At 43.4% G+C, this 267,456-nt stretch overlaps 10 protein-coding genes across 14 annotated transcripts in view; 7 read left to right on the top strand and 3 right to left on the bottom strand.

The window, feature by feature from the left end:
- Positions 1-48,992: 48,992 nt before the first annotated feature.
- On the bottom strand, positions 48,993-100,027 carry LOC120022961 (protein transport protein Sec23A-like). Its single transcript, XM_038966921.1, has 18 exons — positions 99,901-100,027; positions 94,688-94,921; positions 85,698-85,842; positions 84,987-85,303; positions 83,508-83,652; positions 82,897-83,055; positions 76,915-77,030; positions 76,463-76,586; positions 76,071-76,151; positions 75,743-75,832; positions 68,170-68,276; positions 67,233-67,386; positions 66,034-66,111; positions 65,660-65,821; positions 63,778-63,864; positions 52,477-52,632; positions 52,323-52,388; positions 48,993-50,454 (listed from the first exon to the last, which is right to left on the bottom strand). Exons 2-18 carry the CDS (start codon positions 94,906-94,908, stop codon positions 50,365-50,367), a joined length of 2,298 nt encoding a protein of 765 aa, XP_038822849.1. The 5' UTR covers positions 94,909-94,921; positions 99,901-100,027; the 3' UTR covers positions 48,993-50,364.
- Positions 100,028-100,664: 637 nt separating this feature from the next.
- LOC120023229 (signal recognition particle 54 kDa protein-like) lies at positions 100,665-107,428 on the bottom strand. 2 transcript variants are annotated; one of them, XM_038967274.1, is made up of 17 exons: positions 107,348-107,428; positions 106,884-106,988; positions 106,687-106,784; positions 106,446-106,537; positions 106,272-106,356; positions 105,576-105,680; positions 105,401-105,467; positions 105,249-105,306; positions 104,923-105,073; positions 103,190-103,338; positions 102,951-103,051; positions 102,769-102,855; positions 102,552-102,625; positions 102,194-102,302; positions 101,911-102,081; positions 101,513-101,608; positions 100,665-101,269 (listed from the first exon to the last, which is right to left on the bottom strand). In XM_038967274.1, exons 3-17 carry the CDS (start codon positions 106,762-106,764, stop codon positions 101,178-101,180), a joined length of 1,515 nt encoding a protein of 504 aa, XP_038823202.1. In that variant the 5' UTR covers positions 106,765-106,784; positions 106,884-106,988; positions 107,348-107,428; the 3' UTR covers positions 100,665-101,177. The 2 variants fall into 2 exon arrangements, with proteins under 2 accessions (XP_038823202.1, XP_038823203.1); XM_038967275.1 differs by having other exon boundaries at positions 107,324-107,412.
- A 272-nt stretch (positions 107,429-107,700) lies between these two features.
- LOC120023694 lies at positions 107,701-112,558 on the top strand. Its single transcript, XM_038967748.1, has 8 exons — positions 107,701-107,844; positions 107,956-108,077; positions 108,707-108,845; positions 110,644-110,765; positions 110,915-111,025; positions 111,135-111,241; positions 111,820-111,910; positions 112,034-112,558. Exons 1-8 carry the CDS (start codon positions 107,748-107,750, stop codon positions 112,148-112,150), a joined length of 906 nt encoding a protein of 301 aa, XP_038823676.1. The 5' UTR covers positions 107,701-107,747; the 3' UTR covers positions 112,151-112,558.
- Positions 112,559-113,308: 750 nt separating this feature from the next.
- On the top strand, positions 113,309-153,124 carry LOC120023173 (bromodomain adjacent to zinc finger domain protein 1A-like). Of its 3 annotated transcripts, none has more exons than XM_038967192.1 (26): positions 113,309-113,417; positions 113,740-113,890; positions 115,269-115,547; positions 124,570-124,722; positions 124,898-124,996; positions 125,124-125,211; positions 127,755-127,889; positions 128,147-128,201; positions 128,354-128,514; positions 128,641-128,736; positions 129,015-129,153; positions 129,329-129,475; positions 129,700-129,795; positions 129,904-130,128; positions 130,573-130,935; positions 131,153-131,716; positions 131,976-132,151; positions 132,628-132,770; positions 135,303-135,472; positions 142,187-142,258; positions 143,793-144,040; positions 144,319-144,479; positions 148,069-148,403; positions 148,644-148,825; positions 151,942-152,029; positions 152,133-153,124. In XM_038967192.1, the coding sequence occupies exons 2-26, from the start codon at positions 113,778-113,780 to the stop codon at positions 152,300-152,302; spliced, it is 4,458 nt and encodes a 1,485-aa protein (XP_038823120.1). In that variant the 5' UTR covers positions 113,309-113,417; positions 113,740-113,777; the 3' UTR covers positions 152,303-153,124. The 3 variants fall into 3 exon arrangements, with proteins under 3 accessions (XP_038823120.1, XP_038823119.1, XP_038823118.1); XM_038967191.1 differs by having other exon boundaries at positions 130,573-130,992; positions 148,647-148,825; XM_038967190.1 differs by having other exon boundaries at positions 130,573-130,992.
- Positions 153,125-153,433: 309 nt separating this feature from the next.
- On the top strand, positions 153,434-157,795 carry LOC120023484 (cofilin-2). Its single transcript, XM_038967510.1, has 4 exons — positions 153,434-153,539; positions 155,630-155,937; positions 156,278-156,354; positions 156,757-157,795. Exons 1-4 carry the CDS (start codon positions 153,537-153,539, stop codon positions 156,867-156,869), a joined length of 501 nt encoding a protein of 166 aa, XP_038823438.1. The 5' UTR covers positions 153,434-153,536; the 3' UTR covers positions 156,870-157,795.
- A 19,752-nt stretch (positions 157,796-177,547) lies between these two features.
- On the top strand, positions 177,548-185,199 carry LOC120023574 (sorting nexin-6). Its single transcript, XM_038967611.1, has 14 exons — positions 177,548-177,580; positions 177,748-177,798; positions 178,632-178,736; positions 180,517-180,627; positions 180,902-181,023; positions 181,253-181,376; positions 181,581-181,676; positions 181,961-182,066; positions 182,862-182,937; positions 183,035-183,074; positions 183,281-183,367; positions 183,586-183,745; positions 183,944-184,029; positions 184,125-185,199. Exons 1-14 carry the CDS (start codon positions 177,575-177,577, stop codon positions 184,176-184,178), a joined length of 1,224 nt encoding a protein of 407 aa, XP_038823539.1. The 5' UTR covers positions 177,548-177,574; the 3' UTR covers positions 184,179-185,199.
- Positions 185,200-185,446: 247 nt separating this feature from the next.
- Positions 185,447-193,881, top strand: LOC120023410 (E2F-associated phosphoprotein-like). The gene is made up of 6 exons (XM_038967428.1): positions 185,447-185,614; positions 185,992-186,179; positions 186,374-186,478; positions 186,684-186,801; positions 193,012-193,137; positions 193,241-193,881. The coding sequence occupies exons 1-6, from the start codon at positions 185,544-185,546 to the stop codon at positions 193,533-193,535; spliced, it is 903 nt and encodes a 300-aa protein (XP_038823356.1). The 5' UTR covers positions 185,447-185,543; the 3' UTR covers positions 193,536-193,881.
- A 463-nt stretch (positions 193,882-194,344) lies between these two features.
- sptssa (serine palmitoyltransferase, small subunit A) lies at positions 194,345-202,387 on the top strand. Its single transcript, XM_038967709.1, has 2 exons — positions 194,345-194,506; positions 201,520-202,387. The coding sequence occupies exons 1-2, from the start codon at positions 194,404-194,406 to the stop codon at positions 201,621-201,623; spliced, it is 207 nt and encodes a 68-aa protein (XP_038823637.1). The 5' UTR covers positions 194,345-194,403; the 3' UTR covers positions 201,624-202,387.
- Positions 202,388-206,177: 3,790 nt separating this feature from the next.
- Positions 206,178-222,965, top strand: LOC120023647 (prolyl hydroxylase EGLN3-like). 2 transcript variants are annotated; one of them, XM_038967698.1, is made up of 5 exons: positions 206,178-206,812; positions 219,389-219,508; positions 220,137-220,273; positions 220,496-220,569; positions 221,268-222,965. In XM_038967698.1, the coding sequence occupies exons 1-5, from the start codon at positions 206,747-206,749 to the stop codon at positions 221,303-221,305; spliced, it is 435 nt and encodes a 144-aa protein (XP_038823626.1). In that variant the 5' UTR covers positions 206,178-206,746; the 3' UTR covers positions 221,306-222,965. The 2 variants fall into 2 exon arrangements, with proteins under 2 accessions (XP_038823626.1, XP_038823625.1); XM_038967697.1 differs by lacking the exon at positions 206,178-206,812 and adding an exon at positions 207,627-208,258.
- Positions 222,966-235,249: 12,284 nt separating this feature from the next.
- The window catches only part of LOC120023043 (neuronal PAS domain-containing protein 3-like), a 319,774-nt gene continuing 287,567 nt past the window's right edge, over positions 235,250-267,456 (bottom strand). The window contains exons 9-13 of the mRNA XM_038966990.1: positions 262,614-262,807; positions 261,738-261,844; positions 244,809-244,956; positions 237,416-237,531; positions 235,250-236,691 (exon numbers count right to left, since the gene is read on the bottom strand). Of these exons, the coding sequence (XP_038822918.1) occupies positions 235,250-236,691; positions 237,416-237,531; positions 244,809-244,956; positions 261,738-261,844; positions 262,614-262,807 (2,007 nt within the window). The remainder of the gene's footprint in view (positions 236,692-237,415; positions 237,532-244,808; positions 244,957-261,737; positions 261,845-262,613; positions 262,808-267,456) is intronic.

Genomic DNA, 267,456 nt, shown 5'->3' with positions numbered 1-267,456 from the left:
GAATCATTACAACGGAACGATTTGATTAGTGTAGTGTTAGCTAGCTACATAGTTGTCTTTGCTGTCTTTGTATCTAAGATAATTGTGTAGTTTAGAGTAATTATCTAGCCAGTTATCGAGGTTACCTAGCCAGCTCCACTTTCAAACAAAGTCAGCTAGCCAGCTATTTTCGCCGTCCTAACGTTGTCAACACTGCTAGCTAGCCAGCTAGCCAACTTCTACCGAAACAGTACAACGGAACGATTTGATTAGTGTAGTGTTAGCTAGCTACATAGTTGTCTTTGCTGTCCTTGTATCTAAGATAATTGTGTAGTTTAGAGTAATTATCTAGCCAGTTATCGAGGTTACCTAGCCAGTTATCGAGGCTACCTAGCCAGCAACACTTTCAAACAAAGTCAACAACGCAGCCACTGCTAGCTAGCCTACTTCACCAGTCAGCAGTACTGCATCATTTTAATCATTTTAGTCAATAAGATTTTTGCTACGTAAGCTTAACTTTCTGAACATTCGAGACGTGTAGTCCACTTGTCATTCCAATCTCCTTTGCATTAACGTAGCCTCTTCTGTAGCCTGTCAACTATGTGTCTGTCTATCCCTGTTCTCTCCTCTCTGCACAGACCATACAAACGCTTCACACCGCGTGGCCGCTGCCACCCTAACCTGGTGGTCCCAGCGCGCACGACCCACGTGGAGTTCCAGGTCTCCGGCAGCCTCTGGAACTGCCGATCTGCGGCCAACAAGGCAGAGTTCATCTCAGCCTATGCTTCCCTCCAGTCCCTCGACTTCTTGGCACTGACGGAAACATGGATTACCACAGATAACACTGCTACTCCTACTGCTCTCTCCTCGTCTGCCCACGTGTTCTCGCACACCCCGAGAGCTTCTGGTCAGCGGGGTGGTGGCACTGGGATCCTCATCTCTCCCAAGTGGACATTCTCTCTTTCTCCCCTGACCCATCTGTCTATCGCCTCCTTTGAATTCCATGCTGTCACAGTTACCAGCCCTTTCAAGCTTAACATCCTTATCATTTATCGCCCTCCAGGTTCCCTTGGAGAGTTCATCAATGAGCTTGACGCCTTGATAAGTTCCTTCCCTGAGGATGGCTCACCTCTCACAGTTCTGGGTGACTTTAACCTCCCCACGTCTACCTTTGACTCATTCCTCTCTGCCTCCCTCTTTCCACTCCTCTCCTCTTTTGACCTCACCCTCTCACCTTCCCCCCCTACTCACAAGGCAGGCAATACGCTTGACCTCATCTTTACTAGATGCTGTTCTTCCACTAATCTCATTGCAACTCCCCTCCAAGTCTCCGACCACTACCTTGTATCCTTTTCCCTCTCGCTCTCATCCAACACTTCCCACTCTGCCCCTACTCGGATGGTATCGCGCCGTCCAAACCTTCGCTCTCTCTCCCCCGCTACTCTCTCCTCTTCCATCCTATCATCTCTTCCCTCTGCTCAAACCTTCTCCAACCTATCTCCTGATTCTGCCTCCTCAACCCTCCTCTCCTCCCTTTCTGCATCCTTTGACTCTCTATGTCCCCTATCCTCCAGGCCGGCTCGGTCCTCCCCTCCTGCTCCGTGGCTCGACGACTCATTGCGAGCTCACAGAACAGGGCTCCGGGCAGCCGAGCGGAAATGGAGGAGAACTCGCCTCCCTGCGGACCTGGCATCCTTTCACTCCCTCCTCTCTACATTTTCCTCTTCTGTCTCTGCTGCTAAAGCCACTTTCTACCACTCTAAATTCCAAGCATCTGCCTCTAACCCTAGGAAGCTCTTTGCCACCTTCTCCTCCCTCCTGAATCCTCCTCCCCCCCCCCTCCTCCCTCTCTGCGGATGACTTCGTCAACCATTTTGAAAAGAAGGTTGACGACATCCGATCCTCGTTTGCTAAGTCAAACGACACCGCTGGTTCTGCTCACACTGCCCTACCCTGTGCTTTGACCTCTTTCTCCCCTCTCTCCCCAGATGAAATCTCGCGTCTTGTGACGGCCGGCCGCCCAACAACCTGCCCGCTTGACCCTATCCCCTCCTCTCTTCTCCAGACCATTTCCGGAGACCTTCTCCCCTACCTCACCTCGCTCATCAACTCATCCTTGACCGCTGGCTACGTCCCTTCCGTCTTCAAGAGAGCGAGAGTTGCACCCCTTCTGAAAAAACCTACACTCGATCCCTCCGATGTCAACAACTACAGACCAGTATCCCTTCTTTCTTTTCTCTCCAAAACTCTTGAACGTGCCGTCCTTGGCCAGCTCTCCTGCTATCTCTCTCAGAATGACCTTCTTGATCCAAATCAGTCAGGTTTCAAGACTAGTCATTCAACTGAGACTGCTCTTCTCTGTGTCACGGAGGCGCTCCGCACTGCTAAAGCTAACTCTCTCTCCTCTGCTCTCATCCTTCTAGACCTATCGGCTGCCTTTGATACTGTGAACCATCAGATCCTCCTCTCCACCCTCTCCGAGTTGGGCATCTCCGGCGCGGCCCACGCTTGGATTGCGTCCTACCTGACAGGTCGCTCCTACCAGGTGGCGTGGCGAGAATCTGTCTCCTCACCACGTGCTCTCACCACTGGTGTCCCCCAGGGCTCTGTTCTAGGCCCTCTCCTATTCTCGCTATACACCAAGTCACTTGGCTCTGTCATAACCTCACATGGTCTCTCCTATCATTGCTATGCAGACGACACACAATTAATCTTCTCCTTTCCCCCTTCTGATAACCAGGTGGCGAATCGCATCTCTGCATGTCTGGCAGACATATCAGTGTGGATGACGGATCACCACCTCAAGCTGAACCTCGGCAAGACGGAGCTGCTCTTCCTCCCGGGGAAGGACTGCCCGTTCCATGATCTCGCCATCACGGTTGACAACTCCATTGTGTCCTCCTCCCAGAGCGCTAAAAACCTTGGCGTGATCCTGGACAACACCCTGTCGTTCTCAACTAACATCAAGGCGGTGGCCCGTTCCTGTAGGTTCATGCTCTACAACATCCGCAGAGTACGACCCTGCCTCACACAGGAAGCGGCGCAGGTCCTAATCCAGGCACTTGTCATCTCCCGTCTGGATTACTGCAACTCGCTGTTGGCTGGGCTCCCTGCCTGTGCCATTAAACCCCTACAACTCATCCAGAACGCCGCAGCCCGTCTGGTGTTCAACCTTCCCAAGTTCTCTCACGTCACCCCGCTCCTCCGCTCTCTCCACTGGCTTCCAGTTGAAGCTCGCATTCGCTACAAGACCATGGTGCTTGCCTACGGAGCTGTGAGGGGAACGGCACCTCCGTACCTTCAGGCTCTGATCAGGCCCTACACCCAAACAAGGGCACTGCGTTCATCCACCTCTGGCCTGCTCGCCTCCCTACCTCTGAGGAAGTACAGTTCCCGCTCAGCCCAGTCAAAACTGTTCGCTGCTCTGGCACCCCAATGGTGGAACAAACTCCCTCACGACGCCAGGACAGCGGAGTCAATCACCACCTTCCGGAGACACCTGAAACCCCACCTCTTTAAGGAATACCTAGGATAGGATAAAGTAATCCTTCTAACCCCCCCCCCCCCCCCCCCCCCTTAAAAGATTTAGATGCACTATTGTAAAGTGGCTGTTCCACTGGATATCATAAGGTGAATGCACCAATTTGTAAGTCGCTCTGGATAAGAGCGTCTGCTAAATGACTTAAATGTAAATGTAAATGTAATACTTAGGTAGCTCTTTTTTCCACCTGTCTTTGTGGGAAGTTGACTTTTGTTTAGGGCACATAGCCTGTAGCTTCACGGTTTGTTTTTGTAGTGTTTGTTGTTTTTTTCGGCCTCATTTTTATTCAATAACGAAAGTGTACGCTTACCACGCTGCACCTTGGTCCTCCTCTTTCAACAGCCGTGACATGTGTATGTAACAGTATAGCTTCCGTCCTTCTCCTCGCCCCGAACCAGGGACCCTCTGCACACAGACAACAGTCACCCTCGAAGCATCGTTACCCATCGCTCCACAAAAGCCTCGGCCCTTGCAGAGCAAGGGGAACAACTACTTCAAGGTCTCAGAGCGAGTGACGTCACCGATTAAAATGCTATTAGCGCGCACCACCGCTAACTAGCTAGCCATTTCACATCGGTTACATGTACGTGCGTGCGTTCACGCATACGTGCGTACTTGTGTGTACGTGTGTGAGTATGTGTAAGCTGAGAAGAGGGCTGTCTATTGGTACATGCACTGGTGATTTTAGAATGTAAAGTTGAAGTCGGAGGTTTACATACAACTTAGCCAAATACATTTTAACTCAGTTTTTCACAATTCCTGACATTTAATCCTAGTAAAAATTCCCTGTCTTAGGTCAGTTAGGATCAGCACTTTATTTTAAGAATGTGAAATGTCAGAATAATAGGAGAGAGAATTATTTATTTCAGCTTAAATTTCTTTCATCACATTCCCAGTGGGTCAGAAGTTTACATACACTCAATTTGTATTTGGTAGCATTGCCTTTAAATTGTTTCACTTGGGTCAAACGTTTTGGGTAGCCTTCCACAAGCTTCCCACAATAAGTTGGGTGAATTTTGGCCCATTCCTCCTGACAGAGCTGGTGTAACTGAGTCAGGTTTGTAGGCCTCCTTGCTTGAACACGCTTTTCAGTTCTGCCCACAAATTTTCTATAGGATTAAGGTCAGGGCTTTGTGATGGCCACTCTAATACCTTGACTTTGTCCTTAAGCCATTTTGCCACAACTTTGGAAGTATGCATGGGGTCATTGTCCATTTGGAAGACCCATTTGCGACCAAGCTTTAACTTCCTGACTGATGTCTTGAGATGTTGCTTCACTATATCCACATACATTTCCCTGCCTCATGATGCCATCTATTTTGTGAAGTGCACCAGTCCCTCCTGCAGCAAAGCACCACCACAACATGATGCTGCCACCCCCGTGCATCACGGTTGGCATGGTGTTCTTCGGCTTGCAAGCATCCCCCTTTTTCCTCCAGACATAACGATGGTCATTATGGCCAAGCAGTTCTATTTGTGTTTCATCAGACCAGAGGACATTTCTCCAAAAAGTACGATCTTTGTCCCCATGTGCAGTTGCAAACTGTAGTCTGGCTTTTTTATGGCGGTTTTGGAGCAGGGGCTTCTTCCCTGCTGAGCGGCCTTTCAGGTTATGTTGATATAGAACTCGTTTTCCTGTGGATATAGATACTTTTGCACCTGTTTCCTCAAGCATCTTCACAAGGTCCACAAATTAACTTTTAACAAGGCACACCTGTTAATTGAAATGCATTCTAGGTGACTACCTCATGAAGCTGGTTGAGAGAATGCCAAGAGTGTACAAAGCTGTCAAGGCAAAGGGGGGCTACTTTGAAGAATCTGAAATATAAAATATATTTGGATTTGTTCAACACTTTTTTGGTTAATACCTGACCTGAATGAAGGTTGACCACTGGGTACATGGGGTTAAAGACAGAGTCCTGTATCTCCTGGATGCAATTAAAAGTGTAACCTTCTAATTGGACGAAACACTGACGGTTATGCAGCCTCTCAACACATGAATAACATATGGTGACATTTAATGAATCAATACACAATGGCAATGATTCCTGTGGGTTAACAGATCTGCTAACATTGACTTCATGAGGAATGATGTTCAGAAGTGACTGCAACTCAACACAAGTGCTTACTGACAATGCATTTATATATATAATAGTGTTGTTCACTCATTAATATAGCTACTTTTGTTAGTTGACAGCTCTATAAACCAGTAAATGGCCTGCTATAATAGGTGTTTTAGTTTCAGAAGGCAGTAGAACGTTTTCCTCGTACTTTACAATGAATGTCATTCCCATGTATCCGTAGGAACTGCGCAAACAGTATTCAGTGCATCAGAACGCTTAAAAAAGAAATCTCACTGTATTATACACAATATGACCCGAGGATGACCTCAGATATCGACAAGAAAATTGGCAGAACTTTAAAAAAGTAACCTCTTTCAATTTAACTGGATATGACAAATTACCAAATTACCTTACTGCTGAATGACTATTCATATCCATGTAGTACAAACAGTATTCTGTTTGTTAGAACACAGTGCTTTGCTTTTGCCTCTGACCTGGGGATGACCTGCGAGCTCTGTCCAACCACATGTATCCAATACAGGTAAGTGCTGTGGGAAATGCTTTCAAGCTGAGGCGCATATTTACCCTTTGTTCTCGACAAAGTACTTGAACGGAGTGATTCTTGGCGAATACAATGTGCAGGAAATGAACTGAGACCGGCTGCAGCTGGTAGTCAGACAGACCCGAAGGCCAGACCAGAAGGCTGTTTGAAACTCCTTTTTCTTTTCTCTACATTTTACATTCACATTTTAGTAATTTAGTTGACACTCTTATCCAGAGCCATTTACTTTTTTATTGTTATTATTATTATTACATTTTGATTTTTAGACAATACACAAATATACGTATACAATAGACAACTTAACATTCTACAGACATCTAAACTAGACATGACGTTGGCTGGGACTTAATGCCCAACCTCAAAAGACAAATAAAGACAAAAACACCAACTCAGACATACATACATTTCAACAAACATTAATGCCATCACACTTGCTCAGACCCACATGCTCCCACCGTATTCATACCCATCGTCTCACAATAATATCCCTTCCCATTTTTCATCTTGTGGCTAGCTCCAGTGATTGGAACACTTTATGCCATAAGGCTTCAAATTGCACTTTTTTGTTTCTCTCTTTAGCACAAGGTTGTTCAATATTTTAATAATAAAGCATTTGATTCATCCACTGTGTTAACAATGGAGGATCATTTGATTTCCAGTTAAGTAAACGTTTTTTCAAAATGATTGATGAGAAAAGTATGGTCACATTGGGTATCTCAGCGCACTCTTGTATGCCATGTCTTGAATATGCAGATAGACTAATTAAAGTAAACTTTCATTGTTAAACTTCTGACAGCCAACTTTCTAAGTCTGAGTGCCATGAGAGTTATTTAAGATACTTTTCAAAGAGGTAGGGTTTCAGACGTTTTTGAAAGATGGGCAGGGACTCCGCTGTCTTGATTTTAAGGGGAAGCTAGTTCCACCATTGGGGTGCCAGTACAGAGAAGAGTTTTGACTGGCCTGAGCGGATGGGAGGGCCCAGAGGTGGCAGAATGGAGTAATCGGGTTGGGATATAGGGTTTGATCATAGCCACTTGGCCCTCTTTTCATCATGTCTGTAATTGTAAAGGAAATGACAACAGGACTCCTCTCTCTGCTCCTCTCTCAATAAAGCCACATCATTACATTTTTGGGAGAAGAGGAAATGTTTCATATTGTCCCAGGAGTCTCCCTGGGCTGGTCCCCGAGGGGGAAGGATGGGGGATGGCCAGGGTTTGACAGGCTGTGGTCTGTGTTAATACCATTACTATTAACACAGACCACAGCCTGTCAAACCCTGGCCATCCCCCGCTCAGGCGACAGCAAAAGTTGACCATCATTTCTAGGCCGGCAGGAGGACTAGTTATAGGTGTAGCACATCAATCCCATACGGATTAGCCCTGGATATTTCATTACAGTTTACCGCCTCACCCTGTTGTCCTCTTACTCACTAGCTGCTATGTGAGTTGTGGGGCAGTAAGAGAAAAGAGAGAGAGCGAGAAAAGAGAGAGAGAGAGAGAGAGGGATAGAGAGAAAGGAGACTGAGATAGCGAGAGACAGAGAGAGCAAGAGAGAGAGAGGAGAAGGTGAGAGAGAGGGCGGGGGAGAAAGAGAGGCAGAACTATAAACCATTATCATCAGCACTGTAACGGTTGTTCTCCTCCTTTTCATCCGAAAAGGAGGAGTAGTGATGGAACCAAGGCGCAGCGGGTTGTGAACACATAATTTATTTAAAGACAAGACGAAAAAACACGAACTTCACTATAACTAACAAAACAACAAACGGAGTAGACAGACCTGGACGACGAACTTACATAAACACGAAGAACGCACGAACAGGGAAAATAGACTACACAAAATGACGATGTACAAAAACAAACCGAACAGTCCCGTATGGTGCGACAAACACTGACACAGGAGACAACCACCCACAACGAACACTGTGAAACAACCTACCTAAATATGACTCTCAATTAGAGGAACGCCAAACACCTGCCTCTAATTAAGAGCCATACCAGGCAACCCTTAAACCAACATAGAAACAGAAAACATAGAATGCCCACCCAAACTCACGTCCTGACCAACTAACACATACAACAAACTAACAGAAATAGGTCAGGAACGTGACAAGCACAGAGGATCCTGATATTTACTTTGATTAACATCCCCCCCTTCCAAATCCCAAGAGGGAGCAATTTATCCAAGAGGAAAATATATTTTTATTTCATCTTTTGGAAACCATTCAAACGGGAAATGAATGTCAGAGATGCAATATTGAATACGCTGCTGAGAATAAACTTGAGTTATTCGCTTCCCCTCTCATTTGACAGGCATATGCTAATTACTTGCGTATGAAAGTAAGGTATTTAGAGAGGTTAAAGACCTGTATAATGTTAGCTCTAAGAACATATGTTCTTCAATTCTGGTCCTGGAAACTTTGTACTAACACACCTGATTCAACTAACCAAAAATCATGTATTAGTGCTACGCAAGAACAAAAGCCAGCACCTCCTGTGGGCTTCCAGGACCACTGTCCAGGAGAGTATTCTGCCTAAGCGGTTTTGCTGGATCATCGCCAAAGTGAAGATTACTATCAGACGTGGAATTCTCCAGTGATTCAATATCAATACTGTATGTGGGTGAACAGCCAGACAAACACTAGAGCTCTGAAAGGGTACATGGAAAACACAAAAAAAGATGGTGATCAGCAGGAAAGGAGTTGAAAAACCAAAGAAAGGCAAGGATGCATAGCCATACAGCATTACAGGGCTTCAAAAGTGATATGTAAAATGTACTACATTTGTAGAGAAGCCTTTTTTAGTCCCCATGTGTAACCGTTTCTCTGGTATACAGTCGCACAATTGTGTAAACCAAAGCTAGTGAGATTTGACAGCACAGCGGACTGGATGACGTAAATAACAGGTAAATGACAGGTACACATTAATCAAGGTCATTTCATAGACTATGATGGAGTTTGACGTCACCTGGTTTTCCCCCCTATCATCTTGAATAGGGGTTGAATTTAATTGAAATCCCAGATCTGATACATCTTGGATACCACTCAAACAATAATTTCTTTGTAGGTCAATATCAACACTGAGAAATCCCAATCCCCATCAGCAGCAGAGAAGATGTTGGTGCTTTGCTCCCTATACCCAGTGCTGTGCACAGACAGGGGTAGGTGCAACATTTGTGGGCTGTGCGTTCTGAACAACAATGACAACAACAAAAAAACATAGTATACAAAATTATTAATTTGTCATTTATACCACTGGCCAAAGGGGCAGGTGCTCGGGCACTGGTAGACCTCCTCTGCCTATACCGTTAATGACATTATGGGTTGACACAGCGTAGCACGGCAAGACAATACATCTACACAAATTATATGATACAACTTGTCTCAAAGACATTTCACCACTTGCCCGTTGTTAGTGACTATGCATTTCAAAGGAATGCAGGTTTGAATGAGCCATAATGAGCAATAGTTTCATTTGTAGAAAGCTTAAGGCAGTCAGGTGGTTTTCATTGAGAGTTGATACATGTGGAAAAATGACTCTCTTTCTGATGTCCTCTGGTGCTTTTCAGCAAAATTTATTTGATCCTTGACTGGAAGTGTTTTCAACAAATCATTTTTTCCTGGATTTACAAAATGGTAGATAACAAGAGGAAAAACACCCTACAGGAGAAATTGTTATGCTGTTATATTGTTGTCACAGGAGGCTGCTGAGGGGAGAATGGCTCATAATAATGGCTGGAACGACACAAAAGGAATGACATCAAACACATACTTTAAAAAAATGTATTAACCTTTAACTAGGCAAGTCAGTTAAGAACAAATTATTATTTACAATGACGGCCTACCAAAAGGCAAAACGCCTCCTGCGGGGACAGGGGCTGGGATTAAAAATAAACTAAATAAAAATATAGGACAAACACACATCACGGCAAGATAGACAACACAACACTACATAAAGAGAGACCTAAGATAACAACATAGAAAGGCAGCAACACAACATGAAAACAGCATGATAGCAGCACAACATGGTAGCAACACTACATGGTAGCAACATAACATGATACAAACATTATTGGGCACAGACAACAGCACAAAGGGCAAGACGGTAGAGAGACAACAACACATCACACGAAGCAGCCACAACTGTCAGTAAGAGTGTCCATGATTGAGTCTTTGAATGAAGAGATGGAGATAAAACTGTCCAGTTTGAGTGTTTGTTGCAGCTCGTTCCAGTCGCTAGCTGCAGCGAACTGAAAAGAGGAGCGACCCAGGGATGTGTGTGCTTTGGGGACCTTTAACAGAATGTGACTGGCAGAACGGGTGTTGTATGTGGAGAATGAGGGCTGCAGCAAATATCTCAGATAGGGGAGTGTGAGGCCTAAGAGGGTTTTATAAATAAGCATCAACCAGTGGGTCTTGCGACAGGTAAAACTGTTTGATGTATTAGATATCATCCCATCAATTCCAGTCATTGCCACGAGGCCGTTCTCCCCAACCTCCTGTGATTGTTACACTCCAAATTGTTGACTGGTACATTATTTTCTATATTTTTCCTTGAACCTGAATACTGTTGGAAAACTGTGCACAGTTATCTCAACGATTGAAAATAATGTTCTACTGTCAACAGTCAATCTAACAATCTGTTCCATAATAGTTCACTATTGTCACGATCGTCGTCAAGGAAATGACCAGACCAAGGTGCAGCGTTGTAAGCGTACATTCTTTTATTTTAAATGTCGCCAAAAAAAACAATAAACAACAAAACGAATGTGAAGCTCTGTAAGGCTATACATGCCACTAACAAAGACAACAACCCACAAACGAGAAAAGGAAAAAAGGCTGCCTAAGTCTGATTCCCAATCAGAGACAACGATAGACAGCTGTCCCTGATTGAGAATCATACCCGGCCAAAAACAAAGAACCAGAAAGCATCGACTTTCCCACCCGAGTCACACCCTGACCAAACAAACACAGAGAATAAAGGATCTCTACGGTCAGGGCGTGACAACTATGGTCTTCTAAAAGTACCAAAGTAGTTGTAATTGTCCCTATATAGAAGTAGGATCTTAATTTCAGCCAGTTTGCTACAGCAGGAAAATTATCCTGCAGCAATTGGACATTTTGAATTATTATGTGGAATGTAATTAATGGACGTTTTTGTAAGGGTTGATTCCTTGGGAAAATTAAGTCTGACATTTCAAAATGGAAATTACAACCTTCAGAAACCCTTTTAAATCTCAAATACACTACTCATTTTACATTTCCTGCATCGCAGGAAAGTTCTCCTGCAACGGGGTGATCAAATTAACATCCTGTATTTATTTAAAAAATATATATTTATTTAACTAGGCAAGTCAGTTAAGAACAAATTCTTATTTACAATGATGGCCTACCGGGGAACAGTGGGTTAACTGCCTTGCTCAGAGGCAGAAGGACAGATTTTTACCTTGTCAGCTTCTATCTGTAGGCCTACTCAGAAAACATATTGATCTGTCACCGCTAATGTCCTTGGTGGCCCTTCCAAAGTGTTTTTTGTTGTTGTAAACAACTCAAAAAGCATTGAATCCAACAGCATATTATCTTTCTTGGTATCTTCTTTGTCTAGATGAAGATAGCAGAACCACATGTTGAGCAAAGCTACGTGCAGCGGTCTTAGTAGTGGTATGAACAAAAGTAGCTGAAAGAACCTGTTGCTTTAATCAGGAGGACCTGATGAATATTCCTTATTAAGGCATCAATACAAGGCTACAGCAGAAATGTCCAATATTTATGATTTAACTATTGATGATATATCAAGGCACAAGGCGAGACCCAGATGCAGACACAGGAGGCAGATGGTTGGAGTCTTACAATGTTTATTAATCCAAAGGGGTAGGCAAGAGAATGGTCGTGGACAGGCAAAAGGTCAAAACCAGTTCAGAGTCCAGGAGGTACAGAGCAGCAGACAGGCTCGTGGTCAGGGCAGGCAGAATGGTCAGGCAGGCGGGTACATAGTCCAGAAACAGGCAGGGTCAAAACCAAGAGGACTAGAAAAAGGAGAATATCAAAAGGAGTATGGGAAAAACACGCTGGTTGACTTGACTAAACATACAAGACGAACTGGCACAGAGAGACAGGAAACACAGGGATAAATACACTGGGGGAAATAAGCGAACCTGAAGGGGGTGGACACAATCACAGGAAGAGGTGAAAAAGATCAGGGCGTGACATGATGTGTTTGTTGATTTATCAATACTACTGTATAAGGGATGGTTCAAGGACGTTATCTTTAAATAATAGATTCTGCACATAAAGTATATGAAAGCAGGTCTGATTTCACTTCAGTTCTGATAATGTTCTCCCTCTGCTGGTGTGATGTACTGCTGTTTGCGACTACATGCTAAATGCCGCACATTTCCCTGTAGCCTCCAGAGACCAATTTTAAACAAACACAGAGCAGTGCACCAAGTCCAACTGACAAAGAACAGTATTACTGGGGGGGTGAGAGAATACAAAATGTAATAGCTGTTCTGTCAACCAGTCCCACTAGACAGCCCTCTGATGCTCACTTCTGAGGCGTTTAACATTACACTATTGTGAATCAACATACACTTAGGTTGGAGTCATTAAAACACATTTTTCAACCACTCCACGAATTTCTTGTTAACAAACTATAGTTTTGGCAAGTCGGTTAGGACATCTACTTTGTGCATGACACAAGTCATTTTTCCAACAATTGTTTACAGACAGATTATTTCACTGATAATTCACTGTATCACAATTCCAGTGGGTCAGAAGTTTACATACACTAAGTTGACTGTGCCTTTAAACAGCTTGGAAAATTCCAGAAAATTATGTCATGGCTTTAGAAGCTTCTGATAAGCTAATTGACATCATTTGAGTCAATTGTAGGTGTACCTGTGGATGTATTTCAAGACCTACCTTCAAACTCAGTGCCTCTTTGCTTGACATAATGAGAAAATCAAAAGAAATCAGCCAAGACCTTAGAAAATAAATTGTAGACCTCCAGAAGTCTGGTTCATTCTTGGGGGCAATTTCCAAATGCCTGAAGGTACCACGTTCATTTGTACAAACAATAGTATGCAAGTACAAACACCATGGGACCACGCAGCCATCATACCGCTCAGGAAGGAGACGCGTTCTGTCTCCTAGAGATGAACGTACTTTGGTGCGAAAAGTGCAAATCAATCCCAGAACAACAGCAAAGGACCTCGTGAAGATGCTGGAGGAAACTGGTGCGAAAGTATCTATATCCACAGGAAAATGAGTCCTATAACGACATAACCTGACGCCTTCTGAAACTAAAACACCTATTATAGCAGGCCATTTACTGGTTTATAGAGCTGTCAACTAACAAAAGTAGCTATATTAATGAGTGAACAACACTATTATATATATAAATGCATTGTCAGTAAGCACTTGTGTTGAGTTGCAGTCACTTCTGAACATCATTCCTCATGAAGTCAATGTTAGCAGATCTGTTAACCCACAGGAATCATTGCCATTGTGTATTGATTCATTAAATGTCACCATATGTTATTCATGTGTTGAGAGGCTGCATAACCGTCAGTGTTTCGTCCAATTAGAAGGTTACACTTTTAATTGCATCCAGGAGATACAGGACTCTGTTTTTAACCCCATGTACCCAGTGGTCACCCTTCATTTAGGTCAGGTAGTAACCAAAAAAGTGTTGAACAAATCCAAATATATTTTATATTTCAGATTCTTCAAAGTAGCCCCCCTTTGCCTTGATGACAGCTTTGTACACTCTTGGCATTCTCTCAACCAGCTTCATGAGGTAGTCACCTAGAATGCATTTCAATTAACAGGTGTGCCTTGTTAAAAGTTAATTTGTGGACCTTGTGAAGATGCTTGAAGAAACAGGTGCAAAAGTATCTATATCCACAGGAAAACGAGTTCTATATCGACATAACCTGAAAGGCCGCTCAGCAGGGAAGAAGCCCCTGCTCCAAAACCGCCATAAAAAAGCCAGACTACAGTTTGCAAATGCACATGGGGACAAAGATCATACTTTTTGGAGAAATATCCTCTGGTCTGATGAAACAAAAATAGAACTGCTTGGCCATAATGACCATCGTTATGTTTGGAGGAAAAAGGGGGAGGCTTGCAAGCCGAAGAACCCTCCCAACCGTGAATCAAGGGGGTGGCAGCATCATGTTGTGGTGGTGCTTTGCTGCAGGAGGGACTGGTGCACTTCACAAAATAGATGGCATTATGAGGGAGGAAAATTATGTGGATATATTGAAGCAACATCTCAAGACATCAGTCAGGAAGTTAAAGCTTGGTCGCAAATGGGTCTTCCAAATGAACAATGACCCCAAGCATACTTCCAATGTTGTGCAAAATGGCTTAAGGACAACAAAGTCAAGGTATTAGAGTTGCCATCACAAAGCCCTGACCTCAAACCTATAGAAAATTTGTGAGCAGAACTGAAAAAGTGTGTGCGAGCATGGAGGCCTACAAACCTGACTCAGTTGCACCAGCTCTGTCAGAAGGAATGGGACAAAATTCACCCAACTTATTGTGGGAAGCTTGTGGAAGGCTTCCCAAAACGTTTGACCCAAGTTAACAATTTAAAGGCAATGCTACCAAATACAAATTGAGTGTATGTAAACTTCTGACCCACTGGGAATGTGATGAAAGAAATAAAACTGAAATAAATCATTCTCTCTCCTATTATTCACATTCTTAAAATAACGTGGTGATTCTAACTGACCTAAGACAGGGAATTTTTACTAGGATTAAATGTCAGGAATTGTGAAAAACGGAGTTTAAATGTATTTGGCTAAGGTGTATGTAAACTTCCGACTTCAACTGTACATACATCGTAGCAATAGGAGTGTCTCTCTTGAGAAGCACAAAATTGCTATGGATGTGCATTAGTCTTGCAGGACCATCCTTCTTGTCTTGTTGACTCAAAGCCTGCGCTTCCGAGGCTAGGTTTGTCCCCTTGGTCTTATCAAACCACAGTGTAGTAACAAACAGTAACTCTCCATCCTGCACTGTTAAATTGGGGTTGACCCCTTCCTTGACCTCATTATCAACATGGCCCCTTCAAAACACACCTGACATCCAGTCTGAGGTGTCAAAGCTGCCTTGCAAGGCAGAGTCTGTTTTTTGTCTTGATTTGGTTTTCTAGTTTTTGGTGGCCAGACGTTAAATCAAAAGATGACATCCCATGAATATTTATGCCTATTTATGAATGAGACCTTGTAGGTTCCAAGAGGAAGGGAACATGCTTTGTAAATATGCCTTTGTCCGGAATGGCACCCTATTCCCTATATAGTGCACTACTTTTGACCAGAGCCCTATAGACCCTGGGCCCTTGTCCAAAGTAGTGCACTATATAGGGAATTGGGTGCTATTTGGGTCGTAGCCATGATGGACCTTGCTAGTGACCACTTCTCAGAGCCTGCTGGGGCAAGGAAAGACACTTGTGTGTCCCCAATGGTATCCCCAATGGCACCCATAGGGCTCTTGTCAACTTACCTGTACTATATAGGGACGAGGGTGCCATTGAGGACATAACAACTATTCCATTGCCATTTATCCATGTCCTTATATATAAAACTCTTGGCCCTTTTGTGCCAGTAATCCATGACAGAATGCCATACAGTCCATTATTGCAGTGGCAAGAAATGTAATTGTGTATCATGTGGATGTCAGCTATTCTGATTTAATCTAGGTCTGACTGTCTAAGAGAGGAGGGTATGTTGTGTCATCAGACAATGCAGCCAGCAGGATCGGATTCATGGCTTTTTGACTCCCACCAGCCATGTGATTAATTGAGTGGGTCTTGCCAGGTTTTGTGTTAATTGCTATTGGCACAATGCATATGGGATTTGTTGGCCGACGAGCCAAATGTTATCCCATATTCAAAGCATCTCTCTCTCTGATCTGCCAGAAAGCTATTGCACCATGCAGATTAACTGTTATAGGACAAATTTGAGGGCCACACAATAGCATCATATACTGATAGTACAAAACATTAAAGTGGAACTGACAGCATTTTAGCAACATAAAATCTTATTAAAATCTGTTCATATACACCCCCAGGAAGAATGACACGTTTTTATAACATTTCTGACAAGCGAGCACTTAGACATGGTCATTTTCACATTTTCATACATTCTTAGAATGTTTGGGAATTACAATACATTCAGAAAATATTCAGACCCCTTGACTTTTTCCACGTTTTGTTATGTTACACCCTTATTCTAAAATGGATAAAAATATTTTTCCCTCATCAATCTACACACAATACCCCATAATGACAAAGCAAAAACAGGATTTTTTTGTGGCCTGCTGGAGGTCATTTTGCAGGGCTCTGGCAGTGCTCCTCCTTGCACAAAGGCGGAGGTAGCGGTCCTGCTGCTGGGTTGTTGCCCTCCTACGGCCTCCTCCACGTCTCCTGATGTACTGGCCTGTCTCCTGGTAGCGCCTCCATGCTCTGGACACTACGCTGACAGACACAGCAAACCTTCTTGCCACAGCTTGCATTGATGTGCCATCCTGGATGAGCTGCACTACCTGAGCCACTTTTGTGGGTTGTAGACTCCGTCTCATGCTACCACTAGAGTGAAAGCACCGCCAGCATTCAAAAGTGACCAAAACATCAGCCAGGAAGCATAGGAACTGAGAAGTGGTCTGTGGTCACCACCTGCAGAACCACTCCGTTATTGGGGGTGTCTTGCTGATTGCCTATAATTTCCACATTTTTTTACATTTCTTTTTACATTTTAGTCATTTAGCAGACGCTCTTATCCAGAGCGACTTACAGTAGAGTGCATACATTTTATTACATTTTACATACTGAGACAAGGATATCCCTACCGGCCAAACCCTCCCTAACCCGGACGACGCTATGCCAATTGTGCGTCGCCCCACGGACCTCCCGGTTGCGGCCGGCTGCGACAGAGCCTGGGCGCGAACCCAGCCCAGCCTGGGCGCGAACCCAGAGACTCTGGTGGCGCAGCTAGCACTGCGATGCAGTGCCCTAGACCACTGCGCCACCCGGGAGATCCACCTTTTGTCTATTCCATTTGCACAACAGCATGTGAAATTTATTGTCAATCAGTGTTGCTTCCTAAGTGGACAGTTTGATTTCACAGAAGTGTGATTGACTTGGAGTTACATTGTGTTGTTTAAGTGTTCCCTTTATTTTTTTGAGCAGTGTATATATGGTGGGGCAAAAAAGTATTTAGTCAGCCACCAATTGTGCAAGTTCTCCCACTTAAAAAGATGAGAGAGGCCTGTAATTTTCATCATAGGTACACTTCAACTATGACAGACAAAATGAGAAAAAAAAATCCAGAAAATCACATTGTAGGATTTTTAATGAATTTATTTGCAAATTATGGTGGAAAATAAGTATTTGGTCAATAACAAAAGTTTATCTCAATACTTTGTTATATACCCTTTGTTGGCAATGACAGAGGTCAAACGTTTTCTGTAAGTCTTCACAAGGTTTTCACACACTGTTGCTGGTATTTTGGCCCATTCCTCCATGCAGATCTCCTCTAGAGCAGTGATGTTTTGGGGCTGTTGCTGGGCAACACGGACTTTCAACTCCCTCCAAAGATTTTCTATGGGGTTGAGATCTGGAGACTGGCTAGGCCACTCCAAGACCTTGAAATGCTTCTTACGAAGCCACTCCTTCGTTGCCCGGGCGGTGTGTTTGGGATCATTGTCATGCTGAAAGACCCAGCCACGTTTCATCTTCAATGCCCTTGCTGATGGAAGGAGGTTTTCACTCAAAAACTCACGATACATGGCCCCATTCATTCTTTCCTTTACACGGATCAGTCGTCCTGGTCCCTTTGCAGAAAAACAGCCCCAAAGCATGATGTTTCCACCCCCATGCTTCACAGTAGGTATGGTGTTCTTTGGATGCAACTCAGCATTCTTTGTCCTCCAAACACGACGAGTTGAGTTTTTACCAAAAAGTTCTATTTTGGTTTCATCTGACCATATGACATTCTCCCAATCTTCTTCTGGATCATCCAAATGCTCTCTAGCAAACTTCAGACGGGCCTGGACATGTACTGGCTTAAGCAGGGGGACACGTCTGGCACTGCAGGATTTGAGTGTTACTGATGGTAGGCTTTGTTACTTTGGTCCCAGCTCTCTGCAGGTCATTCACTAGGTCCCCCCGTGTGGTTCTGGGATTTTTGTTCACCGTTCTTGTGATCATTTTGACCCCACGGGGTGAGATCTTGCGTGGAGCCCCAGATCGAGGGAGATTATCAGTGGTCTTGTATGTCTTCCATTTCCTAATAATTGCTCCCACAGTTGATTTCTTCAAACCAAGCTGCTTACCTATTGCAGATTCAGTCTTCCCAGCCTGGTGCAGGTCTACAATATTGTTTCTGGTGTCCTTTGACAGCTCTTTGGTCTTGGCCATAGTGGAGTTTGGAGTGTGACTGTTTGAGGTTGTGGACAGGTGTCTTTTATACTGATAACAACTTCAAACAGGTGCCATTAATACAGGTAACGAGTGAAGGACAGAGGAGCCTCTTAAAGAAGAAGTTACAGGTCTGTGAGAGCCAGAAATCTTGCTTGTTTGTAGGTGAACAAATACTTATTTTCCACCATAATTTGCAAATAAATAAATTAAAAATCCTACAATGTGATTGTCTGGATTTTTTTTTCTCATTTTGTCTGTCATAGTTGAAGTGTACCTATGATGAAAATTACAGGCCTCTCTCATCTTTTTAAGTGGGAGAACTTGCACAATTGGTGGCTGACTAAATACTTTTTTGCCCCACTGTGTATATATATATATATATATATATAAAAACTGAAATATTACATTTACATAAGTATTCAGACCCTTTACTCAGTACTTTGTTGAAGAAAAATTGGCAGCGATTACAGCCTCGAGTCTTCTTGGGTACGCCGCTACAAGCTTGGCACACCTATATTTGGGGAGTTTCTCTCATTCTTCTCTATAGATCCTCTCAAGATCTGTCAGGTTGGACGGGTAGCGTCAGGTTCACTTGTACCGAAGACTTGTCCCGAAGCCACTCCTGCATTGTCTTGGCTGTGTGCTTATGGTTGTTGTCCTGTTGGAAGGTGAACCTTTACCCCAGTCTGAGTTCCTGAGTGCTCTGGAGATGGTTTTCATCAAGGATCTCTCTCTGTACTTTGCTCTGTACATCTTAGCCTTGCTCCTGGCTAGTCTCCGAGTCCTTGCCACTGAGAAACATCCCCACAGCATGATGCTGCCACCACCACGCTTCACCGTAGGGATGGTGCCAGGTTTCCTCCAGATGTGACGCTTGGCATTCAGTCCAAAGAGTTCAATCTTGGTTTCATCAGACCAGACAGTCTTGTTTCTCATTGTCTGAGAGTCCTTTAGGTGCCTTTTGGCAAACTCCAAGCGGGCTGTCATGTGCCTTTTACTGAGGAGTGGCTTCCGTCTGGCCACTCTACCATAAAGGCCTGATTGGTGGAGTGCTGCAGAGAGATGGTTGTCCTTCTGGAAGGTTCTCCCATCTCCACAGAGGAACTCTGGAGCACTGTCAGAGTGACCATTGGGTTCTTGGTCATCTCCCTGACCAAGGCCCTTCTCCCCCATTGCTCAGTTTGGCCAGGTGGCCAGCTCTAGGAAGAGTCTTAATGGTTCCAAACTTCTTCCATTTTAGAATGATGGAGGCAACGGTGTTCTTGGGGACCTTCACTGCTGCAGAAATGTTTTGGTATCCTTCCCCAGATCTGTGCCTCGACACAATCCTGTCTTGGAGCTCTACGGACAATTCCTTCAATCTCATGGCTTGGTTTTTGCTCTGACATGCACTGTCAACTGTGGGACCTTATATAGACAGGTGTGTGCCTTTCCAAATCATGTCCAATCAATTGAATTTACCCCAGGAGAACTCCAATCAAGTTGTAGAAACATCTCAAGGATGATCAATGGAAACAGGATGTACCTGAGCTCAATTTTGAATCTCATAGAAAAAGGGTCTGAATACTTATGTAAATAAGGTATTATTTTTTCTTTTCTATTTTACATTTGCAAAAATCTCAAAAAAACTGTTTTTTCGCTTTGTCGTTGAATACTTATGTAAATGTAAATAAGGTATTTTATGTTTTAAATTTTTAATAAATTAGTTAACATTTCTAAAAACCTGTTTTGGCATTGTTATTATGGGGTATTGTCTGTAGATGGATGAGGGAATAAAAAATAAATCAATTTTAGAATAAGGCTGTAACGTAATAAAATGTGGAAAAAGGGGTCTGAATACTTTCCGAATCCACTGTATGTATACTAAGGGATTTTTGAAAATTCTATAGCAATATAGAGTTGGAAAGCCGCCATGGGTCCGGACAATTAAGAGACACTGCAGTAAATAAAACCTAATAAAAACATCTGTCCCGTCCAAGAGTTTACCCAGAACGGTGCATCATAGCCAAATCAGAGCTACAGTATGCCTTTATGCAAGCAAGGCATTTGCCACACAGGCCTGCCATCATTCACATTGAACTGGACTGTGTGTTTACAGGCAGTAGGTCCTGCCATCATTCACATTGAACTGGACTGTGTGTTTACAGGCAGTAGGTCCTGCCATCATTCACATTGAACTGGACTGTGTGTTTACAGGTAGTTGGTCCTGCCATCATTCACATTGAACTGGACTGTGTGTTTACAGGTAGTTGGTCCTGCCATCATTCACTTTGAACTGGACTGTGTGTTTACAGGCAGTAGGGCCTGCCATCATTCACATTGAACTGGACTGTGTGTTTACAGGCAGTTGGGCCTGCCATCATTCACATTGAACTGGACTGTGTGTTTACAGGTAGTTGGTCCTGCCATCATTCACTTTGAACTGGACTGTGTGTTTACAGGCAGTAGGGCCTGCCATCATTCACATTGAACTGGACTGTGTGTTTACAGGCAGTTGGGCCTGCCATCATTCACATTGAACTGGACTGTGTGTTTACAGGCAGTAGGTCCTGCCATCATTCACATTGAACTGGACTGTGTGTTTACAGGTAGTTGGGCCTGCCATCATTCACATTGAACTGGACTGTGTGTTTACAGGTAGTTGGTCCTGCCATCATTCACATTGAACTGGACTGTGTGTTTACAGGCAGTTGGGCCTGCCATCATTCACATTGAACTGGACTGTGTGTTTACAAGTAGTTGGTCCTGCCATCATTCACATTGAACTGGACTGTGTGTTTACAGGCAGTTGGGCCTGCCATCATTCACATTGAACTGGACTGTGTGTTTACAGGCAGTAGGCCCTGCCATCATTCACATTGAACTGGACTGTGTGTTTACAGGTAGTTGGTCCTGCCATCATTCACATTGAACTGGACTGTGTGTTTACAGGCAGTAGGCCCTGCCATCATTCACATTGAACTGGACTGTGTGTTTACAGGCAGTTGGGCCTGCCATCATTCACATTGAACTGGACTGTGTGTTTACAGGCAGTTGGTCCTGTCATCATTCACATTGAACTGGACTGTGTGTTTACAGGCAGTTGGGCCTGTCATCATTCACATTGAACTGAACTGTGTGTTTACAGGTAGTTGGTCCTGCCATCATTCACATTGAACTGGACTGTGTGTTTACAGGCAGTTGCAACAGCGCGACTTTAGATCATTAGAACGCATTCGCCAAAAGCCACAAAATACACCTGGATTTCTGCAAATATGTCAATACCACAGGAGTCCTCTTACATTTGGGAACATTACTGTCCTATTGATAAAAAAAAACATGAAAAGCTAGCTATCTAGCTAATGTTAGGCTCTGTGATTTTAGCTTGCTACATAAATAGGCATGCTAGCGTATTAGCCATGTTATGACTGACTTTTGATTGTATTGACATTCCCAGCCTTAGTTACATTTGTCTGTTTTTGTCAAAAATATTGAGTCATTTCGATTGGAGGCAGCAAACAATGTAACAGGCCAGCTGTGATTTACAATCTGATAGCAATATTTTTTGGACTCCCAAGAAATGTATTGGTGAATTATATTAGATCATGCATTAAACTGCATCCATCTATTCTGCCAACAATGCCTTAGTATACATCATGGAATGTTGAGTCAAAGAAACGTCCCTTTTTCAGGACCCTGTCTTTCAAAGATAATTCGTAAAAATCCTAATCACTTCACAGATCTTCATTGTAAAGGGTCTAAACACTGTTTCCCATGCTTGTTCAATGAACCATAAACAATTAATGAACATGCAGCTGTGGAATGGTTGTTAAGACACTAACAGCTTACAGACACTAGGCAATTAAGGTCACAGTTATTAAAACTTAGGACACTAAAGAGGCCTTTCTACTGATTCTGAAAAACACGAAAAGAAAGATGCCCAGGGTCCCTGCTCATCTGCGTGAACGTGCCTTTGGCATGCAGCAAGGAGGCATGAGGACTGCAGATGTGGCCAGGGCAATAAATTGCAATGTCCGTACTGTGAGACGCCTAAGACAGCGCTACAGGGAGACAGGACGGACAGCTGATTGTCCTCGCAGTGGCAGACCACGTGTAACAACATCTGCACAGGATTGGTACATCCGAACATCATACCTGCGGGACAGGTACAGGATGGCAACAACAACTGCCCGAGTTACACAACGAACGCACAATCCCTCCATCAGTGCTCAGACTGTCCACAATAGGCTGAGAGAGGCTGGACTGAGGGCTTGTAGGCCTGTTGTAAGGCAGGTCCTCACCAGACATCACCGGCAACAACTAAGAGCACAAACCCACCGTCGCTGGACCAGACAGGACTAGCAAAAAGTGTTAATCTCTGACGAGTCGCGGTTTTGTCTCACCAGGGGTGATGTTCGGATTCACGTTTATCGCCGAAGGAATGAGCGTTACACTGAGGCCTGTACTCTGGAGCGGGATCGATTTGGAGGTGGAGGGTCCGTCATGGTCTGGGGCGGTGTGTCACAGCATCATCGGACTGAGCTTGTTGTCATTGCAGGCAATCTCAACGCTGTGCGTTGCAGGGAAGACATCCTCCTCCCTCATGTGGTACCCTTCCTGCAGGCTCATCCTGACATGACCCTCCAGCATGACAATGCCACCAGCCATACTGCTCGCTCTGTGCGTGATTTCCTGCAAAACAGGAATGTTAGTGTTCTGCCTTGGCCAGCGAAGAGCCCGGATCTCAATCCAATTGAGCACATCTGGGACCTGTTGGATCGGAGGGTGAGGGTTAGGGTCATTCCCCCCAGAAATGTCCGGGAACTTGTAGGTGCCTTGGTGGAAGAGTGGGGTAACATCTCACAGCAAGAACTGGCAGATCTGGTGCATCCCCTTTGTTCAGGGACACATTATTCCATTTCTGTTAGTCACAAGTCTGTGGAACTTGTTCAGTTTATGTCTCAGTTGTTGAATCTTGTTATATTCACACAAATATTTACACACGTTTGCTGAAAATAAACGCAGTTGACAGTGAGAGGATTACTGCATTGTCGGAACTAGAAGCACAAGCATTTCGCTACACTCGCATTAACATCTGCTAACCATGTGTATGTGACAAATAAAATTTGATTTGATTTTGATTTGATTTGAGGACATTTCTTTTTTTGCTGAGTTAGAACCCATTTTTAAAACCTTTTATAAAGTTGGTTTTGTAGCATAAACTGGGAATTTGATATTTTTGACTGTTATTATCATTCTGTTTGTTTCATTTCTGCAAAGTAGTTTAAACGCTGTGAGTTTAAGAACACCTTCCTAATATTGAGTTGCACCCCCTCAGAACAGGCTCAATTCGTCGGGGCATGGACTCTGCTAAGGTGTCAAAAGCGTTCCACAGGGATGCTGGCCCATGTTGACTCCAATGCTTCCCACAGTTGTGTCAAGTTGGCTGGTAGTGGATCTCTACTCCAAATAGCTCGTTCCATCTCATCCCACAGATGATCAATTAGATTGAGATCTTGGTGACTGGTCAAGCCACTGCAGTAAACTAAATTCACCGTCATGTTTGTGGAACCATTTCTGGACAATCCTAGACTTATAGCATGAGGAATTAGCCTGCTGAAAAAATCAATTCGCAGATGGAGACATTGCTGCCATGAAGGGATGCACAGACGATGACTATGAAGTTGAAAATGTGTGAAATTTCCATTTAAATTACTACCCACTAGAGAATTCGTTTTTTAAAATAATGTACTGTTGCTTGCCTGCTCACTGGAAATGTACATTATGCATAATGTTTCTAAAGTGACATGGCTGTTTGATATGCTTGTAACAATGCATACAAAATATAACTGACATACTTAATCCTAAGTATAGTGACCCTGGTTACTGTGATGGTTCTTGTCTGTTTTGCTTGTTTGTAGTGCACTACTTTTGACCAAAGCTCTATGGGCCCTCTATGGTACATTATATAAATAATATGTTGAATTTTGGGACACACGGCCAAAGTGTTCATTAGCTGGTAGTGCTGTCTTTAATCCATTAACCTGCTACTATATTTGGAGTGTAATGGTTCAGCACCGACTGACAGTCATAGAGTAATGTTCCCTGGCTAATTGGGTTCGCATCAAAGCCTAATTGCATATCTGTCTTATTGAGCAATGTGTTCGAAAGGGGGTCAAAAACGAAATCAACAAACCATCCGAGTTGGATTGTATTTCATACCATGTTTGGGGTTTGATTTCTGTGGGTTTTCTTGATAACGATCCTGATTTACATATTTTGGCGCAATTTGAAGTAATTTCTTTCAGTATGAGGAGCAGATGAGGACGGAATCATCCACTCTCAGAGAGTGAATCATAGGAAAGTAAAAAATCTTTCTGAGAGTGAATGATTCTGTCCTCACCTGCTCCTCATACTTCCACTGAAATAAATCACTTTTCACAATAGCTATATACCGTATAAAGCATATGAATAAAGTCACTGAATGCCTACTTCCTGTATAACTCATCCATGTGGGTTATACAGTACAGCAGAAAGAACGATGAATGATCTTTCTCTCTCTCACACACAAGCACACGTCCTTGTCTTCCAAGAGAAAATTCACTATTACGTGGATTAATGTCACACTCATTGGCATAATCACATTTGATTGAAATCAGTGTTGGCATGTGTGAATTTTTGGTTGGCTGGTCGACCTCCCACATATTCAGTGTCACACTAAGCACATGAACGCTTGTCAAACACTAAAACAGTTGTAACGTCAAGAGAAAGGCACTTAAAAAACGATGCTATCAACATGAATAAATAACGCAATTCAAGTTTTGGATTTCATACACATATAATATAAAACATTTATCGAAATAACAAAAACAAGACCCATGGGTCATATTATTCCACAGAGGAAGGAAGAAGGAGTCATGCTGCTGCTGTTGGTGGTAATGCACATCCCCACCTGGAGGACTCCAGGACCCGTGGAGGACTCTGTAGCTCAGTTGGTAGAGCAAGGTGCTTGCACCGCCAGGGTTGTGGGTTTGATTCCTGGGGCCTCCCATATGTAAAATGTATGCCCACATCACTGTAATCACTTTGGAAAAAGCATCTGCTAAATGGCCTCGATTATATTTTCAGTTCACATCATTGCTATTCATACTCACAATGATGAACAACACCCTTATGTCGTCACCCTTTCCTCCAGAATTAAAGTCTATCATGAAGTCTATTCCCCTCACACTCATTATAGCCTTCATCACCCTTTCCTCCAGAAGTACAGAAAATACTATTATAAAGCATTTAAAGAATAGTCTATTCCCCTCACACTATGGCTTTAACCCAAATGGCACCCTATTCCCTATTATAGTTCACTAATTCCCTATATAATGCGCTACTTTTGACCAGGTCCTGGGAATAGGGAGCAATTTGGGATGCAACCCCTGCCTTCCCCAGTACTTCCTCCTCTCTCAGTCAGTCAAAGCTCTCTCAGCCGCCCCTGTGTCCTGTGGCCCAAGGTCAGCCTTAACGATGACAGACTCAGCATGCAGCTGCCATCCAACCTGGCTACCTGTGCCCTGTTATACTCAATTAAAGTGACCCTGCACGTTTTGTTTTTTGCAATTTGTATGATAAGTTACAAATCCAATTCGTGCTTAAGGTACCGGAAGGCATCTTTAACTTCACAGCCCTGAGTCACTACTTTTGATCAGGGCCCATAGGGCTCCCGTAAGGCTCCCATCGGGCTCCGGTCAAAAGTAGTGCACTATTAGGGAATAGGGTGCTATTCGGCACAAAGTTTCAGTGACTACAAACTACAGTGGCAGCAGCCGACCATCCACCTGTACCAGTTCATTCTAGAGGACAGACAGAAGGCAAAGTCAGAAGCCAAAGTGCTGGGCAGGCAGCAGAGAGAGATTCATCACTATGTATCGCATCATCAGCTCGGGCCTCATTGTCTATTTAGGACACATTTGCTCTGATAAAGCTTTATTACTGCCTGCGTTTCCCATTTGAAGCACCTCATACTATTTATCATAAATGTCCTTCAGGGGCCAGTGATTTCGCTGGCTCACAGGCTGGCATGAAAGGACGATTGCAGATAAAATATTAAAGTAAAAGGTACTCAGGGTAACTAGTGTGGATACATATTCACCCATAGTGTACCTGTTACTAATGATGAATGTAAAGGCATTGTGATTACTGTTTTATATGCATATCAGGTTAGGATGGGGGGTGTCTTTGTATGGAAGCCATCAAGACAACCCCAACGTCAGTTTACACAGCATTTGGTATCATCATCAAACACAACGAAGCAGGACCACATTAAAACACATCAGTGATTACAGCATATTATACAACGGGTGGGTCTAATCCTGGATTCTGATTGGTGTCTATTCCACAAGTTACCACCGGCTAAAGCTATGAGGTTGAAATGCCGATTTACTATGTTCCATATGACTGCACAATCCACTGTCTCATCAACTTGATTTAGACATTATCTCCCATTTCTTTTAGACTAGCTTTTTGGTTTTTAACAGCAGAGATTTGTATAACCTTGCTGTCTGTCTCTGACATTTGCAACATTCTTTCAATACTGAAATTAGATATTCAGCTGTCCCATACTAATGAACATGTAGGGAGTCGGGATGAGACAGACAGGCACACAGCTTTTCTCAGCCAGTCGAAATCATGAATCAGCTGGCATCATTTTTAAGAAATGTCAATAGAAAACAGCTAAAAGGAATTTAAGTGCAGCTAGTTTTCAGTCTTTCCAGCTTCAGTTTGAAGTGAGTGTGTTAGCTGTGTTGTTGGCCAGCTCCTCGGGACAACCGTGTCCTGATGAGAGAACACATTTTCTATGCCAGGCATCATTAGCTCATTATTATGGATGTATCCAGATAAATGTCCATAGAAAACAACTTAAACAAACGTAAATGCAGCTACTTTGCTGTTATTCTGGCTGCACTGTAAATTAGCCATAGTTGGCTAGCTAGCAAGCAAAGGATAAGAACTTTGCCAGCCAGTATGGCAACGGAACATTCAGAATGAATGACTGTCCATAGATACAGAAGAAAAATACTTAACAACTGGGTCGCATCTCTGGCAACCGAACTGATAGAACGAATGACCAGCCGGCTTGGGTAGCAACCTTAGATGTGTGTCGGGACTATATCTCGTGGAAGGATGAAATAGTATGAATAAATTAATCAAAATAAAATTTCTGAAAATATGTCAATCCTTATTTGAGTATGTTGGTAACCTGTTGTATAAAAGTGATAATGCCCTCGAAGCCGGTGTTTGGAGGATATATTGGCATGGTTCGCCGGCCCTCGACTTTGTCACCCATGCCAATAAATCCTCCAAACACGGGCCTCTCCTACATTTTCACTTAAATAGACAATCAGGTATTGTCACACCCTGGCCTTAGTATTCTTTGTTTTCTTTATGTTTTTTAGTTAGGTCAGGGTGTGACATGGGGAATGTATGTGTTTTTGTAGTGTCTAGTGTAGTTGTCTAGTTATGTCTATGGCTGCCTAGATTGGTTCTCAATTAGAGGCAGCTGTGGTTCATTGTCTCTGAGAGCCATATTTAAGGCAGTCATAGGCATTGGGGTTTTGTGGGTAATTGTCTGTGTCTATGTTCTATGTTGCATGTGTGCACTTAGTTCATTTATATAGCTTCACGTTCGTCTATTTGTTGTTTTGTTTCATTTTTCTTCTTAATAATAAAGAGAAGATGTATTTTTCACACGCTGCGCCTTGGTCCACTCTCTCACCCTTAGACAGCCGTGACAGGTATAATGTCTGTTTGGCTAGTAATGCTGAGAATGACTGCAATATGTGCTGAAGGTAAATGTGGAAAGTTTATCGATGACAAACTATCATCAATCATCAGTTAATTTGCTGTTATTTTTTACTTTAGTTAATTTGGTAAATATTGTCTTAACTCTTCTTAAACTGCACTGTTGGGTAAGGGCTTGTAAGTAAGCATTTCACGGTAAGGTCTACACTTGTTGTATAAAGTTTGATTTGATTTGTTTCAGATGAGCACTGTAATTACTATATTATTGGCTGTTGAGCAAATGCTTGTAAACATTTAGATGAGGTGAGCTGAAGTAAATAATATGATGCATTTGACTATTCATATTCATAAATACAAACACTATGACATGCCGGTAATGTGAATACATTAGCTTATTAATGATTGTTTATTGTTGAACAACCTGTTAGTTCCAGGAAGTATGCAACACCTGAAAGATTTCCAATATTATCGGAACCCAGATCTGGTGACGGGCAACTGTCACCCTCACGTTTGACCAGCTGGTGGACCTGTCCATCCGGCTGGACAACCTGCTGGCTACTCGCGGACGTTCAGATCGGGGTCTGGTGGTTCTATCCTCCCGCACCCCCTCTCCGATACCCATGGAGCTGGGAGGGGCGGTGCGCAGGGATACCCAGAGGGGGTTCCCGCTCGTGCACCATCTATGGTCGCAGAGGTCACACTGCCGGTCGGTGCCGGGTTGGTTCCTTTGGGAATCGAGGCAGCAGGCAGGGCGCTCTGGCGTCACCCCAGGTGAGCCGGCACCATTCTCACCCAGAGCCCTCTGTTGCACATATGTTTGTCTGTTACATTCCCTGAATTTTCCCCGCATTCCCAGCATAAGGCGATCGTCGATTCAGGCGCGGCTGGGAATATTATTGATAGTGCTTTAGCCTCTAGTTTAGGGATCCCTATTGTTCCCGTGGATGTGCCCTTCCCCGTTCACGCCTTAGATAGTCGACCATTAGGGTCAGGGTTAATTAGGGAGGTCACTGCGCCTTTGGGCATGGTGACGCAGGTGGGTCATACGGAGAGAATTAGTCTCGTCCTTATTGACTCTCCTGTGTTTCCCGTGGTGCTGGGCCTACGCTGGTTTGCTTGTCATAACCCCACTGTTTCTTGGCCACAGAGGGCTCTCACGGGGTGGTCGCGAGAGTGCTCAGGTAGGTGTTTAGGGGTTTCCGTTGGTGCTACTACGGTGGAATGTCCAGACTAGGTCTCCACCGTGCGCCTTCCCCCTGAATATGCCGATTTGGCTCTCTCCTTCTCCAAAAAGAAGGCGACTCAATTACCACCTCATCAACGGGGCGATTGTGTGATAGACCTCCTGGTAGACGCTGCACTTCCCAGGAGTCACGTGTATCCCCTCTCACAGGCGGAGACGGAGGCTATGGAGACATATGTCTCCGAATCCCTGCGTCAGGGATACATTCGGTCCTCCACTTCACCCGCCTCCTCGAGTTTCTTTTTTGTGAAGGAGGGAGGTCTACGCCGTGTATTGACTATCGGGGTCTGAATCAGGTAACTGTGAGGTATAGCTACTCGCTACCGCTCATAGCCACAGCGATAGAGTCAATGCACGGGGCGCGCTTCTTCACTAAACTAGATCTCAGGAGAGCTTACAACCTGGTGCGTATCCGAGAGGGAGACGAGTGGAAGACGGCTTTCAGTACCCCCTCTGGGCACTATGAGTACCTCGTCATGCCGTACGGGTTGATTAATGTGCAATCAGTCTTCCAAGCCTTTGTAGACGAGATTTTCAGGGACCTGCACGGGCAGGGTGTAGTGGTGTATATTGATGACATTTGATATACTCCGCTACACGCGCTGAGCATGTGTCCCTGGTGCGCAGAGTGCTTGGTCGCCTGTTGGAGCATGACCTGTACATCAAGGCTGAGAAATGCCTGTTCTTCCAACAGTCTGTCTCCTTCCTTGGGTATCGCATTTCCACCTCAGGGGTGGAGATGAAGAGTGACCACATTGCAGCCGTGCGTAATTGGCCGACTCCCACCACGGTAAAGGAGGTGTAGCGGTTCTTAAGGTTTGCCAACTACTACCGGAGGTTTATCCGTGGTTTTGGTCAGGTGGCGGCTCCCATTACCTCCCGTGTTGGCCCATCCGGATCCCTCTTTGGCGTTCATAGTGGAGGTGGACGCATCCGAGGCTGGGATAGGAGCAGTGCTCTCTCAGCGCTCGGATACGCCACCTAAGCTCCGCCCCTGTGCCTTCTTCTCGAAGAAGCTCAGCCCAGCGGAGCGAAACTATGATGTGGGGGACCGGGAGCTGTTGGCTGTCGGCAAGGCCTTGAAGGCGTGGAGACATTGGCTTGAGGGGGCTAAACACCCTTTTCTCATCTGGACTGACCACCGCAATCTGGAGTACATCCGGGCAGCGAGGAGACTGAAACCTCGCCAGGCAAGGTGGGCCATGTTTTTCACCCGTTTTGTGTTTACCCTTTCCTACAGACCAGGCTCTCAGAACGTTAAGGTAGGCGCATTGTCCCGGCTGTATGACACAGAGGAGCGGCCCATGGATCCCACTCCCATACTCCCGGCCTCTTGCCTGGTGGTGCCGGTAGGGTGGGAGCTAGACGTGGACATTGACACAGGCGTTGCGTACAGAGCCCGCTCCCCTTCAGTGTCCGGCTGGGTGTCTGTACGTTCCGTCTGCTGTCTGCGACCGGCTGATCTATTGGGCCCATACGTCACCCTCCTCTGGTCATCCTGGTATCGGTCGGACGGTGCGCTGTCTTAGTGGGAAGTACTGGTGGCCCACTTTAGCTAAGGACGTGAGGGTTTATGTTTCCTCCTGCTCGGTGTGCGCCCAGTGCAAGACTCCTAGACACATGCCCAGAGGTAAGTTACAACCCTTACCCGTTCCACAACGGCCATGGTCGCACCTGTCGGTGGATTTCCTTACTGATCTTCCTTCTTCACAGGGTAACAGCACGATCCTGGTCGTTGTGGATCGTTTCTCTAAGTCCTGTCGTCTCCTCCCGTTGCCCGGTCTCCCTACGGCCCTACAGACTGCGGAGGCTCTATTTACACACGTCTTCCGGCACTACGGGGTGCCTGAGGATATAGTGTCTGATCGGGGTCCCCAGTTCACGTCAAGGGTCTGGAGGGAGTTCATGGAACGTCTGGGGGTCTCGGTCAGCCTTACCTCAGGTTTTCACCCCGAGAGTAACGGGCAGACGGAGAGAGTAAATCAGGATGTGGGTAGGTTTCTGAGATCTTATGTCTTATTGCCAGGACCGGCCAGGGGAGTGGGCAGCGTTCGTGCCCTGGGCAGAGATGGCCCAGAACTCGCTCCGCCACTCCTCAACTAACCGTTCTCCCTTCCAGTGTGTATTGGGGTATCAGCCGGTTCTGGCTCTTTGGCATCAGAGTCAGACCGAGGCTCCTGCGGTGGACAACTGGTTCCGGCGCGCGGAAGAAACATGGGAGGCTGCCCATGTCCACCCATGTCCGCCAGAAAGTTGGCGCAGACCGTCACCGCAGTGAGGCCCCAATGTTTGCACCGGTGGACCGGGTCTGGCTCTCAACCCGAAACCTGCCCCTCCGCCTGCCCTGTCGGAAGCTGGGTCCGCGGTTTGTGGGGCCATTTAAAGTCCTGAGGAGAGTGAACGAGGTATGTTACAGGTTACAACTTCCCCCAGATTACCGCATTAACCACTCGTTCCATGTGTCTCTCCTCAGGCCGGTGGTGGCTGGCCCGCTCCAGGAGTCTGAGGTGCGGGAGGTTCCTCCGGCCCCTCTGGACATCGAGGGGGCCCCGGCGTACTCCGTTCGTTCCATACTGGATTTGAGACGTCGGGCGAGGGGCCTTCAGTACCTTGTGGACTGGGAGGGGTATGGTCTGGAGGAGAGATGCTGGGTTCCGGTGGAGGACATGTTGGATCCTTCTATGGTGCGAGATTTCCACCGTCTCCATCCGGATTGCCCTGCGCCCCGTCCTCCGGGTCGTCCCCGAGGTCGGAGCCGCGCGTCGGGGGGGTACTATCTCGACTTCCGCCGAAGTTGGTCCCTCTCTCCTTGTTCAGGTCACCGACCTTCTAGCCATCACTGATCCATTTTTCATTTTCTATTGGTTTTATCTTGTCTTCCTTCACACCTGGTTCCAATCCCATCAATTACATGTTGTGTATTTAACCCTCTGTTTCCCCTCATGTCCTTGTCAGAGATTGTTTGATTGTATGTGATGTGCTAGTTATGCGTTGGTGTGCGACGGGTTTTGTACCCACTTTTGTTATTTTGTATATTTTGGTTTTTGGAGTTGTGTCAGCACTTATTAAACGACTCTGTTTATACCAAGTTCGTTCTCCTTCGCCTGACTTCCCTGCCACCAACACGCACCCTTTACAGCAACAGTCAGGACTTTGCTAAACTGAGTAACAGTAATATGTTGAAGAGTCCGTGTTAACTCAGTGTAAACGAGATGCAGCACAACTCTAAAGATGTGACAGTGGCACACCATTTTCCTATGCAGCGATTTGAGATGTTCTGTCTTCAGATGTCTGTCTAATCAGTTGTAGTTCTATTTTCAGGTGTCTGTCTGTAATTGTTGTAGTTCTGTTTTCAGGTGTCTGTCTAATCAGCTGTAGTTCTTGTGCATAGATGTGTGCCCACGTGTACGCCATAATCAATGAAGCCCGAGAATATAAACTCAGCAAAAAAAGAAACGTCCCTTTTTCCGGACCCTGTCTTTCAAAGATAATTCGTAAAAATCCAAATAACTTCACAGATCTTCATTGTAAAGGGTTTAAACACTGTTTCCCATGCTTGTTCAATGAACCATAAACAATTAATAAACATGCACCGGTGGAACAGTCATTAAGACACTAACAGCTTACAGACGGTAGGCAATTAAGGTCACAGTTATTAAAACTTAGGGCACTAAAGAGGCCTTTCTACTGACTCTGAAAAACACCAACAGAAAAATGCCCAGAATCCCTGCTCATCTGCGTGAACGTGCCTTTGGCATGCTGCAAGGAGGCATGAGGACTGCAGATGTGGTCAGGGCAATGTCCGTACTGTGAGACGCTTAAGACAGCGCTACAGGGAGACAGGACGGACAGCTGATCGTCCTCGCAGTGGCAGACCACGTGTAAAAACACCTGCACAGGATCGGTACATCCGAACATCATACCTACGGGACAGGTACAGGATGGCAACAACAACTGCCCAAGTTACACCAGGAATGCACAATCCCTCCATCAGTGCTCAGACTGTCCACAATAGGCTGAGAGAGGCTGGACTGAGGGCTTGTAAGCCTGTTGTAAGGCAGGTCCTCACCAGACATCACCGGCAACAACTAAGGGCACAAACCCACCGTCGCTGGACCAGATAGGACTGGCAAAAAGTGCTCTTCACTGACGAGTCGCAGTTTTGTCTCACCAGGGGTGATGGTCGGATTCGTGTTTATCATCGAAAGAATGAGCGTTACACAGGCCTGTACTCTGGAGCGGGATCGATTTGGAGGTGGAGGGTCCGTCATGGTCTGGGGCGGTGTGTCACAGCATCATCGGACTGAGCTTGTTGTCATTGCAGGCAATCTCAACGCTGTGCGTTACAGGGAAGACATCCTCTCCCCTCATGTGGTACCCTTCCTGCAGGCTCATCCTGACATGACCCTCCAACATGACAATGCCACCAGCCATACTGCTCGTTCTGTGCATGATTTCCTGCAAGACAGGAGCATCAGTGTTCTGCCTTGGCCAGCGAAGAGCCCGGATCTCAATCCAATTGAGCACGTCTGGGACCTGTTGAATCGGAGGATGAGGGCAATTGCCATTCCAACCAGAAATGTCTGGGAATTTGCAAGTGCCTTGGTGGAAGAGTGGGGTAACATCTCACAGCAAGAACTGACAAATCTGGAGCAGTCCATGAGGAGGAGATGCACTGCAGTACTTAATGCAGCTGGTGGCCACACCAGATACTGACTGTTACTTTTGATTTTGACCCCCCCTTTGTTCAGGGACACATTATTCAATTTCTGTTAGTCACATGTCTGTGGAACTTGTTCAGTTTATGTCTCAGTTGTTGATTCTTATGTTCATACAAATATTTACACATGTTACATTTGCTGAAAATAAATGCAGTTGACAGTGAGAGGACGTTTCTTTTTTTTGCTGAGTTTGGAAGCGTTAGTATGTTAACTGGAGAATGACTGCCTTGTTGTTTGGTTAGACATTGTGTCAGGGGGTGATATGGGAAAGCAGCTTTTGTGTAAAATCACCAGTGGGCTTTCATCGATGTGAACATTAAACATAGCCTTTGTTTCGTGCAGTTAGTGCTCATTACTCAAGGTGTCAAAGGTATCTTAGAATGCACAGCTGTTACCATAGAGATAGAAAGGCCCTGAGATAAAAACTGGAGAACTGGAGTAGAACAGGAGGGTGCATATTAGTACAATATATGATAGATCTAACTCATGCATAATATTCCCTGTATGACTTGGACTCACTCTCTCACAGTGTACTCGCACAGTATATTTTTACTCTCTCAAAGTGGAATGAATTAACTTTTCTTTTCACAGAACCTTTCTTTGTAATTCCACAAAATGTATTTATTTTATACTGAACAAAAATATAAACGCAACATGCAATAATTTCTAAGATTTTACTGTTACAGTTCATATAAGGAAATCAGTCAATTGACATAACTTCATTAGGCCCTAATCTATGGATTTCACATGACTGGAAATCCCACTTGGGAGCCAGGCCCAGCCAATCAAAATGACTTTGACCTCTCAGAAGGGCTTTATTACAGACAAAAATACTCCTCAGTTTCATCAGCTGTCAGGGTGACTGGTCTCAGACGATCCCGCAGGTGAAGATGCCAGATGTGGAGGTCCTGGGCTGGCGTGTTGTGAGGCCGGTTGGACGTACTGCCAAATTCTCGAAAAGGACTTTGGAGGCGGCTTATGGTAGAGAACCGAACATTCGATTCAGCTTTGGGGGACATTCTTGCTGTCAGCATGCCAATTGCATGCTGCTTCAAAACATCTGTGGCATTGTGTTGTGTGACAAAACTGCACATTTTAGAGTGCCTTTTATTGTCCCCAGAACAAGGTGCGCCTGTGTAATGATCATGCTGTTTAATCAGATTCTTGATATGCCACACCTATCAGGTTGATGGGTTATCTTGGCAAAGGAGAAATGCTCACTAACAGGGATGTAAACAAATTTGTGCACAAAATGTGATAGAAATATCAACTCCTGTATATACGGGAACTAAGGACTAGAGCTGGGCTGACATCTTCTCATCCAGTCCTTGTTACACCATCCTGTCTAATTGTTAGACAATCCAGTACTACTGAAACAGAGGAGTCTGCATCCCAAATGACACACTATTCCCTATACAGCCCCGTAGGGCTCTAGTAGGCAATATGATGCTTATTTGTCCCACATCCATTGATTGTGGATAGATACTCATTAGAGCAATGTGTCCAGACATATATTATCCACCACAGGAATAAATCTCAGGATTACCTGTCAAACCAGGATTATAGTACAGCAGAAAATGATTTAGAATTTCTCCCAATGTGTATCTCCTGTGTATCTAAAGTCAATGTATAGACAGCACATGTCCAATATGGTGTGGAATAATATGAATCAAGAGGAAAGGAAATGAAAGGAGAAGGGAAAGCAAGGAAAGAAAGCACTTCCTCCTCCCTCAACAAAACACATTCTTTGACGAGAGGAATAACGAAAAAAATGCACATCTGTCTTTATATGCCTTTGACCTTTGTAACCGTGAGGCACATGCAATGAAAGTCATTCTGTCAGGTAAACTGCCTTTTGATGAATCCCATCCCCTCAGCATAGTGACAGCTACCAGCTCAGTGAAGGGACTGGCTGACCAATACCCAAAAACGATGTGCCTCACTTTGCACAAATTATTTGGTTGATTAGTTCTACTTCCAGTCTCTTCAATAGGCCTTATGTATGACAATGTAATGATAAGTTCTGAGAAAGCTACTACTACTACAGCTCAAGTCCCATAGAAACATAGGACCATGTGTTTCAGAGTATCCCTCAGGAATTTCTTTCATTCATTCTGCAGATTCAGCAGATGTCCATTTGGGCTGACAAAAGGCATATAAAGACAGAGGTGCATTGTTTTCCTTATTCCTCGCGTCAAAGAATGTGTTTTGTTGAGGGAGGAGGAAGTGCTTTCTTTCCTTGCAGTTTGATTTCTGGTCCTGGATTGGTCCTGAACTCGCTCTAAATAATTAATTTGACAGCCTTGGCAAATCAAATCAAATCTTATATGTCACATACACATGGTTAGCAGATGTTAATGCGAGTGTAGCGAAATGCTTGTGCTTCTAGTTCCGACAATGCAGTAATAACCAACGAGTAATCTAACCTAACAATTTCACAACAGCTACCTTATACACACAAGTGTAAAGGGATGAAGAATATGTACATAAAGATATATGAATGAGTGATGGTACAGAACGGCATAGGCAAGATGCAGTAGATGGTATCGAGTACAGTATATACATATGAGAGGAGTAATGTAGGGTATGTAAACATATTAAGTGGCATTGTTTAAAGTGGCTAGTGATACATTTTTTACATGTATGGCAGCAGCCACTCAATGTTAGTGGTGGCTGTTTAACAGTCTGATGGCCTTGAGAGATAGAAGCTGTTTTTCAGTCTCTCGGTCCCTGCTTTGATGCACCTGTACTGACCTCGCCTTCTGGATGATAGCGGGGTGAACAGGCAGTGGCTCAGGTGGTTGTTGTCCTTGATGATCTTTATGGCCTTCCTGTGACATCGGGTGGTGCAGGTGTCCTGGAGGGCAGGTAGTTTGCCCCCGGTGATGCGTTGTGCAGACCTCACTACCCTCTGGAGAGCCTTACGGTTGTGGGCGGAGCAGTTGCCGTACCAGGCGGTGATACAGCCCGACAGGATGCTCTCGATTGTGCATCTGTAAATGTTTGTGAGTGCTTTTGGTGACAAGCCGGATTTCTTCAGCCTCCTGAGGTTGAAGAGGCGCTGCTGCGCCTTCTTCACCACGCTGTCTGTGTGGGTGGACCAATTCAGTTTGTACGCCGAGGAACATAAAACTTTCTACCCTCTCCACTACTGTCCTGTCGATGTGGATAGGGGGGTGCTCCCTCTGCTGTTTCCTGAAGTCCGAGCTATGTCATGAAAGCTCAGTTGATTGGCACAGAACATCAAGCTAAAATACCTTTTCACAGCTAAATGGTCAGAGATTTCTCTAACAACAGAAGGCAAATACTTTGACTCAGTCTACACGTCATTTAACTGCTACGGCCAATTCATACATCAGTGGTGTGTTGTTTCACCCAAACTCTGGACACACCCCCAGCCTGCTGTGATGAGCTTATAAAATAGCATGGCTATTGAAGCCAATTGAAGCACTAGAAAACAGGGACAAATTAGTATGAAAATAAAATATATATTTCAGAACTATTGTGTAGGTTGTGATGAATGTTAATGAATGGCTCATTCATTATGTATAGTCAGATTATGAGATAAGTACAGCATTTCCTCATAAATCTAGTCACAGTCTCTTGGTATTACTATCATCAATAAACAAGTGTGCTGCCTACTTGAATAGCAATTAAACTCACGATGAGTGCATGCACGATATTATCACATGTGATGATGTATGGAGTTTGATTGACTCTTCAGCACAGCGTACAAGCCGACCGCCATATAACCTTTAATCCTCTATATAGGCTTTAGTTCAATCAATAGCCATTCATTGAAATAATATACTTATGTGTGAAATGTTCATTCGAGCCAAAATTGCCATGGAAACCCAACTGAAATTTATATCACTATATTGGTCCCTTCATGTATTCATGTTGTATAAAAGCCTTTATAACATCATGTTCTCTTTCACTGACCAGATCAAATGAAAACAAACTCAAATGTCACGCTTCATGCATCATGGATGTGTCATAGGGAAGGTACGTGTTCTCTCATCTGAATATATGGTTTCAAGTGCTGTAGCATAAATACATGTTCAGCACAATGAATATATTGTCAGTCAGCCCGGAGCTGCTTATTACATGTATTTTTTTTGGTGTGCCAATCTGCCTCTGCTGAACTCTAATGATGTTGCCGCCTATCTAGCTCTCTGGAGGGTTGTTTGTCTCCATATATTACATTACAGCGTGTCTTCTATGTGAGACAGGGTGGAGGTTTAAGGTTGGAGAGTGAATGGGGAAAAGCAATCTTATAGCTGAGCTATAGCACTCTGTTCTGCTCTGACCTGAACATGACCTAGGCTGACAGCTTCCTCCTGATTGGACGGGGATGTTCCAGGCTCTATTCAATGCACATTGCGGAAGTTCAGCTTGACAGTGTGATTTAAATGTAAAAGGCAATGTTCTCACTTTAGCGGAGACTGCATTCACGGTAAACGCTGCGTATGTCGGCTCAATCGAAAATTACCTTCAGCTTTACGCTGTGATTGAAATTTAAAAGGCAATGTTCCTGTTTTAGCTGAGACTGCATTCACGGTAAATGCTGCATATGTCGGCTCAATCGAAAATCACCTTTACATTTCTATCGTGGAATCTGTAACGCTTCAGCTTTCCAGACTGAACAGAGCCCTAAAAGCCTCAGAGATGGTCCTATTTGAAGGAACACGTCAGAAATTGATAAAGCAGACATTTCCATTGGACATTTGGGTAAATTGGACCAAATCTGAGAACATTCCTTGTCTCACCGTACAGTAGCCATAGATGATTAGTGAAATCTGTCCTCCACCCACAGACATACCCTCAGGAACTTGGAGTGAAATTAGTGCCAACAGATTCAAAAAGGTTAAATCCAGATTGAATTTATGTTGGCACTAATATAATTCCATATAGATATGCCTACACCTTGCCATGTCTCTCTGATCAGTCCAGCTCTACAGCTGTATAGAAATGCATGGATCAGAACACATTTTCTTCCCTCCCCAATAACCTGTGCATGGTTGAATAAAAACAACTGATACTGTAAAATTGGTCACATAATTACTAAACAAGTTGTAGGAAAAACTGAAATGGATGTACATTACTGGTACATTCAACCAAACTTGAAATTCTCTGCTGCAAGGCTCTATATACAGTTGAAGTCGGAAGTTTACAAACACCTTATCCAAATACATTTAAACTCAGTTTTCACAATTCCTGACATGTAATCCTAGTAAAAATTCCCTGTCTTACGTCAGTTAGGATCACCACTTTATTTTAAGAATGTGAAATGTCAGAATAATAGTAGAGAGAATTATTTATTTCAGCTAACTGAAATAAATAAGTCTAACGTTTCAGGTGGCCTTCCACAAGCTTCCCACAATAAGTTGGGTGAATTTTGTCCCATTCCTCCTGACACAGCTGATGTAACGGAGTCAGATTTGTAGGCCTCCTTGCTCGCACACGTTTTTCAGTTCTGCCCACAAATTTTCTATAGGATTGAGGTCATGGCTTTGTGATGGCCACTCCAATACCTTGACTTTGTTGTCCTTAAGCCATTTTGCCACGACTTTGGAAGTATGCTTGGGGGTCATTGTCCATTTGGAAGACCCATTTGCGACCAAGATTTAACTTCCTGACTGATGTCTTGAGATGTTGTTTCAATATATCCACATAATTTTCCTCCCTCATGATGCCATCAATTTTATGAAGTGCACCAGTCCCTCCTGCAGCAAAGCACCCCCACAACATGATGCTGCCACCCCCCTCGGCTTGCAATCCTCCCCCTTTTTCCTCCAAACATAACGATGGTCATTATGACCAACAGTTCTATTTTTGTTTCATCAGACCAGAGGACATTTCTCCAAAAAGTATGATCTTTGTCCCCATGTGCGGTTGCAAACCGTAGTCTGGCTTTTTTATGGCGGTTTTGGAGCAGTGGCTTCTTCCTTGCTGAGCGGCCTTTCAGGTTATGTCGATATAGGACTCGTTTTACTGTGGATATAGATACTTTTGTACCTGTTTCCTCCAGCATCTTCACAAGGTCCTTTACTGTTATTCTGGGATTGATTTGCACTTTTCGCACCAAAGTACATTCATCTCTAGGAGACAGAACGCGTCTCCTTCCTAAGCGGTATGATGGCTGCGTGGTCCCATGGTGATTTTCCAATGATGTCAAGCAAAGAGGCACTGAGTTTGAAGGTAGGCCTTGAAATACATCCACAGGTACACCTCCAATTGACTCAAATGATGTCAATTAGCCTATCAGAAGCTTCTAAAGCCATGACATCATTTTCTGGAATTTTCCAAGCTGTTTAAAGGCACAGTCAACTTAGTGTATGTAAACTTCTGACCCACTGGAATTGTGATACAGTGAATTATAAGTGAAATAATCTGTCTGTAAACAATTGTTGGAAAAATGACTTGTGTCATGCACAAAGTAGATGTCCTAACCGACTTGACAAAACTATAGTTTGTTAACAAGAAATTTGTGGAGTGGTTGAAAAACGAGTTCTAATGACTCCAACCTAAGTGTATGTAAACTTCCGACTTCAACTGTAAAAGCAAAGTACTACTACGGCACGGGGGGCTGCCAAGTCCCTCACAAAAGAGGTTTCTAAAGAAAGGTTAAATTTCACCCTATTCCCTTTACAGTGTACTACACTTGTACTTGAGAGGTACATGTTGAATGCACTGAGCTGGTTGTTTGAACCTCTGGCACACAGCTCGGACAACCATGCATACCCCACAAGACATGCCACCAGAGGTCTCTTCACAGTCCCCAAGTCCAGAACAGACTATGGGAGGCGCACATTAATACATAGAGCCATGACTACATGGAACTATATTTCACATCAAGTAACTCATGCAAGCAGTAGATTTAAAAAACAGATAAAAATACACTTTATGGAACAGCGGGGACTGTGAAGCAACACAAAATGGGCACAGACGCATGCATACACACACATAACATACGCAATGTACACACACGTCACATGGATTTTGTGTTGTAGATATGTGATAGTGGAGTAGGGGCCTGAGGGCACACACTTAGTGTGTTGTGAAATCTGTTGTAAATGTATTGTCATGTTTTTTAAATTGTATAACTGCCTTAATTTGATGGACCTCAGGAAGAGCTAATGGGGATCCATAATCCATAATAAATCCAAATTGGACCAGGGTCCTTACTTAGAATGTCTGCTCACTTGGTCTCCAGGGCAACATACATACAGTACATACAACACTTTGATTTGTCTATTTCAGTGTCCTTTTCATCAACAGACTACCCATTCTCTCTGCTGTTGTTAGTCTATTCTGTTATTTTCTTGTATTATATATACATTTAATATACAGTATTTGTGTGGCTGATCTTGCCTATTGGTGTTATGTATTTTGTCATGTGTTCATGTTTTGTGCCGACCCCAGGAAGAGTAGCTGCTTCTTCTGCAACAGCTAATGGGGATCCTAATAAAATACCAAATTGTATGCTCTTGTATCTTTTCTTGTATCTTTTCTCGTATGCTCTTGTCATTTGCTCATAACACTATATCAGTGGCTGACATTTAAAAAATTGTGCTTTGCTTACTTTGAACAAATTGTACAGCTTATTAGGGAACGATGAGTCATTTGCCCTACGTAACCTGTAACAACAATGCCTCATGTAAGGTTACAAGAAAATGTGCTGCTAAATGCAAAAGTTGACTCATCTCTCTTCAAATGTAATTTCAGGTTGTGTAATTTTGAGCCCTGATTGGGAGTCCTATCGGGCAGCGCACAATTGGCCCAGTGTCGTCCGTCAATGTAAATAAGAATTTGTTCTTAACTGACTTGCCTAGTTAAATAATTTTAAAAATGAAAACGTAACAATAGATACATTTTGAGGTCTGATCCAGTGAAAAGCTGCTTGCACAATGGCTGTGGTGCTATTCTACAACTGAAATGCCACACAGTGAACGTTCTCACTGTAAATGGATAACCTCAAAGTTCAGTGAGATCTGCTGCGCTCTGCTGGTATACAGTGCATTTGGAAAGTATTCAGACCCCTTGACTTTTTCCACATTTTGTTACGTTACAGCCTTAATCTAAAATGTTTTTGCCTCATCAATCTACAAACAATACCCCATAATGACAAAGCAAAAACAGGTTCAGACATTTTTGCTAATTTCAAAAAATGAAATATTACATTTGCATAAGTATTCAGACCCTTTACTCAGTACTTTGTTGAAGCACCTTTGGCAGCGATTACAGCCTCGAGTCTTCTTGGGTATGACGCTACAAGCTTGGCACATCTGTATTTGGGGAGTTTCTCCCATTCTTCTCCGCAGATCCTCTCAAGCTCTGTCAGCTGCACAGCTATTTTCAGGTCTCTCCATAGATGTTCGATCAGGTTCAAATCCGGGCTATGGCTGGGCCACTCAAGGACATTCAGAGACTTATCCCAAAGCCACTCCTGCGTTGTCTTGGCTGTGTGCTTAGGATCGTTGTCCTGATGGAAGGTGAACCTTCGCCCGAGTCTGAGGTCCAGAGCTCTCTGAAGCAGGTTTTCATCAAGGATCTCTCTGTACTTTGCTCCGTTCATCTTTCCCTCGATCCTGACTAGTCTCCCAGTCCCTGCCGCTGAAAAATATTCCCCAAGGGCATGATGCTGTCACCACCATGCTTCAACGTAGGGATGGTGCCAGGTTTTCTCCACATGTGACGCTTGGCATTCAGGCCAAAGAGTTCAATCTTTGTTTTTTCAAACCAGAAAATCTTGTTTCTCATGGTCTGAGTCTCCTTTAGGTGCCTTTTGGCAAACTCTAAGCCGGCTGTCATGTACCTTATACTGAGGAGTGGCTTCCATTTGGCCACTACCATAAAGACCTGATTGGTGGAATGCTGCAGAGATGGTTGTCCTTCTAGAAGGTTCTCCCATCACAGAGGAACTCTGGAGCTCTGTCAGAGTGACCATCGGGTTCCCCCGATTGCTCACTTTGTTTGGGCGGCCAGCTCTAGGAAGAGTCTTGGTGGTTCCAAACTTCTTCCATTTAAGAATGACGGAGGCCACAGTGTTCTTGGGGACCTTCAATGCTGCAGAAATGTTTTGGTACCCTTCCCCAGATCTGTGCCTTGACACAATCCTGTCTCGGAGGTATACGGACAATTCCTTCGATCTCATAGCTTGGTTTTTGCTCTGACATGCACTGTCAAATGTGGGACCTTATATAGACAGGCGTGTGCCTTTCCAAATCATGTCCAATCAATTGAATTTACCACAGGTTGACTCCAAGTTGTAGAAACATATCAAGCATGATCAATGAAAACAGGATGTACCTGGGCTCAATTATGAGTCTCACAGAAAAAGGGTCTGAATACTTAATTTTTCTTTTCTATTTCACATTTGGAAAACTGTTTTCGCTTTGTCGTTATGGGCTATTGTGTGTACTGAATGTCAGAGAATAGCTTTGTATCCATTGCAGTGCTATGGATGTTCTATCGTGCTTTCTTTGAATGCCTGACTTTCAAACCGACATATCTTTTCAATAAAGAAAATTTGTTCCAATTCAGTTAACTGCTCTGGTTCTCTTCAGTTCAGGTTGTGATTGTGCCTTACAACTTCAAGGAGAAGGGCAGCATGTAGGAACATACAGGTAACTGCCCAAATAAAGGAAACAACTGAGAAATTAGGATACACAGTATATTGAAAGCAGGTGCTTCCTGAGTTAATTAAGCAATTAAGCAGTTAATTAAGCAATTAACATCCCATCATGCTCAGGGTCATGTATAAAAATGCCCAATTGTCCATTATTTCGGCTACCATGGCTAGAAGAGAGCTCAGTGACTTTGAAAGAGGGGTCTCAAAGGAGCATAGGGGGTTTAAAGTGTGTGTGTGTGTGTGTGTGTGTGTGTGTGTGTGTGTGTGTGTGTGTGTGTGTGTGTGTGTGTGTGTGTGTGTGTGTGTGTGTGTGTGTCAGTCACCAGATCTCAACCCAATTGGACATTTATGGGAGATTCTGGAACAGCGCCCGAGACAGCGTTTTTCACCACCATCAACAATACACCAAATTATGGAATTTGTCATGGGTCAATGGTGTCGCATCCCTCCAAAAGAGTTCCAGACACTTGGAGAATCTATGCCAAGGCGCATCTGCTGGCTCATGGTGGACCAACGCCCTATTAAGACACTTTATGTTGGTGTTTCTTTTAGTGCTGACCCCATTTAGTCGACTGGTCGATTGTTTGGTCGTTAGGTTGTTGGTCGACTGAGATTTCTTTAGTTGAGTAGTAGCAAAACATATAGATTTTTTTTAAAATCATGGTGTGATTGGCACCTGTCTGAGCAGACTAATCCATTGTGGAGGCCATGGGGATGGCACAGACCATCAGTCTAATACGTGCTACTGAAATTGTAAATGGTTAAATTACATAAGAACAATGGTGCAACACTAATACAAATTATATTTATAACAAATGCGCTTTCTCCCGCGTTGGATAGTGGTCGGGGTCCGCGATTCAGAAGCACATCAGTGAGCTGTTGAATTGGTGCCTTTTCATAGACCTTGTTGCTATGTGCATAATAGCAAAGATAACCAGCATATTAGTGTTAAGAACAATGTGGGGGAGGCAGCAGCAGAATGAGATGAGAAAACAGGCCTTGCCTTATTGTCTAAGAAAAGTGATGAGAGCAAACCTCAACTTAATTAGATCTATAATCATTAACCTAACTAATAAATGTGCCTGGCTTTATAAATAATCAATATATCTACAGAAATAAGACAGATCCTGCTTCTGTTGCCTGTTTGAGTTTTTGTTTAATAATAGCCTACTGATTCCGCAAGCACCAAGCCTCACTCAATGACATGTCAAGTAAACAATTTTACAAATTCGACTGTTTTTAATCTTTGCTATGCTGTAATTTGTAATTTGTATTAGGATCCCCATTAACTAACGCCGTAACGCTAGCTAATCTTACTGGGGTCCAACACCAATTAACAAGACTTTACAAAAAATTACAAATCAGGACTTCACAAACATTCAACAAGTAGACAATTTAAATACATGACAGGAAACACATTTAACATTCAGTTGATGCACAAGGCTGCGGGGCCAGACGGATTACCAGGATGTGTACTGTGAGCATGCGCTGACCAACTGGCAAGTGTCTACACTGACATTTTCAACCTCTCCCTGTCCGAGTCTGTAATACCAACATATTTCAAGCAGACCACCATAGTGTCTGTGCCCAAGAACATTAAGATAACCTGCCTAAATGACTACTGACCCATAGCACTCACAACTGTAGCCATGAAGTGCTTTGAAAGGCTGGTCATGGCTCACATCACCATTATCCCAGAAACCCTAGACCTACTCCAATTTGCATACCGCCCCAACAGATCCACAGATGATGCAGTCTCTATTGCTCTCCACACTGCCCTTTCCCACCTGGACAAAGGAAACACCTATGTGAGAATGCTGTTCATTGACTACAGCTCAGCGTTCAACACCATAGTGCCCACAAAGCACATCACTAAGCTAAGGACGCTGGGACTAAACACCTCCCTCTGCAACTGGACCCTGGACTTCCTGACGGGCCGCCCCCAGGTGGTAAGGGTAGGTAACAAAACATCCGCCACGCTGATCCTCAACACAGGGGCCCCTCAGGGGTGCGTGCTCACTTCCTCCTGTACTCCCTGTTCACTCATGACTGCATGGCCAGGCACGACTCCAACACCATCATTAAATTTGCAGATGACACAACAGTGGTAGGCCTGATCACCGACAACGACGAGACAGCCTATAGGGAAGAGGTCAGAGACCTGGCCGTGTGGTGCCAGGACAACAACCTCTACCTCAACGTGATCAAGACAAAAGGAGATGATTGTGGACTACAGGGGAAAAAAACGAGCACGCCCCCATTCTCATCGACATGGCTGCAGTGGAGCAGGTTGAGAGCTTCAAGTTCTTTGGTGTCCACATCACCAGCAAACTAACATGGTCCAAGCACACCAAGACAGTCATGAAGAGGGCACGAGAAAACCTATTCCCCCTCAGGAGACTGAAAAGATTTGGCATGGGTCCTCAGATCCTCAAAAGGTTCTACAGCTGCACCATCGAGAGCATCCTGACTGGTTGCATCACTGCCTGGTATACCAACTGCTCGGCATCCGACCGCAAGGCACTGCAGGGGGTAGTGCGAATGGTTCAGTACATCACTGGGGCCAAGCTTTCTGCCATCCAGGACCTCTATACTCCCGCCACCCTAGTCATACACTGTTCTCTCTGCTACCGCACGGTGCCAAGTCTAGGTCCAAGATGCTTCTAAACAGCTTCTACCCCCAAGCCATAAGACTCCTAAACATTTAATCAAATGACTACCCAGACTATTGCCCCCCCCCCCCCTCTTTACACCGGTGCTCCTCTCTGTTGTTGTCATCTATGCATAGTCACTTCAATAACTCTACCTACATGTACATACTAACTCAACTAACCGGTGCCCCCGCACATTGACTCTGTACAGGTATCCCCCTGTACAGTCGTGGCCAAAAGTTTTGAGAATGACACAAATATTAATTTCCACAAAGTTTGCTGTTTCAGTGTCTGTAGATATTTTTGTCACATGTTTCTATGGAATATTGAAGCATAATTACAAGCATTACATAAGTGTCAAAGGCTTTTATTGACAATTACATGAAGTTGATGCAAAGAGTCAATATTTGCAGTGTTGATCGTTCTTTTTCAAGACCTCTGCAATCCACCCTGGCATGCTGTCAATTAACTTCTGGGCCACATCCTGACTGATGGCAGCCCATTCTTGCATAATCAATGCTTGGAGTTTGTCAGAATTTGTGGGTTTTTGTTTGTCCACCCGCCTCTTGAGGATTGACCACAAATTCTCAATGGGATTAAGGTCTGGGGAGTTTCCTGGCCATGGACCCAAAATATCAATGTTTTGTTCCCCAAGCCACTTAGTTATCACTTTTGCCTTATGGCAAGGTGCTCCATCATGCTGGAAAAGGCATTGTTCGTCACCAAACTGTCCTGGATGGTTGGGAGAAGTTGCTCTCGGAGGATGTGTTGGTACCATTCTTTATACATGGCTGTGTTCTTAGGCAAAATTGTGAGTGAGCCCACTCCCTTGGCTGAGAAGCAACCCCACACATGAATGGTCTCAGGTTGCTTTACTGTTGGCATGACACAGGACTTATGGTAGCGGTCACCTTGTCTTCTCCGGACAAGCTTTTTCCGGATGCCCCAAACAATCTGAAAGAGAAAATGACTTTGCCCCAGTCCTCAGCAGTCCAATCCCTGTACCTTTTGCAGAATATCAGTCTATCCCTGATGTTTTTCCTGGAGAGAAGTGGCTTCTTTGCTACCCTTCTTGACACCAGGCCATCCTCCAAAAGTCTTCGCCTCACTGTGCGTGCAGATGCACTCACACCTGCCTGCTGCCATTCCTGAGCAAGCTCTGTACTGGTGGTGCCCCGATCCCGCAGCCTAATCAACTTTAGGAGACGGTCCTGGCGCTTGCTGGACTTTCTTGGGCGCCCTGAAGCCTTCTTCACAACAATTGAACCGCTCTCCTTGAAGTTCTTGATGATCCGATAAATGGTTGATTTAGGTGCAATCTTACTGACAGCAATATCCTTGCCTGTGAAGCCCTTTTTGTGCAAAGCAATGATGACGGCACGTGTTTCCTTGCAGGTAACCATGATTGACAGAGGAAGAACAATGATTCCAAGCACCACCCTCCTTTTGAAGCTTCCAGTCTGTTATTCGAACTCAATCAGCATGACAGAGTGATCTCCAGCATTGTCCTCATCAACACTCACACCTGTGTTAACGAGAGAATCACTGACATGATGTCAGCTGGTCCTTTTGTGGCAGGGCTGAAATGCAGTGGAAATGTTTTTGGGGGATTCAGGGCATTTGCATGGCAAAGAGGGACTTTGCAATTAATTGCAATTCATCTGATCACTCTTTATAACATTCTGGAGTATATGCAAATTGCCATCATACACACTGAGGTAGCAGACTTGGTGAAAATTAACATTTGTGTCATTCTCAAAACTTTTGGCCACGACTGTATATAGTCTCGCTATTGTTGTTTTACTGCTGCTCTTTAATTCTTTGCTAACTTTTCTTATTCTTGTCCGTATGTTTTGAAACGGCATTGTTGGTTGGGGGCTCGTAAGTAAGCATTTCACTGTAAGGTCTACACCTGTTGTATTCGGTGCATGTGACTAATAAAATTTGATTTGATACACTTTGATGTTATATGGTGGTCGGTGGAGGAGGGAGGAGAGACAACAGGTGCTAGTCACACAGTCACTCGCTGTCTCTTTTTTAAAACACAGAGTAGCAAGTCTGAGCCCGGCACAATTAATTGCTGGTCGGACTTCCTCTAGTAATTTGTGTTTAGTCATTATTTAATCAAACAGTGTGCTTAAAACATCAGACAAGCTCAGTGCATATAGTTGATTTGATTAAACCACATAGGAAGTGTCAATATATGGAAAAATACACCTTTGAAAATTTGGACCAATCAATTGGACGACTCTTGGTTGACCAAGATTTATTTTAGTCTGGGACAGACCTAGTTTCCTTTATTTTGGCCGGTACCTGTACAAGTTCATAAAATCAGATAAAACATCTAGTTGAAAACAGCATCACTCAAAGTAAATCAAATAGAAAGTGTTAATAAACAACAAAAATGCTTTTTACAGTGAGGTATTTTATTAGAAATGTCAAAATTAACACTGTTAGTAACAAGGCAGATATGATATGAGATCCGGAGAATAGGGAGGGCAGGTTTAATACCCTGCAAATCTGTCTGTATCGTGGAGCATGTTAGTACCACTGTCTGTATAGTACAGATGTAGGATCTTCATTTGAGCCAGTTTGCTACAGCAGGAAAATAATAATGGAAAATGTAAATTATGTGGATTATAATTAATGGCCATTTTTCTAGGGGTTGATACATTTTTTGTAAAGGAAAAGTCTGACATTACAAACTTCCCAAGCCTTTTTAAACCTCAAATACACTACAACTGTTAAATATAATGCATTGCAGGAAAGTTATTTCACAACAAGGTGATCAAATTACAATCCAACATCTGTACTAGGCAGGGTTTTGTACCACAATGAGTGTTTGATATGAATGACTAACATTAATTAGATAGCACATACTAAAGATCTGAAAATAACCTATTATTCTGTGGCGTACGCAGGGAGAACAGAAAACAAATTAAATTAAGTTGTATTGGATTCCCCAAGCTTTACCAACTGACGATACAACACCCATCTGTTCTCTTTCTGTAGCCTGCAGCTATGACAGCTCTGACTGACTGGACGATAGTATTATACATTTCTCTGTTTGATATATATATATAAAAAAAAGAAACACAGACAGAAAATATAATATAAAGAAAGTCTGGATGCTGTATTGTTCTAGATAAACTAGACGTATTGCCATTGAAACATCAAAATAAAACATCCAATAAAATGTCTCCAACTAGATGATGGGTGAGTTAGAGGGGAAAGTACATCTACACAAATATCAGACTCATTTTACGATTCATATACTAATCCGGGACCAAACATTTAAGCTAGTAGTCACCAACTGATGTTTTCTTTTGTTTGTTCTTTTTACAATCATTGACCACCGACTAGTCACATAAAAAGGCTGTCCTGCAGATCATTTTCTGTATTTCGTCACTTTCCTGTACATAGCCATTTTCAAATTTAAAAAGGAGAAAGAGGAAGACATATCGTCTTCTGGTTGTTGACTTTCCCAAGTATAGTATGAGCTGACTGCTGTTGAGCAAACCTGGGTTCATATAGTATTTGTTTTCTTCCAAATACTTTAAGCGTTTGAGCCTGTCTCGAGTGCCAGATGGGAGGGGTTTGCTTTTGGGTCTATTCCATTGGCTTTATTGCGCCAGACAAGCTCAATCAAGCTCAGATTAAGTACTTGAAAGAAAACAAATACAATCTGCACCCAGGTCTGCTGTTGAGTGGATGATGAGGTGGAACCATGGTCTGTGATGCTGACGTTCAGTGGTTACTATGGGATCTGTCTCAGTCTCAAGCAGCGCTGGACACAGCCAGCTTCTTCAGGTGGTCCATGAATACCTGTAGACTGACGTCATCTGTCAGGATTGGGGCTCCCGACTCCTACACACAGAGAGGACGAGAGTGGAATTCAGTTATATAACCTGGGAAAGTGGTTACACCCTGGAGGCTCTTCAGAGGAGGAAAGGGAGGACCATCCTCAGTGAATTTCATAAAAATAATTAAACATGAAAAAAAGTGCTAATTTTTAAATAAATATATTCATGTCACCAAATAATGTATTAAAAAACACACTGTTTTTTAAAGGTCTACAGTAGCCTCAACAGCACTCTGTAGGGTAGCACCATGGTGTAGCAGGAGGACCGGTTCTCACCCCCTTCCATAGACTTACACAGTAATTATGACAATTTCCGGAGAACGTCCTCCAACCTATCAGAGTTCTTGTAGGATGAACTGACATGTTGTCCACCCAATCAAAGGATCAGAGAATAAATAGTACTGAAAGCATAAGCTACATCTAGCTAGCATTGCAGTGCATAAAATGTAGTGAGTAGTTGACACAGAGAAAGACAATAGTTGAACAGTTTTGAACAAACTCATTTCTTCAAAAATTAAGGAGAGGCAAGAGAGAAAGAGAGAGCTATATTTCGTTGTATTTTATCCACTTTCACTTACTTATCTAATGAATGCAGCTAGCTAGTTTAGCCTACTCAAACACCCGGCTCAAACAGAGAGGGATGCTATGTTAGCTAGCTGACTATGGCTATCCAACACGGTAACTCTTCCAAGTCAAGGTAAGCTTTTGGCTTTATCAATTTATTACCACTGGGGCCCACCGGTGTTACTGCTAAACTGCTTGCTGACTGTACTGCATGATTGTAGCTAGCGGGTTTACTAATGCGTTAGTTCTAGTAGCTATGTTGACTATGATGTTAGCTAATATGGTTACAAAGATGCATGCTGTTTGTAGCGGTTAGCGGTAATGATATGAAGGTTTGGCTTGGAAAGTTGTTTTTGCATGGTCACAGACAGTTGATGTGTTGTACACTGAAGTCCACAAGCGAAGGGAAAAGGTGAGAGAAGGAGAGTGAGTAGATATAAGTAGGAATTATACAACGCGCAAAGTGATCATGCTGTTTGAATGTGGAAGCTATGAAAGTAAATTGTGTTTGCACGTGATCAGAGGTGTATTCATTCCACCGATTCTGTTGAATGAAACGGGGATAAACATACCTGAATTTGTCCAATAGAAACTCTTGTTTGCAAATGTTGGACTAATGATTACATCCTAGATCAACTAGCTGCAGGCAATAGTGTGCAAGGCGGTATTGAATGTGCCACTGTCTGTCACCTTGATTACTCAAAATGTTCTCTCGACCTGTGCACTTAAGTTGTAAACTTTCATTCATAGACAAGATTGTAGCAACCTCATGATCATTCGGTATAGTAAAAATCTGAGTATCACGTAGTAGCCTAAACCTATCGATGTTACATTGAGCTGGGTGAATGGTATATGAATGACAGTCATCCAATATGCTGTAATAGAAATAAGGCCATGCTCATGAAGAAAATGAGTGTCCTCCCTCATCTTAAATGGTACCGACCGCCACTAAGTTACAACTTCATTATCCACTAAAAAATGTAAGATGACTACACTACTTTGTGTAGACTTTACATGTTTGTGTAAAAGAAACGGACAACAAGTAAGAGTTGGGACTCTCTCTCCAGCTACCTGATGACTTTCAATACGACATTAAGCTGAGTCAGGCTGAACCACAGTGGACCCTATGCTCCTCCAGGATCAACAGTCATTATTGCACACACATGCCATTCAGAAAGAGACAACGTGCTTATCCTTTACATAATAAAATACTAAAAACACCATCCTTAGCAGTATGTACTTTTAATTAATAGTATCTTCTCTAGTTCCTGGGTAAAAAAATATAAATAATAATCAGTAGAAGTCTTACCTGGCCCCATGCATACATGTTGTTGTGGGTTTGTGATGGGTTAACTTTAGATAGCAGGAAACGAGCCTAGAAAACAACAAGAACATCAATACAGGAAGTTGAATAGACTTGACAGTTGACATTCACATACATTTTAGCGAGTGTGTGCACGTACCTGTGATCCGCCAAACTCTGTGTCTATGTAGCGGGGCATAGGGAAGCGGCTGTGCAGGATCTCCTGGGCGTCGTCCGCTGGAGCCTGCAGCAGGTGGCGGAAGTTCTCGTACTCGGGCATCTCCTGGTAGCCTGCCTTACGCCACTGAGACACAGTCTGATGGATAGACAGAGAGAAAGGGTTAGAGAGAGGCCAGTGAGAGATGTCCTGAAGACATGAATAATTACATGTAGACGTTTACAGATCTGAGAAATGAAGAGAAGTCTGTTTAGGAGCAGATTGGTTTTGCTTGACATTATTTCAATAGCAAACAATGACACTGGATTTAATGTATTTATTTTTTTCAAACAATACAAAACATACACATACAAACATCAACGACCTCACACCCCCATCTCCAGCGCCCGCATCCCTCTCCGCCACATGGCCTCAAACGGCACCATTTTGTTTGTCTCCGTCATCCACGTATTTTCAATATTTAGATAATAAAGCATCTGACATCTCCATTGTGTTAACGATGGAGTATTGGTTGATTTCCAATTGAAGTATCTCTATGCACCCTCATATGCCATATCGTGAAATATGCAAACAGATTAAAAGTACATTTACAATGTAATACTTCTGACAGCTAACTTTCTAACTCCGCCCATAACTTCTGGACTTTATAGCATTACCAGAAGGCATGGATAATTGAGTCATTGTTAGTTTTACACTTAAGACAGGACTCTTGTATAATATTAAGCGTACATTTTCGTTAACTAATTTAATTAGTTATGCTCCAACATTCCCTCCATCTTGTGCTAATATAAGTCTTGGTTCCAATAGTTTATATTTTTTCTAAGAGGTTGTCAGTTGGATATGCTCTCTGCAAGGTTCTGTATAGCCTACCTATCATATGAACATCCTTTTCTGACTCAAATAGGATTCCCTCAAGATTGCTCTGATGACCAAGAGATTTCAAATCAAACATTATTAAGTTGCATGTATTTGAAAATATCTACATTATTGGTCAGTCCAAAATAGCTTTTTAATTTTGTCAAAGAAATAAATATATTTCCTATTACCAAGTCATTTACGGTTTCTATGCCTTTAGTTTTCCATGTGGACCATATTATCGGTGAATTGTGAAAAGCTATCCAAGGATTGTTCCATAGGGTTGTGTTTTTGGGGAGTGATAATAGTTTTGGTAGAATACGTATAATTTTCATCAATATTGTTATAGTGTTCTTAACTATGAAGTTAATGTTCTTAGCTTTATCCTTTGAAAATAGACACGTGAAAAGATTTGGGGATGCATATGCTCATCTTCAATATGTACCCATTGTTCCTCTTTAGTGCACTTAACAATATGTCGCAAGTAAAAGCCCTGGGTGGCGAGTTGATAGAATTCCAAGTCTAGAAGGTTAAAACCCCCCTCAGACTTAGGAAGTCTATGAGCATTATTTGCCCATAAAAAAGTATGTTATGAAGGAGTATAGTTTTTTAAAGAGTGTCTTTGGTGGGGTAATTAGAATTACCGAGAATAAACATAAAATATTTGGGAGCCATGACATTTTGAAGTGGTTTATTTTACCTGTAAGATTTGCTTTCATATTGGTAAGTAGTGGGATCTTTATATAAAGTTGAAGTCGGAAGTTTACATACACCTTAGCCAAATACATTAAAACTCAGTTTTTCACAATTCTTGACATTTAATCCTAGTAAACATTCCCTGTCCTAGGTCAGTTAGGATCACCACGTTATTTTAAGAATGTGAAATGTCAGAATAATAGGAGAGAGAATGATTTATTTCAGCTTTTATTTCATCACATTCCCAGTGGGTCAGAAGTTTAGTACACTCAATTAGTATTTGGTAGCATTGCCTTTAAATTGTTTCACTTGGGTCAAACGTTTCAGGTAGCCTTCCACAAGCTTCCCACAATAAGTTGGGTGAATTTTGTCCCATTCCTCCTGACAGAGCTGGTGTAACTGAGTCAGGTTTGTAGGCCTCCTTGCTTGAACACGCTTTTTCAATTCTGCCCACAAATTTTCTATAGGATTGAGGTCAGGGCTTTATGATGGCCACTCCAATACCTTGACTTTGTTGTCCTTAAGCAATTTTGCCACAACTTTGGAAGTATGCTTGGGGTCATTGTCCATTTGGAAGAACCATTTGCGACCAAGCTTTAACTTCCTGACTGATGTCTTGAGATGTTGCTTCAATATATCCACATAATTTTCTTCCCTCATGATGCCATCTATTTTGTCAAGTGCACCAGTCCCTCCTGCAGCAAAGCATCCCCACAACATGATGCTGCCACCCTGGTGCTTCACGGTTGAAATGGTGTTCTTCAGCTTGCAAGCATCCCCCTTTTTCCTCCAAACATAATGATGGTCATTATGGCCAAACAGTTCTATTTTTGTTTCATCAGACCAGAGGACATTTCTCCAAAAAGTACGATCTTTGTCCCCATGTGCAGTTGCAAACCGTAGTCTGGCTTTTTTATGGCGGTTTTGGAGCAGTGGCTTCTTCCTTGCTAAGCGGCCTTTCAGGTTATGTAAATATAGGACTCGTTTTACTGTGGATATAGATACGTTTGTACGTGTTTCCTCCAGCATCTTCTCAAGGTCCTTTGCTGTTGGGATTGATTTGCACTTTTCGCACCAAAGTACGTTCATCTCTAGGAAACTGAACACTTCTCCTTCCTGAGCGGTATGATGGCTGTGTGGTCCCATGGTGTTTATACTTGCGTGCTATTGTTTGTACAGATGAACGTGGTACCTTCAGGCATTTGGAAATTGCTCCCAAGGATGAACCAGACTTCTGGAGGTCTACAATTTTTATCTGAGGTCTTGGCTGATTTCTTTTGATTTTCCCATGATGTCAAGCAGAGGCACTGAGTTTGAAGGTAGGCCTTAAAATGTATCCACAGGTACACTTCCAATTGACTCAAATTATGTCAATTAGCCTATCAGAAGCTTCTAAAGCCATGACATTTTCTGGAATTTTCCAAGCAGTTTAAAGGCACAGTCAACTTACTGTATGTAAACCTCTGACCCACTGGAATTGTGATACAGTGAATTATAAGTGAACTAATCTGTATGTAAACAATAGTTGGAAAAATGACTTGTGTCATGCAAAGTAGATGTCCTAACCGACTTGCCAAAACTATAAATTGTTAACAAGAAATTTGTGGAGTGGTTGAAAAACGAGTTTTAATGACTCCAACCTAAGTGTATGTAAACTTCCGACTTCAACTGTATGTGTTGTTTGTTGTCACTTATTAAGCATCCTAAGTATTTTATATTTTTTTGTGGTCAATATAAAGGATTGCTGTAGATCATGAGTTATTATTTTTCTTATTGCCATTATTTAGTTTTTTCCCACTTAAATTTCATATCCTGAGTATTCAGAAAATAGTTTTCACTACTGGTCAGGTATTTTAGGAGATAATCTGCAAATAAATGTAGTTTATATTCATGTTCACCAAATATTCATACCCGTTACGTTTGTGTCCTGTCTAATTATTTCTGCAAGCGGTTCAATTGGCAGTGCAAACAGGAGGGGGGGACATCCCGTTCTTGTACCCCTTTCTAAAGCAATTTCATGAGATAATGTATACTGAACAAAAATATAAACGCAACATGCAACAATTTCAAGATTTTACTGAGTCACACTTCATATAAGGAAATCAGTCAATTGAAAAATTAATTAGGCCCTAATCTATGGATTTCACATGACTAGGCAGGGGCGCAACCATGGGTGGGCTAAGGGCATAGGCCCACCCACTTGGGAGCCAGCCCCTCCCACTGGGGAGCCAGGCTCAGCCAATCAGAATTAGTTTTTGCCCAGGAAAGGGCTTTATTACAGACAGAAATACTTCTCAGTTTCATCAGCTGTCCGGGTGTCCTGGGCTGTCGTGGCAACACATGGTCTGCGGTTTTTATTCCTTTTTTTTCAGCTAATGAAACATGGGACCAACAGTTTACATGTTGTATTTATATATTTTGTTCAATATATTATTTCTGTATATTTTTGCTTAAGGTAATTTATATAATATTTGTATTACATTTATTATTTCAGTTGGAAAGTTGAAAGCTTCAAAAGATTTGAATAGAAAAGACCATTCAAGACGGTCGAACGCCTTTTAGTATCAACAGCCATTATTGATAAAGTGAGTGTACAAAACATTAGGAATACTTGCTCTTTCCATGACAGACTGACCAGGTGAATCCAGGTGAAAGCTATGATCCCTTATTCATGTCACCTGTTAAATCCACTTCAATCAGTGGTTACCAACCGATCGTTTGCAATCGACTGGTCGATCTCCAAACCATTCTTAGTCGATCACCAAACATTTCTGAAAAACCCCCAACAATAAAGCCTTGTGTTCCTAATTTTTGTATTTGTTTTCGCATTGTTGGCGGTAGGTGCACTTGATTCAGCAGCCCTAGTGCCGGGAAGGCAAAGTGTTCTCATTTTGAATCATTTCATGTGTCTGAAGGTTGAACTCCGCCTACTCGGCAGGCCCAGAGATCAAATCAAGGGCACCTAAAGGCCTACCGCTGGCAAATCAGACAGCGTCTTTCTCCACAGTTTCCACGCGCCATAGACTGTAAAAGGAAGCCTCTAACGCACAGAAAAGTTGATCATGAGAGATTTCAAAACTTTTAAAACCATAACTAGAGAGAGACTCAACTAATACAGCAAAGAGCTGCTGTTTTTATGAGTAAGTTCATTTTAAGTTGTTATTCAGCACTATCAACACTTTGTTCAACAGTTTTATAAGCCATTAAATGCGTGTTCTCCCTACTTCCACTCACGCTACAACCAGCACTTCAGCTGCAATAAAAGAGTATAGCTCTTTTATTTCATTTCGATAAGCCTGCGTTGTTATTATTTGCGGCTTGTTTTTTTGTATGAAGGAATACATTACTTTCTCGGTTCATAGGAGTAACATGAATTGCTGCATGAGGCAGAAATAATACAATGCGACTTAAGTTTTGCCATCAGTTGGAAGACTGTCTCTTTTTCTCAGTGGAGAGAGGAGGGACGGTGAGTCGGGTGATCAGCAGCCTCACCGCTGCTCCCTCCCTACCCTCAGACTGACCATCAGATGCAGGCCATCAGTCCAGTAAAAAAAAGCAAATTATTATGCTCACTCAGCTGTCTCACAAGTAATAAAACAAATAATATTTTACCAGTGTGATCATATAGCTAAAATTTGGAAAATATAATTTCAAGAAGAACAACAATGGCAGGGCAATTCAAGTGTAGCCAATATGCAGTGATAATGTATTGGGCCTATAGCCTACTGCACAAACCTCATTGCTACAGAACTGGTTTTAATAGGTTCATGTTGCATAGGCTTATGTTTTTTAAGTAATGTAAAAAAAATCTGAGTGGTAGATCTCGGGTTGCATTTTGACGGAGAAAGTGATCTTGACTCAGAAAAGGTTGGTGACCACTGGTGTAGATGAAGGGGAGGAGACAGGTTAAAGAAGGATTTTTAAGCCTTGAGATAATTGAGACATGGATTGTGTATGTGTGCCATTCAGAGGGTGAATGGGCAAGACAAAAGATTTAAGTGCCTTTGAACGGGGTATGATAGTAGGTGCCAGGCACACCAATTTGAGTGTGTCAAGAACTACAACACTGCTAGGTTTCCTGTGTGTATCAAGAATGGTCCACCACCCAAAGGACATCCAGCCAATTTGACACAACTGTGGGAAAAATTCCTGTGGAAGGCTTTTGACACCTTGTGGAGTCCATGCCCCAAATAACTAAGGCTGTTCTGAAGAAAAAACGGAGTGTAACTCAATATTAGGAAGGTGTTCCTAATATTTTGTACACTCAGTGTATATCTTTTTTTAGCGTATTAGAAAGAAATACATGAACATGTTTCAGTTTAAGTGTCTAGTTTTTAAACCCTGTTTGATTGATATGTATCAAGTCTGGTAAGAATTTTGCCATTCTATTGCCGATGAGCTTTGTTATTATTTTATTTTCACAATTTATTAAACTTATGGGTCTGTAATCAGCAGGAGACACTCCTGATGCTCCTGGTTTTAATATAACTGAAATAACTGTTCGATACATGGAACTAGGAAGCACTGAATTGAGTGACGCATGTTGTCATTTGTGTAAATAGGGGGGCTACTTTATCCCAAAATATTAAATAAAATTATGGGGAAGCCATCCATTCCTGGTGCTTTTCTCAGAGCGAATGTTTTAACAGTGTCTAATATTTATTTTGGGGTGATCTCTGTTTTTAGTTATTACTTTTTGTCTGCTGATAACTTCTTCAGAGTTGTTGAGCCTAAAGGCGTCAGCATGCTTCAGTTCGGCTGGCCGCCTAGCCGAAGTCGGCTAGGCGAACCGGACTAGTGTGCTCGCATGGTCCCTTAAAATACATTTAGCTTGAAAAACTTGAAAAAAGTGACAATAGTACTGTTTGTCCATTTAGAGAGACTGTAGCCAGTATACACTTCCTAAAAATAGTCCAAATGAATCTAAGATAACTCAATAAATCTGTCATTGATTTTGACGTTTTTGCCAAAGAGATCTTAGTCGCACAATTTTACATCTAATTAAGATGTTTGATGAAGTATTTCTTAATGAAAAAATTACCACGAAAACAAGTTGTCTCTCGTGGAATAACAACAAAGACTTTATTGAAGAATCCCTACTGTTGACCAATCACCAAAGAAGGGGCGTAGCTTCGGCTACCGACTTCGGCTTGTGTGCCTGAACAACCAAAAAAAACAAAGTCCAAAACAAACAAAAACGCCACAAAACATTGTCATAATATATGCACAAACTCTTCCCAACCTCTTTTGGCTGGGAAGCATGCAGACGCCTTAAGAAGGTTGTAGGATCAGTCCAGTTTTTGTTTCATTCTGATTTATATAGATTTTCATAGAAGCTTTGTTTCTAATTAACATTTGAATCTTTATCTTTTTAAATTATAACTGGATTGGCATATATCCGTTTGTGAGGGCTGCGAGATGTTTACCAGGTTTATTTCCCATTAAGTAGTATGCTTTATTTGAGTTTCACCTGTAGTTGTTGGCTCTCTGCAAAAGTAAAAGATCATATTCCAGCTTAAGTTCAAAGGGCTTTTCTAAAATAGTAATATATTTTTCTTATATTTAAATGTTTTAAATCAGATTGAATTTATGCAGAGAATGAGATGATCATTCCCCTAATGTACACATTAAAAGCATCCCAAAATGATATTGGGGGGGGGGGGGGGGGGGGGGCTTTTCTGTCTACATTTGTAATGGTGTTAATCCTTTACATTTACATGTGTTTTTCAACAGGACAATGACCCATCACATCTCCAGGCTGTGCAAGGGCTATTTGACCAAGAAGGAGAGTGATGGAGTGCTGCATCAGATGACCTGGCCTCCACAATCCCCTGACCTCAACCAAATTCAGATGGTTTGGGATGAGTCTGACCGCAGAGTGAAGGAAAAGCAGCCAACAAGTGCTCAGCATATGAGGGATCTCCTTCAAGACTGTTGGAAAAGCATTCCAGGCGATACTGGTTGAGAGAATGCCAAGAGTGTGCAAAGATGTCATCAAGGTAAAGGGTGGCTATTTGAAGAATCTCAAATATAAAATATATTTTGATTTGTTTCACACTTTTCTGGTTACTATATGATTCCATATGTGTTATTTAATAGTTTTGATGTCTTCACTATTATTCTACAATGTAGAAAATTGTAAAAATAAAGAAAAACTCTTGAATGAGTAGGTGTTCTAAAACTTTTGACCAGTAGTGTAGAACGTGTGAGCATGTGGGCGCGGAGCAGACACTTAACACAGAACACACAAAAAACGAAAAGCAAAGTACGGCGCTATGCCGTTTTAGGGCTTTGGAGCTCCACCTCCAATCTCCTAATCTACCAAAAATCTTTGGATTATGTCCTTGTACATACATTGGAGAAAGACTGCCACTTAAGTATTGTGGTCAGTTTGTATTACCTTGTAAATTCAATTAAAGTATAGTGGCTGGTGGGGGTCTACTTGGGGAGAGTGGGTTCACCGAGAGAATGAAGTGAGATGAGTGGAGGCTCCACACATACTTTAAAGAAGTGTCTGATGCCCTTGCAGTCACCCCATCCCAATCCCTCAGATAGAGACCCTCTCCACTCTCACCAATAACCACCATGGGATCTTAGCTATAATGACAAACAAGGAATAATAATGATTCGACAGCCTCTCTTAATCTGTCCAGAACTCTTTTTCATTTTACAGCAGGTTTGCAAGTCCTTCTCCACCTCCCAGTTCTCTCCACTTTACCCCACCCAAGCCAAGCCTGTCCCAACCTCCCATCCTTGCCCACCCAAGCTAAGCTTGTCCCAACCTCCCATTCTTGTCAATCCTTACCCACCCAAGCTAAACTTGTCCCAATCTCCCATCTTTTTCCACCCTCCCTACCTCTGACACACATTTCCACTCATCAATCCACCCATCCATTCTAATTCATACCCGCCCAACATATACCCTATGCATCCACACACCCATTCTCTCCCACACATATTCATCATCCCTCACTCCCATTCATATACACACACACCTACACATCTATAGAACAGTTATTGACATACATGCTATAGTCCCGTGTGGATTCGATTCCCACGGGGGGACCAGTACGAAAAAGGTTTGCACTCTAGATAAGAGCATCTGCTAAAATTAAAATTAAAAAAAAATCTGTGTCCATGTAGCCCATTAGCATCGGCTGCTTCTATCGTTACTTCATAGAGAAGAAAAGTTACTCTGAGAAAGTAGAGTATAGATTGTATTGGGGGGAGGGGAAAAGGATATTGTCTCAACTTGTCTAAGGCATCACTGTATGTAGCCTCGTGCACTCATTGTTTTTTCTTACTTTGTCCTCCTCTCATAGCAGGGGGCTCTCCTCCAACTGGTAAGTTTTCTTGTAACTTGATTAGGGCTTCATCGGCGCTTGTGAATTCCATCCTTTTGGTCCCACAGCACTGTCGAGAAGCGGAGCAGCGACTTGATCCCCTTTTCCTCCAGTGACTGTCTAATCGAAATGTAATCCTTGTGTCCCTCTCTCAGCCTAGAAGACAGGTCCTGGACGAATCGAATGGATTCGTGGATTTTGATCTCCTTTCCCCCGTGTCCTCAAAATGTTTATTTTTGTCTGATAGTTCCACAGTTTGAAGATGAAAATGCCTGGGTATTTAACGTTCTTCTGTTTCACGCCGATCCTATGGCGTTGTTCCAGATCTTCTGGTGATATATTCATGTCAAGTTCCTCTGATTTCAGTTTGACCACGTAGCTGGAAAGGCCTCCTTTTCCTCATCCTCCAGTAAGGACAATATACTCTCATGTTGTTTGATTTCAATAGAAAGCCCAGGTGGTGAATTTCCACTGAGGAAGTACACCAGTGTTTTACCAAAAAGCCTGGGACATGGCCTCAGTCGACCTCTCCTGACTTGGGGCCAAGGCAAAGCCGCTTGGGCTTTTGGGCAGCATTTACATAACACTAGCTAACTGTGAAGATGGATTTTTTTCCCTAATGCATTTGAGCCAATCAGTTGTGTTGTGACAAGGTAGGGGTGGTATACAGAAGATAGCCCTATTTGGTAAAAGACCAAGTCCATATTAGGGCAAGAACAGCTCAAATAAGCAAAGAGAAACGACAGTCTATCATTACTTTAAGACATGAAGGTCAGTCAATCCGGAAAATGTCAAGAACTTGAAAGTTTCTTCAAGTGCAGTCGCAAAACCATCAAGAGTTAAGATGAAACTGGCTCTCATGAGGACCGCCACAGGAAAGGAAGACCCAGAGTTACCTCTGCTACAGAGGATAAGTTCATTAGAGTTAACTGCACCTCAGATTCCAGCCCAAATAAATTCTTCACAGTAACAGACACATCTCAAGCCTTCATGGTCGAATTGCTGCAAAGAAACCACTACTAAAGGTCACCAATAAGAAGAGACTTGCTTGGGCCAAGAAACACGAGCAATGGACATTAGACTAATGGAAATCTGTCCAAATGTGCGATTTTTGGTTCCAACCGCCGTGTCTTTGTGAGACGCAGAATAGGTGAATGGATGATCTCCACATGTGTGGTTCCCATCATGAAGCATGGAGAAGGTGTGATGGTGCTTTGCTGGTGACACTGTTGGTGATTTATTTTTAATTCAAGGCACACTTAACCAGCATGGCGACCACAGCATTCTGCAGCGATACGCCATCCCATCTGGTTTGCGCTTAGTGGGACTATCATTTGGTTTTCCACAAGACAATGACCCAAAACACACCTCCAGGCTGTGTAAGGTCTATTTCATCGAAGAAGGAGAGTAATGGAGTGCTGCATCAGATGACCTGGCCTCCACAATCACCTGACTTCAACCCAATTGACATGGTTTGGGATGAGTTTAACCGCAGAGTGACAGAAAAGCAGCGAGCAAGTTATCAGCATATGTGGGAACTCCTTCAAGACCTTTGGAAAAGCATTCCTCATGAATCTGGTTGAGAGAATGCCAAGAGTGTACAAAGCTGTCATCAAGGTAAAGGGTGGCTACTTTGTAGAATCTCAAATCTCAAATATATTTTGATTTGTTTAAAACCTTTTTGGTTACTACATGATTTCATATGTGTTATTTCATAGTTTTGATGTCTTTACTATTATTCTATCATTTCTATAATAAAGAAAAACCCTTGAATGAGTAGGTGTGTCCAAACTTTTGACAGGTACTGTATATATATATTTTTTTTGGGGGGGGGGGGGGGGGGGGGCATAAAAGAATGTAAAAACACCAGCAAATCAGCTCCAAGTGATTTTTAATTATGGAAATCTGTCCCAAAGTATGCTGACGCATAATAGAGAGGTATACAAGTGTAAGCAAGGATTGAAATGATTATGTTTTAGTCAAATATTATATCTGTTTGCACTATTTGCAGTCTACAAATGATGTGTAATTATGTTCCGGCCCCCTGACCATCCACTGCGGCTGAATCTAGTTGATGATCCCTGCACAAGTGCAACACTGGCATTACAGTCCCCACTGCTCCCTCATCTATTCACAAATGTCAAATAAGGACAATAGTTTCTGGCTGCAACCTGAAATGAAATCAGTCTAGTGTTACGATAGAACAGGGATCATCAACTAGATACAGCCGCGTGACGATTTGTTCTTGAGTGGATGGTGAGGGGGCTGGAACATAATACAAAATAACTTGTAGACTGCAAATTGACCGCAAGAAGCCCAAACAGATATAATATTTGATGTAGTCTGTTAATAGGTATGTTGATTATGATTGGATGACTGATGAACATACCTCGCCATGGTAGATGAGGATCTGGAAGAAGGTGTCCATGAGAAGGATGCGATCAGGAAGGATACTGCTACTGTCCAGCAACACAGGCTAGGAGAAGAAAAGAAGAAAAAGTTCTACATTTAAACCACATGTAAACAATACTAATAGCAGGATACTGAACACAGGCTAGGAGGAGAGAAACATGACACCATCTTAAACCACTGCCCTCTAAATGAAATGTCATCCTTCTAATGCAGCTCCAATCAATAATACTGTTTAATGAATAAACCAGGTTTGTTGAGGTATGGGGGGGGGGGTTAATCCCAGACACTGATAGGAATGTCACAATATCGGCGTTTTCCAAAACAAATGTCACAACACACCAACTCCCATCTCAGGTACAAAAAAATACTAGATCTTGTATAGTGTGTTGGCGTTTTAAAGGACACAAACAGTGCAGATAGAGTGGTTCTGTTTATACGTGATGCCATCTGTTTGACAAGGGGCACGGAGATAAGAAGATTACTTTTTCAATGTTCAACAGGCGGGAGTAGACAGAATATAAAGTCAGAGCCAGTGGAAACATTACACCGCATCCCAAATGGCACCCTATTCCCTATATAGTGCACTAAGGTCAAAACTAGTGCACTATATAGGGAATAAGGTGTCATTTGAAAGGTAGCCTAGGTCTCTGCTAATCTAAAAAAGGAACACCTGAAGCGCTGCGCCAGAAGAGTTTCACGGTTAAATGACTAAGACTAACATGCAGACCACACCGCTCGCGTTGCAAAATAAATTCACACATACATGTTATTCAATCATTACATCCACACTGCCTGCGCGCCTCAGCGAGCATCTGCTTGGCCAGGCGCTAAAATAGAAATAGGTTCTATTTGTGACACTCAACGCACTGCAAGTCCGGCCTCTTCCATCTCCTCATTGGTTTTTAGGAGCATATACCCACGTGAGTGATTGAAAGATTAACTGACGTCCATACTCCAGTCGGTTGTAGTAATGCACCGTAAAGTTGGTTGCCAACCGCCATATAAAGTCCAAAGAAGTAAAAAAGAAGCCAGAGGAAGGAGGAGATGACGAAAAAGGAATTTGGTTTATCGTTTTATGTGTGGATTAATTGTCGGAGTAAAGGACCTTGTGCATTTCAGGTAAAATAACAACCAATGTTTATATCCCAGGACAAATTAGCTAGCAACAGTAAGCTAGCTAGCTAAATTGGCATAAATGTTTAATGCTTTTCGACCTGTCCACAAATTAGTATAATTGGTTCAGAGTTTGTTTTGTTATTTCAACCTGCGTGTCATGATCGTGTCTGGTGTGGGGGTACAAAATCAACAGGCGCAGCCAGGTGCACGCACGCGTCCGGTTTGGTCAGCATGTAAGTCCCAAATGGCACCCCATTTTCAACATAGTGCACTATTTTTGACTAGAACCCCGTAGTGCACTATGTAGGGAATAAGGAGCCATTTGTGACGCAACCACTGTTAAATAACTTACCCTTTTCAGAGAGGTGTGTACTACGCTGTCTGTCTGTAAGGTGTTAAAAATCACACTGTTGATATCTGCACTGAAAGAAACGCTTGTTTGGAACACATTACTGTACTCACACACACTACACTAATTAACCACAAGGCTATCTGTTATAAAAGGACCGGGGCATTTGTGCACTCTCTCTCTGTTGACCTGAGCAACACAGCTAGGCTTGCAGAATGTGAGTGGGAGGGAGATGGGAGAGTCAGAGAGATTGAGGTCTTCATAAGGCATCCATGATTTACATTTAGAAAGAAGAAGGAAAGCACATTTTTCAATGGAAAAATAAGTGTGTGATTGTCTGCTTGTGCATGTCTGTGTCTGTGTGTGTGTGTTGGTCTGTGTGTGTCGGTCTTACCTCTGGGGGCCCGTTGAAGGAGTAAGCATAGAGAATGGGTTGTATCATGATGAGAGACTGGGTCAGGTCCTGACGCATGAACTGGTGTCTGTAGTACGAGCTCTCATCTGGACTGTTGTTGAACACTTGCAGAAAGGGAGACCTTCTCAGATGGAACATAAACTGAGGGACAGGAGAAGCAGGTTTTAAAAAGCATTCCATCATGCTGCCAAAGCTATAATGTGCATTTTAAAATCCTCTTTATACAAAGACTGAAACATAACTTTAAAAAATATATTTTTACCGTTAAGCTATTTATAACACATCTGTGTACTAGCTATAACTGTGTTGTTCCACTAAAGAGCCAATCAGTCATTCAGCACATGATCACTTACCTGAGGATAGAGAGAAAAGGTTTCTGAGAAGCGGAAGGAGTTGGGATCATCCTTATGATAATCTCCAAACTTCTGACACTGGAAAGGAGAGAGAAAAAGGCAATGAAACAGGAGACCAACCAGAAAGTCCTGCCTGCAATGGAGTCTACACTTAAAAATTAAATGTGACTTCATCACACTACTTGAGCATGCCTGCTAGCCTGGAAATAGCTACTTTCAATGGTTAGCAGTAGGAAATAATGATATTGTTACATATCAACATCTCCATTTAAAAAAAAAAACTGGTCCATTTATGAAGGCTCTGTGGAGGGGAAAATAAAGCAGCCCCCTGCCTTGACCCCTGCCAATCTTCCATGTCATGTGTTGCTCTGTCTTACCTATAAGGCTCTGGCCAAAAGTGGTGCACTATAAAGGGAATGGGGTGCCATTTGGGATGCAGCCACTAGTATTTATGCTGCAGTAGTTTATGTGTCGGGGGGCTAGGGTCAGTCTGTTATATCTGGAGTACTTCTCCTGTCTTATCCTGTGTGAATTTAAGTATGCTCTCTCTAATTCTCTCTTTCTTTCTTTCTCTCTCTCTCTCTCTCTCTCTCTCGGAGGACCTGAGCCCTAGGACCATGCCTCAGGACTACCTGCCATGATGACTCCTTGCTGTCTCCAGTCCACCTGGTCGTGCTGCTGCTCCAGTTTCAACTGTTCTGCCTGCGGCTATGGAACCCTGACCTGTTCACCGGACGTGCTACCTGTCCCAGACCTGCTGTTTTCAACTCTCTAGAGACAGCAGGAGCGGTAGAGATACTCTTAATGATCGGCTATGAAAAGCCAACTGACATTTACTCCCGAGGTGCTGACTTGTTGCACCCTCGACAACTACTGTGATTATTATTATTTGATCATGCTGGTCATTTATGAACATTTGAACATCTTGGCCATGTTCTGTTATAATCTCCACCCGGCACAGCCAGAAGAGGACTGGCCACCCTTCATAGCCTGGTTCCTCTCTAGGTTTCTTCCTAGGTTTTGGCCTTTCTAGGGAGTTTTTCCTAGCCACCGTGCTTCTACACCTGCATTGCTTGCTGTTTGGGGTTTTAGGCTGGGTTTCTGTACAGCACTTTGAGATATCAGCTGATGTAAGAAGGGCTATATAAATAAATTTGATTTGAAATTTGATTTGAATAGTAGTGAGAATACTGTCTTACCAGTCGGATGAGCTGTCTGTCCAGCCAGCGTAGCACGTCGGGACCCTCCTCCGTCTCAGCGCGATACACAGCCAGTCTGGCCATCAGGATGGCTGAGGCCTCCTGGTCAAATGATGCTGCAATGCTCTGGATCTGGGTCCCTGCATCTGCCCAGCTGAGAGGGAGGGGGAGGTGAGAGAGGCAGAGACAGAAAGAGGAGAGAGAAACAACCTGCATAAGCATTGCATATCATTTGACGCAAACACTTTTGTTTATTTCAGTTGTAAGGTTCTCCTTTATAAGGCAAGTGATACTACCAACATGAATCTCTACTATAGTTAGTATGGCTACATGAGTTAAATAAGGGATATGATGTCAGATGTTTTGTTCAGGTTGCTTTGACATTGAAAAGCCTTTAAGCATAATAAGCCCTTTAAATGAGTAAGTCCACCCCAAGTAAACTGAACTGATGTTTTAAAAAGAGTCTGGGACTCTGCTTATCTATACAAATTTCCACTTGCCACTGCCCTGTCACATGTTGAGCATTGTATAAACACAGATCTCATAAGGTAAAATACAATAACAAACATGAACGTCAACATTGATCAAACCCCATACTGAGAGTTACATCACAGCTCAGTTAGTATCTACAAAAATACACATTTAACAGTAACAACCAAGATAATCTCCTCCTCTGATCACAAGACAACAAACACACTTTGCCCTCTTTCCCTATCGCGTTGCTATGGAAACAAGATGCATTTGCAGATGCAGTTCCATAGTGGAATAAAAGTGGTAGATAAACCTTAAAGTCTGTAGTTACTTTGAAAAGAAGATGTGAATGATGAATCAAATCCAGATTCATATGTTTGTGTGTTTTTATAAGTTTTATGTTTTGAAGTGAGTTAAATACGCAATCTGTGTGTGTGTATGTGCGCGCATGTGTGTGTGTATTTACTTTCTGGCTGTGGTGGTGACTCGGATGCGTTTCTGTCCACTGGAGTGTTGGTACTGGGTGACATACTGGACCGCGCCTCGGCCCCCCTGGGGTATAGGTGCATTATGCTGTGTAGAGAGGAGACAAGAACGGTTGGTAGGATCATTAGAAAACAATTGAGAACAAGTTATCTGATTATAAATGTAGACATGCACATGTTATAAAACAATGCCAAGATATGATAAATGTAAATTACCCATCTAACTAGGCTAATATAAGTTGGTGGTGCCTGTGAGTTTTATTCAAATGGTTTGCCCTGTACAAACACACATAATTGCTACTGCCTTCTGGACAACTTTCAGAACAACTGAAATAATTGGGTGATATGAGGGGGCTTAATAATTCATAATAATTCATTAATAATTCATGATTGGGAGCTTAGATCGAATTAGAGGCACGCTCCTTACCAATAACCCCAAAAACACTCCAGAGCCAAATGGCTCATTAACTGTGCTGCAGCCATTAGAGTGGAGGAGAGGATATTGGATCTCAAGCTTCTGTTTACACAGAGAGCATCTCTCTCCCTCTCTCACTCCTCAAAAATCTAGTGCTTGAAAGTGAGTTGTTCTGGTCTGTTTCTCTTTCCCTTCCACACTCTAATAGATAGTGTATAGTAAGGAGCAAGCTAAGCCCTTGTACTGGACTCCACAGGCCGGAGAATAGGAGGATAGCTTGATGACTTGGAGGACCATCCCCTCCCAGAGAACAGCAGGAGACTGACACATCACAACAGCAACCGGTTCCCTGGAGCCACAGAGGATCGACACACACAGGATAACGTGACTTTACACGTCAGACTCTGTCCACCAGTCAGTCAGTCAGCCAGTCAAGTCAGCCAGTCAAGTCAGCCAGTCAGTGCTCATGGACTGAACCAGGCGAGAGGAGAGTTAGCAGCCAGCCAACCCAGGGAGGCCGTGAGGATGCCGGTGGCCCAGGTCTATGCAGCTCTGATGGTGGTCTCCAGTCTGTGCTCTGTGTGTGGTAATGTGGTTTTATTACTGGTGGTTCTTCTCAACAAGGAGCTCCGCACCGAAACCTGGGCCCTGACCCTGAGCTTCTGCCTAAGTGACCTAGCCCTTGGTCTCTCCATCATTCCCTTCGGAGTCCACAACAGCCTGTTCAGAACGCAGGGCTACCCCAGCGACGGGCTTCTCTGCCAGGGCAGCGCCTTCCTCTACCTGCTTCTTCAGCTGGCCTCCATCCACTCCCTGACCTGGGCCACCATCGACAAGTTTACAGAGATCTGTTTCGCCCTGAGCTACAGCACCATCTGCACGTCCAGGAGGACCAGGTTGGTGCTGGTCCTGGTGTGGCTCTACAGCCTGATCAACGCAGCCTTGCCCCTGCTGGGCTTCGGCCGCTACAGCTACAGCAGCACCAGGTTCCTGTGTGCACCCAGCTTCCAGCCAGACTACAGGGGCTTCAGTCTGCTCTTCATCGTGGTCGGGATCATAGCACCCATACTCATCATGTGCTCCATGTATGCGTACATTGTGTATATTGTGAGGAAACAGGTGCGGCGAGGGACGTTTGTTTGCAATGACCAGCACTGTTTTTATGTCCCTGCTAATAACTACTTCAGGAGCTCCTTAGTGATGGTGGCAACTGTGGGTGAGTCTCATTGGTGCTTAACCTTGTGAATAGTACAGTAAAGCTATTGATTTGTTGATGTCATTTATTTCAAACAAAGCCAGGCATAAGCCTTTGATATAACCCTTTGATATACTCTGAGCACTGAGCACAGACACAGAATAAAAGCCTTTTATGTAAGGAACAAATGCTAACAAAATGTCAAGGTCCATCAGTGGCTGTTATTCACATTTTTCTGTTGGCTACATTTGTAGACGGTGAAATTCAGTCTTCTTGAATTTGTTAATATTAATGTGCTACAATAACATTACACACATCACAATAAGGCTCATTGTTATATATTTGCGAGATTCCATAAATATACCAAATAGAATTCTTGTAATGTTCCCGTAATTGGTCAAATAACCGCCTGTCTGTATTTCTCCATAAATATACTTTTGTAACGTAATTACTCTGATAATCTCCTGTCTTAATTCTCTCCATTGTAAGTGTGCCTGCTAGTGTGCTGGCTGCCTTACATCACCACCTGTTTCTATGAGACGTTCAGTGGCCATGACCCGCCAGCAGCAGCCTCAGCCGTGGCTACCTGGCTCATCCTCCTCACCTCCGCTCTCAACCCATGGATCAACTCCATGACTCAGACGTAAGCAATAGCCAACAACTGCTCGCTGGGCGCCGATGACATGGACGTCGATTAAGGCAGCCCCTTGCACCTCTCTGATTCAGAGGGGTTGGGTTAAATGCGGAAGAAACATTTCAATTGTGCAACTGAATAGGTATCCCCTTTCAACTTCCCCTTAATAGCCCCAAACAAACAGTCATTCAGACAATATAAAGTCATTTCAATGCTGTGTCTCAAGAAGAATAAGGCTCAATCTTATGAAGCTGTTATACCTCAATATAAAGCAACTCAATATCCTTGTGGTCCATCAATGGCCACAGTAAACCAAAATCAGAGGGAATTGAAAAGTGATCAACTCCATGATTCAGACGTAAGGGATAACCAATAGGGCTGGGACCTCACAATACTATCAAGATACTTAGGTGCCAATACAATATGTATTGCGATTCTCACAATTCTATATGTATTGCGATTCGATACTGCGACTTTATTGTGATTTGATGTTCCAAACATGTTGTAGGGCGTTCACTCATGCTCTAGAATGTAGTGAAATACAGGTCAATTCAAGAAGGTGCTACTAAATGAATGTCTAAATGTGGCTTTCTTTAGCCGATGTCATTATGAATCACATAAAATAAATCATCAGATTGTTCTCTACAACATTACAACCTTAATATGCTTGTACTTAACAGTGTTGATGAAATAAGAACGTTTGCTGTGACCACTGCTAGTTTAGATCGCACAGCTCTTTGTTGTATCTCTTCCATATTTTAGTGTTGGGAGGTGGTAACATTTGGTCCAAAGCATGGAAACACCTCCAATCAAAATCAACTTGATACCCTCCTCATTTTCATCTCCAAATCCATGGGTTTCTATTCCTCTAACCCCAGTCAATCAACGTTGAGAGGGGCTGTTTCTATGGAGATTTAAATAGAAAGACTCTTTTTTTGGGTTAGTTTTGTGTGTGTGTATATATACAGTGCATTCGGAAAGTATTCAGACCCCTTGACTTTTCCCACATTTTGTTACGTTACAGCCTTATTCAAAAATTGATTATATAAAACAAATCCTCAGTAATCTACACACAATCTCCCATCATAACAAAGCGAAAACAGGTTCAGAAATGTTTGCAAATTTATTAAAAACAGAAATACCTTATTTACACAAGTATTCAGCCCCTTTGCTATGAGACTCAAAATTGAGCTCAGGTGCATCCTGTTTCCATTGATCATCCTTGAGATGTTTCTACAATTTGATTGGAGTCCACTTGTGGTAAATGTAATTGATTGGACACTATTTGGAAAGGCACAGCCGGTCTATATAAGGTTCCACAGTTGACAGTGCATGTCAGAGCAAAAACCAAGCTATGAGGTCGAAGGAATTGTCCGTAGAGCTCAGAGACAGGATTGTGTCGAGGCACAGATCTTGGGAAGGGTACCAAAACAATTCTGCAGCATTGAAGGTCCCCAAGAACACAATGGCCTTCGTCATTCTTAAATGGAAGATGTTTGAAACCACTAAGACTCTTCCTAGAGCTGGCCGCCCGGCCAAACTGAGCAATCGGGGGAGAAGGGCCTTGGTCAGGGAGGTGACCAAGAACCCAATGGTCACTCTGGCAGAGCTCTAGACTTCCTCTGTGGAGATGGGAGAACCTTCAAGAGAACCTTCCATCTCTGCAGCACTCCACCAATCAGGCCTTTATGGTAGACTGGCCAGACGAAAGCCACTCCTCAGTAAAAGGCACATGACAGCGCGCTTGGAGTTTGCCAAAAGGCACCTAAAGAATCTCAGACCATGAGAAACAAGATTGTCTGGTCTGATGAAAACTCTTTGGCCTGAATGCTAAGCGTCACATCTGGAGGAAACCTGGCACCATCCCTACGGTGAAGCATGGTGGTGGCAGCATCATGCTGTGTGGATGTTTTTAAGCGGCAGGGACTGGGAGACTAGTCAGGATCGAGACAAAGATGAACGGAGCAAAGTACAGAGAGATCCTTGATGAAAACCTGATCCAGAGCGCTCAGGACCTGACTGGGGCGAAGGTTCACCTTCCAACAGGACAACGACCATAAGCACACAGCCAAGACAACACAGAAGTGGCTTCGGGATAAGTCTGAATGTCCTTGAGTGTCCCAGCCAGAGCCCGGACTTGAACCTGATCAAACATCTTTGGAGAGACCTGAAAATAGCTGTGCAGCAAAGCTCCCCATCCAACCTGACAGCACTTGAGAGGATCTGCAGAGAAGAAACTCCCCAAATACAGGTGTGCCAAGCTTGTAGCATCATACCCAAGAAAACTCCAGGCTGTAATTGCTGCCAAAGGTGCTTCAACAAAGTACTGAGTAAAGGGTCTACTTATGTAAATATGATATCAGTTTTTATAAGTAATAAATTAGCTAACATTTCTAAAAACATGTTTTTGCTTTGTCATTATGGGGTATTGTGTGTAGATTGATGAGGGGAAAAAACTATTTAATACATTTTAGAACAAGGCTGTAACGTAACAAAATGTGGAAAAAGTCAAGAAGTCTGAAGACTTTCCGAAGGCACTGTATATTATTTAGTAGTCCTATATGTAAAGACAAGACTACATTAAGAATAGTCTGATGGATGACAATACTATCACTTGTGAATGATGTATTTATTATCACATGTGAATGATGCCTAGTGTGCAGTAAACAAGAAACAGCGCATGCCTTTTTTTGGCGACTTTTTCAAATCATAGTCGCACACCTCATCTAGCCTAGCCCATAGGCCTTATTGTTTGATAAGGTTTGTATCACAACTAAAGCGGCCTAATAACTTCTTAAAATTAAGTACATTAATCCGCTTTACAACTGGTGTAGAGCCTAACTGGCATACATTGGATGACATGGGTCCCATTATGCCTGGCAAAAACCAAACACTGCATTCCACAGTAAGAGCCTCATATCAATGGTCAAGCATGGTGATGGTTTGAGGATGCTTTGCTGCCTCAGGACCTGGACGACTTGCTTTAATAGAAGGAACCATGAATTCTGCTCTGTATCAGAGAATTGAGCTGAAGTTAAAGTGCAGCTGGGTCATGCAGCAAGACAATGATCCAAAACAAACAATCAAGACTACATGAAAATGGCTAAAAAGCAACACATTTGAAGTTTTGGAATGAACTAGTCAAAGTCTAGACCTAATCCCAATTGGGATGTCGTGGCAGGACTTGAAACAAGCAGTTCATGCTTGAAAACCCACACATGTCACTGAGTTACAGCAGTTCTGCATGAAAGAGTGGGCCAAAATTCCTCCACAGCGTTGTGAGAGACTGATCAACAACTACAGAAAGCGTTAGGTTGGTTGGAGTCATTGCAGCTAAAGGTGGCACAACCAGTTATTGAGTGTAAGGGGGCAATTACTTTTTCACACAGGGGCATTGGGTGTTACATAACTTTGTTTATGAAATATGGAATTGTTGTGTTATTTGTTCACTCAGGTTCCCTTTATCTAATATTTGGTTTTGGTTGAAGATCTGATAACATTCAGTATCAAAAATATGCAAAAGTAAAGTAAATTAGAAGGGGGACAAATACTTTTTCATGGCACTGTATGTAATATTTCTACAAATCGATACTTGGGAGTCAAAATATTGAGATAAAATCATCCAAAATAATAATATGTAACTCTAGGATCTTTTCCAACAACACTTACAATCAATATCCCAAACAGTCATTCAATAATATAGTGAGTAGTTCTCTCTCTCATTCAACAAATATAAAGACCAGTCCAACTTCCCCCACATTTCAAGAATGAGGCTCAATCTTGTACAGGTGATATGAAGGTCCCTCAGTAGTCAATTGAAACAAAACATTTCTAAATGACGACTGTTATGAGGGGGGAAAGCTGAGCGCTTGAGATTATGAAATTAGCTTCTCAATGTTGGAGCAGAGCTGTAGAGCCGATGATGCCGAGTGGCTGGCTGGCAACACGGCATTGTTGGTTATTTTCTCTACCCCTCTCTCTCTCTCCCTCTCCTTAATTCAATCTCACTCACTCCCTCTCTATTACTCGCTCCCCCTCCCATCTCTTTCTCGCTCCCTCTCCCTCTCAGGCGCTACAGAGCGGCTCTGCGGAAAAGCCTGAATAAAATACGACGGCTGTTCCAACGCCCTCTGAAGAACTCCTGCCCACAGAGCACCGCCATCCAACTTGAGATAGTGAGCCAAGATCACCACCATTACAACATCTCCAACCCATCACTCTTGTCAGAAACCAACTCCAAAACAGGGTCACCAGAGGCCAAGTCCATGTCAGAGGTGACTATGGAGGATGGTAAAGACACTATGGACACTACACTAGGCTAGGACTCTGTCACTGTGGAGCCACCTGGAAAACTAGCCTGACTACAGACTAAAATACAGACCAACTATAGACTTAATTTTATGAATCCCAGGACTCCCTGAAAAAAAAGTGGCAATTGTTACTGAGTGAACAAAATTATTGAATGAAATTAAATACAATACAGGTTGGGACTAAACACCAGAGAAGGACCATATGAAGGATCATTGTGGCGACAGGATGCAACAGACTGACAGTCTCTAGTATGACCAATGGGATTGTGACACTTATGTCTTAAGTGGATCTATACACCAAGACCACCATATCAGTGATCTTATCTGTTCTGTTTCTAACTAAAAAGGTTAGCTTACAATGCACATTGTACAGTCAATCAGGGACATTGGACCATTGTCTGTTTGAACTACAATGTTGAACTATAATGTTTGAACTAGATTGCAGACTGTACTAAACTGTACATATACAAACATTACTGTCTGTCTAAATGTGTTCTTCCTCAATAAATATACCTATGGCAACACTGCCTATCTAAAATCATTGAAATGTAATCTTTCAGTTTATCATAACTGGATGTATTGTATTAAAATGAATGTGATCATCTCAATTACATTTACAGATCCATCTTATTCTACTGTATGTTTCATAAAGAGGCCATAGTGGTTTAATATACGAGCACACCATCTGGTGGCATAGTGATGCTGTTGCACCTCTATCCAGTACCTCTGACCAGCCCAGTACAGCAGTGGAAGAGATCATTATGGAACAACTAGTACCCTCTATGGTGGTGCAATCAAATTCTCTGAGTCTTTGGCACAAGTGGAACATTGCTCTGTGGATCACCTAATCTCAGATGACTGTGATATAAAACGACTACTGAGAAATCTTGACAATAAAAAGCTTTTAACACAAAATATGGCAACATAACACAAAATATGGCAGTTATTGCCAAAAGTAGCTTAGTGATCACAATCCAGAGTGTATAATATGAAGGCATACCTGATTGACTACCTCAAAGTACACTGCCAGAGTGGTGTTATGGTCAAGACCACATATCTTCCATTGAGATGTGCCCCCTGTTCCAATTTCCTTTAAGGAAACAAACAGAAGGGATCAGTATCAGAATTACATTGTTCTAGAAGGGATCAGAAACAGAGCAACGTTGATACATCTTCTTCGGCAGAGATTCAGGACACACAATATTCTGGATTAACAACTACAGTTACAAAAGGGTTAACCGGTCAAAAGTACAAGTCTGTTCTGCATATCAGCTGATCGATGATGTAGAGTATTCGGTCACTGTTCTATGTATTTGACATCGACTCACATTTTCAGACACACACGGTCCTTTGGCATTTAATGACACACATGGCCCGATGGCTCCTGAAATCTTGATCTCTCGAGACGTCTGAAATGAAGAAGGACAGATGATATTAGAAGATATTAGCAGTTTGCGCACAATTCTATTTGGTAAATACAAAGTCAAGAAATATGATATTTCCCATAGAGTTTTATGGATAGAATCAACTATCCAAGAGAGCATGTCGCTCTGTTCCAATATCCACACTACGTAGAAGCAATGTATTGGGTATGCGTAGATATTGGAACAGTGGCTGTGTTCTAAAATTACACCCTATTCCTTAAAAGTGCACTACTAGTACACTATATTAGGTACAACAGTACCATTTCAGACACCGCCAGTCTGTGCAATGGCTCTACCTTTATCTCCAGAGTGCCAGCGAAGGCCATCTTGAAGGCTCCAGCCACATCTTTGGTAAAGACCCTCTGGAAGGTTTGTTTGAATAGTGAGGTGTTGAAAGAGTCTGCCATCACCATGTAGCCTCTGCAAAACAGATATACTCATAGGAGTTCAACTATACATAGGGTGAATCTCAGAAGTCTCTCTTCGCCGCCTCCTCTCTCCTTCCTTCTCTTCCTCAAAGCATCAGACGAGAGCATTGGAGAAGAACAGAGGACAAACTCTCCTCTTACTATGTGAGGAGCCAGTGTTAATGACATATGTGTGTGTGTTCAGCGTATCAAATGGCACTCTATTACCTATGTAGTGCACTACTTTTGACAGGGCCCTATAAGCCCTGGTCAAAGTAGTGAACTATATAGGGAGCCATTTTGGACTCAGCCTGTTTGTTCACCAGACAGAGTGTCCTCACCCGGTGTGATTGGAACAACACTTCATCTCCAGCAGTCCGGTCTGGTCCAGAGCACAGGCATAGATGTCTATGATGTGGCCGTTGGTGGAGGCACGGCTCGCCAATGCCTCGTAATGCTGAAAATGAAGAAAAGGGTTTTACCCCAACTTAAAAAGGGGTGGTGGGCGTGGCAGAGGACGTGGCACTACGCTCACTGGGCGTGGTTGAATTTCAGAGAACATTTTAGAGGCCTCCCATCTTGGTGGTGTAGAGATGTTTTTGCATTTTTAAGTCAATTTCCTGTAATTCTACACATTTCTTCATTGAGCTGAGAGAAAAGTTTAAAACTGTAAAGGACATTTCCTGCAATTCTACACATTTTGCCATGGATCTGAAAGAAAATGTTGCAGTTTTAAAGCTAATTTACATCAAATCTACATATTCTGCCATGAAGCTGAGAGGGCAATCAGTTTTAAAGCTAATTTCCTGCAATTCTAATGCTATGTCCTTTTGCTCAAACATAATCAAATCTATACTGTGTGGCGTACAGCAGGTCAGCCACCAGGGGGAGACTCGTCGAGGCCTGGTAACAGATGGAGTATACATCACGAGGCGATGACTCCATCTGCTGGACGTGCCAGGTCTCGATGGGCTCTCCAGCCAGGACTAATTGTGGCTGATTGGGAGCTGGTGAGTAATCAAGGGCGGATTGCTCACCAACTGTGCAAGGCCCATAAAGCTGCCAGAAGGGCAGCACACAGAAGGAATGGGGGAAGAAAGGACTCCCGTGGTATGGTTGACGGTTGCAGAGGTAAGAAGAGGGAGTTCAGTTTTGTGCCCGACAGGACACCGCCAGACCCGGAATACCAGAAGACGGCATCCCGGAGAGGGTCTCATAGGGGAGACCCATCATTTTCTTTTTGATCTATTATTTAAATAAACACCCTTGAAACTGAGCTAATCCTTCTTTGTCCGTGTCTGATATTGGTAAACGTCTTGACCAAACCGCCTGGTCTGCCACAAGTGGTGGAGAATGCGGGCACGTCTGAGACTTTGGTCAGATCAGGGTTGACGTTTACGCAGTATCAGCATGGACGAGTTGATAGCTCAGTTCGTCCGGGCCCAACAAGCACAACAGGCGGTTCAGGAACGAACGCTGGAGGAACAACGACTACAAAATGTCCGCCTCGTTGAGGAAGTCAGGAAGCTGCAAGGAGGAGCGTCTCCTGGATCACATCCCAACCAGTTTTTGATCAAGCTAACGGGAGACGATGACATCGAAACATACCTCTGTACATTTGAACGGACAGCACTACGAGAAGGACGGCCAAGGCCGCACTGGGCAAGTCTGCTGGCCCCGTTCCTCTCTGGGAATGCCCAAAAGGCGTATTGGGACCTGAACGACAAACAGGCGGAAAACTACGACGGACTCAAACGGGAGATACACAGCCTGGCCCATCGGGCTCAACGGTTCCACGACTGGAGGTTCATACCCGACGCATCCCCCCGTGCCCAGATGAGCGACCTACTGCGCGTCACCAGGGCATGGCTCCTCACGGACGTATCCACCCTCTCCATACTCGACAAAGTGGTCACGGATTGCTTCTTACGGGCGCTACCCCATGACATGAAGAGGGCCGCGAGTCTATGCGCGCCCCAGACCTTGGAGGGCCTCCTGGAAGCAGTGGAGACGCATAAGAACACTCAGGCACTGCTGAGTGGGACCTGGGACGAGTCGGCGACCCGGCCGAGGGGACGGAAGGACAGCTCCACCGCTGTGTACCACGAACCGACAGTTGGCAGGGCCAAAGGACCGCAAACCCGTAGAGAGACGGCGGGGGTAGGGCCGACCCGCCACCGACAACCTCAGGTAGAGGGAGACCAAAGGAGGTGTTTTGAGTGTGGCGCACGGGGGCACATTGCCTGGAATTGCCCGGCTCGAGAGGAGTTGATGCCATCAGCTAGCCCCGGAGGCGAGGTGGGTCACGCTGTGAACTATGTCACCTCCTGTTGGGCACACCACGGATCAACTGCCCCCATGGTCCCGGTGAAGGTGGACGGACACAACATTAGACTCCGGAAGCATGGTTACGCTCGTAACCATGAGCCTGCTGAACCAGGAGACCGAACGGGGTAGGGAGATGTCCATTTCCTGTGTTCACGGGGACACAAAGCGGTATCCCACTGTATGGACCAACATCGTGACGCCACCAGGGAGCTGTCAGATGATGGTGCAGCACCAGAGCTGCCGGTACACCTCCTAGTGGGACGGGATTGTCCGCTGTTCGCGGCCCTATGGTGGGCAGAATTGAGGAAGAAGGTACGAGCCGGCAAAAGAAGAGAGCGGGGACGACCAATAGCCTGTGCGGCCTGGAAGCAGCCGGTTAACCAGCATGTGTCTACGGCTCCGGAGTCGGCGCCGGAACCCGATTCCCCTGGGGAACCCCTGGAGAAGGAGCCCATCCTCCCCCTCCTTGATTTCGAGGGGCAGTAGAGACCCCCGCTGGGGGCCAACTGAGGGGACAATTCGGGACGGCCCAGTGGGAGGATCCAAACTTGAAAGCTGCTGCCGCCCAAGTGATAGCGGTGGATGGACAGCTACTTCCGGGGGTGAGAGACTGGCAATACCCCCATTTCCAAATTAAGAATAACCTTTTGTATCAGGTGTCGCGCCAACAGGGGGAACTTCGAGAGGTATTGTTGCTGCCCCGACGGTATGTAGGAACTGTTCTTCAGCTGGCCCACACCCACCTGTTGGGGGCGCACCTGGGAATGGAGAAGACCCGGGAACGGATCGCCGCCCGGTTCGAGGAAGGCCGTGGAAGACTACTGTCGCAGCTGCCTGGAGTGTCAACTCACTGCCCCAAAAGCACAATTCAGAAACCCTCTGGTCCCCCTGCCAATAATCGGGGTGCCCTTTGAACGCATCACCATGGACATAGTGGGACCCCTGGTAAAGACTGCACGAGGACAAAGGTACATCTTGGTAATCGTGGGCTATGCCACCCGGTATCCCGAAGGCCATTCCCCTACGGGCGGCGGTGTCCAAGGGAATCGCCCGTGAGCTGTTCCACCTCTTTAGCCGGATGGGCATCCCGAACGAGATCCTGACAGACCAAGGTACGGAGTTTATGTCCCGCCTCATGAAAGAGTTGTGTGCCTCCTGCAGATCAAGCAGATCCGGACCTCCGTTTTTCACCCGCAGACGGATGGGCTCGTCGAGCGCTGTAATAAAACGCTCAAACAGATGCTGCGGAAGGTCATCGAGCAGGATGGGAAGAACTGGGACCAGCTACTACCCCATCTAATGTTCTAAAGCCGAGAAGTACCCCAATCCTCCACTGGGTTTTCCCCGTTCAAACTTCTCTATGGAAGGAGGCCACGCGGCCTATTGGACCTCGCCAAGGAGGTGTGGGAAGCCCAACCGACCCCCTTACGCAGCAAGGTAGAGCAAGTGGAGACGATGCGGGAGCGGATGACAGCCATTTGGCCAGTCGTGAGGGAACATATAGAGAAGGCCCAATGCGCCAATGCCCAGGTCTACAAATCGGGGAGCCCAGCCCCGAGAATTCCAGGTGGGAGACAGGGTGTTGGTCTTGATCCCCACGGCCATATGTAAGTTCCTGGCAAAATGGCATGGACCATACGAGGTGATCGAGAAGCTGGGACCTGTCAATTACCGCGTACGGCAACCGGGGAGATGGAAACCCCAACAGATTTACCACGTGAACCTGTTGAAGAAGTGGCACGAAAGGACAGCCTTGGCCGTGTTATGGTCGGGACCCAGGATGCTAACGGTACCAGTGGAGGTCCCGAGCAATGAGGACCTCGACCCGGCCCAGAAGCAAGAGCTCAGGGAGCTCGTCGATCGGAACACGGCGGTCTTCTCCAAGAAGCCGGGCCGCACGACCCTCATTGAACACCACATCCGTACCCGGCCCGGGGAAACGGTATGAAAAAGGCCATATCGGATTTCGGAGGCCCGAAGGGAGGCCGTGAAACAGGAAGTGGAGGCTATGCTGAGGATGGGGGTCGTGGAAGAGTCCCACAGTGCATGGTGCAGCCCCATCGTGTTGGTGCCCAAACTGGACGGTAGCCTCTGCTTCTGTAACGATTTCCGGGGGGTGAACGAGATCAGCTGTTCGACGCATATCCCATGCCGAGGGAGGACGAGCTCATCGACCGATTGGGAAAGGCCCGGTACATCAGCACCCTTGACCTGACCAAAGGTTATTGGCAGGTACTTTTGGCAGCCTCCTCCCGGGAGAAGACGGCGTTTTCGACACCAGACGGGTTGTATCAGTACCAGGTGCTCCGGTTCGGTCTCCACGGAGCCCCGCCCACATTCCAACGGCTGATGAACAGAGGTGGTGCTGGATGCGCTCAGACAAGCTGGGTTGACCGCAAACCCCAAGAAATGCAAGCTAGCGTTCGAGGAGGTGGAGTACCTGGGGTATTTGATCGGACGCGGGAACGTCAAGCCCCAGGAGAGGAAGGTTCAGGACTGGCCCGTTCCACGCACCAAGACACAGGTCAAGTCCTTCCTGGGACTGGCAGGATAGTATAGCCGGTTTATCCCCAACTTTGCGGCTATAGCTTCCCCCTCACCGATCTAACTAGGGCCCGCCTCCCGAAAACAGTGAAATGGACAGACGAGACAGAAGCGGCGTTCAACGGTCTGAAGGAAGCGCTGTTCTCCCATCCGATTCTCGTAACGCCCGATTTCCAGGTGCCGATGGTGGTCCAGACGGACACCTGTGATACGGAACTAGGGGCCGTTCTGTCCCAGGTACACGAGGGGGAGGAGCACCCCATCATGTACATCAGCCGAAAGCTGATGCCTAGGGAAAATAAATACTCTATCGTTGAGAAAGAGTGTCTAGCGGTGAAGTGGGCGCTAGACACTCAAGTATTACCTGCTAGGTACCCACTTCACCCTGGTCACGGATCATGCTCCCCTGGTCTGGATGGCCAGGGGAAAGGACACGAACGATCGGGTCACCAGGTGGTTCTTGTCCCTTCAACGCTTCTCTTTTTCTGTTGTGCACAGGTCAGGGGGCGAAGCATGGAAACGCAGATGCCCTATCGAGAAGGGAGACCTACGTTGCACTGATGACAGTCCCCTTCCCGACAGAGCTAAGGGGGGGGGGGTTGTACAGCAGGTCAGCCACCAGGGGGAGACTCGTCGAGGCCATGGAGTATACATCACGAAGCGATTGGCTCCATCTGCTGGACGTGCCAGGTCTCGACGGGCTCTCCAGCCAGAACTAATGTTGGCCGATTGGGAGCTGGTAAGTAATCAAGGGCGGATTGCTCACCAGCTGTGCAAGGCCCATAAAGCTGACAGAAGGGCAGCACACAGGTGGAATGGGGGAGGAAAGGACTCCCGTGGTATGGTTGACGGTTGCAGAGGTAAGAAGAGGGAGTTGTTTTGTGCCCGACAGGACACCGCCAGACCCGGAATACCAGAAGACGGCATCCCGGAGAGGGTCTCATAGGGGAGACCCATCATTTTCTTTTTGATCTATTATTTAAATAAACACCCTTGAAACTGAGCTAATCCTTCTCTGTCCGTGTCTGATATTGGTAAACGTCTTGACCAAACCCCCTGGTCTGCCACAACTGATAAATTCATTGTTTGGGGAATTTTCTATTCTACCTAACTGTCTAACTTTTATGGTGATTGTTAGTTCTCAAATATTATAAAAATACATTTAAACATTTAGGCGGCCCGAAAAAACACTTAGGAGGCCCGCCCAAGGATTTCCATGGGAGAAAAATCCCATAATATAATATACAGAAAAAGGTAATACCTGTTTGTAACTTGTTATGCTAAAACACACATCTAGCCATTTAACGGATTGTCTCACTTTAATGTGGTGTAACACACGAGTTCATCATCATTCACAGACAGTGGCAACAGACCTGAAAAAAGTTCAGATCATGGTAAACTCATCTAAATAACAGGAAAAGTGAACAGTCAAAGGTTGAGCCAAAACTTACTTTGGTCCCCTTTTTCATGAACTTGGCGTTGTCCTTCTCAATGTCGTGCCAGGAGCGAATAGGGGTCTTTAGCTCATCTCCTACCACCATGCCTGGACCCTGAGTGGCTGGACCACCGATGAAGGTCATGATGCGTGCCCCAGTGTTAGGGAAGGTGCACTGGATGGGGTAAAAAAGGGACATTTTATTTCAAAACATTTCTATGAAGCTGAGTAAACAATGCAACCAAACACAGACTAAAGCTAGTAATCCTGGCCTATTCCCACGGCATAATAGGTTTATACATCTTACAAATCCTACTTCATACAGAGGAACATAGGGAAATATGAATTTGAAGTAGTGTGCGGGGGCTGATCAGACTAAAACGGTAATATTGAAAATGGTGTCATTGAAATATGTACCATTATATTCCAATGACAAATATGAACAGACCTGAGTTTTAATATTATTTAAAATCTTTCAAACACTTTGAAAACACTTGCTTGAGTCTGCCTGAGACGCCAGATAACTATTTTATTAGTGCTGTTGGGTCAGGAAAAATCTAAATCTTTAAAATACTATTTGAACCCAGGACTGCATTGAGGCAGTTTATATTTCTGTCTAGGTCTAACCTCCAGCAAGCCAACAGCGATGGACATGGCCGACCCTAACGAGCGGAGGGGGCGTTTGCCCTGAGTGACAGGCCAGGGATCCCTCTGGAGCTCTCCAAGCAGGTCTGTCAGGTTCATGTCAATCTTCTGGACAGGCTGGAGGAATCTAGGCAAAAGGAAATAAGTCTTAAGATTAGTCTAATTTTGTGTCATGCTAAATTATTTTAATGTTCAGTACCAGTCAAAAGTTTGGACACACCAACACATTCCAGAGTTTCTTTATTTTTTACTATTTTCTACAATGTAGAAAACTATGAAATAACACATATGGAATCACATAGTAACCAAAAAAGTGTTAAACAAATCAAAATATATTCTTCAAAGTAGCCACCCTTTGCCTTGATGACACCTATTTAATAGGTTTGATGTCTTCACTATTATTTTACAATGTAGAAAATAGTAAAAATAAAGAAAAACCCTTGAGTGTCCAAACTTTTGACTGGTACTGTATGTACTGTCATGGCATTGGTGTGTGGCTGTATGTGTATTTTTTTCTTATACATTCAATAAATCAATCAAAATCAGCCAATTCAACCAATCTACAGACCACAATCAAAAAGGTACTATACTGAACAAAAATATAAACGCAACATGCAACAATTTCAACGATTTTACTGAGTTTATATAAGGAAATAAGTCAATTGAAATTAATTCATTAGGCCCTAATCTATTGATTTCACATGACTGGGCAGGGGCGCAGCCATGGGTGGGCATGGGAGGGCATGAGCCCACCCCCTTGGGAGCCAGGCACACCCACTGGGGAGCCAGGCCCAGCCAATCAGAATGAGTTTTTCCCAACAAAAGGGCTTTATTACAGACAGAAATACTCCTCAGTTTCATCAGCTTTCCAGGTAGCTGGTCTCAAACGATCCCACAGGTGAAGAAACCGGATGTGGAGTCCCTGGGCTGGCGTGGTTACATATGGTCTGAGGTTGAGGCCGGTTTGGACGTACTGCCAAATTCTCTAAAACTGCGTTGGAGGCGGCTTATGGTAGAGAAATTAACATTAAATTATCTGGCAACAGCTCTGGTGGACATTCCTGCAGTTAGCATGCCAATTGCATGCTCCGTCAAAACATGAGACATTTGTGGCATTGTGTTGGGTGACAAAACTGCACATTTTAGAGTGGCCTTTTAGATTCCCCAGCACAAGGTGCACCTGTGTAATGATTATGCTGTTTAATCAGCTTCTTGATATGCCACACCCGTCAGGTGGATGGATTATCTTTGCAAAGGAGAAATGCTCACTAACAGGGATGTAAAAAAAATGTACGCACAAACTTTGAGAGAAATAAGCTTTTGTGGTCTGAAAAATGCCTGGGATCTCTTATTTCAGCTCATGAAACATGGGACCAACACTTTAGATGGTGCGTTTATATTTTTGTTCAATATACAATGTCAAAACAATGCTGTAGACTGTAGCTTTGAAGAGTGGTTTACCTGTTGGAAAGGGGGGGCTGTGGAGCTTGTGGTCCCCTTCCTGCCTGTGCAGCAGTGGGTTTGGTCAAGCCCAGCATCTCCTGCAGCTGCTTGGCGTTAAGGTCTTTAGTTCCCCTGAAGACGTAGCTCTTTGAGATGCCATCGCAGCCCAGCTCGTGGACCTGGATCATGCGTCCGAAGGTGATGAGGCCAACCAGGGCTGTAGGAGGCAGCAGCGACAGGGACATCTGTAAGGACTCCTTCAGAGCCTGCAGGTCTTCATCCTCCATGCAGGTGTCCACCACGTACAGGAAGACCAGAGGCATCTGGGGACCTCTCTGTGGGGTAAAGAGAGAGAACCTAGTCAACTATCCTATTGCATAAAACAGTGAAAGGATGCTAGAATCCAACAGATGACTGACAGTCTCATTTTCACCCCTCTGTGGGGGCCAGGGGGACAGCAAACTAATTTATAGGTGGACTAATAAAAAAATGCCAAAATGGTTTTCAAGTAACATTATCAAGATGTATGAGAGGTCCATCACAGGCCTTGTTTTAATGTACTAAATGAAAATGAAATACATAAGTGTAGGAAAGATGAGATCTTATCTGAATGCTGTTAAAAACTATTATAAAACTGATCAAATTGAGAAATCAAAATATTTTGATTTGGGGGAAAAAAATACTGTATTACAATTCGAGAATCCAGCATCGATCAAATAGAAACATTACCTGGACAACATATTCAATGGTGGAGAACTGTGGCAGCAGCTCAGCTGGCTGGTTCACCTCTGATATCCCAGCATAGGTAGGTGGAAACTGATTTCTCTGATAGCAGAAGTTGCAAGCCCACAGTTTGGCTCCGTAATCCACTTGGCTAGGTTGAGAGACAAAATGATTGTGGTAAAAATCTGAGAGAGAATGACCACACAGTTTAGTGGCAATTCCACTGTAACAGAATTACACTTTGACTGATTTCAAAATTTAACAAACAATACAACTCTATGCACAAGGATTACGAAGAAAATGTACACAGAACAATTCACATACACATTTACTGGAACAATGTGCAGATGCAAAGTTTGGTAACAGAACTACGGTAAAATGTCTGTTTTTTATGCAACCACATTTTCCAAAATCTCTTAAAAATCTGCTCTGAATTACAATTCAAAGATGTGGCATGACACATTGAGTTTGGAAAAAAATATATACAGTATTATGGTTATTGTGTCATGCCACATCTTTCTTACAGTAGGAGACAGAATCCGGTAACAGAATAACGGTAACAGAATGACATCACGGTTACCTGATCTGTACTATACAGAAATTCATCATTATGGATATGTATATCATTCTCTTTTAGAAAACATCTACCAGAAAGTCTCAAGACCCCTTTTCCATCTGTTTGACCAGAAACCAAAGCCTTTACTTACTCCAAATTTTTATATGCCTTAATTTCTCAAACATATAGACTCTTAGCTTTCATTTGACACCCAATTTGACATGCTCCTATGAACTTCACATGTTGGTGGTCATGGGTCCTTTTACATGGAAATGCTCCCAGACTATAACTATTTAAACAGTACATGTGAACCTTCTGAAGACTGAGGATGTGTAAATCACCTGATTACAGTTAGGCTACAAATGGAGGAGTAGACTACAAGTTATGAATGAGGGAGGGAGAGAATAAAGCAGGGGTCTCCAACCTTTGAGCATGAGTGCGACTTTTACAAAATGAAACGTTGTGAGCTACTGATGTTTTTTCTTTAAAAAAAAAGGCACATTCTTCTCCTCTCCCCTGCAACGCAACTCAGCTCCAGGTCCTTAGTGTAAAAGAGAAAGACGTGCACTGTTTTCCGTCAATATACCTGGTAAAATAATGGTGAATAAAAAAAACTCTAAAGGGGCCCTATAAAATCTGTTTTTTCCCTCCCCAAATTATGTTTCATATTTTCCAAAATTATGTTCCTAGTTTTATTTTTCCTGGTTTGAATTAATTTCACACTCAAAATTACAATGGTTCATAGAGAAACAACGAAATTGGATGCTCCGAGTCGATGTCAATGCTTAAATCACATCAGAAGAACCATTTTTGGGGGGGAGGTATAGAAAAAATAAGTAACAAATGTAGATTTCTGTAATTCCCCTTTAATTGCGCATCGGGACCTTTAATTGCACATCTAGTGTGCCATCTAATGTGCCAGTCTAGCGATGATTCTGTACTGCTGCTGCTCATTTCATGGCAAAGTTTTCAAATAACAAATAGATACAAATGATATACTTTTGCCAGGTAAGCCAACTGTGCAGTTAACATTTAATTGAGAAGGTTTTGGGGAAAGTATTTCTGTCAACTCACAAGACGGTAGAGGTCGACCGATTATTATTTTTCAACGCCGATACCGATAATTGGAGGACCAAAAAAAGCCGATACCGTTAATCGGACGATTTTTATTTATTTATTTGTAATAATGACAATTACAACAATACTGAATGAACACTTTTAACTTAATATAATACATCAATCAAATCAATTTAGCCTTAAATAAATAATGAAACATGTTCAATTTGGTTTAAAGAATGCAAAACAAAGTGTTGAAGAAGAAAGTAAAAGTGCAATATGTGCCATGTAAAAAAGCTAACGTTTAAGTTCCTTGCTCAGAACATGAGAACATATGAAAGCTGGTGGTTCCTTTTAACATGAGTCTTCAATATTCCCAGGTAAGAAGTTTTAGGTTATTTTAGGAATTATAGAACTATTTCTCTCTATACCATTTGTGCTTCATATATCTTTGACTATTGGATGTTCTTATAGGCACTTTAGTATTGCCAGTGTAACAGTATAGCTTCCGTCCCTCTCCTCGCCCCTACCTGGGCTCGAACCAGGAACACATCGACAACAGCCACCCTCGAAGCATCGTTACCCATCGCTCCACAAAAGCCGCGGCACTTGCAGAGCAAACTACTCCAAGTCTCAGAGCAAGTGACGTTTGAAACGCTATTAGCGCGCACCCCGCTAACTAGCTAGCCATTTCACATCGGTTACACCAGCCTAATCTCAGGAGTTGATAGGCTTAAAGTTATAAACAGCACAATGCTTGAAGCATTGCGAAGAGCTGCTGGCAAACACACGAAAGTGCTGTTTGAATGAATTTTTATTTTGTATCTGTTATTTTACCAGGTAAGTTGACTGAGAACTCATTCTCATTTACATCAACGACCTGGGGAATAGTTACAGGGGAGAGGAGGGGGATGAATGAGCCAATTGTAAACTGGGGATTATTAGGTGCCCGTGATGGTTTGAGGGCCAGATTGGGAATTAAGCCAGGACACCGGGGTTAACACCCCTACTCTTACGATAAGTGCCATGGGATCTTTAATGACCTCAGAGAGTCAGGACACCCGTTTAACGTCCCATCCAAAAGACAGCACCCTACACAGGGCAGTGTCCCCAATCACTGCCCTGGGGCATTGGGATATTTTTTAGACCAGAGGAAAGAGTGCCTCGTACTGGCACTCCAACACCACTTCCAGCAGCATCTGGTCTCCCATCCAGGGACTGACCAGGACCAACCCTGCTTAGCTTCAGAAGCAAGCCAGCAGTGGTATGCAGGGTGGTATGCTGCTGGCTCAAATAAATGCTTACGAGCTTGCTGCTGCATACCACCGCTCAGTCAGACTTAATTATAACATAATAACACACAGAAATACGAGCCTTAGGTCATTAATATGGTCAAATCCGGAAACTATCATTTCGAAAATAAAATGTTTATTATTTCAGTGAAATACGGAACCGTTCCGTATTTTATCCAACGGGTGGCATCCCTAAGTCTAAATATTGCTGTTACATTGTACAACCTTCAATGTTATGTCATAATTATGTAAAATTCTGGCAAATTAGTTCGCAACGAGCCAGGCGGCCCAAACTGTTGCATATACCCTGACTCTGCGTGCAATGAACGCAAGAGAAGTGACACACGATTTTGTGGAGGGATGAGTAACGATGCTTCGAGGGTGGCTGTTGTCGATGTGTTCCTGGTTCGAGCCCAGGTAGGGGCGAGGAGAGGGACGGAAGCTATACTGTTACACTGGCAATACTAAAGTGCCTATAAGAACATCCAATAGTCAAAGGTATATGAAATACAAATGGTATAGAGAGAAATAGTCCTATAAATACTATATTACCTACAACCTAAAACCTCTTACCTTGGAATATTGAAGTCTCATGTTAAAAGGAACCACCAGCTTTCATATGTTCTCATGTTCTGAGCAAGGAACTTAAACGTTAGCTTTTTTACATCAAATCAAATTTTATTTGTCACATACACATGGTTAGCAGATGTTAATGCGAGTGTAGCGAAATGCTTGTGCTTCTAGTTCCGACAATGCAGTAATAACCAACGAGTAATCTAACCTAACAATTCCACAACTACTATCAGATACACACAAGTGTAAAGGGATAAAGAATATGTACATAAAGATATATGAATGAGTGATGGTACAGAACGGCATAGGCAAGATGCAGTAGATGGTATCGAGTACAGTATATACATATGAGATGAGTAATGTAGGGTATGTAAACATAAAAGTGCATAGTTTAAAGTGGCTAGTGATACATGTATTACATAAAGATGGCAAGATGCAATAGATGATAATATAATGTATATGTATATACTGTAATCTAAGTGGCATTGTTTAAAGTGGCTAGTGATACATTTTTCATCAATTTCCATTATTAAAGTGAGCTGGAGTTGAGTCAGTATGTTGGCAGCAGCCACTCAATGTTAGTGGTGGCTGTTTAACTGTCTGATGGCCTTGAGATAGAAGCTGTTTTTCAGTCTCTCGGTCCCTGCTTTGATGCACCTGTACTGACGTCGCCTTCTGGATGATAGCGGGGTGAACAGGCAGTGGCTCGGGTGGTTGTTGTCCTTGATGATCTTTATGGCCTTCCTGTGACATCGGGTGGTGTTGGTGTCCTGGAGGGCAGGTAGTTTGCCCCAAGTGATGCGTTGTGCAGACCTCACTACCCTCTGGAGAGCCTTACGGTTGTGGGCGGAGCAGTTGCCGTACCCGGCGGTGATACAGCCCGACAGGATGCTCTCGATTGTGCATCTGTAGAAGTTTGTGAGTGCTTTTGGTGACAAGCCGAATTTCTTCAGCCTCCTGGAGGTTGAAGAGGCGCTCCTGCACCTTCTTCACAACGCTGTCTGTGTGGGTGGACCAATTCAGTTTGTCCGTGATGTGTACGCCGAGGAACTTAAAACTTACTACCCTCTCCACTACTGTCCCGTCGATGTGGATAGGGGGGTGCTCCCTCTGCTGTTTCCTGAAGTCCACAATCATCTCCTTTGTTTTGTTGACGTTGAGTGTGAGGTTATTTTCCTGACACCACACTCCGAGGGCCCTCACCTCCTCCCTGTAGGTCGTCTCGTCGTTGTTGGTAATCAAGCCTACCACTGTAGTGTCGTCCGCAAACTTGATGATTGAGTTGGAGGCGTGCATGGCCACACAGTCGTGGGTGAACAGGGAGTACAGGAGAGGGCTCAGAACGCACCCTTGTGGGGCCCAAGTGTTGAGGATCAGCGGGGTGGAGATGTTGTTACCTACCCTCACCACCTGGGGGCGGCCCGTCAGGAAGTCCAGTACCCAGTTGCACAGGGCAGGGTCGAGACCCAGGGTCTCGAGCTTGATGACGAGTTTGGACGGTACTATGGTGTTAAATGCTGAGCTATAGTCGATGAACAGCATTCTCACATAGGTATTCCTCTTGTCAATGGGTTAGGGCAGTGTGCAGTGTGGTTGCGATTGCGTCGTCTGTGGACCTATTGGGGCGGTAAGCAAATTGGAGTGGGTCTAGGGTGTCAGGTAGGGTGGAGGTGATATGGTCCTTGACTAGTCTCTCAAAGCACTTCATGATGACGGAAGTGAGTGCTACAGGGCAGTAGTCGTTTAGCTCAGTTACCTTAGCTTTCTTGGGAACAGGAACAATGGTGGCCCTCTTGAAGCATGTGGGAACAGCAGACTGGGATAAGGATTGATTGAATATGTCCGTAAACACACCAGCCAGCTGGTCTGCGCATGCTCTGAGGACGTGGCTGGGGATGCCGTCTGGGCCTGCAGCCTTGCGAGGGTTAACACGTTTAAATGTTTTACTCACGTCGGCTGCAGTGAAGGAGAGTCCGCAGGTTTTGGTAGCGGGCTGTGTCAGTGGCACTGTATTGTCCTCAAAGCGAGCAAAGAAGTTATTTAGTCTGTCTGGGAGCAAGACATCGTGGTCCGTGACGGGGCTGGCTTTCTTTTTGTAATCCGTGATTGACTGTAGACCCTGCCACATACCTCTTGTGTCTGAGCCATTGAATTGCAACTCTACTTTGTCTCTATACTGACGCTTAGCTTGTTTGATTGCCTTGCGGAGGGAATAGCTACACTGTTTGTATTTGGTCATGTTTCCGGTCACCTTGCCCTGGTTAAAAGCAGTGGTTCGCGCTTTCAGTTTCGCGCGAATGCTGCCATCAATCCACAGTTTCTGGTTTGGGAATGTTTTAATAGTTGCTGTGGGTACGACATCGCCGATGCACTTTCTAATGAACTCGCTCACCGAATCAGCGTATTCGTCAATGTTGTTGTTGGACGCAATGCGGAACATATCCCAATCCACGTGATCGAAGCAGTCTTGAAGCGTGGAATCAGATTGGTCGGACCAGCGTTGAACAGACCTGAGCGCGGGAGCTTCTTGTTTTAGTTTCTGTCTGTAGGCTGGAAGCAACAAAATGGAGTCGTGGTCAGCTTTTCCGAAAGGAGGGCGGGGGAGGGCCTTATATGCGTCGCGGAAGTTAGAATAACAATGATCCAGGGTTTTACCAGCCCTGGTTGCGCAATCAATATGCTGATAGAATTTAGGGAGTCTTGTTTTCAGATTAGCCTTGTTAAAATCCCCAGCTACAATGAATGCAGCCTCAGGATGTGGTTTCCAGTTTACATAGAGTCAAATAAAGTTTGTTCAGGGCCATCGATGTGTCTGCTTGGGGGGGGAATATATACGGCTGTGAATATAATCGAAGAGAATTCCCTTGGTAGATAATGCGGTCGACATTTGATTGTGAGGAATTCTAAGTCAGATGAACAGAAGGACTTGAGTTCCTGTATGTTGTTATGATCACACCACGTCTCGTTAATCATAAGGCATACCCCCCCGCCCCTCTTCTTACCAGAAAGATGCTTGTTTCTTTCGGCGCGATGCGTGAAGAAACCAGCTGGCTGCACCGACTCCGATAGCGTCTCTCGAGTGAGCCATGTTTCCGTGAAGCAAAGAACGTTACAGTCTCTGATGTCTCTCTGAAAGGCAACCCTTGCTCGGATTTTATCAACCTTGTTGTCAAGAGGCTGGACATTGGCGAGTAGTATGCTAGGGAGTGGTGCGCGATGTGCCCGTCTCCGGAGCCTGACCAGAAGACCGTTTTGTTTGCCCCTTTTACGGCGACGTTGTTTAGGTTCGCCGGCTGGGATCGGATCCATTGTCCTGGGTGGAAGGCAAAACACAGGATCCGCTTCGGGAAAGTCATATTCCTGGTAGTAATGATGGGGAGTTGAAGTTGCTCTTATACATGGCACATATTGCACTTTTACTTTCTTCTCCAACACTTTGTTTTTGCATTATTTAAACCAAATTGAACATGTTTCATTATTTATTTGAGACTAAATAGATTTTTATTGATTGTATTATTTATTGTATTATATTAAGTTAAAATAAGTGTTCATTCAGTATTGTTGTAATTGTCATTATTACAAATAAATACATTTTTTAAAATCTGCAGATTAATCGGTATCGGCTTTTTTTGGTCCTCCAATAATAGGTATCGGCGTTGAAAAATCATAATCGGTCGACCTCTAATATGGATGCCTGATGAAGACCTAAGGGGCGAAACGTTGTTGTAAATAAATATCACCTGGGAGCATGAGCAGCAGTGTGCGCCGTTTTCCTTTCTGTTTTCCATGAGTTTGCCTACAACTCCAGCACCTGCGGAAAGTACCTGGAGTGTATGTTCAGCTTTTGTATCAGACCGTATACCACGGGTATGACAAAACATGTATTTGTACTGCTCTAATTACATTGATAACCAGTTTATAATAGCAATAAGGAACCTTGGGGGTTTGTGGTATACGGCCAATATACCACGGTTAAGGGCTGTGTCCAGGCACTCTGCGATGCGTCGTGCCTAAGAACAGCCCTTTGCCGTGGTATATTGGCCATATACCACACCCCCTCGGGACTTATTGTTTTAATAAATCGACATATGCAGCTCAAAAAGCAATAGAAACAGCATGCAAATCAGGGATCCAAATTACATTTGCGATACGGTTACCGACGTTCACCAAAAAGAGCCGTTCAAAAAGAGCCATTCGTTTGCGAACGACCCATCCCTACTGACTACACAAGGAGTGCTAGGCAAATGCCTGCACTACACAGACAGAAATGGGCAATATTTCTGGAAATGAATTGGCAGATATTGGCTTTATAAGCCAGTAGTGTCTAGCCAGGGGTGGGATAATGTCAATGTTGCGTTGGTTAGAAAGCAGCTGGGAGTTTCCGGTGTCTGATACAAGGTAGATTTGTTTATGACAGTTAGAGGTGGAACACGTGAAAATTGCATGTACTTTCAGAATTGTTTGGCGAGCTACACATAGGTGGTCGGCAAGCTACTGGTAGCTCGCAATTGACCTGTTGGAGACCCCTGGAATAGGGAATGCTGCTTTGTTCCAGTGAAAAATAAAAAAGATTTGGAGTACAATTATCAAAATGTACCAGGCATTTATACACTCAGTGGCCAGTTTATTAGGTAAACCACCCTGTTCACAAAAATGGTTAGCTCCTACAGACAGTGAGTCACGTGGCTGTGCTATATAAAGCAGACAGGCATCCAGTTAGTGTTTGAGTGAACGTTAGAATGGGCAAAACGAGTGACCTAAGCGACTGAGCGTGGAATGATTGTCAATACCAGGCATGCCGGTTCCAGCATCTCAGAAACGGCCGGCCTCCTGGGCTTTTTACGCACGACAGTCCCTAGGGTTTACCGAGAATGGTGCAACAAACAAAAAACATCCATTCAGCGGCAGTCCTGTGGGCGAAAACAGCTTGTTGATGAGAGAGGTTGATGGAGAATGGCAAGAATTGTGCAAGCTAACAGGCAGGCCACAAACAGTGCAGTACAACAGGGGTGTGCAGAACAGCATCTCAGAACGCACAACTAGTCGGTCCTTGTCACGGATGGGCTATTGCAGCAGACGATCAGAACAGGTTCCACTCCTATCAGCTAAAAACAAGAATAAATGGCTACAGTGGGCAGGCAATCACCAAAACTTGACAATTGAGGAGTGGAAAAACATTGCCTGGTCTGACGAATCCTGGTTCCTATTGTGTCATGCTGATGGCAGCCAGGATTTAGCATAAGCATCATAAGTCCATGGCCCCTCCTGCCTTGTGTCAAAGGTACAGGCTGGTGGGATGGTGTGGGGGATGTTTTCCTGGCACACGTTAGATCCCTTGATACCAATTGAGCAGTGTTTCCATGTCCCAAAGAATTCAGGCTGTTCTGGAGGCAAAGGGGGGGGGGGGTCCGACACAGTACTAGATGGGTGTGCCTAATAAATGGGCCACCGAGTGTAGTGTATATCTGCTTTATTTGAAATGTGAAAAATACAAAAGTGAAAAGGTATTGTTGTCTCACCAGAGCGGGTTAAGGACCGCGCGGCAGGTTGCCCTGCTACACAACACAGGCTCATACTGTATTGGGGGCAAGTCTGGGCGCTCCTTCAGGGGGGTGAACAAAGAGGCCACGGGGACCACCATGCGGGTGGCCTCCAGACGACTGGAGGGCCAGACGTTCCAGCTGAAACGCACCCCATCACGCTCCTCATTCTGGGCGATAAACTCTGGGAAGGTTGCCATTGCACCCTACAGACTGAGAAGGAGAGAAAGGAGTGGCTGCATGTTATAGCAATATAGGCTATACATTTTATGGTCATGATTCCATTTGATATTTCAACATAGCATTAATTATATAATAGTCCACTGCACTGCAAGGAGTCTCATAATATTATATTTTTATAATTGCCTGGCTTTTTACCTTTGCAGTGTCCTGAGATACCCTTTTGGACTTTGAGCATAATGTTACACTCCAGCATGTTTACCTTCAATTTGAATGTGTCATATCAATAAACGGGTAGAGGAAATGCAGTCAAAAACATGACGTAACCTATACTATGGGAAAGTCTGGCTTACTTCTAAATGCGGCAAAAATGGGTCTAAAAGTCATGGCTAGGACCTGGCTAAGGTACAGAATATGATCCTGACTGTGACCCACTTCTTCACCCACTGTCTGATCAAATGTTCAAAATAATTTACTTTGAAAACACACTGAATCTGAATAGAAGTCCAATCAACAGGTGTAGACCTTACAGTGAAGCCTCTAACCGACAGTGCAGTATCAAAAAATACAGATAAGAATAAGAGATAAAAGTAACAAGTAATTAAAAAGCAGCAGTAAAAAAATAACAATATATACAGGGGGGTGCCGGTGCAGAGTCAATGTGCGGGGGAACCGGTTAGTTGGGGTAGTATGTACATGTAGGTAGAGTTAATTAAAGTGACTATGCACAGATGACAACAGAGAGTGGCAGTGGTATGGAGAGTGGAGGGGGGGGGGGGGGGGGGGGTCGCAATACGAATAGTCTGGGTAGCCATTTGACTAGATGTTCAGGAGTCTTATGGCTTGGGGGTAGAAGCTGATTAGAAGCCTCTTGGACCTAGACTTGGCGCTCTGGTACCGCTTGCCGTGTGGTAGCAGAGAAAACAGTCTATGACTAGAGTGGCAGGAGTCTGACAATTTTTAGGGCCTTCCTCTGACACAGCCTGGTATAGAGGTCCTGGATGGCAGGAAGCTTGGCCCCAGTGATGTACTGGGACGTTCGCACTACCCACTGCAGTGCCTTGCGGTCGGAGCCCGAACAGTTGCCATACCAGGCAGTGATGCAACCAGTCAGGATGCTCTCGATGGTGCAGCTGTAGAACCTTTTGAGGATCTGAGGACCCATGCCAAATATTTTCAGTCTCCTGAGGGGGAATAGGTTGTGTCGTGCCTGGCCGTGCAATCCTGAGTGAACAGGGAGTACAGGAGGGGGCTGAGCACGCACCCCTGAGGGGCCCCTGTGTTGAGGATCACCGTGGCGGATGTGTTGTTACCTACCCTTACCACCTGGGGGTGGCCGTTAGGAAGTCCAGGATCCAGTTGCAGAGGGAGGTGTTTAGTCCCCGGGTCCTTAGCTTATTGATGAGCTTTAACTTCTTATGGCTGGGGGGCAGTATTGAGTAGCTTGGATGAATAAGGTGCCCAGAGTGAACTGCCTGCTACTCAGGCCCAGAAGCTAAGATATGCATATTATTAGTATATTTGGATAGAAAACACTCTGAAGTTTCTAAAACTGTTTGAATGATGTCTGTGAGTATAACAGAACTCATATGGCAGGCAAAAACCTGAGAAAAAATCCAACCAGGAAGTGGGAAATCTGAGGTTTGTAGTTTTTCAACTCTTTGCCTATCCAAGATAGTGTAAATTTGGTCCGATTGCACTTCCTAGGGCTTCCACTAGATGTCAACAGTCTTTAGAACCTTATTTCAGGCTTCTACTGTGAAGGGGGAGAGAATGAGAGCCGTTTCAACCAGAGGTCTGGCAGAGTGCAATGAGCTCAGTCTCGCACACGACCGTGAGAATTAGCTGCGTTCCATTGCATTTCTAAAGACAAAGGAATTCTCCGGTTGAAACATTATAGAAGATTTATGTTAAAAATATCCTAAAGATTGATTCTATACATTGTTTGACATGTTTCTACGAACTGTAACCAAACTTTTTGACTTTTCGTCTGGACCTAGTGCTCGCGCCTCATGAATTTGGATTTGTGAACTAAACGCGTGAACAAAAAGGAGGTATTTTGACATAAATTATGGACTTTATCGAACAAAACAAACATTTATTGTGGAACTGGGATTCCTGGGAGTGCATTCTGATGAAGATCATCAAAGGTAAGTAAATATTTATAATGCTATTCTGACTTCTGTTGACTCCACAACATGGCGGGTATCTGTATGGCTTGTTTTTGTGTCTGAGCGCCGTACTCAGATTATTGCATGGTGTGCTTTTTCCGTCAAGTTTAAAAAAGAATCTGACACAGCGGTTGCATTAAGGAGAAGTGGAACTATAATTCCATGCATAACACTTGTATCTTTTATCAATGTTTATTATGAGTATTTCTGTAAATTAATGTGGCTCTCTGCAAAATAACCGGATGTTTTGGAAGCAAAACATTACTGAACATAACGCGCCAATGTAAACTGAGATTTTTTTATATAAATATGAACTTTATCGAACAAAACATTACATGTATTGTGTAACATGAAGTCCTATGAGTGTCATCTGATGAAGATCATCAAAGGTTAGTGATTAATTTTATCTCTGTAAAATTCTGCTTTTTGTGACTCCTCTCTTTGGCTGCAAAAATGGCTGTGTTTTTCTGTGACTAGGTGCTGATCTAACATAATCGTTTGGTGTGCTTTCGTCGTAAAGCCTTTTTGAAATCGGACACTGTGGTGGGATTAACAACAAGTTTATCTTTAAAATGGTGTAAAATACTTGTATGTTTGAAGAATGTTAATTATGAGATTTCTGTTGTTTGAATTTGGCACCCTGCACTTCACTGGCTGTTGTCATATCGATCCCGTTAGCGGGATTTCAGCCGTAATAAGTTTTTAAGGGCACTATGGTGTTGAACGCTGAGCTGTAGTCAATGAATAGCATTCTCACATAGGTGTTCATTTTGTCCAGGTGGGAAAGGGCAGTGTGGAGAGCAATAGAGACTGCATCATCTGTGGATCTGTTGGGGCGGTATGCAAATTGGAGCGTTTCTGGGATGATGGTGTTTATGTGGTCCATGACCAGCCTTCCAAAGCACTTCATGGCTTCAGACGTGAGTGCTACGGGTCGGTAGTCATTTAGGCAGGTTACCTTAGTGTTCTTGGGCACAGGCACTTTGGTGGTCTGCTTAAAACATGTTGTTATTATAGACTCGGACAGGGAGAGGTTGAAAATGTCAGTGTAGACACTTGCCAGTTGGTCAGCGCATGCTCGCAGTACATGTCCTGGTAATCAGTCTGGCCCTGTTGCCTTGTGAATGTTGACCTGTTTAAAGGTCTTACATCGGCTGCGGAGAGTGTGCTAACACAGTCTTCCAGTACAGCTGGTGCTCTCATCCATGTTTCGGTGATATTTGCCTCGAATCGAGCATAGAAGTAGTTTAGCTCGTCCAGTAGGCTCCTGTCACCGGGCAGCTCTCGGCTGTGCTTCCCTTTGTAGTCTGTAATGGTTTGCAGAGCCGGAGTAGTACGACTCGATCTTAGTCCTGTATTGACGCTTTGCCTGTTTGATGGTTCGTCACAGGGCATAGCGGGATTTCTTATAAGCTTCCAGGTTAAGAGTCCCGCTCCTTGAAAGCGGCAGCTCTAGCCTTTAGCTCAGTAACGGATGCTGCCTGTAATCCATGGCTTCTTGTTGGGGTATGTACATAGGGTCACTGTGGGGACGACGTCATTGATGCACTTGTCGATGAAGCCAATGACAGATGTGCTGTACTCCTCAATGCCATTAAAGGAATCCCGGAACATATTCCAGTCTGTGCTAGCAAAACAGTCCTGTAGTTTAGCATCTGCTTCATTTGACCACTTTTTTATTGATCTAGTCACTGGTGCTTCCTGCTTGAATTTTTCCTTGTAAGCAGGAATCAGGAGGATGGAATTATGGTCAGATTTTCCAAATGGAAGGATGAGGGAGAGCTTTGTATGCATCTCTGTGTGTGGAGTAAAGGTGGTCCAGAGTTATTTTCCCTCTGGGTGCACATTTAACATGCTGATAGAAATTTGGTAAAACTGATTTAAGTTTCCCTGCATTAAAGTCCCCGGCTACTTGGAGCCCCGCGTCTGGGTGAGCGTTTTCTTGTTTTCTTATGGCGGAATACAGCTCATTCAATGCTAGTGAATGCATAGTGGTGCCAGCTAGTAGTAAGCTCATTGTATTGAACTATCACTAACCTTTGCGGTCTCCTGAAGTTACAATATTTGACCTGATGAGATTCTATCAGAGATGCAAATGTTCACAATTCCTTAATAGTTAACAAAGGTCTTTCAAAATGGAAACACTCACTGTATTGGGCTTTTATCTAGCTAGTTAAGTATCTGACCTGAATCAAACACTCTACACACACGTACATTGTAATATTATTGTATGGTGGTATTACACATTTTGTATTGTAGATATGTACTGTTTTATCTTTTGTGTTATGTGTGATGTAAGTGCCTTAATGTGTTTGAACCTAGTAGTTGCTGCCTTGGCAGGAACAACTGTAATGGGGATCCCTAATAAATACAAATGGTGACTCAATCAACAGGCTTTACAAACGGATGCTGGATTACCAGCAAAGCTATTTTGATTGAATGAACAACCAGTCACAACATTAGCTAGATACAGTAGCTAACAAGGGCACGCCAAAAACAATTACAATTGTTCAATAGATTTCAGGAGAGAAAATCACATCACAAAAAAAGATAGCCAACACAAAAAGTAGACAAGCTAGCTAACTAGAATAAATTATTGTATTCACCATGTTAGCAACCAGCTAACGTTAGCTATCTAATTTAGCTTCATAGTTAGCGGACCGACCGGCGAATGCAATGTGTAAAAAAAATATTTTAAAAATCGCCCTGCTCAGCTCGCTAAACCGCCACACAACTGTAACTTAATAGTATTACATCCAAAATACATTACGTAATACACATATCCCAAAGATATGTCTTAGTCAATATTTACAGCAAATAGTAGCACATTTGAATATTTACCTGATGTCCTCAGACTGGTTGACTCTGCTACGTACTGTAGTGACAGTGAACAGCGCCAAGCACAAAGTTGGCTGACAACGTAGCAAACAACATGGCTGCGAGGAGTAATGCCACGTCAAGAGGTGTCCAATCATAGCCCCTCACCCAAAATAGTTTTAAGGACCGTTTCATGACAGAGGTTGTTAACTAGGTTTCATCACATTCTTATTTATTTTCAACAGTAATTTTTTGGACCTGTCTGGCTTTGTTCCAAAAGACAGAACTACCTATACAACACGTTCTGTTTGTTGGACTGATAAGAACAATAGGGAGACTATTGGTTCAACGTTTCCTTTGTAATAATTTTAATATGTGAAGTGCTTGACTTGGGCTGAAATAGTTGCCTTTACTCATTTTCAGGGCAGGTACTGTTTATATGTAGATGCTGAAACTCTGCAATACTTTTGAGCTAATATTCTATAAGAGGTGCTGGTACTCAGCTCCCATGATCTCCTGCCCAAGTTTAGTGCTGTATGTGATAAACACCACAAATCAACATGAATATCAGTAGCTTTATGTACATTTACATTTTCTGCTCAATTTCCTTTGAAATGCAGTGCCCAACAATAACACATTTCAACAGCCATAGGTAGCTCATACTAGTACTGTATATTAAAGGATGTGGTCTAATCTTTATGACAAGAGTTTCATTGATAGTTGTCAATCATATTTGTTATCGCTCTATGACAATCATTGATCAACCAAACAGAGAAAAAAAGACACTCTTTTTAAAACATTGCAATACAAATTTTATTACATTATGACAACAACAAAAAATGTCCAACTAATTTCAGCATATCCTTTGCAAAATCTCCAAATCAGGGCTACACAAATTAGGGTTATACAAATTAGGGTACACCGGAAAATATTTAAATTGTTTTGCAATTAAAAACACAAATTAGGCTATCTTATTGGACAAATCCAATAGTGACTCCTGGTTGAAGTCCATTTTCTTCTGTTTGGTGCCTAATGAACATGACTCAGGACAAGCGTCATAATCCCATTATTTATGCATCTTTTGTGCCTAATTTACAATTAGTGTAAAAATCACAGAACTTCTTTTGATTTATCCTGATAAGTAAATTAGCCTCTGCATAATTTTATACACAAACATCTTAATTAATTATATTACAGAGGCAAAATAACTTTTCTCATCTCCTTCTTGCTAAATATTCTTCACATCTTCTTGCTAAATCCAAATGACCACCTTTTATTTAACCGGGTTAAGGCTCAGTGGTTCACATATTGTTGAATCCCATCATTCCTTTCGCGTTGCCAGCTGCACCCTGTTGGAACTGTCTCATCATGGACTGGAGACCAGACATTCCACCTGAAGAGACAAATTATAATCAGAGTGTTTCAGGGGGATCAGTTAAACTCTAGAGCAAGGCAGAGAGGCACAGAATCGCTAAACAAGATCAAATAAAGGTTATTTGGGTTGCAAGGTGATTTGTAGATCAGGGATTCTGCAGTCTATATCACATCTATGTCATTACGTTTGGACCGACCATGCTCAAAGTAACAAAGGAAGTTTGGGTAATGTGAAATAACTTATTGTAAAAGTCAAGCCTACCCATATGGTGGAGAACCCTTGGGTCCATCATCTTTGCCATCTGTTGGTTCAACTTAGCCATCTGAGAGGGGTTGACATTCTTGGACATATCACCACCTGCAAACATGTAAAAGTGCAAAATAATTTAGAGACATTCTACTGCTTGATGAAAGCAAAATTGTGTAATTGGACCAGTGCTTCCGTTTCCGGGCTGAAACGTGTCTGAAAACATGACTAGTCATGAAATCCTTGCTTCCCCTGTCCTTGTTTCCTCCCCTCACAGAGTGCATTGAAGGAGCGGATCCAAGGTCCTTCCCTCAGACCTCCTCCAATGTGATTTGAGAGGGAAATGGAGGAAACATGGACAGAGGAAGCAAGAATGACAACTAGTAATGTTTTAAGAGCCAAAAAGTGCATACCTTTGAACAGGCCCTTGATGCCACCCATCTTCTTCACCATCTGGGCAAACTTGGTGTACTGGGTGAGCAGCTCCTGGACGTCCCTGGTGGCAACCCCTGAACCGCGTGCCACTCTGGCGATTCGGTTCGGCCCCTTGCTGAAGAGCTTTGCACCGTCTTTGTTGTCAAGTTCTGCAAAAACCAAAGAAAGAAACCAGTGAGGAAAACATGTACGCATTTTGTATAACCCTTTTGTTTGTATCCCTTACTGTTGTTTAATGATGAAAGTGGATTGCATCTTTACCTTGGTCGTTCATGCTGTCCATAATTGTCATGAGTTTCTTCAACCTAGCCATGGACTCCTGCTCGTTGCCTTTGCTCATGAAGTCTGTTCCGAAGCCTGGGATCATACCCTTGTGACATTAACAGAAGTAAGATTAGCATTGTCATCTTTAAATACATCCCACATGTGGCCAGAAGAATATAAAATATTCTTAGGTATTCATTATTTACCAAGGGGGGGAGGGGTATACAGTTGAGATTGTTTTCGAAAGGCCTTTGTGCTGAAACGCTGACCGTCTGCTCGTTTCATCTATAGTATGTACCCCTATGGGGACTTAGATTTTTTCCCCTATTAGGTATTCTGGTTGCCGCTTACTTACCATGATCTGTCCGAAAGGTCCCATCTTCATGATGTTCTGAAACTGCTCGTACATGTCACGAAGAGTGAACTGACCTGTGGTGCAAATGGTGATTAGAAGAAACTTAAAAACCATACCGCATAACTATGTTATAGACTGCAGAGCATATGCATACTGCATGTCAGTTATGATATGGGGCTGGTATTACAAGTATGTCAGCTGATGATCTCATTCTCACCATGTTTCAGCTTGTCAATCAACTCCTCGTTGTCATCCAGCTTGAGTTCATTGACTTTGTCTATCAAACCTTCAATGTCTCCCATGCCTGAGGACAAAATACACACAACTCATTCAATACAGGTTGTACATAATGTAAAACGTCTTATGATGATCCATTATTCAAAAGGGAAAACAGTTTACCCAGTAGCTTGCTGATGAAGGGTTGCGTCTTAAATGGCTCTAAGTCGTCAATGTGTTCTCCAGTACCAATGAAAATGATGGGACTCTTAGTAGCAGCCACTCTATAAAAAGGCAACATGAGTATGAAACATTACCTAACCATCAGGATTATCATGAGTTAATGAATTCTGCAGTAGTAAGGAAACTCAGTTGACCATAACTTGGATAAACTGTCAAAACAAAGAGTGACATTTACTTACGCACTGAGAGCACCACCACCTTTGGCGTGACCATCCAGCTTTGTCACTATGACGGACGCTACTTCTACTTTGTCTTTGAAGGCCTTCGCCTGGGCTTCACAAGCTTGGCCAATGGAGGCATCCATTACGTACACAATGTTGTCAGGTTGCTGGAGGAAATAGAAACATGCTTGGTGTAAGACCATGCATGCATTGATGCATTTTCTCTAAAGCAATACAGTGCATTAGGAAAGTATTCAGGCCCCTCAACTTTTTCCACATTTTGTAACATTAGTCTTTTTCTAAAATGTATTAAGTTGTCGTCCCATCCCCCCCAATCAAACTACACACAATACCCCATAATGGCAAAGCAAAAACAGGTTTTCATAAATAAAATAAAATATCACATTCACATAAGTATTCAGACCCTTTCCTCAGTACTTTGTTGAAGCACCTTTTGCAACGATTACAGCCTCGAGTCTTCTTGGGTATGACGCTACAAGCTTGGCACACCTGTATTTGGGGAGTTTATCCCACTCTTCTCTGCAGATCATCTCAAGCTCTGTCAGGTTGGATTGCTGCACAGCTATTTTCAGGTCTCTCCAGAGAAGTTCGATCTGGTTCCAGACCAGTCTCTGGCTGGGCCACTCAAGGATATTCAGAGACTTGTCCCAAAGCCACTCCTGTGTTGACTTGGCTGTGTGCTTAGGGTCATTGTCCTGTTTTTTCATCAAGGATCTCTGTACTTTGCTCTCTCAGTAAATGCCGCTGAAAAACATCCTCACAGCATGCGGCCATCACCATGCTTCACCGTAGGAATGGTGCCAGGTTTCCTCCAGACGTGACGCTTGGCATTCAGGCCAAATAGTTACATTTTGGTTTCATCAGACGAGAGAATATTGTTTCTCATGGTCAGAGTCCTTTAGGAGCAGTGGCTTCCATCTGATCACTCTAACATAAAGGCCTGATTGGTAGAGTGCTGCAGAGATGGTTGTCCTTCTGGAAGGTTCTCCCACCACAGAGGAACTCTAGAGCTCTGTCAGAGTGATCATCGGGTTATTGGTCACCTCCCTGACCAAGGCCCTTCTCTCTCTCGATTGCTCAGTTTGGCCTGGCAGCCAGCTCTAGGAAGAGTCTTGATGGTTCCAAACATCTTCCAATTAAGAATGACAGAGGCCACTGTGTTCTTGGTGACCTTCAATGCTGCAGAAATGTTTTGGTACCATTCCCCAGATCTGTGCCTTAGAGCGCTAAGGACAAATCCATTGACCTCATAGCTTGGTTTTTGCTCTGACACCCACTGTCAACTGTGGGACCTTACTTAGACAGGTGTGTGCCTTACCAAATCATGTCCAATCAATTTAATTTACCACAGGTGGACTCTAATCAAGTTGTAGAAAAATCTCAAGGATGATCAATGGAAACAGGATGCACCTAAGCTCAATTTTGAGTCTCATAGCAAAGGGCCCGAATACTTACGTAAATGTGATACTTCCGTTTTTATTTGTAATAAATTTGCAAACAAAATAACTTTGATCTTTGTCATTATGGGCTATTGTGTGTAGACTGATGTGGGGGGGGGGGGGGGGGGGGGGGTGATTTCATCAATTTGAGAACAAGGCTGTAACGTAACAAAATGTGGGAAAAGTCAGAGGGTCTGAATACTTTCCAAACGCACTGTACATTTTATAATGACGATACAAAAGCTCAGGCTGGCAGAGAGATGCTCACAATGGTGCAAAAATACTACTTACCACTGCATTGGAAACCTGCAACATCTCCTCAAAAAGGGAATCTTCTTGCTTGTGTCGGCCACTGGTATCAACAATGATTATTTCAAAGCTCTCATTTTTGAACTTTTCCACACCTTCCGCAGCTATGACGACAGGGTCCATCTCTGTGTAACTGGATTTAACAATGTTAGTGTACAGTATGCAGCAAAGGCCCTGTAATAGACCTGCGTCCTGTCCAGGGGGTGTACTTGTACATCAAGGTTCCTTACCATATACATTAGCATAAAAAAATTACTTGAGATTCATCACATACAGATGAGAAGCAACCAAATGCAAAGCATAAATACCTTCCATAGAATGGAATTCTGGCTTTTGTTGCATTTTGCTTCAACTGATCGAAGGCACCTGCACACACAAAAATATGTTGACTTAATTTTCTTTTAGCTAATTTTCTTTCGAGAAGGAATATCAAACAGATACATTTTGAAAATGAAACTACCAGCTCTGAAAGTGTCAGCGCAAATCAAACAGGTTTTCCACCCTTTTCTTTGGTAGTAGTACGCCAGCTGTGGAAAAGGTATTCAATACAGAACATTAGTGATGGCATAATATATTTTGGACAAATGACCACCTGAATGTGCATATCTTTAGGCTGAAATCCAGGAATGGCTCACCTTGGAACAGGTTGTGGTTTTCCCACTGCCCTGAAGACCCACAAACATGATGACGTTGTTCTTTCCCTTTGTGGGTGTCCAAGCCTTGACCCCTGGATCCACCAGCTGAGAGACAACCACAACATTAAATCTTAGACACACTCCCATCGCATCAAATGCAATAAACACAGAAACATTGCATCTTTGTAAAATATGTGAAGTGAGAACATAGGGACGGGCCTCTCCCAACCACACAAGCAATCTGAAAGTACTTGGAAAGTCTTCTCCCCACCCAAAATCTAAACTGATCAGTTGAGTATCCATGTCTGAGGGTAGGCCTTCTAATGTGAAACTAATTATGTATTGAGCTGAGCAATCAAAAGCTTTAAATACAGGTAGACTACAGCTACTGGATCCCTTAGTTCAATTAATGTAATTGTTTGAGGGGAATGACTGTTTTGATGGTATTCTCATTCTCATTGCCGAAACAGTTTACAAAACACTGGAATATCAATAGACCAAATGACTTTTGAAAACCACTAATATTAAAATAACCAGGAAATCCCACCAACAACTGTCAGTCATCTACCCAAGTTTTCAATCAAAAATGAACTCCTTCGGTTACTTTACACGGGACCATCATTAAACTAATACTAATGTATGGAGGTATTACAATACGTTCAGTTTCAGTAAGAATAGTCAGAGAATGACACTGACCTTGACAAGCTCCTTGAACACAGAATGCTGGATCATTCTCCTCTTGTTCAGCCCAGAGGCCATCTCCTCCAGGTCAATGGATGATCTGTGGTCAAAGAAAGATTACATTAGTAGGATACAGAATTCAGCTTTTGTCTACTACAGTACAATGTGTTCCTGAATAATGCTACTCACTTTACATTTTCTCTGAGCTGCTTTACCAACTTGATGTTGACATCAGCTTCCAGGAGGGCAGCACACACTTCTTTCAGCATGGCATTTAATACCTAAAGAAAGAGAAGACATTATCTATGAGAAATATCATATGGTCTGCGTGGTTGAAACCTGGAAACATATGTAACTACTATTTAGTTAACAACCACACTTTGCCAAAAGTTGTACAAAAATAATAAGTCTGATTTGGTACTAGATATACCTCCTCGTTGATGATGGTGGCATTGCTCAGTGATCGCAACGCCGAGGTTATTTTTCTTCCCAAATCGGCTAACACCATGTTGGCAGGTCTTGTTGAACCTGTAAAAAATATTTAGATTTGCAAATTTGGTTATACTGCCACTGCCAACTACTATACCACTTCAACGCTGGATAATAATGTTATGGAAAGGGACTTACAAAATCAGTTGAGAAATACGGCCTCTTCGGCTTCAATGTTGAGGGAAACCCCCTTGTCTCTACACCACTTATTGGTGATCAAACGTCCGTTGTTGACTTCCTTAACTGAGCAATGAACGAAAACAATGAGTGAAATCTAGAGATTAGTTTAGCATATAACGTTAGTCAGGACAACATGACATAAATTAGCTAGAAAAATTCCGTAGTTAACTAATACAACACGTGTATGTAAAGAATACATAATATTGACCCGACTGCATCCACACAGCTTATACAACTATATAAGCATCGACAACTCAGTTGTCGACAACTCGAGTGAGGCCGTGGTTCTCCGAGAATATGATACGTATAAAGACAGCATCATAATTTAATTCGATGGATGGATAACTATCGTGCTAACATTACGACATTTATAAAACAATAGCTAGCTACTAAATTACCATTATTATAACGAAGATCGTTACCTAAAGCTTGCCAACTGGCTTGAGAAAAGCAACCAAACGAACGTCATCTCAATCCCAGATATCCCAGAATGCCTATCTACTTCCGGGGTTATGTTTACTTCTTTGTAACCCCTGTATTTTAAGGTCGTCTGAAATGTCATGTTTTCTACTTAGAGTAAACGGTAATTTCATACAACACGTGTCCATTTAATTTGCCAAAATCAATATTCAATATATTTCTACAATATCAGTTACTTTAAATGAAATAATATATACTAAATTCTCTTCATTTCACCACTACTATTAATAGGGCTCCAATTATCGCGCCTCCTTAAATCTCAAATACGTATCCGGTATTTTCTACGCATGCGTTCAATACATTCAAGCATGAGCAATCGTATGTGGCAAAATATTTGTTGAAATGAACTTTTCAGACGCAAAAAACGAAATCGTACGATTACTCTCCAGAGTAAATTCCAAGGACCTGCCACGTTTAATTGACTGGATGAAAAACTCTGGTATTTAACCCTGGCATTGGCTATTTTAAGCCTAAACCAACCATCCCATGTTCATGTTGGATTATGATGCTTCAACTGTATAACATTAGCTAGTCATTTTGTTTCTTGCAGATGAAGTGGATGATGGATTGTTTGACAATCAAAAGGTTATACTTCAAAGTATTTCAGAGGATCTTAGGGCATGTCTTCCTTTGGAGGCTGTGCTCTCCTCCGAGTCCTTGGCTATTCAGAAGGTGGGTTACTGTAATTGCTTTCATTCCTCAACATCTTTACTCCGGGCCAAATTTACTTGCTGGGTGCTTGTATTTGGTGCAAGGTGTGTGTATTTTATTTTCAGAGAGGAATAAAAAAAAAACAATACTCACACTTAAAATTAGACTTTTAAGTAATTAAAAGGGTAGTTCACCCAAATTACAAAATTACGTTGGTTTCCTTACGCTCTAAGCAGTCTATGGACAACGTATGACAACAATCCATGCTTTGGTTTAGTTTCCTTGGAACTGTTTCCACATGCTAACGTGTGTGGTACAAATCCCAATCAAGTCATGGGACTGTTTTTCACATCTCCAAATAATCCAAAAGTATCTAAATTTGTGAAGCTCAACAAAGTCACAGATGATTTGAACACGTGTGAAAAATGTATTATCGGTCCCATGACTTGAATGGGATTTGTGCCACAAATGATAAAATGTTAGCATGCGGAAACTGTGCCAGGGAAACTAAACCAAAGCATGGATTGCTGTCATACCTTGTCCAGAGACTGCTTACAGTGTAAGGAAACCAATGTCATTTTGTAATTTCGGTTAACTATCCCTTTGACTAACACAAATTAACTAATTCTGTTCATCAATTGATTATTCAGACCCAACAGAACCCCCAGCCCACACTGCATGTGGATGCTTTCCTGTATGACGAGGACACCGTGGATACACTCTGTGAGGAGGGCAAGATGAGCCGCAACTACTGCCTGAACTGTGGCACTCACAGAACAGCTCCCCTGGGTAGGTTTGCCTTGCATGGGCCTCCCGAGTGACGCAGCGATCTAAGGCACAGCAAAGCAGTGCTTGAGGCGTAACTACAGACCCGGGTTTGATCCCAGGCTGTGTCGAAGCCAGCCGCGACCGGAGACCCATGAGGCGGCGCACAATTGGCCCAGCGTCGTCTGGGTTAGGGGAGGGTTTGGCCGGCCAGGATGTCCTTTTCCCACCGCGCTTTAGAGACTCCTTGTGGCGGGCCAGGCACATGCACGCGACTTAGGTCGCCAGTTTTACGGTGTTTCCTCCGACACGTTGGTGCGGCTGGCTTCCTGGTTAAGCAAGCAGTGTGTCAAGAAGCAGGGAGGCTTAGCAGGGTCGTATTTCGGAGGATGCGTGGCTCTCGACCTTCGTCTCTCCCGAGTCAGTACGGGAGTTGCAGCGATGGGACAAGACTGTAACTACCAATTGGGTATCACGAAATTGGGGAGAAAAATATGTAAAAGTAGAAGAAAAAAATGTTTGCCTTGCCTGGTTAATCATTGTACTTGTTCTGAAGGATCATGCCATCTCACCAACAATCCAATTACCCAAAGCCCATCAATAATCATACTGAACAAAAATATAAACGCAGCATGTAAAGTATTGGTCCCATGTTTCATGAGCTGAAATAAAATATCCCAGAAATGTTCCATACACACAAAAATATTATTTCTCCCAAATGTTGTGCACAAATGTGTTTACATCCCTGTTAGTGAGCATTTCTCCTTTGCCAAGATAATCCATCAACATGACAGGTGTGGCATATCAGGAAGCTGATTAAACAGCATAATCATTACACAGGTGCACCTTGTGCTGGGGACAATAAAAGGCCACTCTAAAATGTGCAGTTTTATCACACAACACAATGCCACAGATGTCGCACATTTTGAGAGAGCGTGCAATTGACATGCTGAATACAGAAATGTCCACCAGAGCTTTTGCCAGAGAATTGAATGTTCAATTCTCTATCATAAGCTGCCTCCAACGTAGTTTTAGAGAATTTGGCAGTACGTCCAACCGGCCTCACAACCTCGGACCTCATGTATGGTGTTGTGTGGGTTGAGCGGTTTGATGATGTTAAAGTTCTGAGCAGTGCCCCATGGTGGTGGTGGGGTTATGGTGTGGGTAGGCATAAGCTATGGACAATGAACACAATTGCATTTTATGGATGGCAATTTGAATGCACAGAGATACGGTGACGAGATCCTGAGGCCCATTCGCGTGCCATTCATCCGCCGCCATCATCTCATGTTTCAGCATGATAATGCACTGCCCCATGTCACAAGGATCTGTACACGATTCCTAATGCTGAAAATGTCCCAGTTATTCCATGGCTTGCATACTCACCAGACATGTCACCCATTGAGCATGTTTGGGAAGCCCTGGATTGACGTGTACGACAGCGTGATCCACTTCCCGACAGTATCCAGCAACTTTGCACAGCCATTGAAGAGGAGTGGGACAACATTCCACAGGCCACAATCAACAGCTTGATCATGCGAAGGAGAAAATGGCCAGATTATTTTATTTTTTTAAGGTATTTATGACCAACAGTTGCATATCTTTATTCCCAGTCAAGTGAAATCTGTAGATTAGGGCCTAATTTATTTATTTAAATTGACTGATTTCCTTATGAACTGTAACTCACTAAAATCTTTGAAATTGTTGCTAGTTGCGTTCATATTTTCGTTCAGCATAGATGTGTAAGATAAGGGTGGGTTTATAACCCTCATGTTGCAGCATTGTGTCAAATGAATGTTTATTTGAATGTATATTTTCTCAGAGTTCATCTCTCACTCCTTCTCGATATTGGAGCTCCAGTTCCTATTCCAGCATGTCCTACCAGACCTGACTGGGAGACTAGTGGTGGATGTGGGTTCCAGGCTAGGGGCAGTACTCTATGGGGTAAATTACAGTTTGTTTTGGAATGAAAGGGAAACCATTTATGGCATTGAGATGTATTGTTAAAGGTTATGTGAAAATATTGCAGGAAAATGTCATGAATTCTTTGGCAAAAAAGTATTTACTCTTCCAGTCATTTGTTTGTGCTTCAGGGGTACCTGTACAGCTCTGCAGTTCAGCTTGTTGGGGTAGAGATCAGTGCAGAGTTTGTCAGGCTTCAGAATATGGCTGTGGAGAAGTATGGCTTCAGTGACCGAATACAGGTAAAGCGATCATTAGTATAATTTTACATTTATTTATCTTGATCTTTGTTTTATGTTTTTAAAGAATGTAAGTGCCACAGCTTTCTCTCATTGTCTCACATTTCTGCAGGTCATCCATGGAGATATCAGTACTCAGGATTCCCTGTTACAGAATGCAGATGTTCTCATCATGAACAATGTGTTTGAGTACTTTCTACAGCCAAATGACCAAATTAAGTAGGTAAACCTTGGACACCACACCAGGGGTGTATTCATTAAGACATATCGTTTCAAAAAGTTTTCCAACAGAAAATATCATTATCCTATAATGCAGCGTTTCTCAAACTCGGTCCTCAGGAACCCAAGGGGTGCACATTTTGTTTTTTGCCCTAACACTACACAGCTGATTCAAATGATCAAAGCTTGATGATTATTTGAATCAGCTGTGTAGTACCAGGGCAAAAACCAACACGTGCACCCCTTGGACTCCCAAGGACCAAGTTTGGGAAACGCTGTAATATAGGATGCAGTAAGTGATCATTGGAAGATTTCAATTGCATACTCCTCATGTTCTGTTTCCTTCTCAAAACCCATTGGATGAGCAAGCCCGAGGTCCCGCCCCTCTGACCTTCTCCTCCAATGGGTGTTGATGAGGAGAGAGGGGTAAGGATGCATTTGAGATCTTCCTCATATATTGTATCTGGTAATGATGCAATGTAGTACCAGGACAAAAACCAACATGTGCACCTCTTGGGGTCCCGAGGACGGAGTTGGGGAAACCCTGCTCTAATGTCTCCATCCTCTTCCTTTGGTAGAGCCTGGTATTTTATCGTTCACAATTTCCACAAGAAAGGTGCTCTATTGGTTACAGTTCCAAGCCTCCAGGAAGCACTTTCTTCACATCAGGTAAGTACTGAAAATGCCTGTAAAAACTCTGTTTTCCACACTTTGAGAATTGAATGTTTCTATGATGTGTAACTTAAAGCATAATGCACACCTCTCTATTGCTGTACTGTGCTCCTCCTTCAGGGAGGGATCAACCTCAGCAAGTGGGTAGAGGAACTACCTCTGGATTACAACGTCTATCTGTGGAAGGACGGTGACCCGGACGCATTCAAAAATATACACCTGTATAGGGTACTGTGACCCTGAGTGAAGACCAAACATCCACTCAGACTTTCTGTCCCTTGGATATTGACTTTCTGCTGCAATTGCAGATGGATTCTCTTCTAGGACTGTGCCCTACCATATCATGTTCAAGGTATAACAATCTATAAAGATGACCGAGTGATCTGTGACAAGAAATCCCAAATATCACTCTGATAATGTTATGTACTTTACAGTTCAGTGAATGATTTGTCAGCCTTTTTACAGAAAATGTTTGACCAATGTCTGAAATACTGTAGTAAATGAATAGTTAAAACATTTGCCTGATGGTTCTTGTACGTTCCCCTCTCACCCACACTACTGAAACAGGAAGCATGGGAGGGTAGCATAATTACAGCAGAAAGTGGCTATTAAATGGCACCAGCTCTGAGGAACTTCTGTGTTGCCTTCTTTACCAACAGCATGGCATCAACATCTCTTTTGCAGCGCTTTAATAGTGTTTCATTTTGGACTCTGTGGCCATTGTAATTACAACCTCTTTGATGGATTTTGCACCTTAGTTATGAGGCTCTCTAACTACACCAGACAGGCACCATGCAGTCATGTTATAGTAAACAAGCCGTTAACATCATTGTTGAACATTGGCCTTCAGTCACCATCAATATTCTGTTAATTGAAATATGACAGAAGCCAAACTAAGGCTGCGTTTACACAAGCTGACCAATTATTATTATTTTTTTTACCAATCAGATAAGCTCTTTTGCAAATAATTGGTCAAAATATCAGAATAAGGCTGCCTGAGTAAACGGAGCATAAGAACAAAGCACGTACATTTTGGTGATTTATACCCCCTCGTGGCGGACAGACGGGAAGTTGGATGCATGTGGAAAATGTTAGGCGCTATAATATGTTGTAACTGATTATGATCACTCACTTAAACCTGTACAAAAATGTTGTATCAGTTGAAAAAGTATGTTTTACCAGAACAGATATGCTATGTTTTACTATAAATTTGTATGATGCTCTGATTCAAGTAACAAATCCCATATTGCTTCTCCACTCCTCTGATGTTCAACGAACATAAACATGATTGGTGGTGATGATGCGAGTGGCGGGATAAACAACCAATGGAGATAACATAGTCTTCACTCAAGCTACGCCCTCCTACGCGCTTCTCATCTGTGAAATAGAGCGGATCAAATTTATAGTCAACACGCAGTCCGTCCAGTGGAGAAGTGGGGCAGTCCGTTGACTTTTTGTATTTTTCTCCCGCGGATTATTGTTTTAACGTTACATAACCGATCCGGTAAATCTCTTGAATTCTTCCTCTAGTATGCGAAAATGTTATCAGGTGGTTTAAACATAGAGGTTTTTAATTGCTAATATCAGACAGATTCCCATTCATTGAGCACATTTTCATGTGAGTTGGTTGGAAAAGCGTCACTTTTGTGTGTTACTGGAAGCGTGTGCCATTAACAAAGGCTGGATTTTGTCGTAGGTTATCACGACCATTTTTTTTTAAATGTTTGGGTCACTGTCCTCATGTCTGAGTTTATTGCCGATGAATACTGGTTTAAAACTTTATGTAATTACATGGTTTCTGGCTTTCTTTTCCCCTCCTTTTTGAGTCTCAAAGAGGACAAATCGGAGACGAAGATAAAGAAAGATGCCGCTTCTCCACAGAAAGCCGTTTGTCAGACAGAAGCCCCCAGCGGACCTCAAACCAGATGAAGAAGTGTTTCTTTGCAAAGTCACACATGAAATCTTCAGGACATACGAGTACGTGAAGACCAAACTGATAAATGCATTAACATTCAAGAAATGATCAATGTTAGTTAACTATCAAATGACCATCCGATTTTGGCTCAACTCAAGTTAGGAAAGTTTAACCATAGTGACAGCAAACATTAGTTAGCTTGCTAAGAAGCTAAAATCCTCTGCAGTGCTGGAAGATGGACAAAGTACTACTTATTATAAACTAGTTGGTAAATAATGTATTGTCTGGTTGACACCTATTTAGCTAGTCATCAGATGAAAATGGGTCAGAACTGTTATTTCTATCCAGTTGTCAAACTTAGTTTGTCAGGTGTAGCCAGCTTGATCACCGCTAGTTTAGCGGCTACTATAGCTAGCTAGTAGTTGGAGCAACTACCATTTAACGTTACCAGCCGTGTTGACCAAGTATTTGGGCCTGCTAGCCAGCTTGAAGCTAGCGTTGCAAAATATCCAACTTGAGTCAACTTTATTTGACTAGGTTATAATTATTGCCGTAATTTACTGTCATATCCATCGAGTAACTGGTTGGTAAATCTAGCCAGTCTTGTTAGAAGTTATCGTATGCTCTCTTAGATACTTTTGCATAGTCCTAAAATGAGAGCAGAGCAGTTCGCGCTCATCACAACTCGTCTTGTCTCAGTTCGCGTGTGAAACGTGGGCAGGGCTATTGTGTGATTGTTTATAGCTAACTAGGAAGCAACATGTTAACTAGTGTGTTTATTTGGGAAGTTTTATAGTGAAATATTTTATCAATTTGTAACCCATAGCATAGACAAACTGTTTATGTAGGACTTGCCTACGAATAATACTGTGACTTATTTCAAGGGGGTCTTGAAAGGTAAACAATTTTCACCCTTGCCTTCATTCCAGATAGACTGCAAGTTCGCATGTTACTGTAAATTTAGTAGAAGGACAGTGACAGACATCTTTTTGTTCTGTTCATTATTTTATCACTATTTTGAAGATGGACTTTTATATTTGTGGTTTTGTTTTAAGGTATAATTTCTTTGGAATTGTATTTAGTCAGCATGTGTGACCGACTGCTCAACATGACTTTGGAAGACTTTGAGGTCCTATCGATGCAGAAACTGGAAAAGCATCTCGATGTTTACAGTGTACACAGATGAGCAAGGTATATGTTCATGATGTGCAAGTGAGGTTGTGTTATGTTTTTAATGCTGATTTGGGGTGAGCATTGGTTTTCGTTTCCTCCTATGATTATGTGGGCAGCAATATTTTGCATGTGTCCAGTCCAACATGCAAAATTAGTGAGCAATTTCATGCCCTTAAATATTAGGGCCCTTGTCAAAAGTAGTAACGTTACACTGTAGGGAATATGCAATTACCTGTACTGACTCGAATCACCCTGTCTCCCCACAAGTGACTTCTTTGAGAGGACCATCCTGTGCAACAGCCTGGTGTGGAGCTGTGCGGTGACGGGCAAGCCTGGCCTGACCTACCTGGAAGCTCTGGACTGTGAGAAGAGAGGTCGTCAGAGCCTCCAGAGCTTCCCCTCAGCTCTGGTGATCCCCCTGCTGCACCTCACAGCCCTCACATACCGTACCCGGCTCCACGAGATCTGTGATGATGTGTATTCTTACGTCAAGGAGAGGTTCTTCCCCGGGGAGATTGTGGACGTTGTGACCCGCTCCGATACCAGGTAAAGTGTTAATTTAACCACATGACCTCACCAAGCATCATCAGTTGTACTCAACTTTACTGTAATCTGGGTGTTCTGAGCTGCACCAGTGTCGGGTAATGTGTTGATTCTATCCATATGATGACCTCCCCGACAGTCATCAGTTTCACTTTATTTTATACATATGACCTCATCTAGTGTCATCAGTTTCACTTCTAACCAGGGGTCTGATATAATTTGGTTTTATACCACCTTACTGAAGGACTACAATGCATTTTACGTTCTCTCCCTATGAGTCTCAGTGCTTTGATAGCTCCCGTATTTAGCCAAAGGAGTATTCATCCAATGTCTTGTGTTTTATTTATGTTCACTAGCATTACCTCGGTGAATGTAGATCCCAGCTCTTTGACAGTGAAATCATGTTCTCTGTAGTAAACCAATACATGGATTTTTGTCAATGTGGTTGAGAGTTGGCTATGATCTGTTTGGAGAGGGGCACCAAATTGTATTCGTCACAATGGACCGAATACAACTGGTGTACTGTATACCTTACTGTGAAATTCTTACTTACAAAGTAAAAAATAAACTAGCATTAATAACGAGGCTATATGCAGGGGGTACAGGTTAGTCGAGGTAATATGTACAGTACCAGTCAAAAGTTTGGACACACACTCATTCAAGGATTTCTTTATTTTTACTATTTTCTATATTGTAGAATAATAGTGACGATGTCAAAACCACGAAATAACACATGGAATCATGTAATAACCAAAAAAAGTGTTAAACAAATCAATCTATTTTTATATTTGAGATTCTTCAAAGTAGCTACCCTTTGCCTTGATGACAGCTTTGCACTTGTTGGCTGCTTTTCCATCACTCTGCGGTCCAGCTCATCCCAAACCATCTCAATTGGGTTGAAGTCGGGTGATTGTGGAGGCCAGGTCATCTGATGCAGCACTCCATCACTCTCCTTCTTGGTCAAATAGCCCTTTCACAGCCTGGAGGTGTGTTGGGTCATTGTCCTGTTGAAAAATAAATGATAGTACCACTAAGTGCAAACCAGATGGGATGGCTTGTCACTGTAGAAGGCTGTGGTAGCCATGCTGGTTAAGTGTGCCTTGAATTCTAAATAAATCTGTGCCAGCAGCAAAGCACCATCTCCATGCTTCATGGTGGGAACTGCACATACAGAGATCGTCTGTTCATCTACTCTGCATCTCACGAAGACATGTCGATTGGAACCAAAAATCTGTCTAATGTCCATTGATCCTGTTTCTTGGCCCAGACAAGTCTCAAATCAAATTGTGTGTGTCACATTTCACCTTACAGTGAAATGCTTACTTACAAGCCCTTAACCAACACCAACAATGCAGTTTTAAGATGTTGTTAATTGAACACCTGTTAATTGAAATATATTCCAGGTGACTACCTCATGAAGGTGGTTGAGAGATTGCCAAGAATGTCCAAAGCTGTCTTCAAGGCAAAGGGTGGCTACTTTGAGAATCTAACACTTTTTTGGTTACTACATGATTCCTTATTTGTTATTTCATAGTTTTGATGACTTCACTATTGTTCTACAATGTAGAAAATAGTAAAAATTAAGATATCTTTGAATGAGTGTGTGTCCAAACTTTTGACTGGTACTGTATATAATTTCTTCAACTTCCTGAGTGGGAAGTTGACTGACTCCTTCTGGACCTCACCCCTACCTAACATTGACCTCATCCAGTCTGTAGATGATGCCTGGTTATTCTTTAAAAGTGCCTTCCTCACCATCTTAAATAAGCATGCCCCATTCAAAAAATGTAGAACTAGGAATAGATATAGTCCTTGGTTCACTCCAGACCTGTCTGCACTTGACCAGCACAAAAACATCCTGTGGCGTTCTGCATTAGCATCGAATAGCCCCCGTGATATGCAACTTTTTAGGGAAGTTAGGAACAAATATACACAGGCAGTTAGGAAAGCTAAGGCTAGCTTTTTCAAACAGAAATTTGCATCCTGTAGTACTAACTCAAAAAAGTTCTGGGGCACTGTAAAGTCCATGGAGAATAAGAGCCCCTCCCAGCTGCCCACTGCTCTGAGGCTGGGAAACACTGTCACCACCGATAAATCCACTATAATTGAGAATTTCAATAAGCATTTCTCTACGGCTGGCCATGCTTTCCACCTGGCTACCCCCTACCCCGGTCAAGTGCCCGGCACCCTCCATAGCAATCCGCCAAAGCCCCCACCATTTCTCCTTCACCCAAATCCAGGTAGCTGATGTTCTGAAAGAGCTGCAAAATCTGGACCCCTACAAATCAGCCAGGTTAGACAATCTGGACCCTCTCTTTCTAAAATGATCTGCCGAAATTGTTGCAACCCCTATTACTAGCCTGTTCAACCTCTCTTTCGTATCGTCTGAGATTCCCAAAGATTGGAAAGCTGCCGTGGTCATCCCCCTCTTCAAAGGGGGTGACACTCTAGACCCAAACTGCTATCCTACCCTGTCTTTCTAAGGTCTTCGAAAGCCAAGTTAACAAACAGGTTACCGGAAATTTAGAATCCCATCGTACCTTCTCCGCTATGCAATCTGGTTTCAGATCTGGTCATGGGTGCACCTCAGCCACGCTCAAGGTTCTAAACGACATCATAACCGCCATCGATAAGAGACATTACTGTGTAGCCGTTTTCATCGACCTGGCCAAGGCTTTCGACTCTGTCAATTGCCAATAAGAAAGTGGTGGACTCGACAGCCTTGGTTTCTCAAATAATTGCCTCGCCTGGTTCACCAGCTACTTCTCTGATAGAGTTCAGTGTGTCAAATCGGAGGGCCTGTTGTCCAGACCTCTGGCAGTCTCTATGGGGGTGCCACAGGGTTCAATCCTCGTGCCGACTCTCTTCTCTGTATACATCAATGATGTTGCTCTTGCTGCTGGTGATTCTCTGATCCACCTCCTACGCAGACGACCCCATTCTGTATACTTCTGGCCCTTCTTTGGACACTGTGTTAACAACCCTCCAGACGAGCTTCAATGCCATACAACTCTCCTTCCGTGGCCTCCAACTGCTTTTAAATGCAAGTAAAACTAAATGCCTGCTATTCAACCGATCACTGCCCACACCTGCTCGCCCGTCCAGCATCACTACTCTGGACGGCTCTGACTTAGAATACGTGACAACTACAAATACCTAGGTGTCTGGTTAGACTGTAAACTCTCCTTCCAGACTCACATCAAACATCTCCAATCCAAAATTAAATCTAGAATCGGCTTCCTATTTTGCAAGAAAGCATCCTTCACTCATGCTGCCAAACATACCCTCGTAAAACTGACCATCCTTGACTTCGGTGATGTCATCTATAAAATAGCCTCCAACACTCTACTCAACAAACTGGATGCAGTCTATCACAGTGCCATCCGTTTTGTCACCAAAGCCCCATACACTACCCACCATTGAGACCTGTACGCTCTCGTTGGTTGGCCCTCGCTTCATACTCGTCGCCAAACCCACTGGCTACAGGTTATCTACAAGTCTCTGCTAGGTAAAGCCCCGCCTTATCTCAGCTCACTGGTCACCATAGCAGCACCCACTCGTAGCACACGCTCCAGCAGGTATATCTCACTGGTCACCCCCAAAGCCAATTCCTCCTTTGGTTGTCTTTCCTTCCAGTTCTCTGCTGCCAATGACTGTAACGAACTGCAAAAATCACTGAAGCTGGAGATTCATATCTCCCTCACTAGCTTTAAGCGCCAGCTGTCAGAGCAGCTCACAGATCACTGCACCTGTTCACAGCCCATCTATCTACCTCCCTCATCCCCATACTGTATTTATTTATCTTGCTCCTTTGCACCCCAGTATCTCTACTTGCACATTCATCTTCTGCACATCTACCATTCCAATGTTTAATTGCTATATTGTAATTACTTCGCCACCATGGCCTATTTATTGCCTTAACTCCCTTATCTTACCTCATTTGCACTCACTGTATATAGACGTTTTGTTTTCTTTTGTTCTACTGTATTATTGACTGTTTTGTTTATTCCATGTGTAACTCTGTGTTGTTGTATGTGTCGAATTGCTATGCTTTATCTTGGCCAGGTCGCAGTAGCAAATGAGAACTTGTTCTCAACTAGCCTACCTGGTTAAATAAAGGTGGAGGGGGGGGGGGGGGATAAAAAATTAGGCCTACATCAGCACCACCATCTCAGAAAATCCTAGGGAGAGCCCTGATTGTACATTTTTAAATGTATTTCTTGTTAGCTACTGAAGAGCAGCCAGGTACCCATAACATTAAGTCTATAGTTACCATTCCTACTAAGGGTAGTCTTTTGCCAACATTATTATGCAACAAAAAATATGCTTTGGCCTTTTTGATTTGAGCAGTATGGATGTCGTGCGCCATTGTGGGGGTGAATGGTGGCGTGCTCTTACTCCTGTAGTCCACGATCAGCTCCTTGGTTTTATTGACGTTGAAGGAGAGGTTGTTGTCCTGGGACCACACTTAGCCTACAGAGGGGAGGTCTGAGACTGTCTCCTCACCGCCCTTATCCTGTGGCTACTAGATTATAGAAGCCACTGGGCATTATGGATCTAAATAAATGAGCTCTCTTTATTCCAAGAGGACATCGGTCAGCCATCATAAACTGAACTTTGAAAATAACACAACGGGAGTGATTGCGTGGATGGACCTAAGGCCGGCTCTGTGATTAGCTGAGCCAGCAAAAGGAGTTGTTCCAGACAGTACATTATCACAGCTTAGCAGTAGGCAGCCGAGTGATAGAATGCCAGACAAGAAGCAACATGCACCCACAGCGGGGGGGCAGAGGGAAGGGGGGGGGGGGGGGGGGGGGGCAGAGGGAAGGGGGCGGGGCAGTGGTTTAGGTATTAGTGGGAGCATGTATTGTTACAAATATTCTTAAGTCTGGGCCTCAACAATGACCATTCTTTCAATTCTGCTACTATGACTATTGTTACAAGTACAGTTATTGAGCAGATTTAATCTCATTGTAAACACAAGTTAATGAACTGGACCTAGAGCCTTGCACGGAATGAATTTTAAGTCCTATCCATGCTCGTGACGTTGAGACCCGACCCTACCTAGGCCAAATTTGCTTCTGTGACATTAAAGAACAGGTTCTGCCCTAAATCAGAAATAACTTCCATTACCTGCTCGTCTGTCCTGCGCTGCATACACTCTGTGCATGACTTGAGTATCCATAGCAACACCTCTGCTTGGTGACGAGACTGAGAGCAGTTAGCTGTGAACCAGCTACTTTTCGTCACTCTAAACTCAAGGAACATTTAATTTTCGGTAAAATAATATCTCCTGTGGAGTCAGACAATGTTCTAGTCTTATTTGAAGAGGTTGAAGCACTTCTGACGTGATATGTACTACGCAGCAGAGCACAAGCAAATGGCTCAGCTTCAAAATGTTAATGATACCTGAGTACTAGCCATACCTTAGTTATTGATGAAAATAACCCACTGTATAATGTTGAGAACTACTGAGGTGGGGTAGTAGAGCTCTAACTGGACCTTAGAAGCCCCATGGACTTGTAATACAGGGGTTTTCAGTGATTTAGCTTTGTTTCCTATTTGCTATCTCCTACGTGACTTACCAATGCATTGGGCAACAAAACAAACACTTTCATTCGATATATATATATATATATATATATATATATACTACACACACACACACACAGTTGAAGTCGAAGTTTACATACACTTAGATTGGAGTCATTAACTCGTTTTTCAACCACTCCACATTTCTTGTTAACAAACTATAGTTTTGGCAAGTCGGTTAGGACATCTACTTTGTGCACGACACAAATAATTTCCCCAACAATTGTTTACAGACAGATTATTTCACTTATAATTCACTGTATCACAATTCCAGTGGGTCAGAAGTTTACATACACTAACTTGACTGTGCCTTTAAACAGCTTGGGAAATTCCAGCTTTAGAAGCTTCTGATAGGCTAATTGACATAATTTGAGTCAATTGGAGGTGTACCTGTGGATGTATTTCAAGGCCTACCTTCAAACTCTGTAGACCTCCACCAGTCTGGTTCATCCTTGGGAGCAATTTACAAACGCCTGAAGGTACCACATTTATCTGTACAAACAATAGTACGCAAGCATGAACACCATGGGACCACGCAGCCATCATACCGCTCAGGAAGGAGATGCGTTCTGTCTCCTAGAGATGAATGTACGTTGGTGCAAAAAGTGCAAATCAATCCCAGAACAACAGCAAAGGTACTTGTGAAGATGCTGGAGGAAACGGGTACAAAAGTATCTATATCCACAGTAAAACGAGTCCTATATCGACATAACCTGAAAGGCCGCTCAGCAAGGAAGAAGCCACTGCTCCAAAACCACCATATAAAAGCCAGACTATGGTTTGCAACTGCACATGGGGACAATATTGTACTTTTGGAGAAATGTCCTCTGGTCTGATGAGACAACAATAGAACTGTTTGGCCATAATGCCCATCGTTATGTTTGGAGGAAAAAGGGGGATGCTTGCAAGCCGGAGAACACCATCCCAACCGTGAAGCACGGGGATGGCAGCATCATGTTGTGGGGGTGCTTTGCTGCAGGAGGGACTGGTGCACTTCATAAAAATGATTGCATCATGAGGGAGAACATTATGTGGATATATTGAAGCAACATCTCAAGACATCAGTCAGGAAGTTAAAGCTTGGTCGCAAATGGGTCTTCCAAATGGACAATGACCCCACGCATACTTCCAAAGTTGTGGCAAAATGGCTTAAGGACAGCAAAGTCAAGGTATTGGAGTGGCCATCACAAAGCTCTGACCTCAAACCCATAGAAAATCTGTGGGCAGAACTGAAAGCGTATGCGAGCAAGGAGGCCTGCAAACCTGACTGTTACACCAGCTCTGTCAGGAGGAATGGGCCAAAATTCACAACTTATTGTGGGAAGCTTGTGGAAGGCTACCTGACACGTTTGACCCAAGTGAAACAATTTAAAGGCAGTGCTACCAAATACAACTTGAGTGTATGTAAACTTCTGACCCACCGGGAATGTGATGAAAGAAATTATGCTGAAATAAATAATTCTCTCTATTATTCTGACATTTCACATTCTTAAAGTGCTGATCCTAACTGACCTAAGACAGGGAATTTTTACAAGGATTAAATGTCAGGAATTGTGAAACTGAGTTGAAATGTATTTAGCTAAGGTGTATGTCAACTTCTGACTTCAACTGTGTGTGTTTTTGCCCCCATTGTTCTCACCAATTGCTGGTTATGACGTTGCAACTCCTCAATGGGCTCGGGAGAGGCAACGGTCGAGACATGCAAACATAACCGCCTATCCGCCTGCTTCACACTGCTCACTTTACCCGGAAGTCAGCGGAGGGCTCCGTATAGCTCCGCATTGACATGATTGGTTGACAGTAGGTGGGGGCGGTAAGATCCTGTTTAACTTCTTATGGCTGCATCCCGCTACCGGGATCGATATGACAGCAGCCAGTGAAAGTGCAGGGCGCCAAATTCAAACAACAAATCTCATAATTAAAATTCCTCAAACATATCTTATAGTGTTCCTTCTTATATCATTTTAACAGTAATCTTGTTGTTAATCCCACCAAAGTGTCCGATTTCAAATATGCTTTTCAGCGAAAGCACTACAAACGATTATGTTAGGTCACCACCAAACCACAATAAGCACAGCCATTTTTCCAGCGAAATATAGCAGTTACAAAAAGCAGAAATAGAGATAAGATTAATCACTAACCTTTGATTATCTTAATCAGATGACACTCATAGGACTTCATGTTACACAATACATGGATGTTTTGTTTGATAAAGTTCATATTTATTTAAAAAATCTGAGTTTACATTGGCGCGTTACATTCACTAGTTCCAAAAACATGAAGTGATTTTGCATAGCCACATCGTTTCAACAGAAATACTCATCATAAATGTAGATGATAATACAAGTTATACACATGGAATTATAGATATACCTCTCCTTAATGCAACCGCTGTGTCAGATTTTTTAAAAAACTTTACGGAAAAAACAACCCATGCAATAATCTGAGATGCGCTCAGAAATATAATAAAATTAGCTGCCATTTTGGAGTCAACAGAAACCAGAAAATACATGATAAATGTTTCCTTACCTTTGAACTTCATCAAAATGCAGTCCTAGGAATCCCAGGTCCACAATAAATGCTTAATTTGTTTGATAATGTCTGTTATTTATGTCCAATTAACTACTTTGGTTAGCGCGTTTGGTAAACAATTCCAAAGTCACAAAGCACGTCCACTATAACGTGACGAAATGTCCAAAAGTTCCGTAACAGTCAGTAGAAACATGTCAAACGATGTACTGAATCAATCTTTAGAATGTTGTTAACATACATCTTGAATAACGTTACAACCGGAGTATTAGATTGACTTCAGATGAGCGGTGGAACGGAGGTCCTCCTCATTTGAACGCGCATGGTGAAAGCATGGTCAGCTCGTGGCAGTGGTGACTAATTCCTGTCTCCTTCGGCCCCCCTTCACATTAGTCATCAGACAAAGTTCTATTGACTGTTGACATCTAGTGGAAGCCGTGGGAAGTGAAAACTCATCAATATCTCGCTGTAATTTCAATGAGAGCTTGGTTGAAAATCTGCCACCTCAGAAAAAATCCAAAAAGGAAGTGGAACTTCTCAGGTTTTTGCCTGCCATGAGTTCTGTTATACTCAGACATAATTCAAACAGTTTTAGAAACTTCAGAGTGTTTTCTATCCAATACGAATAATAATATGCATATATTAGCAACTGGGACTGAGGAGCAGGCAGTTTACTATGGGCACCTCTGTGTACCTTTCATCCAAGCTACTCAATACTGCCCCTGCAGCCATAAGAAGTTAAACAAGCTCACTTCCTTGACAACTTCCTTCACAACAGCTCTGCTCAACAGCTCTGCTACACAAAGTGGAAGACGTATAAATGCCCTGACTTCTGCAGAGGCCGTATCGCCGTAAGTGCTGTGTTTTTCAATCAATTGAAATGTGTTTTGAATATTTCCTACAGGCAGTTATGTGAAATCCTGGATGTGCAGTCTCCCCACCATTCCAACGGGCTGGTCAATGGGCATGCCAAACTTCAGATGGAGGGGGACTTCATCGTCATCAGTGACAGTGAGGAGGACGACACTCCTAAAAGCCCCAAATCAAAGGCCAATGGGTCAGTCTGTAAGCCAAGCTATTCAGAGCTGCATCCTATTCCCTATGATCAAAAGTAGTGCACTTTTTAGGGACTAGGGTGCCATTGCACATGCACACCAAGTCTTTGCCCCTGTTTAGTTTCTTTGTTAGCATGGATTAATACCTTTTTGTTCCCCCCCTTGTCATGTTTAAAGCAAGAAAAAGAAATCTGTCAACCCGTCTGTGTTCAAGTACAAAGTACGGCCCATCAAGGAAGGCAGTGTTCCCATATTCACCAAGGCTGGTCAGATGAGGTGAGACTAACCTACTAACTAACAATGTTCTGTTGGCTTGCATTGTTCTTATTCAACAGTTAATCCCCTCTGACTTTTTAAACGGAACCACTAACCGTTATTCCTGTCTCTTGCTCGCTTATTTTAGCCGTAAGAAGAACACGTTTTCACGAGACAGACTAAAGCTGCTGCTCAAACAGCACTGTGAACCACAGAACGGAGTCGTTATGATCAAGGTATTAAGATTGATCTTTAAAGTATTATGAAATATGCCCGTTGGTGTGTGTTCCTTTTTAAGCAAAAACTCTAAGGATCTTGTGGCCATTTCAATCAAGTAGGGCTGTCCCCGACTAGAGAACCTTGGTCAACCAAAATGTCTGTTCTTTCGACCAATCGATTTGTAAATGTTAAATGTGTATTTTTCCATAGACAGACCCTATGTGTTTTTTAAATAAAATCCACTGTATGCATTGAGCTTATCTGATGCTTTAAGCTTACTGTTCGATGAAATAACACAGAAATGACTCGAAGGAGCCAGAGATCTAGATGACCCAACCATTCTCTTCAAACTACTGCTGGCTTTCGCAGTGTCATTACTCTCCTGAAGTTGCTTATAATAGGCTATACGAGGAGTCGGCAACCTTTCTCGTGTGGAATGCCAATTTCTTACCAATTCTACCAATAACTGGCACGCAGATGTTTTTCATATTAACATTTTTGTGTAACAGTTTCATTTATAATAAGTCTTCATATCTCAATCATTGTCATGTGATTTAATAAAAATATATCTAAAAGAAAATTATACTTTTTAGGTTTAACTTCTATTTAATCCCAGCCCCCGTTCCCGCAGGAGGTCTTGTGCCTCTTGGCAGGCCGTCATTGTAAATAAGAAGTTGTTCTTAACTGACTTGCCTAGTGAAATAAAGGTTCAATAAAATAAATATTGCCTACTTAAATCTAACAAATTAAACATTAAATCACATTGTCTACGCATGGCCTGTCTGCAATGAACTGGAAAACGTATAAACTATTAACTTGGCTCAGGCCTGAAGCTGGTGCTAGTGAACTTGCAACATTGTATCAAATTTCTGGGCCCTCAGTTTCCTGCACCAGTGAGCTTGGGACAGACACAGCTGTTCGTTCGGAAAGTACTCAGACCCCTTGACTTCTTCCACATTTTGCTACATTGCAGCCTTATTCTAAAATTAAAATCTACACCCAATACCCCATAATTACAAAGTGAAAACATGTTTTTAGAAATGTTCACATTTTTAAAAAAAATAAACATACCTTATAAGTATTCAGACCCTTTGCTATGAGACTTGAAATTGAGCTCCAGTACAGCCTGTTTCCATTGATCATCCTTGATGTTTCTACAACTTGATTGGAGTCCACCTGTGGTAAATTCAATTGATTGGACATGATTTGGAAAGGCACACACCTGTCTGTATAAGGTCCCACAGTTGACAGAGCATGTCAGAGCAAAAACCAAGCCATGAGGTCGAAAGAATTGTCCGTAGAGCTCCAAGACAGGATTGTGTCGAGGCATATATCTGGGGAAGGGTACTAAAACATTTCTGCAGCATTGAAGGTCCCCAAGAACACTGTTCCCTCCATCATTCTAAAATGGAAGAAGTTTGGAACCACCAAGACTCTAACTAGAGCTGGCCACCCTGCCAAACTGAGCAATAGGGGGAGAAGGGCCTTGGTCAGGGAGGTGACCAAGATTCCGATGGTCACTCTGACAGAGCTCTAGAGTGCCTCTGTGGAGATGGGAGAACCTTCCAGAAGGACAACCATCTCTGCAGCACTCCACCAATCAGGCCTTTATGGTAGTGGCCAGATGGAAGCCACTCCTCAGTAAAAGGCACATGACAGCCTGCTTGGAGTCTTCTTAAAGGACTCTGACCATGAGAAACAAAGTTCTCTGGTCTGATGAAACCAATATTGATCTCTTTGGCCTGAATGCCAAACATCACGTCTGGAGGAAACCTGGCACCATCCCTATGGGGAGCGTGGTAGCAGCATCATGCTGTGGGGATGTTTTTCAGTGGCAGGGACTGAGCGATTGAGGCAAAGATGAACGGAGCAAAGTACAGAGAGATCCTTGCTGAAGTCCAGTCGGAGGCCCTGAGCAGGTTAACAGGACAACGACCCTAAGCAGACAGCCAAGACAACGCAGGACTGGCTTCGGGACAAGTCTCAATGTCCTTAAGTGGCCCAGCCAGAGCCCGGACTTGAACCTGATCGAACATCTGGAGAGACCTGAAAAATAGTTGTGCTGCGACACTTCCCATCCAACCTGACACAGCTTGAGAGGATCTGCAGAGAAGAATGGGAGAAAATTGTTGCGGTTACCTAAGAAGCTTATAGCGGTTACCCAAGAAGACTCAAGGCTGTAATCACTGCCAAAGATGCTTCAGCAAAGTACTGAGGGAAAGGTCTGAATACTTATGTAAATGTGATATTTCAGTTTAATTTTTAATACATTTGCAAAAATTTCTTAGCCTGTTTTTGCTTTGTCGTCGTGGGTTATTGTGTGTCAGTTGAGGGGAATTAAAAATATATATATATTTTAGAATAAGGCTGTAATGTAACAATGTGGGAAAAGTCTACGGGTCTGAATACTTCCCGGTGTGTGTGCGCGCTACTGCTTGATGACAAAAAAAATCTTCGTCAACCAACAGCCTGTCGACTAATTTGGGTCAGCCCTAGAATCAAGTAACTGTCATTTTGCGCTAGTGTTGTTGCCAACAGTTTATTTGTGTTTCATGCTTAGGCATCAACTGTTGCTAAGTACAAGTTGGCAGAACAGCACTTCTCCCAGTTTTTCCCTGACCAGCCGCCTGTGTTCGTCTTCAGTCCTCCTCCTAAAGGGCGGAGCAGGCCCAAGAATGACTCTTCTCCTCTAGAGGTGAGGATTGGCACTGTAGTTGTCCCAAATGGCCCTACAGGCCCTGGTCAAGTCGTACACTGTATAGGGAATAGGGTGCCATTTGGGACACATCCCATATGTACACCCTTTGTTATGATTACTCAGCGACAATGTTATAACAATCTTATTATATTGTAATACTAACTTTGTGACTTCCACCATGAATTTGCTCAGTACGACTTGTGAAGCATTTTAAGAGACGATTGCGTTTTGATTATTTATTTCCTTTACTGAAGGCAGCAGAGGAAAAGCTTCGTCTGATGCAGCAGAAAGAGGAGATGATGGCTACGGGTGAGTCCAGTAGATTAGTTGGATATTAGTAGATAATTGTACGAATGATCCCATGGTTTGGCTGCCACATTTAATCTATATATCAAGAATGGTGACTTTCACAGCATTAAAACAATATGCGTTTGTTTATGCAATAAATCTGTCATGTTCAGCACATGAAAAGGCCAATCGGGAGAGGGAAGATGACCTGGGGGCCAAAAAGAAAGAGAAGGAGGACAAAGAAAAGAAGAGGGAAGAGATGAAAAAGATCTTTGAAGAGGAGAAGCAGAGGAGGAAAGAGGAGAAAGAACGCATGAAAGTGGAAAAGGAAAAAGTACGTTACGATTAATGTTATTTTTGATCGATGTCACTGGGTTTTTAATTTACATTTGTACACCATACAACGTCTCGGATCACTTAATATAGATTATACTGTATGTATCGTTATACTATATTACAGGAGAGGGAGAAGCTGAAGGAGGAGAAGAAGAAATATGCAGAGAGACTAAAGATCTGGAGCAAACCCAGAGAAGACATGGAGTGTGACGACCTGAAGGTGAGCAGCCCCAACCTTGGCTAGTTTTTGTTTGGCCTCGTCCTCCGTAATTGACACGCTTACTTTTTCTAATTGATACAAGAAAGTTGGTGCTGTATAGGCAACTTCTGTGTTCGATATGAGTTGGCTATACAGCAGAAACACATCTGCGACCATGTTAGCCTTTTGTGTTTTAAGACACAACGGTTGTGAAACATTGTCCTAAATGGGATCTCTAAGTTGGTAAGTAAAGTTAGCATGTTTTGGCCTCTGACTCTCCTCCATGGAATCATGTCCAGGATCTCCCAGCCCCTGTCCCGGTGGAGACCCGTCTGCCTGCAGAGCTGTTCGGAGATGCTCTCATGGTGCTGGAGTTCCTCAAAGCCTTCGGAGAGCTCTTTGACCTCAAGGACGAGTTCCCAGAAGGCCTCACACTCGGTGAGAAACACTAGCAAAACATTGTAAAAATACAATCACTGGTTCTACAACTTTAGGTTTATCACCCATGTTTGATATTAGAATATAGTTAATTGTGTGAAAGTACAGTGACAGTCTGGTTTAGTGTGTGTTGTCAGGAGTTTTCTGACTGTTGGGCCTTGTCTGTGTGTTCCAGAGGTTCTGGAGGAGGCCCTGGTGGGGTCGGACCCTGAGGGGCCACTTTGTGAGCTGCTCTTCTTCTTCCTGTCGGCCATCTTCCAGGCCCTGGCTGAGGAGCAGGAGGAGGTGGCCCGCGACCAGGTGGCGGAGGTTGATGCCAAAGGTAGGGACAGAAACGAGCCCCGACAACGCTTGTTTACTGTCAACACCCTGTTTAGTCTACTTAACCCATCCTGATTGGTCACCAAATATACTTTGGTAGTGAGCAATACAAAGTTATCAATGGTGACATTTCACCCAGGCTGTAGGATTGACAGACTAATGACAAGGTTTAGCATATTGCAAAATATATTAGTTTGTCAGTGTGTGAATCTTCCTTGTTGTCAGATCTGAGTGAGGCTCTGGATGATGATGCGGACCCCACCCAGTCTGCCATCAGTGCTGTGGCTTCCCTGGCTGCTGCCTGGCCTCAGCTCTACCAAGGTGAGAGAAGGACTACAATCTTTAATATAGTCAATGTTCATATACAACCACTCGCATATTTGTTTCTTTTGTACTGAGAGCCTGACTCTTCAGTGCATGTCTCCGTAGGCTGCAGTCTGAAGCAGTTGGACCTGGACAGCTGTACTCTGTCAGAGATCCTGAGGCTGCACATCCTGGCATCGGGGGCTGACTGCAACTCTGCCAACGCCAAGTTCCGCTACCAGAAACGTGGAGGATTCGGCTCTACAGACGACCCCTGTGTTGAGCTAAGGCTGGCCAACCCTGGGTTGCTCAAGAGGCTGTCCTGCACTGCTGTCTACGACCTGCTGCCAGGTGACACTGACACACACACACACACAGCCTCTTCAGGTTGTTGCTTAAGGAAAGAAGCAGAACTGAAGAAGCTATCCCTCTTTCTTTATGTGCCCCCAAGTGTTCGGATGTAGGCTACTAGTAAAGTTATCAGGCCTGCCAATCAGACTCAGGAAGAAAACAAGTTTCCTAGTAATATGGGTCATATCTTGTTAACTGTTTGGTCTAGAAACACGCTATTTAAGCTGTAGTAATGGTACAGCCACGGAGTTGAAGACTATGCAAACTTTTTTTTCTCTCTCTAGGGTTCCTGGAAACAACGGTAGAGCGACGCTTAATCATTACAACATATCTGGCTTTTATTAGAATTCCAGTTATCACTCAAATTGTCACACTTCAGAGCCATGCTTGGGAATATGTACTGTTTATCGAATTGAGTGTAATTTGTCTGGTGTTCTGTCCCAGGTGAGAAGCTGAAGATCCTCCATGCGTTGTGTGGTAAGCTGCTGACTCTAGTGTCTACCAGGGACTTCATAGAGGACAGCGCTGACGAGCAGAGACAGGCCAAGCAGGAGCTCAGGGAACTGAAGGCTGAGCAGCACCGCAAAGAGAGGGAAGAGGCTGCAATCAGAGTCCGCAAGAGGAAGGAGGAGAAGTTAAAAGAACAGGAGATGAAATTGAAAGAGCTGCAAGAGAAACATGAAAAGCTGATGGAAGGAAGAAACGGCGACATGAAAACTGAAGAGATGAACACCAGCACTGAGAGCCTGAAGGAGGAACATCAGACTGAAGATGAGGAGGAGCAGACGATCAACAGGACTAGGAAGAGTAATAGCCTTCAGTCCTCTTGGCATACTGCTAGCAATCATAGAAAGCGTTCACATGGTGTGACTCGATCAATTGTTGCGTATAACAATAGAAAGTACATTTTGCAATGGAAATGTTCTATATTCTGTAGTCCAGTTCTATATGCATCGTCAAATATTTTCACCTCTGGTTAGTACCATATTGCCATTCTAACACAACCCTTTGATTTCACCCTTAGTGATGGGCAGCAATCTCAAGGAGAAGCAGCCTAAAGAGGTGAGCGCTGAGCAGCAGCCGAGGGAGAAGGATCTCCAGGAGCGCATCCAGAAGGTTGCAGCCTGCACTTATATCCTCCCCCTGGGGCGCGACCGCCTATACCGTCGTTACTGGCTCTTCCCCTCCACATCTGCCCTCTTCGTGGAGGATGACTATTTCGGCCTGACTGAGGACATGCTGGATCCCCAGGAACCGACCTCTGAACAGGAGCCAGCCAAGGCTGAGGAGATGGAGGTGTCTCAGAACGAGGCAGGAGAACCAGAGGACCTCTCCCAGACAGGCTCTACCCCAGACCCTGACTCCAAACCCATCCTCCCAGCCCCCGTCCAGAGCAGCTCTGCTCCCCCAGTGAACCGTCCTAACCACTGGGCCTTCTACAGCAGTCCCCAGGAGGTGGAGGCACTGATCGAGGCCCTGAATCCACGGGGTCACAGGGAGAGCACCCTGAAGGAGGTCCTGGTGCAGGAGAAGGGACGTATTGCACAGCTCCTCGGTACAGCAACTGCTGACCGCTACCACCAGACAGGTACTGACTACTGCAGTCTACCACACTGGCTAGACTAGAGCAACCTGATCCAAATGGCAAATCAATGAAATGTATTTATGAATCACTTTTTATTATTTTACATCAATTGTCATCAAGTCGACTATGTTGGTTTGTCTCACTGCACTTCAGCTGACAATCGCTTCAGGAGTGAATGATTGACTGAATGAGAGAGTGGAATATCCCAAACTACTGGACGTTTGGGATACTCACTGTTTTGCCTGTCTTTTTTTCTCTCCAGATATTAAACCAGAGGCTGGTGTTAACAAAGCTGTCTCAGCCAAGTCCAAGGCTGCTTCTGCTCCTCTCCCAGAGGGCACAGCGGCTCCTGCTGAGGACTTCATGGGCAACAGGCTGAGAGACCTGTTGCTAGATATAGAGGACCGCATCTACCAGGGTACACTGGGACAAGTCAAGGTTAGACTACATCTACCAGGGTACACTGGGACAGTTCGAGGTTAGACTAGATCTGCCAGGGTACACAGGGAATAGTCGAGGTTAGACTAGATCTGCCAGGGTACACTGAGACAAGTCAAGGTTAGACTACATCTGCCAGGGTACACATGTGCAAGTTAAGGCTTTGGTTGGGCAATAGCTCTTTCTGATTAATAATTTGTTTTATTTCACATAGTAATTAAGTTGAGATGCAAAGGCATTACATTTTAGTCATTTAGCATACCATCTTATCCAGAGGGACTTCCATTAGTGCAAATCAGTTCATTCTTATAGTAATGATTAGGTAATTACACTTGGGTAAGATGAGGAATGAGATGGTATGCAGAAGTGCTGTATGTTGAGTCATGAATTGCATCTGAATGCAACAAAAAAACAACTCACAAACTTTAAATACAAACGTAAAAACATGGGTTATTGTCTGATGTCTTGTATGGTAGGTGATGGAGAGGAGTGTATGGAGGAAAGCACTGGAGGAAGGCCACTATGAACTACTGAGCCCTGAGCTGAAGGGGAATGGTGTCACTAAAAGAGAGAACTGTGATGTGGAGAACATGGAAATACATTACTTGAAAAAAAACAGGTAAGTACTGTACAATCACCACACCATAGTCCAGTCTGTCATCTTGTGCACTGACATTAGCTAGCTATAATGAATATGGTTTATGGATGTAAACGTTAAAACAAAGTTGGGAACCGAACTGAACCCCCCCCACATAATTAAAATCAGTGCCGTTGTCACAGCATTATTTTCTGTGTTATAGCCTAACTAGACTATATGGTTATAAAGGCTTGGGGAAAGTCGTGTAATTTAAATAAAACCAGAGGAACTTTAGGCAACAAGGTGAATTTGCAAGACAATTCCGAGATGTAGATTACCAAGACGTATGCTCATGCCTGCCCCGCCTCTCTCACCCTGCCTGCTCTTTCTCTTTGCTAATGACGAGTGTTCAGTCTTTGGTATGCTGCATGTAGAATATCCTAGCTTAGGCTATTCATGGGACCGAGATGGAGGTACAGTATCTTCAGGCCAGTCTTTCGAGCACGGGGTTGGCTTATCTTCGTTGCTGAGTGGGTGGGGGTGTGTTTGCCTCATATGAAATGACCGTAGGCTACTGGTATAGCCTGTATCGATTAGGCCTACCCTTTTCAGATAGAATGGTATGTGGCCCTTTGAAAGTGCTACTGCGTGTCTTTTAGGCTACACTACGGCTTCTACGAAACCTTCTCTTATATGAATGGTATTTTACTTGTCTGTAAAGTAACGCTGCTTCTAAAGCGGGACTCACTTCCATCACTAGGCAACCAGAACTGTCAATCCTAACATGCCTGCTGCCTTGCGCACGGACTGCTCTTTCCTTAAAGTACAGGACATCAATCAGCAACGTTTATTGTTGTCAGGGAAACAATATAACATTTATATATCAGCACAGAATTTTACTGTGCAAAGGTACAGACGCTTCTAATGCAGCACTTTTAAGTGTTTGGAAGGTTATACATTATCGACATGTTACTGTAGCTGCGTTCTATGTTTTTAAAGGTTCGCGGGAGAGAACTTCATTGCCCGGCCCTAGTGGTCATACGGATGTAATTGGACCATTTAAAGGCTCTGCATGGTCAATCCAATCTCTGCAGTGGCCGTACAGCATTTACTGCGCTTCGCAGAGCTGTTGTTTGAGGAAGTTATCAAGGAAGTGAGTTTGTTTATATAGCACCTCCCGCCCCCACCTACCGTCAATCAATCATGTCAATATTGACATAAAATTGTATGATTATAAATAAATAAAAAGTTTACCGAAAACCGATAAAATAGCAGTTTAAACGCTAAGAAAAGTTGTCCATTTGTCACATCCCTAATATGGTTACATTGAGTTCAATTATGGTTACATCTGAGAAAAAGGCATAGCCACCAGACACTTAAAGGAGTATTTTTTTTATTCCCAGTGTATCTTTATTGACTGCCTGAGCTGAGACTGCACAGGATCAGTAAAAAGCATATATTTTTTTCCCCTGTGTTACAGGTTTCACTGGTCAGGTTACAGGAGCTGAAGGCTGAGACCAAGAGGTTAGCTAGATATATGGTTACAGTGTGAGTTAGTTGAGAAAAAGCATTCTGTTGACTAACCCCAGTCCATACAAATTTGCGCAACCGCGGCTTTCAAACGAGGCTGCAATGAAAACTAATGGGACTGTAGCGACTGTGTTGTCATCAAAATCTGGGGTGTGTTGTAGGTTCCTATTCAAGCATTGATAATGGCTTGGTAAAGCATGGTAATGGCTCGATAGTATTGGAGAGAAGTAGAAAAAAACTGAACCCTCTGACGCTGTACGTTAAATTGTGATGTCGTACAGCCCCTCTCCACCAGGTGTAGCCCTTCTCTCACGGATTAAAAACAGGAAAGGGACAGGATAAGGAGGGATACCTAGTCAATTAACTGAATGTATTCATTTTTTGCGCCATCACTGCAAGCCATCATGACTCTCAAAAGCCGTGACAGCCTCTGTTTACTTCTGAAGATAACTTCAGCGCCGCCCTAAAAACCCAACTCAAATTCAACACAAGCCTTCAAATAGGTATTTAATGACGCATATAAACTCTTTTATAGTGTTTTATTTACATTTTAGAGGTGATAAATTGGACAGGTCGGGTGAAAAAAGCCGTTTCCCCACCCGACATTTAAAAAAAGACCCGACGAAGCTCATTGCCTTCAATCATGCAGAGACGGGCAGCATGAAGGTCTCGTCATTGATTTAGCTGGAAACGGGAGAAATTGTGCTTTACAATGGTATTCATATTACAGTTGACCTGGAAGTATTATGTTTTTTGGGCGCTAAAATAAGGTAAAGTGTAAGTTACAGTGCGATGTACAAAAGTGTGTTAGCTAACTATAGGTAACAGACTTGTAAAAATGTGGTGTGGAACTCTTTTTGTCAATGTTTGTAATGGGGAAACTCATGACCCCAAGAACAAGCAACATCTGGTACAATAAGTCATACATTCCACATACCTTCCTGTTTTCTTAATTTTTTTTATCCCCACAGTATCTTAGACTGTGCTTCCCCAGGAGTCAAAGTTTTTAACACAATCTCTCTTGGTCTTGTCCATGTTGTGCAGGTTACAGGTGTCATTGTTCAGGGTACAGGAACTGAAGGGGGAGAGTATGAGCACAGTGCCCACCAGCCCCAACACCCCTCAGATGGTCAACAACACTGTCCACTACCTGGCTCAGGCCCTGGCCCACATCCAACAGGGAATTGAGAGAAAGTTCCTCAAGGCTCCACTGGGTAGGCCAGCAAAACTCCTCCTCGCATCATAACGCCTTCCTGCAAAGAAGAGGAATCGTTCCAATTGGCACCCTAATATATTTTATAATGCACTACTTTTGACTAGGGCTCATAGGGAATAGGGTGCCATTTGGGACGCACAGTGTGCACACTTAGATCAATGCTAATTGTAGTAATTTTGAGATCCAGATTGAGACTTTTCCTGGATTAAAAAAATTGTAATTGAGAATCTCTTGAAATGCATTTTAAGCCAAGCTTCTAGTTACAGACGATGTTCCCTCTAAGCTGCAGCTCCCCGGGGGAATGCTGCGCACAAATATCAGCCCACTGAGAGAAGAACAAGATTTAACTTCTTTACTCAACTTTCTAGAGCAGTGGTCACCAACTGGGTGATCTCCAAGGCATTCTTAGTCCATCACAAAGCATTTCTGTAAAAAACCCAACGATAAAGCCCATTTTTTTGTTTTGTATTCATCATGGGCTGTAGGTGCACCTGCTTCAGCTGCCCTGCGCACCGGGTAGGCCAACTGTTGCCATTTTGAACCATTTCATGTGTCTGAAGGTACAAACTCTGCCTTCCCGGCGGGCCCAGGGAGGCCTACCCGCTAGCCACTCGGATGGCTTAGATGACCTTGTCTGCAGTAACATAGCAGGCATAAAAGAAAGCTCCAGCTAAGTTGATACTGTGAGATTTCAAAATTTTTAAAACCATGACTAGAGAGACTATCAATGAATTGAGCAAAGAGCTGCTGTTTTTGAGTGAGGTCATGTTTAAGTTATAAGCCATAAAATGCATCTTCTGCCTATTTCCACTCAGCGCTATAACAAGCACTGCAGCAGTAATGAATGAGTAGGAAGGCTTTAAAATATATATATATATATCACCTTTATTTAACCAGGTAGGCCAGTTAAGAATAAGTTATCATTTACAACTACGACCTGGCCAAGATGGTAAAGCAAAGCAGTGTGACAACAGCACAGAGTTACACATGGGATAAACAAACGTACAGTCAATAACACAACAGAAAAATATATTTACAGTGTGTGCAAATGTAGTAAGATAAGGGAGGTAAGGCAATAAATCTGCCATAGAGGTGAAGTAATTGCAATTTAGCAATTAAACACTGGAATGATAGATGTGCTGATGATGATGTGCAAGTAGAGATACTGGGGTGCAAAAGAGCAAAAATAAATAACAATATGGGGATGAGGTAGTTGGGTGTGCTATTTACAGATGGGCTGTGTACAGTGATCAGTGAGCTGCTCTGACAGCTGATGCTTAAAGTTAGAGAGGGAGATATGGGTCTCCAGCTTCAGAGACTTTTGTAATTCGTTCCCGTCACTGGCAGCAGTGAACTGGAAGGAAAGGCGGCCAAATGAGATGTTGGCTTCGGGGATGACCAGTGAAATATAACTGCTGGAGCGTGTGCTACGGGTGGGTGTTGCTATGGTGACCAGTGAGCTGAGACAAGGCGGGCTTTACCTAGCATAGACCTATAGATGACCTGGAGCCAGTGGGTTTGGCGACGAATATGTAGCGAGGGCCAGCCAACGAGAGCATACAGGTCGCAGTGGTGGGTCGTATATGGGGCTTTGGTGACAAAATGGATGGCACTGTGATCGACTACATCCAGTTTGCTGAGTAGAGTGTTGGGGGCTATTTTGTAAATGACATGGCCGAGGATCGGTAGGATAGTCAGTTTTACGGGGGTATGTTTGGCGGCATGAGTGACGGAGGCTTTGTTGCGAAATCGGAAGCCGAATCTACATTAAATTTTGGATTGGAGATGCTTAATGTGAGTCTGGAAGAAGAGTTTACAGTCTAGCCAGACACCTAGGTATTTGTAGTTGTCCACATATTCTAAGTCCGAACCGTCCAGAGTAGTGATGCTAGTCGGGCGGGTGCGGGCAGTGATCGGTTGAAGAGCATGCATTTCGTTTATATAGCATTTAAAAGCAGTTGGAGGCCACGGAAGGAGTGTTATATGGTGTTGAAGCTCGTTTGGAGGTTTGCTAAGTGTCTAAAGAAGGGCCAGATGTATACAGAATGGTGTCATCTGCGTAGAGGTGGATCAGAGAATCACCAGCAGCAAGAGCGACATCATTGACATGCATACATACATGCATACATACGTACATGCGTAGAAAAGAGTCGGCCTGAGATTTGAACCCTGTGGTACCCCCATAGAGACTGCCAGAGGTCTGGACAACAGAGACCCTCTGATTTGACACACTGAACTCTATTTGAGAAGTGGTTAGTGAACCAGGCGAGGCAGTCATTAGAGAAACCAAGGCTGTTGAGTATGCTAATAAGAATACAGTGATTGACCGAGTTGAAAGCCTTGGCGAGGTCGATGAATACAGCTGCACAGTATTGTCTCTTATCAATGGCGGTTATGATATTGTTTAGGACCTTGAGCGTGGCTGAGGCGCACCCATGAGCAGCTCGGAAACCAAATTGCATAGTGGAGAAGGTACGGGGGATTCAAAATGGTCTATGATTTTGTTAACTTGGCTTTCGAAGATTTTAGAAGGGCAGGATGGATATAGGTCTAACAGTTTGGGTCTAGAGCAGACATGGGCAAACTACGGCCCGCGGGCCACATACGGCCCGTTAGGCTTTTTAATCCGGCCCGCCGAACTTGTCCAAATTATAGTAAAAACCTCCTTTTTTTTTTCCCTTTCCCTGCAATGCCCACGTTTCCCCAATAGATGGCGCACTCAAAACACATTGACCGTTGTTGGAGTGGCGCGTATTTCTCTTTATTTCACTTTAATTTTCACTTCGTTTCACGTCACCATTAAGCCCTTCTGTGAAAATGAGCGGACCAAAGAGAAGGAAAGTGGACAGCGAATGCCGAGTGTTTAATAAGGAGTGGACAACAAAATACTTCTTCACTGAAGTCCGATCAACGGCTGTATGTCTGATATGCCAAGAAGCTGTTGCGGTTTTCAAAGAGTACAATATCAGCCGTCACTTTGCCACGAAGCATGCAAACTATGCTAGCAAGCAGTCAACACAAGAACGGGCGGCGAAATAGTATGTAAATGCCATATCTTGCATATTCCTTGAGACAAATTTATTAACTGATAAGGGCTATTTTTCACATTTGAAAGACAGTTAATAAATTGGGTTGTAGTGTTCTTACTGTGCTATGAGGTTTGCACACACTACATTTAATGCTTTAGTATATCCGGCCCAAACACTCCCTCCAAATGCTCCTGGCCCGGCCCCTCTGTCAAATTTTAGAACCCATTGTGGCCCGCGAGTCAAAAAGTTTGCCCACCCCTGGTCTAGAGTGTCTCCCCTTTGAAGAGGGGGATAGAGGGTCCAGATGATTCTAGCCCAGCTGATTTGTAGGGGTCCAGATTTTGCAGCTCTTTCAGAACATCCGCTGTCTGGATTTGGGTGAAGGAGAAGTGGGGGGGGGGGACTTGGGCAAGTTTCTGCGGGGGGTACAGAGCTGTTGGTAGGGGTAGCCAGGTGGAAAGCATGGCCAGCCGTAGAGAAATGCTTATTGAAATTCTCGATTGTCGTAGATTTATCGGTGGTGACAGTGTTTCCTAGCCTCTCCTAGTGCAGTGGGCAGCTGGGAGGAGGTGCTCTTATTCTCCATGGACTTTAGTGTCCCAGAACTTTTTGGAATTAGTGCTACAGGATGCAAATTTCTGTTTGAAAAAGCCAGCCTTGGCTTTCCTAGGTGACTGTGTCTATGGGTTCCTAACTTCCCCTGAAAAGTTGCATATCGTGGGGGCTATTCGATGCTAATGCAGAACACCACAGGATGTTTTTGTGGTGGGGCATGCTTATTTACAATGGTGAGGAAAGCACTTTTTAAAGCGCAACCAGGCATCCTCTACTGATGGGATGAGGTCAATATCCTTCCAGGATACCTGGGCCAGGTCGATTAGAAAGGCCTGCTCGCTGAAGTGTTTTAGGGAACGTATGACAGTGATGGTCGTTTGACCGCGGACCCATTATGGACTCAGCCAATGAGGCAGTGATCGCTGAGATCCTTGTTGAAGACAGCAGAGGTGTATTTAGGGGGAAAGTTGGTCAGGATGATATCTATTAGGGTGCCCGTGTTTACGGATTTAGGGTTGTACCTGGTAGGTTCCTTGATAATTTGTGTGAGATTGAGGGCATCTAGTTTAGATTGTAGGACGGCCGGGGTGTTAAGCATATCCCAGTTTAGATCACCAAACAGTACGAACTCTGCCCCCCATCCATCTTCAATCAATTCACATATGGTGTCCAGGGCACAGCTGGGGGCTGAGGAGGGTCTATAACAAGTGGCAACGGTGAGAGACTTGTTTCTGGAAAGCTGGATTTTTAAAAGTAGAAGCTTGAATTGTTTGGGCACAGACTAGGATAGTATGACAGAACTCTGCAGGCTATCTCTGCAGTAGATTGCAACTCCTCCCCCTGGCAGTTCTATCTTGTTGGAAAATGTTGTAGTTTGGGATGGAAATGTCAGAATTTTTGGTGGCCTTCCTTAGCCAGGATTCAGACACGGCTAGGACATCAGGGTTGGCGGAGTGTATCGATAGGCTTGGGTATTTTTTTAACGTCAATATTTCACTTTGTTTGTTCATAGGAGTAACAACATGAATTTGTGCATGAGGCAGAAATAATGCGGTGCGACTCGAGTTTCACCATCAGCTGGAAGATGGTGTCCGTTTTTTGGTCAGTGGAGGAAAGGGATAGTGGAGTGATGTTGAGAAGCAGACCCTCAGTCTGCTGCGCTCTCCCTCCACTAAGGCTGACCATCATATCCAGGCACCATCCACCCAGTAAAATAAAAAGCAAATTATTTAAAATGTATTTTGTTGTAGGCAGAATGCATCAGAGTAGGATTCTATTGCAATGACACACATGACTCAGCCTGTACTTTATATAGTTTATGCGACACTGGTCTATCAGACCTGCAGTAGGCCTATATGCAAATAGACCATTGCCATATGGATCTGTGCCATTTACTTTGAACTGGACTGTGTTTACAGCATGAGCGGTCGTGAGTAGATGCGCTTGTTTTGAGATCAAAGCGGAGGCTGCATGTAGCCACGTGTGCCCATTTTGTTCATATCCTTTGCTAGTTAGTGAGTTATTAGCCAAGTTATAGATCATTTGTTGTCAGGAATAGGGGAGTGATTGCTTCCTACAAGAGCACAAAATGTGTACGTTTCTAGGCATCTTTGAAAAGTGAGTCAGGTAAAGTTTTTTTTTTTTTTTTAATCTTAAAGGGACAGTGTTGTATTTTGAAACGGGCTTGAATAAGCTAAGTCGGCAGAGGGTAGCATAATTTGTCTGCTTCTTTGTAATAATGGTATGGGAATAATAGTGCGTTTTTAATTTTGAAGTGGTTTCTTGCGTCAAACACAACCACATTTTCAGTCACGTCCTTGTCTGAAGGACAAGTGGATAAACAGGTTAATGTCAAGCCCTGCATGTTTTTTTCAAAAGTCTCATGGAATGTAGGCCTACATTGAGCACTTCACATTGGCTGCTACTGTAGGCTGAATGATAGAACATCTATTTCCATGTTAAAATGTTATGGAAGGCATTTTCTCCATTGTTTTTGATGGTAGGCCTACATTATGATCAAATAGCCACAGTAGCCAACTTGGCCACTGTTATAACTAACTAAAAGTGGGGACAGCCTCAGTGTTCAAAGTAAACGCACGCTGGAAGTTGGACAGAATTTTCACAACGTTCAAGTCTGCACTCAGCAGCCCTGAAATTTGCTCCGTGACAGAAAAAATTGGAGGGAACATGGTCAGAGGCCTTTATCTGAGCATATTTTAACTAGGGCTGAGTAGTTAGTGCTTACTTGAGGTCAGCTCGATTTATTTAAATAATCACTGATTTTGATTGTTTGAGTTGAATTCTGTAACAATAAAACAATTAATACAAGTCCTGTGATGGTAGTGACTGCCCATTACTGCTTATCACAGATTAACCATTTATTCGCATTACTTTAAAATATTTTGTGTTACATTTATTTTATTTGACTTTATTTAATTACTAGTCATCTCTATAGATCTGCTTCCTATGCTGTCTGACAAAATCACTATTTTGTAGTTCTTCAAAGTAATAAATAAGGCATACTTTTATGACTGCTGAATGCCAACTATCAGTCACTTACATCATGTATTTTCAGGGAGAGATACCTCGCGAAGCAACAGCTGCTCTCTATATCCCCTCACGATCACAAATTCTTCTTCCTCTTCCATACCAGGCATAAAAGAAACAGACCGGACAAGTAGATGCACAATGGCTTATGGTCATTGTAGGTAGTTTAGCGCATAAAATTAAGAATATTGGCCTGTTGGAAACTACCACTCCCTTCTACATTGCACAGGCTGGATCTGATTCATCTTTAGAGAATGCGCTCATTGAGCTCACAGGGGGAAAAAATAGATTTCAAATAATTGAATCGATGTCAGTTTTAAAAACTGAAAAATAAGACATTTTGGTTAATCTCTCAGCACTACTTTCAACAGGCCTTATCTGCCAGCCAGACAGGGAATGAGTGCTACCTGTGATTTAATGTCTGCTGTGAACTGTATTTTTCACACTTTTAACTTGTCATTCGAACAGTTCACACTTATTATCTTTTAGGGTTTAGCGCTTTTGATTATGTTTGACGTACAAATTGATATCTTTTGACTGCCATGGCAAAACAGTGCCTCACCTTATTGCCCCTCCAACAGGTGACGAAGACTCTAAAAAGGACCAGAAGGCAAAGAAGAAGGAGAAGAAAGATGAGGATCAACACAGTGAAGGTAAGGATGATAGGAAGCAAGAAAGGCAAAATGAAATCTTGTACTTTTTCCTCTAGCATAACGGATTTGATGGTCTCACTCAAAAGACTGGTTGTACCCCAATAAAGGTAACCTGAAATTAGATGATAATAATTAATTATATATTTTAAGGGAATTAGTGAGTGATTGCCATTGATCTGACAGTTTGTTTCCCCTCTGAGTGCGGTGACAGTGGTGGGACTGTTGGCTTATATTGTAGATGATGGAGAGGAGTGTTGCATTCTGTGACATGTTTCAAGTTTTTTTTATGTCACATGCACAAGAAAAGTGAAATGCCTTTCTAGCAAACTCTAAACCAAATACTGTAGTAATCAATGTAGCACTAAAAATAACAAGGTAGAACAAAAACACACGGGAAGGTAAGAAGCTATATGCAGGGATACTGGAGTGTTGGCGGTAGATGTATAGGGGTAAGGTGACTAGGCATCAGAATATATGATAAACAGTAGCAGCAGCGTGAGTCCTGTGTAACAATAAAATACAAGGGTGGATCAACTCAGTCAGTGTAGCTATTTAGCAGTCTTATGGCTTGGGGATAGAAGCTGTTCAGGACTCTCTTGGTGTCAGACTTGATGTATCGCTAGCCATGCGGAAGCAGAGAGGACAGTCTATGACTTGGGTGGCTGGATTTTCTGGGCCTTCCAGACTGTCTGTCTCTTCTCTCTCTGAACCTCAGACGGTAGGGACGGTGGTCGGGTCTAGGGATAGGCACGGATATTTGAATATCCAAATGGACGTTAGTGTTTGATTACTTGCGAGAGTATACTTATTTTTATTTTTTAATAAGAGGCCTATTTTTAAGAAATGTAATTATCGACGTGACAGTGCTACATACAAGGATAGATCATGACATTTTAATAAAACGAGTTGACAGGTTTTTTGAGTGCGCCCCCATATAGAAAGATGTAATGGTAGACAACACACTTTTCGTGCGTGTAGCTTATTGTCGGACGATCAAAGCAGCACTACTGTCAGAGGCTCCTTGTGTAGCAAGTGAAGTGGGAGATTTCTAATCGATGCAAAAAGGAATACAAATTACAGAATTAAGTTGGCTAAATGAGAAGTAGTAGGCTGCAATGATTAACCAACAGGTAGGCTGTTTTTTAATATGAATGGATGTGGGGAGTGTAGCAAAATAGCCTTAGTTAATTAGCATTGCTAGCTGGCTAACTTAACTGGCTAGTGTAGTTAGCTAGCTTCTTTAACCTATCGCAGCAACAAGTTTGTCTAACTTGCGCAAATAGGTTTGGCTACTTTCTCTCTCCTTCCGTGTCAGACACACTGGCCTCCGCTCATCTCGCGCCCCTCCCCACCATCTGTGCTGAAACGAGTGCAGCAAGACATCATTGCAGTAGGAAAAGTTGTTTCTTTTAAACACATCTATTTCGACTATCTGGGTATCTGAAAAAAATTGTGACATCTTAAATGCCCATCCCTTGGTGGTGAATACTACTGTAATAATGTCTGACTGTATGTCTCTTCTCTCTCTGACCAGACGGTAGTGACAGTGGTCGGGTGGTGAAGACGGTCCAGGAGCGTTGGAGGGAGTCTCTGCTGGGTTGTTCCAGCATGTCCCAGGTCTTCCTCCACCTCTCCACCCTGGAGCGCAGTGTCATTTGGGCCAAGTCCCTGCTCAACGCCCGCTGCAAGGTCTGTCGCAGGAAGGGAGATGCAGAGAACATGCTGCTGTGTGACTGCTGCGACCGAGGACACCACATCCACTGTGTCCGCCCGAAACTCAAGGTAGGATGGATGATGCTTTTCTTCACACATGGCATATGGATACCATGTGTTTCCCCTACAATTTTTAATGGCGGGGCAAGCACCCTCTGCCCCCCCCCCCTAAAATAATTGGATCTCGATCAATAAAATTGGTATGAAACCTTTTTGAGGTTCATTTGAGGACCCTGTTGTCTTCAAAAGTAACCTGCTGAAAGAGTGTAGTTCCCGGTCGCCTGTAACTCTGCTGTCTACTGTACCGGTGTAATCTAAACCTCTTCTTTGCTCTGTGTTGTTTCCAGGCCGTCCCAGAAGGGGACTGGTTCTGCCCTGAGTGCCATCCCAAACAGCGAGCCAACCGCCTCCCCTCCCGCCAACGGTCCTCTGTCGACTCTGAGGAATTGGCGGAAGAGGAGGACTCTGAGGAAGAAGACTCTGGGGAGGAGACGACAGAGGAGAAGAGGTGTGTTCTGAGCGTCACTGTACTTCATTGGGTTGAAAGTAGGCAGACCCCGTTTAGTCCATAGGCTGTTGGTTGAACCGAGACTTCTTTAGTCAAGTATTCACAAATTATATATATTTTTGTGGTAGAAAAAACCTGTCTAATTTGCGCCTTTCTCAGTGGACTAATCCATTGTGGACGCCGTGGGGATGACACAGTCCATCACTCCGAGACGTGCTACTGAAGTTGTATATGTTAATATTACATAAGAACAATGCTACAACACGAATAAAAATAATATTTATTCTATAACAAATGCGCTTTCTCCTGTGTTGGTGGTCGCAGTCCACGGTTCTGAAATGTAATCTTCAGTGTGCTGTTGAATTGGTGCCTTTCCCTATATGTTGCTATGTGCATAATAGCGAAGTTAACCAGCGTATCGGTGTTGAGAACAATACGGCGTGGCAGCAACGAAGTGAGGAAACGGGCCTTGCCTTAATTGTCTAAGAAAATTTAGGAGAGGAAACCCCAATTGAATTAGGTCTATAATCCAATAGCCTAACTGTTTAATTTGCCTGGCTTTATAAAGCCATATATACAGTTTAAGTCTGAAGTTTACATACACCTTAGACAAATACATTTAAACTCCGTTTTTCACAATTCCTGACATTGAATCCTAGTAAAAGTTCCCTGTCTTAGGGCATTTAGGATCACCACTTTATTTTCAGAATGTGAAATGTCAGAATAATAGTAGGGAGAATGATTTATTTCAGCTTTTATTTCTTTCATCACATTCCCAATGGGTCAGAAGTTTACATGCACTCAATTAGTATTTGGTAGCATTGCCTTTAAATTGTTTCACTTGGGTCAAATGTTTCGGGTAGCCTTCCACAAGCTCCCCACAATAAGTTGGGTGAATTTGGCCCATTCTTCCTGACAGAGCTGGTGTAACTGAGTCAGGTTTGTAGGACTTCGTGCTCGCAAACGCTTTTTCAGTTCTGCCCACACATTTTCTATAGGATTGAGGTCAGGGCTTTGTGATGGCCACTCCAATTCCTTGACTTTTTTGTCCTTGAGCCATTTTGCCACAACTTTGGAAGTATGCTTGGGGTCATTGTCCATTTGGAAGACCCATTTGCGACCAAGCTTTAACTTCCTGATTGATGTCTTGAGATATTGCTTCAATATAGCCACATCATTTTCCTCCCTCATTATGCCATCTATTTTGTGAAGTGCACCAGTCCCTCCCGCAGCAAAGCACCCCCACAACATGATGCTGCCACCCCTGTGCTTCACGGTTGGGATGGTGTTCTTCGGCTTGCAAGCATCCCCCTTTTTCCTCCAAACATAACGATGGTCATTATGGCCAAACAGTTCTATTTTTGTTTCATCAGATTAGAGGACATTTCTCCTAAAAGTACCATCTTTGTCCCCATGTGCAGTTGCAAACCATAGTCTGGCTTTTTTATGGCGGTTTTGGAGCAGTGGCTTCTTCCTTGCTAAGCGGCCTTTCAGGTTATGTCGATATAGGATTCATTTTACAGTGGATATAGATACTTTTGTACCTGTTTCCGCCAGCGTCTTCACAAGGCCCTTTGCTGTTGTTCTGGGATTGATTTGCACTTTTCGCACCAATGTATGTTCATCTCTTGGAGACAGAAAGCATCTCCTTCCTGAGCGGTATGACGGCTGCGTGGTCCCATGGTGTTTATACTTGCGTACTATTGTTCGTACAGATGAACGTGGTACCTTCAGGCGTTTGGAAATTGCTCCCAAGGATAAACCAGACTTGTGGAGGTCTACAATTTTTTTTATCTGAGATTTTTGCTGATTTTCCAATGATGTCAAGCAAAGAGGCACTGTGTTTGAAGGTAGGCCTTGAAATACATCCACAAATACACCTCCAAATGACTCAAATTATGTCAATTAGCCTATCAGAAGCTTCTAAAGCCATGATGTCATTTTCTGGAATTTTCTGAGCTGTTTTACAGGCACATTCAACTTAGTGTATGTAAACTTCTGACCCACTGGAATTGTGATAGTGAAATAATCTGTCTGTAAACAATAGTTGGAAAAATGACTTGTGTCATGCACAAAGTAGATGTCCTAACCGACTTATCTAAACTATAGTTTGTTAAAAAGAAATTTGTGGGGTGGTTGAAAAACGAGTTTTAATGACTCCAACCCCTAAGTGTATGTAAACTTCCGACTTCAACTGTATCTACAGAAATAAGGCGTATCCTGTTTTGTGTTTGTTTAATAGTCTACTGATTCTGCGAGCACCAAGCCTCAACCACATGTCAGATAAAGCAATTTCACAAATTCGTCTGTTTTGTCATATCTTAGCTATGCTGTAATAAAGGCTTTAAAAATATATATAATAATTTAACAAACTCTGGTATTATAATTGATTTAGTCTTTACACTGTTCCAAGTGGTCAGAAAAATAATATTGTCATCTAACAGCACATAATAATTAATAATATGCATGCAGCTCTTGCTCCTATATACTCCTTTTTTTTATATCCTTATTGTTATTAAAATAATGAATCTGTAGGCCTAAGAGCGCGTCCGGTTTAGACTTAATACTGTAATTTACGCCTATTTCAATATAGGCTACTGTATCTATCAATTATTCCTTCATGTAATCACGCAGCATACATGCTTTGAAATGCAATCAAGCATTTTCGTTTTAAAATGTAATAACAAAGAGAGCCTTGAATAATTAGCCTAAACAATAAATGTTTTTTTGTCTTTGCTGTAATAAAGGCTTCATAAAAAATAGAATTAGGACACTCTATGGTACTTGTAATTTTTGTGTTTACACTGTTCCAAATGGTCTGAATTTATATTAGATTTTTTTATTGTAATCTGACAGCACTTGTTTGGCACATATAATCCTCATGCAGCGCTTGCTCCTATAACCTCCTTTCCACAACTAAGTAAAATGTCTTACATAGATCTGACTTCCTCCTGAGAAACCAGTAAACATTCCCCTGTTTCGAGTTTATTTTTCATGTCCACTGCATCCATTTTGCTCTCACGTATAGAGTTTATAACCAATTTATTGATGCGATTATGATAGGCTATAGGTCAGGCCTTATTGGTCACGAGCATGCAATGCACACGTTTCAAGCAAAAGTTGAGGGAATAGGTAATGTTTTTCCTAAACAAATGAGGGATTTCGGTAACAGAACTTTTCCGTCCAGAAATAACCATCTAAATGGCTGTAATTATGTTGCAGCTTCAGCACGGACGGCGCGATAACCACATGCTGTGCTGCCTGTCAGATGCAGCAGGGAGGGGCGAGACCACATGTGCCAGACAGACACTCGTTGTCTTTTTTATGTTTCCTTTTGAGCCATGTGTGTGTCATTATTTCATCAAACAGTGCGCTTAAAGCATCAGAAAAGCTCAGTGCATAGGTGGTGTCTATATCGATTGGTCGAAAGAACAAACGACTCTCGGTCAACCAAGATTTTTTGTTGTTGTACAGCCGTAGTTTATATTAAATTGAATACTTTAAAACAATAAAAACAACCCAACACATTTAGTTTATTCAGATATCTGAAGTTTTTCTCCCACAATTCTGTCTCCCTCTTCTCCTTTAGTGCCGCTAAAAAGGTCCGGACTGCTGTGCAACCTCCTGTGTCTACTACCAAAGGAAGTCGGTCGAACAGCAGGACCAACTCAAGTCATTCCACCCCCCGGAGCCAGCAGACCACCCCCAAACAGGCCCTCTCAACTGGGAAGGGAGCCGCTTCCAGGTCCTCAGGGAAGAAGCCCACCCCAGTCTCCAATGGCAGACCTCCACCACGGCCAGGCAGCAGAGTCAGCTCCCGGCTCAGTCATGAGATATTGGCAACCAACGGTACCTCTAGCAGGCCAGGCAGCCAGCCTGCTCCATCTCTCTCTCTGGCAGACTCCCGTAAAAGACCAATCTCAGGTAAGACAGTGGGAGGGGGAGATGGAAGAGGGTTGTGTTGGGTGATAAAAAGACAAAATTGTGTTCTTGTCAACATGATGTGCCAGGGTCTTTACATTGCTGAAGATGTAATGCAAAAAAAAAGGTATGTCTGTATAGAAGTGTTGAATGTTAATTTTCTCATGTATCAATTACATAACTTCCCTCTAGTTGGGGCTTTCTCATCTTTGCGTTTATATTCTCCTTCCACTGTTTCTCCAGCAGAGGTCTCCCACAAACCCAGGCTGGTCCTGACTCCCTCAGTCTCAGGTTCTTCTTCCAATCGCCGCAGCTCAGGGAGGAACCAAGGAGTCCATGAGCTGTCTGCCTGCGAGCAGCTGACTGTAGAGCTAGTCAGACATGAAGACAGCTGGCCCTTCATGAAACTGGTGTCTAGGACACAGGTAATACATGACTTGAAAGGCTGATAGGAGAGGCACGCAGAGCGACATGCATGCATTTATTAAAAAATTAAAAAATAAATAAAAAAACAGCACACACACATGCAAGCACTTCTATGAATACGTTTTCCTATACTATTACATAACTAGCTACGTCACTAGTGACACACATACAGTGCCTTCAGAAAGTATGCATATACCCCTTGATTTATTTCTACATTTTGTTTTTACAGCCTGAATTCAAAATGGATTCAATGTATTTGTTTCTCACCCATCTGCCACATAATGATAAAGTGAAAACATGTTTTTTTTAAATGTTTGCACGTTTATTGAAAATGAAATCCAGAAATATCTTATTTACATAAGAATTCACACCTCTGAGTAAATACTTTTGTAAAAGCACATTTGGCAGTGATTACAGCTGTCTTTCTGGGTAAGTCTCTAAGAGCTTTCCACACCTGGATTGTGCAACATTTACCCATTCTTTTCAAAATTCTGCAAGCTCTGTCAAATTGGTGGTTGATCATTGCTAGATAACCATTTTCAGGTCTTGCCGTAGATTAAAGTCAGCTGTAACTCTGCCACTCAGGAACCTTCACTGTCTTATTGGTAACTTTGGCCTTTGTTAGGTTATTGTCCTGCTGAAAGGTGTCCGGTGGAAAGCAGACTGAACCAGGTTTTCCTCTAGGATTTTACCTATACTTAGCTCCATTCCATTTATTTTTATCCTTAACTCCCCAGTCCTTAACAATTACAAGCATACCCATAACATGATGCAGCCACCACTATGCTGGAGAATATGGAGAGTGGTACTTAGTAATCTGTGTTGGATTTGCCCCATACATAACACTTTGTATTCAGGAATAAAATTAATTGCTTTGACATTTTTTGCAGTGTTACTTTAGTGCCTTGTTGCAAAAAGGATGCGTGTTTTGGAATATATTTGTTTTGTACAGGCTTCCTCTTTTTCACTCTGTCAATTAGGTTAGTATTGTGGATTAACTACAATGTTGATGTTTTCTCCTATCACAGCCATTAAACTTGAACTGTTTTATAGTCACCATTTGGCATCATGGTGAAACCCCTGAGTGGTTTCCTTCCTCTCCGGCAACTGAGTTAGGAAGGACGCCTGTATCTTTGTAGTGACTGGGTGTATTGATACACAATCAAAAGGGTACCGTAATTTCCGGACTATAAGCCGCTACTTTTTCCCACGCTTTGAACCTCGCGGCTTATACAATGACGTGGCTAATTTATGGCTTTTTCCCGTTTTCACAAGATTCATGCCGCCAAAAAACTGAGCACCGTCACATAATGTGACGTAAATCGAGCGCGCTCAAACTTCCCATCATTCTGATTACGGTAGTCATTTTGTCACCCTCATCATGGCAAAGACACGGAGAAATGCATATGATGCAGCTTTCAAGTTGAAGGCGATCGATCTGGCTGTTGGAAAAGGAAATAGAGCTACTGCACGGGAGCTTGGCCTTAATGAGTCGATGATAAGACGTTGGAAACAGCAGCGTGAGGAACTGACTCAGTGCAAAAAGACAACAAAAGCTTGCGCTCCGTGTTCAGTGGGAGGCTTGGATGACAAGTGGGGAGAAATCCTTCACTAAAACGGGCCGCATGCGAAGAGCAACTTATGGTCAAGTCTTGCCAGTGGGTCCTGACAGCGTGGAGCATTGTCAAAAAATCCACTATCATCAACGGGTTTCGAAAGGCTGGACTGCTGCGTGTTGAAGAGGGCAGCATGAGCTCAGCGGGGAATTTGCCTCCGGATGAAAGTGACGAGAGCGACAATGAAAACGATCCAACATCGGATGAAGCAATTCTGAGGCTATTCAACTCCGACACCGAAGGAGATGACTTCAGTGGTTTCAGTGCACGGGAGGAGGAAGATAGTGACCAATGACTTTCTTGGTAGGCTACTGTTTACTGCTATTTTTTTTATTTTTGTTACAAGCCGTGTTTCGTTTAAAGGCTGTGTAAAGTTCATTTGTTTCAATGTACCGGTAGGCACCTGCGGCTTATAGACATGTGCGGCTTATTTATGTACAAAATACATATTCTTTAAAAATTCAGTGGGTGCGGCTTATATTCAGGTGCGCTTAATAGTCCAGAAATTACGGTAATTAATAACTTCACCATGTTCAAAGGGGGATATTCAAAGTCTGTTTTTTGTTTGTGTTTTTTTACCCATCTACCAATAGGTGCCCTCCTTTTGCGAGGCATTGGAAAACCTCCCTGGTCTTTGTGGTTGAATCTGTTTTTGAAATTCACTGCTCGACTAAGGGACCTTACTTACAGATAATTGTATGTGTGTGGTACAGAGATGAGGTAGTCATTCAAAAATCATGTTGAACACTAATTCACACAGTGAGTCCATGCAACTTAAAACCTCTTAAGGATCGGACCCTTTTTTTCAATTTTTGCTTAAGATGACATACCCGTAGCTGTAGCTCAGGACCTGAAGCAAGGATATGCATATTCCTTAAAACAGTTTGAAGTTTGTGGAAATGTGAAATTAATGTAGGAGAATAACAGATTAGATCTGGTAAAAGATAATACAAAGAAAAAAACATGTTAATTTTTATTTTTCTTCCCCCATCTTTGAAATTCAAGAGAAAGGCTATAAAGTATTCCAGTTTAGGCACAATTTAGATTTTGGCCACTAGATGGCAGTGTATGTTCAAAGTTTTGACTGATCCAATGACCCATTGCATTTCTGTTCAAAATGTTGTATCAAGTCTGTCAAAATGTGCCTAATTGGTTTATTAATTACATTTAAGTTCATAACTGCACTCAAACGATAGCATGGTATTATTTCACTGTAATAGCTACTGTAAATTGGACAGTACAGTTAGATTAACAAGAATTGAAGCTTTCTGCCCATATCAGATATGTCTATGTCCTGGGAAATGTTCTTGTTACTTACAACCTCATGCTAATCACATTAGCGCACGTTAGCTCAACCCTCCCGCGTGGAGACACCGATCCTGTAGAGGTTTTAACTACTTCACTAGTCAACCTCAATACTACCTTGTTGAATTGCTTTGAGATTTGCGGATTGTTTTGTCTTTTTTAAATGACTTGATTTTGTCTCCTCACTTCTGCAGGTTCCAGACTACTTCGACATTATCAAAAAGCCCATTGCACTGAGCACTATCCGAGAAAAGGTTAACAACTGTGCATATAAAACAGCCAGTAAGTTGAGATTTTGCTTTTCTGTGTTAACTAAAACATGTTTATGCCGTCATGTTTCTGTACTTCAGCAGATGGGACATTTTTATATATTTTTTTCTCACAGCGGCGTACGTTGAGGACGTGGAGCTCATGTTTGCCAACTGTTTACAATACAACCCTCAGCACACAAATGAAGCTAAAGCAGGAACAAGGCTCCGAGCCTTCTTCAACTCAGAGATCTCTAACCTGGGGCTGGTGGACCGGACCACTCCACTGAAGCGGTCCCGGATGTAAAGCTGACTGACTGAAACTACTTGGTCGTATTCATTAATGCACACCGTAGCAAAATGTTTTTTACCTGGATGTTTTTCGACAAAAACAAGTTTCTTATTGGACAAATTCAGGTAGTCCCTTCCTGTTTCGCTTTTGTTTTCATCCATTTGTTTTCTAGTGAATACCATCATTCATTGGAAAGTCTGAACATTCCCAAAGCATTGTGCAGTGTAATATCATTCCCTCAAGATAATGCAGGAACAACTAACTCGCTGTGAAAGTATTTGCACTGAATATTTAAACTACTCTTTTCTATTCGTATTCACTCAGGGAAAACGAATTGTGGTTGGAAATACGTGTTTTTTTAACAGTGCATTTTTATATTTTGTATCTTGTGAGCATTTCTAGTCTTTCTTTGTGCACATACTTTTCTTCAACAATTTCAGTTAATTTAGATGACTTAAGTATTAGCTTTAATATGGACAGTTTTGCATTTGTTCGTTTCACAGTAGTGAACAGTAAAAACAAATTTTGCATGGACTGTTTCAGGTTCCCATCTTTCAGGGAAACACTACACTGGAATCTGATTTACTGTTCCTTATTTCTTATAATTCATTGGTTATTTATTTTAGTTAAGCTAAGAACTTGCTTTAAATTATATTTTTATAGAACATATTTGTTTTTGTAAAGAATTATTGGCATAGTTTTTAGTTCAAACTATAGAAAACTGTTTGTGGTAGAGTTTAAATACTGAGTTTTGTCCCCCTAACTTTCTCACCTCTGCTTTTGTATTTGCTATCGTGTATATTTTCTATATGTAAAAATAAATTCACTGTTTTAATATTTCTTGGTCAGCTCTCACTTGTGTTGCCAATCTCTGATGCATAAATATGAAGTTCATGAATATATTAATGGCGTCTATATTTTAGGTTAATATTTTTTCTACACCTCACTGAGATAAAATGGGCTCAATCTTTTGGTAGGGTTAGAGAAATAACTTAAATTTTATGGCGGGGAAGTTGGTTTGCCGGAGTTGAGTGTAGAAGTCCGCAAGTCAATTTAGCTTTATTGTCAACCGTAAGTCACAGGACAAATTCCCCTTATCCCTTCGAATCCCATTGCTGATCCCGCCCGCCGCGGCTCATACTCGCGCGCCCCTTACCCCACCCGGTCAGGACGTTCATTCCCATATCTCTTTACCCCTAAAGATTTCCCCACATAATAACAAATCTCACGGGACCGACGATCTTACAACATGGTAGGATAATTTACTCTTCTAGTTGAGTGCTGAAACTACTCTGGTAGTTTCTAGTTGAGTGATGATTTTAACTTTTTGTAACTTTGTAGCAACATTGGCTTGCTTGCTTACGCACCAACGTTTTGATTGCTGGTTACAGTTCGACATTCCGCAGTGGTGAGCTATAGTTAATGTTTGTTCAATCTATATATATTATAAACGTGATTTCGTTTGTAAAATCAGTTCCAATTTAGGATTGTTACAGGGCCTGCATCATCAGGCGGCCATTTTAACCTAATTATAGTGCAGTCCGCTATCTAACTAACGTTTCTCACTCTACTACTGACAGTTACCTTCATGATCTGAAAGTTTAGCCAAGTTGGCTTGCTAGCTAATAACATAGCTAGCTACCTGATAGCAATTACGTTTTCTACACGACAAGCTACCTTTAATGATTGGGACGATCTAACGTCAACTTGTAATGGTCTTGCCTGCCTCCTGTTTTGTTTGATTGCACTCAAGCTAATACGCCCATGCGGATTTCCACGCTTGTTTGACAGTGGAAACTAGCAAGCATTTGCAAGCTAATACTGTTCCCATAGCTACTGGTTTACTGTAGTGGGTCTAACCGATTAAACTCAACTATTTACAATATAGTTGAGTGGCGATTAGTGTGTGCGCACTGGAGCTCCGAAGTCATACACAATTATTTCAAGACCCAAAAGACAAGTCTGCAATTGCAGGCTATGCTTTGCGTGCTCAAATCAGTCGTTTTTGAAAACGTCATCTTGTGACGTCGTAGCTCCAGTCTGCGCATATACTGATCGCACCTCAACACAACTCGTTGAGTTTAATCGGCAACCGTGGGCCTTGACACATGCACATGTTGCTATACACCAAGCGAGTTACCTGTCTCATTCACTGACGGTTGGCAGTGTGGTGGTCACTAACTAGTCACTGGTCAGCGAGTTTCGTGCACTCTTTTGATATATTGAGGGTGGCTAATCAGCAGTCACCACTGTTGGAATGTCCTAATATTGCCACAGCTTGGCTTTCTGGTCCGATTGTCATCTTTAATAGAGAGAACACTTTGGCCAACTGACATAGCAGCCTATGTAGCCCAAAGACCGGTAGATGGCGATATTGTTGATCCAAACGCATTTGTATGCAGTCGGTAATACACTCCTAAACCCCGTGGACCGGTTCGTACCTAAAACGTTCTCCATTCAGGCTGAAAAGTCGTCGATTCCTCCTTAACTACATTTACTGGCGAGAAGACTGTTAAATATGTGTACTTTATGAAACACCATTTCCACCACCATGCTAATGTTACATCCTGATGTTGCGCCCTGCTTTCAGCCAGAGTTAACGGACTGCTGCAAGCTAATTGGCTGAACGCGATTCGCAACATCCAGGACCAGCATTCCTAGGCGCATTAGCACTTTAGCATTGTGGTGGAAATTTGTGTCTCATAAAGAAAGTACACATATTTTCCGTTTTTTAAATCTACTCCAGGACTAAATAAAAAAGGTGAAAAAATAAATAAAATCTATGCCTTTGCAGCCTGAATCGAGAATGTTTTAGGTGCGAACCGGTCCGAGAGGGAATGAGTGTATTGCCGGCTGCATAAAATGCTTTCGGACGGTAAAATGAAACCGTCAATACGCCATCTGCCGGCCTTTGGCCTGCAGCCTATGCAAAATGACTCGGCATGTGTGGCGGTAGGTAGTGTCAGAGTGAAATGGTGTTGATTCATTGTGAGTGTCAAAGGAAAGAAAGGCTATGATCAATGCTGCAGTCACTTGTTATTCTGTCTGCATGACTACTGGTAGTTAGCTACATACTGTATGTGTGAAGGTTTGTAATTTCCAATACCTTGTTAAAGGAAAGCATTTCCCATCTCCATGCTATTAGCTATAGGCCTAGATTCAATGTCCACATCATAAATAAACAGGATGTCTTTGCAGTCTTTATCAGCCATGTACCCTGTGTTTACTAGCTATTGAAGAGGCAACAACACTAATCAAGGCTGCTATATCATCTGGTTCACATTTGAGTTCTAAATCACACCTTGAATGAACCTTGTATATCATTCTCCCCTCTTTCCACAGGCCTCAGGTGTCACTGTCAACGATGAAGTCATCAAGGTCTTCAATGACATGAAGGTCAGGAAGTCATCCTCTACCGAAGATGTAAAAAAGCGTAAAAAGGCTGTGCTGTTTTGTCTCAGCGATGACAAGAAGAAGATCATCGTAGAGGAGGGCAAGTGGATCCTTGTTGGTGACATTGGGGAGTCGGTGGACGACCCATACGCCTGTTTCGTCAAGCTTTTACCGCTCAACGATTGCAGATACGGCTTATACGATGCCACATACGAAACAAAAGAATCCAAGAAAGAAGACCTGGTATTTATATTTTGGTAAGTTTGTACGTTCCCCTTTGTTAGTTTGAAAGGTGCAAAGCTGTTGTCAATAATGTTTCTTAAAAGCCTATATTCCCTAGCTTGGCTGGGGTGTCATTTGGTAGGCACCCTAGATCAGTGGCTGTGTCAACCATTGGTTCAATCGCTGGGATCTGACACCGAATTAGTCAATTCTTATTAAGTGTTGTGCAGGAGGACCATAGCTTGGTGGTCCCTGCTATAAAAAGTTTGAGAAACAGAAACACTGCTGCTGCTTTTATTTGTGTGGTATGGATTACTATGGAATAAAGCCGTTATTAGCTAGGCTTATTAAGTCATTGTGTTTCCCTCATTCCAGGGCACCTGAGGGTGCGCCCTTGAAAAGCAAGATGATCTATGCTAGCTCTAAAGATGCCATTAAAAAGAAGTTCACAGGTAAGTGAAAAATGCTATATACAATCACTATTCCTGTATGTTTGACCTGATATTGAATGATCGTGTGGTTCAGTAATTTATTCAGGTGATGGCAGAGAATTTGCATAGTAAAAACTAGGCTATCTTATCAAAACTATCAAGTATTAATAACTACAAGTTATTTTATTTTCGTATTCATGTTCTATGAAAGTGTCATGAATGTCGGTGTTGGCGTTTCAAATTTTTCAAAATACCATTTAATTTCTACCCCATAGATCCATTGAAAGTTTAGAGAAGAATGTGTGGGATCAAACAAAATTCCCCCAGACACCCCTGCAATTTTTGAAAGTGCTTCCTTAGTATTCAACACAACAGTATAAAACAGATGGGAATTAACTTGATATACTCCCCTTTGTTTTTCAGGTATCAAACACGAATGGCAAGTGAACGGATTAGACGACATCCAGGACCGCGCCACCCTGGCAGACAAGTTGGGAGGAAACGTGGTGGTATCACTCGAAGGGTTACCATTGTAAATGGAAAATACTACGTGCCATCTGGATTCCAGACGCTTTCATCTTAGCAGCTGTATCTATAGCATTTGAGTCTAAAGGAATAGCTTTAGGCTTTTTTGGTCTGTATTTTTTCCACACAATGGAAGGAGATCTCATTAACATATGTAAAAGCCTACAAGTTATTTTGCCAGACAACTCCTTCAAAAAAAATCCTGGTATTTTTTTTATATTTTTTTTTAACCTTCAAGAAATGATCACACATCACAGGTTTTTCCAAACAAATATGAACAGCAACGCCACACTACCTGAGATTAATAACACTCCCACAACAAAATATTAAGATTAGCACTGTTTTTGCGTTCTTTGCCACTTAAACAATGATGACTAAATGCTCAGTAGCATAGGAAAATGTGAATGCTTTCTATAATGCCTTGACAGTCATTCACTGCCCAGGTTACAGCTAATAGCAGGTATTTTGCACTCATGAGGTTTTCATATGACTGACTTATTTATTTCCAATGTTCTATCTTATCCAATATGTTATTTGACATGGAAAAACACGTAATAGACTATGCATATACTAAGCACTTTGTTTATACACTACAAAAGTTGAGGCAAAAAGGTCAAGAATAACTAAAGAATATCTGTATTTATGTTAACTAGATAGAGATGTTACCAGTTTTCATTCCTTTTATGCATATGGACAAGAACAGATTAGTATTTGACTGTTCAATTGCCGCCTTACTTTCATTTGAATGTACAGGACACCACAGTAAAAAGGAGGGTTGGTGCTTGCAGTTTTTTTAACACTAAAAGAAAGATATTTCAAATATATCAATACAGATGGCAATATGTGCATTTGGAGCCTTAAGTGGAACATTGTTTTTGAGATTGGGTGAGGAGGTTGCCACTTTACAATAAAACCTTGTGGCAGATAACAGAAAGAAGTGTCTTTTGTTCTGTGTTGTCTGTCTGTGTGCATCTGTTCATCAGGAGGGCTGGGCAACAATAAAGAGATACGTGACTGATTTCCTCTAACAGGAAATAGAAAAGATCTGGTCTACATGCTCTGTTCTGCTACATTGTATTGGTTAATGTTTTATTCAATTAAACCGGATGCAGTGGGTGACGATCTTCTTGGTTCAGAACAGTACAATGTTACGGAACATTCAGATAGAAATATATTGTTTAGAATAGATAGCATTCTCTGTTGTGTAGAAGAGGGAATCATTTCAGTTCTATAATTTCTGTGTAAGGTGGTTTCTCTGATGCTTTTTATATGTAATGTCTACAGTCTTATGAGGGAAGCCAAGTTAGTAAGGCTATTTCTGTAGGAGTACAGTAAATCATTCATGACCGATCATACTGTATGTCATGGTGAATTGGAGTACTGTCAACTGTTTTTATTTTATTTAACTAGGCATTTGGTATTTTATTATTGCAAAAGCAGCAGCTACTCTTCCTGGGGTCCACACAAAATATGAAACATAATACAGAACATCATTAGACAAGAACAGCTCAAGGACAGAACTACATACATTTTTAAAAAGGCACACGTAGCCTACATATCAATGCATACACACAAACTATCTAGGTCAAATAGGGGAGAGGCGTTATGCCGTGAGATATTTTATCTGTTTTTTGAAACCAGGTTTGCTGTTTATTAGAGCAATATGAGATGGTAGGAAGTTCCATGCAATAAGGGCTCTATATAATACTGTACGTTTTATTGAATTTGTCCTGGATTTGGGGACTGAAAAGATGTCTGGTGGGATAAGTGTGTGTCAGAGCTGTCTGTAAGTTGACTAAGCAAACAATTTGGGATTTTCAACACAATGTTTCTTATAAAAATAAGAAGTGATGCAGTCAGTCTCTCAACTCTTAGCCAAGAAAGACTGGCATGCATAGTATTTATATCAGCCCTCTGATTACAATTAAGAGCAAAATGTGCCGCTCTTTTCTTGGCCAGCTGCAGCTTAACTAGGTCTTTCCTTGCAGCACTGGACTACACGACTGGACAATAATCAAGATTAGACAAAACTAGAGCCTGCAGAACTTGCTTTTTGGAATGTGGTGTCAAAAAAGCAGAGCATCTCTTTATTATGGCTAGACCTCTCCCCATCTTTGCAACCATTGAATCTATATGTTTTGACCATGACAGTTCACAATCTAAGGTAATGCCAAGTAATTTAGTCTCAACTTGTTCAACAGCCACACCATTCATTACCAGATACAGCTGAGGTCTAGAACTTAAGGAATGATTTGTACCAAATACAATGCTCTTAGTTTCAGATATGTTCAGGACCAGTTTATTACTGGCCACCCATTCCAAAACAGACTGCAACTCTTTAAGGGTTTCAGTGACTTCCTTAGCTGTGGTTGCTGATGCGTATATGGTTGAATCATCAGCATACATGGACGCACATGCTTTGTTTAATGCCAGTGGCAGGTCATTGGTAAAAATAGAAAAGTATAGAGGGCCTAGAGAGCTGCCTTGCAGTACACCACACTTTACATGTTTGACATTAGAGACGCTTCCATTAAAGAAACCCTTTGAGTTCTATTAGATAGATAGCTCTGAATCCACGATACGGCAGAGGTTGAAAAGCCATAGCACTTAAGTCTTTTCAACAACAGGTTATGGTCAATAATATCAAAGGTTGCACTGAAATCTAACAGTACAGCTCCCACAATCTTCTTATCAATTTCTTTCAACCAATCATCAGTCATTTGTGTCAGTGCAGTACATGTTGAGTGCCCTTCTCTATAAGCATGCTGAAATTCTGTTGTTAATTTGTTTACAGAGAAATAGCATTGTAGCAATTTTTTCCAACAGTTTGCTAAGAGCTGGCAGCAAGCTTATAGGTCTGCTGTTAGAACCAGTAAAGGCTGCTTTACCACTCTGGGAGACGGAATTACTTTGGCTTCCCTCCAGACCTGAGGACAAAGACTTTCCTCTAGGCTCAGATTAAAAATATGACAGATAGGAGTGGCTATAGAGTCAGCCACCATCCTCAGTTGCTTTACATCTAAGTTGTCAATGCCAGGAGGTTTGTCATTATTGATCGTTAACAATTTTTCCACCTCTCCCACACTAACTTTACAAAATTCAAACTTGCACTGCTTTTCTTTCATGATTTGTTTTTTTATGCAAGAATATAATAAGTTTGCCCACTTTGCCAATGAAATAATCATTAAAATAATTGGCAACGTTAAATGGTTTTGTGATGAATAAGACATCTGATTCGATGAAAGATGGAGTTGAATTAGTCTTTCTGCACATAATTTTATTGAAAGTACTTCATAATAAAGTTTCTTCTTATTTTTGTTGAGTTTAGTCACATCATTTCTCAATTTGCAGTAAATAAGCCAGTCAGATGTACAGCCAGACTTATTAGCCACTCCTTTTGCCCCATCTCTTTCAACCATACAGTTTTTCAATTCCTCATCAATCCATGGAGCCTTAACAGTTCTAACAGTCAGTTTCTTAACAGGTGCATGTTTATCAATAATTGGAATAAGCCATTTCAAAAATTCATCAAGTGTAGAGTCTGGATGCTCCTCATTAATCACATCAGACCAACAAATATTGTTTAACTGACCTGCAAGTCAGTTAAGAACAAATTCTTATTTTACAATGACGGCTTAACCCGGCCAAACCCTCCCCTAACCCGGACAACGCTGGGAAAATTGTGCGCCGCCCTATGGGACTTTCAATCATGGCTGGTTGTGATACAGCCCGGAATTGAACCAGGGTCTGTAGTGACGCCTCTAGCACTTAGATGCAGTGCCTTAGACTGCTGCGCCACTCGGGAGCCAACTTTAATTTGAACATCTACAGATTAACTCATATTTGTAATTTTTTTTATGCAGCGATCTTTCAACCGTAACACTAATAGTACTGCAGCTTCCCGAATTAATGTAGCCTGCTTTACATAAGCTCTACGTTTCAACGAACAGCCAGCGGTTGTTCCCTGTCCCTTCATTCGAGCAGGGCTGAGTGTTTCTAGGAGAGAGAGCAGACCTGTGTGTCTTCTACTGCAACTGGGCTGGGGGCCAGGCCTGCTGCTTGCTCCCTGTGGAGAATTTGATCTGCAGGCAGTGAGCAATCCTCTGCTGGTCAGAGCTATTTATGGCCAACACATGCTTTTGTGTCTTGTCGTCGTTGTCCACAAATGGCAAAACGGATAAGCTTTCAAAGAGCAACGAAAGGGAAGCCCTGTTAGAGGAGGAGAGCAGGCAGTTAGAGTACACACGCCCACTGCCCCCTACCAAGAATGCTTTTCACACTCAAGGAACAGAATAGGAGAGGAAAGAAAGGAATGGGAAAACACATTGAAAAAATCCTTGAAGTATTATAAGATGTAAACCCCTGCTTATGGGAACTATATACAGTTGAAGTCGGAAGTTTACATACACTTAGGTTGGAGTCATTAAAAATAGTTTTTAAACCACTACACAAATTTCTTGTTAACAAACTATAGTTTTGGCAAGTCGGTTAGGACATCTACTTTGTGCATGACTGTCACGCGCTGGCCACAGAGAGGTTTTTATTCTCTATTTTAGTTAGGCCAGGGTGTGACTAGGGTGGGCATTCTAGTTTCTTTATTTCTATGTTTTCTGTTTCGTGTCTGCACCTGACAGAACTGTTTCGTTTTGTTCTACTTTGTTATTTTGTTTCAGTGTTCAGTTTGATTAAATATCATGAACGCTTACCATGCTGCACCTTGGTCTCCTTCTACTTCATACGACGAGCGTTACAATGACACAAGTAATTTTTCCAACAATTGTTTACAGACAGATTATTTCACTTATAATTCACTGTATCACAATTCCAGTGGGTCAGAAGTTTACATACACTAAGTTGACTGTGCCTATAAACAGCTTGAAAATTATGTCATGGCTTTAGAAGCTTCTGATAGGCTAATTGACATCATTTGAGTCAATTGGAGGTGTACCTGTTGATGTATTTCAAGGCCTACTTTCAAACTCAGTGCCTCTTTGCTTGACATCATGGGAAAATCAAAAGAAATCAGCCAAGACCTCAGAAAAAACATTGTAGACCTGCACAAGTCTGGTTCATTCTTGGGAGCAATTTCCAAACGTCTGAAGGTACCACTTTCATCTGTACAAACATTAGTACACAAGTATAAACACCATGGGACCACGCAGCCGTCATACCGCTCAGGAAGGAGACGCGTTCTGTCTCCTAGAGATCAACGTACTTTGGTGCGAAAAGTGCAAATCAATCCCAGAACAGCAAAGGACCTTGTGACGATGTTGGAGGACACAGTAACAAAAGTATCTATCCACTGTAAAATGAATCCTATATCGACATAACCTGAAAGGCCGCTCAGCAAGGAAGAAGCCACTGCTCCAAAACCGCCATTAAAAAAGCCAGACTAAAGTTTGCAACTGCACATGAGGACAAAGATCATACTTTTTGGAGAAATGTCATCTGGTCTGATGAAACAAAAATAGAACTGTTTGACCATAATGACCATCGTTATGTTTGGAGGAAAAAGGGGGAGGTTTGCAAGCCGAAGAACACCATCCCAACCGTGAAGCACGGGGGTGGCAGCATCATGTTGTGGGGGTGCTTTGCTGCAGGAGGGACTGGTGCACTTCACAAAATAGAGGGCATAATGATGAGGGACAATAATGTGGATATTTTGAAGCAATATGTCAAGACATAAGTCAAGAAGTTAAAGCTTGGTCGTAAATGGGTCTTCCAAATGGACAATGACCCCAAGCATACTTCCAAAGTTGTGGCAAAATGGCTTAAGGACAATAAAGTCAAGGAATCGGAGTGGCCATCACAAAGCCCTGACCTCAATCCTATAGAACATTTGTGGGCAGATCTGAAAAAGCGTGTGTGAGCAAGGAGGCTGTCACGAAAGTCGTCGGGAGAAGGAGAGGAGGACCAAAGTGCAGCGTAGTACGTATCCATAATACTTTTAATCAAAATGAATACACGAACAAAAACAACAAAATGACCAACGAACAGTTCTGACAGGTGCAACAAACACTAACCAGAAAATAACCACCCAAAAACAAAAGTGGGAAAACAGGCTACCTAAGTATGGCCCTCAATCAGATTCAACGATAGACAGCTGCCTCTGATTGAGAACCATACCAGGCCAAACACATAGAAATAGAAAAGCTAGACCTACAACATAGAATACCCACCCACATCACACCCTGACCAAACTAAAAATAGAAACATACAAAGCAATCTACAGTCAGGGCGTGACAGTACCCCCCCCCCCAAAGGTTCGGACTCCGGCCGCAAAACCTGAACCAATAGGGGAGGGTCTGGATGGGCATTTCACCATGGTGGCGGCTCTGGTGCGGGACGTAGACCCCACTCCACCTTAGTCTTGGCCCCCTTATGTAGCGCCTCTGGAGTGGCGACCCTCGCCGCCGACCCCGGACTGGGGACCCTTACAACGGACCCCGAATAGGAGGGAAACTCTGGCAGCGCCGGACAGGCGGGAGGCTCTGGCAGCGCCGGACAGGCGGGAGGCTCTCTGGCAGCGCCGGACAGGCGGGAGGCTCTCTGGCAGCGCCGGACAGGCGGGAGGCTCTCTGGCAGCGCCGGACAGGCGGGAGGCTCTGGCAGCGCCGGACAGGCGGGAGGCTCTGGCAGCGCCGGACAGGAGGGAGGCTCTGGCAGCGCCGGAGAGGAGGGCGGCTCTGGCTGCTCCGGACAGGAGGGCGACTCTGGCTGCTCCGGACAGGAGGGCGACTCTGGCTGCTCCGGACAGGAGGGCGACTCTGGCTGCTCCGGACAGGAGGGCGACTCTGGCTGCTCCGGACAGGAGGGCGACTCTGGCTGCTCCGGACAGGAGGGCGACTCTGGCTGCTCCGGACAGGAGGGCGACTCTGGCTGCTCCGGACTGGAGGGCGTCGCTGGAGGCTCCGGACTGGAGGGCGACGCTGGAGGCTCCGGACTGGAGGGCGACGCTGGAGGCTCCGGACTAGAGGGCGACGCTGGAGGCTCCGGACTAGAGGGCGTCGCTGGAGGCTCCGGACTAGAGGGCGTCGCTGGCGGGAGGACAGGCGGGAGGCTCTGGCAGCGCCGGACAGGCGGGAGGCTCTCTGGCAGCGCCGGACAGGCGGGAGGCTCTCTGGCAGCGCCGGACAGGCGGGAGGCTCTCTGGCAGCGCCGGACAGGCGGGAGGCTCTCTGGCAGCGCCGGACAGGCGGGAGGCTCTGGCAGCGCCGGAGAGGAGGGAGGCTCTGGCAGCGCCGGACAGGAGGGAGGCTCTGGCTGCTCCGGACAGGAGGGCGACTCTGGCTGCTCCGGACAGGAGGGCGACTCTGGCTGCTCCGGACAGGAGGGCGACTCTGGCTGCTCCGGACAGGAGGGCGACTCTGGCTGCTCCGGACAGGAGGGCGACTCTGGCTGCTCCGGACAGGAGGGCGACTCTGGCTGCTCCGGACAGGAGGGCGACTCTGGCTGCTCCGGACTGGAGGGCGTCGCTGGAGGCTCCGGACTGGAGGGCGACGCTGGAGGCTCCGGACTGGAGGGCGACGCTGGAGGCTCCGGACTGGAGGGCGACGCTGGAGGCTCCGGACTAGAGGGCGACGCTGGAGGCTCCGGACTAGAGGGCGTCGCTGGAGGCTCCGGACTAGAGGGCGTCGCTGGAGGCTCCGGACTAGAGGGCGTCGCTGGAGGCTCCGGACTAGAGGGCGTCGCTGGAGGCTCCGGACTGACGTCCTTCATTGGGGGCCTCGTGCCATAACTCCTCACTGGAGTTTCGTGCCATTGATCCTCACTGGAGGCTTCGTGCCATGGATCCTCACTGGAGGCTTCGTGCCATGGATCCTCACTGGAGGCTTCGTGCCATGGAGCATCACTGGGGGCTTCGTGCCATGGATCCTCACTGGAGACTTGGTGCCATGGATCATCACTGGAGGCTTCGTGCCATGGATCATCACTGGAGGCTTCGTGCCATGGATCATCACTGGAGGCTTCTTGCCATGGATCATCACTGGAGGCTTCTTGCCATGGATCATCACTGAGTGGAGAGACACACAGGAGGCCTGGCTCTGGGAGAAGGCACAGGACTCACCAGGCTGGGGAGACATGCAGGAGGGTTAGGGCTTAGCACAGGCACAGAACTCACCAGGCTGGGGAGACATACAGGAGACCTTATCCTTGGCCGAGGCACCGGATGCACTGGACCGTGGAGGCGCACTGGCGGTCTCGAGCGCAGAGCTAGCACAACTCGTCCTGGCTGGATCCCCCCTGTAGCCCGGCAAGTGCGGGGAGTTGGAACAGGCCGCACTGGGCTGTGCTGGCAAACCGGGGACACCGTGCGTAGGGCTGGTGCAGTATTTTTATTTTATTTTATTTCACCTTTATTTAACCAGGTAGGCTAGTTGAGAACAAGTTCTCATTTACAACTGCGACCTGGCCAAGATAAAGCATAGCAGTGTGAACAGACAACAACACAGAGTTACACATGGAGTAAACAATAAACAAGTCAATAACACAGTAGGGGGAAAAATGAGTCTATATACATTGTGTGCAAAAGGCATGAGGAGGTAGGCAATAAATAGGCCATAGGAGCGAATAATTACAATTTAGCAGATTAACACTGGAGTGATAAATCATCAGATGATCATGTGCAAGTAGAGATACTGGTGTGCAAAAGAGCAGAAAAGTAAATAAATAAAAACAGTAAGGGGATGAGGTAGGTAAATTGGGTGGGCTGTTTACAGATGGACTATGTACAGCTGCAGCGATCGGTTAGCTGCTCAGATAGCAGATGTTTAAAGTTGGTGAGGGAAATAAAAGTCTCCAACTTCAGCAATTTTTGCAATTCGTTCCAGTCACAGGCAGCAGAGAACTGGAAGGAAAGGCGGCCAAATGAGGTGTTGGCTTTTGGGATGATCAGTGAGATATACCTGCTGGAGCGCGTGCTACGGGTGGGTGTTGTTATCGTAACCAGTGAACTGAGATAAGGCGGAGCTTTACCTAGCATGGACTTATAGATGACCTGGAGCCAGTGGGTCTGACGACGAATATGTAGCGAGGGCCAGCCGACTAGAGCATACAGGTCGCAGTGGTGGGTGGTATAAGGTGTTTTAGTAACAAAACGGATGGCACCATGATAAACTGCATCTAGTTTGCGGAGTAGGATATTGGAAGCTATTTTGTAAATGACATCGCCGAAGTCGAGGATCGGTAGGATAGGATACCCCGGGCCGAGGAGACGCACTGGAGACCAGATGCGCTGAGCCGGCATCATCCCTCCTGGCTCGATGCCCACTCTAGCCTGGCCGATTCGAGGAGCTGCGATGTAGCGCACCGGGCTATGCGTGCGCACTGGGGACACCGTGCTCTTCCCCGCATAACACGGTGCCTGCCCAGTCACTCCCTCCCACGGTAAGCACGGGGAGTTGGCTCAGGTCTCCTACCTGAGGCCGCCAATCTCCCCGTGTGCCCCCCCCAAAAAAAATCTGGGGCTGCCTCTCGTGCACTTCCCTCGAGCCAACTCCTCATAGGTCGCCGCTCCGCTTTAACTGCCTCCAGCTCCTTTTTCAGACGGCGATACTCTCCCGGCTGTGCCCATGGTCCTTTGCTGTCCAAAATTTCCCCCCATGTCCAGTCCTCTCCTCCACACTGCTTGGTCCTTCTGTCGAAGTCAGACCCTCTCCTTGTTCGTTCGGCGATCGATGTCACCGGCTTTCTAGCCATCGCCGCTCCATTTTTCGTATATCCATTTGTCTTGTCTTGTTATTAACATACACACCTGGTTTTCATTTCCCCAATCAAGCTACTTGTATTTAACCCTCTGTTCCCATCATGTTTTGTGTGTAAATGTTTTCATGTTAGGTGGTGTTAGTTTACACGCTCTACTTTTATGTTCCGTTTTTTGAGCGCGTTTGTATCATGTAGTGCTCTCATTTTTGGAACTACAATAAAGTGTGCCTGTTCATCATAATATCTGCTCTCCTGCACTTGACTTCGCCTCTAATACACCATCCTGACAGTTTTATGCTAATACATTTTCTCAGAGAAAGAGATTTTGTTTCAAAAGTAAAATGTTGTTTTCTCAAAAAGATACACTACCATTCAAAAGTTTGGGGTCTCTAAGAAATGTCCTTGTTTTTGAAAGAAAAGCAACATTTTTGTCCAATAAAATAACATCAAATTGATCAGAAATACAGTGTAGACATTGTTAATGTTGTAAATGACTATTGTAGCTGAAAATGGCTGATTTTTAATGGGATATCTACATAGGCGTACAGAGGCCCATTATCAGAAAGCATCACTACTGTGTTCCAATGGCACGTTGTGTTAGCTAATCCAAGTTTATAATTTTAAAAGGCTAATTGATCATTAGAAAACCCTTTTGCAATTATGTTAGCACAGCTGACAACTGTCGTGCTGATTAAAGAAACAATAAAACTGGCCTTCTTTAGACGAGTTGAGTATCTGGAGCATCAGTGTTTGTGAGTTCGATTACAGGCTCAAAATGGCCAGAAACAAAGAATTTTCTTTCTTCTGAAACTCGTCTGTGAAGAAATGGATTGAGGAATCAGGCGCAGGGAGCAGAGGGTTAGGACAACAGTATTTAATCCTGGTACTGACACGGTCCCGCCAACACACCAGGCGCATACAAAAACAGAGCGGCCCAAAAACAGGACCAAAATCAGCCCAGCCAAAACACAATCCACAACAAACGCACAGAAGAACAAGCCCGCACAACAGCCGGCGGGCATTACCAGCTTAAATAGCCCAAATCAAAACCAAACTAGAAACAGGTGAAACCAATAAGACCAAACCAACTGAAAAGGGAAAAGGGGATCGGTGGCAGCTAGTAGACCGGTGACGACGACCGCCGAACGCCGCCCGAACAGGAAGAGGAACCGCCTTCGGTGGGATTCGTGACATCGTCAGTCTAATCTTGTTCTGAGAAATGAAGGCTATTCCATGCGAGAAATTGCCAAGAAACGGAAGATCTCATACAATGCTGTGAACTACTCCCTTCACAAAAAAGCGTAAACTGGCTCTAACCAGAATAGAAAGAGGAGTGGGAGGCCCCAGTGCACAACTTGCATCCTGTAGCTCTAACTCCAAAAACTTTTGGGACACTGTAAAGTCCATGGAGAACAAGAGCACCTCCTCCCAGCTGCCCAGAGCACTGGGGCTAGGCAACACGGTCACCACCGATAAATCCATGATAATCGAAAATGTCAATAAGCATTTCTCTACGGCTGGCCATGCTTTCCTCCTGACTACCCCAACCCCGGCCAATAGCTCCGCAACCCCCGCAGCTACTTGCCCGAGCCTCCCCAGCTTCTCCTTCACCCAAATCCAGATCGCAGATGTTCTGAAAGAGCTGCAAAACCTGGACCCGTACAAATCAGCTGTGCTAGACAATCTGGACCCTCTCTTTCTAAAATTATCGGCCGCCATTGTTGCAACCCCTATTACCAGTCTGTTCAACCTCTCTTTCGTATTGTCCGAGATCCCTAAAGATTGTAAAGCTGCCACGGTCATCCCCCTCTTCAAAGGGGGTGACACTCTAGACCCAAACTGTTATAGACCTATATCTATCCTGCCCTGTCTTTCTAAAGCCTTTGAAAGCCAAGTTAATAAACAGATCACTGACCATTTCGAATCCCACCGTACCTTCTCCGGTGTGCAATCCGGTATCCGAGCTGGTCATGGGTGCACCTCAGCCACACTCAAGGTACTAAACGATATCATAACCGCCATCGATAAAAGACAGTACTGTGCAGCCGTCTTCATCGACCTGGCTAAGGCTTTCGACTCTGTCAATCACCGTATTCTTATCGGCAGACTCAATAGCCTTGGTTTCTCAAATGACTGCCTCGCCTGGTTCACCAACTACTTCTCAGACAAGTGTGTCAAAATCAGTGTGTCAAATCGGAGGGCCTGTTGTCCGGACCTCTGGCAGTCTCTATGGGGGTACCACAGGGTTCAATTCTCGGGCCGACTCTTTTCTCTGTATATATCAATGATGTCGCTCTTGCTGCGGGTGATTCCCTGATCCACCTCTACGCAGACGACACCATTCTGTATACTTCTGGCCCTTCCTTGGACACTGTGTTAACTAACCTCCAAACGAGCTTCAATGCCATACAACACTCCTTCCGTGGCCTCCAACTGCTCTTAAACGCTAGCAAAACCAAATGCATGCTTTTCAACCGTTCGCTGCCCGCACCCGCCCGCCCGACTAGCATCACTACTCTGGACGGTTCTGACCTAGAATACGTGGACGTCGGCTTTCTATTTTGCAACAAAGCCTCCTTCACTCACGCCGACAAACTTACCCTAGTACAAATGACTATCCTACCGATCCTCGACATCGGCGATGTCATCTACAAAATAGCTTCCAATACTCTACTCAGCAAATTGGATGTTTGAAGTTGACGGATGGTTGAAGTTGAGACTGGTGTTTTGCGGGTACTATTTAATGAAGCTGCCAGTTGAGGACTTGTGAGGCGTCTGTTTCTCAAACTATACACTCTAATGTACTTGTCCTCTTGCTCAGCCTCCCACTCCTCTTTCTATTCTGGTTAGAGCCAGTTTGCGCTGTTCTGTGAAGGGAGTAATACACAGCATTGTACGAGAACTTCCGTTTCTTGGCAATTTCTCGCATGGAATAGACTTCATTTCTCAGAACAAGAATAGACTAACGAGTTTCAGAAGAAAGTTCTTTGTTTCTGGCCATTTTGAGCCTGTAATCAAACTCACAAACACTGATGCACCAGATACTCAACTCGTCTAAAGAAGGCCAGTTTTATTGTTTTTTTAATCAGTACGACATTTTTCAGCTGTGCTAACATAATTGCAAAAGGGTTTTCTAATGATCAATTAACCTTTTAAAATTATAAACTTGGATTAGCTAACACAACGTGACATTGGAACGCCTCTGTACGCCTATGTAGATATCCCATTAAAAACCAGCCATTCCAGCTACAATAGTCATTTACAACATTAACAATGTCTACACTGTATTTCTGATCAATTTGATGTTATTTTAATGGACAAAAAATTTGCTTTTCTGTCAAAAACAAGGACATTTCTAAGTGACCACAAACTTTTGAATGGTAGTGTAGGCGTCAAAATTATTGCCACCCGTTTTGTCATACTTTGTGCACCCTTCCCTTGCTAGGATAACAGCACTGAGCCCTTTTCTATGTTTTATGACATTGGAGATGTCACACCCTGACCTTAGTTATCTTTGTTTTCTTTATTATTTTGGTTAGGTCAGGGTGTGACGAGGGTGATTTGTTTAGTTTTTGTATTGTCTAGGGGGTTTTGTATGTCATGGGGTTTTTGTAAGTCTAGGTGTTTATATGTCTATGGTTGCCTAGATTGGTTCTCAATCAGAGGCAGCTGTTTATCGTTGTCTCTGATTGGGGACCATATTTAGGTAGCCATATTCCTTGGGTAGTGTCAGGATTTGGCCAGGATTGATCCGGTTTTGGCCACTAGATGCCCCCATTGTGGTTTTTTGACCCTTTTGTTTCCCCTTGTTTCCAGTTATTATTTGCACCTGTGCCTCGTTTCCCTTGAATGTATTTAAACCCTTAGTTTTCCTCAGTTCTTTGCTCTGTGTTTGAATGTTAGCACCCAGCCCCAGCAATGCTGTGTACATTTATTACTCCAGTTGGATTCTCTTGAGGTACTCTGTTTTTGTTCTTGTTTATTTATTTTTGATTACTTCTTTTGAGGTTTTTTCCCTGCTGTATCTACCACCTTGTGGATTTACCTTTTGTCTTGGAGGATTACCTTTTTTCTCTTGGAATTACTTTTGACGTTGTGGATTTATATTTTTGCCTGAAGTACTTTCCTTTTTACTTTATGAAAACACCGTCTCAAGTACTGCTGTGTCTGCCTCATCTTTTGGGTTCTGCCGACTATTAGTGGCTCAGTTTTGCTAAGTGACTGTTTCTCACACCGGAGACCCGAGTTCGTAACCGGGTCCTGACAGAAACACAGAGCCAAAAATGAACCCAGAGGCAGTTCCCAGGACCTTTTTGCCATTTTGTCCCACCACGAGGGGACTGTCCAACGCCACGAAGCTGCTCTGGTTCAGCAAGAGGCCTTAATGGCTAGACATTCTCAACTTCTGTCGGAGATGCTGACTTCCTTAAAGCAGATATCTGATCGACTTCCCCCGGCAACCGCTTCTGCCCCAGTACCTCAGATTCAAGTGCCCGTGGCAGTTAACCCCTTGGCTGAACCTCGTCTGCCGCCTCCCCAACGGTTCTCAGGTGATCCGAGTGCTTGTAAGGGGTTTTTCACCCAATGTTCTCTCTCCTTCGAGCTGCAACCCTCGTCGTTTCCCACCGACCGGTCCAAGATCGCATATATCATCACCCTGCTGTCGGAAAAAGCCCTGGCCTGGGCTACTGCTGTGTGGGATGCCCAAAGTCCCCGCTGTGCCAGCTACTCTGCCTTTGCTGAGGAATTCAAGCGAGTGTTTCAAGGTCCTACCAGCGGCCCTGACTCAGCCAAACAGCTCCTGACTCTCCGCCAAGGTCGGCGCAGCGTGACGGACTATGCCATCCAGTTACGCACGGTGGCAGCAGCGAGCAGCTGGAACGACGAGGCGCTCACAGTGTGCTTTCTGAAGGGTCTTTCCGACACCATCCAAGATGAACTGGCCACTCGGGAACCACCGGACAACCTCGAGTCCCTGATCAAGTTGGCCTCGCGCATAGACCAGTGTCTGAGAGAGAGAGAACTCATCCGTAGACCTCTCGCCCTAGCTCCTATCGGTCCCAGCTCCGAGTCCCCACCTTTATCCTCGATGGCTCCACCGGAACCCATGCAGATTGGACGCATCTCCCAGGCTGAGAGAGACCGCCGGATGAGGGAGCGATGCTGTCTATATTGCGGCAAACCGGGTCATTTCCGCTCCACGTGTCCCGGGCTCCAGGGAAACGCACTGTCCCGTGCAGGCCTGGGGGGACTGTAACGGGAAACATAACCTCCTCCCATCCGTCCAACTCCCGTCTGCTCATTCCAGTCACCCTTTCCTGGGACAACCCCGAGCTTCCCCTTCAAGCCTTGGTAGACTCTGGAGCCGCAGGAAACTTCATGGATGGTATCTGGGCGAAGGAGAATGGCGTCCCCTCTGAACCTCTAAGGGACCCCATGAGGGTTACTACGTTGGATGGAAGCCCTTTGGGATCTGGACTTGTCACTCGCGTCACTACCCCCTTGCGACTTTCAGTTTCCCAACACCAGGAAGTGATGAACTTTCATCTGATCCACTGTTCCGAGTTCCCTCTCGTCCTTGGCTACCCCTGGCTTCACAGCCATAACCCTCACATCGACTGGTCTGTGGGCACTGTCAAGCAGTGGGGTCCTACGTGCCAAGCCACTTGTATCTTCCCGAGTTCTCCTCCCGAGTCTCTAGAATCCATTGACCTGTCCAGAGTTCCCGAGTGTTACCATGACCTCAAACCGGTATTTAGCAAACAGAGGGCCACCATGCTACCACCAAATAGACCTTACGATTGCCCCATCGACCTGTTTCCGGGCACCTGCCCCCCCAGGGGTCGGATCTTTTCCCTATCTCCTCCCGAACGAGCTGCTATGGATACCTACATCAAGGACGCTCTGGCAGCAGGCCTCATTCGTCCGTCCACCTCGCCCGCGGGAGCAGGGTTTTTCTTTGTGGCCAAAAAAGACGGTGGATTACGTCCTTGCATCGACTACCGGGGACTCAATGCCATAACCGTCCGTAACCGCTACCCGCTACCCCTTATGGCCACAGCATTTGAGCTGCTCCAGGAAGCAGTTGTCTTCACTAAACTTGACCTGCGGAACGCATACCATCTTGTGCGGGTCAGACACGGTGACGAGTGGAAGACCGCTTTCAACACGCCTACTGGTCACTACGAATACTTGGTGATGCCCTTTGGCCTGACCAACGCCCCGGCTGTGTTCCAAGCGCTCATAAACGATGTGCTTAGGGATATGCTTAACATCTTCGTGTTCGTTTACTTAGATGACATCCTCATCTTTTCGAGCTCCCTTCAAGAACACACAAAGCATGTCAGACAAGTACTCAAACGCCTCCTAGACAGCCATTTGTACGTTAAGCTGGAAAAATGTGAATTCCATTCCTCCCGAGTACAATTCCTGGGATTTGTAGTGGAACCCGGTCGAGTCCAAATGGACTCCAGGAAGGTAGGGGCGGTAGCGGATTGGCCCACCCCCAAGTCCGTTAAGGAAGTTCAGCGTTTCCTGGGCTTCACAAACTTTTACCGGAAGTTCATCAAGAACTTCAGCTTGGTGGCATCCCCTCTCTCAGCTTTAACCAAGGGGGGCAACGCAAGGTTTCTGTGGGGAAAAGAAGCTGAGACGGCCTTCCAAGGACTCAAGCAGCGCATCCTCTCTGCGCCCATCCTGACACTACCGACTGCGGATGAACCTTTTGTGGTGGAGGTAGACGCATCAGAGGTTGGTGTTGGAGCTGTCCTGTCTCAGAGGGGTGAAGACAAGAAGCTCCACCCTTGTGCCTTCTTCTCACACCGGCTTACCCCGGCCGAGAGGAACTACGATGTGGGGGATCGTGAACTCCTAGCGGTTAAGATGGCATTGAAGGAATGGAGACACTGGCTCGAGGGGGCTTCTCAACCGTTTCAAGTGCTTACGGACCACAAAAATCTGGAGTATATCCAGCAGGCGAAGCGGTTGAACTCCAGACAAGCTCGATGGTCTCTTTTCTTCAATCGATTCCAGTTTTACCAGTTTATCCTCACCTATCGGCCCGGGTCGAAGAATCTCAAACCGGACGCCTTGTCCCGAGTCTACGCTCCTGCCATTCGAGAAGATACTGACATGCCTGTCCTTCCTGCCGCTAAGATCATGGCCCCGATCTCGTGGCAAGTTGAGGATACCGTGAGACGAGTTCAAGCTATCGAACCGGGTCCAAAAGGAGGTCCTGCCAATCGGTTGTTTGTCCCCAAGGCAGCGAGGACCCAGGTCCTTCTGTGGGGGCACTCCTCTCGCCTCACCTGTCACCCGGGCGTAGGTCGCACCTTGGAGTTCATCCAGCGAAAGTTCTGGTGGCCCACCATAAAAGAAGACGTTGCCACTTTCGGCAAGGCCTGTCCCGTGTGCTGCCAGGGCAAATCTTCTCACCTCCGCCTTCAAGGACTCCTTCACCCTTTATCTATTCCCCACCGACCCTGGTCCCATATCTCGTTGGACTTTATTACTGGCCTTCCTCCGTCCCACGGTAATACTACTATCCTAGTCATCATCGACAGGTTTTCTAAGGCGGCCAGGTTCGTCCCCTTGACTAAGTTACCTTCTGCCAAGGAAACGGCTGAGTTGGTAATTAACCATATGTTCCGAGTCTTCGGCATTCCTCAAGATATGGTTTCCGACAGAGGTCCCCAGTTCGCCTCAAGGTTTTGGAAGGCCTTCTGCCAACTCATAGGGGCCACTGCTAGTCTATCTTCAGGGTACCACCCGGAGTCCAACGGCCAAACCGAGAGGATGAATCAAGAGCTGGAAACCACCCTCAGATGTATGGCCTCCAACAACCCGTCCACATGGTCGTCCTTCATTGTTTGGGCCGAGTACACGCACAACACCTTGCGCTCCTCCTCCACTGGTATGTCCCCGCACGAGAGTCAGTTTGGCTATGCCCCTCCATTGTTCCCGGACCAGGAGGCAGAAGTCTGAGTGCCTTCAGCCTTGAAGTTCATCAGACGCTGTCGGCTTACGTGGAGGAAGACCCGTCTTAATCTTCTGCGTTCCTCACAGCGGTACCAACAACAAGCCAACAGACGTCGCCGTCCCGGGCCTACCCTGCGCCCCGGCCAGAGAGTCTGGCTCTCCACAAAAAACGTACCACTACGGGTGGAGTCTCGCAAGCTGTCCCAGAAATACATCGGTCCCTTTAAGGTTCCGAGAAGAGTGAACCCCGTTACATATCACCTGCACTTACCCAGATCCCTTAAAATTAATCCCACGTTTCACATTTCCTTATTAAAACCTGTTGTTTTTTCTCCCCTTATCCCGGCAGGCAGACCTCCCCCTCCGCCCCGTGTCATCGGAGGCCAGCCGGCTTTTACCGTCCATCGGATACTGGATTCCCGCCGTGTGCAGCGGTCCTGGCAGTATCTGGTGGACTGGGAAGGCTACGGTCCCGAGTAGCGCTCCTGGGTTCCTGCCAAAGACATACTGGACCCTGACCTCATTCGACAGTTCAGGGCCCTCCACCCCGAGAAAGCTGGTAGGAACGTCAGGTGCCGTTCCTAGGGGGGGGATTCTGTCAGGATTTGGCCAGGATTGTTCCGGTTTTGGCCACTAGATGCCCCCATTGTGGTTTTTTGACCCTTTTGTTTCCCCTTGTTTCCAGTTATTATTTGCACCTGTGCCTCGTTTCCCTTGAATGTATTTAAACCCTTAGTTTTCCTCAGTTCTTTGCTCTGTGTTTGAATGTTAGCACCCAGCCCCAGCAATGCTGTGTACATTTATTACTCCAGTTGGATTCTCTTGAGGTACTCTGTTTTTGTTCTTGTTTATTTATTTTTGATTATTTCTTTTGAGGTTTTTTCCCTGCTGTATCTACCACCTTGTGGATTTACCTTTTGTCTTGGAGGATTACCTTTTTTCTCTTGGAATTACTTTTGACGTTGTGGATTTATATTTTTGCCTGAAGTACTTTCCTTTTTACTTTATGAAAACACCGTCTCAAGTACTGCTGTGTCTGCCTCATCTTCTGGGTTCTGCCGACTATTAGTGGCTCAGTTTTGCTAAGTGACTGTTTCTCACACCGGAGACCCGAGTTCGTAACCGGGTCCTGACAGGTAGTTTGTGGGTTCTTATTCTATGTTTAGTTGCCTCTCTGCACTTCTCATATATGCTTCACGGTTCGTTTTGTTAGTTTTGTTCAGTGTTCGTTCTTTCATTAAAGAAGTATGTACGCTTACCACGCTGCGCCTTGGTCTCATCACTACGACGAACGTGACAGGAGAACACATTGGGAGGGATTCATTCCTCCATACAGAAGCAGGAAATCATGGCAGGCCCCAATACAGTTCATTAAGCTCAGATGAACTTAAGAAAGTAGAATGTTAATGCAGATTTTATTTTGTTTTATTTTATTTATAACAATCTTAAGGGTGCCAATAATTTTGACACCTAATATTTTTTGTATTACTTGTTAAACAAAATATCTTTCTCTAAACAATTGTATTAGTGTAAAGTAATATAATTTCCACATTTATTTTAGCATACAATGTAGCTCAGTATTTGTAATTTTTATTTTATACAGTTTTCTGCTCAACTTTATCAAGGCTGCCAATAATTTTGGAGGCGACTGTATAGTCAAACCTAGAAGTCAAACAACACATCAGCGATGTAATGATGAAAGGGCATACATACTACAGTATCTAGTGGTGTGGATCAAACGGTAATGAAGCAACAAGGTGTTGTCACAGTTCTGCACCATGTCAAAACATATTTCTCAATTTATAAGGATTGCAAAATAGAACAACAACAAGCCTTGTTGATGCTGTGATAAAGTTACACATGTCTAGAATTGAAGCGATCCATTACATTGTTTGTGCGTGTTTTGTATAATTGCGTCAAATCACAGAAAGACACAATACATGTTTTGTAGTTAATATAATGAATATTTAAGATATTACTTTCAAGGTAAGAAAACGGAAAGATTTAATGCAGTTTATTACATGGTAATAACATGGCATCATATCAACACTTGCGGACTGTTTATCACCGTGTGAGTTTTGTGCCATCTAGCGGTTGTTATAATATATACATGCCAAAGCTTTATGTATTTCAACAAATTGTAGTCAGCACACAGAACAAAGTTCATACCACAACTGTGCCTCCAAGACAAGTTGTAGACACGCCTCTTACCCCCTTTGCTTAATACTGTCCAGTATATATTTTTCCTTCTGTTTCCCCCCCTTTCACACCCAGCTAATGCAATTACAAAGACAACAGAACTAATATATTTTGAGGTCAGCTGTTCTGGACTGTCAGATTGTCGTTTATAACCATCACATTTCAAAGTACATATTCTGCCAGGTGTTAGGTAGAGAAGCAGATCAGTAGCCAGAATATATTTATATTCTTACAAAACATATTAGTTTAATTGATTTTGATGTAGCTATGGTAGCTATTGCACACACATGCACGCGTACACACACAAAAACACAAATTAATTAGGTAAAAAGTCATGAAATGCTAAGAATTATGGAAAACCTTTTGCTGTTGATTCTGAATCAATAGGTTATTTAGATTCTAGATCACATGATCACTAACTCAGGGGGGTTAAGCGCTGAGGCAGCCCTCATTCTCCACATACAACACCCTTTCTTCCAGTCACATTCTGTTAAAGGTCCCCAAAGCACACACATCCCTGGGACCACCAAGGTCATAAATTGGTGGTCTGTGCTGCTCAGCAAATGCAAATATAATCCCCAAAGGTCAAATAACTCAGTTGGATCTATCAATAGACCTGCCCAGTCAATGTTTAAACCTTTAGAATAGTTTTGTGAATGTGGTGGGATGAAATTGTAAGAGTGAAAATATTTGTAAGGGCCTATTAGTACTAGTCAAGTGGCTACTCTCGGCCCCACTTGAAGGTTTGGATTGAAAGCTCCACGTTTTCTCATCCCCACTGCGGCCTCGTCACGTGACGTCACACGACTTCCTCACTACTCCACCCGCAGCAGCCATGATGGTAGGTGTTATTCACAATTTACTCTAGCTAGCTAACCTTCTTGTTTTATGTGTGCAGTCATCTGACACAGACACATTCATCAGTAAACGATGCTTACGGTAATGTAGACGGTAATGTGGCTAACGCATGTTGTCTTGTGCCGTCGTCTTCTGTTTAACGTTACCTAGCAAGAAGGGCTGGACGATGGTCCCGATTTCCTCTCGGAGGAGGACAGAGGAGTAAGTTTTTTTTTCTTCTTAGATTTAAAAAAATATTTATTTTATTTGTCTCTGGTCGTAACAGTTAGCTAGATGAGCTATTTGCTTTATTGGTATTCTGCAGTAATTACTTATTGCATGATCTGATCAGCTGTTAGACAGGTGACAACTGACGTCAAATTTGTTGAATAGCTAACGTTAGCGAAGTTAGCTACAGTAGTCAGCTTGACCACATCAGAAGTCAATTGACTACCTAGCTGGCCAGCAACTGTTACAATCCAATAGGTAGCTCCCTCTTGTTAATTGTGAACATACATAACCTTATTTTAACTTCTCACTGTATAAATAAGAAGTATATTGCCATTGCTAACTAGTAGCACATTGTATTAGCTTTCTGCTATTGTTTTGCTGGCTAGTTTGCAAGCTAAGCTAGGAAGTGCACAGCCATCATTTGACAGAGCTAACTAGCCGTTATGTAATTGTTGTGTCCTGTTGGAGCATTAGCTATGTAACTAGTAAGCATTGCATGCTTTCCATTCTGTTCATTCATTCATAATGCTGAGCAATATTGTGCTAGCTTGCTAGTATAATTGGATAACAACAACATGACTTACCTTAGTAGGCAAACAAATGAGGAAGACTGCTGTCAACATTAGTTTAAAGATTCACATACCTTCTCATTTGTATTTTGGTATATCCCTCTCCTCCAAAAGGGGGAAAACAAACAGTAGAGTCTTGCTATATTTATATCTATCATCTCTTTCTGTGGAATGTAGCCAGCTTTAGTTGTGGGGAATGGTGATTTTTGTCATTGACTTGTCACTAAATACAATATCTATTACAATATTTTACAGCCTAGGGCAGTCAATGTTGACCTCCAAACTGATGCAACACTTCAAGTGGACATTTCTGATGCATTAAGTGAGCGGGACAAGGTTAAGTTTACTGTCCATACTAAGGTAAGAGAGTTTACCTATTTGTCAATATTTCTTCCTGTTTGCCCTGACACTTGGCACATAAAAGGGCAACAACACAGATAAAACAATGAGACAGATATTTCACCGGATGTATAAATGTGAAGCATCCGCTTGGCCGGCAGTGGGAGAAGATGGAACGAGATGGATTTTGGAGTACATTTTGATAATTTTCTCATTGATGAAACATTTGATCTCAATTCAGTTTTCTGTTCCCAAAACTGGAATCTGTTATGAACAGAGTGCACTAAGTTTTGTAGACTTTACCCGTTGCAAAAGTTTTAAATATCACGTTGTTTAGAAGGAGTGCGAAGGCTTTGGGGTTATTTCACAAACGCACTGCAAAGAGTAGGCGTTCCCTAACGGAAATATGCAGATGCATGCTAGAACGCACCAATAGGATCTCGCTTGTTCCCATTAGAAACGACAGGCTGTGGTCTCTTGGTTTAGTTATAAAAAATCTTGGCAATAATGTGCGTTTCTCTGGCTGTCTGAATCGAGACAGATGTCACATGACTTGCAAATATGTTCCTCCCCAGCAGTTGTGTTATCGCCACATTCATTTTGTCTTCTGAAACCTAGTGTGCATGTATGCAAAATATGCTTTGTTGAAGTCATGGAATACAAATTAAGATCTGTGCATGATCACATTCCACTCCATTTTCAATGCAGAGAGAATTCCAATAGTCATTACCTTACACTTTCAGTGTAACCTCATAATGTCATGGGTTTATGTTTTTACGGCAACTTTTATCATGTTACAAGGACTCTTGTGAAGGAAGGAATTCAATCATGATTGAAGGGGGTTAACCGTTGCCTTGACACTTGAGATCATTCCGATCCAGATCATCTGGCTTTCCCCTTTTATTGAGCTGCACATTCTAATTGTCAGAAAGATATTTTTAGAAGAGCCATAGATATGCCATACTCTATTCGGCTATGATTTTCAGTAGAATTTGTTCCACTAGTGACCAATTCCCCTCGGACTGCTGCGCAGAAGAAATATGAGCCTGCACAGAGAAGCATAAGATTCAACTTTCTACAGTTTTCCCCTTCAGTTAACACTATCAACGTTTCATTCTACTGTGGGAATTATGATCGAATAAATGCAATATTAGCCACTTTCAATGTAATATAGCTAAAGAAAACAAACTATGCAAGATTTAGTTTGCAAAACTAACTGTGCAAGAGATTTTCTTGTAGGCAGAGCGCATTGGAGTAGGATTCTATTGCATTGACAGGCACGACTCAGGTCCATACTATAATTTGTCTGATTCTCTGTTATGGGAATAATAATGAATATTATTTTGTAATGTGGTTTCTTGCATCAAACACATTTTCAGTCACCTCCTTGTCTGAAGGACAAGTGGATAAACAGGTTAATGTCAAGCCTTGCATGTTTTTTTCAAAGTCTCATGGACTGTAGGCATTGAAGACCACACATTGGCTGCTACTATAGGCTGAATGATAGAACAGCTGTTTCCATGTTAAAATGTTATGGGATGTGTTTTTCTCTGCTGTTTTTGATGGTAGGCCACTCTGGTAGGCCTATATGATGATCAAATAGCCACAGTATACTACTTGGCCACTGTTAAAACTGTTACTTAAAGTGGGTACACCCTCTGTTCACAGTAAACGCGTGCCGGAAATTGCACCAAATTTTCACAAAGTTCAAGTTTGTGCTCAGCAGACCTGAAATTTGCTCAGTGCAACAAAAAAAATAACAATGTTAGTGACATCTGATTTCTACTGTTTTGTTTCCCAGAGCACTCTTCCTAACTTCAAGCAGAATGAGTTTTCAGTGGTGAGGCAGCATGAGGAGTTCATCTGGCTCCATGACTCCTTTGTGGAGAATGAGGAGTATGCAGGCTACATTGTAAGTACTGAGCTCCATCAGAGATATTCTGTGGATTGGTCCCAAATAGCACCTTATAAAGTAGTGCACTATATAGGGAATAGGGTGCCATTTTGAGACTAAAAATGTTTTGGCTTTCAGGATAAGTACATAAACTTAGTGTTTTGTAAAACAATGTAATTATTAATTGTCAATCCCCTTTCTTATTCAAACTCCCTGGTTCCATGCAGTAATGAACTTAGCAAGATGTTCAATTTCAAAATACTGTACTGATTAAAGTGTTGATTCCCCATAGATTCCCCCAGCCCCACCAAGACCTGACTTTGATGCCTCCAGAGAGAAGTTACAGAAACTAGGGGAAGGTGAAGGTTCCATGACCAAGGAAGAGTTCACCAAAATGAAACAGGAACTTGAAGCGTGAGTGATTTAGAGTTCATGGACAGGTTCATTAGGGCACATTGTGTTTCTTATTTGACAAGTTCAGATGGTACTACACTGTTTTAGTGTTTTCTTCCGTTTTGTTCAAACTGAACATGACCCATGTTGCTCTGACATTGTTTTTATGTTTCAGTACAGTGGTTTGGTTGGGATAATTTGGTGTTATGAATACTATTGGTAATATCTAGGCTATGTCTGTGTGTTTCAGCGAATACTTGGCTATCTTCAAGAAGACAGTGGCGATGCATGAAGTGTTTCTTTGCCGTGTGGCTGCGCATCCTGTCTTGAGGAAAGACTTGAACTTCCATGTGTTTTTAGAGTACAACCAAGATGTAAGTGGGGTCATAATGACCAAATTAGGATTTTGGAGACGATTGTTGCTGTGGACATGCTCTTAGACAAGCTCTCTCTCGTTTTCATGAACTTTAGATAACTCAAAAGGTTAGTCGGATATGCCTGAAAACATTAGAATATGCCGTTCCCTTACCTTGTCTTAGTTTTATCATTGTCATTTTGTCCTTACCTTTTGTTCACAGCTAAGTGTACGAGGCAAAAACAAGAGGGAGAAGATGGAAGATTTCTTCAAGAATGTGGTGAAGTCTGCAGACGGTGTGTTAGTGGCAGGGGTGAAGGTGAGTTGGTTCGCATTTCTATGTAAACCATTCGTCCACTCCTCTATGTAAATCCATTCATCCAAGCAAATGGGTATTGAACTTGCTTTGAGTTTTATATTATAATGAAGGCACAACATAAGCATTTCACGACTTAAACATTGTTTAAAAAACATTGTTAGCATCATGAATGGTGCTCAAATTTGTGTAAACAAATTTGACTAATGCATTTATCTTCCGACTTGTATTATTTCTAACAGTTATTACTTGTATAAAGTTTGATGTGATTGTCTTTTGGATTTCAGGATGTAGATGATTTCTTTGAGCATGAGAAGACATTCCTTTTAGAGTACCATAATCGTGTCAAAGATGCCTCCGCCAAATCTGATAGAATGATCAGGTCTCACAAAAGTAAGTCTCCTCTGTCGCATAATCTCCACGTGCTAGGTAAGCTTTTTGCTATATACATGGATTTTAATCAGTTACTGAGAAAGAGATTGTTTTGAGTAATTCCAATTGAAAGTGTTGAAATGCATTTTTTTGTGAACTGTGAGTGGGACTGAGTCACTTTGGTATCATGTTTTAATGTTTGTGGAAACCAGCCTGTCTGTTTGTCCATGTGCTGTGCATTGTATTTTACGTCTATTTTTTTGTTTTATATTAATTTGCTGACAAATATGGAAATGGGTAAGTTGTATGTTTATTTGTAGTTGGGTCAGTCAGTCTTAAAGTATTGGGGATGACAGCCGACTCATTTCGAAACTTTGTCATGTTCCATTTGTAAAAATAAAAAATAAATGTAAATGATGAGGACAATATCTTGTATATATCCTAACAGGTAAGAGCCATGCCTTTAGTCTCTCGAATGAAAAGTTTGACAAAGCTTCAGGATACAAATTTCACTCATAAATATATAGTCGTCTGTCATTTCCATGGATCAGACAGTACATCTGTCATGTCTTAAACTCCGGTAAGAACTTTTATGTATTGTAATGTACTTCATTTCCACAACATTAAAACGTGATACTATATTAGAAAAGTGACTCACTGCGTATTTGAAAATGTCCAGCTGCAGATGTTATTTTCTAAAAGATCTATGCTTGCATTTTGTTCGATGCATTTTGTACATGATTGACCGACCGTCTGTGTGTATGAGTATGGGGGTTTAGGTGTTATGTAATCTAAAGTTGTGTTCTTATGTTGCAGGTGCTGCAGATGATATCAATAGAATTGCCTCCACACTGTACACTTTAGGAACCCAGGACTCCACAGATGTGTGCAAGTATGGAACTAAATTATTTGTCCTTTTCTCCCCATATATTGTTTGCTGCCAAAATGCTTTGATCCAACTAACTCAAATGCAACCCACTGTTTTCCAGATTTTTCTTGAAAGTCTCTGAACTGTTTGAGAAAACACGGGTATGTTTTTTTTGCCTGGTCTTTTGATTCTATGTATAACGCAATTGTTGTGTACTTACTAGCAATGTTCACTGAAGTCAATAACTAGGCCTATATTCACTACATGTCAAGTAGCTTCATCTATCAGCTGCAATGCAGATTAGCATCAATGACAAAATTAGTTTTGTCTGAAGTCTCACATTTCTGTTGGTGTCCTTCCTCTACAGAAAATAGAGGCTCGAGTGGCTGCGGATGAGGACCTGAAACTTGCAGACTTACTGAAGTATTACCTCAGGGAGTCGCAAGCTGCTAAGGTACAATATCTAACTTGACCCTGCTTTTTTTTATCATCAAACAATTATGATCAGATACGCTGGTCTGTTATCAGAGGTAGTATCGACACATTTCCTGAAGAAACGTCTCCTCAACCTCCATATGTTTGCATTTGTTGGTATTAATGGATTTTTCATCAGACAGCGTAGTGTTTATTATTATTAATGTGCAAAATGGAATCTGCTGTTTCTTTCTTAAGGATCTATTGTACAGACGAGGGAGGGCCCTGGTTGATTACGAGAATGCAAACAAAGCTCTGGATAGAGCCAGGGCAAAGAACAAAGATGTGCTTCAGGCGGAGACCAGCCAGCAGGTGTGCTGTCAGAAGTTTGAGAAAATCTCAGAGTCTGCAAAGCAAGGTACTTTATCCACTCGCATTTATATATTTTTATACTTGTTTAAGAGTATTAACAATACATTTAATACTTTTCCAAAAATTATTCCTCCCTGTTGAAAATTAAACCAGAGTCCCAGGTTTTGCATGTAAGAGAAGCTAAACCAGATTCATGGATGTAGAGAAGTTAATCTGATAACTTTCTCTTTATTCCGGAGTACAGAGCTCATAGACTTCAAGACAAGACGAGTAGCAGCCTTCAGAAAGAACTTGGTGGAACTTGCTGAACTGGAACTCAAACATGCTAAGGTCATTTTTCATTACACATGGTTGTCTATTAAGACAGCCTAAACTGGGGCCTGTGCTTAGTAAAAGGCTGAACCTCTTTCTCTCTTTCTCCACAGGGTAATTTACAATTATTGCAAAGCTGTCTCGGAGTCCTCAAAGGAGACACTTAGGTCTTTGCCGAAGGTTCACTGTACAGGGCTTCCCCTGCTTTGGCCTGATCTTCACTGAGAAGATGGAAGAAAGAGCATATCTGGGGTCAGTTTGTTTTCAGGATGCCTGTTCGTAGTCATCACTACTACCAGAGACACCAAACTCCCTCCACAACCCACACTAAAAACGTGAGGAAGCCAGTGTGGAATACCTGCAAAATCCACACAGCACATGAACCTATAACTTTGTTTAATCACGTCAACTTTTGAATTGTTAACTATCATCGTTCTCGATGGAAATCTTCTCCCAATCTATATCATGTCTCTCCAGAATTATTATTTGTTATTATTTTACTTAGAGTAATTGTTGAGGCCAATAGTTTCAGTAAAACTTTTCTGTGATGCTGCTCAGTTACTTTGTTCAAGATGAGCTGATTGTTACTATTATTAAAATGTATTGTCACTAAAAGCCTTGTAAATGTTGTATTAGTTCTTACTGTACTGCTAATGATCAAAACGATCTTTACTAATACTTTTGTTTTCAATTATTTCATACAAATCCTGTTATTTTTCATTCCAGACAAGTAATGCTTCAGTATGTTTGCCTTGATGTAGATTAATCCTATCAAGTATAGTAAAAAAAAAAAAGACCATAAATGGATACAGTTTTTGTTTTTCCCCAGATTTTTTAAGTGCTCTGTATATGAATGTTTTTTTCACTCTGTGACCAAAGCTTCCATTTATGTAGATGGAGAAATGCTGAAACAAACAGTAATACTGATAAAAATGATGAAAATAGTAATAAATTATACTATTTACCTTAGAACCATTCTGAACATAATTTCATTCAATGTTTTGAGTAGACTCTTTGTTGTTAATCTATCTAGTTGTAATCCTTTCAGTTCTGTAGCTTTTATGACCCTGAGAAACATGGAAGAAAAGCCAGGGGAAGCCAATGGAAATTGTCCTTCAATATCATATTAAACTCGGTATCAACTGTTCATATTAAGGTTGAATAAAAAAAAGATGTCCACTTTTCAAACCGCTTGTAATAGGTTTCTTTCACCTTGGAAATGTGTAGTGTATTAGGGGGGGGGGGGGGGGGGATTTCATAGGGGGTGTTTGAGCAATTCCCTTTTACTCCAGTCATTACAAGGAAGAAACAGACATTAAACCAATTCATTGAAAACTGTCCGCTACTTCAAACAATTTTGTTTCTACTGATGAATCTCACACACCGAACTTTTACTTTGAAAAGCGCAAACCGGAAGTAATCAAGTTAGCTACAAGATCCTGGCGTGCGTCTCAAAAAGTTTCCTCTGTTTATCTTTAGCTACCTCTTAACCGTTTTCGTTGGTTAGATTGTTAGAATTGTCAAAATACCAAATGAACAGACACGTAGAGGATGATTCATATGAGATAGAGGAGCCAAGTGATGAAGAAAGAGCTGAAGACAGGTAAATATTGTTGCATGTTTTGGCGTAAGCATTTGGATAGATGGCTAGCAGACTTAAGCTGGTGGTTCAATGCAAGCATGGTCGCTAGTGATGCTATCTACTAGTAGGCTAACGTGTTAATGGTTTGGGTATTGTGTTAACATTATTGCCTTGATTTGCTTTTAGGCCCATAAAATGCAAGACTACTTGGACAAATCTGTGATGCAGGGTTGGGGTCAATTCCATTTCAAAAAGTGGCAATTGAAATCATTGACCTCAGTCCTCCATAAGTACTTTATTGTTGGGGCGCAAAAGTTGTGAGTGTTGTTCAAACAGGATCTGACCCATTTAAAACTGTACATCATCAAGACCCCCCAATGTTGTTGCTGTATTTCCAGCTCTGAGGATGAGCTGGAAGTGCTCTTGAACGGGACCCCGGATCAGAAGAAGAAACTCATCCGAGAATACCTCACTGGGGAGAGTGAGTCCTCCAGTGGGGATGAGTTTGAGAAAGAGATGGAGACAGAGCTCAGCACCACCATTAAAACTATGGAGTGCAAATGGTTGCCCCCTACAGCATCAGCAGGTGGAATTTCCTTCTAGCATTATTTTCATATTTTTTTGTGGGGGATACTTGTCCAATTAGTAGGCCTATCTATGCACAGCGTTCTGTTATGAATAGTGATAACACTTCAGCTGCATTTACTGAATTTGTTGGCCATTTTATCTCTAACATTGTACCGCTGTACTCATTGATAAGTGTCCATCTGTCCATCCCAGGGGAGACTTCGGGTACCAATGATAATGCTTCAACACCTGGGTTGCCAGAGCTTTATGACAACGTTTATTTTGACTCCGATTCAGAAGAGGAGGAAATAGCTCCAAGTAAGTGTGTAGCTCGGATTCATTGGTAAACCAAACTCTGTGACACCGAGGGCCGGTTTCCTGGACACAGATTAAGCTTAGCCCTGGACTCAAAAGCTATTTCAATGGAGATTCTCCATCCAGCATGTTTTAAAGTTCAGGACAGTCTTATTATGTTGTACAGATACTTCAATAAAAAACATAATCATTTGATCCTCTTCTGCAGGTAGTTCGTCAGGTAAGAGATGCAGGAAGCAGCGATCCATCCCCACCAACGATGAACTACTGTACGACCCTGATGAGGATGACCGGGATCAGGCATGGGTGGATGCCAAGAGGAAGAAGTAAGCAATGTATCCACATAATACAAACTGTTACAAAAGTGTTTTGGTGTGTAAGAGGTACACCGAGGGCCGGTTTCCTGGACACAGATTAAGCTTAGCCCTGGACTCAAAAGTCTGACACCAGTCTGACACAAGTCTGACACCAACAGGCTCTTGAACAGGTTCTATCCCCAAGCAATACGACTGATAAATAGCTAATAAAATATCTACACGGACAGAGTTTACCCTGTATCTTTATTGACCTTTATTTTAGTATTTGCACTGTCTCTCTGCACACTCACAGGGCCCTACACACACACACACACACACACACACACACACACACACACACACACACACACACACACACACACATAGTCCAACACACACAAACACTCACTCCATAATTTCCTCACTCACACCTTTGTCTGTACATTATGCCTTGAATCTATTCTACCGCGCCCAGAAACCTGCTCCTTTTACTCTCTGTTCCGAACGTACTAGACGACCAGTTCTTATAGCCGTTAGCCGTACCCTTATCCTACTCCTCCTTTCTTCCTCTGGTGATGTAGAGGTTAATTCAGGCCCTGCAGTGCCTAGCTCCACTCCCATTCCCGAGGCGCTCTCATTTGTTGACTTCTGTAACCGTAAAAACCTTGGTTTCATGCATGTTAACATTAGAAGCCTCCTCCCTAAGTTTGTTTTATTCACTGCTTTAGCACACTGCCAACCCGGATGTCCTAGCCGTGTCTGAATCCTGGCTTAGGAAGACCAACAAAACCCCTGAAATTTCCATACCTAACTATAGACCACCTTCTGCCCCCAGCTGTGCCCTGGACACCATATGTGAATTGATTTCCCCCCCATCTATCTTCAGAGCTCGTGCTGTTAGGTGACCTAAACTGGGACATGCTTAACATCCCGGCCATCCTACAGTCTAAGCTTGATGCCCTCAATCTCACACAAATTATAAATTAACCTACCAGGTACAACCCCAAATCTGTAAACACGGGCACCCTCATAGATATCATCCTAACCAACCTGCCCTCCAAATATACCTCTTCTGTCTTCAACCAGGATCTCAGCGATCACTGCCTCATTGCCTGCATCAGTAATGGGTCTGCGGTCTAACGACCACCCCTCATCACAGTCAAACGTTCCCTAAAACGCTTCAGCGAGCAGGCCTTTCTAATCGACCTGGCCCGGGTATCCTGGAAGGATATTGACCTCATTCTGATGCCTGGTTCTGATGCCTGGTTATTCTTTAAAAGTTATTTCCTCACCATCTTAAATAAGCATGCCCCATTCAAATATATTAGTACCAGGAACAGATATAGCTCTTGGTTCACTTCAGACCTGACTGCCCTTGACCAGCACAAAAACATCCTGTGGCGTACTGCATTAGCATCGAATAGCACCCGCGATATGCAACTTTTCAGGGAAGTTAGGAAACAATATACACAGGCAGTTAGGAAAGAAAAGGCTAGCTTTTTCAAACAGAAATTTGCATCCTGTAGCACAAACTCCAAAAAGTTCTGGGACACTGTAAAGTCCATGGAGAATAATGGACCCAACTGCCAACTGCCCACTGCACTGAGGCTAGGAAACACTGTCACCAAAAATAAATCCACGATAATTGAGAATTTCAATGTCTTTTTCTACGGCTGGCTATGCTTTCCCCTCACAGCAACTTGCCCAAGCCCCCCCCATTTCTCCTTCACCCAAATCCAGATAGCTGATGTTCTGAAATAGCTGCAAAATCTGGACCCCTACAAATCAGCCGGGCTAGACAATCTGGACCCTCTCTTTCTAAAATTGTCAGCCGAAATGCAACCCCTATTTCTAGCCTGTTCAACCTCTTTCATATCGTCTGAGATCCCCAAAGATTGGAAAGCTGCCGCGGTCATCCCCCTCTTCAAAGGGGGAGACACTCTAGACCCAAACTGCTACAGACCTATATTTATCTTACCCTGCCTTTCTAAGGTCTTCGAAAGCCAAGTTAACAAACAGATCACCGACCATTTCGAATCCCACCGTACCTTCTCCGCTATGCAATCTGGTTTCCGACCTAGTCATGGGTGCACCTCAGCCACGCTCAAGGTCCTAGGCAATATCATAACCGCCATCGATAAGAGACAATACTGTGCAGCTGTATTCATCGACCTGGCCAAGGCTTTCGACTCTGTCAATCACCACATTCTTATCGGCAGACTCAACAGCCTTGGTTTCTCAAATGACTGCCCCGCCTGGTTCACCAACTACTTCTCAGACAGAGTTCAGTGTGTCAAATCGGAGGGCCTGTTGTCCGGACCTCTGGCAGTCTCTATGGGGGTGCCACAGGGTTCAATTCTTGGGCCGACTCTTTTCTCGGTATACATCAATGATGTATCTTGCTGCTGGTGATTCTCTGATCTACCTCTACACAGACAACACCATTCTGTATACTTCTGGCCCTTCTTTGGACACTGTGTTAACTAACCTCCAGATGAGCTTCAATGCCATACAACTCTCCTTCCGTGGCCTCCAACTGCTGGTAAAACGAAATGCATGCTCTTTAACCGATCGCTGCCCTCACCTGCCCGCCCATCCAGCATCACTACTCTGGACAGTTCTGACTAGGAATATGTGGACACCTACAAATACCTAGGTGTCTGGTTAGACTGTAAACTCTCCTTCCAGACTCACATTAAGCATCTCCAATTCAAAATTAAATCTAGAATTGGTTTCCTATTTCGCAACAAAGCATCCTTCACTCATGCTGCCAAACATACCATCGTAAAACTGACTATCCTGCCAATCCTTGACTTCGGCGATGTCATTTACAAAATAGCCTCCAACACTCTACTCAGACTGCATCCAATTTGCTATCACAGTGCCATCCTTTTTGTCACCAAATCCCCATATACTACCCACCACTGCGACCTGTATGCTCTCATTGGCTGGCCTTCGCTTCATATTTGTCGACAAATCCAGGTCATCTAAGTCTTTGCTAGGTAAAGCCCCGCCTTATCTCAGCTCACTGGTCACCATAGCAGCACCCACCCATAGCACGTGCTCCAGCAGGTATATTTCACTGGTCACCCCCAAAGCCAATTCCTCCTTTGACTGCCTTTCCTTTCAGTTCTCTGCTGCCAATGACTGGAACGAATTGCAAAAATCAGTGAAGCTGGAGACCCATATCTCCCTCACTAACTTTAAGCACCAGCTGTCAGAGCAGCTCACAGATCATTGCACCTGTGCATAGCCCATCTATATATAGCCCATCCAACTACCTCATCCCCATACTGTTATTTTTATTTATTTATTTTTTGCTCCTTTGCACCCCAGTATCTCTACTTGCACATTTATCTTCTGCACATCTATCACTCCAGTGTTTAATTGCTAAATTGTAATTATTTTGCCACTATGGTCTATTTATTTCATTTGCACACACTGTATATAGACTTTTTCTATTGTGTTATTGACTGTATGTTTGTTTATTCCATGTGTAACTCTGTGTTGTTGTTTGTGTCACACTGCTTTGCTTTATCTTGGCCAGGTCGCAGTTGTAAATGAGAACTTGTTCTCAACTAGCCTACCTTAAATAAAGGTGTGGGAGAAAAACAAAACAAAAGAAAAACACATTTATACTGACTGCACATGCAAGCTGCTGCTACTCTGTTCATCTTATATCCTGTTGCCTAGTAACCTTACCCCTATACATATCTACCTCCATCACCCCATCACCAAGCTGCTTGCCTATTGTCCTGTAGCCCATCCCAGCCTTGTGCAGGTCTACAATTTTATCCCTGATGTCCTTACACAGCTTTCTGGTCTTGGCCATTGTGGAGAGGTTGGAGTCTGTTTGATTGAGTGTGTGGACAGGTGTCTTTTTATACAGGTAACGAGTTCAAACAGGTGCAGTTAATACAGGTAATGAGTGGAGAACAGGAGGGCTTCTTAAAGAAAAACTAACAGGTCTGTGAGAGCCAGAATTCTTACTGGTTGGTAGGTGATCAAATACTTATGTCATGCAATAAAATGCAAATTAATTACTTAAAAATCATACAATGTGATTTTCTGGATTTTTGTTTTAGATTCCATCTCTCACAGTTGAAGTGTACCTATGATAAAAATTACAGACCTCTACGTGCTTTGTAAGTAGGAAAACCTGCAAAATCGGCAGTGTATCAAATACTTGTTCTCCCCACTGTACATAACCATTTCCTTGGCTCACTTGTAGAGTGTATCCATGATGTCCTTGAGGAGCAGATTCAAAGCATGAGCAGCACAGCCAATGGGTGTGATGTGAGGGTAGGACTCCTCCACTTTAGACCAAGCAGCCATCATGTTTGCAGCATTGTCTGTCACCAGTACCTTCTGTGGTCCAAGGTCATTGATGACTGCCTTCAGCTCATCTGCAATGTAGAGACCGGTGTGTCTGTTGTTCCTTGTGTCTGTGCTCTTGTAGAATACTGGTTGAGGGGTGGAGATTATGTAGTTAATTATTCCTTGCCCACGAACATTCGACCACCCATCAGAGATGATTGCAATACAGTCTGCTTTCTCTATGATTTGCTTGACCTTCACTTGAACTCTGTTGAAGTCTGCGTCCAGCAAATGAGTAGATAAAGCAAGTCTGGTTGGAGGGGTGTATGCTGGGCGAAGAACATTCAGAAATATCTTCCAATACACATTGCCTGTGAGTATCAGAGGTGAACCAGTTGCATACACAGCTCAACCAAGATATTCATTTACATTTTACATTTACATTTTAGTCATTTAGCAGACGCTCTTATCCAGAACGACTTACAGTAGAGTGCATACATTTTTATTACATTTTACATACTGAGGCAAGGATATCCCTACCGGCCAAACCCTCCCTAACCCGGACGACGCTATGCCAATTGTGCGTCGCCCCACGGACCTCCCGGTTGCGGCCGGCTGCGACAGAGCCTGGGCGCGAACCCAGCCCAGCCTGGGCGCGAACCCAGAGACTCTGGTGGCGCAGCTAGCACTGCGATGCAGTGCCCTAGACCACTGCGCCACCCGGGAGGCAGATTCATCAGCATTTCTCTGACTATGTTCCTCCATTGAGTCAAAAAAACTTCTGATTCCAGGAGGACCATGAGCTGTTGCTATCGATAAGGTGTCTGATTCATCATTTTCACCTCGAATAGAAGTAGAGGGACTTTTGTCAGAGGTTGCTTGTTGTGAGCGCTGAGGGAACTTTTTGCACTTGGCCAAATGATTCTGCATTTTTGTTGCATTCTTCACATATGATTTGGCACAGTATTTGCAAATGTACACCGCTTTTCCTTCTACATTAGTAAAGATTAGAAAAACATTTGTTAAAAAAAACAAATACAATTCCATGTACAGATAAATAGTTAAGCAGTTAGATTAAACAACTCCTTTGTAGGATAAATGTTTTAAAATTAATCATGTATGGAAACGGGTGAATTAATACTCCTCAGTTAGCAGGCTCAAGCAAGCTAAAACCCACATGGTAGAAAAAACAAACTAGCATAAATTGTTAACAAGTTAGAAATGTTTTAAACACACTTTGCTGTAGGCTACCATTTACTACTTAACAAAAAATAATGTATGTCATATGAAATATATTCACCCCACCCAGTATTGTAATCAAAACTTACCAGAAAGCATGTAGTCCTTGGCTCAGACAGTGTAGTAGTGTGGGCTCAATAGCATCTTATTAGTGTGCAAGATCTTGAGAATCAGCTGCACATATGATGGAAGAATGCACTGTGCATGCAGAGGGTTGCAATTCCATTGAATTGGGGATAGTTTAACCAAAATATGGTTAAACCAAAAAGGTTCAGTTATAAGATAACTTTTTTTGATGAATTTAAGCAAAATCCCCCAAATTCCATGGCTTAACTTCCCATGGAAATTTTCTGGAAAAATTCCAACCCTTTGCAACCCTATATAGTATGCTTGCTTACTTTATTGTGTATTTCTTGTTATTTCTTGTGTTTTTTTGTTTTTTTCTAGTAAATTATTGGGCTTTGAGTTTGCAAGAGTCATTTCACTGTACTTCTTGCATGTGACATAAAAAATAAAAACAAACCAGGTGAAGGTTTAAAGAAAATCAAAATATTTAGGGTCGGTTTCCCGAACCCAGATTAGTAAAGCATGCTTGGTGGAGAATCTCATTTGAAAGTGCTTTTTAGTCCATGAGTAGGGTTGGTTTTGGTCACAGATGTCAATTATGTTCCCCTATTTGATCAGGTACAATGAAAAGAGAAGATTGCCATCTTCACAGAACAGAAGAGGGCAGTCCCAGGGGCTTCCAAGCAGCGATGCTGTTCTTAACTGCCCAGCATGCATGACCATGCTGTGCCTCGACTGCCAAAGGTAGGAAATTAAGACTTGTAAATTAATTTGTGAATATTGTCTTTAATCGAAATAGAAGAAAAATGTCATTTGTCTGAGTTGACCGCTTTTTCTTTGTCCACAGGCATGACAAATACAGGACACAATACAGAGCCATGTTTGTCATGAACTGCACAGTAAACAAAGAGGAGATTTTACGGTACAAAACACTCAACGAGAAAAATCTGAGGAACAGAAAGAGGAAAGGGCGTCAACCAGAGCCAACAGCGGCAATGGAAGCCACAGATTCAGGAGTGGTGGTGGGGATGGGCGGAGAGATCTACCATCCTGTCCAGTGCACAGAGTGCTCCACTGAGGTGGCAGTGCTCGATAAGGACGAGGTCTACCACTTTTTTAACATCCTCGCCAGCCACTGCTAAAATGACTGTTGCTGTGACCTTTGTGATAGCTCTGTTAAAACATTTGTTACCTGAATGCACATGCCAACATATTTTTGTGTTATAATTGCCTGAATGCACATGCCAACATATTTTTCTGTTATAAGACAGGTGTGTATTTTGTAAAGGTATGCTGTACAGCCACTGTCCTCCAACGTTATATTACATTTACCCCTATGGTGTTTATTGTATTTTTCTTGGTATTTATATATATATTTTGTGTGTGCAACAAATCTACTTATTTTGTTTTTCTGAAGTTGGACCTGGCTACCACAGATATTTGGTCATTAGTACATATCAAAATAAAATGTTCACGTTTTTAATATTATTTTGTAGCTAAACTCTCTTACAGAACTTTCCTCTGATTGTATTACTAGAAATAAGAAAGAAAAACATAAGTTTGAGTTTATTGCAATGAGCAAAAATGTAAAGGAAATATTTCAACCCAATGTCATTGAATCATGTAAACTAGATCTTAGTTGTAGCATATGATTTGGCAGAAAGAGATTTGGTTCAGATTTATCCTAAAAGTTTTATCCAAAAGCAAGGAGGGACCAAATATGAAGGGGCCACCGCATGGTGACATTACTGGTCCACAGTGGGCTTAAATTAGCACCAAAGATTGTACTTTCTTCCATCTCCATTTCTTTGGTAGCTGTGTATTTTATAGAATAAGCTTTTCTTTTGAAATCTGAGGAGTCAGTACAGGAAAGGAAGTGGGAACTCCCCTTTGCGCGTCGTTTTTCATGGTATTCGTGATTGGTTGACAAAGAAAAACGTGTGATTAAACGTCATTGTTACCAGGAACTAATCGGCGATCATTAAAAAGAAGAGAATACGACGTAAAGTTATGGCGTTTGAAGATGTCTGGAAGAAAATCTCCTGGTTGTATTACCAGTATATTCTCGTCACGGCTTTATACATGTTGGAACCTTGGGAGAGAGCAATCTTCAGTATCCTTTTTGGGTCGAGAATGGTTCGAAAATAACTCGGCTACTTGGGTATCTTAGCCTGAGATAGGCAAGGTGTTGTAGTTAATTACCTTACGTAGTCGACTGAACTCAACGTTTTTCAATGTAGTTGAGCGGGGACTAGTATGGTAAATCGTAGCGTTTAGTCGGCTACACCTTGCGCTATAATTTCGAGTCGTTACAAAGTAATAAACTATTACTGCTGATGGACAACCGTACTAGTCCGCCCTAGGACAGTGTAGTGTGGTGAAATTGGTCGAATTTTTACAGCCAGGTAGTAGGGCCTTGTCGCACCTGTAAAAATGCGTGTTTGCGCAACTCTCGCGATATGTGGAACTCTGGTCTCCATCTGTATTTCAAATATTCATTCCATTTGCTTTATCTGGCATAAGAAGTGAATGTGTTGACCAAAGATTTTTTATAACTAACCCACGATAGACCGCAGCTTGTTGTTTCCAATGGGAACAAATTAATCATAGTGGGCAAAACAACCAAGGAGTTATTTGCATGTATTTGCATATTACCTTTAGGGAACGGCTGAAGTGCGCTTGTGCAATAACCAGTAGTGTGTGCCACAGAAAGTATTTGACTAGCCACAAAATTAAGGAAATTAGAAAAGGGGGGATTTCGGCAAGGCTACTTTCTTGCCTGCCAAAATCCCCCCCTTTTTATCTTGGGACTGCAAGGCCTGGCACACTTCTGAGTCATTTTGGTAGCTCATGTTGACCAGTTGTGTGTGCCACAGAAAGTATTTGAATCTAGCCACAAAATGAAGGAAATTAGAAAGGGTGGATTTCGACAAGGCTATTTCCTTGCCTGCCAACCCCCCCCCCCCCCCCCTCTCTAATTTTCTGAATTTTGTGGCTAGATTCAAATACTTTCTGTGGCACACACTACTGGTCAACATGAGCTACCAAAATGACTCAAACGTGTGCCAGGCCTTGCTGTCCCAAGATAAAAGGGGGGTGGGGGGAGAATTTTGGCAGGCAAGAAAGTAGCCTTGCCGAAACCCCCACCTTCTAATTTTCTTAATTTTGCAGCTAGAGTCAAGTATTTTCTGTGGCACACATCAGAGTCAAATACTTTCTATAGAACAAACTTCACATCAGGATAGGCAACTGAAATGAATAATTAATGTATGTGTTATATTAAACACAGAGGGAGTAAAATGTAGGCAAGCAATACACATTTCAGAACAACTACTAGTCAAATAAAACATGGGAGAGATGATGAATTTTGGCAAAGAGATTTATTAATATACTAATACACTTGAAACAAATAGCTAAACTGAAAACTGCAGACATTACTAGTGCATCCCCGTGATCAAACTGACATAAAAAATCTAATGAAACGCAGCCTAACTTGAACAGAAATCTCAACTAGCAAGCAGTTCTCCCCCCCCCCTTCGCGTGAACGAAGGGGGGGAGAAGTGCTTGCTAGTTGAGATTTCTGAGAATTCTGGCAGGGGGGAGCTTTTCGGCACAACACCGGCCATTGGACTTCCTCTCAGCATATTTGGTAGTGAGTGGAAACGTCAACCAGATGCTTCACATTTATACATCCCGTGAAATATCGGTGTCATTGTTCTATCTGTGTGTAGACTGATAGTTATATCAAGTAAGTTGGAAACTGGGAAGAAAAAAAAAAGGCAAGATAGGACTATCCAAAAATTTGTGATGACATCACACTAGTAAATGATCTGATGACTGAAGAATTATACAGTAGCCTGCCAGTGCCTACCCATTTGTATTGGTCCTAGTTGTAAGACTAAAAGGAAACGTACACTGAGTGTACAAAACATTAGGAACACTTGCTCTTTCCATGACAGACTAACCAGGTGAATCCAGATGAAAGCTATGATCCCTTATTGATGTCACTTGTTAATCCTTAAATCCATTGATGCACCCAATCTAAGAAATGTAATCAAAAAATCCCCATCAAAATCCGTCTGTTTAAACTAGAGATATTTGTTTTTTGCACGGGCTGTGTCTCAGTGCACAGCATCCGCCTATAGGGGTCTAAACAGAATACACAAACGGAGCCGACGGAGCATAGCACAGTGTCGCAATGTATTTTTCCTCACAAAAGGGGCGGCTCCTTGTAATGCGCTCCGACATTCGAGTACTTCCGTGCCACATGAAAATTGGAACGCGCTGTATCGTCCCTTCCATAGCTGTGGGGGCAGTGTTGTGTAGGCAATGAAGCTTGATCTATAGTAGAGGTCGACCGATTATGATTTTTCAACGCCGAAACCGATTATTGGAGGACCAAAAAAAGCCGATACCGATTAACCTCTCTTGGGTACGTGAGACGTTAGCGTCCCATCTCTTCAACAGCCAGTGAAACTGCTGGGCGCCAAATTCAAATACAGAAATACTCAATATAAAAATTCAGAAAACAAAACATATTTTACATAGGTTTAAAGATTAACTTCTTGTGAATCCAACCACGGTGTCAGATTTAAAAAATGCTTTACGGCGAAAGCATACCTTATGATTATTTGAGAACATAGCCCAGCAGACAAATCATTACAAACAGTAACCAGCCAAGTAGAAGAGTTACACAAGTCAGAAATAGAGATAAAATGAATCCCTTACCTTTGATGATCTTCATATGGTTGCACTCAGCAGACATTCATTTACTCAATAAATGTTCCTTTTGTTCGATAAAGTCTCTATATCCAAAAACCTCAGTTTTGTTTGCGCGTTTTCTTCAGTAATCCACAGGCTCAAACGCAGTCAAAACAGGCAGACAAAAAAATCCAAATTGTATCCGTAAAGTTCATAGAAACATGTCAAACAATGTTTATATTCAATCCTCAGGTTGTTTTTAGCCTAAATATTCGATAATATTTCAACCGGACAATAACGTCGTCAATATAAAAGGTAAACAAGAAAGGCACTCTCTCGGTCGTGCGCATGAAAAAGCTCTGTGACACTTTAGGGTCCACTCGTTCAGACTGCTCTTACTTCCTCATTTTTCAGAATACAAGCCTGAAACAATTTCTAAAGACTGTTGACATCTAGTGGAAGGCATAGGAACTGCAATTTGAGTCCTAAGTCAATGGATACTGTAATGGCATTGAATAGAAAACTACAAAACCAAAAGAAAAACTACTTCCCGAATGGATTTTTCTCAGGTTTTCGCCTGCCAAATCAGTTCTGTTATACTCACAGACACTATTTTAACAGTTTTGGAAACTTTAGAGTGTTTTCTATCCAAATCTACCAGTTATATGCATATCATATCTTCTGGGCCCGAGAAGCAGGCAGTTTAATTTGGGCATGCTTTTCATCCAAAATTCCGAATGCTGCCCCCTACCCTAGAGAAGTTAATCGGCCGATTTAAAAAATGACAATGACAATTACAACAATACTGAATGAACACTTATTTTAACTTTAATATAATACATCAATAAAATCAATGTAGCCTCAAATAAATAATGAAACGTGTTCAATTTGGTTTAAATAATGCAAAAACAAAGTGTTGGAGAAGAAAGTAAAAGTACAATATGTGCCATGTAAGAAAGCTAACGTTTAAGTTCCTTGCTCAGAACATGAGAACATATGAAAGCTGGTGGTTCCTTTTAACATGAGTCTTCAATATTCCCAGGTAAGAAGTTTTAGGTTGTAGTTATTATAGGAATTATAGGACTATTTCTCTATACGATTTGTATTTCATATACCTTTGACTATTGGATGTTCTTATAGGCACTTTAGTATTGCCAGTGTAACAGTATAGCTTCCGTCCCTCTACTCGCTCCTACCTGGGCTCGAACCAGGAACACATCGACAACAGCCACCCTCGAAGCAGCGTTACCCATGCAGAGCAAGGGGAACAACTACTCCAAGTCTCAGAGCGAGTGACGTTTGAAACGCTATTAGCACGCACCCCGCTAACTAGCTAGCCATTTCACATCGGTTACACCAGCCAAATCTCGGGAGTTGATAGGCTTGAAGTCATAAACGGCTAAATGCTTGAAGCATTGCGAAGAGCTGCTGGCAAAACGCAGGAAAGTGCTGTTTGAATGAATGCTTATGAGCCTGCTGCTGCCTACCACCGCTCAGTCAGACTGCTCTATCAAATCCTAGACTTAATTATAACATAATAACACACAGAAATACGAGCCTTTGGTCATTAATATGGTCGAATCCGGAAACCATCATCTCGATAACAAAACGTTTATTCTTTCAGTGAAATATGGAACCGTGCCGTATTTTATCTAACGGGTGGCATCCATAAATCTAAATATTCATGTTACATTGCACAACCTTCAATGTTATGTCATAATTACGTAAAATTCTGGCAAATTAGTTCGCAACGAGCCAGGTGGCCCAAACTGTTGCATATACCCTGACTCTGCGTGCAATGAACGCAAGAGAAGTGACACAATTTCACCTGGTTAATATTGCCTGCTAACCTGGATTTCGTTTAGCTAAATATGCAGGTTTAAAAATATATACTTCTGTGTATTGATTTTAAGGAAGGCATTGATGTTTATGGTTAGGTACAGTCGTGCAACGATTGTGCTTTTTTCGCAAATGCGCTTTTGTTAAATCATCCCCCGTTTGGCGAAGTTGGCTGTCTTTGTTAGGAAGAGATAGTCTTCACACAGTTCGTAACGAGCCAGGCGGCCCAAACTGCTGCATATACCTGGACTCTGTTGCAAGAGAAGTGACACAATTTTCCTTGTTAAAAGAAATTCATATTAGCAGGCAATATTAACTAAATTTGCAGGTTTAAAAATATATACTTGTGTATTGATTTAAAGAAAGGCATTGATGTTTATGGTTAGGTACACGTTGGCGCAACGACAGTCCTGTTTCGCGAATGCGCACCGCATCGATTATATGCAACGCAGGACACGCTAGATAAACTAGTAATATCATCAACCATGTGTAGTTAACTAGTGATTATGATTGATTGATTTATTGATTGTTTTTTATAAGATAAGTTTAATGCTAGCTAGCAACTTACCTTGGCTTCTTACTGCATTCGCGTAACAGGCAGGCTCCTCGTGGAGTGCAATGTAAAGCAGGTGATTAGAGTGTTGGACTAGTTAACCTTAACTAGTTAAGGTTGCAAGATTGAATCCCCGAGCTGACAAGGTAAAAATCTGTCGTTCTGCCCCTGAACAAGGCAGTTAACCTATCGTTCTTAGGCCGTCATTGAAAATAAGAATGTGTTCTTAACTGACTTGCCTAGTTAAATAAAAGTGTAAAAAATAAAAAAATATTTTTTTTTATTGGCCAAATCGGTGTCCAAAAATACCGATTTACGATTATTATGAAACCTTGAAATCGGCCCTAATTAATCGGCCATTCCGATTAATCGGTCGACCTCTAATCTATAGGCTATGCATCAAAGTACCCTATTTTGCATCGATAGTGAAGGCGACTGTGAAGCTAGCCATGTGCTTTTTTCTCCATTGCCAAAACATGACATATTAATAGCAGATATAGGAATGAATACATGAGCATTAATACACGAGCACCATATCAAACTGAGATAATGTTTATGTTACACCGGCAAGTATAAGAATTTTTGCCAGGCATATTTGGGGCCCCCAAGTGGCGCAGCGGTCTAAGGCACTGCAACTCAGTGCTAGAGGTGTCACTACAGACCCTGATTCGATTCCAGGCTGTATCACAACCGGCCGTGATTGGGAGTCCCATAGGGCGATGCACAATTGGCCCAGCGTCTTCCGGGTTAGGGTTTGGCCGGGGTAGGCCATCATTGTAAATAAGTATTTGTTCTTAACTGACTTGCCTAGTTAAATAATAAATATAAATCTGATAATTTCACATGGAGATGCTGAAAATCCACTTCACTCAGTGTAGATGAAGGGGAGGAGACAGGTTAAATAAGGATTTTCAAGCCCTGAGACAATTGAGACATGGATTGTGTATGGGTGCCATTCATAGGGTGAATGGGCAAGACAAAAGTGCCTTTGAACGGGGTATGTTGCACCAGTTTGAGTGTGTCAAGAACTGCAACACTGCTGGGTTTTTCACTCTCAACAGTTTCCCGTGTGTAACAAGAATGATCCACCACCCAAAGGACATCCAGCCAACTTGGCACAACTGTAGGACGCATTGGAGTCAACATGGCCCAGCATCCCCGTGGAATGCTTTCAACACCTTGTAGAGTCCATGCCCCAACGAATTGAGGCTGTTCTGAGGGCAGAAGGAGGTGCAACTCAATATTAGGAAGGTGTACCATATTTAGCTTACCTGTGGCTTGCTGTGATTTACTAAAGGCCTAGGCTGCGTTTCAAACACATACAAGACACCCTCCTCCACTTACCCTCGCCTTTTGCCCTTGGGGGAATCCCCGTGGCCATCTTTGTCGTCGGTCCAAATGATTAGCCAAGCAAGGGAAGTTGGCAACATAAGCCCCTCAGCCCTCGTTTTTGATTGAGTTTGCGAGTGTACAATTATGTTCACTCCAGGGCCTGAAATGCCCCATAATTCAATTTGCGATGATTGTACATCTGCTAAGAAAAGTCAGCCAAAACTTAAAACCAACATTAATATGGAGAAGTCAACATACAAGTGTTAGTAAAAACAAATGTAAATAAGTTAGAAATTGTGCTACTAATGCACATGACGGCTCAAACACGTATCATAAAAGGATTTTTCTTGGTTTGGTTAGCTTTTGGAAACGTTAGCTTGCCCATACAACTTTCCCTGACATCACACTTATACATTGTAATTTCCGATATACCTGATATAGTTGGATGGCTAGTATTCGATGTCTTCGGATGCGTTGTCTTCTAGCCAAGATATGAAATGCAATCATAATTGACTGTAGCACATATAAAGCACACACAACAGCTACCGGTGGTTCCATGATGACTGAAAACACAACCGTGGGACGAACAAGTGACACATTTCCGGGCAAGTGCGGTCCACTTAATTTGAGGGCTGTTTGGAATGCAGCCCTAGTCAATAATAGTTATAAGTATTGGTACATTTCCTTAACCTCTCTCTCAGACTCCATCCTGATATCTGTAGCAGGGATGGCTGTGTACACTGGCTACGTGTTCATGCCTCAGCACATCATGGCCATACTACAGTACTTTGAGATGGTTCAATGACACGAGTTGTACCCAAGCCTGGGCGTGCCTGTGACTGCTGTCACCATGGAATTAGAATGAATTCTCATTTTAATTTTATGGCTGTCACCTGGACCTGGAGGACAGACGGGGAGAGAGAGAACGAGGATCTCATTCCATTTCCTGGAACAATTTTTTTCTGTGCTTGTCATCATGGAAACATGAACAGTGTTCTTGGACAGGGTGGGGGGGAGTACAGAGAGTAGTCCAGTGGCACGTCTGATGTTCTAGGACATTAAACCATTGTTGTCTTACTGAGTTGCTTTGCAGTTTGCACAGCAAATGTAACGGTTTTGTTGTTTCCTATTGCACAGATATACACAGTTATTATTCACTGTACCTTTTTATAAATTGCTTTTTATGACATTCTAAATCCCTCCTGCAATTGTGATTAGAATATTTTTCCCCGGATGGCATATTTTATTACGTATTCGTATATACGATTGTATGAGTTTGTATACATATCTGTAAAACTTTCGATTTGATATGTTGGTTAGCAAGAATGTTATATTTGTTATGAAACTAACTGAGCAGTCTCAGGATGGAAAGCCACATTTTGGGGGCATTGCTGAAGCTAACTGTGACATTATCTTTTCTTTAATATATGTAACAAAAATGACCAAATGTCTGTATTCTAAATCTCAAATAGTTTTTTTTCTTTAAACGTTAATGTTTCTGAAGTGTCATTGCTGTTGACACATGCTCTAAAATAAATCTCTTTCGTCTGGAGAATTTTGAGGCTCCAACTTGTTTTGCCATTTCCTGTACATCTAGAAAAGTCTTGAGTAAGAAATGAGTATAGTTAATTAACATCCTAAGAAATGGAATACGGTACTTGCCATTCATTCATGATTCCATGATTCCTTGTCTGTTACTCTGCTTTGGAAGAAGCAGGTGGTAAGCGCGGAAGGTAGCTTTGCGGTTAGAGAGGCGAGCCAGCAACCGGACGGGAAACATTGGAAGGGAAGTGAGCTGGCAACCAGAGGGTTGCTGATATATAATCCTAGATGCCATTGTCTGCTGTTGTGCCCTTGAGTAAGGCACTTAACCCCCTCACCCACAACAACAACAGCTCCCAGTCTGGCAGCCCCCCCGGACCTCCAAAACATGTATGTGTGTCTTTTGGAGGGGTTAAATCAAATCAAATTTTATTTGTCACATACACATGGTTAGCAGATGTTAATGCGAGTGTAGCGAAATGCTTGTGCTTCTAGTTTCGACAATGCAGTAATAACCAACGAGTAATCTAACCTAACAATTCCACAACTACTACCTTATACACACAAGTGTAAAGGGATAAAGAATATGTACATAAAGATATATGAATGAGTGATGGTACAGAACGGCATAGGCAAGATGCAGTAGATGGTATCGAGTACAGTATATACATATGAGATGAGTAATGTAGGGTATATAAACATAAAGTGGCTAGTGATACATGTATTACATAAAGATGGCAAGATGCAGTAGATGATATAGAGTACAGTATATACATATACATATGAGATGAGTAATGTATGGTATGTAAACATTATATTAAGTGGCATTGTTTAAAGTGGCTAGTGATACATTTTTACATAAATTTCCATCAATTCCCATTATTAAAGTGGCTGGAGTTGAGTCAGTATGTTGGCAGGGGAAGGGGAAGTCAAATTTCAGTTAGTCCATGTGTGGAATTGACCATTAAAGTGATCTTCATCTTAAAAGTCAATATATTGTTGAAATAAAGATTTAGTGTTGTGTCACATAAATATCTTATCTGGTTTGTGTGAAAGATGACATCATGAATGATGTGAAGGCAATGACATAACTATTTAAATTATTTCCTCATATGCCTAGCTTGCCACTCAGTTGTCAATCAAAAGGTCGGTGGGAGTGGCTGTAATAAGGAATAACCAATGGCCAAATTCAACACACTGGCACAGGCTCGAAATTAAAATAGCAGCTGGTTACTTTTTAAGCTTGGGAGTGACGATGTTCTCACGTACACACTCTGCACGTTGCCTGGAGTTTGTACTGCTCCTCTCAGGTCTAGTGTAAATAAAGTGCTCAGCCTGCCAGCGTTGCAACTAGAATTAAGCTCCCTGTGAGCTGAAGCAACAGTTCAGCTGTTGGTGAGGGAGGCTTGTGGAAAACAAAACCTGTTCACCCTTCACATCACTCTCTTGGGTCGTGTTAGGTCGTGTTCAGTATAGGGAGAAAACTATTTCGAAACCGAGAGGTACTGCCTGAACTTGTACGATAAGAACACAGCTTTTTGTGTTCTGTTGTAAAACGTTTTGCTATGGTGCGCCCTACTGGGCACAACCCTGTTCAGTTCCTTCTCAGAAGAATCCATCCTGACTTGCTTTCAACTTTCAATTCTTGGCCAGAGCCTTAAAGTGTGTATGTATCCTATAAGGTTGTGCTCAGACTGTCTTAGTCATGTAGGCTACAGTAGGCTATGGATATGTACACAATATTATTCTATTCTATGTTCCCAAATGTCCTATGCTCCATTCATTCTGTTATCAATTATCTGTTGGATGTTTCCTCCACTTTATTTTGCTTGTTGACTGTTTATCATATGAAATTTGAGAGACAAACTAAGACCTAAATCTATATTCCTTGCATAGGTCTACAATGAAGACAAATGAAGTTAATATATCTTTTGAAAATATTTCACTGTTTTTTACTCTGTGACACAACACCCAGCAAGAAGTACCAGCTTGCCAAAACAAGTTTATAAAGCAGGACTCGTGTTACTCTCTGCAGCAGGTAGTCTCACGTAGGCTAGGCATGCATTTCTCAGAAATCAAATACAGTATTCTTTCTGTCAGCTCAGAAAAATTTAGGGGATCTGTTAGCCTGTCTGTCAATCGTATATGGGTTGATTATCTACATCAGGTTTCGGATGGTTGTACATTTGAATTTATATAGTGATTGAATGCAAAAGTTAAGAAACACAGATTTCATCCATAGCACTGCAGTTTAAAACAGATTTTCAGGAATGAAAATATGTTATGAGAATTTGTCAAATCATCCTCAGTCTTTTTCAAGTATTCTATTTAGTTGTTTTATTGTATAAATAACCTCCAAATATAATATTGCATTTATAAGGCCTCTTAAAATTTATGCATAATTCTATATTGTGAGCTTTAATGAGGAATACATTTATCACATCTGAATATGAGAAATGAAACACATTTTTAGAACCAAGGCAGTTCAGGTCCAAAATCCCTTCTGATAAGAGTTATGTTATTAATCCATGATCATGTGCATTGTTCTTTAAATGGCTCTTATGATTAGGGAGATGAAATTAAATCTGCTTTACATTTAAGATTATAAAATCAAAGTTCACATAGGCTATTGTTTCTCTCTCCCTGCGCATCTTTGTTAGCCAAATGTATGTCTTTATGGTTGAATAAGAATCGCCATTATAATCATTGGCCAATACGGAGAATTAAGTAAAATCACAAGTCCAAATCCCTACCTCCATCCATGGCTAATTTAGGAAAGGGACAATTTTAGCTAGCTAGCCACCAAGGACAACAACATAACGAGATGCAACAATTCAAGTTTATTCTGTCAATGACGTTTTGCTTTTGATGTGATTGGTGTGAAGACAAATCCAAACTGGCTTCCCTTGACAGTTTTTTTTTTGTCCACCAGGACCATTCACAGTTGAGCTCACTCAGATTAGTTTAACACTGATTGGCTATTATTATTATTAATTTTTTTACCAAGGGAGGCCAAATGCTCGCTGGCTTCTGTTGCATTCAATGCTACGGCGGCAACAAAGTTATACTCTTTTTGACCAGACAGCATCAGATAGATGGGCTACACATACGCTCGGATGCTTTCTCCGGTAAGATACATTCAGCCTCTTGAAAAGTGGTTAACACTAACGTTATCTTGGTGGCTAACATTAGCTAGGGGTTCAGGGTTAAGGGTTAAGGTTAGGAGTTAGGTTAAAGGGTTAAGGTTAGGGTTAGGGGAAATGTTAGGTAACATGCTAAGTAGTTGCAAAAAAAGTCCCTAAAAAGTAGTAAGTAGTTGCAAAGTTGCTATTTAGGTAAAATCCTAAAGTTGTCCGTGATGAGATTCAAACACACACCCTTTGGGTTGCTAGATGTTTGTGTTATATGCCCACCCATTCACCTCGACCAACCACCCTCCTTCCGTTTTTGCCTTAAGTAACCTTCTGTTTTATGTAACCATACCAAACATAACACAGCATATTCATTTGAGAGTCCCGGATTTTCGTTTACTATGTTACTTCTAGTCTTTGAACAGGTTGTTCATGTAGACTCTAGTGACTACAAATGAATGTGATATTTGATAGTCTCTCACACATTTGTGTTCAGTTTGTGTGTGATATGGCTGTAGGAGGGATGTTTAATTCGACATTATAAAGATACACGTGTATTAACAATGACAACACTGTCATGTTGATCTGAGTCTTGCTGTTGGAAAACCACATTAGCGCCAGACTTTCGGGTGTCGCAGATGCACCTCCCCTGACTTCACTCCTCGACTTTCGACTGCAGTCGGTTACTTCAGCCTTACCACTCAAACGAGCCCACTATCAATTGAGTATACTGACGCGACAAGTATCAAATGGCTCAGTCAGAAGATATTGGACTACTTTAGGAGAAGAACAATTAGCGGGGACTCTTGTCTTCAAAGAAAAGCCCTCAAAATGAACAATATTGCAGTGGATGACCACAGTTTGGAAGTGTCCTCAAAGGGTAAAATCACTGTTAATAATGATGAAGACAAGTCGAGGGAGGGGGTCTTGCCGAGTGGCCTCAGAAGACCCCGCAGTTACAGGCCAAAATCTAAAGACTAAAGACTAAAGACTTAACCCTCACAAATTAGTTTTGCAATATATTGTGCCTAGTATGAATTCATATGGTCTGTGCATTGTGGACAATTTTCTCGGAAACAAAATTGGAGAGCGCGTTCTACAAGAAGTCCGACACATTCACCAAGGTGGAAAGATGCAAGATGGGGAACTTGCAGGTGGAAACTTTGGCAAAAATAAATCCATTCGAGGTGATAAAATTGCGTGAGTGGAAGGGACTGAAACAGGTTGTGAAAACCTTGGCTTTCTATTGACAAGGATGGATAAACTCATCACCTATGCCGACGGTAAACTGGGAAGCTACAAAATTAAAGGGAGGCATAAGGTTAGTAGTATTTTACCCAATCAGGACGGACTGGTATTAATGCACAATCACTCATATTAACCGAGTTAAATTATGCATGTGTTAGTTTAGGATATATAGCCTATTCCTTAGGGCAACAGGTGGAAAAAACTGTCTATTCATATTTGATTCAATTTACCTGTTCTGTCTTTGGGCTCATATTGATATTTCTTAGCCTAGAAATTGACACCATTCTATAATTATACACAATTACTGAGTAATAATAAATACTTCAATAAATTATTTATATTTTGTATTTATTATTGTTATTATTATTATACCCAGACACTTTTCACGGGGATGCAAAAGTCGGGGTTTGTGGCACTTTGCCATGGTCATGTTTACCTTAATGGAGAGGACGTGCAGCGAGCGGCTTCAAGAGGGCTACATGCGCCTGGTGGAATCCTCAATGGCGGGGGACACTCCTAACGCACGCGCACAGAAATAAACATATATATATATATATATGTTTATTTTTTATATATAAATTGCATTGAAGATGTTTGTGCAAAGGTCAATTACACAAATGTGTATCTACTTATAAACGTCTGTATTTTATCATTCGCCTAATGAAAAACACAATTTTAAACGATCACTTTAATTTGACGCCCAAATTTAAAATGAGGGATATTCATCGTTTATCTTTTGTATTATTTGTAATTGTGCATATAGAATAATATGCATTTATAGGCGTAAATGTAGTCCTAATCGTCTGTGATCGTGCGTAGGCGTTCTGAGTCAGTTCAATAGAATGAATGAATGTCCTTGCTTCCCTCCGCCCCTCTGGTGCTACAACACATCTTGCACGTTCCGTAGTTATATCCAGGTGCCTCATTCGCAGCTTGTTTATAGTTTGGAGTTTAGAGTTGCTGCAGAACACAACTCTTCTGTGACATTTCATTTCTTAAGAATTGAATCTAGTCGTTTCTGAGAGCGAGAAGGGGTGCATTGTTGATACATATTTATCAGTGAACCATACCCTGATGCACTGACATTACCATGCAGTTGCAGTAACAACTTTAGGAGCTGATTTAAGCTGCATTAAATTCTTCATAAATCGTCAAAATGCCTCTTCTGCAACATGTAATGGACGCAGAGTTGGAGCGGTTAGCCATGGACCAGATTGTCCCATCTCTACTGGACCAAGGATTCTTTTACGTGGACAACTTTCTAGGAGAATTGGTTGGGCACTTTGTTTTGAACCAAGTGAAAGAGATGCACTACTCTGGAGTTCTGCAGGATGGACAGCTGGCTGGTCCTGGCCCTTTGGGGGTCTCCAAAAGGAACATTAGAGGAGATAAGATAGCCTGGGTCAATGGAGGTGAAAGGAGGTGCGAGGCTATTCACCTCCTTCTGACATTAATCGATAAGTTGGTTTCTCTTTGCATCGGTCGACTTGGGAAAAGTATAATTCGAGAAAGATCGAAGGTAAGTTGTGCGACAGTTTTGCGTAAATTGAGCGTGTCCATGGTGTTTTGACGACAGAGCTAATTTAGTAGGCCTGTACAGTACTACATTACTATAAACTCTACAGTTGTGGACACACCTCTAAACGTATTATTGATGGAAGAAATATGTATATTGTTATTATATGACCTAAACTTTATATAACATGTTAGACTCTGGCCTAGGTCTATATGATGTTCTTACAAATGTACTGTTTATATATAAGGGGTTAAAACAAGTCAAATGTAAACTTTTAATGTCATGTGCACAAATACAGTGAAATGCCTTTCTTGCAAGCACTAAACCCAACCATAATCAGTAATTATTATCAATGTAGTAGTAAAAATAACATAAGGTAGAACAAAAACACACAATAAATAAGAAGAACATGAGAAGTAAGTAAGCTATACTGTATACAGGGTCAGTTCCAATACTATATTTACAATGTGCAGGGATACTGAAGTGAAAGAGGTACATACACTACATGTCCAAAAGTATGTGGACACCTGCTTGTCAAACATTTCATTCCAAAATCATGGAGTTGGTCCACCATTTGCTGCTATAACAGCCTCCACTCTTCTGGGAAGGCTTTCCACTAGATGTTGGAACATTGCTGTGGGGACTTGCTTCCATTCAGCCAGAAGAGCATGAGTGAAGTCGAGCACTGATGTTGGGCTATTAGGCCTGGCTCACAGTCGGCGTTCCAATTCATCCCAGAGGTGTTCGATGGGGTTTAGATCAGGGCTCTGTGCATGCCAGTCAAGTTATTCCACACCGATCTTGACAAACCATTTCTGTATTGACCTCATTTGTGCACAGGGGCATTGTCATGCTGAAACGGGAAAGGGCCTTCCCCAAACTATTGCCACAAAGTTGGAAGCACAGAATAATCTAGAATGTCATTGTATGCTGTAGCGTTAAGATTTCCCTTCACTGGAACTAAGTGGCTTAGCCCGAACCATGAAAAACAGCCCCAGACATTATTCCTCCTCCACCAAACTTTACAGTTGGCACTATGCATTGGGGCTGGTAGCATTCTCCTGGCATCTGCCAAACCCAGATTCGTCCTTTGGACTGCCAGATAGTGAAGCGTGATTCATCACCCCAGAGAACGCATTTCCACTGCTCTAGAGTCCAATGGCGACGAGCTTTACACCACTCCAGCCGACGCTTGACTAGGGTGGCTGGAGTCTTCAACGATTTTTGGACCTTCCTTTCAACCCGCCTGATATAGAGGTCCTGGATGGCAGGGATGTCGGCCCCAGTGATGTACTGGGATGTCCGCAGCCCGTCAAGATGCTCTCAATAGTGCAGCTGTATAACTTTTTGAGGATTTGAGGTCCCACGAGGTCTTCATGACAGTGCGCGTGTGTGGACCATTTTAAGTCCTTGGTGATTTGGACACCGAGGAACTTCTCGACCCTTTCCACTGCACCCCTGTCAATGTAAAACACAACTATTGGGCTATATGGATTTTTATGTCCTAATATTTTATTCTATTCTATTCATTTAAGAGTTGGCCTATGCATTCTGAATTATATACTTTTTTAATGCATATCAGTCAACTTTTTAAAATGTTGTCAGTGAACTTTGGATTGCCACCGTTTTGTGAATTTAATACTCCCCTTTTTATCATCATATATTTGTAATAATTGTGAGCCTCAAAGTGTAGGCTTACAGTTGGATCAATTGTTTACGTACTGTAAACATACTTCATTACATATTTTGCAGGGCTTTGTAAAGCGTTGTTGCATAGAGCCATGGCAATCCCACAATCTATTCACAGTAACTTTGATCTTATATGCAGTCAACAGGGGATGCAAACACATGTATGTTGTGCTGATTGCAGTGGAAGTGATGGGTGGTACGTGACTCCTCACACTGCCTATAGCTGTTTGTACTCTCAGAAAATCAGAGTTTCAAGCAGGAAATAGCGTGTGAACACTATACTACATTGCAACACACCAGACTCGGCCATAGTGTCAGTCAGTACTGCACATCCCACCACCACCCACAGCCCAACACCCTTCTCCCTTTCTCACATCACTGGATCCTGCTCCCAGCCTTATGTGGACAAACCATTTATCAGATGATAATGTGTAAATAACAGCAGCAAATGATCATGTGTAATTTATTCATGTTAAAGAAGGATTTATAGACGGTTGAGTGCTGCAGTATCTTTGTCACTTGTTTATTTGATAACACTATTTTCATTGATTTAACTGCTCAGTGGAGATGTTTTATTTGTTGACATTTGGAAGCAGTTTTGATCAAACATAACAAATGTCAGTGGATTCTAAAGACACAACTTTCCTCATAAGATATCATTACAAAGAAAAGGCGACAAAGCTGAAACCATGTCAAAAGAGTATTTTAGCTGGTTGACACACAGCCTGTTAATTTGTCTGTTGTCTGGACTGATTGAGGAGTCATTCACTGTTGGAGGGGGAGAGAGAGAACGAGAGCGGGATATAGAGGGATATGGAGAGAGATAGGGAAAAGGAGAGAGGGAGGAAGAGGGAGAGAGATGGAAGAGAGGGAGAGAGGCCTGTAGACCTAGCAGTGCTATGTTGCGTCTGCTGGCTCATGCTGGACACGTAGCACTGTCATTAAACTTTCAACATCCTGGCAGCCTGCCAGCTCTGCTCTGTGTGGACTTCCCCCTCCTCCCACTCCTCCTTTCTCTTGCTTCATATGTTTTCACTCTTCTTTGACAACACTGTGTGTACGTGCATACGTGTCCTCACTGTAGACAGTAAACACTGGGTGTACGTGCATACGTGCCCCCACTGTAGACATTAAACACTGTGTGTACGTGCATACGTGCCCCCACTGTAGACAGTAAACACTGTGAGTACGTGCATACGTGCCCCCACTGTAGACAGTAAACACTGGGTGTTCGTGCATACGTGCCCCCACTGTAGACAGTAAACACTGTGTGTGTGTGCATACGTGCCCCCACTGTAGACAGTAAACACTGTGTGTGTGTGCATACGTGCCCCACTGTAGACAGTAAACACTGTGTGTACGTGCATACGTGCCCCCACTGTAGACAGTAAACACTGGGTGTGCGTGCATACGTGCCCCCACTGTAGACAGTAAACACTGTGTGTGTGTGCATACGTGCCCCCACTGTAGACAGTAAACACTGGGTGTACGTGCATACGTGCCCCCACTGTAGACAGTAAACACTGTGTGTGCATGCATACGTGCCCCCACTGTAGACAGTAAACACTGTGTGTGCGTGCATACGTGCCCCCACTGTAGACAGTAAACACTGGGTGTACGTGCATACGTGCCCCCACTGTAGACATTAAACACTGTGTGTACGTGCATACGTGCCCCCACTGTAGACAGTAAACACTGTGAGTACGTGCATACGTGCCCCCACTGTAGACAGTAAACACTGGGTGTTCGTGCATACGTGCCCCCACTGTAGACAGTAAACACTGTGTGTGTGTGCATACGTGCCCCCACTGTAGACAGTAAACACTGTGTGTGTGTGCATACGTGCCCCACTGTAGACAGTAAACACTGTGTGTACGTGCATACGTGCCCCCACTGTAGACAGTAAACACTGTGTGTGCGTGCATACGTGCCCCCACTGTAGACAGTAAACACTGTGTGTGCGTGCATACGTGCCCCCACTGTAGACAGTAAACACTGTGTGTGTGTGCATACGTGCCCCCACTGTAGACAGTAAACACTGGGTGTACGTGCATACGTGCCCCCACTGTAGACAGTTAACACTGGGTGTACGTGCATACGTGCCCCCACTGTAGACAGTAAACACTGGGTGTATGTGCATACGTGCCCCCACTGTAGACAGTAAACACTGGGTGTACGTTCATACGTGCCCCCACTGTAGACAGTTAACACTGGGTGTACGTGCATACGTGCCCCCACTGTAGACAGTAAACACTGGGTGTATGTGCATACGTGCCCCCACTGTAGACAGTAAACACTGGGTGTACGTGCATACGTGCCCCCACTGTAGACAGTAAACACTGGGTGTATGTGCATACGTGCCCCCACTGTAGACAGTAAACACTGGGTGTGCGTGCATACGTGCCCCCACTGTAGACAGTAAACACTGTGTGTGTGTGCATACGTGCCCCCACTGTAGACAGTAAACACTGGGTGTATGTGCATACGTGCCCCCACTGTAGACAGTAAACACTGTGTGTGCGTGCATACGTGCCCCCACTGTAGACAGTAAACACTGGGTGTACGTGCATACGTGCCCCCACTGTAGACAGTAAACACTGGGTGCGTCATAATACTCCTTTCCTCAGTATGTGCCGACAGAAAATATGCTGCGGTGCAAATAAACTAAAGGATCACTTTATCAGATAAGACCCTTGTGATGTTGCTCCAGAAGAGGCATTTTATTACAGCTTTATTATGTAGGTGTGTGCATAATAGTGATCGTTCAACAATCAAAGGAGAGAGATTGTTGAAGGAATAGTCTAAAGGTTGCTGTGAAATTGTTAGGTTGCTGGCATGACACGATTCCAATGCTATTTTTATGGTCATTATATTATCCTTTTGTTTTCGTGTCTGGGGATATTCTTCTTTGAGGAACCTAATATGGACTCTTCCTGGAGAAACTGAAAATCGCTGGATAAGATGAAGGGTTTATTCCAAAACGCTATATCCACCAATTTTTCACTTGTGTTTTTTTTCATCAAAAATGAATGCTTATGGGTACCTTTATGTGTGTGTAAAATATTACTGTTCTCAGATTTTTTATTCATAGATTTGAGATGTGTATTAAGATGGGTTTTGTTGCAAAACGCTACATTGTATTTCCAATGTTTAGCTGGAATGGAATGTTCATATCCTGTATATCTACCATATAAATTCAACCCATCATAAATATAGCCTCACGCTACAGTGTTAGATTAGAGCTAGGCTTTGTCCCAAATGTCACCCTATTCCCTATATCAGGGCTCTCCAACCCTGTTCCTGGAGAGCTGCACTCCTGTAGGTTTTAATTCCAACCCGGTTCCTGGAGAGCTGCACTCCTGTAGGTTTTAATTCCAACCCGGTTCCTGGAGAGCTACACTCCTGTAGGTTTTAATTCCAACCCGGTTCCTGGAGAGCTACACTCCTGTAGGTTTTAATTCCAACCCTGTTCCTGGAGAGCTGCACTCCTGTAGGTTTTAATTCCAACCCGGTTCCTGGAGAGCTACACTCCTGTAGGTTTTAATTCCAACCCTGTTCCTGGAGAGCTGCACTCCTGTAGGTTTTAATTCCAACCCTGTTCCTGGAGAGCTACACTCCTGTAGGTTTTAACTCCAACCCTGTTCCTGGAGAGCTACACTCCTGTAGGTTTTAATTCCAACCCGGTTCCTGGAGAGCTACACTCCTGTAGGTTTTAACTCCAACCCTGTTCCTGGAGAGCTACACTCCTGTAGGTTTGAACTCCAACCCTGTTCCTGGAGAGCTACACTCCTGTAGGTTTTAACTCCAACCCTGTTCCTGGAGAGCTACACTCCTGTAGGTTTTAACTCCAACCCTGTTCCTGGAGAGCTACACTCCTGTAGGTTTTAATTCCAACCCGGTTCCTGGAGAGCTACCCTCCTGTAGGTTCTCACTCCAACCCTGTTCCTGGAGAGCTACACTCCTGTAGGTTTTCACTCCAACCCTGTTCCTGGAGAGCTACACTCCTGTAGGTTTTCACTCCAACCCTGTTCCTGGAGAGATACACTCCTGTAGGTTTTAACTCCAACCCTGTTCGTGGAGAGCTACACTCCTGTAGGTTTTAACTCCAACCCTGTTCCTGGAGAGCTACACTCCTGTAGGTTTTAACTCCAACCCTGTTCCTGGAGAGCTACACTCCTGTAGGTTTTAATTCTAACTCGGTTCCTGGAGAGCTACACTCCTGTAGGTTTTAATTCTAACCCTGTTCCTGGAGAGCTACACTCCTGTAGGTTTTAATTCCAACCCTGTTCCTGGAGAGCTACACTCCTGTAGGTTTTAACTCCAACCCTGTTCCTGGAGAGCTACACTCCTGTAGGTTTTAACTCCAACCCTGTTCCTGGAGAGCTACACTCCTGTAGGTTTTAACTCCAACCCTGTTCCTGGAGAGCTACACTCCTGTAGGTTTTAATTCTAACTCGGTTCCTGGAGAGCTACACTCCTGTAGGTTTTAATTCTAACTCGGTTCCTGGAGAGCTACGAATGGAATTTCAAACACAGATTCAACCACAAAGACCAGGGAGGTTTTCCAATGCCTCGCAAAGAAGGGCACCTATTGGTAGGAAGGGCACCTAAAGCAGACATTGAATATCCCTTTGAGCATGGTGAAGTTATTAATTACACTTTGGATGGTGTATCAATACATCTAGTCACTACAAAGATACAGACGTCCTTCCTAACTCAGTTGCCGGAGAGGAAGGAAACCGCTCAGGGATTTCACCATGAGGCCAATGGTGACTATAAAACAGTTACAGAGTTTCTTGGCTGTGATAGGAGAAGACTGAGGATGGATCCACAACATTGTAGTTACTCCACAATACTAAGCTAATAGACACTAAAGTAATACTGCAAAAAAAAACACGTTTTGTCCTGAATACAAAGTGTTATGTTTGGGGAAAATCCAATACAACATATTACTAAGTACCACTCTCCATATTTTCAAGCATAGTGGTGGTGTAACGTCCTGACCAGAGTTCTTATGTGTTTTGCTTGTTTAGTGTTGGTCAGGACATGAGCTGGGTGGGAATTCTATGTTGTGTGTCTAGTTTGTCTGTTTCTGTGTCCAGCCTAATATGGTTCTCAATCAGAGGCAGCTGTCAATCGTTGTCCCTGATTGAGAATCATATATAGGAGGCTTGTTTTGTGTTGGGATTTTGTGGGTGATTGTTTCCTGTCTCTGTGTTTTGTCTGCACCAGATAGGGCTGTCTCGGTTTTCACATTTGTTATTTTGTTACTTGTATTAGTGTTACCGTTTATTGATCTAATTAAACATGTTGAACACTAGCCGCGCTGCATTTTGGTCCTCTCCTTCATCCCAGGAAGAAAACCGTGACAGAATCACCCACCAAACTCGGACCAAGCAGCGTGGAAACAGGCAGCAGCGACAGCAGCAGCGGTACCAGGAGGAATGGACATGGGAGGAAATTCTGGACGGTAAAGGACCCTGGGCAGAGCCAGAGGAGTGTCGCCGCCCCAAAGCGGAGCTGGAGGCAGCAAAAGCGGAGAGGCGGCATTATGAGGCGCTAGCAAGGCAGAGCGGCTGGAAGCCCGAGAGGCTCACCCAAAAATTTATTGGGGGGGGGCTAAAGGGGAGTGTGGCGAAGTCAGGTAGGAGACCTGCGCCAACTTTCCGGGCTTACCGTGGAGAGCGAGAGTACGGGCAGACACCGTGTTGTGCGGAAGAGCGCACGGAGTCTCCTGTACGTGTGCTTAGCCCGGTGCGGGTTATTCCACCTCCCCGCACTAGCCGGGCTAGAGTGAGCATTGAGCCAAGTGCCATGAAGCCGGCTCAACATATCTGGCCTCCAGTACGTCTCCTCGGGCCGGTGTACATGGCACCAGCCTTACAAATGGTGTCCCCGGTTCGCCAGCATAGCCCAGTGCGGGCTATTCCACCTCGCCGCACTGGCAGGGCTACGGGGACCATTCAACCAGGTAAGGTTGGGCAGGCTCGGTGCTCACGAACTCGTGTACTCCTTCACGGTCCGGTATATCCGGCGCCACCTTCCCGCCCCAGCCCAGTACCATCAGTGCCGACACCACGCACCAGGCTTCCAGTGCGTCTCCAGAGCCCTGTTCCTCCTCCACGCACTCTCCCTGTGGTGCGTGTCTCCAGCCCAGTGCCTCCAGTTCCGGCACCACGCACCAAGCCCCAAGCCTCCTGTGCGTCTCCAGAGCCCTGTACGCACTGTTCCTTCTCCCCGCACTCGCCCTGAGGTGCGTGCCCTCAGCCCGGTACCACCAGTGCCGGTACCACGCACCAGGCCTATAGTGCGCTTTGAGAGTCCAGTGTGCCCTGTTCCTGCTCCACGCACTCTTCCTATGGTGCGTGTCTCCAGCCCAGTACCACGCACCAGGCCTACTGTGCGCCTCAGCAGGTCAGAGTCGGCCGTCTGCCCAACGCCGCCTGCACTGCTCGTCTGCTCAACGCCGCCTGCACTGCTCGTCTGCCCAGCGCCGTCTGAGCTGCCTGCCTGCCCAGCGCCGTCTGAGCTATCCGTCTGCCCAGTGCCGTCTGAGCCATCCGTCTGCCCAGTGCCGTCTGAGCGATCCGTCTGCCCAGGGCCGTCTGAGCCATCCGTCTGCCCAGCGCCGTCTGAGCCATCCGTCTGTCCCGAGCCATTAGAGCCGCCCGTCTGTCCCGAGACGTTAGAGCCGTCCGTCAGTCAGGAGCCGCTAGAGCCGTCCGTCAGTCAGGAGCTGCCAGAGCCGCCAGCCAGTCAGGAGCTGCCAGAGCCGCCAGCCAGTCAGGAGCTGCCAGAGCCGCCAGCCAGTCAGGAGCTGCCAGAGCCGCCAGCCAGTCATGAGCCGCCCTCCAGTCAGGAGCCGCCCTCCAGTCATGAGCCGCCCTCCAGTCATGAGCTGCCTTCCAGTCATGAGCTGCCCTCCAGTCATGAGCTGCCCTCCAGTCATGAGCTGTCCTCCAGTCATGAGCTGTCCTCCAGTCATGAGCTGCCCTCCAGTCATGAGCTGCCTTCCAGTCATGAGCTGCCTTCCAGTCATGAGCTGCCCTCCAGTCATGAGCTGCCCTCCAGTCATGAGCTGTCTTCCAGTCATGAGCTGCCCTCCAGTCATGAGCTGCCCTCCAGTCATGAGCTGCCCTCCAGTCATGAGCTGTCACTCAGTCCGGAGCTGCCACTCAGTCCGGAGCTGCCACTCAGTCCGGAGCTGCCACTCAGTCCGGAGCTGCCACTCAGTCCGGAGCTGCCACTCAGTCCGGAGCTGCTTTTCAGTCCGGAGCTGCCCCTCTGTCGTGAGCTACCTCTCTGTCGTGAGCTACCTCTCTGTCTTGAGCTACCTCTCTGTCTTGAGCTACCTCTCTGTCTTGAGCTACCGCTCTGTCTTGAGCTACCTCTCTGTCTTGAGCTACCTCTCTGTCTTGAGCTACCTCTCTGTCCTGAGCTACCTCTCTGTCCTGAGCTATCTCCTCTATCTAGGGGGGGCCTTGGTGAAGGTTCCTAGACCAAGGTCGGGGGCGAGGGTCGCCACTCAAAGGACGCTAAGGAGGGGGACAAAGACAGTGGTAGAGTGGTGTCCTGCGCCGGAGCCGCCACCGCGGACAGATGCCCACCCAGACCCTCCACTTGAGTTTTAGGGGTGCGTTCGGAGTCCGCACCTCAGGAGGGGGGTACTGTAACGTCCTGACCAGAGTTCTTATGTGTTTTGCTTGTTTAGTGTTGGTCAGGACATGAGCTGGGTGGGAATTCTATGTTGTGTGTCTAGTTTGTCTGTTTCTGTGTCCAGCCTAATATGGTTCTCAATCAGAGGCAGCTGTCAATCGTTGTCCCTGATTGAGAATCATATATAGGAGGCTTGTTTTGTGTTGGGATTTTGTGGGTGATTGTTTCCTGTCTCTGTGTTTTGTCTGCACTAGGGCTGTCTCGGTTTTCACATTTGTTATTTTGTTACTTGTATTAGTGTTACCGTTTATTGATCTAATTAAACATGTTGAACACTAGCCGCGCTGCATTTTGGTCCTCTCCTTCATCCCAGGAAGAAAACCGTGACAGGTGGCTGCATCATGTTATGGGTATGCTTGTAGTCGTTAAGAGTTTTTCAGGATAAAAAATAAACGGGATGTAGCTAAGCACAGGCAAAATTCTAGAGGAAAACCTGGTTTAGTCTGCTTTCACCAGGACAATAACCTAAAACACAGGGCCAAATCTACACTTGAATTGCTTACCAAGAAGACAGGGAATGTTCCTGAGTGGCCTAGTTACAGTTTTGACTTAAATCTACTTGAAAATCTATGGCAAGACCTGAAAATGGTTTGTTTAGCAATGATCTAATTTGACAGAGCTTGAAGAATTTTGAAAAGAATAATGGACAAATGTTGCACAATTCAGGTGTGGAAAGCTCTTAGAGAATGTTGTAGAAATTCTACACATGGGACACTTGAAATCAATCTTAAATTAATCATTGTTTATTAACAGCAAGTTGGAGAGGTCACAGTCAAACTTAGATGCATAAAGTACCAATCTGAAGTGATGACACGAAAGACAAGATTAACATTTTCAAGGCTGTCTCTTCCCATGATAAAATTTTCCATCACAAGACTTAACCAGAAAGACTCACAACTGTGTTCGCTGTCAAAGGTGCTTCTACAAAGTATTGACTCAGGGGTGTGAATACTTATGTAAGTTAGATATTTCTGTATTTAATTTTCAATACATTTTCTACAACTTCTAAAAACATTTTTCCACTTTGTCATTATTGGGTATTGTGTGTAGATGGGTGAGATTTCTATTTATTTAATCCATTTTCAAAATTCAGGCTGTAACAAAACAAAATATGGACTAATTCAAAGGCACTGTACACCTATTAAACAAATAAATCCTTGTCCGATTACGTTCCTTCGTGTCTACACGTACTAGCCTTAACTTGTGTTCCATATCTGATGCCCAAATGAAATGTTACATGACAGAATGTCACTTGGCCTCTAGTAAACCCTCTATCTGACCCAATGTGCCCACCCCTGGTCGGAACCACACGTCTCTTCATCTGCATTGCTTTGAGGGCTTTTCTTGGCTTTCTTATCACAAGATAGATTACCACAGTTTGGTTAATTGTGCTTCCTTGGATGCTGACTGAATGCACGTAGGCCAGTTCTGCTGAAACCACAACGCTCCCTCCCCAAACAACGCTTACAGGAAATGTTCTGCAACCAAGATATTAACCCATAAATGTCTTCATGTTATATTTTTTATCTCTGATTTGCAGAAACTATTTCTGTATTCTTAGAATATAGTCAAGGCATTTCCACAAATATTTTCTCACAAAAAAGGCTTCTGTAATGGTGTACACTACAGTTATCATGTCACATATTGTCACATGATCAGCGAGTATACAAATGATAATGTGTAACAGACTGAGAACTAATGTTTTGTGGGTTGTTTTGTCTGTTTCAGGCGATGGTGGCGTGTTATCCAGGAAAAGGGACAGGATATGTGAAACATGTGGACAATCCCAACGCTGACGGTCGCTGCATCACCTGTATCTACTACCTCAACAAAAACTGGAACCCCCAGGTGAGCTGCAGATTTATAACATATTTATGACATAATTTTGCATATATTTAATTTCGGAAAAAAGTAGATGGTGCTCAACCAACGCGAGTAGAGGTGCAACCTAAAAAATGTGTAGAGATCATTGGAGAGGAAAAGGCGCATCGCTCGCTCACCATAAAAAAATATTTGTTTTATTTCGATAAGTTGAAAGAATAGATGTTTCGGCCTTCAATGGTCTTCTGCAGAAGGTAATTGAAGGCCGAAACGTCTAGGTTTAAACTTGTCTCATAAACTAAGAGTTTGCTGTCCAATTATATATTTAAATTCGTACATATTCTTATGACATTTTATATGTTTTTTACTATGGGATACACACAATTACCCACAGTCCTTTCAGATTACAGTTTGGTTTTCAAGACAGTCACTGTACTGTCAGTTTAATTGTTCGGTTCCGTTTATACCATCAAAATTCTTGTCATATTTATGGTTTATTTTTTAGAGACAATGAAAATGTGAGATATTGCCGTCCACTGTTTATTATAACCCCCTCTGGCTTATGATCTTTGTAAATTGCAGAGCAAGCCTCTTATGGCTCAACTTGCTATTCTGTAAAGCTGAAATAAACAATGTGTCTTTGTTATTTTGGCAGGAGCATGGAGGAATTCTTCGCATTTTTCCCGAAGGCAAATCCTACGTTGTAGATGTTGAGCCCCTGTTTGACAGACTGCTGTTCTTTTGGTCAGATAGAAGGAATCCACATGAGGTGCAGCCTTCATATGCAACAAGGTCTGTTTGATTTATCATACTGTTATTATACTGATAATTATTCTGTTCATTCATATGCAAAAATGTCTGAATTTGCTGTTGAATGTATCATACTGTTATTATTATACAGAAGACATTTCTCAGTTAACTTTCTTGACACTGTTAGATTTTCATAAAATGCTAAAGAAGATGTAATGTAATTATGTAATAATAATAATAATTCAGAATTTTGCTTTGTTCCAGATATGCTATAACCGTGTGGTATTTCGATTCAGAAGAAAGGGCAGAAGCAAAGAGACGGTTTAGAGACTTAACAGGTACATTTCTCCATTGGATTATTTAACTTACATCTATGTGTAAACAAAAACATTCGGTAAGACTTTACATGAAGTTTCTCTTATTCCTGCATAGTAACATTGTAGTTACTACAGTCAGGTTAACTGGCATCAGGTTACACCATGTATCCTAATGTAACCTAATCCTTTACTTAGTCGCTACATCCATTTTCAGATTTATAGATTAATCATATCCACCCATTGATTCTTGAAAAGTTTAACATATAAATGCCTCATTAACTTAGTTCAACTGTCGTACCCCATCAGAACCCAAAATATACGCTTGCTTTACTACAATGTTTCTAAACAATTTAAATGTAAAGACACACTGTATAGCCTCAAAACATGTTTAAGGGCTCGAGGGCTCTGTTCAGTCTGGAAAGCTGAAGCGTTACAGATTCCACGATAGAAATGTAAAGGTGATTTTCGATTGAGCCGACATATGCAGCATTTACCGTGAATGCAGTCTCAGCTAAAACGGGAACATTGCCTTTTAAATTTCAATCACAGCGTAAAGCTGAAATTCTGCAAGCCGTATTGAATAGAGCCCTAAAACTATAATTTATACAGTAGTTTTAAGTCCTTGCATCCATAACTCTATGAATTTTAGAGTGGTTCCATTTCTCCAGGCCCATCTCTCAGCCTTTTACCAAAGCTTTAATGGCATTAATCTATTTCAGCCTCCATCCAAGACCCGGACGGAAGCAGTACTCCCTGAACTTTGACCTTATAAGAGACTCCACCCTGTGTGACACAATACAACACTGGATCCCTAATCCTTTGTGCTGACAGAGTTGTCATGCTTTGGTCTAATCACTGTTTGGACTGTGCTGTGGTACCTCTTCTAAACGCTACAAAGATGTTGAAAGCTACAAAGATGTGTGGTTGTGGTAGATGATAAGAAGAGACGTTAATGGCTTTGTGCATATATTTAGAAATAAAATTATTTTCTGCTCTTTCAATAACAGCGATTCTCGTCATTGTATTTAAATGAATCAACCCAAGTAATACTGTACTTCTTCCTGAAATGTCTTTATAGAATATAGTTTAAAGAATGTAGTTGGGTTAAAATCAACTGAATTCTCTCCTTTAACTACTGCTGTTCTAAAATAATTGTTTACCAGTTCATGCATGCTGGTTTGTTGTATAGTTCTGTTTCAGTCAGATAGAGAGAGAGGGGGGGCATGCTCACGTGTACACGTGTGTGTATTATACAATTTGGCCCATCTAGAATTAAAATGTTTGCATTTAAATCTTGAACAGTAAAGATGAATTGAGATGACAATGTTATGTTGAAAAGCACTAAGGCCTAGATTCAATCAGATCAAGCGTTAACTGACGATAGCTGACACCTGCATAGCTGATGTTTTGGCACTGTCGGAGGTGGAACTGCATTGAAGATGTCAAATCGCAGCTGCTCTTGATCATTGTCAGGAAGCCACAGCTGTCACACTTCTGTTAGAAGTTCAGAATGAGAAAGTATAGACTATATAGAAATAATGACGCTCAAGCTGAAAATCATTAAACAAACAAATGAGGATTTCTATCAGCCTATTCGAGGTGTAGATTACATCTCGCATTCCAGTATTCCAACTTGTAAACAAGGCTGCATGGGATTTCTTTTAATAGCGACTCCATGTCGCCGATGGCAATGTCCGCTTTAGGTATGTGCCAGGTGCCGCTTGTTGATTTGACAGCGCTAACGCTGTTCCCCCTCCGTCACCAACAAAACATCCAAAACAGGTGTGAGCTATCGCCGGTTAACGCTTGATCTGAATGAATTGGGGTCCTCAATAAAAATCCGAATGGGCACCTGTCAGGCACCCTGTCACACTGTTACATCGTCTGACTTGTTTTAAGTTGGTAATGCAATCTGGAGCACTCAAGGGTCAATCCAAAATGGCGCCCCTATTTTTCTATGTGGTGCACTACTTTACACCAGATCATCCAAATCCTTATTACACATCAACTATCTTTATAAACTAGTTGAATAGTTAGTTATGAGTGACTCCCAGGACTGCTGTCATTACTGATCCCCCTGAGCAGCCATGTTGTTCTCTTCCCTAAACATGCATCTTCGACAATAACTACACATGTTCAGGTTTTTTGTGAAGCTTTTGTATATACGTCTTGTGAGAAGAAATCAATTGTTGATGCAACATTCAACTCTTTACAGAGGTGGTGAAGGAAAAACTGTTCATTGTGGATATACAGCACTCTATGTGTGGTTGTTATCTGTAATGGATTTTTGTGCTTAAAATCAGCTTGCATGCTGATCAGCCAAGCTGGTGGATACAGTCTATAGTATGGTGAAAAATGTGGTTTTGTTAATGTTTGTTACTTATATTCAAGACAAATACAATTATTTTCCACCTGAATATTGTCACAGTCTGTACTACATTTGTATCATAAAAAGGGTTAGGGTGAGGGTTAAACATTTGGTTAGAGTTAGGGTTGAACTGGGGTGTGGTCATGAAGCTAGGGTTAGAGTTTGGGTTGAACTGGGGTGTGGTCATGAAGCTAGGGTTAGAGTTTGGGTTGAACTGGGGTGTGGTCATGAAGCTAGGGTTAGAGTTAGGGTCGGGCTTGCGGTTAGGGTTAGGGACATGAAGCTAACCCTAGCTTACCCTAGCTTCATGTCCACACCCCAGTTCAACCCTAAGTCTAGCCATAAACCCAACCCTAAGCCTAACCCTAACCCTAACCCTAACCCTAAACCAAACCCTGACCCTAACCCTAACTTCATGTCCACACCCCAGTTCAATTTGCATACTGCCATTGCACTGCACACTGCCCCATCCCACCTCGACAAGAGGAATACCTATGTAAGAATGCTGTTCATTGACTATAGCTCAGTCTTTAACACAATAGTACCCTCCAAGCTCATCATTAAACTCGGGGCCCTGGGTCTGAGCCCTGCACTGTGCAACTGGCTCCTGGACTTCCTGACGGGCCACCCCCAGCTGGTGAAGGTAGGAAACAACACCTCCACTACGCTGATCCTCAACACAGGGGCCCCACAAGGGTGCGTGCTCAGCCCCCTCCTGTACTCCCTGTTCACCCATGACTGTGTGGCCACGAATGCCTCCAACTCAATCATGAAGTCTGCAGACGACAACAGTAGCAGCCCTGATTAACAGTGACGAGATAGCCTACAGGGAGGAGGTGAGGGCCCTGGCAGAGTGGTGCAAGGAAAATAACCTCTCCCTCAATGTCAACAAAATGAAGGAGCTGATCGTGGACTTAAGGAGACAACAGAGAGAGCACGCCCCTATTGACATGGACGGACCGCTATGTCCTCGGCGTACACATCAATGACAATCTGAAATGGTTCACCCACACAGACAGGATCATCAAGGACATCAACCACCCGAGCCACGGCCTGTTCACCCCGCTTTCATCCAGAAGGTGAGGTCATTACAGGTGCATCAAAGCTGGGACCGATAGACTGAAAAACAGCTTCTATCTCAAGGCCATCAGACTGTTAAATAGCCATCACTAGTTGGCTACCACCCAGTTACTCAAATCAAATCAAATCAAATTGTATTAGTCACATGCGCCGAATACAACAGGTGAAATGAAACAACCTAACAGTGAAATGTTTACTTACGAGCCCCTAACCAACAATGCAGTTTAAACAAAAAAAAGGATAAAAATAAGAGATAAAAGTAACAAGTAATTAAAGAGCAGCAGTAAAATAACAATAGAGAGACTATATACAGGGGGGTACCGATACAGAGTCAATGTGCGTGGGCACCGGTTAGTTGAGGTAGTATGTACATGTAGGTAGAGTTATTAAAGTGACTATGCATAGATGACAACAGAGAGTAGCAGTGGTGCAAAGGGGGGGGGGGGGGGGGGGGGTGGCACTGCAAATAGTCTGGGTAGCCATTTGACTAGATGTTCAGGAGTCTTATGGCTTGGGGGTAGAAGCTGTTTAGAAGCCTCTTGGACCTAGACTTGGCGCTCCGGTATCACTTGCCATGCGGTAGCAGAGAGAACAGTCTATGACTAGGTTGGCTGGAGTCTTTGACCATTTTTAGGGCCTTCCTCTGACACCGCCTGGTATAGAGGTCCTGGATGGCAGGAAGCTTGGCCCCAGTGATGTACTGGGCTGTTCGCACTACCCTCTGTAGTGCCTTGCAGTCGGAGGCCGAGCAGTTGCCATACCAGGCAGTGATGCAACCAGTCAGGATGCTCTCGATGGTGCAGCTGTAGAACCTTTTGAGGATCTGAGGACCCATGCCAAATCTTTTCAGTCTCCTGAGGGGGAATAGGTTTTGTCGTGCTCTCTTCATGACTGTCTTGGTGTGCTTGGACCATGTTAGTTTGTTGGTGATGTGGACCCCAAGGAACTTGAAGCTGTCAACCTGCTCCACTGCAGCCCCATCGATGAGAATGGGGGCGTGCTCTGTCCTCTTTTTTCCTGTAGTCCACAATCATCTCCTTTGTCTTGATCATGTTGAGAGAAAGGTTGTTGTCCTGGCACCACACGGCCAGGTCTCTGATCTCCTTATAGGCTGTCTCGTCGTTCTCGTCGTTGTCGGTGATCAGGCCTTCCACTGTTGTGTCATCGGCAAACTTAATGATGGTGTTGGAGTCGTGCCTGGCCATGCAGTCATGAGTGAACAGGGAGTACAGGAGGGGAGTGAGCACGCACCCCTGAGGGGCCACTGTGTTGAGGATCAGCGTGGCGGTGTGTTGTTACCTACCCTTACCACCTGGGGGAGGCCCACCAGGAAGTCCAGGATCCAGTTGCAGAGGGAGGTGTTTAGTCCCAGGGTCCTTAGCTTAGTGATGAGCTTTGAGGGCACTATGGTGTTGAACGCTGAGCTGTAGTCAATGAACAGCATTCTCACCTAGGTGTTCCTTTTGTCCAGGTGGGATAGGGCGGTGTGGAGTGCAATAGAGATTGCGTCATCTGTGGATCTGTTGGGGCGGTATGAAAATGGGAGTGGGTCTAGGGTTTCTGGGATGATGGTGTTGATGTGAGCCATGACCAGCCTTTCAAAGCATTTCATGGCTACAGACGTGAGTGCTACGGGTCGGTAGTCATTTAGGCAGGTTACCTTAGTGTTCTTGGGCACAGGGACTATGGTGGTCTGCTTAAAACATGTTGGTATTACAGACTCGGACAGGGAGAGGTTGAAAATGTCAGTGAAGACACTTGCCAGTTGGTCAGAGCATGCTCGCAGTACACGTCCTGGTAATCCATCTGGCCCTGCGGCCTTGTGAATGTTGACCTGTTTAAAGGTCTTACTCACATCGGCTGCGGAGAGCGTGATCACACAGTCTTACGGAACATTTGGTGCTCTCATGCATGTTTCAACCCTTCACCTTAGAGGCTGTACTCATTTCCTATGTATATACTGTATTCTACTGTATTTTAGTCAATGCCACTCCGATATTGCTCATCCTAATATTTATATATTTCTTAATTCCATTCTTTTATTTTTAGATTTGTGTGTATTGTTGTGAATTGTTAGATACTACTGCACTGTTGGAGATAGGAACACAAGCATTTTGCTACACCCGCAATAACATCTGCTAAATATGTGTATGTGACCAATACAATTTGATTTGATTTAATCCCTAGCCATATTCCTTATGGAATAGAGGACTATCTTGTGCTTATTTTGACGAGGAAATACAACGCGTTTTCAGCGCGGCCCCGGACCTTGTTGAAGACTGAATGCTGCCCCTGAGGCAAAATTAGTTTGTGGCTATATACCACATATACCTCAAATTTATTGTTATAATAACCTAATTGGAAGATTAAAAATAGCTGTTTTTCAATACCCGTGGTATTACGGTCTGATATACCACAGCTTTCAGCCAATCAGCATTCAGGGCTCGAACCACCCAGTTAAAAATTGATAACTTACTGTGTCTGTTATGCACTTATGTATTTGCCCACTAGATGTCCCACTTGCACCTTGTGTAGCTTCTTTTCCCATAAAAGGTGGTTACACCGCTTTGGGGAGATGTCATGCAGTAGGAAGGGGAGGGAATTCATGAAACCCTTTTCAACCAATTCCTGTAACTAGGTGCACTGAAAGAATACAATACAAATATACTCAACAGTAGGTTTGTATTAATTCAAACATTCTCTCTGAATCTACTGTAGTAGCCTGCATGAATTATCCCTGTATTACCAATATTGATTGAATAGCGTCTAGTGATGGTCCTCTTATTCCTGTACATTTCTAAAGATTTGCTAATCTTACTAATCTTAAACACAAATGAGATAACTGAGTGGTCAAAAATAATTCTAAAATCTAGGGTAACTACCATGTAAATAAATTAGGGACACATATTGTAAAGTGCCACCAAAGTGTTAAAATCAAATTCATTTTAAATTCGGAAGCATACAACAGTGTTTGAGTATTTCTATTCCTTTCATAAATAAAATTAACATGATTTGATGCATGTTTTCACCTTATAGTTAGGGTTTATGTTTTATGTGTATGTACAATGTCCCTTGATGATTGTGAATAATGCAAGAAGAGCTTCATAATTTTGACCGAAATATAAATATGTAACCAGGGACAAAGCAATTCAATTTCAATGAAACTAATGAAAACTAACTTCATTTTAAGCTCTCCTGTTTGTGTAGTGATTTTTCTCTGCTGATTAAAATGGTGGATATATCAGATATATCAGTTTTTTCAGCTGTACACTAGAAAGCTCACCCATTATTCTAGTGTACAAACAGAACACTGTGAAATTTTAAATCAGAATCAGAAGGTTGGTCTGGTTGGATGAGTTCTGAGATGGACAGCTTCAGGGCATTAGAGAAGCTTCAGATTCATAGTTTCTCTCTGCCCTGTGATCTTTCATAACCCTCATTTCAAATTGTGTAAAATATTTAAAATAGTCTGGATAGCCTTATCGCGCTTCTGCTATGATATGACCTCTCCTCACTGCTGTCTGAGATCATGGCAGGAAGATTGACAGATGGTCAACAGTTGGAGTTGGACACAAAGACAACATCTTAGAGAGTAGATTGACATAGTCAGTGTTGTCTATATAGTTATCTGTCTGTCCATTAATTGATTCAACAAATATATTTACAGTGATCTGATATTTATTTTATTTTTTATTTCGCCTTTATTTAACCAGGTAGGCCAGTTGAGAACAAGTTCTCATTTATCACTGCGACCTGGCCAAGAGAAAGCAAAGCAGTGCAACACAAACAACAACAGAGTTACACATGGGATAAACAAACGTAGTCAATACCACAATAGAAAAATCTGTATACAGTGTGTGCAAATGAAGTAACGAGGTAAGACAATAAATAGGCCAATAGTGTCGAAGTCATTACAATTTAGCAATTTACACTGGAGTGATATATGTGCAGATGAGGATGTGCATGTAGAAATACTGGTGTGCAAAAGAGCAGAAAAACAAAAACAAATATGGGGATGAGGTAGGTAGTTGGTTGGATGGGCTATTTACAGATGGGCTGTGTACAGCTGCAGCGATTGGTAAGCTGCTCTGACAGCTGACGCTTAAAGTTTGTGAGGGAGATATAAGTCTCCAACTTCAGTGAATTTTACAATTCGTTCCAGTCATTGGCAGCAGAGAATTGGAAGGAAAGGTGGCCAAAGGAGGTGTTGGCTTTGGGGATGACCAGTGAAATATACCTGCTGGAGCGAGTGCTACGGGTGGGTGTTGCTATGGTGACCAGTGAGCTGAGATAAGGCGGAGCTTTACCTAGCATGGACTTATCGATGACCTGGAGCCAGTGGGTTTGGCGACGAATATGTAGAGAGGACCAGCCAACGAGAGCATACAGGTCGCAGCGGTGGGTGGTATATGGGGCTCTGGTGACAAAACGGATGGCGCTGTGATAGACTGATACCAATTTGCTGAGTGGAGTGTTGGAGGCTATTTTGTAAATGACATCGCCAAAGCCAAGGATCGGGAGGATAGTCAGTTTTACGAGGGTATGTTTGTTTGGCAGCATGAGTGAAGGAGGCTTTGTTGCGAAAAAGGAATCCGATTCTAGATTTAACTTTGGATTGGAGATGCTTAATATGAGTCTGGAAGGAAAGTTTACAGTCTAGCCAGACACCTAGGTATTTATAGTTGTCCACATATTCTAAGTCAGAACCGTCCAGAGTAGTGATGCTAGTTGGGCGGGCGGCTGCGGGCAGCGATCGATTGAAGAGCATGCATGTTGTTTTACTAGCATTTAAGAGCAGTTGGAGGCCACGGAAGGAGTGTTGTATGGCGTTGAAGCTCGTTTGGAGGTTTGTTAGCACAGTGTTCAAAGAAGGGCCAGATGTATCAAGAATGGTGTCGTCTGCGTAGAGGTGGATCAAAGAATCACCCGTAGCAAGAGCAACATCATTGATATATACAGATAAAAGAGTCGGCCCGAGAATTGAACCCTGTGGCACCCCCATAGAGACTGCCAGAGGTCCAGACAACAGGAGTAGTTAGTGAACCAGGCGAGGCAGTCATTAGAGAAACCAAGGCTGTTGAGTCTGCCGATAAGAATACGGTGATTGACAGAGTCGAAAGCCTTAGCCAGGTCGATGAAGACAGCTGCAATGTCTTTTATCGATGGCGGTTATGATATCGTTTAGGCCTTGAGCGTGGCTGAGGTGCACCCGTGACCAGCTCGGACACCAGATTGCATAGCGGAGAAGGTACGGTGGTTTTCTAAATGGTCGGTGATCTGTTTGTTCACTTGGCTTTTGAATACTTTAGAAAGGCAGGGCAGGATGGATATACAGTAGGTCTCTGATCATGCATATCAAAACGGGTTCAATATTAAACAGCCTTTAAGTCAGGGGTCTCACATTCGAATAGGGCCAGCTCCAGCCTTTTGGCAGCCCTAAGCAAGATTTGGTTGGGGGCCCCCACCAAGCGGGCAAAATGTTTTTGTGGCCCCCCTCTTGACAGCGGCGAGAAGATTTAATTTGACATTTCCTGCAATTCTACACATTTTGCCAATGGGTGTAGAGAAAATGTTGCAGTTTTAAAGCACATTTTTTTTGTAGTTCTACACATGTTGCCATGGGGTGTAGAGAAAATGTTGAAGCTTTAAAGCAAGTTTTCTGTAGTTCTACACATTTTGCCATGGGGCAGAGAGAACATTTAGCAATTTTATAACACATTTCATGCAATTCTACTAATTTTGCCATGGGTCAGAGATACATTTTTGCAGTTTTCTAGCAAGTTTTTTGCAGTTCTACACATTTTTTTATGAAGCGGAGAGATATTTTGACAATTTTATAACAAATTGTTTGTAATTCGACACATTTTTTAATTGGCCCAGTAATAACTTTTAAAAAAAGTTTTAAAGCAAGTTTTCTGCAGTTCTGCACATTTTGTGATGGACGGAGATTTTTTGTGTGCAATTTCATGCAATTCTACTCATTTTGCAATGGGGCAGAGAGAAATGTTTTCAGTTTTAAAGCACATTTCCTGCAATTCTACCCACTCTGCCAAGGGGCGGAGAGACATTTTTGCAATTTTGTAACAAATTTCATGCAATTCTACTAATTCTGCCATGGGGCAGAGTGAAATGCTTGCAGTTTTAAAGCATGTTTTCTGCAGTTCTACACATTTTGGCATGGGGTGGAGATATTTTTTTGCAGTTTTAAAGCTAATTTCCTGCAATTCTACACATTTTGCCATGACTTATGCCATGTTAATGATATCTGAGTGAGATCCCAGCCAATGACTTTTTCAAATTAACTGCCAATATGTCAACATTCCATTCAAACAATGCAGTCAATCCACAGCCGTACACTGGCTGAAATCAGTTGATGATAGGACTTAGACAAGTTGGAAATACAAGTACTGATATTGTATCATATAATAGCACTCACAGCTTTCCAATAAAACAAAATCTGAGACATTTATGGTCTGTTTACATATATTTTAGAAGCAATTGTTTTTTTACGTATAAAACACAAACTGTATTTATAATTATATGACAACATGTTTACATTGACTATAATTCCATTACACAATTTCTGATACATCACATGCTTTACTCTTATTTTCCTGCATAAGTAAAAGCAGGAAATGCATCGCCTCTACTGCCATGTATTCCAATTAGACTGGTTTTGGATTTCTCTCTGACCAAGATTGCTGCCATTTTTGCCCCATTATGGAACTTTTATGGTTTATGACATAGCCCCTCTAGTAATGTAATAGGATCTCTACGGTTGAAACCCGTACTGAGTCCCCCCAAAAAAGTATGTTGCTTATGCCTGGAGCCGGCCCTGCATTCAAATGATCATGGAACCAACGTCAGACTTGCTGTTCTCATAGGGGGCCAGTTCATTTACCAGGTGTAGCACCTAAAAAATTGTTATTACCAGGTTCCCGAAACATGAAAGTTACCAGATTTCCGAAACAACAGTTGAGTTAAAAGAAAAAAGAAGAAAATCACTCAAAATGATCATATCATTTACTGCATTTATTACAGATGTAGTTAGTCATTTATCACATTATGATAAATGATATTAACAGATTATGCTCATTAAAAAAACACCAATAGAGAGACATTTGATGGCTTGGGCATCCTTTTTCTAGACAGGCCTTGTCTGCAATATCTGGGGAAAGTGTTCACATTTTTTCTTACACATTTTCTTCTGCTTGGTGCCTTAGTCTAATGGTTGACTCATTACTCAAATCAAACGTATCTGCAGATAACTATGTCATTTCTTAAGACCTCATTGTTTTCGATGCATTTACACTAGACGTCTCTCTATATATGATACTGGGCAAACAAAATGAGAGACAAAACATTGTAGAGGACATAGTTTGAAAGACAGTTTCAGCTTTAAACTGGTATTATACCACAATGATATTGACAAGATCGTAAGATTGTCCGTCCAAGATAATGTGTGTGTGAGTGTTGTTCCATGTGATGATAGTCGGTTAATTTATCCTGTTGTTAAAGTATTTCGGACATGATCACAGTAATGTTATTTTATCCATGGGTGAGCTAACATAATACTGTGTGTGCTTTTATCTAAGTGACAATGTGAATTAAATCAGTGTAGTGTAACAACCAGTACTAGCTGCCCTCTGATTAATGATGTGACCAATCAGACTACATTAAATAATGACCAATGTATTCTGATTGGAGGGGAATGAACCCAGACTGTGGTCTGACATAGCTACCATTATGGCAGGATTTTTAAGTGTGAACATACAGTACCTGAATGGATGTCCCAGCAATGTACACAGATTCCAACTAGGAAAAGCATTAGACCAGTACCATTTTGTTCAAGCAAGATCAGAAAAGAAAGGCAGAAAGAAAGAAAAACTGAGGCAGCTTACTGAGGTGTAGGGCATTCATTGACATGGCTGAACGTAAAATAAATTATGCCAGATATTAACAAATCTTTGAGAAGTTTATTATGAATATGGCACCTGTTAGATGGTAAAAAAAGGTGTTACAGACAGAAATCAACCATGGATGATGGTGACAGGTTTATTTGAACGGATGGAAACCTACAAAAGTATAAAATAACCCTGTTGTAAAATGAAGTATGTACATTTCTGAAATCGCAGCATTATTAAAAAATGGAAATAAAAATGTTTAAAAAAAATATATACAAAATAAGCCAGGCACTCAAAGTTAGCTTCAGTTAGTTGTTGTTTTTCTTCAAAAAAAATCTAAATCAAAAATAATAAATGTACCATAGTTCTCTTTTTAATATTTTAATTTGTTTGTATTTGGAATTTATAACACTGTTAACATTGATACTAAGAGAATCCCCTTCTCCTGTAGTATTCATCTACTTGGTTTCTCTTAAAATAATCTGTATAATTGTACAAGAAATTGTTAAAAACACAGACACAGTCTTCACAGGTAATGAAGTCATTTTTCATATTTAAACTTTAAACACTATGAATCTGACAGTAGCTGAGATTAGTTTAAGTTTAAATCACCAGCAATTCATTTTGACACAACACAGAGACATTAAAACAGCTCATCCTGCTGTTGTAACATATGGGTGTATTTCCTGGTCCGTCCACAGTGTCTGTTTTAAGTGAGCTGTGCCCCCGACCCGACAGTCTCCTCCCGCTTTGCTACGTCATAGAAAACACTAACATCTAGGATAGAATCAATCTCACGTGGTGACACCAAGCTCCCCTGCAACCATTCCAGCATTCCAATCAACCAACCCCAAACGTTCACTTTTTATTCATTTTTTAAACATTTATTTCATGACCTGGATTTGATTAACAACACATCTACACAGAAACTACAGACACTGTTTCCTGATGTAGGGGAGTAGCCTGATTCAGTTCAAAAGACAAAGTCTCCCCCTCCCTTTGTTGGACAGACTAAAAAACACTGAACGTTGAGACAAAGCTGCTGGACCGAATGAAATCAAGTAAACTAACAATCAACTTAGTAAACATGCATTTCCAAAACATCTATAAAAATAGATTTATAGTGCGAAATATTTTTTATTTTCATTTCTTTAGAAATCTTTAAAATGGTTTATTGTCCTGAAATACTACCATCATCTTTTTGTCCTGTGAGTTGCATGGTCCTTGAAGTCAACAGGTTTGGTGGAAACCAATGAAATACACCCAATGCATACAAGAAGCACAAGGGACTCTGGGAATGTTTCACAACTGAGGCTTTTATGGTTCCAGTCTAGAAGATACATCTAAATGCTACTTTAGCTTTTTGTAGGGTAGGTAAATGCAAGCTGGAAACTGTAAACCCAGAATTCCTCAATGGCAAAAAATGTCTCCTTAAACCTTTGAGCTAGTTAAGAGTCTTTTATCTCTCAGAGAAAGAGAGGTCTGTAGACTACACAACAGCAAAGCAAACAGCAGAAACAGAAAGAAATATAGGCAAAAGGAAGCAGCAAAAAGGTGACGCTACATTGGAAGGCCACCACACGAAATCCACTAACCTCCACGGGTTCACTAAGACTGCAGAGGAGAAGGAGAGGGTTACACACATTCCCTGTCCAACCCCAGACTACAGATAAAGCACAGAGAAGACAAAGGACAAAACAGCTACATCAGCTCAGTAACACTGCATATAGTAACACACACTGAAATCGCTATGGAGACTGACAGCCAGTGACACTTACACATTGTACACGTTTACAGTTATCACGCTTGGTAATAGATTACTTGATGGACGGCTGTCAAAAGATTAAGTGACAGTTTTTCCATTTTATTAATTTTTAAAAAACAGCAATCACAGTGTTCTTAACACCAAACTGTGAGATAACTTTTTTGGCAACAGAGAAAAATTAGGGAATGTGATTTTTCCAAAAACATATTCCGTTTTGATTGAAACGCATGTCTTTATTACAATCTCCTTGATATGTGATTTCAGGAATCGGACAATGGCTGATGGAAGAACGGATTTGGGAGACTGACGTTGATAGTAGTGAGGTTTAGGATGTAAAAGAAAGAGGAAGGGTAGAGTAGAAAAAACAACTGACAGAAGCCAGTCAAAGTTAAACATTCATTTTTCAAGTTAATGATGCAAATTAGCCTCTGTTACACTGAGACTAGAAAGTGATCTAGTTTTCAAAAAATACAAACAAAATCAACCTGTTCCATATAGGTATATTCTATACTTCAGGCCCAATCTGATTGAGCCCTTGAACTTGACTGAGGGGAGTAGTAATGAACACGAAAATATGTTGATTAGAGGTTTGACTCTCCCCAGCTGTCACTCAATCACTCATCTCTGTGAGAGAGCTGTGGAACAGAAGAACCTACATCAGCCCGCTGAAGGAGGGTAGTAACTTGATGGAACAGTAGCACCATGGATCTGCAGAGGATGAGTGCGTTCCAAATGGCATCCTATTCCCTAAATAGTGCACTACTTTTGACCAGAGCCCTATGTGCCCTGGTCAAAAGTAATGCAATATATAGGGAATATGGTGCCATTTGAGACATAACCAAGGAAATGGAACCGGGGGAATACTTGTATCTCGTACTGACCTGTACTTGTTCCAAAGTCCTGGGATTTATAACATTCTATTCACAGGCAAATACCCTGCTAAAATTGCTTTTTTTAATGCTTGATTTGCAAGTTAAATCTGTTCTATAAAAAATAAACAAAATTAATTATAAAATAAACTACTATACCCTTATTATGATCTAACCTTAAAACGTATTTCTTAAGGTTATTTCTATGACAATGTCAAACAGAGTAACATCCTTTTGTCATAGTCAACCGTAATCACATCAAGATATGAAGCAAAACCATCCAAGGGTTTCTCCATAGAAATATATCTTCCACCATCACTCTTTAAATACAATAGACATCTTCATAAAGATGCAACATAATCAACTCAAATAAAAAGTAGGTTACCCAAGACTCCAGTAGGAGACCAACGGTAATATGAATTCTCTGTAGACAAAAATGAATTCTTTACAATAAACAATAGTCAGTTTAGTTTGATCAGAGAAAATATAATTGATAGTACTGTAAGAGGAGCAAGAAGAGGACAAGATATTGATAGATTGGGAGTCAATAGAGAGAAAAGGATAGAAAGACATGGAGCCATTCATTTCTAGTACACAAGCTCAATTGCTCAAATTCAAAATGCTAGAATATATTTATTTTCCACTTGAAACACAGTCTTATGCCTCAAAGAGTCTTTGACAGTTGAACACAGTAATATGGTCTTGGTGTTTTGCTCTAATCATCTTTGCGCTCCAGAGTTTGTGTGGTGTGTATCCCGTTACTGTAGACAGGGAATGGAAGAGTGGAGAACAGTCCCTCGGCGGTGGTGAATACATTGGCTGCTGGCATCTGGGTGAGGCTGGCGCCGGACATGGTACCCCCAAAAGGGCCAGCCATGTTGAGCCGGTGGACGTGATGATACAGCATCTCCATGGGCGTCTTGGGGTCAATGCCGAAGCTGGGGCTACCGTTGACATCCACAAAGTTCATAGTGTGGGTCACATTGTGGGGCAGCAGGTTGGCGCCTGCCTGCATGGCCAGAGTGACGTCGGCAGGGGCGTAGCGGATGGTGCCAGTGGTGTAGAGCCGTGAGGCAGCAGTGCTGGTCGTGGCGAGGGTGCCGGTGACCCGCTGGACCAGTGGAAGCGCCACGTTCCCGGCCTGCAGCCTTTGCAGGGCCTCCAGGTCGCTGGTGTACAGCAGGGAGGAGCCGGACGTGGTGGGGGTGCTCTGACATTGCTGGTTGTCGCGTGGCGAGGCCGAGAGGGGCGGGGACAGGGGGTCGGAGGAGGACCCAGAGCCGGAGGGAGGGGCCAGGCTGGCGGCGCTGGAGGCCGAGGAGGGGGCGCTGCTATAACCGCTGAAGGAGGGGGGTACGCCCTTCCTGGTACCTGCACCCCCACTGCCCCCCTCTGTTCCTGGGGGAGTGAGCACTGAGTCTGGGATGGAGACCTGCAGACTACCAGGCTGTGGGGAGGGGAAGGTATCGTGGGCTGGGACGGGCTTCGTCATGCTGTAGGGAGACTCATTCCTGGAGATCTCTCTGTTGGGTGGGTAGTTCCAGATGATGCTGTCATTGTCGAAGTTGATGGACTCGGACATTTCCGTTTTGATCTTGAGCACAGAGGCACTGGCAGGGGAGGGGGGCGGCAGGAGGGGGACAGCCCCAACAAAGGTGTTAGAGCTGGGGGTGGCAGAGGAGAGGCACAGGCGTTTAGGACGACTACCGTCCCATTTCTGCTTTTTCCTCCTCTTCTTACGTTTCTGCTGCTTACTGGCAGCGGGGGCGGCGAGAGTCTCGGTGGCGCTGTCACAGTCTTTGAAGCTGTCGTCATCTTCCTTATCGTCATCATCATCTTCCTCTTCTTCAGAGGAGGACGGCGAGTCGTGCAGGTCCACCCCTCCGTTTCCGTCTCCGTAGTGCTCCACCTTGATGTGCAGGTCCTCCAGCCGGCCCAGTCTGCCCTCCTTGGTCTCCACCTCACAGTCGCTGGGCTCCAGATCGTCCTCGCTCTCCTGGCTCTCTGGGTTGGAGGAGCTGTCTCCCTCCTCCTGACGCCTCATCTCCTGCTCTGAGGACGACTGGCCCTGCTGCTGCTTTTTACTGTCTGTCTCCGGGTCCTCTGTGTTCTCAGTCTGGTTCCCCTTCCTGTCCCACTTGGAGTTCTCGTTGTCGTCTGAGAGAAAGGTTCCGTTTAGTATACAGACTTCAACAGCACTCAAAAAAAGCCATGTATACTGTATAAATATCTGTCCAAAATAACCACTACAAATGAAATAATCTTTCATGCCCTTCATTAAGATCTTTTTAATGTTCAGTATTTTGCTATAGAGAGATATATGGAATATTCCCTTTACCACTCAATTAGAATATTTTACTTATTTACTCCACCACTGTGTTCTACTGCAGTTATAATAACGTCTGTCTGTCTGGTGCCTGGTGTGTTGGCTTGGCACCGATCACCCCCTGGATACTGGAGCAGTGGTGCTCTCCAACCGTACTGTCAGAGTGAGGAGGACAACTCTACGCAGCAGCAGCTGGCCTGGGCCACAACCCTCACCATGCCCGCTGACATAGGGGGCACTGAGGGAGGCCTGGTGCCAATGGCCAATATGCTGTCTCTTTCCTCAGACTGTCACCCAAAATCATCCTCTCCTCTCCCCTCCTGCCCCCTTGGCGGTACTCCATTGAATATGTTTAATTCAACATTTTCCTCAAACTAATGATGAGGGCTTTTCTCCTCTTTCTCCATGGATGGCCACAGTATAATACAAGGTATGCTTTCTCTTAGGGAGTTTAGGCCAGGTTATACTGTAAAGAACTGTGTGACAACTGTTGATGTAAAAAGGGTTTTATCAATACCCTTATATTGATTTATTGATTGATTGATGGTACCGTACCAGAGTTGTCCTTGGACTCGGACTCAGAGTCGGATGTCTCTGAAGACTCTGAGGCTTTCTCTGGAAGGTTGGGTAGCTGGGCGATGTCCATGGGCGTGTCCTTGTACTCTGGATTACTGAAGGAACAGACAATAGAGACAACCAAAAATCTGTATAATCTGGATTACTGCAGGAACAGACAACACAGAGGTCTTTATAATCTGGATTACTGCAGGAAAAGACAATAGAGACAACCAGAAGTCTTTACAATCTGGATTACTTCAGGAACAGACAATAGAGACAACCAGAAGTCTTTACAATCTGGATTACTGCAGGAACAGACAATAGAGACAACCAGAGGTCTTTATAATCTGGATTAATGCAGGAACAGACAACACAGAGGTCTTTATAATCTGGATTACTGCAGGAACAGACAATAGAGACAACCAGAGGAAGAGAAAGTCAATGAGTGCTTTGAAATACACACAAATAATTAGATATTAAATGGATTATTGCATTTGGCAGATTATGCAATAGTCGTGTAAACACTTAATTTAACTCGGCGGCAGGTAGCCTAGTGGTTAGAGCGTTGAACTCAAAACTGTAAAGGTTGCAAGATCGAATCCCCGAGCTGACATGGTATAAATTCTGTCGATCTGCCCCTGAACAAGGCAGTTAACCCACTGTTCCTAGGCTGTCATTGAAAATAAGAATTTGTTCTTAACTGACTTGCCTAGTTAAATAAAGGTAAAATAAAAAATCTTAATCAAAATTGAATTAAGCATACGCCGATTAAAACACCTGCTTTTCTGAGCAGGACATGTAAACACCTTAATCATCATTCCAGCGGTGTATTTGATCTGCACATGTGCTAGCACCAGCCGAGAGCCTCCCTCTTTAGCGCCAGTGCAGTTCAGAACAACAATGTACGCATCTTACAAGTAGTTTTCACATACAAACTTTGTCTGAACTCAGAATCAAATGTGATTCCCCCAAAAAACATGTTCACTGTGGTAGAATATTTATTTTGATTGTAAATTTTCTGCATTTATCAGTGCCACTATTATATTCATCTGACTATCCACAATAATCGCATTATTGTGTGCATGTAACCATGCTCATTTTCTTTGCCAAAAGATAATCATTTAGAGCATATCGCTGCCAGGGATTGCAGAGAACACAGCGTTTGACATTCTCCTAGTGTTCTGATTGATCCAGCTGTCCCTAAAGCAAAGCTCCTAACTCTCTGGCTCTCACAGCTGCTCTATGGGCCCGCAGAGGTGAGGAGAAATTTGGAAGGATATTGAGAAGATAAATCTATTACAGTTCATGAGAGAAGGGTTCCTTTTTGTGCTGGCAGCTAAATTCAATATTTAGCAACTCGTTGGAAAAACAGCTTTTGTGTGTGTATCTGGATGTAAAATTACAATAACATCTCAATCACTTTAGGATGCAGAGATAATTCTGCAATGATCAATTCAATGGTGCCAATGGCAAACACGCATTTCATTAACAGTGCCTTAGAGCAAACTAATACTGACAGATACAGTTGAAGTCGGAAGTTTACATACACCTTAGCCAAATAATTTAAACTCAGTTTTTCACAATTCCTGACATTTAATCCTAGTTAAAATTCCCTATCTTAGGTCAGGATCACCACGTTATTTTAAGAATGTGAAATGTCAGAATAATAGTTGAGAGAATAATTTATTTCATCTTTTATTTCTTTCATCACATTCCCAGTGGGTCAGAAGTTTACATACACTCAATTAGTATTTGGTAGCATTGCCTTTAAATTGCTTCACTTGGGTCAAATGTTTCGGGTAGCCTTCCACAAGCTTCCCACAATAAATTGGGTGAATTTTGGCCCATTCCTCCTGACAGAGCTCGTGTAACCGAGTCAGGTGTGTAGGCCTCCTTGCTCGCACACGCTTTTTTAGTTCTGCCCACAAATTTTCTATAGGATTGAGGTCAGGGCTATGTGATGGCCACTCCAATACCTTTACTTTGTTGTCCTTAAGCCATGGTCATTGTCCATTTGGAAGACCCATTTGCGACCAAGCTTTAACTTCCTGACTGATGTCTTGAGATGTTGCTTCAATATATCCACAAAATATTCCTTCTTCATGATGCCATCTATTTTGTGAAGTGCACTAGTCCCTCCTGCAGCAAAGCACCCCCACAACATGATGCTGCCACCCCCGTGCTTCACGGTTGGGATGGTGTTCTTCGGCTTGCAAGCGTCCCCCTTTTTCCTCCAAACATAACGATGGTCATTATGGCCAACAGTTCTATTTTTGTTTCATCAGACCAGAGGACATTTCTCCAAAAAGTACGATCTTTGTCCCCATGTGCAGTTGCAAACTTTAGTCTGGCTTTTTTATGGCGGTTTTGGAGCAGTGGCTTCTTCCTTGCTGAGCGGCCTTTCAGGTTATGTCGATATAGGACTCGTTTTACTGTGGATATAGATACTTTTGTACCTGTTTCCTCCAGTATCTTCACAAGGTCCTTTGCTGTTGTTCTGGCATTGATTTGCACTTTTCGCACCAAAGTGCGTTCATCTCTAGGAGACAGAACGCGCCTCCTTCCTGAGTGGTATGACGACTGCGTGGTCCCATGGTGTTTATACTTGCGTACTATTGTTTGTACAGATGAATGTGGTAACTTCAGGCATTTGGAAATTGCTCCCAAGGATGAACAAGACTTGTGGAGGTCTACAATGTCTTTTCTGAGGTCTTGGCTGATTTCTTTTGATTTTCCCATGATGCCAAGCAAAGAGGCATTGAGTTTGAAGGTATGCCTTGAAATACATCCACAGGTACACCTCCAAATGACTCAAATGATGTCAATTAGCCTATCAGAAGCTTCTAAAGCCATGACATCATTTTCTGGAATTTTCCAAGTTGTTTAAAGGCACAGTCAACTTAGTGTATGTAAACTTCTGACCCACTGGAATTGTGACACAGTGAATTATAAGTGAAATAATCTGTCTGTAAACAATTGTTGGAAAAATTACTTGTGTCATGCACAAAGTAGACGTCCTAACCGACTTGCCAAAACTATAGTTTGTTAACAAGAAATTTGTGGAGTGGTTTAAAAACAAGTTTTAATGACTCCAACCTAAGTGTATGTAAACTTCTGACTTCAACTGTATACAGTACCTGTCAAAAGTTTCAACACACCTACTCATTCCATGTTTTTTCTTTATTTGTACTATTTTCTACATTGTAGAATAATAGTGACGACATAAAAACTATGAAATAACACATATGGAATCATGTAGTAACCAAAAAAGTGTTAACCTTTTCTCAATAGGGGGTGCTGTTGGCACTTTGTAATAATTTCGTTCCCAAATTAAACTGCCTCGTACTCAATTCTTGCTCGTACAATATGCATATTATTATTACTATTGGATAGAAAACACTCTCTAGTTGCTAAAACCGTTTGAATTATATCTGTGAGTAAAACAGAACTGGAGTTAGAGCAATTTTCCTATGAGGAATGCTGAATTCTGCTGGCTGTTCTGAGGTCGGTTTATTAATTTACCTGTCTTCTATTGGTTGAGATGCACTGCATACGCCTTCCCCTGGATGTCAGCGAATAGTGAGAATTGAAATGGAGTTGCTGGGCAGATCTGAGAGCTTATAAATGGGCTGGCAACGTGGGGTTCCCCCTTTCTGCTCTTCGCCCTGACGCAAAAAGGACCTCTGGAAGTCATTCTAGAAAGCTCCCATTATAGCCCTTAGATATATCCGGCTCTGTTTTTATTCGATATAGGTGTTAAAGACATCATAATGTTGTTATTTTAAACCGAGTTATATCTGTTTATATCAGTATATTGCGATTTTCGGATATTTATTAGTGCTGCGTTTTAGTGAGTTGGACACGTCTTTGCCACATGGCTAATGTTTACTGCTAATTCCAACGTTGAAGACTACATTCTACAACCGAGCAACGATTCTTTTGGACAAAGGACAACTTGCCCAAGATTCTGATGGGAGCTCATCAAAAAGTAAGAACTATTTATGATGGTAATACGTTGTTCTGTTGAAAAATGTTAAACTCATATTCCGCCATTAATTTCGGTGCGGTCTCGCTTTAACGCACGCTGTATGTCGTAGTAACGTTAATTTTAAAAATCTAACACAGCGATTGCATTAAGAACTAATGTATCTTTCATTTGCTGTCCAACCTGTATTTTTTAGTCAAGTTTAGGATTAGTTACTGATTAGATTAGGTGCCTCTCCCAAGATTTCTCCCGACATATTGTTGGCAGCTTGGCTACTTTTCTCATTGTATAACCACGATTTGTGCCGCTAAATATGCACATTTTCGAACAAACTCTATATGTATTGTGTAATATGATGTTATAGGACTGTCATCTGAAGAAGTTTGAGAAGGTTAGTGAAAAAATTAATATCTTTTGCTGGTTTATTCGTTATCGCTATTGTTGGCCTGAATCAATGCTGTTGTGTGGTTGGCTATTGTAGTAAGCAAATATAATGCTATATTGTGTTTTCGCTGTAAAACACTTAAAAAATCTGAAATTTGGCTGGATTCACAAGATCTTTGTCTTTCATTTGCTGTACGCTGTGTATTTTTCAGAAATGTTTTATGATGAGTATTTAGGTAATACACGATGGTCTCTGTAGTTATTCTAGTTGCTTTGGTGAGAGTTGTGATGGTGGCTGCAATGGTAAACTATGATTTATACCTGAAATATGCACATTTTTCTAACAAAACAAAACATATCCTATACAATAAATATGTTATCAGACTGTCATCTGATTAAGTTGTTTCTTGGTTAGTGGCTATTTATATCTTTATTTGGTCGAAATTGTGATAGCTACCTATGCAGGAAAAAAATGGTGGAAAAAAAAGTTGTGTCTTTTGCTATCGTGGTTAGCTAATAGATTTACATATTGTGTCTTCCCTGTAAAACATTTTAAAAATCAGAAACGATGGCTGGATTCACAAGATGTGTATCTTTCATCTGGTGTCTTGGACTTGTGATTTAATGATATTTAGATGCTATTATTTACTTGTGACGCTATGCTAGGCCATGCTAGTCAGCTTTTTTACTGATGGGGGTGCTCCCGGATCCGGGATTGTGATGAAGTGTTAAACAAATCAAAATATATTTTATATTTGAGATTCTTCAAAGTAGCCACCCTTTGCCTTGATGACAGCTTTGCACCCTCTTGGCATTCTCTCAACCAGCTTCATGAGGAATGCTTTTACAACAGTCTTGAAGGAGTTCCCACAAATGCTGAGGACTTGTTGCCTGCTTTTCCATCACTCTGCGGTCCAACTCATCCCAAACCATCTCAATTGGGTTGAGGTCGGGTGATTGTGGAGGCCAGGTCATCTGATGCAGCATTCCATCACTTCAAATAGCCCTTACACAGCCTGGAGGTGTGTTTTAGGTCATTGTCCTGTTGAAAAACAAACAATAGTCCCACTAAGTGCAAACCAGATGGGTTGGCGTATCGCTGCAAAATGCTGTGGTAGCCATGCTGGTTAAGTGTGCCTCTAAATAAATCAACTCTAAATAAATCATTGATAGTGTCACCAGCAAAGAACCCCCACACCATCACACCTCTTCCTCCATGATTCATGGTGGGAACCACACATGCTGTGTTCATCTGTTCACCTACTCTGCGTCTCACAAAGACACGGCGGTTGGAAACAAAAATCTCAAATTTGGACTCACCAGACCAAAGGACAGATTTCCACCTGTCTATAATGTCCATTGCTTGTGTTTCTTGGGCCAAGCAAATCTCTTCTTCTTATTGGTGTCCTTTAGTAGTGGTTTCTTCGCAACAATTCGACCATGAAGGCCTGTTTCACACAGTCTCCACTGAACAGTTGATGTTGATGTTGAGATGTGTCTGTTACTTGAACTCTGTGAAGCATTTATTTGGGCTGCAATTTCTGAGGCTGGTAACTCTAATGAACATATCCTCTGCAGCAGAGGTAACTCTGGGTCTTCCTTTTCTGTGGCGGTCCTCATGAGAGCCAGTTTCATCATAGCGCCTGATGTTTTTTGTGACTGCACTTAAAGAAACTTTCAAAGTTCTTGACATTTTTCGGATTGACTGACCTTCATGTCTTAAAGAAATCATGTCTTAAACTGTCACGACTTCCACCGAAGGTGGCTCCTCTCCCTGTTCGGACGGCACTCGGCGGTCGTCGTCGCCGGCCTACTAGCTGCCACCGATCCCTTTTCTTTTTCGTTTGGTTTTGTCTGTCTTGTGTTCACCTGTGTCTAGTTAAAGCTAATCAGTGGGGTATTTAATCTCGCCCTACCCGCTAGGTTTTGTGCGGGATTGTTTGTGTTACTGTCGTTGGCTTGGGTTGCGTTTTTTACTGTTAAGCAGGTTTATTTTCACGGGACTGTTTTTCCCGCACGTTAGTTTAGTAGAGGAGTGTGTTCCTCTGTTTTTTACTAGACTGCGTTCCAGTTTTCTTGTGGCTGCTTTTGTGGTCCTGTACCTTTTGTTTTGGTGGACCAGTAAAATAAATGCCCTTCTTGGAATTCTTGCTCTCCTGCGCCTGACTCCACACCCACCTCTCCTAGGGAGAGTCTGACATAAACTGTAATTTCTCTTTGCTTATTTGAGCTGTTCTTGCCATAATATGAACTTGGTATTTTACAAAATAGGGCTATCTTCTGTATACCATCCCTACCTTGTCACAACACAACTGACTGGCTCAAACACATTAAGAAGGCAAGAAATTCCACAAATTAACTTTTAACAAGGCACACCTGTTAATTGAAATATATTCCAGGTGACTACCTCATGAAGCTGGTTGAGAGAATGCCAAGAGTGTGCAAAGCTGTCATCAAGGTAAAGGGTGGCTACTAGATTTGTTTAACACTTTTTTGGTTATTACATGATTCCATGAGTTATTTCATAATTTTGATGTCTTCACTATTATTCTGCAATGTAGAACATAGTAAAAATAAAGAAAAACCCTGGAATGAGTAAGGGTGTCCAAACTTTTGACTGGTACTGTATGCCATTATCCTATTCTGACAAAGAAGTTGCTATAGAATAGGTACTACAACTATGCGTAAACCATTTGATAAAAATTGTATTGACAAGAAGAATGTACACCTTGTTAAAATACTGAAATGGTAAAAATAAAAATAGCATATTTAATGAAAATGAATGACCAATCTTGTGTTCACTTGTGTTTGCTTCCTGGTGTAGCTGACTGTGTGTGCTTTCCCAAATGGCATCCCATTCCCTATACAGTATAGTGCATTACTTTTGACCAGAACCCTATGGGCCTGGTCAAAAGTAGTGTACTACACAGGGGAAAAGGGTGCCATTTTGGAAGCAGACTGTTTCTGGGCACTGGCTGGCTGTCATGTGTTGGGTGGTTCACAGATGGGGCCCAGCCTTACCTGAGTACGTAGTTGACCCAGATTATGTTCTTTTCATTGCCGTTCTTGGCATTGATGGCGATGGTGGCACTGGACTGGATCCAGATGTACCCACCGTTCTTCTGGATCCAGCGGTAGTACTTGGTCACACACTGGCCCTTGTTTATCACTGGGGGTGGAGAGAGGAGAGAGTAGAGAGAAGGGGAGAGGAGGGAGGGGGAGGACAGAGGAGAGAGGAAAGTACAGGGGAGTGAGCAAAGAGAAGAGAGGAGAAGAGGACAATAGATACAGTAAGAGGGATAGAGGGGAGGAAAGAAAGAAAGAAAGGAGAGAGACCATCAGGTGGCATCCAACAGCTGTGTGAGGGGCTGTGCTGCTTTCTGCTCTAGCTACCTTCATTAATCAAGTTCTCTGACTGGCTAAAACAGGAACGGAGATGCTGCACAGGTTACACTATTAAATACCTCAGAGGACTGTGTGCTGTGTGCTGATCTGGAAACCAACGACGAGGGAACAATACATACTTAATATGGAATGAATGAGAGTCAATCGGGACCACTTATGAATAAATGAGTACATCATGGTGAAATATACACCAGTTGTAACAAAGGTAAAGATATAACTCTTTAGGTGTGTGTTTTCAGGATAGAAACAGAACACACGAACATTGTACAGTGTATGACTAGTTTGTTAGTTAGATAGAGAGATTGAATTTGAATTTATGGGTCTTGATTTCCTGGGTAGGGTTAGGCAAGGGGTGTAATTATAGGATAGATGCTTAAAATCTGATTGTTTTCTGATTTATAAAATTGTGCATCCTTCAGACCCATCACTATGTTTGTCTGCTTTGAGGCTGGCTGCAGTGAGCCTCTCCCACCACCTGGTGGCACTGTGAGTCTGTACCAGCTACTAACTACAGCACACTACATTACATTACATTACACTACACTGAACTACACTCTGCTGGTTGTGTCCTTGTCTGGTCTGCCTTTGCATAAGTGAAGATGCTCTGGCAGTCGCAATACATCAGGCTAAATTAACCGCTCAATGATCTCAATCAATATGTATTTGCATTAATCATGGCGCTCTAAAACAGAAACAGTCCGAATCTGAGCAAGGTAGTAAATGCATATTGTTATTTTAATTGCAGCTACAAATAGCCTATACCATAAAAATACTTCCACGAGGGGGGATGATTTACATTTGAAGTCGGAAGTTTACATACACTTAGGTTGGAGTCATTAAAACTCGTTTTTAAACCACTCCACAAATTTCTTGTTAACAAACTATAGTTTTGGCAAGTTGGTTAGGACATCTACTTTGTGCATGACACAAGTCATTTTTACAACAATTGTTACAGACAGATGATTTCACTTATAATTCACTGTATCACAATTCCAGTGGGTCAGAAGTTTACATACACTAAGTTGACTGTGCCTTTAAACAGCTTGGAAAATTCCAGAAAATTATGTCATGGCTTTAGAAGCTTCTGATAGGCTAATTGACATCATTTGAGTCAATTGGAGGTGTGCCCACGGATGAATTTCAAGGACTACCTTCACACTCGGTGCCTCTTTGCTTGACATCATGGGGAAATCAAAAGAAATCAGCCAAGACCTCAGAAAAAAATTGAAGGCTATTTGTAGCTGCAATTTAAATAACAATATGCATTTACTACCTTGCTAAGATTCTGACTGTTTCTGTTTTAAAGCGCCATGATTAATGCAAATACATATTGATTGAGATCATTGAGCGGTTAATTTAGCCTGATGTATTGCGACTGCCAGAGTCTGGTTCATCCTTGGGAGCAATTTCCAAACGCTTGAAGGTACCACATTCATCTGTACAAACAATAGTACACAAGTATAAACACCATGGGGCCACGCAGCTGTCATACTGCTTAGGAAGGAGACACGTTCTGTCTCATAGAGATGAACGTACTTTGGTGCGAAAAGCGCAAATCAATCCCAGAACAACAGCAAAGGACCCTGTGAAGATGCTGGAGGAAACAGGTACAAAAGTATCTACATCCACAGTAAAACAAGTCCGATATCGACATAACTTGAAAGGACGCTCAGCAAGGAAGAAGCCACTGCTCCAAAACTGCCATAAAAAAGGCAAACAACGGTTTGCAACTGCACATGGGGACAAAGACCGTACTTTTTGGAGAAATGTCCTCTGGTCTGATGAAACAAAAATAGAACTGTTTGTCCATAATGACCATTGTTATGTTTGGAGGAAAAAGGGGGAGGCTTGCAAGCCAAAGAACACCATCCCACCGTGAAGCACGGGGGTGGCAGCATCATGTTGTGGCGGTGCTTTGCTGCAGGACGGACTGGTGCACTTCACAAAATAGATGGCATCATGAGGCAGGAAAATTATGTAGATATATTGAAGCGACATCTCAAGACATCAGTCAGGAAGTTAAAGCTTGGTCGCAAATGGGTCTTCCAAATGGACAATGACCCCAAGCATACTTCCAAAGTTGTGGCAAAATGGCTTAAGGACAACAAAGTCAAGGTATTGGAGTGGCCATCACAAAGCCCTGACCTCAATCCTATAGAAAATTTGTGGACAGAACTAAAAAAGCGTAGGCGAGCAAGGAGGCCTACAAACCTGACCCAGTTACACCAACTCTGTCAGGAGGAATGGGCCAAAATTCACCCAACTTATTGTGCGAAGCTTGTGGAAGGCTATCCGAAACGTTTGATCCAAGAGAAACAATTTAAAGGCAATGCTACCAAATACTAATTGAGTGTATGTAAACTTCTGACCCACTGGGAATGTGATGAAACTAAAGCTGAAATAAAATCATTCTCTCTACTCTTATTCTGACATTTCACATTCTTAAAATAAAGTGGTGATCCTAACTGACCTAAGACATGGAATTCTTACTAGGATTAAATGTCAGGAATTGTGAATTACTAAGTTCAAATCTATTTGGCTAAGGTGTATGTAAACTTCCAACTCCAACTGTATATAAAAAGAATGCCAGTAATGAAAAAGTATTAGGAACTGATAGCATTGTTAAAGAAACCTTCCCAAGGGTTCTACTAATTGACTTTAGATCACTGACTGCTTTCTTTTCCTATACATATAGAATGAAAAGAAAAGAAAGAGAAAATTGAAAGAAATTACTTGTTTAGTACTGAGGAGGTCTAGTATACTGTAGTGCAGGGATTTCCAAAGACAAAAATATATATGTATTTTTAAAACTAATTTGGGGGTCTCAACTTACTGTTGAGAGTTAGAATACTAGAATACACAAGCTGTCACTGACAGTCACTCAATTAGCCCATGTCAGCATTAAAAAATAACTTATTAGTAAAATGGCCAACTATCTAAAATTGTAGTAATCATGGTTGCATTACCACTGCAAACATTTCTCTCTATGGCACCCTATGGCAAAATGAGTAGAATTGCAGAAAATGTGCTGTAAAACTGCAAAATGTTCTCTCCGCCCCATGGCAAAATGTGTAGAATTACATGAAATTAGTTATAAAGTTGCTAAATATTTTCTCTGCCCCATGGCAACATGTGTAGATTTGCAGCAAACTTGCTTTAAAACCGCAAAATGTTTTAGAAGCCCCATGGCAAAATGTGTAGAATTGCAGGAAATTAACTCTAAAATGTAATTATTGTTTTTTTAACTAGGCAAGTCAGTTTAGAACAAATTCTTATTTACAATGACAGCCTAGGAACAGTGGGTTAATTACCTTGTTCAGAATGACAGATTTTTACCTTGTCAGCTCAGGGATTCGATCCACCATCTTTTCAGTTACTGGCCCAACGCTCTAACCTCTAGGCTACCTGCCACCCCACTGCTAAAATGTAAATTATTAACTCCTAGTATAAACCTCGATTTGTTATACTATGAGTTAACAATGATAGGATATACACAATATACTACATTTGAAAAGGGAGAGATATAAACATTATTTAGATTCTTTTCAGTTGAATAGTCATTCATGATTATCCAAATATCCAAATATTGGATTCAAACTACAATTACAATATTTGGGAACTGTAAATGTGATGGTTCTAATATTTTGGGAAATAATTAAGAATTTATATGTAACGGCTGTCCTCCTCCTCTTCAGACGAAGAGGAGGAGTAGGGATTGGACCAAAGCGCAGTGTGATAATTTGACATAATGATGTTTATTAAAGTAAACGACGAAACACGAAATAACACTTCAACAAACTACAAAATAACAAACGAACGTAGACTGACCTAAAACATGTGAACTTACATATAACGAAGAACGCACGAACAGGTACAGACTACAACCAAACGATACAGTCCCGTGTGGTAACATATACGGACACAGGAGACAATCACCCACAAACAAACAGTGTGAACAGCCTACCTTTATATGGTTCTCAATCAGAGGAAACGTCAAACACCTGTCCCTGATTGAGAACCATATAAGGCTAATTACAAATGACCTAAACATAGAAACACAAAACATAGAATGCCCACCCCAACTCACGCCCTGACCAACTAAACACATACAAAAATAACAGAAAACAGGTCAGGAACGTGACAGAACCCCCCCCTCAAGGTGCGAACTCCGGACGCACCACCAAAAGTCTAGGGGAGGGTCTGGGTGGGCATCTGTCCACGGTGGCGGCTCAGGCTCTGGGCGTGGTCCCCATCCCACCATAATAAATCCCCGCTTTTTTATCCCCCTCTCAATGACCACCCTCCAAATAACCCCACCTACATTAAGGGGCATCACCGGGATAAGGAGCAGCACCGGGATAAGGGGCAGCTCCGGACTGAGGGACGGCAGCTCCGGACTGAGGGACGGCAGCTCCGGACTGAGGGACGGCAGCTCCGGACTGAGGGACGGCAGCTCCGGACTGAGGGACGGCAGCACCGGACTGGATGGCGGATCCTGGCTGGATGACGGCTCTGGCTGGTCATGGCTGGATGACGGCTCTGGCTGGTCATGGCTGGATGACGGCTCTGGCTGGTCATGGCTGGATGACGGCTCTGGCTGGTCATGGCTGGATGACGGCTCTGGCTGGTCATGGCTGGATGACGGCTCTGGCTGGTCATGGCTGGATGACGGCTCTGGCTGGTCATGTCTGGATGACGGCTCTGGCTGGTCATGTCTGGCGGAAGGCTCTGGCTGATCCTGTCTGACGGAAGGCTCTGGCTGATCCTGTCTGGCAGAAGGCTCTGGCTGATCCTGTCTGGCAGAAGGCTCTGGCTGCTCCTGTCTGGCGGAAGGCTCTAGCGGCTCCTGTCTGGCGGAAGGCTCTAGCGGCTCCTGTCTGGCGGACGGCTCTGTAGGCTCATGGCAGACGGGCGGCTTTTCAGGCTCATGGCAGACGGGCGGCTTTGAAGGCTCAGTACCGACGGGCAGTTCATGCGACGCTTGGCAGACGGACAGTTCAGACGGCGTTGGGCAGACGGGCAGTTCAGGCGCCGCTGGGCAGACGGGCAGTTCAGGCGCCGCTGGGCAGACGGGCAGTTCAGGCGCCGCTGGGCAGACGGCAGACTCTGGCCGGCTGAGACGCACTGTAGGCCTGGTGCGTGGTACCGGAACTGGAGGTACCGGGCTAAGGATACGCACCTTCAGGCTAGTGCGGGGAACAACAACAGGGCACACTGGACTCTCAAGGCGTACTATAGGCCTGGTGCGTGGTACCGGCACTGGTGGTACCGGGCTGAGGGCACGCACATCAGGGCGAGTACGGGGAGAAGGAACAGTGCGTACAGGGCTCTGGAGACGCACAGGAGGCTTGATGCGTGGTGCCGGGACTGGAGGCACTGGGCTGGAGACACGCACCACAGGGAGAGTGCGTGGAGGAGGAACAGGGCTCTGGAGACGCACTGGAAGCCTGGTGCGTGGTGTATGCACTGGTGGTACTGGCCTGGAGCGGGGAGGTGGCGCCGGAAATACCGGACCGTGCAGGCGTACTGGCTCCCTTGAGCACTGAGCCTGCCCAACCTTACCTGGTTGTATGCTCCCCGTCGCCCGACCAGTGCGGGGAGGTGGAATAACCCGCACCGGGCTATGTAGGCGAACCGGGGACACCATGCGTAAGGCTGGTGCCATGTAAGCCGGCCCGAGGAGACGCACTGGTGGCCAGATATGTAGAGCCGGCTTCATGGCACTTGGCTCAATGCTCATTCTAGCCCTGCCAGTGCGGGGAGGTGGAATAACCCGCACCGGGCTATGCACACGTACAGGAGACACCATGCGCTCTACTGCGTAACACGGTGTCTGCCCGTACTCTCGCTCTCCACGGTAAGTACAGGGAGTGGGCGCAGGTCTCCTACCTGACTTCGCCACTCTCCCTTTTAGCCCCCCCCCCAAGAAATTTTTGGGGTTTACTCACAGGCTTCCTACCGCGTCGTCGTGCTGCCTCCATTGGCCGGTATCCCTCCTCGCACTGCGCCAGAGAATCCCAGGCGGGCTCCGGCACTCGCCCTGGGTTGATCGCCCACCTGTCGATCTCCTCCCACGTAGTGTAGCCCAGATCCTTCTCCTGCTTCCGAGCTAGCTCCTCGAAACGCCGCCTCTCTGCTTTCGCTGCCTCCAGCTCAGCTTTGGGGCGGCGATATTCTCCTGGTTGAGCCCAGGGTCCCTTTCCGTCCAATATTTCCTCCCAAGTCCACGAGTCCTGGTTCTTTGGCCGCTGTTGCTGGTTCCTCTCACGCTGCTTGATCCATGGTTGGTGGTTGATTCTGTAACGGCTGTCCTCCTCCTCTTCAGACGAAGAGGAGGAGTAGGGATTGGACCAAAGCGCAGTGTGATAATTTGACATAATGATGTTTATTAAAGTAAACGACGAAACACGAAATAACACTTCAACAAACTACAAAATAACAAACGAACGTAGACTGACCTAAAACATGTGAACTTACATATAACGAAGAACGCACAAACAGGTACAGACTACAAACAAACGATACAGTCCCATGTGGTAACATATACGGACACAGGAGACAATCACCCACAAACAAACAGTGTGAACAGCCTACCTTTATATGGTTCTCAATCAGAGGAAACGTCAAACACCTGTCCCTGATTGAGAACCATATAAGGCTAATTACAAATGACCTAAACATAGAAACACAAAACATAGAATGCCCACCCCAACTCACGCCCTGACCAACTAAACACATACAAAAATAACAGAAAACAGGTCAGGAACGTGACATTATATACTCAATCATTATACTGTATCTGCTGTGAGGATATTGAGTCATAATATTGGTAGTCATGACTCATTTATTATTTTAGGATGTATTTATTACCATATTTATTTCAGGTAAAAAATATACATTTTCTAATCCTAACCCTAATCTTGGTAAATTACTTGACAAATCAAGTATACACGACAAACTCAAAATTCCTGTCACGCCCTGACCTTAGAGATCCTTTTTATGTCTCTATTTTGGTTTGGTCAGGGCGTGAGTTGGGGTGGGCATTCTATGTTTCGTCTTCTATGTTTTCTATTTCTGTGTGTTTGGCCGGGTGTGGTTCTCAATCAGAGGCAGCTGTCTATCGTTGTCTCTGATTGAGAACCATACTTAGGTAGCCTTTTCCCACCTGTGTTTTGTGGGTAGTTGTTTTCTGTATAGTTGTAGTGACCTTACGGAACTGTTCGTTTTTCTCTTGGTTAATTTTGTTTCAGTGTTCAATTTAATAAATATCATGAACACGTACCACGCTGCGCTTTGGTCCACTCCTTCAGCCCACGAGAAGCGTTACAATTCCACAGTCATATTCTAATCTCAGGCCGTCATTGCAAATAAGAATTTGTTCTTAACTGACTTGCCTAGTTAAATAAAGGTTACACATTCTACAGTATAGCAAGTGTACTGTATATCTATGAAGGCACCAAACCTGGACCTCCGTATCTCTCTGCCTTTGAACGTCAGAGCTCTCTCGTCAGTATTAGCGTCATTACATTTACATTTTAGTAGATGTTCTTATCCAGAGCAATTTAGAGGATAAATTATTGTTAAGTGCACATCGACAGATTTTTCACCTAGTCGGCTCTGTGATTCAAACCGGCGACCTTTTGTTTACTGGGCCAACACACTCAACCGCTAGCCTACCTGCATACTCAATACACTCCACCGCTAGCCTACCTGCATACTCAATACACTCAACCGCTAGCCTACCTGCATACTCAATACACTCCACCGCTAGCCTACCTGCATACTCAACACACTCAACCGCTAGCCTACCTGCATACTCAATACACTCAACCGCTAGCCTACCTGCATACTCAACACACTCCACCGCTAGCCTACCTGCATACTCAACACACTCCACCGCTAGCCTACCTGCATACTCAACACACTCAACCGCTAGCATACCTGCATACTCAATACACTCCACCGCTAGCCTACCTGCATACTCAATACACTCAACCGCTAGCCTACCTGCATACTCAACACACTCCACCGCTAGCCTACCTGCATACTCAACACACTCAACCGCTAGCCTACCTGCATACTCAACACACTCAACCGCTAGCCTACCTGCATACTCAATACACTCCACTGCTAGCCTACCTGCATACTCAATACACTCAACCGCTAGCCTACCTGCATACTCAACACACTCCACCGCTAGCCTACCTGCATACTCAACACACTCAACCGCTAGCCTACCTGCATACTCAACACACTCAACCGCTAGCCTACCTGCATACTCAATACACTCCACCGCTAGCCTACCTGCATACTCAATACACTCAACCGCTAGCCTACCTGCATACTCAATACACTCCACCGCTAGCCTACCTGCATACTCAACACACTCAACCGCTAGCCTACCTGCATACTCAATACACTCCACCGCTAGCCTACCTGCATACTCAATACACTCAACCGCTAGCCTACCTGCATACTCAACACACTCAACCGCTAGCCTACCTGCATACTCAACACACTCAACCGCTAGCCTACCTGCATACTCAATACACTCAACCGCTAGCCTACCTGCATACTCAATACACTCAACCGCTAGCCTACCTGCATACTCAATACACTCAACCGCTAGCCTACCTGCATACTCAACACACTCAACCGCTAGCCTACCTGCATACTCAACACACTCAACCGCTAGCCTACCTGCATACTCAATACACTCCACCGCTAGCCTACCTGCATACTCAATACACTCCACCGCTAGCCTACCTGCATACTCAATACACTCCACCGCTAGCCTACCTGCATACTCAATACACTCCACCGCTAGCCTACCTGCATACTCAATACACTCAACCGCTAGCCTACCTGCATACTCAATACACTCCACCGCTAGCCTACCTGCATACTCAATACACTCAACCGCTAGCCTACCTGCATACTCAATACACTCCACCGCTAGCCTACCTGCATTCTCAATACACTCCACCGCTAGCCTACCTGCATACTCAATACACTCCACCGCTAGCCTACCTGCATACTCAATACACTCAACCGCTAGCCTACCTGCATACTCAATACACTCAACCGCTAGCCTACCTGCATACTCAACACACTCCACCGCTAGCCTACCTGCATACTCAACACACTCAACCGCTAGCCTACCTGCATACTCAATACACTCCACCGCTAGCCTACCTGCATACTCAATACACTCAACCGCTAGCCTACCTGCATACTCAATACACTCCACCGCTAGCCTACCTGCATACTCAACACACTCCACCGCTAGCCTACCTGCATACTCAATACACTCCACCGCTAGCCTACCTGCATACTCAATACACTCAACCGCTAGCCTACCTGCATACTCAATACACTCCACCGCTAGCCTACCTGCATACTCAACACACTCCACCGCTAGCCTACCTGCATACTCAATACACTCCACCGCTAGCCTACCTGCATACTCAATACACTCCACCGCTAGCCTACCTGCATACTCAATACACTCAACCGCTAGCCTACCTGCATACTCAATACACTCAACCGCTAGCCTACCTGCATACTCAATACACTCAACCGCTAGCCTACCTGCATACTCAATACACTCCACCGCTAGCCTACCTGCATACTCAATACACTCCACCGCTAGCCTACCTGCATACTCAATACACTCAACCGCTAGCCTACCTGCATACTCACACTCCACCGCTAGCCTACCTGCATACTCAACACACTCAACCGCTAGCCTACCTGCATACTCAACACACTCAACCGCTAGCCTACCTGCATACTCAATACACTCCACCGCTAGCCTACCTGCATACTCAATACACTCAACCGCTAGCCTACCTGCATACTCAACACACTCCACCGCTAGCCTACCTGCATACTCAACACACTCAACCGCTAGCCTACCTGCATACTCAACACACTCAACCGCTAGCCTACCTGCATACTCAATACACTCCACCGCTAGCCTACCTGCATACTCAATACACTCAACCGCTAGCCTACCTGCATACTCAATACACTCCACCGCTAGCCTACCTGCATACTCAACACACTCAACCGCTAGCCTACCTGCATACTCAATACACTCCACCGCTAGCCTACCTGCATACTCAATACACTCAACCGCTAGCCTACCTGCATACTCAACACACTCAACCGCTAGCCTACCTGCATACTCAACACACTCAACCGCTAGCCTACCTGCATACTCAATACACTCAACCGCTAGCCTACCTGCATACTCAATACACTCAACCGCTAGCCTACCTGCATACTCAATACACTCAACCGCTAGCCTACCTGCATACTCAACACACTCAACCGCTAGCCTACCTGCATACTCAACACACTCAACCGCTAGCCTACCTGCATACTCAATACACTCCACCGCTAGCCTACCTGCATACTCAATACACTCCACCGCTAGCCTACCTGCATACTCAATACACTCCACCGCTAGCCTACCTGCATACTCAATACACTCCACCGCTAGCCTACCTGCATACTCAATACACTCAACCGCTAGCCTACCTGCATACTCAATACACTCCACCGCTAGCCTACCTGCATACTCAATACACTCAACCGCTAGCCTACCTGCATACTCAATACACTCCACCGCTAGCCTACCTGCATACTCAATACACTCCACCGCTAGCCTACCTGCATACTCAATACACTCCACCGCTAGCCTACCTGCATACTCAATACACTCAACCGCTAGCCTACCTGCATACTCAATACACTCAACCGCTAGCCTACCTGCATACTCAACACACTCCACCGCTAGCCTACCTGCATACTCAACACACTCAACCGCTAGCCTACCTGCATACTCAATACACTCCACCGTTAGCCTACCTGCATACTCAATACACTCAACCGCTAGCCTACCTGCATACTCAATACACTCCACCGCTAGCCTACCTGCATACTCAACACACTCCACCGCTAGCCTACCTGCATACTCAATACACTCCACCGCTAGCCTACCTGCATACTCAATACACTCAACCGCTAGCCTACCTGCATACTCAATACACTCCACCGCTAGCCTACCTGCATACTCAACACACTCCACCGCTAGCCTACCTGCATACTCAATACACTCCACCGCTAGCCTACCTGCATACTCAATACACTCCACCGCTAGCCTACCTGCATACTCAATACACTCAACCGCTAGCCTACCTGCATACTCAATACACTCAACCGCTAGCCTACCTGCATACTCAATACACTCAACCGCTAGCCTACCTGCATACTCAATACACTCCACCGCTAGCCTACCTGCATACTCAATACACTCCACCGCTAGCCTACCTGCATACTCAATACACTCAACCGCTAGCCTACCTGCATACTCAATACACTCAACCGCTAGCCTACCTGCATACTCAATACACTCCACCGCTAGCCTACCTGCATACTCAATACACTCCACCGCTAGCCTACCTGCATACTCAATACACTCCACCGCTAGCCTACCTGCATACTCAATACACTCCACCCCTGGCTTACCTGGCACAATGTCTTTGCAGGTGAGTCTTATTTTTTTAACCTTGTCCACTTACAGTGCCGTTTTAGGGTGCCGGAGTCGTCCACTAGCTATTGGAGGCATTAAAAGGAATACGGGCCCTTTAATCTGTCTCTTTCTCCTGCAGCTCCAGGCATGCCTGTAGGATGGCTCCACTCTCCCCTACTCTCTCTCTCTCGCTGTGAGCCTCTTCTCTCTCGCTCCTCTCCTCTCCTCCTCCTGTCCTTCAGTTTGTTTTAATCACTTAGATCCTTTCCATAACGGTGACTACCTTTCAGATACCCTTTACCTCAAGTGGCCCTGGCTTGCGACAAGGGGTGTCACCTACAGGAGGCTGCTGACGGGAGGACAGCTCATAATAATGGCTGGAATTGATTAAGTGGAATGGTATCAACCACATGGAAACCATGTGTTTGATGAGTTTGATAGCATTCCATTGATTCCGTTCCAGCCATTACTGTGAGCTCGTCCTCCCCAATTAAGGTGTCACCAAGCTCCTGTGGTGTCACCGTCATATAAAAGTAAGTCATTTACAGCGTGAAATTGCTTTATGAAAAGTCTTTGCAGTCCATCAGGGTATTATTGTAAAGGCAAACATTTTATGAATGAGGGAGGAGTCAGAAAGGAATGTTCTCTTCTCTACCGGGTTGGACATTTTTGTCTGGCTTCACAAGAACATTCTGCCTGTATTGTGGCGAGTGGTTTTCTTCATGTTTTTCTGAGGTACACTATTGTTGAAGCCCAAAGTTACTGTTTTCCAAAGCTTTGAATTTACAGCAACTTTGCCTGTGTCTTCAACGTTCAACATTTCAGCTGTATTTTCCAGTATCTGTAGTGTCCTAACAAGTGAGCTGAGTTGGTTTTTATTAGAGTCCGTCTGAACTAGTCTCAGGAGACAGGTTCTGGTAGTATGCCTGGAGGCAGATGGCTTAAGTCCTCAGAGATTTAAGTTCTTTCAGTGAGCTACAGTATCTCTCTCCATCTCATGAAAACCATCTCTTTTCCCCAGTCTGATATAACAGTCACTCAAAACCATTTGTCCCTACTGTGTATGCTACAGTTCAGTTATCAGATCGTCAGACTAACGCATGTCTTGGCTTAACATGTATCCTTCTGGAATGAATTAAAAATCACCTTTCCAGTCATAGCACATGCGTTGATGAGTGAAGTATGAACCGTAGTGATGTACAAACACACAGTATAGATTTGGTCTATATGAAATGGAGTCTATGGGATCTTTTCACAGTCCTAGGATACGCTATGTATAAAAAGTTGAGCAACTAAATGGCCATATTATAAAGCTTGGACAAAAGCCAATTCATTTAAACACCTTCTCAAGTCTGGTGGTTCACTTCTGACCTCGAGTCTAGAGAGTTGGCTAAGTGGAATAATACATTACATTTCCTTCAGATCCAGTGACCTTGTCACCCTACCTCACCAGCTGATTGCTGCTATTCACACCAAACCTCCACAGTATGTCAGAACATTTTTGGGAACGCTTCCTATGAATACCCTTTTCATAATGCATTATCAGCACACGTATGATGCCTTATGAGCTATGCCCAATGCATGACTTAGCTAGCTGTTAATATCTGCTCATGTACATCTATAACTACATTTTATCAGTTAGTTATCATCACAAAGGCCAAATGATCATCACATATGTGGTGATAATGTGACTGATGATGATAATGATGGGTATATGTCATGGGCATTAACCCTTTACACTTGTACCCGTAGACAGGTTGAAAATGACAGATTTGGGCACTGGTAAGCGCCTAAATTGGAACGTAGTGGTTGTACAGTAGCATGCTATACATGACGTCAGAGCTCTGGCTCTGCGCTTCACAGCGCTGTATGGGTTCTGACTGACAGCCGTTCAAAACTTGAGCACCGCGTGGGACAACAAGTTGCTCCCATCCCTCCCACTAATTGGGCAACTTTTGCAAACGTTTTATTGTCTGAGTGAGGGAAATGCTGTAAATTGTGAGGACTCAATGTATTTTGAAAGATGAGACGTTGAGCATTATAATAAATACTGATTTGATGTCATATAAGCCAAACACCCGTGAGTCCAAATGTGCACTTCACATTTCCATATCATAAAACTCATGTCATATACAGTGTCAACGTTTATGATCACTATGTGTGATGTACAGTTCCAAGAGGACATGACGTCATACCTTGAGTTGTTCTGAACACAATGTTTGTTTGTCTATTTTAAAGCTCACGCTCTCATCACTCCTTTCTATGCACACCAAAATTATGATCTGTTTCCCTGAATTGCCTTGTGAAAGCCTTACACTGTAAGATCACATTTTATAACTTAGCAAGTCATGTTGGCAATAGAACAAGCTTCAAGTGAAGCCCACCTGACCCAGATTGCGATTTAAAATGGCAGTTTTTTGAATTGCGTAAGCAACAGCAGTAATTGTGTGATGGCTGGGATGCAGGGTTGTGTTCCAAATAAAACAACTACAAGTCTGCTTGCTCTAGTTCCTCAACGGCACAGCTAGGAGAGATCAAAAAAGCATGTTACAGTTGAAGACTCTTCTTTGAGTCATAAAAGTGCATTGAAATTAATTTAGGTGTGTGACCACTTGAAGACACCAGTTAGTCTGCTCTCTCAAACCCTTGTCATTTTTTGTCTTATGTTGCACCTCCCCCACATTTTCCAGGAATATTCTTATCATGTTACTGAATGTATCCACAGTATTTTCAGATTTCGTTATCAACAAACGTGGCGAAAAGTACAGTAAATGTAAAATGTACATAAAATCAACAGTCTAATGTGAACTGTTGTGTCCTCAACTTTGGTCTAATAATTTTCCCATAATCTCAAACTATTCCCTTTCAATTGCTCTTTCAGTTGCTACCATTCTTATGCATTTCATATTTCTTCTGTAAGAAATATTTCAATGTAGCCCTATCCATATAGGCCAATTCCCACAAGTGTAAATGTGTAGATGAAACTATCAACTGAACTAGCTAGGAAAATAGCAAAGTTTTTATTTTGTCAGGGGGAATTAACACACCTTAGTTATCCCAATCTGAATTGCTCACCGAATAATTCCCATGGCTTTGTTCTCTAACTGTAAATACTGTATAGTAGCCTGGTTGCCAGTCTCTGTTCAACTATCACATTCCAGACCTTGTAATCTGTGTCATTTGTTTAGCATGACAGAGAGTGGAAAGGAGTGGTATGACAGCTAGAGAGACAGGTACACAGGCTAACTGTTTAGTATATCCAGACGAAATCAACATCAAATCCACTAACAGACACTAAAAGGACAAACACTAGAAATTAGCGCACACTTAAGTACAATGCTGCAATACATCTGAATCTTGTTCATTCAGCGTGTCAATGTTTTAATTGTATCTGTCCGTAACTCAAAAAACTATTAAATTAACAAATAAATACATGAACTAACTATTTAGCAGCACTGAACACAACCAATTTCCCGGCTCATGCACTGCCTGTAAGTTGACTAAAGCCTGGGTGGAGCGTATTAGATAGGAGACAGCCAGGGGTAGCTGGAGATATGCAACGGTGCCACTGTTTGCTGCTACTGCCTAGCCTGCCACCTCAATCTGCCTGCCTTAGCCTCAATCGGCCTGCTTTAGCCTCAATCTGCCGGCCTTATCCTCAATCTGCCGGCCTTATCCTCAATCGGCCTGTCTTATCCTCAATTGGCCTGTCTTAGCCTCAATCGGCCTGCCTTAGCCTCAATCGGCTTGCCCTAGCATCAATCGGCCTGCTTTACCCTCAATCTGCCTGCCGCCTCAATCTGCCTTCTGCCTCAATTTGCCTGCATTAGCCTCTCTTATCAATGTGATCCATGGGCAGCCCTCCCTCTCTACTTTCCCTCTGCTGGGTTTCAAATCAGCCGCTAATGAACCCAAGCTGGTGCATTTTTAAGGCACAGGGACAGTGCAATGCAGCAGTAATTGCGCTCTAATTCAGTTGAACTCACAATATCTAATCAGCCAAGTTCCCCGGCCGAGGAGGCAACCCTAAGGACACTCGTCCTCCCACCTAATAAAGCAAGGGAATTTACACCCTTTACACTTACAATCCAGCATCCAGCACGAAGAAAGGGCCCAGGGAGCAGCTCAGCCCACAGATCTCCAATAATGGCAGCCTGCCTAGTACAGTATCCACGTTGCAAAGCCCAATCAAATGGTGTACTGCTCCCACAATGCCTCCTCAGTGTTTAACCAGCCACAGTAAAGCTTTCATTGGCGAAACATATCAAATCATGACACGTTTTGGAATTAAGAAGTAAAGCGAGCGGAGAGTACCTCCTGCCACGGGCTATAACAACTGCTCTGGTGGAGTAGAGATGCAAAGACACCTTTGCAAAGATGACCGTTACTCTAAAAGTAAACTTAGCTCAAAGTTGAACGCAAACAAACAAAGAAGACATGCAGCCATTTCATTTGAAACATTGGGAGTGAACTTGCGTGGGGGTCTTGGTTTCCATTCTCCCTCCCTGGGGTCTGAAGATCAATGGCATATATTTCTACCCCTGAGTCATGACATTGCAACCCAAAAATATTTCCCCCATCCAAGGTAAGTAAGTCACAGAGGCAGATCACGTGGATCATCTAGATGTGGTCGCTCTACAGGCCTATTACCCTGATTCAGGGTTTAGCTCAATGTGGGCTAACCAGGTCTTGTGGCATGTAGGAGACCCGTGTTCAAACCCTAGAAGGTCACAGAGGCAGATAACGTGGATCATCATCTAGATGTGGTCTCTCTACAGGGCTTTGACACCTATTCTGTACGCTGATAAGATCAGCACAACTTTGTTCTGAACAACAACAGCTCTGCAGTGAAGCAGACGATGACCGATGACTTTGGTGTTTGGGTGGAGAGGAGATAGTTGTGATGGATCACTTCCCATAATAACATTTGTTCTGCAATAATGTGTTCATAATAAGTTATGTTCCATACTGGAATGATGTGGTAACCCTTAAAGTATAATACTCACAGTCTAAATGGCTGAGCCGGATGCCATCCACATCCTCCGCATGAATAAACTGGTAACACCTCTTCCCTACGATGTCCACTGCCATCAGGTCCATGTAGTCGCTAATTCTAGAACAGGGATTTGAAAAGGATTCAGCGCGTGACGACGGCAAGAGAAGAAGCACCAACGGAAACGGAAAAACATTCAAACGGCTCTTAAAAAGCAATGTCATTCCAGCTTAACCAGATAGACCATATTCATCCTGATATGTCAGACTAATGCCTTTGACAAAGATACAGTAAGTATTACACACACATTTAGGGACAAATGGATAGAATGGAACATAGGATGTATTGAATATAATCTATCCATTCTTTTTTTGTTCACCCAAAAGCAACCTGTCTACTATCTGTCTTACATATTGTGTGGTGATTTCTGATATTTCTAGTCTCCCCAAACACCCTATGAAACTCGTGAAAGTAGTCCTGATCAGTTTCCCATTTTATTTTCCAGGAAAGCTGAGGCTATCTCACTGTAAAACTGACTGTCCAGATGTGATTTCCACATAAATAAATGACTGTCTGGCAGACAGGGATAAAAAGAAAACTATCTCAGTGATCTCAATCCCACAGAGATGAGGACAGGTAACAAAGAAATATAATGTTCATGATGAGGTGTACAGTATATAGGCCTATTGCTATGAAATTACAAACCCTAGCGATTAGAGTGGAACTACCTACACAACTATAAGAGCAACGTAATGCCAAGCGGTGCTGTGGGATTATTTAAGATACTCTTTGAAGAGGTAGGGTTTCAGACGTTTTCAAACGTTACCCATGCATTTCAGTTATGTATTTCACTGCCATGTGGGTACAGTAAAATACAGTCAAGCCTTACCTATTCTCACAGTAGACAATGTTGAGGTCCATGTGGACCCTGGTGACAAACATCTGGCAGTCTATGCGCACCTCGTTGATGGTGGGGGGGGGGAGGGCGTGGGCTACCACCACCATGCCCATGATCTGAATGGGTACCGACCGACTGTGGGTCAATGCCATACGGATCCTCAGCCTGCCTGTAACATGGATCACCTATAGGAGGAGGGAGAGAGGGGGAAACACAGAGAAAGAGAGAGATAGAGACACAGAGAGAGAGAGATAGAGCGAGAGAGAAAGAGAGAGAGAGAAAGAAAGAGAGGAGAGCGAGCGAGCGAGAGAGAGAGAGAGCAAGGAGAGGCAAGAGAGAGAGGAGAGCGAGAGAGAAGAAGAGAGAGAGCGAGAGAGAGCGCGTGAGAGAGAGAGAGAACGAGAGAGAGAGGGAGAGCAAGAGAGAGAAAGAGAGAGAGAGAGAGAGCGAGAAAGCGAGAGAGAATGAGAGAGAGAGAAAAAAAGAGAGCGAGAGAGAGAGCAAGAGAGAAAGGAGAGAGAGGGAGAGAAAGAGAGAGAGAAAAGAGAGCGAGAGAGAGAGAGAAAGGAGAGAGAGGGAGAGAAAGAGAGAGAAAAAAAGAGAGCGAGAGAGAGAAAGAGAGAGAGAAAAAGAGTTTCAGTTCAAAAGCAGTAATGGAGAATTCCAAACACAAAATAGCGAGGGTGGAGGTGAGGACAAATGTTTTGAAGGTCCTAATTATCGCTAGCTTTAAAGTCTTTGTAGCTCTATTCTGCCCTAGAGGAGGAACTGACTAGATATGCAAACTACACTTTCAGATCCATCCATTTTAATCACTGCCAGGTTAAACCCAGGGGGAATTGTTTTGTAGTCTTTAAACTACTGACACTGGCCTCTCAGTGGCACACCTCTGAGATTGGTGAGACGCGATTATCATCATTCACACAGACAGTTCCTGCTCCCTAAACTCATTCAAAGCCTCAGACCATCTCCTGCTCCACCAGGGATAAGCAACCCTCAACAATGGGAACCAGACATTGAATTCCAATTCAGAAGAGGGACACAACAACAAAATAACAGCCCTACTCCAGGCATTGCATTAGAAAGCTAATAGAACAGTGACATGTTACAATGGCCCCGCCAGACAGTCGACCCAGGAGGAAAATGGCTCTGATGGTGTATGATGTCTCCTTTTCAAAGGGAAACCATCAGTGCTTGTGACATCCTAGAAGCCATCAACAGTCTCCACAGTTAAATGATACTGACTCCTTTTCCCTGGAGTTTCGAAAGACAAAGAAGAACTGTGGATGATAGTTTCAAACCCATTTTGAATATAACTAAACTACAACGCTGTATAGCACATCCAATGGCAAGATTGAACCGTGTTTATTTTAAAGTGAGTATGAGCGAAGACCGGCTAAAACACATGAAACAGAATGCTAGGAGAGGCATTGTAGCCAGTCTAGTGCTTGAAGTCATGCTGCTCTGAGAGAAGAGGAGGGAGAATACTTTGCTGTCTTTTTAAAGTTGAAGAGTGCAGTGAGACCTTGTTCAAGGTCACCAGGGGAATGACCGTGAAGAATAGGAACAGTTAAAGGTACTCTCAATCGGCTTCCCATCCAGGTATATTCTGGTAGATATGTTCCCATGATTTTGCAGTTACAGTCATTTCTGTAACATGTTAATCATCTACTGTGCAGAATATATGTTAGATATATTTCCTGTTTTAGATATATTATTTTTGTTACATATGTGATATATATGTCCCCGATATTCTGTAATTACACTCATTTCTGTAACATTTTACATCATGTACGTATAATTGAATCATGTAAACAAAGTCTGGTCGATCCACCCAGAATGACTTTGTTGAATGTATATGAGAGTTCCCTAAAGTCCTTTATGTGTTAAACAGATCTATGCAGCAAATCAGCCTGCTCACACTCACACCTGGGTTCAAACACTATTTAAAATCTTTCAAATATTTTTAGTGTTTGCTTAAGCCTGCCTGCAATGTCGGATGGGAAGGGTTTTGCTCTTCTCCAATTATTCTATTTGTTCCAGTGTGCCAGGGAAGCTAAATCAAGCCCAGATGTAGTATTAAAAATTATTTTAAATAGTACTTGAACCCAGGTATGGTACAGTATGCTGATCAGCTTCACACATCAGACAGACAGTAAACTGATCAGCTTCACACATCAGACAGACAGTAAACTGATCAGCTTCACACATCAGACAGACAGTAAACTGATCAGCTTCACACATTTTTTTATTTTTTTATTTTTTTTTATTTCACCTTTATTTAACCAGGTAGGCTAGTTGAGAACAAGTTCTCATTTGCAACTGCGACCTGGCCAAGATAAAGCATAGCAGTGTGAACAGACAACAACACAGAGTTACACATGGAGTAAACAATAAACAAGTCAAAACATGGTAGAAAAAAAGAGAATCTATATACACTCTATATACAATGTGTGCAAAAGGCATGAGGTAGGCAATAAATCGAGTAATTACAATTTAGCAGAGATACTGGTGTGCAAAAGAGCAGAAAAGTAAATAAATAAAAGCAGTATGGGGGGTGAGGTAGGTAAATTGGGTGGGTAGTTTACAGATGGACTATGTACAGCTGCAGCGATCGGTTAGCTGCTCTGATAGCAGATTTTTAAAGTTGTTGAGGGAGATAAAAGTCTCCAACTTCAGAGATTTTTGCAATTCGTTCCAGTCGCAGGCAGCAGAGAACTGGAAGGAAAGGCGTCCAAATGAGGTTTTGGCTTTAGGGATGATCAGTGAGATACACCTGCTGGAGCGCGTGCTACGGGTGGGTGTAGCCATCGTGACCAGTGAACTGAGATAAGGCGGCACTTTACCTAGCATAGCCTTGTAGATGACCTGGAGCCAGTGGGTCTGACGACGAACATGTAGCGAGGGCCAGCCGACTAGGGCATACAGGTCGCAGTGGTGGGTCGTATAAGGTGCTTTAGTAACAAAACGGATGGCACTGTGATAAACTGCATCCAGTTTGCTGAGTAGAGTATTGGAAGCTATTTTGTAGATGACATCGCCGAAGTCGAGGATCGGTAGGATAGTCAGTTTTACTAGGGTAAGTTTGGCGGCGTGAGTGAAGGAGGCTTTGTTGCGGAATAGAAAGCCGACTCTAGATTTGATTTTGGATTGGAGATGTTTGATATGAGTCTGGAAGGAGAGTTTGCAGTCTAGCCAGACACCTAGGTACTTATAGATGTCCACATATTCTAGGTCGGAACCGTCCAGGGTGGTGATGCTAGTCGGGCGTGCGGGTGCAGGCAGCGAACGGTTGAAAAGCATGCATTTGGTTTTACTAGCGTTTAAGAGCAGTTGGAGGCCACGGAGGGAGTGTTGTATGGCATTGAAGCTCGTTTGGAGGTTAGATAGCACAGTGTCCAAGGAAGGGCCGGAAGTATACAGAATGGTGTCGTCTGCATAGAGGTGGATCAGGGAATCGCCCGCAGCAAGAGCAACATCATTGATATATACAGAGAAAAGAGTCGGCCCGAGAATTGAACCCTGTGGTACCCCCATAGAGACTGCCAGAGGACCGGACAACATGCCCTCCGATTTGACACACTGAACTCTGTCTGCAAAGTAGTTGGTGAACCAGGCAAGGCAGTCATTAGAAAAACCGAGGCTACTGAGTCTGCCGATAAGAATATGGTGATTGACAGAGTCGAAAGCCTTGGCCAGGTCGATGAAGACGGCTGCACAGTAATGTCTTTTATCGATGGCGGTTATGACATCGTTTAGTACCTTGAGCGTGGCTGAGGTGCACCCGTGACCGGCTCGGAAACCGGATTGCACAGCGGAGAAGGTACGGTGGGATTCGAGATGGTCAGTGATCTGTTTGTTGACTTGGCTTTCGAAGACCTTAGATAGGCAGGGCAGGATGGATATAGGTCTGTAACAGTTTGGGTCCAGGGTGTCTCCCCCTTTGAAGAGGGGGATGACCGCGGCAGCTTTCCAATCCTTGGGGATCTCAGATGATACGAAGGAGAGGTTGAACAGGCTGGTAATAGGGGGTGCGACAATGGCGGCGGACAGTTTCAGAAATAGGGGGTCCAGATTGTCAAGCCCAGCTGATTTGTATGGGTCCAGGTTTTCCAGCTCTTTCAGAACATCTGCTATCTGGATATGGGTAAAGGAGAAGCTGGGGAGGCTTGGGCGAGTAGCAGCGGGGGGGGCGGGGCTGTTGGCCAAGGTTGGAGTCGCCAGGAGGAAGGCATGGCCAGCCATTGAGAAATGTTTGTTGAAGTTTTCGATTATCATGGACTTATCAGTGGTGACCGTGTTACCTAGCCTCAGTGAAGTGGGCAGCTGGGAGGAGGTGCTCTTGTTTTCCATGGACTTTACAGTATCCCAGAGCTTTTTGGAGTTAGAGCTACAGGATGCAAATTTCTGCTTGAAAAAGCTGGCCTTTGCTTTCCTGACTGACTGCGTGTATTGGTTCCTAACTTCCCTGAACAGTTGCATATCGCGGGGGCTCTTCGATGCTATTGCAGTTCGCCACAGGATGTTTTTGTGCTGGTCGAGGGCAGTCAGGTCTGGAGTGAACCAAGGGCTATATCTGTTCTTGGTTCTGCATTTTTTGAACGGAGCATGCTTGTCTAATATGGTGAGGAAGTAACTTTTAAAGAATGACCAGGCATCCTCAACTGACGGGATGAGGTCAATATCCTTCCAGGGTACCCGGGCCAGGTCGATTAGAAAGGCCTGCTCGCAGAAGTGTTTTAGGGAGCGTTTGACAGTGATGAGGGGTGGTCGTTTGGCCGCGGACCCGTGGCGGATACAGGCAATGAGGCAGTGATCGCTGAGATCTTGATTG

The sequence above is a fragment of the Salvelinus namaycush genome, chromosome 28 (assembly GCF_016432855.1).
Source record: "Salvelinus namaycush isolate Seneca chromosome 28, SaNama_1.0, whole genome shotgun sequence".
In the NCBI taxonomy this organism is placed as follows: domain Eukaryota; kingdom Metazoa; phylum Chordata; class Actinopteri; order Salmoniformes; family Salmonidae; genus Salvelinus; species Salvelinus namaycush.
This window is presented reverse-complemented; position numbering and strand designations above follow the sequence as displayed.

What these genes read in the sequence shown, in the direction of transcription:
- LOC120022961 (XM_038966921.1), bottom strand. Translation starts at nt 94,908, where the DNA reads ATGGCAACCTTCCCAGAGTTTATCGCCCAGAATGAGGAGCGTGATGGG. An exon ending in TCGCTGTTGGCTTGCTGGAG is followed by an intron (nt 83,056 to 83,507) that starts GTTAGACCTAGA and finishes TACCCCATCCAG; the next exon opens with TGCACCTTCCCTAACACTGG. An exon ending in ACATGTATGCATGGGGCCAG is followed by an intron (nt 50,455 to 52,322) that starts GTAAGACTTCTA and finishes CTCTGTGTGTAG; the next exon opens with GAGTCGGGAGCCCCAATCCT.
- LOC120023229 (XM_038967274.1), bottom strand. Translation starts at nt 106,764, where the DNA reads ATGGTGTTAGCCGATTTGGGAAGAAAAATAACCTCGGCGTTGCGATCA. An exon ending in GACCTTTCGGACAGATCATG is followed by an intron (nt 102,303 to 102,551) that starts GTAAGTAAGCGG and finishes TAATGTCACAAG; the next exon opens with GGTATGATCCCAGGCTTCGG. An exon ending in AAGGGTTCTCCACCATATGG is followed by an intron (nt 101,270 to 101,512) that starts GTAGGCTTGACT and finishes TTGTCTCTTCAG; the next exon opens with GTGGAATGTCTGGTCTCCAG.
- LOC120023694 (XM_038967748.1), top strand. Translation starts at nt 107,748, where the DNA reads ATGAACTTTTCAGACGCAAAAAACGAAATCGTACGATTACTCTCCAGA. An exon ending in AGTCCTTGGCTATTCAGAAG is followed by an intron (nt 108,078 to 108,706) that starts GTGGGTTACTGT and finishes TTGATTATTCAG; the next exon opens with ACCCAACAGAACCCCCAGCC. An exon ending in AAGCACTTTCTTCACATCAG is followed by an intron (nt 111,911 to 112,033) that starts GTAAGTACTGAA and finishes CTCCTCCTTCAG; the next exon opens with GGAGGGATCAACCTCAGCAA.
- LOC120023173 (XM_038967190.1), top strand. Translation starts at nt 113,778, where the DNA reads ATGCCGCTTCTCCACAGAAAGCCGTTTGTCAGACAGAAGCCCCCAGCG. An exon ending in GAAATCTTCAGGACATACGA is followed by an intron (nt 113,891 to 115,268) that starts GTACGTGAAGAC and finishes TCTCCCCACAAG; the next exon opens with TGACTTCTTTGAGAGGACCA. An exon ending in TGAAAGTGGAAAAGGAAAAA is followed by an intron (nt 128,515 to 128,640) that starts GTACGTTACGAT and finishes ACTATATTACAG; the next exon opens with GAGAGGGAGAAGCTGAAGGA.
- LOC120023484 (XM_038967510.1), top strand. An exon ending in GACCTGGTATTTATATTTTG is followed by an intron (nt 155,938 to 156,277) that starts GTAAGTTTGTAC and finishes CCCTCATTCCAG; the next exon opens with GGCACCTGAGGGTGCGCCCT. An exon ending in CATTAAAAAGAAGTTCACAG is followed by an intron (nt 156,355 to 156,756) that starts GTAAGTGAAAAA and finishes TTTGTTTTTCAG; the next exon opens with GTATCAAACACGAATGGCAA.
- LOC120023574 (XM_038967611.1), top strand. An exon ending in TCTCGGAGGAGGACAGAGGA is followed by an intron (nt 177,799 to 178,631) that starts GTAAGTTTTTTT and finishes AATATTTTACAG; the next exon opens with CCTAGGGCAGTCAATGTTGA. An exon ending in AGTTTACTGTCCATACTAAG is followed by an intron (nt 178,737 to 180,516) that starts GTAAGAGAGTTT and finishes TTTGTTTCCCAG; the next exon opens with AGCACTCTTCCTAACTTCAA.
- LOC120023410 (XM_038967428.1), top strand. Translation starts at nt 185,544, where the DNA reads ATGAACAGACACGTAGAGGATGATTCATATGAGATAGAGGAGCCAAGT. An exon ending in GCCCCCTACAGCATCAGCAG is followed by an intron (nt 186,180 to 186,373) that starts GTGGAATTTCCT and finishes TGTCCATCCCAG; the next exon opens with GGGAGACTTCGGGTACCAAT. An exon ending in AGAGGAGGAAATAGCTCCAA is followed by an intron (nt 186,479 to 186,683) that starts GTAAGTGTGTAG and finishes CCTCTTCTGCAG; the next exon opens with GTAGTTCGTCAGGTAAGAGA.
- sptssa (XM_038967709.1), top strand. Translation starts at nt 194,404, where the DNA reads ATGGCGTTTGAAGATGTCTGGAAGAAAATCTCCTGGTTGTATTACCAG. An exon ending in TTGGGAGAGAGCAATCTTCA is followed by an intron (nt 194,507 to 201,519) that starts GTATCCTTTTTG and finishes CCTCTCTCTCAG; the next exon opens with ACTCCATCCTGATATCTGTA.
- LOC120023647 (XM_038967697.1), top strand. Translation starts at nt 207,896, where the DNA reads ATGCCTCTTCTGCAACATGTAATGGACGCAGAGTTGGAGCGGTTAGCC. An exon ending in TAATTCGAGAAAGATCGAAG is followed by an intron (nt 208,259 to 219,388) that starts GTAAGTTGTGCG and finishes TGTCTGTTTCAG; the next exon opens with GCGATGGTGGCGTGTTATCC. An exon ending in ACGGTTTAGAGACTTAACAG is followed by an intron (nt 220,570 to 221,267) that starts GTACATTTCTCC and finishes AATCTATTTCAG; the next exon opens with CCTCCATCCAAGACCCGGAC.